General features: G+C 38.6%; 3 protein-coding genes across 12 annotated transcripts; 1 reads left to right on the forward strand and 2 right to left on the reverse strand.

Annotated features, from left to right (window-relative positions):
• Positions 1–30,892: 30,892 nt before the first annotated feature.
• Positions 30,893–178,209, reverse strand: INSC (INSC spindle orientation adaptor protein). Of its 4 annotated transcripts, XM_082057441.1 has the most exons (15): positions 178,016–178,209; positions 171,763–171,858; positions 136,830–136,923; positions 102,942–103,287; positions 102,429–102,481; positions 100,665–100,788; positions 98,107–98,220; positions 91,158–91,283; positions 58,992–59,163; positions 57,454–57,632; positions 44,272–44,338; positions 41,343–41,498; positions 40,605–40,681; positions 38,477–38,645; positions 30,894–34,619 (listed from the first exon to the last, which is right to left on the reverse strand). In XM_082057441.1, the coding sequence occupies exons 3-14, from the start codon at positions 136,880–136,882 to the stop codon at positions 38,517–38,519; spliced, it is 1,596 nt and encodes a 531-aa protein (XP_081913567.1). In that variant the 5' UTR covers positions 136,883–136,923; positions 171,763–171,858; positions 178,016–178,209; the 3' UTR covers positions 30,894–34,619; positions 38,477–38,516. The 4 variants fall into 4 exon arrangements, with proteins under 4 accessions (XP_081913564.1, XP_081913567.1, XP_081913565.1 ...); XM_082057438.1 differs by lacking the exons at positions 171,763–171,858; positions 178,016–178,209 and adding an exon at positions 161,454–161,516 and having other exon boundaries at positions 30,893–34,619; XM_082057439.1 differs by lacking the exon at positions 171,763–171,858.
• Positions 178,210–197,395: 19,186 nt separating this feature from the next.
• CALCB (calcitonin related polypeptide beta) lies at positions 197,396–202,439 on the reverse strand. 5 transcript variants are annotated; one of them, XM_082058068.1, is made up of 5 exons: positions 202,401–202,439; positions 201,143–201,238; positions 200,716–200,847; positions 197,843–198,018; positions 197,396–197,526 (listed from the first exon to the last, which is right to left on the reverse strand). In XM_082058068.1, the coding sequence occupies exons 2-4, from the start codon at positions 201,226–201,228 to the stop codon at positions 197,859–197,861; spliced, it is 378 nt and encodes a 125-aa protein (XP_081914194.1). In that variant the 5' UTR covers positions 201,229–201,238; positions 202,401–202,439; the 3' UTR covers positions 197,396–197,526; positions 197,843–197,858. The 5 variants fall into 5 exon arrangements, with proteins under 5 accessions (XP_081914194.1, XP_081914192.1, XP_081914193.1 ...); XM_082058066.1 differs by having other exon boundaries at positions 197,843–198,021; XM_082058067.1 differs by having other exon boundaries at positions 197,436–197,526; positions 197,834–198,021.
• Positions 202,440–211,629: 9,190 nt separating this feature from the next.
• CYP2R1 (cytochrome P450 family 2 subfamily R member 1) lies at positions 211,630–221,382 on the forward strand. 3 transcript variants are annotated; one of them, XM_082059138.1, is made up of 5 exons: positions 211,630–211,862; positions 215,291–215,432; positions 215,716–216,348; positions 219,065–219,394; positions 220,668–221,382. In XM_082059138.1, exons 1-5 carry the CDS (start codon positions 211,632–211,634, stop codon positions 220,841–220,843), a joined length of 1,512 nt encoding a protein of 503 aa, XP_081915264.1. In that variant the 5' UTR covers positions 211,630–211,631; the 3' UTR covers positions 220,844–221,382. The 3 variants fall into 3 exon arrangements, with proteins under 3 accessions (XP_081915264.1, XP_081915265.1, XP_081915266.1); XM_082059139.1 differs by having other exon boundaries at positions 220,776–221,382; XM_082059140.1 differs by lacking the exon at positions 211,630–211,862 and having other exon boundaries at positions 215,331–215,432; positions 216,152–216,348.
• Positions 221,383–234,622: the final 13,240 nt, after the last annotated feature.

The raw sequence follows: 234,622 nt of genomic DNA on the forward strand, positions 1-234,622 counted from the left end.
CATATAGTGTGTCACATCTATGTGCTCTGCTGCATGATTTGTCACCTAGAATCACTTCAAGTCTCTTGCAGTGTGTCTAAATACACTGCATAGATTTTAGCCATCCCATTCACCCTATTACTTGGAGGTTTTTTAGCACTGTTCCCTTTGTTGGCCTAAGAAACTAATATGTGACAAGAAAGAATAAAAAAAAAAAAAATTAAAGAGGTCAAATTCTAGTTTTACTGTCTACTTCCAAAGCTGCTCATTTTTAATGAAAAACAAGCCATCATTAAAATTCCTTTTGCTGACCACAGTACCTACAACATTCATGGATCTTCATCAGAGATGCTATTTTTCAGCATAGCCAGACTTAGGCCTACCCTGTGTTAACAGCTCTAGGAAAACAAAACAGAAACCACTTAAACAAATCTGAGTTTAAGCTTTCTTCCTGACAAGTTGTGACTGTATAGAAATGTTTTTAGTGCTTTGGTGCTACTGCCATAAATAAACATCACAGATATTCACTCAGAAGTACAGCAACACAAGTGTAATTTTCACCAAGACAAAAATACAATGAATATCATACTTCCTACTCATCTCCTGGCCACAGCATGACCAAAAAAGAAAAAGAAGGAAGAAAAAAAGAAAAGAAAAAAAAAAAAAATTGGGAACTGTCTGCTTGGGAAAAGTCTGGAATTTCAAGTCCTTGCACTATTTATGCACAGTCTCTATAGCATGAAAAATCCTACATCAAATATGACCATCTTCTGAAGATTCTGTGTGGGTTTCAAAAAAATCACTTTGCACATTCCAGTGCTAGTAAGTACCCACACTGAGTTATTAATAACTCCTAACATGTCTCAAAGCCAGCAAGCCTCTGGCACTACTTTAGGATATGCCTGGCAAAAGAGAGTTTTCCAACAACAGCCATATTAGACTCAGGTAGCATTTTGGAAAAGGATATTTACCTACTAAGCAATCTTTTTTATGAAGGGGTCACTCAAAGTTCTCCTATTTATCTATAGATGCACAAATGGTTTTTCAAGTGTGGTTTCCTGAGAAAACAAGGCTGATGCAATCACATTTGTTTATATGTTTTTCCTCAAAGCTTCCCATATAAACCACATTCGCAAGTAGAACTAGTATCAAAGACATTATGTTGAGTGAAAACAGGCCATCAATAGAAGGAAAAGCTGCAAGCTGGGCTGGTGTAGTTAGTGGTCCCCAGAAAAGTTTACACCGGGGAGACCAAATTAATTTTATGTTTTTGAAAAAACAGGATGGTAACCCTAGGGTAAAGATGGGAGATCCTTCCGAGCCACAGGAAAATGACAGATTTCACTATCAAGCTTTATATACAGTTCCATCAAAAGCCAGTTTGCAACAGTTCCTGTGCCCCTGGAATTACTTGCTTTTACCTTTTATTTTGCTGTCAGTATCCATGTAGCTCAGCAACATTAGAACTCAGAGATTAGAAATATTCTGTCCTGGTTGCACTTGTGCATGTCTGTACACTATCACAGTAATGTCAATGCTTTTCTGTTCCCATTTGGAAGGCAAATCGGCTTCAGATTCACCAACAAACAAGCTGGGCAGACAGGTCCCATACATCAATCTCATTCATTATATAGGCCTCTTGGAAAAAGCCTACATCTTCAGTTCCTTTATGTATACACTTTTTCCACAGAAATTTTTATAACACATGATTTTTTTTTATATGACATATTTCAGTGACTCCACAAATATGAACCCTTCTAAGTTTTCTTCCTCAAGGGGGTAAAATCAGTATGATTTGACACACAAAAGCAAGGTCCAACCCCAATTTTTTGAATCACAGAACAGAAAGAATCTGGAGCTTTAGCTCACTCTTAAATCTAGTTTAGAGCTCTGAAAGTACATCTATATTTGCACTGTTTTCTCATTTGGCAGATAAGCGATAAAATCATTCAGTTTTCTTGATGTTTTCAGCTGATGGTAGGCAGATTTTACATTGCTTGCTCGATCTGATTTTTATGTTAAAAAAATATATATCCAGGAATGAACGAAAGCATTAGCCTCCACACATTCTGTGCTTTATGCTATTTACTACTGGATAACCCTGGAATATTTGCAGCTGGCTGTACTGTGTTTAGTACAATGTAGCTCTTCATCATGTTTTTAAATCAAAGAACTGTGGTTTAGCACAGAATGCAGCAGTGTTGTAATGTGGCTCAGGTTACCAGATTGCATTTTTGATGATTTGGTATTAAAGTGCTCAACACAAAATAAAAATCAACATTTAAGAACTGCAAGTGAGAAAATAACTAAATAGAGACTGAATAAACTATAACATTATGGAGTTTTTGCCTTATTTTCTATATTAAAAGGAGTAGCCTTGAATAAATACAAGTGAATCTCCCTATTATTTTCTTTCTGAGCCAAATCTTATACTAAACTTTTGCTAACAGAAAGTCAGGGGTGTGAGGACATGGGATTTGCAACCATCACAGCTGTGCTGGCAGAAGGCCCTAGTATATATGTGGTTTTACCAGCAAAATTGAACTTTTGCCAGCAGAGCTAATTTCTCTCTTGGGAGTTAGTTTTGCCAGTACAGCTGTGTCCAGACTAGGGATCACTAGTGTTACAGACTTTCACATCTCTACCATCACTGACTTTTATATATAGGCACACTCTCGGTCTCGACCTAACAGTCGTTGGCCAACATGAGTGTGTCTGTGGGTCTCTCTGAGACTACAACCATGACCATCTAATAAAAAAAAAAAAAAAAAACAAAACACAACCAACCAACCTACCGAGTTATCTGGCTCCTGTAGTATGGCTTCCAGTGTCCTCCAGTAGTAGGGCTCTTCTCCATATATTCTTTTTCATACTTCACACATTTTTTACTTCCACAGCTAGTAATTGTTCATTGAAGCAGAGGTATGTGAGTGCATTATAGCAAAGCTTCTCACTCTGCTTTGTTCTCTTCTTAGCTGCTTCAAGCTATCTCACTCTTCCATCCTTTTGCCAGAAGGCTACATTCAGTATATTTACTTGTTTTCTTGCCTTTCTTTCTTGCCCTGACTGCTTGTTGTAGGAGTATCACAGGACACTAAGCTAAACTTAGAAAGAAAATCAAATTGTCCCACCACCTCTCTAGAGACTTCAGATATGTCACCTTCTCTCCACTCTCCACAAAGATTTTAATCTTCTGGGCTCAGTTCTCATTCACAGCTGGTGCCTATGCTAATAATTGCAATCAGCTGCAGTTCCATCACCTGGTTATAGGCTTTGCCCAGCTGCTCATTTCTCATCCTAAAGGACTATGTAGCATACCTTCCCTGATATGCTGCTGCAGTTGTGCTTTAAAGTGTTGATATGCTTACATCCCCTTCCCAGTTTTGCTATCTCTTTCAAGTATTATTGCCTCCTGCCTGTAGTTCTCTTTCAAACTGGGATCTCTTTCTGTGGGAAGCAATTTCTGCTTCCACACTAGCTGTCAGACAGGACATTTAAGAACCTATTCTGCTCTGGTCAGACTGCAAATTTTGCAGTTAGACACTAGAGAACACAATTGCCTCCCCTGTGCCTCTCAATCAGTAAGATTCTAAAGATGTTGCTCCACATCAGTGTCTGCAGAGCAGTGTTTTATTTTTTTAATAACTCTTCTGCCTTTAACCTACTATATATATACATATATATAAAAGCACAGTACTATTCCTGCTAATAAGGGAGAAAGACAAATCATAAAGGGATTAATTTACATCAAAATAAGCCAAAAGAGTAGGAGCATTCTATTTTCTAACACCTCTGAGAGCAGACTCCAGTGAAAATGGGAAACTGTCTTAAACAGAATACAGTTCAGCATCTCAAACATTTGGCAGGGCAGAAACAGCAACTCTGTTAAAATATTGAATGTTTTTCCTTTAAAGATTGTTTTTAATGCTCTTTTATATAGCTGATTTAAACAACCACAAAATGCACTACCTTTTAAAAAAGTGTCTTGTTCTTTCTTGGGATTTAAACTGAACCACCTAAATCTGTCATTTAAGTTGAACTTTTAACGACCAGAGTACTGCAAAATTATAATTCCCAGCATACAAATACACAGGTAGTAATTAAATTCCAACAGGCCACTTTGTTCTGTGTCAGCCACCATCAAGAGTGGCAGAGCTGGCACCGCCAAAGAGGCTCCATACTCAGCAGCATCAGAGGTAATCTGCAAATATGCACAAGGGGTTGCTTTGTTAATAGACTTTCAGGACAGAAATCTAATGCCTTGATAACTAATATCTTCAGAAAAAGAAATGATTAAAGTTGCTACCAGTTTTCTCAAAAAAGAGTCAAAGTGTAAAAGTCTTTAGTGAGATTTCTTTGAGAAATACATTATGTATATCAATTAATAAAAGGCAATTAAGAAAAATATTATTTCCTCCTATCCCATATACATCATTGCAGGGAAAAAAAAAAAAAAAAAGCATTCCCTATGAAGTAAAATTAAACCCCAGAAATCTCCCATCACAAGACATAGAATTCAGTTCTGATGCAAAGCATCTTGCATCCTTTTGGCACAGGGACATTCTGATAAAGGGATAGTGCTTGCCCTGACCATGCAATTTTTATCATCATGCCTAGGAAGGAGCAATGTGTGTACACATCAACTGGAAGTGAACTGGTGGGAGTGCAAGCCTTTCAATAAAGCTGAATCTACCCTGAATGGCAGCTGGATGTAACTTCCTGCCACGGGGGTCCCTGATGGATGGAAACCTCTACCTGTCCACTGGGACCTTATACTGGGAGAGCTGCAGGAGGATAGAAAACACCCTTGCTTGATATTTCCTCACTGTCCAGTGTTTAGTAGTTCCCTTCACAGATGACAATTATTTTGAAGATTATCTTGTTGAGGAGAATAAGTTTCATCAGTCTCTACACAGAAAAGACAGAGATGTAATTTAAGGCTATAGATTCTACCTTGAAGAACAGGTTGTTGCAATCTTTAGTAGGTCTTTCCAATGTTTATATTGTCTGTTTGGACTTATTACAATATTAATATATTGTCTCCTATAATACCTGTCTCTCCCAAATTGCTGACACATAATCTTGACCTTAGCTCTGCCCTTCTGTAGCATTTTGTCAGAAAAGATCCAGTTATTTGATATCCAAACAAATGCAGTGAACAAGCACAAAAAACCCCTAGCCTATGATACTTCTAATGATTTGTTACTTAGTATTGGTATTGAACATTTTTTATTAATTTTAGAAGACATTCACTAATTTACCGAACACATCAATAGCTAGTATAAATGAGGCTACAGCAGTTTTGGATTTGGGGGCAAGCACAATCTGGCCTTTAAATTGTAAATCCATTTTGTTCCAATGTTGTTTCTTTTCTGAGAATACACAAAATAGAGTCAGGACAAAGCCAGTGCCCATACTGCTTTTTTTAATCTATTTTTTTAGTTTTTTAAAAATACTAACAGGTAGTGATTATGTAGCCTTGAACACTTTGAAGACCAAAGGAAGCAGTCCAAATAATCTACCCGTGAAAATTCTTGCTGCAACAGTCAAAGGGGTTCAGCTTGGGAATCCTTCACCTGGAGTTCTCCAGGCTGTCAGCCTGGGCTGAGCTGTGAACAGCTTGGCTCTGTTACACTCTCTTTTCTCCAGATTTGATGAAGATGCACAACTGCTCTACTCTGCACTGATGCATCCTCACCTGGAGCACTGTGTGCAGTTCTGGGCGCCACAGGATAAAAAAGATATCAAGCTACTGGTGAGTGTCCAGAAGAGGGCTAGGAAGTTGGTGAAGGGTTTGGAGAGGAAGCCATATGAGGAGTGGCCAAAGTCACTTGGTTTATTCAGCCTGAAGAGGAGACTGAGGGGAGACCTCAGCGTCATCTACAGCTTCCTCACAAGGGGAGGAGGAGGAGCAGGCACTGAACTCTTCTCTTTAGTGACCAACAACAGAACCTGAGGGAATGGCAGGAAGATGTGCCAGGGGAGGTTCAGGTTGGACATTAAGAAAAGATTCTTCACCCAGAGGGTGGTGGAGCCCTGGAACAGGCTCCCCAGAGAGGTGTCACAGCCCCAAGCCTGACAGTGTTCAAGAAGAGTCTGGACGACGCCCTCAGACACACGGTGTGAACTGTGGGGTTGTCTTGTGCAGGGACAGCAGTTGGACTTGATCCTTGCAAGTCCCTTCCAACTCAGGACGTTCTGTGATTCTGTGCTATTAACTGTTACTGCATGTTTAAAATCCTTCCAGTTAGAGATTGTTGAAACAATTCAAGACAGAGGAAATGAAATGCTGCTGGTTTCTTTTTTTTTTTTTTTTTCAAATGGAACTGTTTTTTCATTTCTATTAAATGCAAAGAAATGAAGGGGTTTAACTGTCAATTTTTAGGAAATTATTTCTAACGTAAGGAAAAGATGTGTCCAGAGAGGATATTCTGCATTTTGTGAGGCGAATTTTCATAAGAAATAAAAAGTTGAATTCTTGCCTCAAGTGTAAAATAAAATGCCAGTGTGATCAGTGGGATGCAATAAGCACATAACTGTGCATTTGGTGGCCAGATGAAAATACACACTTGATTATACACAACTTATCATATGGCCCAGGTAATGACAGGGTTATGGTTAAAACTGACAAAATTCCAAGAGATTTTTTGCTAAAGCTAGGACTTTTTAATGTGAATTTGGGAGAGATTCTCACACACACATCCCCCCAATACCAACCATACTTTTCCTAAGTACCCTAACAGTACAGGCTGCAGATTCAACTTATCCTGAGCTTTGCACTTCTCAGCTATTGTCACTTTGCATCACAAGCATGAAGTTATTTAATATACAAAAGCTTTAATGCTCCTTCCACATCATATAACAACACATGTTTATCTGAGTGCTAAATAAAAGCTTTCAGAACTTTAAAGTGACTTTATGAATTGTATGTACCATAAAATAAACATTAGAGTATAATAATATTCTGTAATTTGGAAAACAGCAACAGAAACCAGTAGAAGACAAAAGAACAAATGCTTGAATAATCTGCTGCATGTCAGAAACATTAAATTAATTTATGCAATAATGTAAGCACAGTGATGTTAAGGTAATATGAAGGACATAAATTATACATTATTATTGTCAGTTCTAGCACTTATCTTAGTGGTATGTCAAAATAAATCCTGATATGTTAATATTTATAGAAATGAACAACAAGTGTTATAGCTCAGGGATTCATCTGTGATATTTTTATATATAATTTGCATTTTCACATATGGTTGTCATTGTCTTTTCTGTAATTTGAGAGGTAAGCATCATGCAATTCATTTCTAATGCATTTTACATTACCATGAAAGCACATTATGCTTCTTCCACTAACACTTTTCAAATAGATGGCCTGCGATGATTTAGAGATTGCACAAAACAACTCAGCAAATGGGTGACAATCTACCTGCAAAGTCTGCAGTAACAATAGGTTATTGTTGAGCAAAGTGCATAGTTTGCTAGTGACAGATAGCATCCATGGAGTAAATACATCCCAAAGTCCTTACGGTGACACATTTCTTAAGGATTAATACCTCCAAAGAATACATCTTTTCATTTTTTACATTTTCACAAAAGAAAATCTAAAATCCCTAAAATCTGAGGATCTGTGTTTTACCTCCTCTTATCATCCCCATTTTCATCCAACAGCTCATTTTCTGGCTGAAGGTAGCTGGACACAACTTGACTTAGCATTTGAAGCTGACAGGAGAAGCTTCCAGAAAATAAGAGAATGTCCCTGCCCTGTAAGGACTAAGTACACTCACAGTGCTGCTACCTCAGAAGCAAGCGGCACACATTTTTCCTTCAGCAAGAGACCATAATTCCTCCCCTGAGGAAGGGTGGGTTAGGGATTTTGGCCCTGGGCCATGTCTTCTGGGGTCTGGGAACCATGCTTTGGAAAAAAAGGTAGCTATAGATTTTATATATTGCTGAGTCTACAAGTAAGGCTACTGTTTCTAATTACCCAAGATCGTTTTGCTGTTTTCCAGAAAAGAAGTGTGAAAATACTTATATTCCCTGATTCAGCACTAAAAGGCTTAGCCTGAGCCTTACATTTGTGTTCTGCTTATGAAAGGACTGCCATGTCAAAATGATTTGGCTACATCTTATGTTCCTGTCTTTTCCCAATTGTCTCACACACAGCTGAAGTTTGTTGCCCCAAAGTTCATCTGTCAGGATTTCCAGTGTGGAAGAACCTAAGTTCAGATTTTTGTATCTTTATTAATGCAGATGCCTGCTTTTTAAAAAACTTCACACCTCTCCCCAGTACCAAAATGTATACTCCATCTTATCTTCTGAAATAGCTAATTCGGGAAAATAGTGTGTTTGGGTTTGTGGGGTTTTTTGTTTGTTTTGGTTTTCAGTTTCCCTCCCAAAGTATTTCTGGGTCTAATTACAAATTTATGAAAATCAACTTAAACATCCATTTTGATACTATCATAGGCACTGAATCCAGACAACATATTGTAGAGAAAGTTAGAGGATAAGTCATGAAAACATTGACTATTGTATGTTGTGGCCTAACATACAGCCAAGCTCCACTTGGCAATGCACAAGCATATAAAAAGTTACAAGATAAAACATGGGGAAGCCTCAGAGAGGGGTTGCTGATCAACATACTCTAACATCAGCCTAACACTTGAGAGAAAAGAAGGGGCTGCACAGGTGAAAACTGAGAGTATAAATTGTCCTGTAAGCTCTTTGTCAGATGTGACAATATAGATGAAAAATCTGACTTGATTTCATCTTTCAACAGGAAGGAAAATACAAAACAAAACAAAACCACAAACAAACAAACAAACAAAATCCAAACGCCCACCAAACCGAAACAAAAAACTCAATGACCACATCTTCACGGAATCCATGTACAATTCAGGAGAATGAAAAATGGCACAAGGGAGAACTATGTCTTCAGAGCTGAAAATCACACTTGAAAGAATTCCATACCAGTACAAGCAGCAAACTATATACATTGAAAGTATATAAGTAAAACATAGTATGTGGATCTGATTTATCACTTGCCTTTTGTTTATAGCATTTTATGCTCTGCAGAAGTATAGGGTTCTCTTCCATCATTGAAATAAAACTCCTGTCATCACTGCAGTGAAATGAAATACTATAAAAGGCTGCTTGAAAGTCCTGGGAACAGAGGGGAAATAGACTTGGAGTAAGTGCAGAAACAAGTGTCTGAGCACACAACTTTACAATAGCATTTAGTCCCTATGGATTGGGCCTTCAACTACCGTAAATGTTATCAGTTCACTGAAATCAGCAGAAGAATAGCAATTCATATGAACTGAGGATTTGTCCCACTGACTTCAAAGGAACTACTTATAGTGCACACATTTAAAGCAAATGTATAAACCTTTCTAACATTGGGAACTTTAATGAAAGCACACTAAATCCTAAAGTCCTTACTTAATATTTTACAGCACTCTTATTCAGAAATCTCATACTGGAATCAATCAGGATAAGTAATGAACAGAGTACTGAAAGGTGTTTTCAGATCAAGATATTACATATGAGAGTCTCACACGTCAAAGCTGTTGAGAAATGCTCTTTAGCAAAGTAAAGTGTTCAGTTTCGTGTAAATTTGTATTCTGGAACTGATTTTGTTTTTTTTTTTATTTCTTGGACTTAGGAAATAAGGGACTCCTATTTATTTATTTATTTAGTACTTTCCCAATATAAATAAAGCAGAGAAGAGAGACTGAAAACAGGAGGAAGGGTGGAAGTAAGCAAGTATAGATATGATGGATTTTAACTGATTCAGTACCAAAAGGGAAAAACAAGAGAGGTAAGAAAAAACCCTTGATTTCTAAAATAGTGAGAGTATTTTTCAAACATGACTCATATTTCAACTTTATAAACCAGAAATGATGTCAAATATTTTAAAGTATTCCATAAAATGTTTTTCCATTTTCCAGCCAGTTCTTACACACAAAACCTTTTAGACTTTATATATATTTTAGGTAGAATTTTAGGAAAATATAAGATAATGTTAAAGGTGCTTGTTTAATGTGGGCCCATCCTTCTTGAGCACCCACACATGAGAGGAATGTGAGGTTGAAGTATAAATGTAGAATGTATGTTTTCTCCAATTTCCTCTTCACTTGTTTCATCTAGATTTCTGTTGCATATATTTGTGTGAACTGTGCAAAGTTCCTGGAAAATTCCAATAATGGACATACAGAAAAATAGAGTAACTGGCACTTGCCAGCTAGAAGAGACAGTGCAGCTTTATGGTGTGCTGGTAGGGCTAAAGCTGCCTTTCATCCTAGATTTAAAGGGCCCTTTACAAAATGGTCACTACAGCAAAGGTATCTTTAAGAGAAATTTGATGTTGGTTGCCTTGGGGGTTTAACTGGCAGCCTGGTGCTCACTGTTTGTTTCTTAAGTTTTGTTTGAGCTTGCTATTACTGCTCTGCAATGTATTTTTCAGGTCTCTTCTTCCCTCTGTGACTTCTCTAGTTTTATTTCTCAGTGCTGTTTAGTAACAGCTTCCCTGTTGCCTTCAGCTCTGTCCATCACACTCTTTCCCTACTTTGTCTTCCTGAACCTCCTAACCTCCTTTTTGTCGCTTTCTCATACGTGACCTTTCTTTTTGTCTATCAAACATACCGTGCTTCCTCAGCTAGCCCACAGTTGAACACAGTACCCTTACCCAAAAGTTAACACAACACACATCCTCAGGATTTGGCTGGGAAACCAGGCAATGCTCCTGCACAGAGAAAATCCTTAGCTGGCACTGATCCACTAAATCAGCATATATGGCATGGACTTTTCTTGTCCAAGGAATACAGGATGTGTTTGGAGTATAAGTGGCCTGACTGGACAATCCTGTTGCCATATCAGCCCCTGGAACAACTCTGCAGGCAATCAGCCAACCATGAGCTAGCACAGTCCTGACATTAACCTAAATAATACTGGCCACCAGGAAATGGCTATGGGGTTTGGAATGTATGCATAAACCTGCTGCTGCTGCTGCTTCAGCATTTTCGGTTTCTAAAAGCATTTTCTTCTGCCTCCCTACATGTAGCCATCACCAATGTGTTCTTTGGTTGGATACATTGCTCTATTCCCTAGAAAAATTCTGTTCCTCTTTCTCTCCACAGCACAAATTGCCATGACTTTCTGTCATCAAGCATGATTTCTATTAAGTCACTTCTTAGGTCTCTTCAAGGTCTCCAGACTCTGCTGATCACCAGCTAGCTTGTCTAGACAAAAAAGTTTTACCACTACAATGTCTCTGGCAGAGCTGAGAGTTACATGTGTGGAACAGAAGTTGGAAAGAACCAGAAATGGTCTGATACCAAGCCACAAAACAAGCTCTCCTGTACACAGATAGCTCCTGCTGTATTGCCAGATCTGTATGTAGTGAATCCTAAAGTGACATATCCTTTTGTGAGAAAGAGCAGTGACACGTTTGTAAAACTTCAGGAGCTATTTAGACTTGACTACAACACTCATCACTCTCACCTGGGACTATGTTGAGTCAAATCAGCTATATTGCTATATTGCTTCAGAGTCTTTTCTTGCTTTTTTTGATCTCTCAGGCATAAATATGGAACATCTCTAATGCCATTGGTAAAAATAAATAAATAAATAAATAAATAAATTCTAAAAATAAAACAGAAACACAAGTTCACACTGAGATAATTTTATTCCAGCTAGAGAACCAGCATGCCGAGTAATGTGGTGTGCACCTGTAGCACACTCTCCTTCCTCTTTCACAGGTATTAGGCTTTGGTAGTAAACACACACCTCACACTTTCTCAGAGTGGTACGGGGGTGACACTGCCTGTGGGTACTGAGAGCAGCCAGGCAGGGTTGTGTATGTCAGCACCAGCTGTTCTCTGCAAAGAATGCGTGTTATCGTGTTAAATAGGATGCATCTTTTCTGCATTAGGCTGGTAAAGCTTTGCAACTTTGTCAACCTTTTTAGCATTCAACAAATTCTTTTAAACATATGACTTTTAGCAAGTTAATCCATTCATTGTCTGGAACTGTGCAAAGTGACATAAAAGCACAATGAAGCCTAATTAAACTTGTTCCGTGAAAGCTAATTTGTCAAACCCAGAAGCATAGTTCATAGATAAATGCTAATATTTGAAAGTCAAATTAAAGTTGAAAAGGTTTGTAATAACAGTTAATTAACTCTTGTTTTGTTTTCCTCTCACAAACTTGAACCAGCTGAAATATTGCTCAGTTCATCTTTAACATTTTGGACCACAAAGATAAAATTCAAAGCTTTGAGATAAGGCTTTGATGTTGGTATTCTCTACAGATTATATATTATTTTAAGATCTCTTTGTTTAAAAATTCATTTTTATTATCCCTGCATGAAATGCATGGCAATTCCCCAAATAACTAACCATCAGGGCAATTAACATCTTCGATCGACACCATATTCCTGATAATTAATACAGACTTTGTACCTCCCCTGTGATAGCTGCAAGGGTTTGATTTTTCAGAGCAACTGTTCATTTACAGAACCAGTTTCATCCTAATGAAAATGGATTGTGAAACTTTAATGAACAAGACTTTGCTGTCATAATAATAAAGACTTTGAAACAACACGAAGACCTACATAACAAGCATCTCGCTATACTCATGTTGCTACTCTGTATCAAACCAATTAAGCCATACAATGAATATTAACACCAGGGTTTTTCTAAACTATATGACATCAGATAAACTCACAAAATGAGCTTAATTTTGCTTTGACAACATCTTGCATCGTAGCTTAATAAACGAGCATCTGTGAAGTAAGATGGCTTGATCTGCCCTCATCCCTTTGGTTTAACCAAGGTAAGCAAAAGTGTGGAAATCCAATTTACATACACTGCTAGTGTGTTTGCTATGAAACGCAACAGATTGCCTTTCCTGTGTACTTCCATCACGTCAGAAAGTATATGTAAAAACTAACCAGTACCAAAAAGAGCTGCCTCAGAATGCTGTCTCTGGCATGCACATCAGTGCCTGTACCAGAACCTTGAAGGATAAATAATTCATCTGTCATCAGGCAGGCCATCCTGAGGAAGATCCTGCCATTCCAACTTTAATCTTGAGTGGCCCTGGCAAGAACTCCCTGTCAGTGAGGGGTGGAGGGGTTTTGAACTAGGTAACTAAAACAAAAATAAAAACAGAGACAGGGAGAGAGTGCTAGAGAGGAGCGAGACAGCAACTGCCTGCAACACAGGACTCCGGCACACAGGGGCAGAGGGCCTGGCCCCTCGCCACCCTGCCCCAGGGCTTTGCCCATATCCACACTGCCTCCCCTTCAGCCCTGGCATTGAAGGTCTCCGTCACATAACCTGACATCCCTGTCAGGATGTGGTTCGGCTTAGAAACCAACCCACCAACCAATCAACTACTTGGTGAAAAAATAAAATATTTGGGGGTGTGTTGGGGCGGAAGGGTTAAAATTTGCATCTGTTAAACCAAGATGTCAGTGTTTTTTACACAACCCTCCTCACCCCTGTGCAGGGCTCCCTGGAAAGCTCAGAAAGGAGTTTTCCTCTGTCTCTAATGCCTTGGCAAAAGGTCTTTCAAAGTTGTTACCTAAGCTATAATGTGCTCTTAGTTTTCGTTCAGCTAAATCCCCTCAAACATGGAAATGGCTGATGATTGTTCCCATTTAAAAAAAAGGGTGTACGGGAGGGAAGGGATAGAATCATTAGTAAATAAATGAATGGGATGATTTTAAAAGAGAATAATTTGCTCAATCAAGAATAATTTGAACGGCATCTAAGTAGTCATGGAAAATCATAAACTATTAGCCTATATAGTGCTCTGTTGACTCTTAAATGTCTCCTTTTTCACACCACTGGCCTGAATGAATAACTTGGCAGAACAAAATTAGCCAGGTGGCAAAATGTGCTTGTGTCAGCTATTGGCCAAACAAAACAGCAAATAGCAAAGCTCATTTTGCAATGTCACATTAACTCCTTCGATGCTGGGGGTATGTATTTTTATATCTGCTGTGAAGAAGTACCTGGGAGCAGGCCAAAAGAGAGGCTTTCCCTCTCTGCAGCACAGGTGACCCTGCTCTTGCTCTGCTCTACACAGTTGCAGGTTGAGGTGGTTGTGGTTCTTTCCATAGGTGGCATCCAGGATTATACAGAAGAGACTGCTCTGTAACATCTGTGTCAGTTTAACATCCCAGTTCAGAAAAACTGTATTCTCAGATGCTCTTTACCAGAGAATATTTTATGCACCACTTCCTTTACCTTTATTAGAGCCATTTCTTCACATTGTCATAATACTTACCAATTTTTCTGTTTTCATATAGTCATTATCTTATGTTTATCTTCAGCTTCCAAGAGAATCTCAGGAAATTCATGTAAAGAATGTGAAGCAGTAAGCCAAGTAATAGAGGACTAAACTTCACTGTATTATGTTCCTAGTAGCTTCAATGGAATAACCTTAAGGATTAATTTGGAGTTTTATGTACATAGCACTACTAAAATGTTATACATGACAAAAAGACACTTATTGATGTCAGTGGGATTCTTCTGACAAATTTCACAGAATTTATCAAGAGCAACCAATTACGTTTTTCATTCTAGAGGTGAATATAGGGGAACATAATGTGTTCTTTTATAATTAGCAGCCTTTCCCAGATATAAAAACTTACCTTCCCGTTGCACATCTAACAGTAGATCCCTAAAGTTGAGACTGGGCCTGTTTTTTGTTAACAGAGAATTTATTTAACCTTCATATGTAGTATTTCCCTGAAGTACTACGGAATTTCATTAAGAAAATAAAGGCAGTATTTCATAATTAAGTTGCTGGTTTAATATTTTTTTACGTGAGACACGCTTTATTGATAAAACTGACCATGTCATTCACTGTAAACCCAAAGCAGAAAATAGTAGGATATTAGCAGCTGTATTTTATACAAAGGACATTTATAGGTTTTTTTGGTCCACAACGTATATATATCTCATATTTCAGATTCATTTTACTTCCGAAAATGATAAACACATTGTGCCTAGCCAAGGATGAAGTCCTGTTCTTACCCAAGCAGGCTTTTTTCCACTGAGTTGTTTCACGTGCCCTAGGCAAAAACATGGGTGAATATTTTCCATTAAAAACTGCAGTGGTGGGAGGAGGGAATCACCAGTACTGTAAGTTAATGAGATGGGGGGCTTTAAATACACTTAATAAACAGTCACTTAGGCTGAGCATAATAAGTCATGGAAATTTATAAACTATTACCCACTATAGTACTTCATTGACTATTAAACATCTATTTTTCACACCACAAGCCTGAGTGAATTGCTTGGCAAGAAAAAAAATTGGCCAGGTGGCAAAATGTGCTCAGTACAACCCATGTCAGATATTGGCCAAACAAAATAGTCCAATAGAAGTGGATTTTGAAATGCTTCTTTAACCCTTGATAGCCTATGCTGAAGTTTTCTACGAGCAAGCACACTTATATTCCTGAAAAGAGTAGTAAGCATTAGCACAATAAATGCATGTTTTCCTAAGCACAGTGCTTTTCTCTGTCCTGGATACCTGTCTTTTCTGTCCTGCATGTCAGTGATCTCCCATTCTGCTGATGGTCACAGCCTGGGGACAGAGGCACTGTCTATCACCTGAGGTGTGAGAATACATGTGATGTAAAGTTTTCAGCACAGGCTTTTAAGCCCAAGTTTTGGACTGTGCTCTAATTTGGGAGCCTCTGTCACCCTTATTTAAAAATAACCTCCAAGGAGGAACAGGGAAATTTCCAGTCTAGTCAAATACATGGTGATCCCTAATCACTCTTCCATGAGTGAAAAGACTTTTTCTCGTGCAGAAGTAAGGGTTTACCTGTGGATCTAAAACTGTGGCATGCATGGAGTTACACGGGACAAGGAATGTCTGAAAGGAAATCTCTGAGCTTGGTTGCTTGGCCCCATATTAGCTCTGCTGATGTCTGTGGAGAGACAAAAAAGACAGTTTAGTAGTAGTTCATCAAACCTCAGCCACCTCCAGAACATTTAACAATCCTAGGGTGTCTCATGCCTGGCTGAAGAGCCCATTTATAACATAAGGTAGAAGGACTAAAACTGGTAGCATATACCACATTGGAAACTATTTGAAGTCTAAATGAAAAATGAGAGGTTTGCACTGGATCTGACCTTTCATCATCCTTTGTGACTTCAGTTAGACACAGCAGAAGAAAGACAGCAACCTTATTTTCCATTATATCCTCATATCTGTCAGAGTAAAGGACATATTATTTTGATTCAGTTTCTCACCCTAGCCTCATGTGTTTCTTCCTTTCTCCTATCTAATACTGTGCTTCTGTCTTCAGCATACTCATTTGCTCCCTGACAAATTCAGAAACATTTTACCAGGTTATACAGAAAGACAGAATTATCCTTATCTCTCGCCAATACCATCCATCACTGCAAATCCAACTGCACAGCATGTAGCAGGTTACACCTCCTGCCACAAGCTGACTTGACAGCGTTCCTGTGTGCCACTACAGGGCTAAAAATCATTGTGTTAGAAGAACAACTCAGCCTCCAAAGTCCAGTCTTTCTCTAATAGGCGATTAATTCACTTTTTATGTCCATACAAGATAACTACCATCTAGAAATGACCTGCTACCATCCACTCCTGGAGAGGTGGTACGAACATACCACTGAAGACACATATGGTGAAGGTGTACCAAACATTATATTCTTGGGATGAAGGGCTGTATGGGAGGGAAAGGAGAGATTACAGTTGTCTTAGTGTCTGTTTGCATCAGTCTAGCTGACACGAGGGGGGCCAACGGGGCAATGCTGAATGGAGCCCAACACATATAGTCAAATGAAACTGCTGAAGGAATGTGTGTAGGAAAAAAAAATCCAATTACTGGAGCTGGAATTAGGCCAGAACACCTTCACTAACACCTCTATTCATGAAAAAAAGGAAAAAAAAAGTGATCCTTAATGACCACAAATGATCACAGATTCTTTCTAACCTCTCTTACAAAAGCCAGCGTATTCATCAGCATTACATTCTCCAGAGCTAGACGGATGAAGGGGGAAGTATGTCGTTGATTTCCCTCCTCCCAGGAAATTCATGATAGTGTTTGTACTAATTTCAACAGAACAGAGATTTTCAAAAAGAGAATCAGTCCTGTTTGACCTGGAAGCTGACAGTATTAAAAACCTAAGGTGTCTCACTGCTTTCTTTTGCAGAGGCAATCAGGATCTGCTTCTTTTCAACTAGTACACATAAAACATGTCTTAAACATTAGATGGTAACACAGTTACCTGCAGCAGAATGGAAACCATCAGCCTCTCTAAAGGTACCGTCATTCCAATGTGGCAATCTCTGGTCTGTCCCAAAGCCCACTGAAGTAGATGGATGGGATTCTGTGGGTCTCACTATGTTTTACAGCCAGGTATGGATGCACATAGAAAAGTCTATGTGTTTTGCATTTCCACTAATGAAGAGCTATCAGTTTATATGAATGCTAACTACTCTTGAGGGCCATGCCTTCATGTGTCCTTTCTGACACATACCATTCTGTCTCAAAAATGTCCTGGTTTATATTCAAACCATGTAACCTATTCATCCACTGGTTGTTCTTTACCAAAACTTTGTGCTCTGTTACTGGCTACTATCTCTTAGTATTTTGTCCTGCAGTCAACCTCCTCCTTAGCTGTGCAGGAGAGATACTCACTCAGGCTGAGCTCAGAATAATTGGACTTGAACTGAACAGAAAAGCTCAGTGGTTACAGAATTAGCAATAGCTCATAATGTACAAAGGCACAATGTAGCTGCTGGATACTTATTGCTATACCGTATACATATATTAGCCACCAAAATATTCCAAGTTCTCTTCAGTATCCATGGGTATATTTTGCTTACTGCTTGGTGCCATCCATCATAGTACCTTCTAATCATTTAAGCTACCAAACTGTGTGAACAGAACAGCATGATGAATGGCAGCAGGTGACACAATTGGAGAAGCTCTAAAGAAAATGGATGTTTAGTGGTCTCTGTCCATGAGAGAGGTGGATTTCACCAAAAAATGAGTTTATCAAGCTCTTTATTAAGTTAATAAATATTTTCTGAGAGAGTGAGAAAATTATGTCGTTTTCAAGTGAGGAACAAAATCTACATGGAGTTCTGTAACTAGATGCCTACATAATACTTTAAAAATCAACCTCAAGATATATCTCACTATTTAAATTGACAGGATCATTGAGATCTGTCCCTTGAAGACAGGTTTTCTATTAATAGTTTAGGAAAACAGAAATACTTCCCTTAATTTTTCGTGAGGAAGAAGACAGAACATAAAATTTACTCTTGTTAACAGGTAACATATGCTGTACTCTGATTCATCTAAGCTTTAAGGTTTGTTTATTAAGCAGCATAAAATTGAGATTTAAAATACATACACAGGTACCAAGTGTCAGGCTGTGGCTTGGATTTGATAGCAGTCTGTATCTACCTTCTCCTATTCACATACAAGCACACATATATATCCCCCCCTCCCACTTCTCCATATTTCTATTTATTCATTTCCTTGCTCCCTGAAGTTTAGATACACAGGAGTAAGAAGGACTAACTTGCCTTTACTTACCCATCCTCTCCTCAACTGGCGAAGGAAGAGGAATGAAGATTTAGGAGATCATCTTTTCCCCTCACACACTTGCTGGTCATCAGTTCCCACTGGGATTCAGTGTCTTGCGGGACAATTCTTGGCATGGTGCACTCTTTTCCCCAATAATTTGTTCATGCTATTGCCTACTAAAATCTCACCTTTACTTCACATGAAAATTACTGAAGTAAAACTAAGAGAACAGCTCACATGGATCTACATATATTCCTCAGATTATTTGTTTAAAGAGACTGATATATTTCTGCTGTCAAACTTACAGTTGGCTTAACACAACTTAGAGCCTATAGTGTTGCTCCAACATGTGCTACTGGTAAAGTTTGCTCTTTCTGAAATGTTATTTTTCACTGCCAAAGCACACACCAATCCTGTGCTCAGCTATGGAAACTTAATGAATGAAATGGGGCTGTTTCTGAACTCTGAAGAATTTATTTCATTTCATATTCTTTTTCACATTGGTTACTACTCTGAAACACTTTAATGGGCAATAAAAAACGGCCAAAATCACTGCTGTCCTTAGACCCTGTGGTGGTTAAATAAAACAAAGCAGTATTCCAGCCCGCATGTTGAGAGGGAACACATAGCCTCACTTCACTTTCAAAGCAGGCAAGTGGTTTTTGCTCATGTGCCTGCAAAGGAAGACTGTTGTCATATCATCATCATAAGGTTTAGCATCAGGGTTACTGAACCTGTTCTCCTTTCTAGACTGGCTATTGTTGGGAACAAATGCTACATTTGACACCCTACGCTGACAGGAGAAGTAAGAAGCATGAGGGCTTATTGCTTGATTGCTGGTGAGGTGGCATCTTGCTGATGCTCTACCAAGGTAGTTGTGATGTACCTTAGCAAAATACTGGTGATTTTTTAAACCGAAGCTCCATTTCATATTTATCTACTTCATCTTCATCAAAGGAAATAACTATTAACACTGATCGGATGTTCTTGGCTCTGGTAAGATGATCTCTTCCTTACCCTTTATTTACCGTCATCTTAAAACCCACTGAATTCTGCATTTCATCTAGCAAAAATTCGGAGGATTTCTGGTCCTCTAAGATGCTTCTGGTGTTGTTTTTTTTCCTTATTATGTGCCATTCATGTCATCTAGACAAACTCGCTGTTTCAGCTATGGAACAAATCCATAAGACACCACTGTAGATGCAAACCATGTACCCAAATTAGTTTATTTTGGCACCCAGATTGCTGATGAAATTTATGCTTCATTAACAGACGCCTAATGTATATAATTCACATATTTTAGAATTGACCTCAACCTGGCCAGGGAGGCTGGCCGACCCCACGAAAATACAATTACCTAATGAGATATTAGAGAGTTTTCCTTATTGTGTTTACTATTTCTAGGAAATTACTTTGTGTTTCTGTAGCTGTGTCAGCCTTCTTTCTTAAAGTATGTTTTAATGTTATTAGAGCTTGCAAGCTAAACTAGTGGAAAGACAGGGAAAGGCAGCACAATTTCCTTTTAGATCAGAGCCAATGTTTCTCCAAAACCTTTGCAGGCTGGGTTTGCCACAAGATCAATGCAGCTGAACACTCCACCTGCAGAATGAGCTCACTGTCTGTGCATTACGCTAGCCCTCTACCAGTCCAAGTAGTAAGACTCCTGGGGTTGGTCTTGAACCTGCTGCTCCCCACACTGGAGTGCTAAGCTCTGCTGCCAAGACACCAGGCCAGGTATTAAATGCATTCTTGTTTTTGTTACTTTCCAGCACCCAGAGGACCACATTAGAAAGGCCAGAAAACTTAATTGCAAAGAAAGGAGAATGCAGAATGCTTAAAGACCTTTTACAGACAGGAATGTGTTAAAAAAATATATATTTAAACTTTCATTTCACCTCTTTAAAGAGGCATCAAAATGATCAATCCTACTTGAAACAAACAAGAGAACCAAGACGGAGTAAGCTCATTTTCATCGTTGTATTAGATTTTATGTGGCCTGCTCATTTCAGCATTGCATGGCTTCCATCTTTTGGAGAAGAGGACTTTATGGGCACTGTAGCTCAAATCCCCAGGTGTAGCAGCCCTGGGGTATGAACCCACCAAGGACCTCCAATTCAGTCTCACTCAGGACTTTGGATGGGGCATGTGCCCCTGTGAATACCTTGGAAACCACAGCAAAGGGCAGGAGCATTGCTTTTAATTAACTGGAGTAAAACTAGTGAACAGGATTGTGAGGTTCCCGTAAAAGTGATTTGGCAGCAGGGTTTACCTTCTGTTTTAAAGCACTTGCAAGGGGAAAAATGAAATGTCCATTTGTGGTTTTCTAGTGGCAATTGTTGAAGGTAAAAAACTCAAGTAGCACAGGTTTATCATTGTATAGATTGTATACATGGGAAATAATGCATGGTACAATTCAACCACTATGTTAAATCAAGCTTCTCACTGCTATCTGAATCAGAGCTAAATTTTGGTCTTTCATTGATTAACAAGACTGCTACTTTTAGCTGTTTATTTGTTTCACTACAAGAAGCTTCTCTATTAACTATGCTCTTTACTGGGTACATTTTGCTAGCCAAACTCTGACAAAGAAAAAAAGAGAAGCCTTCCATTTGTAGTTATATGTCTTAAGAGAAATATTTCTATGCTATTTTAAGCTATTCTAAACATGACGCTGCCTTCAAGCTAGTCATGTAAATCCGGGGGAATAAAGATGAAGCAGTCATATAAATTTGTATAGCTCCACTATTTACAATGGAACAGGGGTGTAGGAGTAGTTACATTTATACAGTCCTAAAATTACATTCAGCCATTTGAAGGCAACCACGAGGCTGATGTGGCCCCTGGTGAAAATGAGTTTGATACCCCTGATATAAAGGGATGTAAAAAATATTATTTAGCATGTAAATAATAATTTGAGAAATCCATAAACCCTCATCAAAATACATGTCTGCTTCTATAAACAGCAGTTCCAAGTTTTTTGTGCCTCAATTTGGAAGGGTTCTCCATCTTGAACAAGAAGCTATTAATGAACAATAATTAATCTGATGGTTTTGACAGATCCTATTTGTGTTGAACTTTGATATACAGCCCAGTCATAGCTTTCCTGTTGGTGGCTTCACAGTAAGGTAATTGGTCTGGATTCAGTCTGAAGGCAAACATGGTTCATCACAGTCCTACCATATCAGTCCCCAGTGCAGAGGGGAGCAGTAACTTTAAGAGGCTCTTAATATTTTTAATAACTTACTTGAAAAGAAAATGCATGTTGATGGTTTTGCTATTAACCCTAACATAGCCAATAATTTTCATTTGTCAATAATAATGAAACTGCTTTTGTTCTGATTTGACTAGGAATAACACCAAAGCTAAGAGTGTTTGCACACAAGCGCAAGTAGAGGTTAGAGAGTAGCAGTAGAGCTACTATACACATTTGGAGGAACAATATAATGTAAAGAAATAGCTCTCAATGGGATTGATGCCCCTCACTCCCCGTGTAAGCAGGAAAATATCCAGCAAGAGCACTAAGGTGGTTTTGTCCACATATCTGATATCTGTGAGATATTTAGATCTGGTGGAAAAAAAGCCAAAAGCAAATAAAACAAACCCTACCAATCAAAATAAAACAAACACAAGCAAACAAACAGAACACAAAGTAAAGATATTGAAATGGTCAGAAGGTTACAAAAATGTGAGATCAAAAGCACAGTCATAAAATGAGAAGTCTCAAAAACTTAATCTGTAATTCAAATGTGTTGAGAATTAAAAAAAAAAAAAAATCAGAGTCATTGGTTTTGTGTGCTTGTGAGAAGAGACACTGAAAAATATTCATAGGGCTATATGCTAGGCAAGGGACCTCCCATCCGATTCTGAGTATTATGTTGTTTGGATGCTGACAAATAAATTACATTAATTGCATTCATTCTAGCAACCACTTAAACACCATTAGGGCTTATGCATACAATAACTGTGCCATTAGTCAAATCTAGATATCTCGCTGCTGGTAATTGACATTCTGTCTTCTTCTAGTGTAACTATCTTAATTTCCTTCTTCAAGCTTCCCTCAGCACCATTCAGCTTTTGAACATGAAATTAAGGATATTATAATTTTGCCTAATAAAATTACATGGTATTCTATCGGAGTTATAGTCTACTGGGCTACTCACGGTTACTTGCAGAGAATAACTGAAAAGTTTTGCTCCTATGCTACTATTTTTTGCCATGTTGCAACCACCTGCTGCAATACCATCCTCATATTACTGTTATAATTGCTGCTTTGCTTCTTTCTTACTCTGGGGGGAAGTAAGATTCATTTTCTTTCCTATCAATCTCCCCAGAGACTGACAACCTAGACCAGGACATGAGATACAGAGGACTAAAAAATGTGAAAGCTGCCTGTCCACTTTGAAACAAGAGAAGGTGGAGGGTGGAGTGGGTAGCCTATTGAAATCTGTGTTCTATCCTTTCTGGCTATAGGAACTGACACCAACCCCACAGAGGCCTGGCTTTAGGAAGCTGATTGTTTGTCCAAGCTGCCTGCGCTTACTCTCCCGAGAGCTGATCCAGCTGGAGGGATCTGTGCTCCCAGCAGTCCCTGAGTACCATCTCTAGGAGTCCCCAGCTTTGTCATCACTATAGTGAGGAGCAGGAGACTATGAGCCTTCTTTAAAAAGTAATTTGAAAACACTCTTGCAACTTCACCAGTTCTGTGTAAGCCCTCGATCATAACAGTGGGATGATTTAATTTTTGAATTAACACCCAAAACTCATCTATGCACCAGGGAGAAATTCTTTTATTATTTAAGTTAGAGAACTCCCTTGTATAATTGGGGGGAAAAATTAAAAGGCAGGGTAGGAGGCTTTAAAACTGATTATCCAGGTCACAGAGCTCTCTATTTTTATCATTTCATTAGCAATTTTTTTCTGTTTAATCACAGCAATAAGGAAAGGGATGAGCACCCACCATGGTATTTTGCAACTTTGGAAGTGTGGTTTGTCCACAGCTCTAAGTGAAGCTCAGTTATAAACCAGCAGACCTGGAAAAATGAATCTTAGGAACAGCATCTCACCATTAGTTCAAACTCTTCATTCCACAGACAACACCTGGCCAAGGTTCTTAAATTCAGCATTGATACCGCATTGTCCTAAATGTAACAGTTGTTCATTAAAATCAAGTTCTTTCATTTATGTTCATTCTCCCCCCTCTTGTGGTTCATTATAAAATCACAATTGTTGCTTTCAGAAATGTTCCATAGTTGGGGTTTCAGGCAGAAAGGATAGAAAAGGATCCACAAAATCTAACCAGGCAGTGCTACTAATAAGCTCAACAAAATGCAAATATAGTAAATAATGAGCTTGTTATTCAGGGTAATTCTCATTGCTAATGTAAATGTTCTCTATAATCTCTGATTGAAAGCAAATCTTGCCACAAATTATATGGAATACATTTCAGACAGATTTGCCATAACTATTATTTGGATATCATGTACTATTGTCTGGGGAAGATTTTTAGTACTTGCACTCTCAATCATTTATTGTCTTACTAGCTTAACATAGCATATTGTAGCTGTGTCTCCAGCCAGATCTTCAGCTTCTATAAACTGGTGTAGCACTAAAATACTATTAACTTGTGCCAGATGGTATGGGCAACTTTTTGGATTTCTTACGCACAGGTATGTTTCCCAAACAGACTGAGTACCCTGGCCTGATTCAGCAAAGTGTCATTATGGAAAGTACTAACTGAAAATATACAAAAGCTTTGTGTACAGATCTCTGATATTTAAAAGTCTATAGTAAGAATATGTTTCAGCCATAAAAATGGTTAGAAATGGACGTGGATATAGATACAGACTAAGGGAATCTCTGTTAAATTAAGAATGTGTTATCTGCGTAATGATAAATCTAGAGAAACTTGTGAGCAGCAGGCCAGCTAAATAAGATTGATGGATTCACAGAAACCTGTCAGTCTAGCAAATCAGAGAGACAATGCAGAGAAGTCAACATGAACTAACAAAATTTGTTCAGAGGATTTAAACGTATGAATACAGTCAGAAAACTGTCATGTCAGAGTTTCTCACCATAATGCTAACTGACAGCCAAACAGATCCAGTTTTGTAGTAGGAAAGAGAGACTATCACACTCACAATCTCTTTAGCCATGCAGACCCATAACCAGAGCTCACTGCTAAGTGAAACAACTCCCATTACTAGAAAAGCTCTTGTGACTGGGGATCTGCTTTGATTCAGAGGACTCAACTGAAGGCTGCAGGAATAGGAATTACAACAGGTCATATGCTCACAGGTGCAAAAATCAACATAAAATCTCCACCCATCTGCAGCTTTCAGAATTAGAGGTAAGTCTGGTGGTAGACTTGCATTTTGATGAATGAGAGCAGATGGTTTCCTTTTGTCATACCATAATAATAAATCTCCTTAACAGTAGAAAATCCTCAGGAAAACTTGGTGTAAAGCCTTACAGAAAATTTCTCACAGATCAGACTATTTTTAACATGTAATGGAAAAGCAAACAAATAAACAACCACCCACCAAGACCCACAAATAACCAAACAGGCATAATAATGTGAACCAGCTACATATGTAATACTTGAAACAGTTCTGAGTAAGAATGAAAAATGCTGGTGGGATTTCAAGAAGCATCATTCTCCATTTTTGCCTGGTATTTCTTGTGCTTCTTACTTTAAATATTGCAGAAAAATCATAAAGTGATTAGCTTTCCTACAAGGAAGATGAGTTTGACTCCACTGGATAGTTTTCAATCAGGCGCTGAACAATCATTTGACATTACCCACCCAAAATCTCACAGTTTCTTTAGTCCATTGTATGCAAAGGCTGAAAACACAAAGTGCCAGGTAAAATAGAGTTGCTGAGAGCCTGTTGAACTACTTCAGACCTTGGTAATTTGGCTTTTAGTTTAAGGAGAGTGGGAAAACTCCTACTCCTCACTTTCTCCGATTTTTAATTGTATGACACAATCACATCATACAATCAGGCCGTAAATTTTGTAAAGTCATAAATTCTTTGGATTTTAAGGACCGAATATTAGACATAGACTGAAGAGGGTGGGATAGGTAAATTTCAATAGCATACAGAGAACTTTGGAAAACACACCTCAAGGATACATCTCAAAGACCAATTTATTGCCTGCAACATCCTTGTCCCAGAGGGAGTTATTTACCACTGGTTCATAGCAGTAAAATTTTGGGAAACTCTGACCCCCAGCCAATCCCAGCAAGTCAGTCAGAGTTTTTTGTGTGCAAAGAGAGATCGCTTCATCTTCTGCAATCCCATCCCCCTTTCCCTCCTCACGCTCCCTCATGGGGAGAGAGGAAGCTGATGTATAACCCTGCTGCTCCTGCAGGCCTCATCCCAAGGTCCAAGTAACCTACATCAGGATGCGAGAACAGCCTTCACACTCTTATTGGGCATGCAGTACACATCACAACCTAGCCCCAAGAAATCAAGAGATTGAAGTCAGAACAAGGTTTAAATGGATCTGAGTGAATAATTTTTAATGAATGCATTTAATGATGGATGAGTTTCCTGCTTTCTTTCCATGAAATGTGGGAAGCGGTTTGCAGTTTGCTTCATATATTCCTTTCTCATTGAATTTTTTAAAAATTTCTTTTAAAGTAAGAGGTTGCTACTCCAAGCACAAACTTGCTGTTCAATTGCAGTTGGTCCCATAAATCACTTATTATTGTTTCCATCCTCCAATCTAATGAGCATAACTCATGGCATCAGATTTGTGGTACACAGGCTTACAGAGAGCACATTAGACATTCGCTTTTCATAGTATTCCTGTGTGAGCTTAACATTTATTTTCTGCCAACAGTTATACAATTAAAGTTTAATAACTCTATGAGTGTGTGCAGGAAATGAAACCAAAAGCAACCCCAAGATGGCTGAAGATTTGCTTCCAAATTTGCACAAATATAAGTAGAAATTGTTTCTGCATTATTCATCCAACTTTAGACCTAAATCAAATATGTCTTGCTAGCAGCCTTGGAAACACAGGATGAAGTGTTTTAAAATTCCAGTAGATGTCACCACTTCTCCCCCAGCAAGTCCTTAAGTACAACTAAAAGAAGCTTTTGAAAACTCAGTTTGCAATACATCATGAGTAGAGAAAGCAGAGAGACTCATTTTGCTTTGTTTACATCTACGTGTTTTGACAGAAAAAGAATGTATCCATTTTTCTAATCTCTGTCCATGAATTAATGAGATCATAGAACTGATGCCACCATTGTAAACCAAACCACACACAGATTATGTGTCAATTGCAAAGTAATGTCACTGCTAATACAAAACCGTACCCAGTGTTGTATTAATTCTTCCTATGTCATTTAATACTTCATAAATATCAAAGTTTTCAATGATACTTTGTTTATAACTGTAGCCCTCCTTGTGACCCTGATTGGTTTTCCAGTTATAGTGTTCACATCCAGTCCCTGCAACATTTTTTTTTCCCAAGTTCAAACAAGCCCCAATAGTGTCTCCTTCCCAAACACTTTGGTTCAATTCTTTTCAACTTTCACTTGCTGTTATTCAGTCCTCTCATGAAAAATGAGACCTCATGCTTCAGTTTGCCTGGTTTTCATGGCTATATTTTTCTGCAAACCCACTGGGAACAAGAAGCCCATGAGGCCTAGAGTTCCCACATTATGGGAGGGCTCATACTCCTTCTGGCCAGCTACATCCAGACAGAGATTCCTGGTACTTTCCATTCCCAGTTGCACACTAAGTCTCCATGGGAACATAAATCTTTAAATAAATATCCGATAAAACTCAAGGCCAGGTAAAGTCTGGGTTTTAGATTGAGACACAACATCAATGGATATTCATTTGCTTATACTGACCTTCACTCCTTGCATCTGGCAGCTGTATCACCTTTCATTGTTCTCTATAAAATTAATAACTTTTCATCACTTTATATTTTACTGCATCATGGAATCAAACAAAAAATTACTTGTTCTGCTCTTTAAAAATAAAATCAAATAATATGCAAAACCAAGCTAAGAAAAACTTATTCTGTTACAAAAAAATTCTGTAGTATGAACTTCATCTTCTGAATAATATTGGAAGACAAAATTAATTCTCAACAATTCCCAGTGCAAGAAAAAGTTTTGTGTGACTTTTTTTCATGTGACCAGGTGGCTCCAAGAGAAACCGGCTTCCTGGCTACATTCATCTCTTAAGACTTGGAAGAGAATCTGAATGTATAGCAGTGCATAATGATTATGTATTTCTGATAAATTCAAGAGTGTTTTAAAGACTTCAGAAAAGTTCATTTGCAGGTCTGTAAATGACTTAATCTTATTCAGATTTAAACCAGATCAAAACAGCCAAACTGACTAGAGACATTACACATGTAAGGAAAATTAGCTCTTAAGGATTTTAGGAACTGAGATAAGACTCAAGTGCCTCACTAAGACTTTTAAAATGTCTTTATTCATGTGACTGGGTCACTTGAATGAGTTACAAAACTATCAAGCACTTTTAAAGAATATTTAAAATATTATTGTTTGAATTCCTTTCCCACCCAGCTGTAAAGGGGCCTCTAGGTTACTATATTGTCAATGGGATTTGTAGAATAGCAGCCAGAACTAACATGGAACTGAACAATAGCAACAGTGTACTCCTTCTCAAGAAAAAAAGAAAAATGCAGCCTATGGTAAAACCGTGGGCTGCTACATGAGGATTGACTCTTTTTACAAGATTCTTCTGATTGATTTCTATTTTTCAAAAATCAAACCTTCATGTTAAGCTTTTAATTTTTTTCCTTCTTTAAAAATAAGTTAAAATTGAAAACAATACTTTTAACTTGAACTGTTAAGAGGAATTTATTTACTTTACTGAAAGTACATGACTAGAGGAGAATAATATGAGCAACTGCCCCGACAAAATTCACTAATTATTAAATATTCCAGAAAATGCTTCAGTATTACTAAAGAAATGCTGTCTGTAAACAGAAGAAATACATTAGTTACGTGGTGAATTTGATTGCAGTTTTCTAGATTTCAGAAGAGCCTGTCATGAGCAAATAGTCTTCAGTGGGCAAGAGTTATAGATAAAGTGGAAAAACAGAGTTATGCAGAAAAAATCAGAATTATCCACAGGGCTGCAGCTCTCAGCTGTTCTGATGTGAAAAGAGAGAAGTTACAGCTCAAGAGGTTTGTTTGAAAAAGTAGACAGGTCCACAGGACACTGAATGAAGGCAGCAGACACCTGAACTCATTAGGGGCCATGGAGCATCCAAATGATGACAACTTCATTAAATCTTCAACAGGAGGAAGCACTTTCAGCAAGACCTTTACACTTGCTTATACTTCACACATTTCCTGGCTCTTGGCCTCCCACATGAAACAGACCTTCAGTTTGCAGGGTAGGAGTACAAAACTGCTGCAGGTAAAACCACGTGATGTTTGTGCACTTCTATGTGACTGAAAAAGTAACCCCTGGGGTAAATTAGATTTTCTTTGGTCCTTTGATGCTGGAGTGTCTGGACTCAGGGTAAAAAGGGACATGCAACCTCTGACAAATGTCCTGAAAGAAAACAATATGAAAGCCTGTTTGGCAAAATCTTATGAAAAGGCAAACAGAGGATCTAGAACTGCTGTCACTGAACAGTGAAGAGTTGTTTCAGGACCTTAGCACAGTTTGTAACTGAGAAGTTTATTCCACTAGTGCAGTCACTAGGCCCTAAAAGAACTGCTAAACTGAAATTTATTAAAATAATTACTTCATACTTCTAAACTTTTTGTTTACCTACAGTCATACTTTTATTCCACTGATTACAGCTAAGACTTGGAAATAGTTTTATTTTAGGAAAAGTAGCTTCAGAATCTGAATAAAATGTATAGCTTGTCTATTGACACCCATCAGAATATAACCTGAAGTATTTATTCATATGCAGCAAGACCCTAGAAAACAAAGTAATGGTTAAAGAGTTTTTCACTTATTTGTGTTGCAGTTCTCCTCTATAACTATATAGTTTTCCTTGTTAGCCTTTTAAAATAGCCATGTTCATTTGTGTTTATTTTAATAGAAACATTTGTAATTAAAAATATAACCTATTTAAGAAAGAAAATTTTTACAAAAAAAATATAACCATCCTTCTTTGGTGAAATATGTTCTACCTCGTAAGTATTTGAAAACTAATTCAAAATACTTAGTCCGAGATCCTGATGTCAATAATACCTCTGTACTAAAACCCCATTTTTATTATTTAATTTTCAGCAGCCTTTTCAATTATTGCCCCATCAGCTTACAATCTTTAAATTGGAATTAAAACTTACCCACTCCTCCCCATTTTTCTGGGGGGGGTGAAACTAGCTTGGAGGGAAAGGTTAGTAATAGGTGCCATTCTCCAAACAGAATTAGAAAGTTTATTGATTTAGGCAATTCCACACCCAGTACTTCAGTTATGTAAATTTTCTCTTGTTTCTCCACCTCCCCAAGATCCAAGGAAAGAGCGTTATTCTTCTATCACCAGGAAGATTTTGCCTGCCTGACAAAGTAACTCTCCTTCTCTCCACTATTAATAAATTATGGTGTATGAATATTTTTCTCCTTCTCACCTTTATTCCAATACATGTGTTCTAGTTTCATGGTTAATAGGGTAATGTATAGTTAAGGTATCATTAGTATACAGGCTATTTAATGCTTCACAGATCATTCACAATTAATCATTGACAACCGCAAGAACAAAAACGTGAACTAAAGTTCTAAACTAACAAAGGGGAAAAAAAGGGGGTTCAATGTACATTTGACTCTGTTCGGCTAAAACCAGGTGAATTTATCTACTGTAGACAGCAGTGTGATAAAGTAAAAAAGAACTAATCAGTTTAGAAAGACTTTTGAGGAATAACAAATGCTACAGAGAAAATTAAAAAATTCTACTTTACGAGGCTACAACTGCAGTACTTGAACTTTCCCCTGAAGGCTTTAGTGGGACTTATGTGGAAGCTGGACCTGAAATTGATGGTGGATTTCAGCATACAAAGAAAGATCTCGTACATTATTAGTAACAACTAAATCTTTAAACATATCCTTTACCATGAATAAAACTGTCATCAGAAAAATTTCTCAGATCTGGGACATTTTCTTACTGATACACCTAGTGAGAAAGGTGAACAAATTATGAAGGTGATCAATGGATGAATGAAGAAGGCAGAACTGCAGTTGAGTATGAGAAGCAGCAAATGCATTGCCACATGAAAGGGGAACTCAGATGAGGTTGCAAACAATAGATGTATCAATGGAAAGAAGTCTGAATTCAGCGGTTCTTTTTGAATGAATGCTGCAGCTGAAAATGGGCTTGAACACAAAAGGCCACCATCTCAGTTAAAGCCATGTCAGATTAGTAACTGCAAAACAAGTTACAAAGACATTTCCATACAAGGAATATCATAGGGCTACAAACACAAAGAACATGTTGCTACTGCCACAGGAACTGGACTTTGTATTAATATTTATTTTTAATATATTATCTTTAAGTGGTCTCAAATGAAATGAAGAATCTTAGAGAACTTAGTATCATACAAAAAGATGGAAAGGAACACTACACCCCTGTAGTTTTTAGTCTACATAGGAGAGACAAAGAATGAGAGTAGAAACAATTAATGCACATTCATCTAATCTTTGCAGCAGAATCCAGAAATTCTATCTGATTGCACTGCTCAGCATTTTGGTAACTATTTTAAATAAAATGTTTTCAAAAGGGAAAAATAAATAAGATTTCATTATTTGAGGAGAAATATTTGTCAGATGTATATAACTGTGAAACGTGAAAACAGACAAACTTTTAGCCAAGGCACCAGACCAAGAGGTTGCCTTGATGCAGATGTAACTGAGCAATGAGACGGCACCAGCAGATACACCGTAAAACATGTCGCTGTCTTGGGGTTCACAGATGTTGTGTTTGTGTTCTTTCAGTTGCTTCTTTATATCGGGCCATGCAAATCCTTCAGCTCATATTCACTTTGAAGGCAAGAATTAATCAGTTGACATCAGCTGGAAAGGTACACAGAAAATCAGAAAGTAACATAGTTGTGAACCACCACCCAGATATTGTCATCTGCAACACTGATGGAAAGCATATTCAAGATTCAAGAAAGGGTTGCTAAGGTTTGCTAGCTCAGTGTTTAAGCCACAGTAAGCACAGCAGCAGAGACTTCCGTGGAAGGATTTAGCAATAGTCTTGATAGAAAGCAACTTCCATTTATGCTTATAGCATGCCAGCATGACTTCCAGAAGGATGGCCTGGAAATAATCAAAATTAATCAGGGTGTTGCCCGTGATGCTGCTAGGTCCCAGACTCTGCCTTGCAATTAAGGGGTCTTCCTTTACTGTTATCCTGTGGTCCAAGTCTGGTAGCTGTCTGGCCAAGTGCAAAAATTCAGAATATAAATGTTGACGAAGTCATCTATAGATATGAAAATGCTGTCACCTCTATTCTTTCCCCTATTGTGGGGAAAAAATTAGGTAAAGGAATTCATTGCAGTAGAGCAAAAGTATATCCAAGAGCTTCTGTAACTCTTGCTTACTGTAAAGTGATGTCTGTGAAATGGTACATTAACGGACATTGGTTTTAAGTTGCACCTGTATTTATCTTACGATATTAATTTATAAGAGACTCACCTCATTGTCTCAAACAGCTAAGTGAAAAACTCCAGAAAGACACCAATTCTGAAGTTCTCTTGAGTTTTTAAGAGCTGAAAATATCAAATTTGTGTATAATCATAATATGTTTTTTCACTATGTTGAAAAGGAACATCTTCACACATTTTTTCAGTTATTTACTTCATTAGGAAGCTGTTTAATGGAACACTTGTTTTAATACATTTTTATGCAGGAATGCATTTCTAAAGAGAAATCTCTTCAAATTTTTCAAGTTTCAGGTTGAGATCCGTTCAGCACCCATTTTTCATTTCTTATTTGTCTAATACCGCATTTAGAGCTAAACATTTGAGTTCAAGGAAAGAAAAATTATTAATATAACAGTAATTCTAATGAGAACTTTAATACAAGTAAAGCCAAAGATGACAACTTCACAGGTAAAGACAAGATAATAACCATACAACACCATTCTAAAACAAAGTTAGAAATGTAAGAGGAATTTTTTTCTCCTTATAGCTCAGCTTACTACTTTTGGGGAAAGAAGGGATGCAGGCTTGGAGTCGTGTTTTCTTCTTTTCTGGTGAGCAGTAGCTTTCCTGACACGTGCAATGCTATTTATGAGCTCAATGGTATTCCACATATTGTCCAGGATAGCTCACTTTGGAGACCACTCTGAGTTAGTGTCCTGTGACCTGTTTTCTTTATCCCTCTCTTTAAATACAAGAGATTTTTCTCTAATAACAGTGTATAATCTGCTATAATATTCTGAGTTTGATGAGTTAGTACAGCTATCCCTTGTTTTACAACACTGCCAAACGGGACTCATCATCTAGCGTACACCAAACAAGAAAATAATGTCTCAGTCATTTCAAACAGAGAGTCTGACATTGCAAAAATTTCTGGTTTGGTGGGAATTGTATTTGGTACATGAACAACACATGAAACCGCAGCTGAAAAAGTGCTTTCCTTTTGTCTCCAGACTGAGTCTGGAATTCGTCTCACAAGATCTGAACTAATAGTTAGACATTGAGGTCTTTAGATGGCTCCTCCAAACAAACTATTGGCACCGTTTTCCATGGCCACTGGGGGGGGAAAAAAAAATAGGCAGTTCCATGGTATTATGTATACTATCCTGGGCAGTCATCCTCAAAGAGAAAGAATAGTCCATTTCTTTCTGTGGGCTATAGAAAGTGCCTAAATTCCTGATCTGGATGATATTTGCAGAACTGAACTTCAAAACAGATGAGAATTCTCCTCTAGAGTAAAGCACAGTAGATTACTTCTACTCCAGATGTTCTAAACCAATAATTACTCTATCTCATTCCATAAAGTTTTGTTATTTTAAGGATGAGACACACATGTAGATGATTGGCTTCATGGTATTTAGTCACTTCTGTGTTTATCCATCCCTAAAGACAGGGTAAACTTTTGAAATCACGAATTTGTAATAATTACGGCTCTGAAAAAAATTGTGGCCTTTTTAATACTTAAGCAGTACAAAGTAAAGAGCCATGACAAAAGTCTTTGTATCTTTGGAAGTGGAAGCCAGCATGTATAAACAAGTACTTCACTTAATGTACAAAGTGTACCCCATAAATGTTCATGTTTATAATGAAATTTTATAAGTCACTTATAATCAGCTTCATACTGCGAGATTTTGTTTAATTTTATGTGTTAGACCTCTACAGTTCTAATTCTAGCAAGAATCTTGAAACCTAAGCCTTAGCTCTGGCTTTTCTTTACTGCAGTGCAGGCACATTGACTTACCATGGCTTCAAAGATGGCTCTCCTAGATCATTTGGGCCCATTCCATAATTATTTACCAAAATCAGTAACCTACTTTGAAGATGTGTGCATCGTTAGGTCACATTCTAAAGGTTGTGGAGGACATGGACAAAAGGTCATTAAAAGACAGTGGCAATATGCAGAAAGCTTGAAGAAATGGATACAAACAGTGTACTTTTCAGTTAGACATTTGTGACACAGGTGATCACAACAGTGATGGAAAAGGTACCGGGTTAGACACACCTCCTTCTTCATACCATTTAAGCTTTTTTATCCTTTTTGTTTTCTCTCTAAAGCAAATTAGTAAAATTACCTACTACGTTTTTTGTTTGTTTCCCACTGGTTTCCCATAGGTTCCTTTGAGTTCAAGGCACAGTTGAATTATTAAAACAAAGTCATTGATTGGCTGTTGAAAAGGAAAGAGAAAAATCTCTGATTTCCCCGTGTTTTCTCTGTCGATCTAGTGGTTTTCCTTTATTACTTTGATTCAGTGATTATTTGGCAGTGGACCGATCAATTTGTAAACTCTCAGTTATCAAGTCTGCTTGTAAAAGTACCAATACCTGGAAGTAGACTATTATACCTATGCTTTGTCTGAAGTTTTCTGAAGAACACGCTGATTCTTCCCCCTGTTGTGGGAACAATAAACATTTATTTTTGTTATAGGTCATCTAGAGTACCTCTATTCAACAAGCTATTTATGTTACTTAGTTTCTCTCAGCAAAAACCTTATCAACATAATAATTAACAGGACCAGACTTTGGAATTTAACTTTCTTTAACTAATAGTTACAGAAACAACACTCCAAGAGGTATAAATTCATCACAACTAGAGAAATTCTGACCCAAAAGCAAGCTAGAAAGTAGAGATAAGGATTTCTGCAAAGCATGTAAGTAAAATAGATGGGCACATGTTTTCCTTGTTCCTGGTTCTTTAGCCTCTCAAGGGCTGAAATTTACCCGCCTCCCCACCAGACAAGCAGTTCCAACTCAAATTCACAAGTGAATTTGTGAATTTGAATTCACTGTAGGTGTATCTTTCAATGCTCAATGCCTTTTTCCCTTCCTCCCCTTAAAAATGAGAACACTAATGAATAATTTACAGTGTCTAGAGTGTTAATTTAAATGCATTAAATATAATATTAATTTAAACTGAAAATCAAAGCAGATTTCTCAAAATACAAAGCCAATGTTATTTTGACAGATGATTGTTATTATTAAAAAGAGGATTGTCAACATACATATTTGGAACAAGCCATATGAGACACTACAAAATCAGTCTTGTACTAAGGCAATGTCACACCCTACAGACCAAGTTCCATCTTTTGGATACTAACAGCCAACCCTAAAAAACAGGTAAAATATCCAATTTACCAAGACATTATCTTAGCCCTTGTAGATACAAATATTATTTTAAACAGAACAGGTCAGACAAATAACATTCCACGTAAATGATTCTTGGACCAAACGCACAATAAAATGAGAAAAAAATATTCTATGAATGAAAGATGTGAGCCATGTATATCTGTATATAGTCCAAATTAAAGCTGAAATTTGAACAAATTGTGCAACATCACTGGAATGTAAACAAAGTTACAGAGAGTTCTGCAGTTCACTGAACATTTTTCTATTTCTAATCTCATGCAGTATCTAAAATGTTCAGAAAAAAATAAATGAAACTACAACATCTCTGACAACAATAACATTCGGTTTCCAGAATGATTAAGCTAATATCTAACCTACATGCAAACTCTGTAGGTCAATGAGTACATATATAGGAATTGATACATAAATGTGTTATACATACTCTCTACCTCACTACAGTATATGTATATATACATGAAGTCCAAATATTGATCCATCAAAATACCCATTTAAGTGAAAATAATTTGATATTAAATACTTTGTTTCATTCTAAATTGAAATTAAACATGTTTATTCTGACTTAAAGTGTTTGGAGTTTTGTTTGTTTGTTAAAAAATGAAAAGTCACTTTCAAAGCAAAAATTTTTAATCCAGAATTCATGCAGAAGTAATGAGAAACTAATATTTCACTATTTTTATGACTTTTTATTTCCAAGTTAATTAAGAGGAAAGGAAGAGGTAATTTTATTTTCTCATAAACTTTAGTATATAAAGTGCACAACTTTAGGTGAAAAATTCAGACCTAGCAAAAATGGTTTCAATGACATTTAGGTGATAACAGGCCTGAACTGGATCTTCAATGTATGTTTTTCTAATAAAGTATGAGAACGACCTAAATGTATTTTGTTTCTGTAGTGTAAAGAACCATATTCATAATACGAACACATGTAAATGGACAATATGGGCCTAGAATTATGGCCACATATTTACAGATTGAGCGTATCTGTAGTAAAATCAATAGATGTGGATTCATATCATTGCATCTGAGAGCAAATTAGACTCATTCATTACTACTGGCCTGCTTATTTAATATTTGACCAACCTATTGGAAATGGCTTTAAAACATTATGGGTCATAATGGCATTTTCATAATAGCTACTTCAGATCACTTTACACGTGTGGACTTTTTTTTTAAATGAGATTTTAACCTCACCTATTATGGGATAAGCCCCACCCCATCTAAAAACCAGTATCCGTTAGTTGCAGTTGACAGAACAAGGTTCAGTACAGCACATTCACAATATAATTTTATGGGTTTTATTCTACGAGGGATTGTCACACTATTAATGTGAGAGCAATGGGACCTTTTGAGTTCATTTTTTACGAGATTTATGAGTTCAACCTTTATACCACGAATTTTATTCTTAGCGTTTAAAGTATCCATGGTTCTACATGTATTCCTCCTTAGTAAGGAAAGTGTTAAAGTCTATCACTTGTGTAATATTTTTAAAGCTGTACAGTACCATACATCTTAACAAGCTCAGAAGTTTAAGGAGCTCTCTCAAAGTAAGCAAACAAAGCAGAATTCATCTGTGGTCTTACTAGAAAATTACATCTGTGAAACATCTGATTCAACGCTCGTCTTTGAGTAGTTGCTTAAGACAAAGGACATTGTATGGTTTCTAATGCTTTAAAACTTCAGTCAAGATAGAGCTCACAGTTAAATGATCACAAAGAAGAAATGTTAAGGCAGAGATTTCTTAACCCATATACTCGAGGTGAGAGAAAACTAGCCACCATTTATGATTGCTTGAAGTGAGGCAGATTTCTCAGACATAGAAAATGCAGAAGGCAAACACAGTTTAGCAATTTCCTGGTGCCTTTCATCTAAACACCACATAATGCTAAATAAACATTAATGAATTAAGCTGCTTAACATATCTACAAAGTAAGTACAGTAAAGAAGAAATGTACTTACTTTTTTGGCAGATGTCCTAGTACCCTAAAGCTGCTGATCATAAAATGATCCAAAGCAATAGCTGAAAGCCATCAAGAAAAAAATACATATATTTTCACAATCTACAGAGAGTTTTGTAAAAAGTTGGGGAAAAACACTCTCAGGATGTTGCTGGTTGAGTATTTTTAAATGTATATGGTTTCTTAATGAAAAGAAAAAGGCAAATTTTAAGAGCATTGTTCATTAAAAAAGAAAAAATTAAAACAATCTCTATGCTTTATATTGTTATCCATTAGTAGAATCTCATCTTGTCAACTCCAAGAGCTCCTGAAAGTCCCATTTCACGGTTTTAGAAATATAGGACTAGATAGAAAAACAACAACAACAAAAGTGGAAATTGAAGTTACAATTAATTTATTATTATTATCTGGTTATTTAGTGTATGCAGTGTGTAATGATTTTGAATCTTATGTGGACACCTTCACATTTCTGACATGTTCAATTTCATAAAGATTTTTCTAGAATTCTTGCAGTTTCTTTAGGAAACTTCAGTAAATGTAAATAAGAGTTATCTGCAAGTGACTATCCTCTAATCAAGCACATCTTCATACAAAATAAGAATGACATCTAGCAACATTCCAAGCTGTATTTGAAATTTTCATGAAAAATTTTCTCAGCTAATCTGTTAAAAAAATAACAGCCATTAAGAACTGGACTCAGACTGTAATATCCCTTTTGTTTCAAAGTACTAACTTGCAGCTTTAAGGATTATTTTTCTTCTAATGCAGCAAATGCATGAGACTAAAGCATTTCTTTAAAAAACCCACAAACCTGCAGAATGTTCTAACTGTAGAAAAAATATCAGTGATAAAATATTATTAGAAGCATTTAACATCAGAGCGCCAAATTCTTGGCTTTGTTACCATGATATAACCTTATTAAACAAGACAACAATGTTTTGCTAAGTTGCAGTGATAAAGTCTGTTGACATAACTTAGCAGGAAAACAAAATAAAAAAATAACTTTGCAAACCACTGAAACAAATTTCCTCATTCTGTTTCTTTGCTCCTACAAACCACATGTTCACGGTTTTAAAATAAGTAAGTAATAAATAACAATAGAATTGAAATTAAATAAAAATGTATATGTATTATCTTATTGTATACCTTTCATCTTGATTATTTTTCAAAGGTTTTTGGCTCACATTTATACAAAGCTCTCTTCCATATTTGTGCATAGCAGAAAGGAATCCACAAGTCTGGGCTTTACTAGTTGCTGAAAATCTGAATCTTCAAGTCCATCAGGACTTATAACTGCTAGTCTCCGTAAGGCTGCCTAGAAAAACAAATCAATACAATTGCAATACTCTCAAGGTTTGACAAAGTCTTTATTGCAGTAATCCATTATAACTATCTCTAAATAACAGCCAAGACTCAAAACTGAATTGTGCAGATCTATGGATGCTTCCACCTGGCTAACTTCTTGTTACTGCCTTCGCCTGCCAGATGAATTTCCTCTCAAATGCAGCTATTAAATGACAATTCTTGTTGGGCACATTACTCTAAGACTTGAGGAGCAGGGACAGTGTGATGATAAAGAACCCAGAGGTGAGAGGCAGAGCATGGACTGTCAACCTGATCTCTGATCTGCTGCACATCTCACATTACCTCTTTGTATCTCAACTCTCCTCTCATCTTTTGTCTTATTTATGACAACTATAAGCCATCTGATTCAGAAAAATCTGGTATTGCAGTTTTGTGCAGTGCCCATAACAGAAATATTTAGGTACTAGTGTAGTAGAAAGAAGCTGTACATTTCAAACCATTTAGGAACAAACAAAACTGCCAGTTGTTCCAATTGTGGCAATGCTGCACAAGACAAATTGCATTGATGTTACTGTTATCTTCATAAACTCTTCCATTCTAAGATGTTACTTGTTTTTCTCATGAGAGAAAAATGTACAACAGTTACAAACCTTCTAGCAACCCAACACAACAGATGCAACTGGAAAGCAGGCTGGCTCTCCTGGGGAACAAAAACTGTCTTCCATTAGTAAGGTCTGATAGTTGTGATCAGCTTATCTCTGTGCTGTTTGTCAATGAAGCACTAGCACAAGACTTAATCACTTGCTTCAAAATACACTAAAAGTAAATAAACAAGCTAAAAATACAAAACAGTACAAACTGTCAGACTTTAGTGACAATACTGGTCAGAGCTTATGTTTGAAAGGACAATATTTTTTGCACATGTTTATCAGAGTGTCATCAGGCAGTTACTAAAATATCAGGAGAAGCAGAATTGCTGAGATGGACAGGCAGGCAACATCTCAAGCAACAGGTGTGAATTCAAGGAATGTGCAGCAACAACTTCAGTGAGACGGAAAAATCACGGTCTGGTTTGCTGTCACCACTGTGTGGCCTCTGCTCTAGCCATACAAGATTAACAAGCCTTCTCAGAATGTATGAAGAATAATCACTCCATTTCTTATGCTCACATTATTACTTTTTTTCTCCCAAATGAGTCCTGCTCAAACAAACAAAATTTCTCACATGCTGCTACAAAGCTAGCTGTTAATCAAAGATGCATTAACCAAGTTTTGTTTTGAAAATAACACTAATACTAAAGAGCACTGTCAATATTCTTCAGTCTACACTCATCAAAATCTATCTCCTAACCCCAGATCACCCTCATCCCCAGTGCGCTTTCCTCTCACAGAATGCTGGGTGAAATTACTCAGCTTCAACAGCTGTCTGGGGCTCACGGTCCAGGCAGTGCACGGCCACAACTGGGATCCTTCTCCCGAGCAGAGAAGGTGTTAAACCTTCTGTTGGCCACTCCTTGACTGGACACTATATTCTCTTAGAAACTCAAATAGAAAAAGATGGATCATGGTGAAAGCAAGAAATGTCATTTACTCTCTTCGGCCACTTTACAGAAATATTTCCCTACAAATCCGTGTGTGTAGATAAAGGGCTGCTACCCCTGTGATTCAAGGCTCATTTCAGCAAACATAGCATCAAGAGAGAATGGAATTTAAGAATTACTGAAACCTTGAAGTTTTCCAGTGAAACTTTTTAGTGCTCAATAATGTGAAGATTAAGCCACATTTCCTTATGTGCTTAAATCTTCAATCAGAGGATAAATAATTGTACAGAGTTATGCTTAAGGGAAAAGCACGAGACCCTGGCATGAACTTAAAACATTCCTGCAATATTCATGCATTTTGAAATCTAAAGGACTGTTTTTTCTGCATTTTTCAGGATAATCATGAAAGAAAGATTAAAATATACCTACCAGACATGCCACTAAAACAGAATCACTGTTATTTCTTTCAGTGGGAGATCTGCAAAGTTTGATTAGGCGAGGAATACCTGAGTGCACAAAAGAGTATCAGGAGAAATAATTTAGAAAAACAAATTCCTTATTTTGAGATATCTTTTTTTAGATGTTTCATATTTATTGTCCCTAGCAGATATGAACTCTAATGCAAAGATGATATGAAAACATTAAGGGACTGTCCATAGAGCTATGCAGTTCAGAGCAGTCATAATTAATAGATGTGAACCATAAACAAATAAATGCATAGTTTTTACCCACTATTGCTGTTTCAGTGTGGAAATTGTGACCTCCATTTCTTCTCTATCACTCCTCCCACACACCCTTAAAAAACTCTGTCCAAAATAACAGGTTGCTTCCTTTTAGATTCATCACATCTGCAGGGGTCCAAGTTTTCTGTCCACTGACAGATGCTGCATGAGGGTTTAAATGAAAGGATGGAGGAGGCAGCACTGTCAGTTGACACAGTCTGCCACAGCTATGTGTTGAGTGGATGCTGCACTTCAGGTTCCTCTGGGAAATGAGCCAGAGCTTCATTTAGCACAACCTCCCCAGTCACTTCTGTGGACAGACTGTACAGGGAATCTATTCCATAAAGTGTACCAAGTGAGGCTAAATATTAAAAAGAGCTTCTCCATGACTGGTAGTTCCTCCCCTCTTTTTCAGCCTGCTGATAAGCTAGTGATACATCCTTACAGCTGAGTTTTACGGCTGCATCTGCCACTTCAGGATCTCGGCTGAGCCGGGCCAGCGTAACTGCAGATTTCTGTTGGACTCGCTCACAAGCAGCAACTTCAGCTGAATTTCCTGAAGATGATCTTTCAAAGAGCATTTCCATTAAAAGCTGAACACCTAAGAGGAGGTAAAAGCCATTGTTATCCTCTGAAACTCAGTCCAAAAAAGTAAAGGAAAAAGCAAGCTAGGTAAATACAGACCAATCACTGTCCAAATAGGGCATGAAGAATGCATAAACATGAACTGCAATTTGGCCATCAGCAGTCAGCTACATCTGATCTGTACATAAGTTTGCCTTCACTAGGAAGCTACAGAATGTCTAGAATGAGAAAATGCACTATCTCTTTCCCCTTCCAACTTCTTGACTTCTTTACAAGTTGGTATTTTAGATTTCACAAATTTATTTTGGTCAAACTAAATGCAATTCTTTATTTGCTTCTAAAATAACCTGAAAGTAATCACTAACCAAAAAACCTGTAGTGACATATTGCAGGTCTCTACATGAAGTTTTGCTTTGAATTAAAGGAAAGTAAAATTTTTTTTTTCCAGTTTATATGTTTTTAAGGAAGCCTTTGGAAGTTTCATCTCAAACTGTTTAAGGGTATTTCAGAATGGAGAATCCTTTAATGAAGGAAATGATGAAATTCCGCCTCTTGAAGTTTGCTGTCTGATTAACTCTTCAGAAAATACAATGTCATCTGTGTCAAAATGGTTTCGTTAACTTATTGTTGCCTGCAGGGGTAGAAATTCTTATTGTAGCAGCACGAAAACATGTGAGACTGTACTGATTTCTATTTTCTAGATTATTTTTAATGTAAGGACAATTATCTGCTATTAGACTCCATATGCTATTAGGCATTCAGATTACTTCAGGTAGCATCAGAGGATTTTAACTGTTAGAACATTTGCATAAATAATTAAGAGAATTAGCACCAGAATCATGCAGCTAGATAATAAGCAGTCAACATACAAAATAAGTCAAAGTTGAGAAGAATACTTATCTAAACTCTCCAGGATTCAAAGACCCTTCTCAGTTTGTGAATCTGGCTTCTGGCCAGCATCTGTTTATTACAACATTAGGCAGACACGAAGAGTCTTTATACACAAGATGAGCGTCAACCCTTCTCAAAAGCCTGGGGGCACATGCTTATGTGTGAACTTCCACTATGGAGTGTATACACAAACTTTACTTCATCACATTGTGCTTGACACACAATGTACGTCTCCACCTACTGTAGTATCTAGCATGAGTTAGGCCTTGTTCACGTAGATATTATTATAATTTCATTAATCAAGTTTCTGCTGTAGTAGAAGTCCCAAACAACAAAACAGGTTTTGGTGTCCTTAAGGAAATAGACAGCCAAACTACATAACCAATCTGTTAATCATAAAGGAATGCAAAAGCTTCCAGGGCATATCTGGATTGTGAGTTCTAATAAGAGCAAATCAGAAAACAACAGCACAAGACAAAGAGACAAATCACTGACAAGAGTATTCTCTACCCAGTCCTGTAATTACAGATGTCTAGGGTTCTGGAAAACACCAGGACCTTACCAAGAACTTCCAGAAAAGCCTCTGTGTAGGAAAACCCCATGTGTCTGCACCAACCACCTCTCCAACCTTCAGGAGCACAAGGAGCTTGCACCGGGAGCATGGCAGGAGCACCATGTGTACCTGACCAACCTCTGTTTGGGACTGCCCCATACCTTCCATTCAACACGGAGATTGTATGAGAAACCACCCTGCTAACCTGCTTTGTTCTTCCCCCTCACTGCATTGTCTTCTGCACAGGACAGGGAAGTCAACTAATCTGTAAAATTGCGTGTATCTCTGATTAAATTGCTTCAGTATCCAGATCCATTCAACCTCTGCTTTATCATTTGATCTCAAAGTGCAACACCTATCCACTTTAGCAAGGACATCAAATGCACAATACCTTTGTGCACACATTGATCACAGTCCTAATTGTGTGTACAAGAGCTCAATTTTCCACTGAAATGGAAGGACCATCTAAATAAAATATTACATAGGAAATGGCCAGTTCTATGTGAAGACATGTTTCTATGTAGATGTTTTCCGAAACCCCTTCTCCCACCTACAATCAGCCATGTCTGAAATTCAAATGGATCCAAACTCAAACTATTCCTAATCGAACCTCAATTTAAAAAGTATGGAAGGGATATTCTATTCCTAGGACAGAAAAAGAAATATATGAGAAGCTTCACTGTAATTTAAAAAAAAAAGCAGCTGTCTTACTATATTGCTTGGCCATGAGTTTTCTAGTAGTTATATTAATGAGGCAGTTATGTCTTCCTGTATCCTTATCCACAATTAACCTAACTTCTCAGACTTCTGGTGGGCCTGTAACACCTAGGGCTTTTTCAACACAATGAATTTCTCATCATATGATATTTAAAGAAGTGTAGAAAAAAAAAATGGAAACTGCTGTAGAGTCATAAAAAGATAAAGCTTCAAAATTTATATTACTTCTAAACAGCAGTGGAAAAAGGTGACATAAAATGCAATTTTGCATGGCTCAGTATCATATGATGTCTTCCAAGGTGTAAGCATTGCCACCTTATACAAAGGTTGTTGTAACACTTTGTATGGCCTTGCCTTGTATCTATGAGTAAGTCACACACACAGAACATTGGCAATATGGTCATATGTGTTAAGTTTTCTAAAACAGTGGTAATTTATTTCAGTTACATAGAACCATCCCAAGGACTCATTTTGCACCCTGCAGCAGTGTGCAATATCCAGCAGAGACAGGATGTAAAATGAAATATTATTAGTGAATACTTTCTCCTTGACCTTGTAACCACTACTTTGCCATCTATCCACATTCTTCACAAACAAATACAGAATACAATTCAGCTAAAATACGTACCATTTCCTTGAATGATTTCTGAAGCACACTGGTCCAAGACAGACATGTTTGCCAATATTGTTACCACCTGTTATTAAAAAGAGAAGGAAATGTGAAGTATAGCCCTACAGTTCAGTAATATTAAATAGCACTGAGGCTTTTAAAATTAGTATGGCAGAAATATGGCTAATCCTATAAAATTAAAAAGCATTCTTGTAGTTGAACAGTCAGTTCCCACCTTTGTGATTTCTCAGTGGTCTCTATCTTACATATGGCTGCTAATTGAAATCCAAACAAGGAAAGTAAAACCTCTTTTTCTCACATTCCTATACTCATGCAAATCCTATGCAACAGATTTGTTCAGTGGTTAAATTGATAGAAAGAGGAAGATAAAAATTTATAGAAACCAACCTACCAAAAAAACCCCTGGAGTCCTACAAAGAATTCAGCCAGGAGCTGCCCACCCTCAGGACCCAACCCTGTAGTCACATTCCAGCTCAGGCAGAGCTCACAGTGAAGGTTAAGAATCAGCACATAGCATATGTTCAGCAGCACTAAGTTACTGCTGCGTTTCAGCTTCATGGTTCAGCTGAAACACTGAGAAATCCTGACAACAGATTTTAAGTTTTGAGCCTTGGTTCAAGGTAGTATTTAAGGAATACTTTTCAGTTTTATTGAAGCCATAAGTTATGTACGTGTCAAATGACTGTCCCAAAATTTTCTGGATTTAAAAATCCATTTATACATTCTCTGACCTAAAGCCAATATTAGATTTTTTTTTTCCAAGAGAAGCACATTTTGAGATCATGATTTACAAAATTTCTTGTCCAAAATAACACTAACAGTTTTCAAGATTAGGTATAACTCAGCTTGCTTAAAGTGGTGCTGCAAGATGCTGACAGAAACTGGATCACATGGAGCTGCTGGCTTTGAATCACCTATTCCCTTCACTGCTATCATATACTTTCTCTCATACATCCTGCAATTGGTTTTATTTTATACTTCAAGTAACTGCTTCCTGCATGCAAACACATCTCAATACTAACAGCATATGTAAGAGACCAAATAATAAATGTTACAGATCATTAAAATACAAAATAGAAATAATATTCTTTCTTAAGAGGTTTAAATTTTCTCTATTCTAGTTGAGAAAAAAACAATTAGTCTCAAAAATAATGATCAATTTGAGACCTCTTTATCAGCCTTTTAACAGTACAGAGTCAGTTCACAAACAAGCAAACTTCTTAGATGTAAGTAGGCATGAGATCAAATCACCATTCTGATCTCACTTTGCCATGTTAGTAGCAAGGATGACTCATTTTCAATGCTGTGACATAAAGGTCTTCCACTTTTGAAGGCAGTGTTACAGTGTCATCTCTCTGAATAAATACACTTACTTAGGATGCAAATGAGTTGCTGAAACTCTAAAGAGTGACAGGTAGAAATATGGTAACTCAGTATATGTCTATGTATTTATTCCATAGTAATTATTAACTGTGTTTCAGGCAGAGTGTATATGTTTTCTCATTCTAAATTATATCCTGTTAATGAAAATTGCTTCCTCTATGCAGAATCTGTACCCCATGTGGCTCTCTAAGCCACAGATGAAGAATTCAATTAACCACAATTTGAATACGTGCCAGTTATTCCAGTGCTTCCAGTTATTTTGTCTAATAAGTATTTTCATACATAAAAATATTTTGTGTGTTTCTTTTGACACCAAAAGTTATTTGAGATTGTATCTATACTTCCTATGTGTTAATTATGTGGCCCCCTATATTTTGAAATGTATTTATGAACTAACCTAATGAGCTTATATGGAACCTTCTCCAGAGGTGTTTATAAAAGACCCTTATCATCAATAACCATCAAGTTTTACCTATATCATCTTTAATATCTTAGTAGCACTTGGAAGCTAGGTGAACTATAGCATAGTTCACTCCTCACAGACAAATTTTTCTTTCCCCAAAAAGAATCACATTTTCCTGTGATGTAAACAATGTAACATGAAACAGCATAATATAAATCCATGATAGTCAAGCTGTATAAAGAGTTGACTTTAAATGTTATATTTCTCCAATACTTGCCGATTTTAAAATTCAGTATACATGCAGCTTACACAAAAACTTCCTCTGTAATACAGACCAAAGTTCAAGGAAACTTAAAACTAAAGATGAAACCTCTAGAGGAAAACACAAACTTAAATGTAGGCTCAATTTACTTCCATGAGCACTGGTATAATGAAGTCTCATTTCTTTTGGATTTAGAGATGATCAAAAACCATAAACAGAATTTTTCCAGTGACATTTCTCCCACTGTAGATTTTTTTTTTGTCTAATGATACATAGGCTCATGCTGCAGTCTTTATCTTAGCCTCTTTTTTCCCATTATCTGGATCCAAATTTCATAAAGCCTTAGGGAGTATCTCAAAAATAACTGTGAAGTTCAGATGTAACATGCAGTGCACAAACACGTATACATAAACATGACTGCCTAAGCGCCATTTCCTCCAGGAAAATAGACAAAAATTACTGGAAAAACAATAGGCACCAAAACCTCCTTCAGAATTGAAATAAATTTGAAAGAACTGAAAGACTTGAAAATATTTAACATGGAATCTCTACTCTTCAACTGTAATACTTAGTATCAGTTTTCATTAACAGTTCAAGACATTTCTTGTAAAATGTTACACTCCAAGATTGTAAAGGACTGGTTCCTGAGACAATTTATGATTCTTGCAGTTTTTCTGGATTCCTAAGCCATGCACCAAACTTGTACTCAGTTCGAAGCATAAAAAAGAAGATATCCTAAAGACAGGACTCATGTGCTCTGATCATCTGCCAGTGCTATCATACCATGCAGAAAGTCTGCACTGAAGCCACCCACAAATTCCATACCCTAGGAATATCTTGGTAAGTGGGATTTGCAAATGTGCTACTAAGGAAATACTGACAGAGATTTTTCCAGGGCGGTGGGGGATGGGGGAAGTTGCTTCATCATATGTGGAAGTTTTTATTGAATCATCTGATCTCACACTCTATTGCAAAACCTAATGCAGGATTATATAATAATGCACTGTCTAAGAAACCACATGCTGCAAGAACTGACCCCATCCAGCGTAATTTCCTGCCTCAGCACTTGGATGCCTGCTGGGCAGATCTGCTCTTGAGATGGATCTTGATCTATGCATTTCCCTTGTCTGTATTCTATCAGAGCTCTCCAAGAAACTCACCCAAGCTAGTCCACAATCTGGTCTCTGTTATCCATACCCATCAAAAAGTGTGTGTGCTTCTCTGAAGCAGGACTATGATAAACCTGGTGGCTGCAGCTTTCTCTGTGGGAATGTGCAGCCCTAAAACCACTGCAGTAACGAACGCCACAGAAAAATAGACTTGATCAACAAGTAATGAACTAGTGCATTTGTTTGCCACCAGATGAAAGCAGATCTATTCAGGTCAGTGTCATATTATTTACACTACTAAAAACAACCAGAGGAACAGGCCTCTGGGATTTATCCCTGTGTCCACGACCTACCTGTTAATATGTGCTATGCACTACACACCTAAACCATGTAGTAGTGAGGAACAGTGAAACACAAAATGCCAGGAAGAGAATTCTCAGACCAGCTCAAGTTTTAGCACCTTTTGAAGAGGTACCAACTTATCAAAATATTAACACGCAGGTAGTTCCAGTGGACTAGCAAGACTTTTCACAAGACTAAGAGGCTAAGGAGTTAAACTTCAGAGCTTAAAAAAACATACCCCAAATCAAGAAGCTTTGAAAGTTCACCTTTAAATGATTTGTTGATGAACTAAGTATGCATGAATATTTGGAGAGTAGGGGGCTCTCCTTTAGACCCATGGAAAATTTCCCTATTTAAACGTAAAATAATAGGGATATTTCATACTTTTAGAATGTTAGTACTGCCTCATGTGGCTAGTCTCGCAGTTGTCCTGTAATCTAATCTAAAACGTAACTAAAAATCTCTATAAGCAAGATAACTAAAGAGATATTAAACACAGATACCTCTCTGTAGTGACAATATCATCCTTTATTATAAAATTGACAGTGTTGATCTTGATGGCTACTCTAGTAAACTAAATGTATTTTTATAATTTTTAAAATTGTTTTTAGTTCCACATAGTTTCCTTCCACTCACCCAGCCTTTCACATATATTCAATTTATGAACGATGAACCTAACTTTTCAGTTCTGTGGTCTGCTTTGCACTGAACTATAGGGATTTCAGTTGTCAAGAATGATTAGAATTTGAGAAACAATGGTTAATTAAGCACCTTTAAGACAGTTTTGTTCAAAACCTCTTGAAGAACAACAGTCAGGCTGGAAATTCTCTTGCTAAAATAATTTAGTCACTAAAACTATAATATCACTTTTCCTTCTAAACAACTAATGGTGACTAATGTTCATTAACCAGCTCACAAAGGTACTGAACATTTGTTGCAAAAGTGAAAAGTAGATGAAAATGCTTTGTTATAAACTAAGATACATACACTGAGAGTGGAAATCTCAAATGCTTTAGGTAATGAAGAGATTTAACCCTAAAGAGCACAGAAGAAACAGAAGGCTGCTTTGATAACTTTCCCTTAACAGGACATTTAAGATGATCTAGAAGTGTTTCTCATTATTGTGAAACCAGCTACTCAGGAAGAAAGATGTAATAGGATTTGGAAGATGAAAGCACACGTTTTTGCCTGTTAAAGGAGCAATATCTTCCACATTTGAGGGCCACATACCTCTCTTGGGGGAAGGGGAGGTGTCTACAGAGGTGGACAACGTGATGCTAATATACCTTTATTGATAGTAAATGCACGCTGTTCAGTAAGCTTTTATTGACAGTCCCAACACAAATAGAAAGACACTTGCTCAAATGATAATTAGCAAGTAATCTAATTGAGTGGCAAAGTAGATCAATGTAGAATGCTAATTCTCTTAGTTAATTACTCCTTTAAGGTTGATTAATCACTAAGTAAAATTAATTTTTCTACATGTTATGAGTATTTTGTAATTCATTCAAATAAATGAGATGAGGATAAATCAGAGTGTGCTTGCAAAATTCCAGACACCCATCTTCAGAAACAAAGGGACATCTGACAACTAATCAGAAGCAAGATGGAGTCTTTGTTTCTGAATGTAAATTTAGAAGATCTGAACTTCACAATTCAAGATCAATCCACAGGGAGACGGCAAAAGAATAAACACAGTAGGGGTCACAGAATCACAGAGTCACATCAATTCTAGATAGAAAAACCTTTCAGCGTACTATTTATTGGGAGAAAAAAAAACTTTGCTAAGAAATCTCTAGAAACTTGCTCTGAGACATTATACTGCTTAAAATAGAAAACTTAGTTCCCATTGCTTCTGATAATCATTTTTGTGGTTGGAAATTCAGTTTCCTTCCTGAAAACAGATAAATAAATATACCTAGATAAGTACATCAATAGGGCCTTCTGTCACCTGATTGGAAGAGGCAAATATTGCCATATAATGATACTAGCAGTTAGAAACAGGATCTGCTTGCAAAGTCTAGGTCTGTTCTGAGAATGAGTCAGGGAACTATAATGTCAGTATGCTGAGGCAGAGTAACAGAGACTTACCTTTTGGAATGAAGGATGTGTTTGCTATAGTTTTGTTTACTTCATATTGCAGACTAATCTAGCTAAGGAGTAGGCAGAATAACCAGATTGTCACATTTTTTGTTTTAAAGAAGTACATATGAAATGCATTCTGCATAGGTCACATGGTGAATGGGCACATCCTGTAAACCAGGTTGTATGAGTCTAAAATAGTGATGGAGCTAGAGTGTCTCCTCCTTCACTTCTGCAGCCAGTTTTCTGTCCTGCACTTGAAAATCTGGAGGAAAAAAATGATCATCCCTCAGACATCCTTCCTGATATTAGAAAGCTTCTTAGATTTTGAAACTGACTCAATCAACTGAAGATGCCTAAGACATCTGGTCTCCTAGAGCAGAACACTATTTGACATAAGTTAACGCACTGTTGTAGGAAACAACTTTGTCTAGCTAGTCTAATTGGAATCAAAGTTTGAGTATGTGGAGGGAAACTTAATTACTCCCCTTTTAGGAGAGGCAGAAAGTGCAGAAAACTAGTTTCACTGCCACTAACTCCAGCAGAGTGATCAGGAAGTAATTTCTGGTGCCTATCCTGGGAGTGAATGATTTTCTACTTGAGGAGGAAAAAGAAATAAGAAACTGTAATCTGTAGAAACACTGTTTATGAGCCCACCTGCACAGAATCAAGACTGAAATCACAGCCTTCACCTAGGCAGTGATTCTGGTTCGGAAGAAAAAAAATATATATCAGTGGCAAAATTCACAGGCTGTTCAAAATCTGCCATCTCATTTCCTGAAGGACTGAAGATAAAAAGGTGACAAATGCAGCAAAATGTATACAGAACCATCTCTGACTTACAACTTTATTATTGGTACAGCTTGCAAAGTCTCTTGTTTATAGCTTTTGCAGTAAACAGCCCAGCATCAGCCCGATTGTACTGTTAACCTGGCAGGCAGGGGCAGAGAGCAAAAACTGCAATGAATTGTGCTGACATCGCATGTTTCCTCTAGAGAGACTTTACACTAAGTGTAATGTCTGCCCAACTTTACGGATGATTAAACAAAATGCAGAGAAGTTAAATTGCTTCTTCAAAATCAGAGCAGCAGCAGCAATATTAGGAATTGATCCCAGGAATAAAAAACCTCACCACGCTTAGCTAGCAAAAAATAGCAAAGCTCTTCAACTGAGCTGAGATTTTACATTTCCAACTGAACCTCTTGCTTTGTGAGTTGGAGCACATTGTCTTATCCTGTATCAAATATAAATGTGAACGGCAGAACTATAACTAAGGAGGAATTCTGTCTCAAAAAGATTTAATGTTTAAGAGAGAGAGTCAGTGTTGGACTGCTGAAAAATAGCAATCCATTACATTGACCACATAATGCCAGGCAATACTGTTAGTTATATTTTTATATTGTTCAAATATAAAGACAGAGATAATCAGTTAAAGGAAGAACATCATGGAAGTGATTACAGTCTTATACACCAAACTAATTAAGATACCAATGATATAATGCCATGGTTAAAGTTCAGATACAGTCATGTAACTTTGGCCTAATTTTCATTTTTGCATCTGTTACTGGTAGTCTTGTTTAATTTCTTAAGGTTTTTAAAATAAATTAATTATGTAATTTATCACCTCTCTTTCTAGCTATATTAGATGAAAATGTGTTTTCTCAATGTGATCTAGTCAATGCTGGAAAGGATCACACAATTTTAGCCTATAGTTTACCAACCACAGTTCACAGCCAGAACACTGAGAGGGAAGGCAATTCTGACCACTCATCTGCTCATCATTATATGAATGTCAGAGCTGGATATTGACGGAGACCTGTGCAAGAAAACTGTGCAGATGACCTTTTATGACCTAGCTGTCTTTATGTAAAGACTTTGTTGCATTTTTATCCATACTATGTAAATCTAAAAAAAGTATGTTGAAAGGATGTGTGAGCATGCAGTTGAACCATTTGGGACTGTTAAATACTATTTGCAGCTGATCTTGAAAACAATTTTTGAGAAAGGGACAGGAAGCTTAGGTCCACTAAAGTTAGACCTGGCAGAGGCGGCCCACCAAGCTCTGCTCCTAACACTGTCACTGGTTGCTGGGCATAGGGGATCTAGTCCCAGGGTACCACATGAATTTCTTCTCTGGCAATGGCTCAGCAGTGGAAGGATTATTCCTCTTCTGATCCAACTGGCCAGGGAGTTCCCCCTTCCATCCGTTCTCCAAGAAGAGAACTTTAAAAAGCACAAGTGAGGATTCTTCATCAACTGCCCTTTGCCTAACTAGCAATGATTTTGTTTACTAATTCTTGTCAGATGTAAGGAAGAAAGACACCTAACACAGGCTGTGGTGCTCAAATTCTATTTCAGGCTCTGTGTTCTTTTTAGCCCATACTGGCTTCCATGCAGACAGGAAAATTTGGATGTCAATTTAACAAATGGAGTCAGGAATCCCACAGTCCTCATTACCACAAGCAGAAACAAAAAGCAGTTGGCAAGAAGTAATAAATTCTCCGGTATTCAAGAAACTCAGATTAAGAAGTAGGACTACAAGTTCCTTTCATCCAGGCACGGATTTTCAAAAGTCTAAAAGTCCTGTTAATATTCTTATCATTAAAAACACTGTTCTCAAAGTCTTTCATTGCGTGTTAGGCAAAATCTGATAATAAAAAAATTTATGTTAAAGTAACATCTGTCTCTGCTCTCCTTTTGACCCTACAGTTCCCATGTAAGACAAAAAAGGGGGGGAAGGCCAACAAAATAAGGAAGCAAATGCCCGGGGTGGGTGGGGGGAAGAAAGAGGAAGGGCAGACAAAAGGATCTGTAACCTAGAAGAATAGTATTAAGGGTTTTCAAATATTAAATGAGACACAATGTCTTGTAGCTTCAGAGCCTGCACCATCTCCCAAATACCAAGAAAACAGGAAAGAATTTAGCTGGAAAAAAGCAACAACCATTTCCATTTTGTCCTTCCAACTTAAGACTTTCTTCACCTCAAACTTCTTTTGAAACATATTTCACTGATTTTGGATCTAGATGTAACCACTTTAAAATTGATGTGTTCACTGCACATTAATTCTTTGCCTGAATAACAGAAGATCAGAAGCTGTTAGACTGTACCTCCACAACTTCACAGGTAAGGTGAGAATACTAACAACACTGAAGAGACAAGTGGGAATGCAGAGAGAAAAATTTTATTATACATAAACATACTGTGCACAAACATACATATTTCATATTTTTCTATCTAGAGCCTAAGATGATGGTTAAAGTAAAGAAGGTTCTGAATCATAAGGGCTTTGACTAAACCCTCCTTCTGACAGTGCTTAAACTCCATTAAGACATCTGACTGTACGAATTACATAGCTGAATTCAGGCATGAACCCTTCTGAAAGGATATTTTGAAGCTCCTTGGAGGTAAAAAACTTGCTATCCAAAAAATAAGTATCTGCATCAAGAAAAAGAACATGGCACATTCATAGATATTTTGACCTAAAACTAAAGGCTAAGGTATCTGAAAATTATTTATTTATCTGATGATTTTTATAAAAAGTATTTTGTTATAAGACTAAGCATTCTCAATGTAATACTGCTGCTTGCAGAAACAATACATGCTTCTATCAAACAGACAATTATTATCTTGTTCATCATTACATCCATCACTCAGTTCTAGATTTCTCACCTGACCTAATCGACGACTGCCTGGGAAATGAAAGAGGAAGGAGATTGGTTTTCAGATAGTGAAGGCAGGAAAAAGTTGTTATCATTTGCTCACAAAAGCTTTTCAGAAATTAAAAAAAAATACTTTTAGAGATGTTTGAGCAGAAAAGTACTTTCTGCAGGCAACACATAGTACATCCAACATCCAGCTCCTGGGCAGAATGTTAATCATGGAAGGTGATAATTAATCAGTGCTAGCTGTCCTTAGAAAGGTTGAATAGAAGGACATACTGTGACTTGAAGATAAAATGGCATAAATGAAAACAAATCTCACTGTTCCTTTATTGCATATCAGCCATCTTTCTCTCATTTTTGGCTTACAGTGAGCATGCGTCAGTCTATTTTGATAAATTACAATTTTCTTAAATCAGCAGTCATTCTAAAGTAGTAACGTATTTAGAAATACTGGGTAATTTTCTATAGGATAACTGTGTCACTTAAGTTAAAGCTCTGTATGAAAAACAGGGCATTTAAGTTTGAGGAGCTCTTTTATAACATTTAATGATAATTAGACTGTATTTTGTTGTATTTGTTATGAATCTTATTCTTGCTTTATTTAATTGTATCAACATGTAGTATAGCTTACTTCTAATTCATCTGCTTTACTGGCCATGACAACTTGATCATTCAGAATGGTCATTAGTCCATGGAAATGTCTTCCAAAATAAAACCTTGAATCAAAAAATTTCCACACCTAAAGTTACTTTAACCTACATTTCCTTTGGCAAATGTCTACTGGCTGGGACATAATAATACATATAATGGGAAAAGTTAGTAATGATATCGTGTCCCTAAAAGGAACTAAAGTATGTATTTCAAAAGTCAAAATGGCAATTTAGAATACCATTATAAAATACAGTATTGTATCACTGTTTTTCTCTCTGTGTTTTCCTCATTGCAACAACTAGGCACAGAGCAAACTAAAAAGAAAAATATTCCATAAAATTGTCATAATTGGCAGACATCCTTCCCCTCACCCCAATATAACATTGAAATAACTACCTTTCTGAAAAGCAAGCGATCTACTCAAACACATGTTTGTTCGGGAATTCAAAGAATGAGTTCTCTTAAGGCTGCTGCATTACAAAAACTGCTTGATTAACAACATTGACAGCTCTTAAGCCAAGATGAGCAGCACTCAGATTCCACATGAGCATCAGGTGCTCAGTAACAGAAAAACAAGGCAGGATTTCATAGTCCCCATTGCTGCAGAAATAACAAGGAGTCAGCTCAGAAACTTACTGCAGCATACCACAGAAACACATCACATCTTTCTGATCAAGCTTTTCATTCAAAGAAGGAATGTAAGGGTTTATTTGGTATGAAATATCCTCAGTTGGAAGGAAGCCATTGAGTTCTCTGTTTCTATAGCTAATGAGATGTCCTGCAAGCTGCAAAGCGCCTGGAACTAGTCTGTTACCTGATCAAGTCATACATATTTCTTTAAATGTCTGCCTTCTTCAGACAAAGAAGGGGCTTGCGATGCTACCCACTGAGCAAATGGCAAACTCACAGCTGACAGCAGGATTAAGATGAGGGCATATAGCAGCAATAAAAAAAGAACATGAAGAATTGTACATATGTAACAATAGTACACAGCCACGTCAAACACCACAGCTCACATCCTTGATTTTGCCCAAAGTGAAATATAGTAATTATGGCTTAACTCCATCTTTTCATAAGGACTCCTGACCTGGAAAACTGAGTGCTCTTAATATAAGCAAAAGAAGCCCTAGTAAACCCTCTAGAACACCAATAATCAGTTTCTAAGGTCCCCTGTGCCTTGATTTCCACGGCCTGGCCCCTGCTGAAGGGTACAGAGTTTTCTGTAGAAATGCAGATCCCAAGCCTACCGTAAATCATCTTTCCACAACTTCAGAGGTGGGAAGGGGATTGGCTTGTGAGGCCTGAATTAAGGACTTTTAGTTATATTCACAATGTCTCATAAAGAGAAGTAGGTTAACACAGCAGACTAGCAAGCTCTGTCCCTTAGTAACAGTTAGTAAAACCCTCAAGCCTTATAATAATTACTCTGCTGAGGTGAAACTAATCACTGTGATGCCAAACAAACAGTGCCTCTGCAGCACCCCATTGCATGGAGGTAACTGTGAGGAACTAAAGAATTCCCTCTGACTTCATCTCTGCATTAGCATAGCCCTTTAATTTTCTGTCTCTTTACTTAAAAAAAAAAAAAAAAAAAAAAAAAAAAAAAAAAAAGGTGAAAAAGAAATGGAAATGCAAGAGTACACATAAAACTTGCAAACCATCTACTGTGCAGTTAGGACTCGATCCAAACCCCACCGACGTCAATGGGCTGAGGATCAGATCCTTATTCAGCTTTTAGAGCTAATTCATCTTTGAACTGACAATTGTATATTAGGCTGCAGTTTCCATATATAGCTTATTTGCCTCAAAGCTCTGTCCAGTCAAGTTCTGAATACCTCCAGAAATGGAGGTTTCACAGCCTCTCTGGGCTTCTGTGGCACTGTCTGGCCATTTTCATGATGGAAAGAAGAATTCTGATATCTTGGAAATATGGAACTTTGTGCTTTTTTTAAAAAAAAAAAAAAACAACACACATTAAAAGCTGTCATAAATCATAATTCTCAGAATTATGAACAGAAGCAGATAAAGAAAGAGCCATATATTGAAAAGAACCAAGAACAGAAGATATGAAAGCAACTTAGATTTGACACAGTCTCCCACAGCATCCTCACAGCTAAGTTGAGGAGGTGTGGTCTAGACAACAGAGTAGTGAGGTGGGTTGCAAACTGGCTTAAGGAGAGGAGCCAGGGAGTGGTAGTCAGTGGTGCAGAGTCTAGTTGGAGGCCAGTATCTAGTGGAGTGCCTCAGGGGTCAGTACTGGGGCCAATATTATTCAATATATTCATTAACGATTTGGACGAGGGAATTGAGTGTAGTATCAGCAAGTCTGCTGATGACACTAAGCTGGGAGGAGTGGCTGACACGCCGGAGGGCTGTGCTGCCATCCAGCGGGACCTGGACAGGCTGGAGAGTTGGGTGGGGAATAACCTGATGAAATTTAACAAGGGAAAGTGTAGAGTCCTGCATCTGGGCAGGAACAACCCCAGGTTCCAGTATAGGTTTGGAAATTACATATTAGAGAGCAGTGTAGGGGAAAGGGACCTGGGGGTCCTGGTGGACAACAGGATGACCATGAACCAGCACTGTGCCCTTGTGGCCAGGAAGGCCAATGGCATCCTGGGGTGTATTAGAAGGGGGGTGGTTAATGGATCGAGAGAGGTCCTCCTTACCCTCTACTCCGCCCTGGTGAGACCACATCTAGAATATTGTGTCCAGTTCTGGGCCCCTCAGTTCAAGAAGGACAGGGAACTGCTGGAGAGGGTTCAGCATAGGGCAACAAAGATGATTAAGAGAGTGGAGCACCTCCCTTATGAAGAAAGGCTGAGGGAGCTGGGTCTCTTTAGTTTGGAGAAGAGGAGACTGAGGGGTGACCTTATTAATGCTTACAAATATATAAAGGGTGAGTGTCACGAGGACGGAGCCAGGCTCTTCTCGGTGACAACCAATGATAGGACAAGGGGTAATGGGATCAAACTGGAACACAAGAGGTTCCACTTAAATTTGAGAAAAAACTTCTTCTCAGTGAGAGTGACAGACACTGGAACAGGCTGCCCAGAGGGGTTGTGGAGTCTCCTTCTCTGGAGACATTCAAAACCCGCCTGGACGTGTTCCTGTGCGACCTCACCTGGGCGTTCCTGCTTCAGCAGGGGGATTGGACTAGATGATCCTTTGAGGTCCCTTCCAATCCCAAACTTACTGTGATACTGTAATACAGATGTAGATCTGAAACCTGTTGACTTTTACTCAAATGTGTTCAGACAACATCTTGCTGAGAAACCACTCACCTGATCTCGGGAATATGGTGTATCCACTATATGTTTGTCTGAACATGCGGCTAGAAGAATCTTCATTGCATTTAACTGGAGTAATATTTCGCAAGCCATGGTATCAAAGAAAGTGATGTTGGCAAGAGCTGCTGAAGCCAGCAGGAAAACTTCACCAGATGAGGCTTCTTGGCACAGTTCTAGGAATGCAGAAAATAAGTTGAACAAAAGTAATTCCTTTATTGCAAAAAACATAGTTAGGTGTTTCAAAGCTGAAGAAGTGCTGAAGACACAGCTCCCTTTGCATTTCTTGCATACATGTATTTTAACTAAGATGTGAATGATCTGGCAATTGGATTTCAGCATGGTTTAAAAATTAAATATATTATAGTAATTCAATTACTGAGTTATAAGTATCACAAGGAAATCGGTATGTGATTACTGAAAGGGTGTTTCAAACATTTTACATGTTCTGGTTTTAATGCTCAGATTTCTTGAGTATATACTACTAAAATTCCTGTGGAACAGTGATAATCAGGGAAATGTTACACCTACTAATATCTTCTGGATAGGTTGTTTAGATTGTCCCTTGACTGTGGTACACTGTAATAACCTGGAAAATCATCTTAAGTCAGGTCAGATGCCTCTAGGAGTCCAGCTACAGCAGAACCAAGCTCAGCACAAGTTAATTCCACCCACTGGAATCCAGGGCAGGTTCAGGGCCGAGCCTTCAATGTTTGTTTCTGGCCTGGTCAATTCTTCCCTCGATATCTGCAGCACTATTTCTGTTTGGACACATCAAAGAATGCCTAAATACACCCGAGATAATTCCCAGCCACTGCAGAATCCTCAAGCACTGGCACTACTACGTTGTGAAAATCAAAGTGCTGTAGTTTAAATGTAGCCATTGGGCTCAGGATAGAAATATCCAGATTTATTGATCTATCATACATGAGAAATCAAACTAGGTAACCCAAATTGTGCTTTCTGATATGAAGCTCTGTCAAACTCTGAATTTCCAGATCAGGGAGAGGAAGAGAATGATTCTGGTATTTGAGAGGGTTGGAGCACAGTGGCAGAAATAAGACATACCTCTCTTCAGAAAGTCATGAGAAATATGATCTTATTTTTCTGAAGTGTCCTCACTGGCCCAGATTAAGGAAAATCTTGTTACCTTTGCCTTATATTACCATGGATCAGATGCCTAGACAAGACAGATCTTTTATTTTTTTGTGACAATGCCCACAGATTATATAATACTGTACTTTCCCTCTGAAGTATCATACAAATGTAGATGTAGTAGTGAGCCTGAGTTCTAGCAAGTTTAGAAAATTCAACAGGCATAAAAGTTAGCAACTAATAGAAACTACTCTGGACTGGAACAAAAAATATTATGTAATTGCAGAATGCCCTGACTCTGAATTTAAAATGTCTGAGTTCTTTTACCTGTTAAGGAAAGATTGGCAAACATAGTTTAGGGAATATTTCTAATGAAACAGAGTCCTGTGCCAACCTATTATTTTAAATGGAAAAACTCAGAAATCCCATAAAGAACTTACTGACAAGTGCTGTTACAATTTCTTCCATATTTTCCAGAAAGCTGCTCAGATGCTGAGTGAATGTGAGATGTGGAGATGTGATCTGTGCAATTACTGCCGCTGCTTCTGCATGAGTAGCTTCAGAATGGGTGTTATCAGTAAGAATGTCGGCCAGGCACAGTATCCCATCAACCTATGGAAAAACAATAGGTATAAGTTGAAAATACTCCAGGAAATACTTTTGCAACTGGAAATGGGTTTACAGTTCTCTTTTCTTGGCTGTGGCTAAACTGCTCGGTTTATTTTCAAAAATGAGTTAAGCTTGGTGGCATTTATGACACAAGAAGTTTCAATTTAGCAAATACAAATTAATTCAGTGTAAAAGTTTGTTGACCAGCCCGAAGTCTTGCATTTCTTTCTCCTTTAATGTTTCTGCTCAATTGATTTTGGTCAAACAAACAAGTGTTTTCTGACAGACATCTCAAGTGAAACATCAGTCTAAAAATAAGCTCTGAGAATTAAATGCTAACTGCTACTATGCCACAGCCTCATTTAAGCACTTATCTGAGTGTGTCCCACTGTGAGATCTGAGCCTGGGTGTGCAGTAAGTTCTTCACAGACATTTTTTTTTTTGCCATGTTTTTTCTGAATTTGTCACAAAGCCAATGCAGGATCAAAAGATACTATTAAGGAGCACCTCTGGCCAAACTGTGCCTGATAAGCTTGCACAGCTCTCACATTAAAACTAATCTGTATTTTCCTTGCTTACTTGGAAGAGAAACAGAAAAATGAGTAAAATGTACATAGGTTTATGCTTTAGAGTATCTGAAGTGTTCTAAGCCCATTTCTTACAGTTTAGGTAGATACATCATAGAAGCACACCTTGCTCTGCATTAAAGGAGACCCATTGAAACAAGGCAAGACTGGAAGAGAGCACAGCCAGTGGGATGGCATGAACTGCAGCAACAGAACATCTGTTAATAACCAAACCAGCAAAGGAAGGTTCTCTGTAGACAAGGACATAATCTGTGAACTTTCAAATTAACAGGACTATGTTTCACCCCTGTTTAACAAAACACAGAATTATTCAGGTTCCAGTGTAGGCTGGGAAATTACATATTAGAGAGCAGTGTAGGGGAAAGGGACCTGGGGGTCCTGGTGGACAACAGGATGACCATGAACCAGCACTGTGCCCTTGTGGCCAGGAAGGCCAGTGGCATCCTCGGGTGTATTAGAAAGGGGGTGGTTAGTAGATCAAGAGGTCCTCCTTCCCCTCTACTCTGCCCTGGTGAGACCCTATCTAGAATATTGTGTCCACTTCTGGGCCCCTCAGTTCAAGAAGGACAGGGAACTGCTGGAGAGGGTCCAGCGTAGGGCAACGAAGATGATTAAGAGAGTGGAGCATCTCCCTTATGAAGAAAGGCTGAGGGAGCTGGGTCTCTTTAGTTTGGAGAAGAGGAGACTGAGGGTGATCTTATTAATGCTTATAAATATATAAAGGGTGAGAGCCATGAGGATGGAGCCAGGCTCTTCTCGGTGGCAAACAATGATAGGACAAGGGGTAATGGGATCAAGCTGGAACACAAGAGGTTCCACTTAAATTTGAGAAAAAACTGCTCAGTGAGGGTGACAGACACTGGAACAGGCTGCCCAGAGGGGTTGTGGAGTCTCCTTCTCTGGAGACATTCAAAACCCACCTGGACATGTTCCTGTGCGACCTCACCTAGGTGTTCCTGCTTCAGCAGGGGGATTGGACTAGATGATCTTTTGAGGTCCCTTCCAATCCCAAACATACTGTGATACTGTGATACTGTGATTCATCATGTTGCTAAGCAGGTAGGTAGATGTGTTTAGAGAGCATGAAGATGGATGTAATTAATTATGGATATGTTTGTGTCAGATCCACATAGATCCACTAATTAAAATCTTTGTATAAGTGAAACTACTGAACTATAGGGGTGGTTTACAAATGATGAGAACTTTTATAAATTTCACCAAGTTAACTGTTTTAAAAACTGGCCTTATTTATTTATTTGAAGTTCTGAAAAAGTATGAGGTCAACTGCTTTATATGTTGCTTGGACACTTTATAAACATAAAGAGGATTTTTGAAGGTTTAGCACTGAAATATACTTAACAGTCAAACAAAAACAAACCCTCATTTGTGTTGTACACTTACCAAGACGCTGTCTTAGGTCTGTTGTTCAGACCTTGTTACCTGTCTACTCAAAGCTTCCTCAGAACGTGCACAGTAGGTCCTATCCATTATATTCACGAAGGGTATTTAGCAAATCTAATATTCACATTTTTGTTATTTATTAATACAGATTGTTGAGTTATCTTAATTACCTATCCCACCATAGGCATGAATTAAATTATTTGATAAGCATTGACAGTTACTCTATTTTACAAGAAAAGCTCTCAGATTGATGGGAGCAAAAATTACCCTCTGGAAGATCATTCATTGAGATGCACTTTTTAATAGGCAACAGACTATATCATTGGAATTCTAATAACACAGATAAATACAAAAGAAATTATATCCCTATTTTTCCTCAGATTACAAATGGGATCTAATATAGGAGATCAAGTACTGGCAAGAAGACGAAGAATAAATTTTCAACATTAAACTTTTTCTTGACAAGCTTTCAACATTAATCTACCTACAGCAAAATATTTCCTCCTAGTTATGGCAGAATTCTACAGCTTGAAACAGCAGATTCACATAATTCACTTGGCTTCAAGGTATATTAATAGATCTCAGTGTCAAGAATTAATATATGTCCTCACAAGATGATTTAGTAGCAAAAGTGTGCTAGACAATATCATATGCAAAACCCTCCAACTTCATCACCTTGAAACCTCCCCAGATCACACCTTGTCTTGGACTCAAAGGATGCTAATAGCAACAGTCAGTATAAAAAGTTAAATACATTCCAAGGCATTCAGAAAATACTTAACAAGAAACTTCTTCTAAGATCTCTTAACAGGATACGGTAGTCTTCGGCTCTAAATATGCTGCTTAAAATTCACTTGGTCAACTCTTATTCAAAGACCTCGACAAAATGACTGTAGAGTAGTTTTATCCTATTTCAGACAAGTAATGGCTTATGAAAAACAGGTGCAGGCACATGGTTAGATTTTTCCATCACCACTGATTGTTTATATCCACACGCTAAAATACAAGCCTCTAACAATAAAAGGGCTGTACTCAACTATTAAATTACATATTTGATTTTTTTATTTGCTAAGTAATTGTTTTTGGAGATTGGGAGTTGCTGAAATATAAATAGAAGTGGATCTATGTTTTTATTCAGCATTCAGATAGGATACATATTTTGGGTCCATGAAAGCCAGCACCAGTTGTTTTTTCTCCTTTCTATTCAGAAGCATGGAGAATACTAACGAATTCAGCCTAAAATTTTCTCTATACACTTTTGTCTCCCATCTTAAACATAGAAAATAAAATTATTCTACTCCTGCAAGCAACCCCATTTATAAGTGTCTAGCAATAAATTTTAAAATGACAGGGGAACAATCTAATAAAAGCACTTTAACATCCAAAAAGAAATTGCTGCTCAAAGCATTTTTATAATTAGCTTTCACACTGAAAGGAACTTTGGATGGCTGCCCTGTTTTCTGTTTAATTTTGGTGAAGTAATCAGCTAAATGTCAAATCTGTTCATCACCTTGGCAATACAAAAGAACCAGTTAGCCAGATAATGCAAACAAATGAATTCTATGAATGCAACAAGATGCTGTGGCAACTCTGCATTTGAGGAATGGCGTTCAGTAAATGCTTGATCACTAATATTTCAATATTGATAACTGGAAAAATGCCAAGACCTTACATCCTTGTGAGCATACCCCTGTTACGGAAACTTAATCAAAGTGACAAAATAAATACGTGACCACTTTACTGTACATATTAAGTCTTCTGGAAGAAAATAATTCCTTTTCTCTGCAACAGGAATGAATGAGTTCTGGGGCAGACCTCTTCTTTCTTCAGCATACTGGTTCCTCATAAAAATATTAAATAAAGCTAGGCATCTGTTAAAGATACCAATACAGAACTTGGGATTAATTTCATTAACGACATCATGATTTGAAATATTATACACAACAACAGTCTTAACTCTCTGCTTTCCAGAAGGAAGTTTAAGGCAGGCTTTCCATGTCATTCTGGGAGCCGAAACCAATTGCCTTCTTTTGAATAATGACTGTCTTCATTTGTATAAAATGTTGATGAAGGCCTTTTCTCATGCTGTGACTTTCTCCAACATTCCTGTTTGTCCATTCTTAACAATCTGATGATCTCTACGTATTGGTATACTTTCTTAAAGGTGTGATGGTGGTGGTGTGTTTGTTTTGTTTTTTTATTCTCTAAATTGATCTCCCATCTTGCTGAGACTGGAAAGCCTTACAGGCTATCGGCTAATATCCCATGGATAACACTATCAGCCTACAACTGGGTGCTTCTGGTAGGCAGCACCAGCAGATTCCAAAGCAGTTTTAAAGGAAGAATGGAAAGTAGATGTTGAGATCCAGATATAAGACAGCAAATGCGGAAAGAAAATCACAAACATCTTAAACATTGTTTCAGCCTTCCCAGGAGGGTAGAGGAGCATTTCAAATGCAAAGGCTGCATCAAACAGTCAAGAACTGACAGATCAGAGTTGTGGTTGGTTTATACTTTCACACATGCTGTGTATTAGCACCTCAAACTCAAAGCAGGGACAGGTTAACTATATAGGTGAAGACATGAATGTTAACAGACTAAACAGAAACTGCATAGCTGGATAAAAACCCAAACACATTAAAATTTATGGAGGAAGGAAGGAAGGAGTGAAGGAAGGGAGGGAGGGATTATCCTGTCCAGAAAAATTTTGAATCCTGCTCAGCATTCTTTGACCACAATCTTTTTCACTTGCCAGACCATCACATGAACCATGAAGTGACTTCACTATTCTGCAGCTCCATTGAAAATGTCATCCAGCAGAATCCATATGCTGTTATTTTGATGACTTGTTACTCATGAAATGAATTCCTTATCATTCAAGGCTGAGGTATATCCGATGTCAATTTCTCTAACTTATTCTGCACTTGTAGAAGGTCTACAAGTCTTGTTGAATTTCTATGTTGAAAGACAGGAAGAGAAAAGGACAAAAGTGTTCTACCTCACACAAAATGATCTTTCATATTTGAACAGTTGCTCTGCCAAGTGCTCTGCAGATAAAAACTGCCTTAGCTTCACTAACTGACAACTGTGCTGACTTATACTAGATTAAGATTTGATCAGCTATTTTTGAAGTGAGATGATATATTAATAGAGTGATGCAATTAAAATGTCCACAAATACTATTCCAAGTAATCAAAGCTACTGCAGCAATTCCATGGCAGCAGCAGTGACCAGTGAACAAAACTGCAATGATTTTTGTAACTCCTGCTGTGCAAGTGACCATGGGACCTAATTTATAAGCCATATTGTATACTCTACAGAAAGTGTGGGGCTGAATAAAGCTTGAAAGGTTGCCATCTCAGTAGCTTTAAAAACTGCTGGCAATAACCTTAGCTTTGTATCTAAATTGGCTGTGAGTGCCTGCTTTGGTTCATGGCAACTTCAACTAAAGCTTCCCTTTTAAACTTCCCTCCTTCATAATGTGGTCAACTTAATGAAGAGGTATTAATTCTTCCCATGTTTAGCCATCAAGGGGCAATGTGAAGATGATCTGATCTATATGGGAATACTGTTATATGGTGTGAAACAAAAGTATCTCAATCTCTCTCTCAAAAAAAAAAAAAAAAAAAAAAAAAAGGAGAGAGTTGGCTGCATGAACTTGAAGGATGCATTGTGACAATGCCCAGGTAACCACCCTGCAGCCATGCTGCAGGAAGAAACAAACTGCAGAGCAAGATGAAATAACAACTCCCTTATTCTGGGCTGACTGAGAGTGAAAGGATAAATAGTATGTAAGCCTTTTCTCCCTGCAAAACCTGGAGAAAGCAGCCTAACAGTCACCTCACAGTGCATGTTCTTTGGCACTCAGAGGTGCTCTAAGCTTGTTGCAGATAAAAACTACAACTGTATGCAAAGAGGTAATAGAGAATACATCATTTTACAGAAAGGATGGACAAAATCAATAAGATCAACATCCAGACTTCTTGTCTTCACTTCAAGGATAAGGAATCGCTGGCTTTGAACTCCCTCAATTTTAAGGACTGAAATGAAGGATAAAACAGTCTTTTAAAGTATCATTTCTGTAATTGATATAAGAAACCAGAAACTGTGGTGCTATTAGCCAAGCAACTCGCATGTTCCTACTCCCTAAATCACATCTTACATTGCTTCAAACTACCCTCTACAAACATAGGTAAACCACCCAAGGATACATTCAGCTTTTCTGATCTACTTTTCTCATGCCTCCAATTCTACAGGATAGCAGTGACTACAAAGGATGGGAGAAGAGACTGCAAAGGAATTCACTTGCAGTTATGTAGAAGTCATCTGTAGTACAGATCCTTCTACTCAACCATCGTTGGTGTTTATAGAATTAGGATGTCTTGACAAAACAGGAGAAAAACTACAGAGCACAAATGAGTATGGTGGCTTGAGGAAAAAGAAAATATATATATATATAAAAATAAAGATGTTCGCAATGGCCTTTGAACTCAACATTTGTTACATTCTCTTTTTCCCGCTCTGTCACAGTTAAAAGACAACCAAAATAATGTGTAATCTGTAATCTCAGGAGCATATAAGAATATGGGAGGACTATTTGTGTTCACAGAAGATAGATACAGATTAAATTCTTCAAGTTATGTGACAGAGGAAGAAGTGAAAGGTTTCTCAGATTCATCTGCCCTACATTTTGGAGGGCTGGACATACTGGCTTGTTTTTAAGTTGCAGGAATCTATTCCTATTTGTAGCATTTTCTTGATGTATGTATTACAAATTCCAGAAGGTATATGCTTGTTTCTTTTAAATAATGGATGAGGCTTTATACATTATACTTTGGGATCTGAATTCCATTAAAATGAAGCCACACAGACACAAAAAGGACTTGGCAACAAAATTAGAGGAAGTGTCATGTGTTATATAACAATGCTGAACAAGATACTGGGACCTGAAGTCTGTATTAGGGAAAGACCATACATTAATAGTTTTCACATTAGCAGTTTTCACATAGCCCTCATTTTTATTTACCCTTGAGGATGCTAGTCTGAGAAAACAAACAAGCAAACACCTCAACTATCCCTATAAACAAAAAGGGGCTCCAGGGTTATACATAGCAGGGCACTCCAGAAAATGAGATGTGCTTACTGAAAAGAACATGCTCCGATCATCTAGTTTTAAATAAATAATGTCACAGACACTCAATTGCATGAGGGCATATTCTCAAACACCTGGTGTCTAGCATTTTAAAAGAAGAACACTCTTTCAACATGTTTCATTACTTTGTATCATTTAGGTTTGGGTGTGACACCATGTATTTTATTTTCAAGAAGTGTCTGTTAGTATATCTCTTCATGAGAAAAAAAAAAATCCCATGCATGCCACATTTGTAGAGGACCCTCTTCATCTATTACAATAATGAGAAAGTGTCTCTGACCAAAAAGCGCATGGAGGTCACAGCCAGAGAATCTGTCATATAGCCGCTAATCTAACACCTCGTAGTGTCTTTCTTCTCTCAGGTAAAGTATTACTATAATCTTCCTGCTAGAATTCTGGATGTATTTAAGTCAATACTTTCTAACCTTAACATGATTATGCTAAAGAGTCAATACATGGGCATATTATTATTAATTATTAATGTAATTTCACATACAACTTCTCCTCTCATCAGATTCAAATTCTTGAGCAGGTCATTATACCATGAAGTTAGAAACAAACATAACCCTACCCTGTGTTCAAAGCAGGACAATGAAAACACCACAGCAGAAAGTAGAGAGTTACATTAGAAAGGCAGAGAGTGAATGAGCAATAGAAATAGCACAAGATGTCGCTTTTTTAATTATTACTTTAAATATGAGCTTCTGCAAATGAATTCAGAAACAGAACCTTAGACAAACAATTTTCCTGCAAATATTTCTCATTTCAATGGTGTGAGTCAGTTTAGCCTAAAAAGTATCCAGAGACTCTGAAAGGCAAGACTTCTACTGTATTTGAATCACATGCAAACTAATTAAATGCACCTTAACAGTAGGACATTTATCCAATAGAATATATTAAATATATTCAGCGACTTGTCCAGAAAAATATTTTTATGTCTAAATTCACATAATTGCCAAAAGTGGTGCAGCGTTTGACCCATGTTGTTCTTTCTAAAACTTTTTGTTGCTTATATGAAAAATGCTATGAGGCACCAAGCGTTAAAAGAATTGTTTGCTACATTCATTACTTCACAATGGCTGCTCAATTATTTTAATAAATTAATTTAAATAAATTAGCTCCAGAGCTGACCTTGTATGTGCCAGATTTTTATTGGCAGAGAATTTTTACAAGCAAGTTATACAGCTTTATGATAGCCATTTATAATGAAAACACTCACAGCACTTTAGCTATAAAACTTTTAGTGAGCAACTCAATAAGAGTCCATTCATGTTGTAATAACAACAGAGGAAATTGCTACCCTTATTCAAACAAGAATTTCAAAAAAAGTAGAAATGTAGCACTTTTCATCTGGTGAAAATTGATGTAACTTTACTGGCTGTAGCAGACTCAAGCTATTTGGTCCTAAGATTCCTCTCCTGACAGTTAGGAAAATCTCCTAGTGTCTCCTACAAATATTGATTTATTTCTATGACTGCAGTGGCAATAAAATAATTTCAAAACTGCTTTAAGCATAAGAAATCCAAGTTTAAGATCAGATGTTTTCATGGAATCTTTATGAGCAGTCAGAGGTCTACTATGAGCCATCAGGTAAAGTGATCTCAGAGGTTTTTCTCTCCATTAACACCTCCCAGTAGCACTCTTTGGTCAAATACAGTTGCTATATCGATTCTATATGAGAATAAATAAGGACAATGCTAAAAGGCCGACAAAATGGGGTATATTTACAAGCTGACTTTTTATTTTTCTTCTACTCAATATTGTTTGCTCCATTACCAGGTCTTAACAGAAATAAGCATCCTTATTGAGGATAGCAAACAGATATTTAAAGTTGAGCTAGTGTCTGAACGCTACACTGAAGTAGGAACAAAACCATATATTTGGTTACACTTTCAATAGAGATTTTTTTTCAGCAAGCAAAGATAGCTACAACATAGCACTTTGATACAGAGGCACTCCTAATGTGCATTCAAAATCATAGTTGGCAAGTCAGGCTTGTGATCATAAACTGATCTCACATCAGAAAATCATGTCAGTACTCACTGAAAATGAATTTACCTAGTGAGCAAGTTCCAGCTTCAACAGCCCAAGACCTTTTCTGGCTATTTTAGATCAAGAAATGTGTAAGCATTATGTTATGACAAAGATAAAACCTCAACTTGCCATATTTTAGCAAAGAAGTTGCACAAATCTGGGAAAACAAGCATGTTGTTGAAGAAAGTCCCAAATACTGTTCTGCTTCTGTCACCCACTCACTGCTTGTTTTTCTAATACTGTCCCTAACCTATGAGCCAGTTGGTTCACTCAAAATAATACTCACAAGAGATGTCATGACAGAAGGAACCTAACAACTCCAATAGCAAGTACTAAGTATTAGAATTTGCCAATAACACTCAAGGTTCATTTCACGTAAGCACTAAAAACTCTCATTCCATATTCCAAACCAACCTAATCCTCCAAATATGTAAAGCCCAAGTCTGAGCAAGAAATTCTATGTGGGAGATTGGACTAGTTGATCTGTCAAGGTCCGTTACAACCTCCGACGTTCTGTGATTCTGTGGTTGATTCTGCCACCTGCCAGTCCATAAATAGTACAAGAAGAGCCACTGCAGCTCTCCACAGAACAGTACAGGGCTTCCCCTGGCTCCAGGACAGGCTCCCAGGATTAGGATCTGTTCGCTTTTTTTTTCAGAGGGAAGCACAGATAAGCCATGGGATATCTAAAAGAAGTACTAGAAAAGCATGACAATTAGAAAATGGGTATAAACACATCACTTAGAAATCAGAACTACAGTACCCTTATGAACAAAGAACATAACTTTAGATCAAAGTTTACCAAACTTGTATAAGAGGTTCAAATTCTGTTAAAGATCAAATAATCTGGGGAAAAGAAAATGCTGTTTCAAGGGACAGCGCCTTGACAGATGCTAGAATAAAATAGTGGCTAACTGGATTATCTCCTGAGACCTGTTTGCAGTGCAGTCTCCCTTTCTAACAGCACTAACGAACAGAATAAATGTTATTTGCTTAGGCATCTATTTTAGAGTAATTCAGACTGTAAGTAAAATATTAAAACAGAAATATTTTTGCATTATTTCAGCTCTACAGCTGACAAAGAATGAAAGGAAACAATATCTGTGAACATGTTTCTATCTATATTAGGATAGAAGCTCCTTCAGCCACCTCTCCAGCTCCACTGGGCAGCAGGTAGAGCCCTGGTCATATTCTTCTTGGGAAAGTGTTGCAACACAATTGAGCTGGCGCTGTAACCAATGATAGCGACTGCTGGGGAAAAGCCAGTACAAAGTCTGGGTTATATCACTCCCACGACCTTTTACCAGAGATGAATCCAGTGTATTTCTGAAATTTACTTTGACTAATGTCTGATGAAGAAGCTAAGCCATACAAAACAAAACACAATATAAAGGAAGTATGCCAAATTCAAAGCCAACAAGGATCCTGGAGGAAAAAAAGAACAATCAGTGCAAATTATTTTTTTAAATAACCTGCACATTTTATTCTTGCTTATCACTAGATTAGTAGCCTCCAAGCAAAATGTTCTCTTACACATTTTCTTTTGCTCTCTACATATAATTTGCTTAAAGGAACAGATATTCTACTAAAGATTATTCAAAACTGTGTCTTGGACTGAGTCTCTGATGTGCTAAGAACAACTGTCTCTCTTGCTTTCCATGAACAAAGAGCATGGTACAGGTTTAGTTTCACACAAAACGTGAGAAACGTGCCTTGCGATTCAGGCACATTAATAATTTTACAAACAGAAGTCTTATCATTCCCCTGTGAAGTTAGGAGTCATCAATAGAAAGTCTTTCCACAGGGACTTCATTGAACTAAGAATTGTTCCACACCCCATGTTGTCCCAAATTTCACTAGAAGCCTTTACAGTTATGAATAACCTTGGACTGCCTAGTCTCCTAGATGATCTGTTCACAGTGCCTGCTCTAAAGTTCTGTTTAATAACCTAAACACCAGCTGTTATACTGAACAAGTGGACTTTTGCTTTCAAAATATTTATAGAATTGTCAGTTATTGAAGAGACTCTGTGTGTATATGTCTGCACATACCATAGTTGGCATCATAGAGTTTTGGTCTGTGACTATGATTTTCCTAATACCCAAGTCAAATACCAATAACATTTATTTCATATTGTTCCACATTAAAATAATTTCCATATTGCCAATAGCAAAGACAGCAGCAACACTGTTGGAGTAGTCTAATTAAATTCTTTCACTCAACTTCTAGCAGTTCTTCCTGAAAACCTATCAACAAAAGTTTCTCACAAAAATGTGACATTTTCTTAACCGTGAGATCTATCAGTAAATTTACTAGATGTGTCTCCACAGTCCCAAGGCAGCTAGGTTAGCATTCATATGTACATGATTTTGCCCTTGAATATACACACATCTTAAATTCGTTTCCACTTTGCTTTTCTTCCTGGCACTATTATGTAATTCTTGGAAGTTGCAATGGCTGGTTGACAATTTCAGAGAGTACAATTTTTGCATTTAAGATTCAGCCCCCAAAGACAACATGTATGTTTATAACAGCATGCAGACTTTGGCAGAGCAACATGCAAAGGTTTTTTTCAAGTCTTTTTCTAAAACACTTTTTAAACTGCTTTGTAAAGCACCTTTTATCAGGCATCCAGGAATTTTAGAAACAATACATTTGCTTCTAATTAAGTGTTGATTTCCACTCAGATATTTTCAGGTCCAAAAATCCATTCACCATGGACTCTGGAGATTCATTAGTCACATCACTGAGCAAAGGCACCTATACAGCCAAGTAGATGCAAATGACCTTCTAGATGCTCCTTGCCACAGCAAAAAGCTAAGGCTTCCCACTCCTTATGCACAAAGCCTGCAGGGTGTCTCTTTGTCATCTCCATTGCTACCCATTACAGACTATGGGCCCAGCTGCAACAGAGATATTGGCTGGGCTTTTATTGAGGTTTATGGCCCAGATCCTTGGTTGTCTTAATAAAAAGCACCATTAACCAGAGGTAAAATGTGAAAGTCATTATAAACCAAGATGAATGGCCAAGGCAAAATACAAGACAGTAGGAACTCCAAAGCCTGAAGGATTTTAAGGGAAAGTGCAATCATGTTTCTATTCAGAACAGCTGACCACAAACCATTTGCTCAAAAAAAAAAAAAAGAAAAAGAAAAAAAGTCTAATCAGTCATCTTTTAATGAGCTTGAACAACTGATCTTTCTTAATTCAATTGTAAATCTTTATCCATGTTACTGAGAAGGTCTTTGATTCTTATATCTTCTCCTCTCCTCTTTCTCTCTCTGTGATTTTCTCTCCCCTGTGACTCTGAAATACCATTTATTGGTATAGGCTTACTCCGACTGGCTTCTTTTTAGGATTAGAAGTCAGCACTCATAGCTTTCTTTAAAAACTAAGAGGGAAAAGGAAAGAAAAAAGTAAGTGTCATCTCTAATTAAAATTACTTCCTTTTCCATTACTGCTTTCAGCAATTGCCATATTTTGTGTCTTCTTTTTTTTTTCTGTGAGTGGAATCAATTGTAATTACATGAGTATGTCTCAATCACCCGCCCTTTTTCCAGGATGAAAGTCGTCATCTGACTAATTGGACTTCTTTGTTCTAATGCCTTCTCCAATGCCCCAGGTGCCTTACCTTCTTCACACATTTTGTGGCAAATCCTTCATTTTGTCTAGTTCATAGAAGACAGAAATCCTTCTAGCAGAGTAGTGGTAAAACGGTGCCAAAAATTAGATGCAATTGTGCTATTTCGTGTTGAAATGAGCCTGAAGGGAAGATTAACTGAAGGGGAACAGCACAAAGAATTTTTACTCAGTATAACATCAATATCACTTGCAATACAACTGAGATGGCAACACCAGTACACTAAAGGTGCAGGGTGGCTTCTCAACATAATCTGACACAGCAGCACAGAAGTGCCATGGGCTGGGGAATTCACAAACTGCCAGTTCCCTGGGGCACAATTCATCACAAATCCTCTTCTGAGTAAGGGGAAAAGCAATTTGTTACAGCCTTTAAACCCATACAATAAATTCCTCTAACAGGAGTAGGAAGTCAGGAGACACGTGGCTTTATCCATAAGTATTTGCTAGGTGAAATCCTGTGACTTGAAAACCAGTTCTTCTTCCAGAATACAGGATGAGATAGGAGCATTCTTTAGTGTGTAATGAAAAGTGTCTTACGGCTTTTAATAATTTTGCTCAGAACAAAATAAGTATCGAGAAAAAGATATTTTGCAAACCTATTCCAACAGCTCTGATTTGCTTCCTCTTTCATTATAATTCCTTCCTCAGCCTAGGCAGTAGTACAACATCACGTTTGGATCAGCCATGAAGTTCGCATCACACTTTTGAGGCAAGTTCTTACTTGAGTGATTTAATTTTGCTCTCACACCCTGTGCTATAAAATGAAGATAATCTACTTACCGACTGCCATATAATGTTTGGATAAATGCCATTGTAATGATACTACCTATTATCATTAAAATAAGCAGTCATTTCTCCAGAAATTATGAGAGTATATCTTACACTGAATAGTAACATAATCAACACAGTCCTCATGACTTAATGGAATCACTTGCAAAATATAGTAATGCAACAGTGACAGAGCACATCCTTAATAAGCAGCTTTTTCTGCCTAATGACTTTTGCACCTATGAAAACAATTCCAAAGTGTGTAAATAGACTGGTCCAACTTGTCATTCTCTCTTTCTTAAACTCCTTCTTGACTGCAAAACAGTTACCTGAAAATTAATTCCTGAATTCAGCCTCTCCTTGCAGATCTAAAGTAATTCCGGCTTGGCCAAAATGTTAAAGCATACAGTACTTACAATGAAAAGTTAAAATAAATAATTTAAAAAAACCAAACAACTACAAACAAATAAACAAAAAATGGGAGCAGATGGTGCTAAACCAGTTAAAGAAGAAAATTTTGGAGGAACTCAGATCATCATCCTCATTAATCAAATTTTTCTGATAATATCAGACATTGCGTAGGCATGCAGCCTGGAACTGAAATCTGAGCTCAACAGCATGAGGTACACAGGAACATTGTTCTAATTCTTTCTGTTCTCTTTGGCACTGCAAGTCAGTTACTCCCACTTCCCTACTCACCGCAAGTATTTTCAGTACATTTCTGCTGAGAAAACAATAACCAGAAGATGACACATATAGCCTCATTCCCCCTGGACATTGACCAGCATCATAGTAAATAACGTATACTTTAGGGAAATCCAACATTCCAGACACAATGTAACACATCGAGGGCTCTACATTATGGGGGGGTTGATCTGCTTACAGATTATTATGAATGTCCATTTATTTTTGATGATGCTACTGTTAACATTGCCTGAATTTAAAATGTTAAAATATGCTCCCTACAGACTTCTTTCCCACCTACATGACACACATCTGGCATTCCTCCTGTTCTCACTCCTCTCTCACATACCTTCCAGTCTATTGAGACTATTGCATCTAAGCCCAGACTGAATCAGGAGCCAGGCTTTCCGTCTGTTCCCCCTTGCCCCCATGCACACATACTGCTCTTCGCTTTCTCTCCAAACCTCTGAGGCTGACACTGTCACTATTCAAGCACTACTTTCCAGGCCGTAGGAGCAGAGCGTATATTCCCTCCACTCCCCAGGATGTTCTTACATTAGATGTTGCTTAAGGTTTTAGAACAAATGCAGCTTGTGCAGAAGGTCTATCCTGTAGGAAAAAAGGCACTCACATTATCCAGAAGTTGTTGTGAATAAATAAATCAGATAGCTTGAACTTTTCAAATTAAAAGCCCAGTGGACAGGTAAGAGTTCTTGATTTAGGAGAACACTTAAGTTGTTCACGTAGCTTTGGTCCTCACAGACCTGTCTTCCCAAATCTGTGTCCGCAGTCCTAAACTCATTTGGGCAAGCCCTAGCTAGCAGCAACAGAAACTTCGCTGTAATTCCAGCCTCCACTGGGTGCCACTATTGTATAACGCAATGAGTGGATTATGCTGCATGAGTCAACAAACTTGCAAAACCGACTTTCAACTGGCACTTCACTCTCGTGAAGTATTCCAACTATATTCAGAGACTTAACACTCATTTTTATGTCCTTGAAATGCTAGATCATAATTCTTTTCGAGACAGCAATACAAGGAGGATTTAATTCCTCCTAGATCACTACAGCTAAAAGGCTCAAATGCAGAAGTGCTCTTATTCTTCCCTAATTTTGTTCCTTTTAGCCCCATGAGTGGATTTGTTCCTCAGTGCTGGCTGATAATCAACTTAGCACCCTATTTTGACCTTATTTTTTAACCTCTGAAGGGACAATAACCACATCTCCCTCTAAAGTGCTTTGATGACAGCTTAAATACCACAAGGGTAAAACCTTACCACAAACCTGTAGGTGACCATAACAACATTTAGTGAGTGTTTGTAAACTGTGTGCACATCAGGATGGCAGTAACACTGAAAATACATTATTAGCCTACCTTTGAATGTAATTGCAATTAAGTATTATTTTTATGGAATGGATGTAATTTCCATTTGATGGCCAGTGGATATCCACAACTTGCTAAATATAAAATTTCATTTTGGTGACTTAACCTGGAATCTGAAAATGCTGAACTTTAATGCCATGGATCACTTTTAAAAATTCTGGCTAGACAATGTAGTAACCTTTAGTCTGTCTGTTTCACAGAATCCCTATACTTGGATTTTGTTTTATTTTGTTTTCCTGGGCTTCCATTAAAAAAAATAAATAATAACAAGATTTCATTTCAGTCTTACCTAGTGGAAGATTTTGAGAGCTTACACTAAATGTGAGAAAATCTTCCAGGCAAAAGACTGTTAAAAGGAGATTTCATGCTATCCCTCCATACTAGAATCATTTGTTATACTATTCATTTGGCAGAACTGACATACCCACAATTGTTTCAAGGTGATGAAGACAGGGGAAGCAGTGTCTCACTGTTTATAAAGCTTACCTCAGTGTCTGGTCTTTCACTCTTGTCAACAGTCTTGTCTGGTAGACGGTAGCATTGATAAGTACAGAAATTTCTATAGCCATTGAACTTTGAAAGGATTTTAGCCTTTTTCTAGCAGAAATCCAGAATACTTTCCTGAAGTTCTGCTATATACTGACACAAATTTTCCTGCAAACATAGGCTTACATGATTCTGCTAACATCAGTTGTATTGTCACAGAGACGGGCAAAAAAGAAGAACGTGTAAGCAGTTGTCTGACAGTATAGGCTCCTCTAGGGAAAAGAATATATGGCAGGAAAAGAGAAAGAGACTGCATGACAAAACAGGGAAATGAACAGAAGCAAACAGCAAGTAGACTGAATCTTGATCTGACCCACATTTTTTTCACAGCCAGATAAATCAGTGTCCTGCAGCAAAACAGGTCTGTGGTGCAGGGCTAGAGGCAATAGACAAGCCAAATGCCCTGAAGTCTGACCATTCCTGCACTGCTGAGAAACTCACAGTGGCTGTTTGTAGCTAAAGAGAGTTCGCAATTCATTTGGTAAGATAAAATGCTAAGTTCAAGAAATTCACCCAGGGCAGGAAATAGAAGTACTTGCAAAAGAAAATTGAGACAGAGGCAACATTTTTCACTTTACTACAACAGCCCTGCTAGGGCTCTCAGCACACAGGCTGTTGTTCATCACACATGGCAAACTCTGCAGGAATGACTATCACCCACGTAGTTTCTCCTATTATGCCAACTTATTGAATCATACTAAAAACGGCAACAAGATAAAATAGCTATCTACCTGCTCTTTAAATGGGTATGTGGCTATTAGACATATGTGTGTTGACGTAAAGGAAACGTCATAGGTGGGAAGAAGGTCAGGTTTATAAATCAATTTGTGCTATCACAAAAATGGAAAATCCCTGTCTTTCCATCAACAACTGATCTAAAAATTTCCCAGTAAGAAAAAGGCCCAGTCCTACTTCCAGGAATCTAGAACATGTATATTCCTTCCTACCTCACCAATGGTTAGGGAAACTGGCTGTTCACAGCCACCAGAAATAGTTTCTAAAAGCGTCTTGTTCTGCCTTCAGAGTTCTTCAGAGCAATGGTCAGGCTACCAGAGACTTCAACCTCAGCACACAGCAGACTGCAGCACTACTTAGCATAGATCAAGATTTGCAGACAATAGACTGACCAGGTAATGATTTCATCACACGCACGTGATGATATCATCACGTGCAGATCTTGCATGGCTCTAATTGCACATCTTCATGTGACAACGTCTCCAGTGGTATAGGATGTCAGCTTCAGGCTCATGAGCATCCAGCTCTGCATTGCCTTTAGTCAGATCAAAGCTGTCACCCACTCCTCTCAGAAAGGACTCCTTTGAAAATTCAAGATATACATAGAAGATGTGTATTTCCTCATAAAAAATGGATGCATAAAGTGGCGGGAAGGAAGGGTATAAAGTCCTGAGGGCTAGAGACAGTGCTTTTAGCACTAAATTGTAACTAAGGACAACAGTGTAGGGACTAGTAAAACTAATAAGACAATCTCCTGTCTACAAAGATATCAGTGTTCACAGCCCCTGAAGTTAACAAGTAGGCTACATCAACAGCTCTGCCATTTGGAAGCAGCTACCTAACCTTTGGAGAGCTCAGCTGCTACAGGAAGTTGCTTTCTCCTTCAGCAAGATTACAAAAGAAGTTAGCATCATAGAACCATAGAATGGTTTGCGTAGAAAGGGACCTTTAAAGGTCATCTAGTCCTCCCAACCTGCAGTAAGCAGGGACATCTTCAACTAGAGCCAGTTGTTCAAAGCCCCATCCAACCTTACCTTAAATGTTTCCAGGAGTGGGGCATCTACCACCTCTTCAGGCAACCTGTTACAGCCTAAATCTCCCCTCTTTCAGTTTAAAACCATTACTCCCTGTCCTGTCACTACAGGCCCTACTAGAAAGTCTTCCACCAACTTTCTTAAAGCCCCCTTTAAATACTGAAAGGTGGCAATAAGTGCTCCCCAGAGCCTTCTCTTCTCCAGGCTCACCTCAGTGCTGCATTTTCATTTTCTGACTCCACAGACAGATCCTCTTGGGTAGACTCTTCTGCTTTGCTGCAGCTCAGAATGGAACCCAGCATTCTCTGCTATGACAGCAGGATCAGCATCCTTGTAACAACAGCAGCACCCCTCAGTGCTCTGGCTGTGAGGAAGATCCCTCTCCTTTACACTGATGCCAGTGACCTTATCCTTTTTCTGCATTAAATCATTACCTCTGCTTCCCATGGTGAGATCAGATAGCAGAGTTTCATTACACAGATGCTTCTCATCTTCCATGTCCTCCATTCTCTCTGCCAGCTCTTCTACAGAGGGCTGGCTCAGGTCAGGGTAATTACAAGGTTTGTGTCCTGTTTGCTTTTGAAAGAATCAGAATTGTTATAGACAGGAGGGTTCTCAGGTCTCTCTGATTTATTGACACCTGTATGATGAATTAAAGCTTCCTGACAACAGTGTGTTTTCTTCTTTGGATTTCATGGATGCCAGGGATCTGCTAAAAGCAACTGCTTTACTAGTACGACAAAGGTTGATGCTAGGAACATGGTGTAAATTATGCCAGTATAGCTAGGTTTATTTTTACATTGCCCATCACAGACATTCTTGTTTCTCAGAAAATAATATTACTTTCTCTTTTTCTTCTTCATTTATATCTGCCTGGATCTGGAGGATGAGAGTCCCTCTTAGAACTCATACAAGCAGCCACTATAGAAGAAAAACATACTCAACAGGTTTATTATGGATAGGTTTATCACTAAGCAATGCCACTATTACATGCTTACCATCATCATGCTTGGTATTGTAACAGCACATGTTTTTCCCTGTGTGCTGTTTCCCACCCTGTGTGCTTGTCACCATTCAGAGGATATGGCTGCAAAAATGGGCATGGAAGCTCAGCAAAGAAACTGCAGAACCAAACCCATTAAGATACAGCTCTCCTCACACTGAAGAAAAAAACTGTGACCTGTGGCTCCTTAAGTTATTTGAATGTTTAATGTGTTTGCATTGCATATAAGATAACATTTTTAATTGTACTTGCACTAGAAGGAGTGTAAAGAAAATCAAACAAAAGTGCAAATAACTCCAGCACTCAGACAGGGCAGCAGCATGTGCCGGCGATCGCAGTGGGGTGAGTTCTTGCTGGAGAACCGGCACATTCCTTGCTGTCGCATTGGGCGAGTAATAGATTTCAATATTCATGGACAGATTGTGATGGTCACTGGTTATGTTGCATTATGTTAGTAATAACTCTGCCATTACCACTGGTTTCCCTCATAAACAGCTTGATTTATGTGCAGATTTCTTTATGATGACATTTTCACCCATTTATTTCTATTATGGGTGTAATCCAAAGCCTGCTGGTGCAACTGGAAGTTCTTTTCTAACTTCTGTTGTGTCTCCATAATGCCACACTTACGTGTCTCTGCAAGAGTCCTCATGCCTTCTTGTCTGTGTTTAAAAGTGAGCTTATCGGGATCTCAAAAATCAGACAGTATTGGCATGAATACTTCAGAAAGCAGATTTAGAGGGGAAGCCAAATTTTTCCCTTAAGTACATCCTGTGAAGCCTAGTTCACACCCTTTGGGTGTGAACCCAAGGAGATCTAAAACGTCTGTCAGTGAAATTGACCTTTTCTGTTAAATCTGCTGTCAAATTCTATGATGTCATTACTGCAACTAAATAGAGCATTTTGGAAAACAAAACACTTCTAATAGTTGCCCGTGTTTTAGGGGATAATACTAGATAACTGGCCCTGAACAAGTAGCAAATCAACATGGAGTTTCCCTAAGAAACAACGTCTGTAAGAAACAAACCCCTTACAGGGGCTTACTGTAAAACATGTATGAAAATAAGACAAATATTGGAGCTTTGTTAATTTTGTTAGTCTCTTAGAAGTGTAAAACTTTTTTCTTGTGATTGAAACTAACAGTTTGTATCAAATAAAATGCCTTGTACTCAGTGAAAGGAAAATAAGGTCATCTGTAGGTTATATACAAAGTATAAAGGGGCCATGAGTACATACATACCCAGTACAGCAGGATTTAAAGTATTAGGAGATCATGTCAGAGCTCTTACAGAAGTCCAGACACACGACATCAGTGGCTCTTCCCTTGTCCACTAATCCAGTCACTCCATCATAGAAGGCCACTAGGTTGATCAGGCAAGACTTGCCCTTGGTAAAGCCAAGTTATTGGGGAACCTTTCCTACTTTTTTTTTTTTTTTTTTTTTTGTGAGAACAAACTGACAGAGATGAGCTCTTATAAAAACCAGAAAGACTTCTGCTTTCTTAATTCCACCCGCTGGTCCCATAGGGATTCCTTCTGCAAGACCTCATCTCAGCTTTGTCAGATCAAACTTCTACCTGAGGTCTAAAAGCTAGCAGAGTTAAACAACACCAGCTATGCACAACAAGGTCTAAGAGACAATCTTCAGGACTCCAGATTACTTCCAAAGTAAAGAATAACACAAGTCACCTAGCTCAAGTCTGTAGTTTAGGTTTATGTCAGCCCTGATAAATCTGTGGACTTTACCTTCCTACCAAACTGCAAGCTGGAGGGGGAAGCCTGCCATTCTATGGCATGCAACAAAGTATCTCTTGAAAATTGAGACTGATTTTGCACATCAGTACACCCTGATCCGTACAAAATCTTGCTCATCCATTCCCAGGGATGGCAAATGAGCAAAATGAAAGCCCTCTGCAAAGGAAAAGCTCTAGACAGTACTGGCAAGGGAAGGAACAGTCAGTGAAAGAGCTGTTGTCTGAGAACTTAGAGATGGACAACAGAAGATAGAGCAAATATATAAGCAATGCTGTTACATGTTTAGCTTTTCAAAACCAGGATGATTATCTTAAACAGATGAGATTGTTTTTCTAACAGCTCTTTAAATGTTTTTGGAGATGCTTTATGAAACATGAAAGTTTTAGTGTAAATCGGGCAGAGTGCCAGATCTAAGTGGTTTCCTGCACGCAAACCTAAGTAAAAAAAACTTTATACTGATGCAAACACATGCCTCTACATCACCTGCCATGACTTATTATTTAACCTTCACTTTTTTAAGGAATACAGGGAGACTCATACATATCATGGGTGAGCTTCAGCTAAGCCACATAGCAGCTCTTAGCTAATAACATATATGAGAAAAGAAAAAAACTTATACAATTAACTTCCTTTATTTTTGTTAGGGGCACATGCCTCAAAATGCATTTCATAAGGGAAGGATACCAAGTTTCAGCTAATTAGTCAGTTTACACTGCATTTTATTTCCTCTGTTTCTTTTATGTGACTCTAGCTCTTGCAAAAAAACTCAGCTCCAGCAAGAGTAAGCATTTGGACCATGCAACAGAATCAGAATATACCAATACTGACAGCAAAACCCTGACACAGTTTTGAGTTTATAAGATGCTGTTCAAGTGAGAAAGTTAAACTGATAAGCACTCATTTAAACCAAGCAAATCTACCGGTAAAAAGTTTAAGTCATAATGGCCAGTGCTAGAACTGGTCAAAGGTGTTATCATAAAAATGTTTCCTCTATGTACTTTTCCCCTGTTTTGTAAAGCATTGTCCCAACTTGTTGCAGTGAGTGATACTGTAGAGGAGGAAAGAGAAAAGGGATTTTCAACCATGTGTTCTGAATGTAATTTTGGCAAACAGTGGGTGAAAACAAACAAAAAATACAGGCAACTCTATAAATATAAAATGAGATTTCACAAAACACAAATTTCTGAATTTCCTTCTCAGTAACCATATAGAGAGGTTGCACACTACTGCTGGGACCCAATTTGGAAAAGCTCCTTAGTGTCTGCAGCTAGAAAAGATTCTTGCCTTTCACCTGCTCCAAACCCCATGTCACAGCAGGTCTCTTACAGCCTCACTGCCTAAGCAAGTGTGAACCCTGATGAGTGCTGTGTTGCATGAGGCCTCTTAACCCTGTGTTGAACCCAGGGAAGGGCAGTAACACTTGTGAGAACGAACTACAAAAATTACAAACGTGGTTTTGGAAAAGAGCTAAGGACTAAGGTAGGTGTAAGCTGAGGTTTATGTGTTTTGCTAGTTTGAACTACTACTAAGAAACAAGCCCAAGGAAGTGGTCAAGCTGAGAAGCTAATGCAGAATACAGATGGTTTCATGAAAATAACCAATTTTCTGCAGTGCTTTTAAGTCCTGATTCTCACCCCAATAGGTGACCAATATTCATTACCAGATAAAAGTAAGCCAGCCACTTGTCTAGTAGCCCCCGTCATGTTGTCCTCAGCTATGATTGAGATCAACTAATTTACGGACAAGTTAAACGTCTAACAGATGGAACGTACAGAGCTGTTTCCAACTGGTATACCCCGAAGAAAATAAATACGAAGCACCTCGAACCAGGTAAATGTATTTTTAAACTAGTGAGGAGTTCCATAGCTGGATGAAGAAAGGATTTTCTCCTCTTGCTTTTTAGTAATGTGCATCTGGAAAGTTCAGTCCTTCAAAATTAAATGTGTGTAAAATTTTCAAAGGCAATGTTATGCAAGCAGAAACTTCGAGAGCCATAGTTAATTCTGGTAGGAAAGTAAATGTGACAGAAGCCTTAGAAGAGAAAATAACACTAGTAATGAATTATCAGGCTCTAAAATGTTTAAATCCCTGTTGTGTAACCAAATCTACATAGGTACGTATTTCTTCCTGCAGAGGATTCTGAAGTCAGTGCAGTTTTAGGCAAGGTTAAAGGTCAGCCAGACAAGAAATAGAGTCTGAGCAGCAAACCTTTTGGACTTTTCCAATGAGTCACAAAAATCATCAACAATTCTGAGTCATCTAGTCAGCAGCCGGATGGGTCAGTTAGACTGGCATATCTAATTGCAGTTGAGGTTTTGTGGGGGGGGGAGTTTCTAATGTGTCTGTCTCTTTTAGCAAGTATTTTTACTCCTATCTCTCCTCCCGATGTAGTGCAATACAGCTGAGTTACGTAAGCACGTTCAGTATGTGTGTTTACATATGGATGCAAATGCAGATATGCAATGCAACAGTTTCTTGAGTGAGAAGAATTATGAAAGTAACTCATCTGATAGGTCTTTCTGTAAGGCCATGTGTTTCCAGTTTCTTTTCTGCCTCTATCAGGGACAGGAGGAATATTTGAGGTCCAAAATAGCTCTCTCCCTGCACTCTTTTTAAATGCTTCCATTGATTCTCATTAATCTCTACCTTCAGTATAGGAGCTGAGTAAGCTTCTTCTTTCATCTTAAAATTAAATTTGCTTGATAGATAATTATTATTATTATTAGGCAGGGAAAACCCACCTGTCATTTGATGTGTTGGCTTCTGTTCCTTCAAACGTCATTTGTGGATCATTTTGCTGCCTTGATCACTGTCATCATTTTAAGCAATATTTTAAATCATTACAGAAAAATCATCGTATGGTGATTTCCAAATTATTTTTCATTTATAAAATTCTCTTAACATCCTGACTTTTGAAACATAAATCTAGAGCTATTTGGAGCGCTTTAAATAAAATACTTAGTGAAATATAAAATCAATAGCTAGCATAAAATACCAACATAACTGACTGCAAAAACCATGTGTAAATTATATGGGAGCCAAACAAGTGCAGAGTGGTAAGCTGGCACCAGGTCAAAATTTCAAAATGACGTTGCAGGGAATGGCAATCTACAGGCAATGTTCCAATTTGATCTTGCACATTGAAGTGTACACCTCAGTAACCTGGCATAGTCTGAGGACTTTCCTCTTCCGCTTTCAAAATCTCTTTCAGTGCAATTTATCTTTTTAAAACAAAAAGAAAAATTCTGAAGACACTCTTTTCTGCACCTCAGCTAGAAAAATTAAGATGTATAAAAAGACAAAGCTGAGGGGTAGATGAGAAGCAATGCTGTTCCTCCTGCAGTGGCTGCATCATATAGGGGAACCAATGCCAAAGTCCACCTAAATTTATCAGTTCTCACTCTGCTTGGATGCTGCTCTGGAGCCATGAAAAAAACACAACAGAGCAGTGGCAAGATCTGCTCTCAGCACATCATTGATAATACCTGAATGCCACTGTAATGGCTTCTCCTGATCAAATCTTACAGAAACAAGACAAAACCTGAATAAAAGCAGGCCTGTTTTGACTGTTATGAAATTCTTGCATGCAGACATGTTATCACAGATCCATGCTTAAGCAATATGTCACTTTAAGCACAGGACAAAGGCAAGTAAAGATTAAATCTGTGGGTGGCATGAAAGGACTCTAAAGGCAAATGCCTTAAAAAAAATGTTCATTTTGGGGTTAGAAGACAACTTGCGCTTTTGTTATCAATTTATAGATAGATTTATATATCATTTCATAGACTGCCTGCTTTGCCTCTTATTGAAAAGACAGACAAGGTTTGTCAAAAAAGTCTTGAACCTATTTGATCTGAGTTTGAAGCATTCACTTTGTTCCACAGCACTATGTGTTCAGTGACCATCAAATGATATTTACTGTGTGAAACTTATTGCAGTCTGAAACCTCAATTGTGAGCAAAACAACAGACATGCATGTCTGTTGACATTTTTAACAGGTAGTTGTTCTTTTGTTTTTAAATGCAATTATTCACACACTTAAGGCTAAGCGCATGTGCATATGTTTGCAGAGTCTGGGCCAGGCCTGATATCTAAATGAGGATCTACTGAAAAACAACAGAATCTGTGTCCTCCAAATGCAGCTATTCACCAACTCCTTAGCTAAGTCTCACATTGTCCTACTTTACCAGTATTATAAAAATGTTTATCTTTAGTGCTACACTTGCTGGCTCCATTCTCCCTCTTCTAAAATCTATAATATGATTAAAGTGAAGCAAGGTTTGTAAGGAGAGGTAATATCTTTTATTAGAGCAACTGATACATATCTCCTTAGACCATCAGGCCTACAACAACACAACCACTATAATTTAATTAGTTATTTTAACAGAATTGGAATAATGGTAGTGACCTCAGCCAAAGCATTTTGTGCATACTTTATTCCTACAGAGATCTGGCAATGTCCCATAATCCTGCACTAACATGTCTGTCTTTATTCAGTTCCATGTCTCTTGAATAACAAGTCCATTAAATAAAAAAAAAAAAAAAAACCAAAAACAACCTTGCCTTTTTCTTTGCATGATAAAGGGGGTACTGTGATAAAGCAAACAAATGTTAATCTGCTGTGTAACTGGCAGAAGGCTTTCAACAGTGATACTGCATAGATTAGCCACCAGTTGTTGGTTTGGTTGGTTTGTTGTTGTTGGTTTGGGGGTGGGCACAGGGAGAGGCTGTTTTCACACTGGTTTTCAGTATTCAGAAACAAGTCCCTTCCATGACTTCCAAAGCATTCTACCCTACATCTGGGATTGTGCTGAAAAGCTGCATTTACTAATTACGTATACATGGCTCTATAATCAGGAGGTAAAACTTGAAACACCACCTAACAGATACAAAGCCAGCAGTTGAGGAAGGGCTGTTCCTGCACTCTCAGATATGATTTAATGAATCTCACAGGGGCTTTGACAGAAATGTAATTTGCCAAACCCAGCACATTTTTCACTGCCAATTAATTAAACAGCCTTACTGAGAAGAAGTGTCCAGTAAATTAAAGAGCTGCAAGAGTAGAACTTTACATTATCTAATTGTACCACAAACTCAGCTACTGAAATAGATTTGCCTGGTTATCAAAAAGGCTATGTGAGAAGCAGCTTTTGAACATGCTATTCCCCACACTATTCCTTAAAGCTGACTTATATTTCTGTCTCATTGTAGCTCTTCATTCCCCTGTGAACTATTATACACAATTACCCAGTGACAAGTGAGACAAAGTTCCCAACTCTAGCTATCAATGACATTAAGTTTCAGTGTGTTCTGCACTGCGTGCCAAAGTTGCTTGAATTAGTCTGTAAAAGGTTCTCCTCAAAATTCAGAACAACAGAAATCTCTTTATCCATTCCTGCTCACTGTTTGTAAGTTTACAAGCATGATTTCAAAGCCTGGCTACAAACGCTCACAGAAGATGAGCCAAAACAATGTTCTCAGATGGAGAAAAGTGCATTATGCAAACCAGGAGAGTTGACTCATCAGCCAAAGGGTTGTAAAAGAAATGCATCCTCTTCAGCTCTTTCCATCTAAATCATTTCAGATGCTCTTAGCACACAAGCCACTGTTCTGTGGTTTTAAGCATGCAAAAAGAAAGTTTCCAGTCTCTTCCCATCCATGAAACTGCAGAAGAACTGTTTTGGGGAACTAACAAGAGTGAAATTCCCATTCATAAAAAAGTGTTGAGAATGTTTTCATCAACATGATCCACTCAGAAAGGATTACAGTTTTAAATGTTACCTGTTCTTGTGGGAAAGAGACAAGAGAAGGACTCCTCAACAACGTATCCCTTTCTAATGATTTCTAAAAGTCCTTTATTTTGTTGTTAATGCCTAGCTTTGCCCTGTCTCACTCAGGAGACAGAGTAACATGGAATTTGACTTTCCGTGAACTAAAAGTAAATTTTGAAAACTATGGGGGTTTTTTTTGAAAATATTTTTCTTAAAACAATTAAGCTCTTGAATTCAACTAATTTTAGAATAAAATATCCATGCAATTTTTATCATCTTATAAGCCTATCTAATCCCTTGTTCTAAAACTAAGAAAAGAAATTTTAGCACAAAGCCCTTCTCTGGGGAGTGAGAGAGGCCAGCAGGTTAAGGCAGAGCTCTGCACTTCCTGAGATTTTCTCCTTGCTGGAGATCCTGTGAACAAGCTGCTATTTGCCATAATGAAAATCAACACTTCACTGCTTCTTAGAAAGCTGCACACTACTCCTGCATTTCTTAAAATAAGAAAACAACCTGCAGATATTTTTTTTTAATGTAGCAGCTTCTGGGTCTCTCCTTCCTAATCACTGGCACTCTCACACACCTTTTCTAGGAGACCATTACTAATATTTTGCTTCCCCTGGTATTTTGCATTTGGAATATGTAAATATGAAGACAGCCATACGGTTCATTCAGATCAGGCAAATTTTCTCTCTGTTGTATGGTACGAAGTTATTTCCATCACATACCAGACACTATGAAAAGAAAAAACATTCATGATTGTGGAAGATTTATATGCCGTGACAGTGAAATCCATGGGCCACCAGCTAAATTTTGTGTTCAGATTTTAGAAGTGGTGACTGTACCCTCATACCAGGTCATCCAAGCTCTCATAATCAAAACCCTCTCCATATTTCTCACTTCTGTCTCACCCTTCAGCTACACGAACCTTAGTGGTTTCAGCAGCTGAGATTTAAGGCAACACATATACTTCATCTGAAACAGTTACTCCCTGGCTTTGACTGAGGTTAATGTTGGAAACTGAAAGTTCAAAGCAGTTACAGCGGAATGAATTAATCAGCTCACATTCACCCAAAAGCTATGAATAAATTGTAGTTGCAGGTTCTGTAATAAATATTTTACTTAATTCTCACCAAAAGCTCATTTTTCAAATATATCATTGACATACTACATCCCCGTCATGCAGAAATTATTACTCCATATAAAAGCACAGTTGCTCTTAAAAATCAGACTGGGTTCACAGTGAACAACAGATTTTAGGTTACTTGTGTTTAAGAAGTTTTCACGAAATTCATACAGTTTCCAAAGCACAAAAATGAGACTCTTTGTACTTGCTTTCTCTTTCTTCAGATTATTTTTCTGGAGGGAAGTAATTTGATATGATGTGGTTTAAATGAAGCATGTAAAGTAATTTGTAATCTATACCTTGGCAATTTTGCTTAAAGCACAGTATATAAAAACCATGTCGTTTGTTTAAAAGGAGGGTTTATTAATGAAAGTAACTACAGTTGTCACCAGCCTCTCTGGAATATCTTCTCTTAATGAGTTGATTCCAGGTGTCTTGCTTTCTGGAGTAGTTTAAATAGTGTAAGTAAACATACACCGCACAGTGTTAATATTTAGGCAGCTGCTTGAATGACTACTTGTATAAGTCATTATGGTTTTGTGGCAGATGAGCCTCAATCTAGGTCCCCCCTGAGCTGCAGCTTTTAAAGGTAATAATGTTTCACATGCACATTAGAAATTGCAGTACGCTGCACTACCTGTTTGCTGTTTATTTCTGCACTAATTCTGCAGTTCTTTTATCACATAGGAAGTTTGCCTCAGTGAAAATCACACAACTGAGCTTCAGTGCATAGCAAAAATTGGAAAGCCATGCCTTCTAGCATCAGTCAACAAGTGTTGTATGGACAGACCTGAAGCAGAAAAACTGCCAGAGTCTCTAGACATTAATGAGGCCACATATCAGCATCTGTACAGGAAGGACTTTGCTCTGCAAAACAAGAACCTAATGCAGCCTCAGGAAGGGAAAGGGCTGAAGAGCTCCTTTAGGTAAACAACATGCTGAAGATATATGACTGTATTCAAATACAAATCCTTTTTCCAGGCAAGGTTGCTTCATGTTGAAGACAATAATCTGTTAGATTTTATGTGTGTCTTGACAATAAAAATGGCATTTGAAGTACAGCTATTCCTAATGTAATTTGCAGGATGTACATTATCATAAAATCAAGTCCACCTTTTTTTTCTTTTTTTCTTTTTTTTTTTTTTTTTTACCTTAAGTTTCATGAAATGCATACGTTAACCTTTCTCAGCTCTGCGCCTTCAACAGTCCTTTCTACATGAGAACCCTCGAGGTGAATTAGGTTGTCAAAGCACGCTTGTGAAGATTCAGATATTCTTCCCTCTAGAACCCTCAACAAATGTCTGTGTTGAGAACAAATTTCCTTCTATATCATTGCACTTCTGTCCAGAGCTGGATACACAAAAAGGTCTGCATGTGCAGCACTACTACTGTTCTTCAGTTTTCAGTCATGCTCATCTCCTCCAAAGTGTTTTCCATTCTTCTCATTTTAGAGATTTCAGCTATTTTCTGTATTATCTATTACCTACATTATATATTATCTATATCTGTATTATATATTGTCTCTGCATAAACTCTGGAGTGCCTAGACCAAAAATAACCATCCTCTCTGATGCAGTGAGCTTTCTCCTAAAAACTTAGCATGCTCAAGTTCCACAAGACACAGTTGACAAAACTCTCTTTGGCACAGGGTGAGGCAGCTACACTAGTGATGTAAAGGAGGAAATTTCGGATTGCTCTGCCAGTGTCTCACCACTCCTCTGAAGTGCGACTGGTTGGGCAGCTGAGACCAAAGAATGGTCTCAAACCTGCTGGTGTCACAATGGATTATGAACTTAAAGTGTAACAAACAACCAAACATCCATAAACAGCATGGAGCACCAGAATTGCCACTTGTGGAGCACAAGTTTTCACAGAACAACATTTATTTACACACGATTCTCAATCACAAAATGAGACTACTTCACTATCTTTCTACTTTAATTGCCTAATTGCATAATTCATTACTGAAAATATATTGGTTTAGAATAGGCAATTTCCTACACCTTTAGAAATGAACACTCAACTGTTACTTTTATTTGTTAGTAAATGAGGACAGTATTTCCACATCGCAATCCAAAAATCCACTCAAGACAAATGCTTTAAGACAAGTATAACGTAATTCACATTAAATTTGCACTAATTATAAAGAAAGTCTAATATTCAGGTATCTTAAAATGCAAGAAAAATGTTAAAATATTCTCTGCTTGGATTGCCTTCTGTGAACTACTGAATACCTTGCTTGCTTTCTAAATAACTATTTGCACTAACATAGATGCTCTTGTTACCCTTCTTGTGTTGCTACTGAACTGGAAAGATAAAATAGCTTTGGATAAATATACAATATTCCTAATGTCTTTAGTAATTAAGAACTGCAATTACTGCAGAAAGTATACTGTCTCCTTTTAGTTCACCTCCCAGAGAAATGTTCCATTAGAAATGACAGCTCCTGCTGCTTTCTTTTAAGTGGTCTTTCAAACACTTTAATGGTTGTGAAATCTTATTGAAAAATAGAGGGGGAAGGTGGATTTTTTGGGGGGAGGGAGAGAGATAATATTTTAATATTTTTTAATATTTTAATAATTCTTTTAATCCTGAAATACCTAATCTGAATTGTTTGGAGACCAAGCTTTATTTGTTTGAATGAAGTTTCTGCCATTAAAAATCAAATTCAAATTGCACTGATGTTTTAATGCACTAGGTGGCATAATTATATTTACATTAAAGCAAATTAAATGCTTCCCTACCACCCAGGTACTTAGTTGGGTAATAGAAGCCACCCTTTCTGCCAGGTAAGGAGTCCTCCTTATTTAAAGAAGACAATATGAAAAACTGGAGTGCTGTTCACATCAATATACTGGTCATCTGATCCATGTACTTTCCATAGCCTCCCTAGGGTCAGAATGTCTTGCCACTTCTAAATAGGTATACAAGAACAGTGAAAAGAGAGTACGAAGAGTAGTAAAACTTTCTTGTTTACTATCCTTCTGCAGCTCTATGAACTGGCAAACCTGGGCTGTCACCAGCTGAAAGATTATTTACTGGTGACATAACATTTTACTGGCTTTTATTCTTCAACCTCCACTAGCACTTTCTCCTTGTAGAGAAAATTTGCTTCTGTCTGTTCAGTCAGGTGAGTATAACATCCAGCCCCTCATGTCACAGACTGAGGTTTTGCCAAGATATAATTTAAGAATTGAAGGCCCAGGTAAAAAACGAACTACTGAAAGCAGGGGTAGGGATTTCAGTTAAACATCCCTTAATCCCTACTCTGGTCCTGATTGTGACAAAGTTTACCCTAAGCAGTTTTGCTTGTGATCAACATTAAAGCAGATCAAAGATATATGAGCCTGAGAGTTATCACTTTTTCTGGGACTCCTGTTTTGTCAGCTTTGATATCGGCCACATTAAATGCATGTTGAGACTGCCAGGAATTGGACCAGGTGAGCTGAATCAATCTCTTCCATTTCTAACTCTATTAATTCCACTGCTATAGTGGACATAATGAAAGATCCTTTTAGACTGATTCTGGTGTCAGTCTGAACCAGCATTATGTAAAAAAAGGAAAAAAAAAAAAAGTCATCTTCATTTACTGTAAGCTCAGATACTTGCTTTTTGCTGCAGATGTTCTGTCATGGTTTGGTTGAATTCAGGGCAGTAAATTACAAGATATGTCAATGTAAAGTGGCAGTGAAATCATTTATCATTAACTTGAAGAGGCCATTATTCAGCTGTGGAAGATGACTGTTTTATGAAATACAAAGGATGAGATCATGATTTAGTGACCAGAAGTGTTCATTTTCCAATACACAGCAGTATGTACCAAGAGTGAGAAAGGAATGGAACCTGAGCATTTGATATAATTTTATCTGGATAATGTTTTGATGTTTGCCATCCCAGTTAAAATTGGCCTGTATGAGACTCATTGCTGATTAGCAGACACATTTTTCTGTTGGTCAGTTTCTATATGTGTCCCGGTTCTTTCCGTGCAATTACAACTCTCACAAATGCCCTACCTGAGCATCAGGAAAGGATGGAAAGAGGTATGGAGCTTTCTGTCTTTTAAGGGTCATTTGAAACACTGGAGTTTCTAAACAAACACTTCAGGGAGTCCAGAAATTATGAGTTCTCTGGGTTTTTTGACATCGTCACTAGCATATTTATCTGTCTAATGAAAATTATCCCCACTTAGAAAGCTTATTTGTGCAAGCAACTGAATAGGATAATGTTATTGCTGGGACTAACTTTGTAAAAACTGAAGATGTGTTCAGCACAGAAAAAGTGAAAAGTATGGAGCACGGTACCAAACACCCCCTAGAATTCCTAGAAGAGATTAAAAACAGGACTTGCCTGGTTTATGCCACAGAGTCAGTGCTTACCTTTTCCAGCTGGTGCATCCCTTCCTCTACACAGCAAATAGATGCCAACGTTCTCAGTGTCTGGGGATAAAGGCACCTGAAACAATCCTGGCGACAGATCTTAAAGAGAGTGACGACACCTCCTTCCTGCAGGGGAAAAGCAAAAATCAGAAAAGCAGCACTGAATGTCTCCCCAGTATTTAACTGAGATTGGGATGGGGGGCAGAATCCTTTAGTAATTTATCCAAATTAGCTGTCATCACAACACCAACAAAAAGGATGTTAAGCTCACACAGAGAACTCAAGTTGATTAATGCTTATACACTAAGTGATGAAAAAGTAATATAGCCTCAGTAGGTGGTGTGCTTAAGTGATTGACTTTTATCAATTACAAGTGCAACTTAAATTAAACTTGACATTCATGCAAAAATTACCAAGAATTATCAATAGGCAGCAATTGCAATGACATTTAAGTGACAGTTCAACAATATGCTATTAGTTTAAAATAGATTTTTGTTAGCACATATTTCCCATTGCTCTATATGAGTTCCATACAGTATTTACTTAATGTTAAAATTTGAAAGAGAAGATCAGATGGTTGAAGACCTATCTAAAATAATGTGGAAATAGCTGTCAAGTTCTATACAGGTACAAGTCATAACTTCATCCTCCAATACATGAAAATCTCATTCCTACATTTTTTTTCTTTTAAATATGGCAATAATGACAAATATTTGAGTACATATACATTCTTACAGTAGTTATACTTAATAATTTCCAACACAGATTGTAAACATATAAGTGTTAGCAAAGTTCACATAAAAAATTGAAATATATAAATAAATACAGACAATACGTGCACTTCTTTTAGTATTTTTTTTTATTCTCCTACATTTAAAAATGTTATGCCATCAGGTAGACTACAGATGCCTTATATTATGTAAGAGCAGACATATAATGAGAAGGAAAGCATTCAAAATATTAAAAAGAGATGAAAGGTCTCAGACTGAAGTACTCAGACTACACTACTAAATTAAAATTGTTGGAATCATGGAGCAAGTGTAATATACACTCCTCTTTTTCAGATTCACAGAAAATCTTTTTCTCCTCCACCTTGTCTCTTATTTGAAAGCTCAACAGGTTGTACTGACATAAAACCTCCGGACTACAATTCAGACCACTCATTTTCAGAATTCTGTGTTTTTGTAGTGTAATAGTTCTGCTGGAATAGAGTAGAGAATAATAGGGCAAGCAAAGCTATATGTTCAGTCTAACAAAAATATATATCAATTTATAAGAAAATTAGACTTAGACAAAATTAACACCTCAATATATTTACCAGATAAAATATCTATGTTATGTCTTTGCACATATATATGTAATTTCCATGAGATCAGTGAAAACAGCAGGCTTACTGAGGTTTGCTAAGGGTAAAATGTATTTCTGGAATTGTAAGAAGTGCACAAGTATCTGTAAGAGTTATTTTATATCTCATACTTCTATATATAACCTACTGCAGAAAGATATACCTGAGCCTTTAAAATAAAAATAAGGCAGTACACTAACAAAAAATGTTTCAGTCATATTTTGCATTCCACAAAAGGATATTAATATTTCACCCAAGCGTTAATTGAATTATCTATTAAAAATATAGAAAAAAGCTATTACATTGTTGTCCTGAAACCTAAAGTAACTGGGATTTCTTTATTATTATTTTTTTATCAGTTTGAAAGTCCCCATGGTTCAACAGAGATGACCTGATTCTCTGCTTTATTCATAAGCAGAAGTTTGTGGACAACACTAGTAAAGCTGAAGCGATGGCACATATGCTTCAAGCTTTCTGCATGAGAAATGTGTGCCCTGCTTCTGCCTCTGATGGACAGGAAATGACTTATCATCACGTTTGTCAGAAGGACATCTAAACTGTTTATTTTGTGCCCTGTGTACCATCACCAAGCTGTAAAATATTGATCACAAATAATGAACCTAGAGAGCTGTAAGTGAAATATGGAATGTGTAGGAAATACGGAGCCTGATTCTATGGCTTGTCAACAACACTCCCCTCAATGGGATCACAGCATGCCCCAGAATTTATTCACCTTTTCCAAGATTTGTCTCCTGTATCTTTTGGAATGATGACAAAGCTGTATCTGACAGGAATACATATAAATCATTCAAATGAATAAACAGTACTATTCAGACAAAGAAACATAACAGCACTGAGTTTTGCTTTCTTTTGAAATAAACCTGCACCTTTCCAAAAGTTCCTGATATGTCTAAGCATACTTTTATATATTCTTTGCAGACTTCTGGTCAAAATCTGGAAATGCCAAAATAACACATGAAGAGCTGCTCTTTCTGTAATTCAAGTTTCATTCAGGACAGGCTTCACATACTCTGAGAAGCAGTATCTGAAAAGAGAACTTGCTTTACTGCTTGATGACCTATTTCTCTTCTATATTGGGTTAACAGGAATTCACTTTCCTGGAGACATCCCTGAGATGCTATCCGGAAGGGCCAGCAATAGATAACAAAATCACCCGAAATAAAACCACAGAAAGTATCTGAAGGAAGTAATGAGTACAGAAAACCCCACTGTGCATGGTGAGTTGAATGAATAAAGAGGAGAGAGAAAAGGCATCCAACTCTAAGGTGTAACATTTTCAGTTTCAGCCTGAAATCACTCAAAGTGCAGTGAATTCTCATCAAGTCTTTCCTCATGATAGAGGACAACAATTATAATTAGCTTTAAAGAAGAAGTTTTCATAGTAAATACTTGCTAGAAAAGGAACTGATATACAAAAAGGTAAAGATAAGATGTATGAGAAGCCTTTCAGAGCAAGTGATCTGCTGCACATCCATATGGGATTCAAATAGTCAAGCATTCTCCAAAGAAGAGTGTGATAAGCAGGTATGGCTATCTTCATTATAATTTCTACCTCTTTCTCTCTTTTAGGAGACTATTATTATAGCACCCAGTTCAATACAGTTGGTATTAAACTCTAATCATGATCAGTGAAATGGTTTTATTAACACTTCTTTCCCTGTATCACCGTGTCCCAACATTTATTGTTGTAACTCCAGAACTGATTTTTACTAATTCATCTGGTTGTTATGAAGCCAAATCAATTTAGAACCAGTTTACTTCAAGTGCTCAAGTCCACTTAAAATTTATAATTTCTGGTTTTTAGTGTCTCATTGTGCTCTCAGAACATAAAGTTATAGTTTTAACAACCAGGACTAATTTATAGTTTTTAATATGAAAGATCCCAGGATTGAAATCTAACAGATAGAATCACAGAATAGTTTGGGTTGGAAGGCACCTTTAAAGTTCATCTAGTCCAACCCCCCTGCAATGAGCCGGGACATCTTCAACTAGAGCAGGTTGTCCAGCCTGGCCTTGAAAGTCTGCAGGGATGGCGTATCAACCACATCTTTGGGCAACCTGTTCCAGTGTTTTACCACCTGCAGTGTAAAACATTTCTTCCTCATGTCTAGCCCGAATCTCCCCTCCTTTAATTTAAAATCCAGTAGTCCCTGTCCTGTCACAACAAGCCCTACTAAAAAGTCTGCCCCATCTTTCTTAGAAGACCTCTTTTAAGTATGGAAAGACTTCAATAAGATTTCCCCAGAGCCATCTCTTTTCCAGGCTGAACAGTCCCAACTCTCTCAGCACCTCCTCACAGGGGCATTGTTGCAACCCTCTGATCATTTTCATGTCCCTCCTCTGCCCCCCCCCTCCAGCAGGTCCATGTCTTTCCTGTACTGACAGTGCCAGAGCTGGACACAGGACTCCAGGTGGGGTCTTACCAGAGCAGAGAGGCAGAATCACCTCACTCGACTTGCTGGCCATGCTTCTTTTGGTGCAGCCCAGGATATTGTTGGTACATTGCTAACTCATGTCCAGTTTTTCATCCACCAGTACCCCCAAGTCCTTCTTTGCAGGGCGACTCTCAATCTCTTCATCTCCCAGCCTGTCATGATACTGTGGGATGCCCTGACCCAGGTGCAGGACCTAAACTTGACCTTGTTAAGCCTCACGAGGCTCACATGGGCCCTCTGCTCAAGCTTATCCAGGTCCCTCAGGCATCAAGCGCACCACTCAGCTTGGCGTCACCTGCAAACTTGCTGAGGGTGCACTTGATGCCTCTGTGTCATTGATTAAGATATTAAATAGTACTAGTCTCACTATGGACCTCTGTGAGTCATCACTCATCACTGATCTCCATCTGGACATCAAGCTGTTGACCATTTTGGATACAAACATTCAGTCCATTCCTCATCTACCAAAGAGTCTATCCATCAAATCCATACGTCCATAAAGTAATTTAAAAAAAAAAATCCATACATCTATAATATAATAAAAAATACTTTTGTGAACACATTCCTGCAGTACAACTCCAGACAATGATACAGCAAGTTAGTCAAATTGTTTGATGTTTAACTATGTGTTATAAGACTTGTTAGAGGAATATTTTAGCAACATTTAGTTCCAAAGGTAGGAAACTGATCTGCAGAAAGAAACTTGACTAAAACTTTTACCTGGTAATTCTCTACTTGGCTCTTCTCTTCCTTTCCTCATCTTTTTTTGCTTTTAAAATTATCTAAACCCGTGGACTTTTCATTATGCTGCCACCAGTGAAGTTGCTTGTAGATGAAAACTATGTATTACTATGTATCATAGCTCAACATTGGGTATTCTATTAGCTCAGAATTCAAGGGTGATTAGTAGTAGTAGCAGTAGTAGTATTTAGGCTTTTTCCTTTCGTTTCTTATCTTGCCCTTGCTACTACTCATTTGTGTTAGAGACTTCAGTCTTCGTAATTCTGACAGCTTGTGAGAACAACTAGTGGGCTGCCAGGGTGAGTCAGCAACATGACTCTTTCACAGCACATTACAAAGTTACATGCTAAAAGAAAAAAAAAAATATACCTCCAGGTGGAATAAAATTATAGGTGATGTTTCAGCATGAGGGATTACCATTTCAAAGCTTTTTTTAAATTTTGGTAAAAATACTTCAGCAGCGGGGTGGGGGGAGTAGAGGGATTGAAAGAGAATACTGAAACCCTTACCAAAACGTGAAGTGAGAAACCAGTTCCTGTAATATTATAGCTTTACAATATTATCGAGGTTCTTTGTTTGCATGTCAGACTTTGGTGTGCTTTAGAGCTGTGCTTCATATCTTGGGACAAGAAAAGGCTATCAGCAGTGTTCCACAAAATCAGACATTGTCACGGAGACTAAGTCATCAAGTTTACATCAACACATTTGTTGAGTTTTGCTTTTGCTGTAAACAAATATTCCATTTCTCCAGCTAGTTTTTACAAAGATAATGACAGCTCTTAAGGGAACTTTGTATCTGTGGGAAATTTTGAGATCTTTACAAAAACATTCTTAACCCCTTAATGAGTGGGCACAGTTCCAGCTTTTTTGTTTTAAGTCACCCTGCACTTTCAATGTCATAGCTAACTACTCCAGTGACTGAATTCAAAATTTTGATCTGTTACAACTCCTCCACCACCTTGCTCACTGACGTAGATAACTGAGGCAATACAGAGGGTGAATGATGATAGTGAGTCAGGATGAATGTTGTTCACAGTGCACAAAGAGTCACACAGGACAGGTGATGCAGTAACGACTGTAATTTGGCAGCCGAACACCACTTAGGGTTATTTGCATAAGAGGATGCATTTCCTCACTCATAAACCTGTGACACATCCAGCGTTTAGCAATAAATTCATTTAGTGATTTATGGAAGGTCAGATTTCAGCTAAATTAAACTGGTTTGGAATTCACACAATGATAAAAAGCACAATACCAATTTTCCTCCATATGTTAGTTCTGCACTTCCTCAATACTTAACATTTTAACATTGTTTTTGGATACCACTGAGTGGAGCTCAAATATCAACTTAGAAAAAATCAAGCCTCTCAGGCTGTTGCCAGGATCCACCACGCATTTCTAAGTCTACCTTATTCTCCATCTTCAGAACAGAGCAGTAACTTTCATGGTGCAAAAATCCATCTAAAGGCAGATCAGAAGTAAAATGAATTAAACGCTTCTGTTTAACCTCACTTCTGAGCAGGACAAGGGATTGGCACACCACTCCATAAGCAAAAGCTGGGGAAAGGAGGTTTTCTTCTTCCTGTATACACTGCGGATGGAATTAACCTATTCTCAACCTCACACAATGCCATGCCTTTCTCACTTTTTCAAGATCCAAGCGTCCTCAAAGGTGCCAACACTGCACAGATTGCCAGTATCATTGATCTTGGCAGAATAATTTGTTTATACCAAAAGCTATCATCAAATACTCAGTGAATGAGAACACACACTGCCAGAAGTAACTGTAATGATGTTCCTCCGTAAAAGGAAAATAATCAATTCAAAGTATTTTTAAAATTACATCTTTCATAATATCCCTGATGTTCTCTGTACACACAGCTGAAGAATCTTGCTGTTTCACTGCATACTTGTCAGCCATATGCATGGCCAATTGTAAAGTTTCTTTCCACTTCTGTGTCTGATACTCTCAGGAGAAACACTAGAAAAATGCCTAAGATGTCGAAAGGAGTGATAATGCATCAGGGGGCACAAAGACAACTGTAGCTGGATCAACATTCAGAAGCTTGTTGGAGCTTACCATCCTACTGTAGTTACTTGTACAAGCATTGTGCTTTATTGAATAAAATATTTTGGGGTTGTGGTCTTTCTTTATTTTTTATTATTATTATATATATATTTACTATCTAATAGTATAATTGTAACTAAGGCTTGTAAAAAGCAACAGAAGAAGAAAACAAATAGTTCCTCATAGAAAATTTTGTTGTTCTTTAACCTAGATTTGTCCCCTGAAATACAGGATTTCGTCTTGTTTGTACATTTCAAAACTTGTAATGACTTCTGTGTTAAGTAAAGCAACACACTTGTATTACTAGTTTCCTTTGGATTAATCCATAAATCCCCTTACCTTAGCTATGATACGGCACAGATGAGCACCTTCCTGGGTAAGGCTGAATAAACTACTAATCGCTGACTCAGTGATGTACACGCTATCCGACAATTCTATTTGTCTCAGCAGGTTCTGTGTGACATAAGATAATAAAAATAATTTACTTCTAATGAAAAACATTAGTATTATATTTAAAAACAAAATGGAGTAGAAAGTCTAGTTCGTTGAATCCCTATCGTCTTACTTCTCACCCACAGAAAGAAAAAAAACCACACACATGGGCAGGAGTCAAACTGATAATACTAACATGTTTATGGTTGCATTTGAATAGATATAACCAAGAATAGTGATATTTAAATGTTCTCTTACTCTATTCATATTTATTTTTATGTGTATGAGAACATTCAATAAAGAACTCTTCAGCTATTTAGTAAATTATTATTGGGTTTGGCCTGGGATTGAACTAAAATTTTCAGAAGGCAAGTAATAGTCTTAGTGCTGAAAGTGTATCACAAGGTGATACAGGATTTCCAACTTTTTTATACGGAACATTGCAGTACCCTTTCTAACATTAATTTCTAAGGCTCTAGGCTCATCACTGTTCTTGGTATGCACAAAATATCATTGACCAACGCAGGGTGTTCTCTACAGAAATAGAGTTTATTTCTCCAATGTATGAAATAGGTTAAGTATTTTTGTCTTTGTAAATAGTTATCTAGCTTTTCCTTGTATGTCATTGCAGCTTCATAAAGAAACACAGCTGTCAGAAGAATATGATGTTTAATTCTACTCTTTCTGAAAGTACATTCTATCATTAGAGGTAGAATTAATCATATTTGCTAGAAGGAAGAAGTCAAGCATTTTGATATTTAATCCAACTTAGAAAGAAGTGCAAAGAAATATCCCACATTTTACACTGTCATTGATAGAAATTTCAATTATCTTCCCTTGAGGAGGCTGTGTTCTCCCACCTGTAGCATCTTCTCTTAGAAAAATATTCCATAAAAGACATAACTTATCAGTTCACATTTTGATATGAACCTATCCTGAATAAAATCCTGATACCTTGATTGGAAAAGAAAGCTCCTGAGTATACAATTTAAGCTGAGAATTCTGGCCTCTCACACAGACACTTTGTCTGCTCCAGAGCAGCAAAGTACCCACAGACAATGCACTTGTGTGGCAGACGTGGACACACAGCCTGACTAAATGGCTCAGAAAACTATTCTCAAAAATGCTTTTATTAATGATCTCTAATCTGAGTCCTCAGCCACACAAATACACACTAGATGATGCAGAGTAATTAATTCTGCTCCCTTAAAAAAAAAAAAAAAAGGAATTGGACTTCAGATGACAGTAGGTATCAAAGTGCCCAAAGACAGAACTGTTAGCAATGAGGAACTACTCTTCAGATTAAAAAGAAGCAACCACAAGCAACTCATTGAATTTGCAATATGCAAATTTATTTACACACTTCAGCTCATATGTGGCGTTTCATTTAGCTCTCATAAATCCTAACCACAGCACATTAGCAAGTAGCTTGTTAGTTTGACAGTAACTCTGCAAAGTATTCTGGAGATTCTCACTTCCTAGCAACAATGTTTTAAAACTATAAGGGATGTTTCTGAAAGAGATGTAACTGTATTTTAATCTTAATGCATCAAGGTACATTGAAATGTAACCAATACCATGCATTAATTTTGTTTTAGCACAGTAGTAAATACTATTTAACTATTTCCTCTTCAGTAACTCTCTCATTTCCTCTTTTTCTGTAGGGACAACATAACATTTCATCATAACATCACCTCTAAAATATGGACAAACTAATTGAACGTAATCACATCTGGGGTTTTTTATTTGAGGAAGATTGAAGGGTGCAAAGGCATTACTGAGATCTCAAGAAAAAAAAACAGTGTAAGCCAAGATAGATTGGTTAGACTTACAAGTTGCTATTATTTCAAGAATGGTCTAATGGAAAAAAAAATAATGCATTTGTAGTCTCAGTCTTATTAATCAATGTATTCATCTACATTTAATCACCACTGGAAACTATATGTCATGTCTGCAATGACACAGCATTGTTTCTGGAAGGTTACACACATATAACCTGTACAAAACACTGTAGTGACAAAAGGCAGTTAAAGTGTGTGCTATAATAATATACTTGCTATATGAACGTCTTCTAAAAAGTTTAACTTTCAATAAAAATCACTGAGAGACTTTTTTCAAGGTTTCTAAAGAAAAGCGCTTTCTCCCTGAAGAGAAAATCTGTCCAAAGGTCTTATTAACAAGACATTGTACAGAAATTAGATGCCTTGCAATGAAGACAACCTATCAGGAGAAGTAAGTAACATATTGATCCACAAGACCATTGTGGTAGAGACTTGTGGTTGTTGGAGAATTTGAGAATACAAACACCTACATCTCTTTGCAAGGTATTTGAATTACTGATCATAAGTTTGCTGAAAATTGAGAGCTGTAATTATAATCCTTCTCTTAATGGATGCTTTCCCTCAATATTCAACGATTTGACAGCCTCATTAAAAATAAATAAATAAATAAAACTATAAACTAACCTGTGCCTCATGTGCTAAAACCAGCTCTATTAACTGGCCAAAATACTGAGCAACAGTGGTGAGTGTTTCATTAATACAAGATTTCATGGACTTCAGTGTTTGTTCATCTTCAGTTTGTATGCATCTGAAAAGAATGAGAAAGGAAAGGGATGAAGGAAAAATGATGCAACAGACAACTATTGCTTTATCAAGCTGATTGCAGTGGGTGAGCTCTGTGTGAACAATGGGGATATAATGGGAATTCAGCTGTTCTTATGAAGACACAGCCTTCGTGCCATTAGCATCACACCAGACTTCAATCAAATCTTTCTCTACGCAGGAACTTTGTTTATTCATGAACATTAATGAATCATTTTGGGGTCAAAATTTACTTCACAGACTGCAGGTCAAATTATTCTGTAGATGCAGTATTTGTATCAGTGTAGCTGCTATTTTTCCACTTATGCTTCTAGTTACTACAGGATGTCTGCATTTCAGCTGCAGCTATGTATATCCATCCATCTTTCATTGCCAAAGAAGTGTGTTCAATAATTTTAATTTCTTTACCTTCTTTGCCATAGTTTAATGATAGTAGGGTAAGGACCCAAAATTAATGTGTGCCCAGATGAGTAAAGTTCATTTAAATTTAAACAGCATACTCAAAAGTAAAATTTGGCCTTTTATGCAGGAAGATTACATACAGCAACTTCACAGAATTAGTATAACTATCCTGTAACCAGTGATATTGGGCTGTTACTGAATAAATTAGTTAAAGATGGAAAACTTTATACAATTCAAATGAAATAACTAATACTTCCTCACAGAAATGCATTCAATTGTCAAAACATACTCTACTTAGGCAGGCCACTGTAATGAAAGATATAGTTTGGTTGATCAGTGCCTCCATCTACACATTAGGTCCCCTTTTCACTTCACTTGTCTTTCACTCACCTATGTAAACTTTTTGTCAGACAAGGAGGGAGAGGGCTGATTCGGGGCAGACATTATGAGATCAGAGATCTCGTTAAATCAGTGTGCCTCACAGTAGAATATAAAAGTAAAGTCTGAGCTGTGTGGGTTTGGCAAAAAGCAATAGTGCTCAAGAAATGTTCTTTCCTGGATAATTAGATGGTGTCTTTTTCCCTGATGATCCCCTGAGTAGAATGACTTGCACAGTGTTTAAAATAAATCAAAAAAGACTGATTGAGCTGTGCTGGAGGAAACAGGATAACTTAAGATAGGTGGCGAAATATTATTAGAAGAATTATAAAGAGATTCTTATTTTCCAGTCTCGGCATTCTGGAGTGCATGGAGCTGAGTAAACCTACAATTGCAAATTAAAGGAATGTGTATTTATTTGAGTTTGATTTACTAACACTTTGATATATGCATAGAAGAACATGCAGTACAACAGTCTCACAATGTAAGTTTTCACACCAGCTGAAATCTTGGCTCCACAGAACTTGAAGGGAACTTTGTCACCGATATCATTAGAGCCAGACTTTCTCCCTTGGTGTCTAAAAGCCCTAAAAACTCCACTTGCACACAGCTTTGTGTCTATGCCAGGCTCTTTGTGAAACAGCAGATCCCATCTTTCATTAGGATGCAGTTTAGATAAAAGCAACTCACTTCACCCACCAGAGGCTAACATTTAGAAAACCTTTTAGAGCTGCAGGGGCCTAGTTCAGACATTTGAGGTTGTTGGTTGATTTGTACTCCTCATTAGAAATTTTACAACATAACAAAACAGCAAAATTAATATTTCAACTAGAAAACTTACATTACCTTTCTGTGAATGCTGTAAATTCTGAACACTTGTCTATTAAGAGTTTTTCAAACTGCAGAGAAAGAAAAAGTGGTTTTAAAGCAACATACATATATACAATTGCTTTTTAAAACTAAATATTTTTTCATTATATTTAGGTGAAAACCCTCGAGAAACATAATTTTCATTTGGACACCCTCTTAAAACTGAAGTTAATAAAAAAGTAGTATTTTCTACATTGTAAATGCAAAGGAACTCATGGATGGGACATCTAGTTACTTTAGTTCAGTAGTCCTCAAAAACAAAACCTTGCAATATAATTTTTTAACAGTGTTATAATTCAGAATCAAGCCTATGATAAAACAGGATCCAAAATGAGTCAATAATGTTTCCATAGCTGAAAAGGGATTAGAAGGTCTTAAACAAGGAACCAGTATCAGTATGTAAGGATTTCTTACCCATTATTTAAAGCTTTAACTATTACAATAAAAAAATTAAACAAGACAAGCATGACAATAGGTGAGACAACCTACCTGGTGCATTTCTTCTGAAGAATTCATAGTGAATGTATTGTATTCATTTATCATTGAACGTACATGGCAGTTGACTCTTACTGTCATGCTGTGGACTCTCTGCCATCTATTCTTCTCCAGCTTTTGAGCAATTCTGGTCAATTCTGTGCTTATGATCCAAGCCCTTTTTAATATCAGCTGTAAGTTATCACATGTGCTATATTGTGAGGAAAGGAGAAGTTCATTTTGTTCATCCTTCTCAATGCTGATTGGCTTGGACTGGAGAATACACATACATTCACAGTCTGTCATCAACTTCAAATCCTCCATCCATCGCTGAACAGAGTCCACTTGAATTAAATGCATGCTAGAAGACAGAGAAAGAGAAGGAAGATTGAGGTAATGAAAAACAACCTTAGAATAACCACCAGAAATACAGTGGCATCCATCTGCTAGGTTGCACTTTCTTGACAAAAGGTAACTTAATGAACAGAACAAACAATTTGCTTGTAATAACACAGTGACATGTTTAGCTTTGTATTCCAAACACAGGTTTTGGATTTCTAAACACCTGCACATCACATATTCTGCTATAAAATTATTTGCAAAAAACAAGCAGACATTAGGGATAGGTAAATAAGAGAAATTTAGACTATAGTTCTTGGCAAAAATGTTTCTTGTACATTCAGACCTTAACATGATAAAAGATCAAAACTATGGGCATGTTTGCTTGTTGTTTATGGGACTATACTGTCAGCTTTTTCTGGACACTTTACCTATTAGATACTTAACTGAAATTTTGCTTTGCAGCATCCCTCCAAAGCCCTTCCACCCACACTGACACAGCCAAACCAAGACAGTGAATGATACGGTCTGCAATATCCATTTCTGTCATATCATAATCCCTCAAAACTCAGCTGGATTGTACTTCCTGACCAGTCCTTTACCTTCCCCCTTCTTTCTCACTACTCTCTGTACAATTTGCACATCTGACTTCCAACGCACATTTTCGCACTACAAAAAATGTACTGTGAACCAGTGAGGCTGAAAGAAACTCTTTGGTGAGTATACCCTGACCCAAGGGCAATGGGCCTGCATTTTAAACCCTCCAGCGCTCAAATGTGATACTTGAGACAGCAGCTGTACTGAGCTGTTCCGAATTCATCTATGTGAGGGATCCCACATTCCTCAGAGCCTTGAGGTAGGGTTGCATTGAATTTTTTCCTTACAGTGAGATGCCCAGATCCTAATAAAACAACCTTAATCCTCACCCCAGCCATACACACATATGGAGGCAGGCTTTCTTAAACATGACTAGTGTTACTAACATTGTATCTAACAGTGTATAAAGGTCAGCTATAGGACTCTGGGTCAGACAGAGCGAAGTTTCCATAACCGCATTCATTCTTCCGTACTTTGTCTTTGGAGACAGGCTATGGTTTCTGCTTTTGTTTCATTTAGCTCATGGACTTTTTTAGTGGCAACACCCTGATGTCTTGACTCCCTGGAAATTTGCTCCCTCTCTCTGATGCCTGTCTGGCCCATTGCTGCCTCCCACAGTCTCTCAGACCATCTGCACAGAACAGAGGCTCTGAGCTTCATGGTCTGACTCACCTACCATACCCAAGGCTGGAACTGTTTCCCTTTGCAGGAGGGAGCTCCACAAAGAAGGAGCATCACTGCCAAGGGGTCTGTCTGACCCTCAATTCCAAACCAAGGACAGAACAAACACTGTTCATCTCCAAATATCCTACATACAAATTTTTTTTTTTTTTCAGATTGTTTCAGTTTGAATTTCCCCTCCCCAGTCCTCACAAAAGACCAGTTTCTCTGCATAAACACAGATATATGAAACATAGTTATAGTAGATATATAATACATATTTGTATAAATATATATATAAATCTAATGGGCTAAATCTAATAAACCTAATCATAGCTCTAAGGGAAAAAGATACAAGTTATTTCTAAAAATAAAGCTTTAATGTATTTTCAAATTACTTAAACTTTCTTTATCTTTATGCAAAAGCTTAAAAGATTCTCAATCATAGTTTCTGAAATTAACCACGGTTGCAATGCTAAAGACTGACTTTATCAATATCTGTTCCCTACCAGGCCCAATATATCCCCTCTCAATGCAACATCATTCACTAGTAATAAAGCAAAGCAGGCGGCCAAGAGCTCAAAGAATCACTGCAAGTCTCCATGGCATAGGAGATTTTTATATCTCTAAGCCAGCTTTTCCAGAATTCATAAACACACACATGACCAACAAAAGCAGAATTTACATACACAATACACTTCCAAAAGGGTCACTTTACTCAGCACAAATTTCAGATTTCTGATCTACAATGAATAAAATATTTTTTCTGGCAGTTTTCATCAGTCTGAAATTTTGGAAAGTCTCCTTAACATGAAATAGTTCAAAATTTTAGTATCTCTTCTCCTAGTGAAAGATGGATCAATGCTAAAAAATTCCAAAGAAGTGAAGATGAAATTTGAAGAAATGAAATAAAGTGAAAGCAAGAGACACTGTGCTTAACTGTTTTTTCCAAACTTCTATTGGCATCTTACAACTAGTCTCACAGTGTAGCAGATTGTTGTGAACTTTCTGCATACATGCTGCAGTCTTATAAGATGCTATGCCAGAAAGGACAAAAAGAAAGTTTGTTCTACAGCCCCCATTCTTTTAATTCAGATACTGATTTATTGCAACTCAGCATCACAGCAGTAATGCTCTGTGTTGTGTAAAACCTTAATGTTAGAACAAAATCTGCAATCACATTAGCCAAGCTACAGGTGAGCAGGTGGAAGGCCTTTTTAATTCTTGTGCTTCCATTTATAGACCGAGCACCAGCTGAACTCAAGAAATGTCCTTCCAGACCACTGAAGTAGTATTCCACAAATTACCAACATTTATTAACATATGTATGAAAAGGAGGCTCACCTCAAGTATAGTTTCATATAAATCAACAGCAAACAAGATACAAGAGATCAATTTCATTGATCCAATTCCCCTTTTCACCATAAATGATGAAACTACTTTTAATTTTAAACTTTACGGGCTACTGCTATTTAAGGTCTTTATTTCGTTCAGCTTTGAAGATTGCGTAATTGCATTTCATGATCGATTGTGGGTTGCTTTTTTCTTGCTATGTGTAGTCCCCTTATTGCCTTTTTGGATCTGAAGCAAGGTTTCCTAATAAACAAAAATAACAACTTCAGAAGTTTGAGACCATGATTTATAATGATGTGTGTAGTTTGCATGCAGTACAGGATAAACTAATTTGACACAGACTAATGTATTTTTCATTTCTAAAGTGCACTATGATAATTAATTAAATCTCTGCATAGTAAGTACAAATAAACTCCCACATTATAAATTAACACAGGAAAAAAAAACTCGAATACATTAGTCAGAAAAGAAGAAGAAAAAAAAAATCATATTTCCTTTAATCCTAAAAGTCAATCTTCACTCTGAGGAGAGAAAAGAATGAGAGTTGTACCAAAAAAGTAGAAATGTTGAACTCTTACAGAATGAGGTTGAAAGGGACCTCTGGAGATCACTTAGTCCAACCCACCTGCTAGAGCAGGTTCACCTGGAATAGATCGCATCCAGGCGGATCTTGAATGTCTCCAGAGAAGGAGACTCCACAACCTCTCTGGGCAGCCTGTTCCATTGCTCCGTCACCCTCAAGGTAAAGAAGTTTCTCCTCATATCCAGATGGAATCCCCTGTGCTTCAGTCTGTGCCCGTTGCCCTTCACACCTTACTGTTCCAAGTAAACGTCAGAAGTACAGTGTACAATTTAGGATGTGCTGTCATTGAAACATAGTTTTCCTTAACTCAGAACAATGGCAAAAATAATGCCATTCACCTTCTTCCAGAGAGAAGAACCACAAAAAACTTCCCCTGCTCCCTATGTCACCTTTATTTTAAAATACACATATCATGATTATTGAAGTGAAATACAGAAATTATTTACCTTCGTCCATATCTTCCTGTATTTAGAGAAAATCTTCCTAAGCATTCAGCTGATGAGTTTGTGTGCTAATTGTTTATATATTAAAATAAAGTTTAAAAGTCTGATCATTCCTAACTAGCTATTAAGACTCATATTCCAGACAGAATTTACTGAACTATAAAAACAAGTTGAAAAATTCCATTTTGTCTATTACTGAAAAAAAAAAAAAAAAAAAAAAAAAATCTATGCCTGCAAAATAAAAACAACCATCATAATGGGTCAGACCAAAAAAAACATCTGTCTAGCCCATTATCCTGCTCCCAACATGGCCATTAGGAGATGCATACAGAAAGATTATAAGAGGCATGGCAAGAGCTGAGCAACCCCTCCTTCCCATCTTCTGTCAATTAGTGGTTTAGGAACTTCCTAAAGCCAGAAGTTGTGTCTGAGCAGGATGTTTTTGCAATTCATGAAACAAAAGTAGCCATTAAACCCTTTTTGAACTCAGTTAAACTTTTGGCCCTTACATCGAGCGGCAGTGTCTCACATCGTTTGATTATTTTTGTATTAAAAAGTGTTTCTTATTTTTTGTTTTAAACTTGCTGCCTGGAGATACTAACCCAAGTTCTTTAGTTCTTGCATGTTAAGAGATACTAAAATGATAGTTCTACATTCATGCGCTTCATATAATTATTTTATTTGCTCTACTCTATCTTCTCTTTGTTATCTAATTTCCAAGGTAGAGAAACTCAGTCTATCACCATACAGAAATGATTCCACTCTCCTCTGATCATCCACTTACCTTCCCCATGTTTTCAGAAAACTTTCCCTGGTTTTTGTATGTCCTGAGATGCAATGGCAAGAACAGCAGGCAATAATCCAAGATTCAGGTAAATTATGGATTTCTACAGTTTGATTACATTTTCCGCACTGTCCCTATTTTCCAAGAGTACCCAAAATTAATTTTCTCTTATACTTAAGTGTTTTCCATAGACGTGTTTCATTTTTACCTTGCAGAAAATCTAGTTATTTTGATTTCAGAATCTTTTCCATGAGTGATAATACATAGTTTAGGGTTCACTATCCTATACATATGATGAAAGAGATTTTCTTCTGATCCCTACCCCTCTTCACGTGCACTGCTTTATGTTCATTAACATATAATTTCTTCTGGCATTTTATATTTCTGTGACTCGGTATTGTGAGACTTTTTGTGTTTGCACATTATCTTAAATTAACCTGAACAGTTTTGCATCAGTAGGAAAGTGTTGTCCTGCTGTGATAACTAGTTTTCAGATTGCTAAATACATTAAGCAAGATTGTTTCAAGCATAAGAGACCTTGCTGGTGTGATTTTCCCCAGTTCCATTTAATTAAGAAACAGCAGCTGGGTAACTGGCAGAGATCCTGATGTACATAGATAGTAGTTCCCCACCAGTTAGAATTTCTGAATTTAGTATGTCGTGGCATATTGACAAAAAAACAACTTATCTAGACTCTACACTATAAAATCAACATTTCATGTAAAAATAGCAGTAAAAATAATTCAGTGCAAAGTAAAAATTCAAGAGAAAGTCTCCAGCATTTCTTCAAAGTCATTATATTTTAATTGAGGTTGTAAAATATTTGATGAAGTTTTCAAGAGCACTCAACTGAACTCAAGTAACCAGCAATTTGAATACTCTGAACTCTAGTGTGCTTGCCAAAAACCAGGCTATTTTAAAATTTTTCTTATTTTGAGAAAATCATTTGGTGTCAATGGCTGAGACCACCTTAGAGTAACAGCATGTTAAAAGTATATTTCTTCAAAAAATGTTCAGACCTGGTTTCATACAGGTACCACTGCACTATATAAATACACTGCAGACAAAGTTCATCCTGGAGAAATACTTGTATTAAAAATTCCCATTTGAAATTTCTAAAAAGAGGCCTATCATATTCAGAGTTCTGTTATCAGCATTTTTCTTCTATTTTGCTATTTTCTGTCCTCTAATAAGGAATTTGTTAACTGACACATCACAAGATCTTTAGGATAGACAAGATAGATTGTCATATAAAATATTGCTCTATCTCATGTTGATGCTAGATGAATACAAAAACAAAGAATTAATAACTAGATCATTTGTGTAAAACTTCCAGCTTGGAGCTCTCTACTACAATTTTACTGGCAGCACATAAACTTCTTTTTTAAATTGCAAATGTTATACTGAAAAAGAGTTATACCTCCATTTTAGGACTGAGTTTCACTAAGTGCAAAAGTTTCATGTTTTATAACATTGTGTTCAAGTCTGAGCCGATCAATTCATGCGAATAATTCCAACGGTCACATTTATAAAGTGTAAAGACTTCTGCTGAGTCGAATTATGTTTTCGAGGCTCCTCATCCTTTTTTTTCAATTTTCATTTATTATGACAGACTTATTACAGCTCCCAATGATAGCATTTATTATAGCTTCCAGATAAGCCTACAGTGAAAGTCAATGCCAAGTCTTACAACTGCGCTCAGATTTATTGTTCTAATTAGTGGTAGGTAATTAATTGGCAACAAACAACTTTTTGAATGGATTTAGCCCAATCTTTGAACATAAATCATCTCTAATTTTTTTCTAATTCATCTTTTCAAAATTATTCATACATATCCAATATACCCAGGGCCAGTTTCTACATCAATACAATGGACAGCAGAACTCAGCTCTCAGTGAAAGGTTAAGTGGAAGTGAAGAGCCATAGAGGTGGCTTCCATTTATCCTCAAGTTGTTTTACACGATATTAATTGCATAAGAGTCTTGTAGATCCATGATATTGTATTTGCATTGAATTTAGCAAAATTAAACAGAGCTAGTTAGCTAGCTTAGAAAGTACAGAATAGCTTGAAGGTAGCTGCAAATCAGATTCCTGATTTTCAAGTGAACACACTTGCTCTGTAAATCATTCCTAAGGTAACAGATTTCTATGAATATTTGATATTTGTAATTGATATGGCAATCTAAAAGATTAGTCAAATGATTTGCACTGTGGGTTTTTTCCCCTTGATTTTATGTTGTTCTTTTCCAGTAGAAAATCAGCAATCCAAATCCACTAGGACAAAATATAAGCTTAAGAATCAAGAAAACATTGATAAAAACAAGTTAGTTCCTAGTTGCCAAAAAAAGTTAACAGGCTATATTAAAAAGGTGTTTTAATTCGCCTCAATGAATATTCAATCATTACCGTTTCTGAAGTCTAACAATTTCCCCAAATGAAGTTTGTAACAGATGTGAGCTACAGCCCTGAAACTTTTCTCAAAATGAAACTTAAGTAAAGGTACACTGTAGTCAGCCAGATATCCTGAAATGTGTTGTAGAACACAGAACTCTTGTTAGCCAGCATCAATCACCCTTCTATGCTTCAAAATTTCTGCTTAATTTAGATATAGATTTAAACAACATAGAAATGAAACAGAAGTAATAGAGGAATTACCTCTAGTTTCGGGAATCAGCATGCCAATGGGCAGAATGAAGAAATACTGGTAACAAAACCAGAATTACTCAAAGATCACAAGCAAAATATGGATGTATCACAATAGTGGCATTAAGTTAACTGTTTTGTTGAACAGAGTTACCTCAATATTGCTACTTTTCTGATAATCAATATCTATGAATCTCTTCACCTGACCCAACCCCAAAAATAGTCCCTTCCTTGCCATTTACTGAAACTTCAGTATTACCAAATTCAGTTTGACATCTCCACTCTGGGATGATGGAGTTAATCAAACCACCAGCCCCCTCAAAATCAATGCTACAATTGAGAAAAATGTGTTTAAAACACAAACAGCTTGTGCCTCGTTAAGCATCCATCCAACTTCTGCAGGGAGCTCAGCCTGTGAAACTTAGAACTAAACATTTGTGGGCAGGCTGCTGTATTTTTTAAACCTTATGCATTCAGCAATATAGAAAGGTCTATATGGAAAGTAAAAACACTGCAAACACTTATATGAGGTATGATGTGTAAATTAACTATAGCTTCATCACACCTATTTAAAAAACCATATAAATAATTTAGCATTAAATGCTGCACCAATGCTTTTCTTAGATCTTCATATTTTCTGAGAAGTCTTCACTGTAATTTGTCCCTTTAAAAATGTCTAGAAATATTATACAATCCCAGAATTACTGGCACACTATAGAAGACAAGAAAGACAATATAAAAATCACGGACCAATTCAGCTTGCTGATTAGCTTCCGCAAAGTCTAGGATAAACTTATTATGTATTACTTTTCTTTACATGGTTAGAATTCAAGTAGGACCAGGTTTTTTCCAACTTCTCTCAACTGAAGAGACAGTCAGGAGGGCAAAAGGATTAGTTCAAACTGGTTTTGTGGATTTTTACTTCGTGCCTGGTACATTAAATTGCTAAAACAGTAACTGTTTTGACAAGCACATAAGCCACCAAGTTCACAGAAAGTAAAGACAGCAGTAAAAGAGAATATAATTTCCTGACAGAAGGAAGGAAATGTTAAATAAACCCTGCTATAGACAAATTAATGACAGTATAAGGCTACTAATTGTCCTGCTTACAGGCAGTATGCTAACATTGTCACAAAGATCACCAACTGAAATATGTCTGCTGAATTCGTATTCATATGGTATTATTAATTCATACCAGTAATGATACTATTGCATTTGCAGTGTCATTATAGACTGGTAAACTGAATAAAATGTCCAAAACCAATTAGACTGGTGAACCCCATGATGTTGGCATATTCAGACTTAATAAGCTGTTACAGACTCAGATCAGACCTGATGGATTTTGGTCCAAATTGAGGAATCCACCAGCCTTAGAAAGCAGGCAATTTTAGACATTCTACAATTTGGACAATATGGTAAATTGGGAAAAAAAAAATGCCCTCCCATGATCCCTGCTGCTTGAGAGTCCATTCATGCTAAAGTGGTGGCGGTCGATTGCCAATATAGAGTCATAGAATAGTTTGGGTTGGAAGGGACCTTTAAAGCTCATCTAGTCCAACCCCCCTGCAATAAGGAGGGACATCTTCAACTAGATCAGGTGGCTCAGAGCCCCATCCAACCTGACCTTGAATTTTTCCAGGGATGGGGCATCTATCACCTCCCTGGACATTCAGTGCCAGTGTTTTACAACCCTCATTGTAAAAACTTTCTTCCTCATGTCTAGCCTCAATCTCCTGTCTTTTAGTTTAAAACCATTACCACTTTTTCTGTCATAATGGGCCATGTTAAAAAGTCTGTTCCTATCTTTCTTATAGGCCCTTTTTACGTACTGAAAGACTGCAATAAGATCTCCACAAAGCCTTCTCTTCTCCAGGCTGAATGACCTCAAATCTCTCAGCCTGTCACCATGGCAGAGGTGTTCCAGCCCTCTGACCATATTTGTGGTCCTCCCTCTCCCACAGGTCCCTTCACACAAATGTGTTCATATCAGTTACTGACAGCCTTGTTTTTTTAATCTCAATTTTCCCATTGGTAAAACAATAAATGAAGGTGAATTTATCAAATTAAGTAGAACTCTGAGATGGAGAAATTTTTATTTATTTTTTTTAAATATTAGCCCTTTTTATTCTATGTATAAGAGAGTCTGTTATTCACTGAAGGTCAGATAAAAACTATTTGCAACAGGACACTGATCATCATCTAAACTCTGCTTTCCTCTACAAGTTCATTTCAGTAGTAGTATGCACTTCATCAGCTACATTGCCTGGATGTTCCCTGAGATGAGATTTGTCACTTAGCCAAACCTGCCAAGCAGTATTGCATTTTTGTGCTCTGCACAAAGTACACAGACACACACACACACACACATATATATATATATATATAGGATAGCATCATCCAATGAATTCTCTCTTGGATCAGCTCGTGTTCATTTTAATGATATTTACAGAATGTCAGTGTGAGATAGATAGAAGAGTTATACATGAAGTAAAGAAAGAAAAAAATCCACAGACCATGATTTGTGAAAAATATTGGTTCTTTTGTTACTTGATCATTTATTCTGCAGTGAGTAAGCAGATTCCCTTCATTCCTCAGGCAAATTGTTCTTTGATGAGCTGGATGAAATAGCCATTCCCTTCCTCTGAGTTTAGGTCCTGAAGTTAGAAACTATTCTCCAATGCACAGACGAAAGCAGTGCTGAAGAGGCAAGATCAAACCACTCTTATCCTCTTTGCCAATAACAGCCTGAGTCTGTGAAACAGTTATAGTTTTTCTGTATTTACATAGATATAGAGATAGCAGAACTGAGGGATCTTAGCTTTGTGCACAGTGACAGAATCCATTACTTTGGACTGTATTTAGCCCAGTGTAAGCAGAACAGCATAGCCTGATGGAATATCACAAGGTAGATCTACTCAGAACATTTTTACAGCTTCTTTCAGGACTTTAAGTCTGACTTGGTGACTGAAGTAGGTTGATAATCTTGAAGGGATAGTGTCGCCAGCATGAATTTAAATTGCTAACTACTGAGTATATGCAAAGTTCTCACTCCCATAAACAGCTAGGCATGTTTCCTGGATTGTGTGACAGAAAAGACAAGGTCATCAGCAGGAGAGAATGTGCTCAAGATATTAACCCGAGAGGTGATCCCAGTTCACTGCTTCCTGATGCTCAGGCTACACTTGTAATTTCCGAGGACAATATTCCTCATAGCCTTATATGAACAATATGCTGTAAGAGAGAAGTCCTTGTAAACAACTAGCAGGGAGGCTGAAACAGAAATGAAAGAGAGAAGGAGAAAAACAACACTGGAAATAATTTGAGGCCATAGATCATGGAAATGCTCAGACACAATCACAAGCAAGGACTAATTTGGAAACTAACATGAGAGTCCATGAAAACAGTGCTAGTAGCTCATTGAATGTTTTTTTCCTTCTTTCAAATTTGCCTTATTTTGTAGTTTAATAACAAACAGTACAGCGCTCTGTGCCTTTTTCAAAGCAGTTATGACATGCATTATGAGCAGCACCATTAGCCTTTCACCTTTTACTATTCACTCATTTAAGGTCCTAACCCTACTGATTAAGTAAAGCCTGGATTACTTAATGAAGGAAGCAACAACCATTTTACAGGGAGTTATGAGATCAGTATCACTCAGGAGACTACAGAAATTTGGAGACCCTGTATCATATCTATTGTACAGCAGCTCTGGTTAAAACTGTCAGAAAAAAAGGGGTAAGAAAAAATAAATGGATAAGAAAAGAATCTTGGCTTTTCAAATATTCACAGTAGAACATTAACCCTTCAATAGACAAGTTGAAAATATGGAAACTAGCAACAGTTTCACAAATAATGGAATGAGTTGGAAAAAACACCTTAAGTCATTTCATTCAAATAAGAAAGCCATTTCTAATCAAACAAATGTGATATTTAAGTAAATAAATATATACTTCTATAGAAGGCAAAGGATTGAAAATGAAATTTTATGTTGTCTACTCTTCTGATACCAGAAAGAAAAAGATCAGAATAATTTGTTCATAAATGGCTTAAAAAAACAACTCTAAAGATAATTTTGTGGGCTCAGAAGGGTTCTATTAAGTGGCTATCCCAGAATTGCACTGCTTTGACAGTTTGAAATTCTTTATTTCTGATCTGATTTTCTTCAGATCCAGCTCATTCTCATTTCATCCTTTAAATAAAAATTTATCTTCCAATGCATTTCTAGAAAGCGAACTTGTGCTCTCAGCTTCTGTTTTGGAAGACTGAACAAGCAAAATTCTTTAGACTCCTTTTACAAAACTACATCGCTTTCCACTCCCCCTGTCCTAAGCAGCCTGGCAGATCTGTAGCTGCTGCTAAGCTCGTTTTTTACTGAAAGACTTGACATCATGCTTGATACAAATAAAGTCTCACAGTAACTTGCTCTGTGACACTAGTACACCCCTATCTCCAGCAGAAACATCTCGCTTTGTACAGCCTGGGACTGACCTTGCTGCTTTCATCACCACACCTTACTGGCAAATGCAGTCACAGTCATCTCATTATCAACTAGTATAAATAGGTTCTCCTCCTATTTTTTTTCATTGAATGAGCTACAGATTTTCATACCCTTTCTTGTTCTTAGTCTTTCAATGCATAATCTTGAGACTTCAGTTACTCCTCCTTTTTCTTCAATACTTGAATTCTACTTCTATTTCCCTGCTTTCAAAAATAACCCTTGCCATTACCCTTTGCCATTTTATCCTTTGTCTAATAGTTACTGTTTTCTGAGTTTACTAGTAAATCACCACATGTATCATCTCCCTGAATTTCCTTTGTTAAAAGGGAAAAGGGGGGGATGGGGAGACTTACCTTATCAGAGGACAATAGCAGATTATTTAGTTTAATTTATCTTTGGCAGGTTCATGTTTTGGCATCCCATTTCCCATTTAATCCTAAACCTTCCGCTACATTTTACTAGAAATTTTCTTGAATTTATTGTCTCTTCCTTTCCAGTTATCTGTTATTTCACTCCCTCTCACCACTTATATGTAAACATTATGTTTTCCTACCTTTCACTTGAAGTCACTAAAAAATTTTGCCAACAAGTTCAGCAGCCTGAACAGAGCGATTTTCATGCTTTTTGTAGATTCATTTGTGTATTGATTGTCCCTTAGATATGTTTCTTTCTCTTCCCACGTACTTGACAGGGTCAAAATTAGATGGTTAATGTTCCTGTTTGCACTGCAAATTAAGTCTTTATTTAGTCAGGGTACTATGACTTTTTTAATGTCTTTTATATATATATATATGTGTGTATATATATATATATAGCTTTTAATATCTACCCCTTAGTAATTACATAAAGTAAGCATTTCACAGAATCACAGAATGGTTGAGGTTGGAAGGGGCCTCTGGAGATCATCTAGTCCAACCCACCTGCTAAAACAGGTTAATCAGAGATCACACAGGAACACATTCAGGCGGGTTTTGAATGTCTCCAGAGAAGGAGATTCCACAGCCTCTCTGTGGGCAGCCTGTTCCAGTGCTCTGTCACCCTTAAAGAAGTTTCTCCTCATATTCAGATGGAACCTCCTGTGCTTCAGTCTGTGCCCAATGCCCCTCATCCTCTGACTGGGCACCACCGAAAAGAGTCTGGTCCCATCCTCTTGACACCCGCCCTTGAGATATTTATAAGCATTGATGAGATTCCCTCTCAGCCGAACCTTCTATATTAGTCTGTGCAGTTATTGAATTCAGATTCATACACGGTAAATTGTTTTCCTGAACAAAAATCACATTGGAAAAAGTATAACTGACAGTGTATACTAGACTAGAGCCCTAGACGGTCAAATCACCCCTTAAAAGGCTATTTAGTAAACTCAGACCTCCTGTGTCAGTCTCCTCATCTGGACACTTCCTTACGTTCCAAATTAGTGTACAATAAAACTAATTACTCTGTGTATGTGTGTGTGTACATGCACAGATATATATATGACATTTCTCTTTTCTACATTCTACATCCCTCCCAAACAACACATTATGTCTAAGGTTCTGATCTAATCAGAAAAGACTCTGTTTCATTCCTGCCTTTTTAATGTACTTCAAATTTCTGATTTCTCTTCCTTTTCCCTCCTTCTGCTGGTACTACTGTTTTGCTCTTTCTGCTTACATATCCACTGCTTCCTTACCAGAGAAAGACTCTTGAGCCAAGCAGAAATAAGAGATGTTTGTATTCCATTTGCTGTGCACAGCCAGACTTGTATTTTCTGAAGTAGTTAAAGTTTGTGTGGTCCTCCAGCCACAATAACTTTACTCAGAACATCAGAGTTATCTTGTGGACAGACTCATTGAGTAGAAATTAAAAAAGCTGGGCTCCCCTCTTTGCTTTCCTATCAACATTCTGACAAATTTTATCACCTCCTGCCTTCCTTCTTTCCTATTAAACTTTGTTTCTCCCCTCTGCTTGGCATATGAAGTGACACTTTCTTACTTTTATACTGGGCATTGTGCACAGCATTCTGATCTTGACTGGACCCTCCAGATGCTACAGTAACACATGTAGTGGAGAAAGGCAAAAATCTAAGTTTTTCAAAGCAATCCTGAAAGAAGTTCTGAAGGCTAAATAGCAAAAGGAAAAAGGAAATGAGTGGTTATTTCTACCACCATAAAGCTGCTTTTCAATGAGGGACAACAGCAGAAGTGTGAAAAATGTCTGAGCTAGAACAGTCTCATTAAAATATAAAATCCAAAACAATTGGATTCCAACACCTGAAAAAGACAAGAGTTCAGAAGGGTTCTTCAAAATACTGAGTGAGATGAGGAAGCAACCACAGCCCAGTTTCCTAGTGAAAGTGAAGGTGAGTGGGTTAGGAGCCTCACAGATTGTTCATTCCTTGGAAATAAATCATTAGCGAAGACTTTTCACCTTACTGCTGTCCACAGCAACTCTGGTAATCTCCGATGTAAAAGAGGAGCAAGGGAGAGAGCAAATCTTGCTGCTAAGAGCCCCATTCCACCTGTGTTAATCTCCATCTTCAGAAGGGAGTGGGTGAAAAGAATTACACACATTGGATGATAGAACCAAGTGGTTTTCACGGGGACAGAGAAAGTATTACAAATGATGACAAGAAGAGAAGGTAGAAAAAAGTTCTCTTATTTTCCCTCCTTCTTAGTGAGTAGAATGAAACAGCACATCTATTTATTCCTCTTCATTTAGTGAGAGCAGGGTTTGGGTCACTGTCAGTGAAACTTTGGAACAAATGAGTTATACATGATTAATAAGGGTATGCAGGCTTCACATTCTACAGTGCAATAAAACCCGAACAATTATGTTTTCCAGGAAAAAAAGCATCATTCTTGTATCATTGCACAAAAATAAGTCAATTATCACTCCTTAATTATTTATTTAGCACTAATAAACCCTCATTGGCCATGAAAGGAACCTGGGAAACAGCTAACAGGACCGAAAAACATAGTGAACACCATTGTTTTGCAATAATACAACCCAGGTTCAATGAATTAGCCCCTGGCACCAAATATAAATGAATGGGTATTTTATGTGAGTACAATATTTTGCATTAAAAAACAATTAAAGGATAAGTGGAACTAGGTTTTGTCCTGCTATAATGCTTTATGATGCCTCACAGTAGAGCAAGCAAATTGGATGTGAAAATGTATCAGAAATGGAAGCAAGGAAATATTTCATAATATTAAGTCTGTTATAGTCACCAGCCCTAGCTAAAGAAACTTGTTTCATTTAAACTACTGTGGGATAACAGAACTTCCTCACAAAAGGGAAATACATGTCTGATGCATAAAAAAAAAAAAAAAAAAAGTTGCTTATTCATTGAATATTCTCCTTTACTTTCTCTTTTTCAGTCTTTATTATGAGAGTAAAGTGTTCAGAGGAAGGAAAAAAAGCCCTCTGTGGATTTGTCAAGTGTCTGATTAACAGTTCTTTCCTGCTGCCATCATATAACCAGAAAATAATATAATTGACTTCACCATGTAGAGAAGCAAATGCAAGTAAATCCAGTTTTCTATCTGATTTCTATGTTCTACTGTTTTCCAGAGTGCAAAAATAAGTCAATATAGTTTTATTAAAGGATTGCCATCACTGCCTAAAATTTTCAAGGCACATGTTCAACAGTTTCTCAAATTCTATCAGTTCTCAAGCAGAATGTATTTTTCTATAACAGCGACTGATATATTAAAAAAAAAGGCAGGAAGCTCAGAGATAAATTGGCACACTGACTGCAAGCAAAAGGCTGTGCAATTCAGATTCCATCCCTCACTTGACACCCGTTTCTGGAAGGACTCAAACAATACCCTCAAATCCAGATCCTAAACCTGAAAACATTTGAAACAGGAATGAAACTGTGCATTTTGGGCCATCTCTAACTTGAAGAGAAATGGAGATTCTCTCTCCGGTGTCCCTTTCCCCTAAAAGTTTCACTTAAGTAAATTCATTATTAGACTAGAGATTATCCATGAAAAGCAAAGCAACTGAAGCTTCCTGCTGAAATTAGAAGACAAGAACAAATCTACACAATTCCTGTTTTGGGAAAGATACAGCATTTATCTTCAATATATTCAAGAAATTAATAATTTTAATAGGTGTGCTCTTCAAAAGGCACTAACAGATACTTCTGTTCTCTGTTATCAATAAAACACACGTTAAACACCCCATACACATCAAACTAAACAGGCAAATTCCCCCACTTTCCTGCTTCTCACTACTGCTATACACTAAAGATGAAGACAACCCCTTTCCGGTAGACAGCTAAAAACAAATGCCAATTAACCTATTTAAGGCTGGTCAAAAAACAAGCATTAGAAACAGTGTGATAGAATACACAAGAGTGACAGATGCATTCCCTCACCCCCCCAAACCAGCAGCAGTTTGGTGCAGGCACCAGAGGAGGTAAAAGCCTGAGCTGCAGCTGGGCCAAGAACTCCTTTTAGGAAACTCACAAAGAAGCAGAACAACACAGTCAACACCACTCAGTTGTGGGTGCAAGAAGTCTCATGCATACCTTTCCCACTGTGTGCAATTTGACTACAAGCCAATCACTTTATTCAACAAATACAACAGCCTGGGTGAGCCCACTTGGAGCTCTCTCTGCTAGACAAGCATGGCTTGAGGGCAATGATCTTTTACTAATCACAGATCACTGGATGAGCCCAATTTAAGTTTTATATTAATCATTTAGCATAAGTAAGTGCATTCTGCTTATATTTACCAAATTTGTATCTACTTAATGAAAACAAAGCAGCTACAAACCACTAATGACACCTGAAAGATAAAACCTGTTTTGCACCTTATTGAGCAAAACAGAATTCATTCAGACAGAAAACACTTTCAAGGCCAGTACAAAGTGACTACAGACTGTCACCAATTTCTACAGCTAAAAAAAAAAATAAGGGCCTGTCTGAAGACAGTGAACAAGAACAAGCAAGAAAACCCCAGACTCAAATATTACTATTGGATTGAATCATCACGTGAGGGGCAGGTAAATAGTCTGTCAGGGTATAATTACCCAGGGACTTCTATGCTCAGCTCAGCACCTCTGCACCCAGCTCAAGCTGACGCTGCTGCTCTACTGCTCCATTATATTATTTATTTTTATGAACTTTGATGCCTGAGAGTTTGCTTTGAGAGACCTACAATCCCATCCTCATTGCCAATGAACTTTGATGCCTGAGAGCTTTCTCTGAGAGCTCGAGGATCCATAGTTCAGAGTGACCTTGCACCAGACCCCTAAAGGAGAGGTAAGCAGGGTGAGATGCTGAATAATGACACTTCGAAATCCTAGCCAAGCGATATAAAGAATCGAGTGTGCACATACAATCCTTTGGCCATAAACATGTATAATCCCTTATCCTCTATGTTTCTTAGACATGAACCATTGACCAAGTCTGGGACTAAGTTTGGATCCAGCTTCACCTAGACTCCTCTCTCAGAATGAGTTTAGAAAGCAAGGGAGTCCATTCCAAACCTTGTGACTCAACAGGAGCACGTCTATCTAGCCTTTTGCATCTCCTGTCCAAATATAAGTCACTCTAAAACAACTCTCACCTGATTCTCCTTGGCATATTTCCTCCATACAGTAAGAGTGAACCTTGCCATTGAACTCTGCTGAGTCGTGTTTCTCTTTAAGTGATATAACTACTGCTCTGTGACAAGCAAGACTCTAAACCACTCATCCACAACAACAAGTGAAATAATAATAGCCTGCCATGATTGAAATTCAATTCTCTATGTAGAAGTAGTACTAGAAAATAAAAAAGAAAACAAACAAACAAACCACTACATAATGCACTTCTATAATTGAATCTGTAAAACATTAAATATCTTCTGTCTACATTTCGCCAGATGTGTACTATCCTGTTTCCCCAAAAATAAAACAGTCTTATATTAATTTTTGCTCCAAAACTTATTACTTTTCTACATGTATAGCTGCCTGGACACTAATTAAATTGACTTTTTAAATGAACTGTAACTAGGAGTTATTTTTAGAGTAGGGCTTATATTTCAAACATCCTCAAAAATCCATAAAACTCATGCTAGGTCTTATTTTTGGGGAAATAGGGTAACAACAAGTTGTGTGCTTATGTCTTTGCTTTTCTCTTTCCTCCTCACCTTTTCCCACCACCTCAACCCCCAGACATCTGACCTGAATTCAGAAGCTTTGAAGACTGGAGATGCTCCAGACTGCGCTATTCAAGTCTAAATGTGATAGCAAGGCTTTGAAGAGCAATACTGACAGAAGTGTCATTGGTCCTACTGAGACTGCAAAGGGATGGTGCAGTATCCTCTTCTTGTATTCAGGGAATGCCACCTTTGTCACGCTGCGCCCTTGATCTATTAAACATATAGCTGGATTTTTCAGCTTACCTTACTGGAGCTAGTCATTCCTGTACTTCACAGATACCTGGAAAGATGGCTGGTGGTAATAGGAGTGAAACTATGACATGGCATATGCCAATTAGGTCATTATCTTTCTTTCGTCCACATTGTATGAATATACTTACCTCTAGAAACACACACAGATCTAATCAAATACCATGATACTTCATATGAAAAAAGTAACTGCTAGATCCATGAGACTATAGACCAAATCTCAAAATGCTGTTTGACACATCAGACCTGGTAGTGGCTGGCCATTTTCTGAGTATGCATCTTTCCTTCTTTCTTTCCTTCTCCCCCAACTGCTTTTTTGGGGGGGTGGAGGGGGACGGGGGAAGGATTCAGATCAGTTTTGATGTACCAGACTTCCAGTCACAATGAGGACTCAGGACTCCACATACATGAAAACCCATGCTAGTCAAAGACCCAGCACCTGTGGCTTAATAACAGGCCAAGTATATCCTGACTCAGACCACAGTGTGGTTGCTTTAACACATTATAACGTCATATTCCACTTGCTGACTATTTGCTGTTCTAACGTTAGTCTCATGCAATAGGTTCTGTTGGAACCATTGACCTATCAATACATATATAAAGTTTATCCAGAAAGATATTAGGGCATTTATACTGAGCTTGGACTCAAGTCACCACTTTAAGAGATATTTTTAGGAAACAAGCTATCTGGGAGAAGAGGGATCTTCCTGTGCTGGTTTCCAACACTTGAGTGGAATGGACAAGAAACACAATCTTTATGCAAAGGTAAAACGAATAAATATGAAATATTCAAATAGAGGAACCATTTCTCAGCCAACTGTACTCAGTATTCCTGTCAATTTGGTTTATGTCAGCTTTGAGAAAAAAATATGCAAAGACTTGATAAACAGTCCTACAACACCTATTTTCTTTCATTTTGTTCACAGACCTAACCTGTTCTGAAATAATCATCTTACACCTGCACACAGGATTCTACCTTCATATTTCTTGAGAGAACTACAGAAGAGATGTTCCTAAAACAGTTCTCTAGGTCAGGGATGTCAAACTCATTTTCACTGGTGAAATTTTCATTTCCACATTTGTACATTAATGTAACTACTCCTACATTTATACAGTCCTAAAATTGAATTTGGCCCTTTGAAGGCAACCACAATACTGACATGTCCCCAGTGAAAATGAGTTTGACACCTCTGCTCTAGGCCATGCTAAATAATCTCTGGGTCACACTACTATTAACTAGGATACCCTTTGACCACCTCTTCACCAGTGTGCAGCCCAGTGTACCACTTGCCTGCCCCTTGCACAGGTAACTAATAGTGACAGCATTCCGGGCACGGCAGCTTCACAGGCACACACAGAGACACACACACACCAAATAACAGCACTTTGCTGCCTATTAACAAAAAGTTCAACTATATCTGACATAAAATAATGTGTGAAATCTGAACATGTCTTCTTTTATGTAACTATAATAAATTAGCTAATCTCTCCCACATTTGTCTGCTTGAAGTAGTAAAACTTGTCCTAACAAGCTGCAGGTCTGTATACAGACCTCTGATGATAATGGGCTGTTTTCACTGTTAAAGCTCTTAGAGATATAAAACATAACTAAGCTCACTTCTGCTTACTTCAAGACCTAATTTGGGAAGTGGTACTGCTGTATTCCAACACAAGAATGGTTGGAGGCTATATATATTTTTTCAAATAACGCTAAGGTTAATACACCTGCAGAAAGCATTTATGATTCCTGTATTATGTTTGTGGAATATTACACTTGTTCCACCTTATCAGTTTTACCTTTCCTGATTCATTTAATGCCTAAGTGGTAATTTTTGCCAAAGGTGTTTCTTTGGAGGATGAAACAGGTAGTCAGTGGAGAAGAAAATAAAACGGTTAAGGGTGGCTTCACCTATTCTTCATATGGACCTCCATGTAAGCATACTTGTTAAACAACATGGGAAGAAATACTGGAAAGTTCACAAAGATAATAGGAGAAATGACACTGTTCTCTGCTTATGAACTAAATTTCAGTGTGTGTATGTGTGTGCTTGTGGGAGAAATAGGGGAAAGCCTTTGGGCAGTTCTGTTCTTTTTCAATTAAAATTATTCTCTGAATGGGAGAAATGGCTTAAACGCTTATCTACCATTATAAAGATAATAATAAAGCTTTATTACTCCAGTTTCTCACCTCATGAAGACATGGGGCCTGATTCATCCTGCCTGGCACTAACAAAGGCTGACACTGTGTGCAACTGCAGTACAGGTCTGACCCTAGTGCAGTCGAAGCAGCTGTCAGTCTGCTTTACCTCTCTTACCACAGTCCTCATAGCACACACAGAGCACTGGTGACTGCTCTGTGTCTGCAAACTTCACATGTCATCTTCTGGCACATTTTCTCTTGTTTGCTATGCTGCACTCAACAGTCCTATGAGGCTGGTGTTCTGCTGGCTTAAAGACCCTCGGTGCAGAAGATGTTGAGTGGGCAGGCTGTGAAGGGTTGGTTCATGCAACCCAAAACAAGGAGCTGGGGCAACCAACAAACAAAGTCCTTGCTTCTCATGTCACAGTGGCCACTTAAATTAAAAATCCAAATGTGTTTTTTTTGATTGTGGGATCAGTTGAAGAGGTGTGAAAATTGATATTGAGGTTTCAATTTAAATAGTAAAAAATGCTCAATTTGAGCATTTACTGAAGGTCTTGCATTAGCAGCAACTGGAACCACAGTAGAACAATGCTGAGTCCAACGCACACTCTGAAATATCTCCCTCTTTTACAGCATGGCAGGTCTGTAGCAGTTTGCTCAGTTAGACTGTCTTCACACTTTACCAAGAAAAGGATACTTTTCCAAAATTACTGAGGTCAAATTCTCACCCAGCAGTTGAACCACAGGAAATGTTCAGTGAGATTCCAGTTCTTTTGAGTAGATCAAAATGCTCGGGAGGAAAAAAAAAAGTTTAAAAAAAATCTGATTTCTTTCCAGGTTGTTCCTGGTACTTTAGCCAAGAGCAATATGATGTTAGAATCTCTACTCAGAAAAAACAGGAGTGTTCTGATCTAACTACTTCCTGACTCACTCTCACAACATAAGAACAGCCCTTACTCCTCCGCATCATGAGAAGTTCCAACAGGCTTAAGAAAAGTTTGTTTGCTTTTAAATGATTTGGAAAAAAATACCTTTATGCCTGAAACACTATTGAGAGAAGTTTCTGTCAAAAGAATGTAAAAAAAAAAGTTTATTAAGATATTTCCATATTTCTCCATCCTGATTTCCCATTGGGTGCACTGGACTATAAGAAAACTAGCATCCAAATATTGTTACTTGACATCTGGAAGCCTGAGGACTTCAATGATATTCTCAAGACTGGGAACCCAACTTAAACACCTGTGAATAAAAGACTCATGACTGCTGCAGGCTGGATTCCTGTAATATTCACTAGGTCACTGCCAAGATCTCATCATTTAAGCCTTGAAGACAGACCAGCATTCCAGATTTTATACTGAAAATGTTAGCCTTAGTAATTGGATAGCAGTGAATTAGTTTTGAAGGGGACAATTTTTTAAAAAGTTCACAAAATAAAGGAAAAATGTAACATTTTGCATCAATAGAACAAAACATAGAAAACTCTGATCTTGAATTTTGAAGCCACTGGCACAGAATTCAAGCCTGGTCTATAAGTCAGCCTGTAGACAGCTATGGCTCCCTTCCTTGCAGATTCTAACAAATAAGAGTAACAATCTGAACATGTGTCATTAGCTGATATTACTGCTTCCGAATTCCATTATTTTCCTGCCCTTTGCTTCCCCCATAGAACAAAAATCAATTCGACCAAAGTCTGGAAAGCCAGTCTATAGATATATGTAAGGTATCAATGTAAATAAATATATAAATAACATAAATAATTAACTAAATTGATAGATAAACAAATTTTAAAAAACAAACAAAAAAGCCCCACACAACAACGAGGGGAAGAAACAGAGATAGCTTAGTGCAAGTAGAAGACGGAACTTCATGAGGTTCTTTCCAAACCAAATTATTCCTCGATTCTGTGATTTATTTAAATCTCAGAAATCAAAGGTGAATTAATGAAAAGTCATTGAAACAGTAATTTCACATACTAAAGATCATTCTCTTCACATATAAACTCTTGCTCCTCAATAGAGATGATACAATTCTAACTCAAATCTAATAAAAATCTAAGGATAGTCACATGAGTAAAATAAATAAATAAATAAATAAAATAAAATAAGGTAACATTCTGGCTACTTTTTCAAAGCTTCTCAGCTATGCTACAAGGGGAAAGAAGGTAGAAATCTTCTGTGATTAGGATATCTGAGGCTCTCTGGCCAAAAGCTGGCAGAACTCCCAGAGAAGTGGGTCTTGGGAGACAACAGGGGTGGGTAAAAGTTACTGTCTAGTTCTGCCAGTCAGCAGTAAACTTTGTGCTCTGCACTCCGCAGAATATTTTTCAAAATTTAAAATTTAATGGAATATCACACTCTGAATGTTTGTTTCCTGGTTAGGTAGAAACCATATATCTGTAATAATGTAATGTCCATTAGTTCTCAATTTATTTGTTTTTAAACTACCGAAAGGTGAAATTAGCTTATCCTTCTTGCATAAGTAGTATAAAAAATAAATTTTCATTGCTGTACCAAAGTAACTTACATCCTGCACCATGTGTTTTTAATTGAATCTACAAAGTAGGTAAATTCAAAAATCAAACATTTATGTGTGTACAGTCAATACTGAACAGGACTTTTTGCTCTGTAGCACTTCCCAGAAGGTTGCTTTCAACTATCTTGCCATCTCTTGAATAACCTCAATCTACTTTGATGCCATTTCCTGGTCTTTCCCTTTTCCTTTGATATTTTACTTTCTCAGCTTTCCGCTGTTTTGTTCCTGTCTAATCTTTATTCTGAGCTCAGCCCTGCTGCCCTTTTAGACAGTGAAAAAATACTTCCATTTACTTTAGTAGGACAGAATATTATGTTCTTGATGTGGATGTGTTCTATGTTTCCATTGCACTCCTGGAATAACTTCAACCGTAAAATATCCATGACAGGTAAGATACAAAATTCAAATACCTGAAACGTGGTCTAGGCACAGTCAAAACATGAAACATAGCCTAAACATGCAAGACAAAAAGATTTTTCTTTAAAAATAAGTAAATTGTGGGATATCCCTAGTCCTTTAGGCGCATTGCCCTAAATAAAAAAACATACATACACACACAGTTCATCACATTCTCTAAAATACTGTAGGGAGCAAAAAGCATCAACTAGCACTGCTGATAGTCACATTTCAACTTTAATACTAAACTCCAGTATGTGTTTCAGTCCACCACTCCAAATGCCTCAGGGTTAATACAAGCTCAGAAATCCGATCACTAACAGACACTAGCAAATTTAATGAGACTAGAAATGGGGTCAGACCAGCATATGTCTTAAGATCATTATACTATTTGTCAGAAAGAGAAAAAAGCAAAAAACCATTTACAAAGTCATAGCATTGTTCTGCTAGCTTTCTTAAATTTGCTCATTACTGAACAACTGATTACAAGATCCTCCCACCATCCCCAGGCAGCAGGGAACCATGTTAAGAGACACCAGGCAATTAAGTAAGGAAGAAATTCCCAGGAAGGGTGAACTGAAGTGACAAATATTGTACTTAACACAATATCATACCCCATTTCTAATAAATAGCTGAGAATACAAGTAATAGTAAGTTCATTAAAATATCCTTAATAAGGTGATTTATTTTTAAAAACCAGATTGTGGAAAAAACACCTCAGAAATTAAAAAGAGAAAAAATGTAATTAATCATCATCTGTTATAACCATGGTTGTAAAGAGGGTTTAGTGAACTCACTTGCCAGGTAACACCACTGTGAAATTAATGGCAAAATATAACACACGGAAGGAAGAAGCTGTTTTTTGTGAAAAGAAACATACACTTCACATTGACTGAAAGAAGATCCTAGGAGTATTCAACATTACCAACCTGCAACAGTGCAATGATGTACAGCTATCAGGCATAATAAGGTAGATGAGGTTATAACATACCAAGTGCTATAATAAGTATCGTTAAAATAGCCACTTGTGGAGATGGACCAATCAAGACTTCCATTGTGTTTCCCCAGCTGAGGTGGAGAAAGGAAAGACATAGAAAGATAAAGTGCTTTGCTTAAGGCCAAGAAGATTAATCAGCAGTATAACCTGGAAGAATGATGTATAATGCTCAAATCAAACATAAGGCTTCAACAAACTTCAGTGTTCTTTTGAAGACAGATGGCAACACTGTCTTGTCTCACAATAAGACAATAATTCAGTGAATCTTCTTTATTGACCATTAGGATCCCCTCATTACTTTGATCTCTGCTTTCGAGTTGCATGAAGAGGTATATTTCCATTAAGGAGAACCACTTAGTTCCTTTCCCCCTTGGTTTGCACAGTGAAGGTGAATATCCCTGAAATGCTTCACTGAAGCTTGCATTTTATACAGGAAAAATATTTTTGATATAATGAACTCAACAGACAGGATTTCATCCTTAATTGCCTTCCAGGGCTAACAGGAACAATTCCAGCTACATTACTAACATGATAACAATAAAATTATGGCCTAGCTGTTAAAATGACAGACAACAGATGAATCTTTATTCTTGCCAGCAGAATACTAAATTCAGGTTGCTTGATATGTGTAAAATTGCATAGGAAGTCAAGGTCTCACAATAGTTTTCTAAAACAAATAAATATTAACCCTATATTGTAAATGGAAAAGCAAAGGTACACTCTTTATTGTAATTTATCAAAGTTCAGAAAGACCTGGAAATGAACCAAGTCAAAGATTAGACACTGCAGACTCTCTGTTTTCCTTGTAAGCTGTACTGTTTACAGCTAATACTAGTTAACTTTGCCTTCCTGAAGACTCCTTATAACTTGGAAATTCTTCCATGCACAAACTTGCTAACAAATCTGAAATAAAATTTTCTAAGATGCACACCAAAAACTGCAGCCAGTGAAGCAACTTAGTTCTCTGTACATTTCCCAAGCATGGTTTGAGGGACTTCTGTGCTCTCATGAAGCAGAATAGGAACAAGGACGCAGTTAGTTTCAGGATTCCCTGTCAATGCCAGCTTTACCTTTTGTGGCTTATTGCATCTTACACCCAGGGGACAGCATCTGAGAGCAGTCTCAACCCCTCGAGCACAGCATCACCTCCAGGCACACAGCATTGCTCTATGACCACACAAGACATGATTGCAAGATACAGGCTTGAGTTCCTCGAGGCACAGCCCTCCGAGTTCCTCCACTCTTAAGTGCAAGCTTGACTTATTTTGGGTGCCACAAGACATACCAAATTATTGTGGTGGTCTTATCCTGCCATACTCCCCTCTTTCTTACTCTGTATTCCTTTTTCCTTTTTAGCCATACAGTTGCTAGGAGAGATTCCTTCTGCACATCCCTTCCCCACAGCTCATATACTGGGTTCAGAAAGAGTACACTTACACTTCAGGCTTCATCTTATTTGAAGCCAGGAAGCTCACATCAACAATACAGAAGCCAAAAACTTGGCTCCTACCAGCTACCCATGGCTGAAACATTATTACATAACAGCATAACATCATTGCACAACTCAATCAAAGGAGTTATTTAACCTTTATGGCAGGTTTTAAGAGGTTTTTCCTAAGCCTTTGTGGTAAATAAGCAAGATGTCCTGATATTTTACTTAAGATTGTACCAAAACTAAACAGTTTGAGGGGTTTATTTTTGTCTTTTTTTTTTGTTTGGTTGGGGTTTTTTTGGGGGTGAGGGGAGGGAAGAAAGGTCGGGGGCACATATGGGACACCATCTGTGAACTAGAAGGGAAGACTGTCAATACTGAAACAGCTATAAAGTGTAAATCATTATAATAATATGCAGGAAATGTTGAAATAAAATTTTGAGTTAAAGAACTAAGATGACAATATAAATACCATTTCCTTACAATTTAAAAATTCCATTATATTCACATAGCACAGCTAATATACCCCAAACTTCGAAGAATCCATCTACATTGTTGGAAGACTTCACAAAGCAGACAAGTATCAAACTGCACTAAAAACATTTGGTAGACTAAAAGTAATTAAAGTATTGATGTCAATGTATCATTCACACTGTTAGATTCACAAAGAGGAAAGAATATTCCCATGTGCAAGACAAAAACTTAAACATAGAAATAACTACCAAGAATATCTTTCGAAAACAGAGCAGAGACATCTAACTGGAGTGGTGCAACACATATAAACCTGATCAACATCTCTTCTGAAATGTGCTACAGAAAAACAAGTATGATGAAAATCTGAATGCGAATAAATATAACCGACAACAAAAAACATATGAATTATTTGCAAAGGTCTTGCTACTACCAAGGAAAATTTGCAGAGGAACACAAATCATGGAGTCAAAGCCATAAAACAATGGCTAGAAGAGCTACCTACACGGTGTAAAGTTTACAGGATTGCTAATTTGACATCACAATAAAAATTTCATGCAACAGTTGTGAAGGTACAGTCAGAAAGCATCATCTATGTCTGTCTTAACATTCAGGCAAATTCTGTCACTGTTATTTCAAAGACATTGTATTGAGGGTCCTTTCTGAAAACAAGACCAAGTCCCAAACGCAAGATATTCATCAGGCAGGTGGAGACTGTTATTTCTCTAGCACACAAAAAGAGAAGCGTCTTTTCTATAGAAGACTCCCACATTTCAAAAATACGCATTCTGAAAATAATCAGCTAAATATCTTCTATGATAAAGGCTATACCAGCACAAGCTTGACCACTTCACAGTGCTTGTTTGCCACATACTATGAAACATGCTACCGACCCTGGCAAGTGGGATTCAGGATAAACTCTTAACTGTCTTGATGGATGAAAGATGGTACAGGATAATTTTGAAAAGTTCCCAACTAGCAGCAAGCTACAAATATGAAATACCAACTTTAATAAAAAAGGTCTAGTGAGGCCAACTGAACAGATTGTTTAAATTTGTCAATTTGTTTGCGTTTTAAAGACACTATAACTTTGCAATTATTATAATGGACAAACTCAAATTTCCTTCAGGTTAAAAGCCAAAATTCTTTTGTGATTTCTAAAGTTCAACATAAAATATTTTACAGCATAGCTCTGGGAAGTAATATAATATGTTTCTACAGCATGTTATACAACAGAATATAAAGATATAGTGATAAAACTATCAGAAAGAAAGCGTTAAGAAAAACCTTGCATTCTGGCAGACTTGCACACCCCAAAAATGCATATAGTACAAGTGAAATGCAATTATTTTTACTGCCTGTGAGCTGAACAGTTGACCTATGTTTTAACATCCCGAATATAGGAACAGAGATATTTTACCAGGCATTCAAAGAAAAAAATAAAAATCTGTTGAGTTCATATTCCTCACGAATACCATCAAATGATGGCAAATCAATAGTCACTACTTTACTAACATCATCCTTTGGATCCAGTCAACCAGCGTATCTAAAAACCCTTCCCAGAAGGGCCATACAGATACACAAATCTGTTTTAACTGCCACCATGAAAACTCCTGCAAACAACCTGGCCGTCAGCTTGGTTATAGGTGGAATATTAATCCCTAAAATCAGAAATGCTTCATAGTAAGGCAAGCTCCCTGTTTGCTGAATTGTTATAAGGGTAACTGAATAAAATGAAAAGAATACAAGGTCATCATATGAGGCACCATTAGTGCCTTGAGCTATGCAATAACTGAATTTGTTCCTTATCACCAGAAGGTAACTTTATTGCATTATTGGCAGAGCACCTTCCTTTCTTCTGTAGTACTCTATTCCTACAGCTTACTGCAAGAAGAGGTTTTTCAAAAAACATTTTCAATTGCCCAGCAAACATTCCATTCCTGAATGGCTTTTAAAAAGTCATAGTACAATGATTCAAAGCCACATAAGCACACTGAAAATCTTCAGCTCTAGCACTTGTATTACAGATAACATGCATTTTTTTTTTCAAGAGTTTCTTACAGTCTTTATCTGAATACTTTAAAGAGCCACAACGTGCAAGTTCTTGGCATCATCCAAATAAAACCGATTGTAGGGAAAGTAGGATTTAAATAATCAGGGCAAGATCTATGCACAGTAAGTAGCCTGTAAAATACAAACAGGAAATACAAATGTTGTTTTCTGCTTTGCACAGAGGGCTTGTCAGACAGGAAGTTCAGTTTGCAGATGCAGGTGGGAAAAGCCAGAAATACAGAACAAGCCCTTGATTATCAGCAGCAGACACCATAGGAAACCATGAAATAGGAAGAATTTGGCAGTTGTAGAAGATGTCTAAAAAGTGTAAGGACATACACAATTATTGATTAGACAAAGCATTTAAAGTACTTGTACTTAAATATGATTTTATGGGTAATTATGAACTTGAGCACAGTCTTAGAGTGGTGCATACTTTCAAATGTGTTGCTGATTCTTGAAGTCAAGGTGTTATAAAAAAATTAAAGGCAAGTCTTGTGAGGACAGGCACTAATAACAGAAGTGGTAACAATATGCTGAAGCCATGCAGATATGAACTAGAAAGATAACAAGAACTGAGATGGTTAAAAAAAGAATAAACCATAAAGAGACAAAAGTGAATAACCTTTATTCAGGTTAATTCACAGAAGTCACCTGAGGGATTCATATCTAAAAAAACAGGTAGATAACCAAACAGGAAATGTTTCAATGAACTGACAATCCATCAAACGACTTGCTGCCCAAAACTCAGTCAAAACCAGAGCTTGAACTTAAAACCAGATAAACAGATGACACCAAAACCTACAGATTCCCACCACCTACATAATACAAGGGGAAAGAGATCATTGGCTACCTGAATAAAAAGGAACACACCTGTGCAATTTTGTCCAACTCACTTTTTAATGACTGGACAACATAATTTCCCTGCCTTCAAACCTAACAACAAAATCATTCAGTATTTGTGAAGTTTTAGACACTCTAGGGATAAAAACGCAATAGGTAGGATCCATTATTTTCCTGACAGCCTTATTTGTGGTTCTATTTCTTAAGAACATCTGAACACTATACTATAGCATGTGAAATGTGCATATATTCCTTAGAGGTGTATGTATCTCAACATTGCAGTAGACTTACTTTAGTATAGCTTTTGAAAAATGTTGTTTGTTTTTTTAACTACTTCATTTATTTCATTAAACTTGTGTTTGCGGCAAGATGATTACAATTCTACTTGGACTTAAAAGGCATTTTTTTTTCTTACATTAACCATTTTTTTTGCTTCCATTGTCAAGTCATGCGTATAATAAGACTTTTTCTAAAGTGAGTTTATGAATCTGTTTCCTTCAGTAATTTCCATCATATCTTACAGAGTGTACAGAACAGAAGTAGTCACTATAGCTTGTACAGTTCCTTTCAGGGTGTGCACATGCAGTGAACAGATCTCCAGCTACTACATTAGCTACCATGCAGAAATACAAAATTAGCACTGAAAAACAAACAAACAAACTACTTAAGACAAAAAGTGAGCTGAAATAAATGGAAGAAATTCAGATTTCTTAAGAGCTGAGGTATACTGTAACACTGATATTCTTAATTCCAAAAGGCATGTTAATTTATATAACAGAATCCCTGAGCAGATCCTCTAGAGCAGTTACCAGAACACCTGCAGATATACAGTACATTTTAAGGAGCAATACAAGGCTATAAATATGCAAGGCATGACCTCATTCATATTGTTCCTTCATAGAACTCAGATCTCTAGTTCAACAAAATAAGGAAGAAAATAACAAAAGGAGGAAGGACTGTCTACTGGTTAAGAACTGGGAGACAGGAAACCTGGATTCTATTTTTGGCTCTGCCACAGAAGTCCATTATGGCAAACTTTTCCAGATTTGAGGGGTCAAATGAAGCAAGTGATTCTGAGAGATGAAATGCTACAAAGGACTTAACCACAAGCATGTACATTTGAAATACTTGTCTACTTTCTCTGCCTCATCTCTTTCACCTAAAGCAGTGATCAAAATTCTCATTTATATCCCAATGATGATGTAAATTTGCCACAGAAAACATAATAATATTATTAAAACCAGGAAAAATAAATATGGACACCTATTAGATTCATCTTCCTGGTCCTCATACTCAAAGTGTTCACCTTTTATAAGCAAACCTTTAAATAATCAGCATTACCCTTTGTTTGTATGTGAGCTGAAATTATAACCTCCAGCATCATCTCTCATTTTTGAAGTTATAAGGATATTCAGACAATGTATTAAGCAGTCCAGTAGTATTGCATTCCTAACAATCAGGAAGTCATATTCTCTCTGTTCTCACCCCATTCTTTATTTTCAAGAGTACCTCCAAGATATATAGCCCAAATTCCAACATCTTTCAGCAAGATGAAGGCATTTTTATCTTGTTGAGGTTTTTTTTGTTTTGTTTGATTGAGTTTGGGTTTGTTTGTGCTTTTTTTGATGGTGGTGGTGGTGACAGTTTTTTTTTATCTAATTTCCACAGAAGACCTTCTTTTCTTTCTTTCTTTTTTCTTTCTTTCTTTTTTTTTTTTTTAAAGTATGTCTAATCATACTATATTTCTCACAAATACTGAATAGAACACATAATCCAGGAAGAAAAAACAGCATTCTATTTCACTTTTTGTTATGAGAACCCTTTTTTTAACTGAATGACTTCAGATTCAGCACTCCAAATGTTAAGTTTAGTTTACTATCCAAAGTGGAAAGCACAAGAAACCATGACTACCATGAAAAAACCTGGCTAAGTTACAATTTTCACTTGAAGAAAACAAAAAGGCCAATGAACTTTCATTACACAGGAGGGAGGGGGAGAGACAGAAGAGAAACGCATCTTCTTTTACGTTGGCTTTGCCATTTGGAACAACTCACTAGAAATATGGAAAACCAATACCAATAGAAAGATATGAGGAAAGAGTCACAACATTTTTCAAAAGCTATACTAAAGTAAGTCTACTGCAATGTTGAGATACATGCACCTCTAAGGAATATATGCACATTTCACATGCTATAGTGAACTGGCTGTCACTGATGGTAACTGATTATTTTTTGTGGTCATGTAAAGTGCTGAAAGTATCACTAATTGTTAGTTCCTAACTCACTGAAACAGAAAATAAAGTTTCTGTAACTATAATTTGTTTGTGGGGTTTATTGTATGGGGTTTTGTTTGTTTGTGGTTTGGGTTTTTTGTTTGTGATACAGTATAGTCTTAAATACTGTATCCATAGCAGTCTAGACGTCAATTAGAGAAAGCGGGTCTGACAGTGCGTTAGAAAACCACTAGCACAGTGACTCAATACTCTAGAGACTTCCTGATACAAGCAGCGATTTCCCACAAAATCCAAGGGGAGAGAAGAGTATAAACAACAGTTTGTGTAGTGCAGAGACTTGGTTTAAGGCCCCAATTCTAAATTCCTCATACAGTCAGGATAACTGTTGACTTTAATGTCTGCTGTGGAAACACTTGGAATCAGTTTGTCTGTGTATCATACATTTTTCCTATGGAGACAGATATTCCTGCCTGTGGATGTATCTGTTTTCACTTCTGAAAGATTCTGACCTAAGCATGAAGCAAGGCACGGATGTGGTGTTACACAGGACTAACCTCAATTGGATTTGCATTACATTTCCCCTCTGACATGACACAACAGCACATGCCTTTAAGTTAATTCAAGTCCCTCTCACAAAAAGCAGGAGCATGAACTGGAATCCTGAGGCTTGGTTACAGGAAAAATAAAGAATAAATAATCCTTGAATCTTGTTAGTTATTTTGAAACCTGACTTAATCCTCTTAAATTCCCTATAGGATCTGTGTCTGCCCTTTCTCTAACCCAGAGAAACAACTTAATCTCACATAAATTCCATTTCTTTGGAAAAGCTATTATGTTGAGTGGGTTTATAATAAAAAAATAATCAGTGCTTCTCAGTTCTGTGCTGCCGTTGCCTTTGAGTGCTGCATGCATTATTCCTACTGCACATTGCCAGTTGCTAGCATAGGGAGTCTGCAGCTGATTTCCACCATCAACCTGGACATGTTCCTGTGCGACCTCACCTAGGTGTTCCTGCTCCAGCAGGGGGATTGGACCAGATGATCTTTTGAGGTCCCTTCCAATCCCAAACATACTGTGATACTGTGAACCTGGATCAGTCCTAGCCATCCATAGGACCTACAACCTTTGGTTCTGTTTGCAGCTAGTTTTCTGCGAGAATAAGAGGATTCGGTGACCCATTTTGCAACCTAAGTTCTTGGCAAAGCAGTTAGCTTTAACAACTTCATTGATTTTTGATCCAGAATTCAGCTTCTGGAATATGTTAGTTATCACCAAGCAGTTAAGCTGGATGTCTGGCAGCTTATCTGACCACTGGGTTAGCTTGAGTATTTCCATAGCAAAGTCATTAGTCTGTCTTCACTACTGCGTGCATGTGAAATTATATTCTGTGGCTCCATCCCATGGAAGAAAATTAGATTAATAAGTGAGACAGGACACCTCTTTGCTGTTTATACTAGTTCATTCCATGCTTGGCTATTCAGGGCTTCTAGGACTCACTAATTCCTAAAACTAATTTTGGCTGGAATCTGATGAACAGTACCAGTTACCTTGGCACCTGGGATCCCCAAACCATACTCCTCAACATAGTATTTCTTCCAGAAGACAATATACTCATATGGTCTTACTGTGACAGTGGGCTTAATGGCATTATCAAAGCATCTGCTGGAAGACTTGAGCAGAGAAAGGTAGAAAAATATCAAATTCCCAGTGAAGAAAAGCAGTGCATTTTGAGATTGGGCATCAGCAGCCAGTTAATTATTGTAAAGAATTACAATTGGACCTGAAGAAAAAAGACTAGGAGAAAAACTGAAATTGCAATTGCAATACTTTTTATTTCTGATTTAATTTCTGCATTCAACAGTCCCCGATCTCCCTCACCAAAAAAAACAGTTGTGTCCCATGTCAAGACTGTGATTCAATGAGAACATAGAAGGTTGTTGTATTCACTGTTCATTTTTTCTTTTCGTAGAACCTCTATTATGCTAGAAGTGAAACTATACTACACACATACAGATACTAGAAGCCAGTCAACAGCCAGATTTTAAAGACCTGTTGGTTAGTCAAGTTACCAACATCTCCAGTCCCACCAGAACATCACAGACTGGAGGGACCTTCATATCATTATCATATCATACCTGAAGAAAGTCAAACAGATTTTTTAAAAAAATTATATCTATAGTTTTCAGCAGTCTTCTGAGTGCAGTACGTTCGACTTACTTCCATCATGCCAAAGAACTGATCCAGTAAACACAGTCACGTTTCTACTGCAAATACTTTCACCCATCTAAAATGACTGCATATTCACTGTCATGACTTACCAGACTCTGTGTACATGAATTTGCAAATGCTGTGAGAAATGCATCCCAGATTTCCATATTAATTCTCAACATTATATTTGAACATTACATGAGTTTAAAAATGAGTGTCTGAGCTTCTTTGGATCCTCAAAGAAAAGCGCAGCTGCAGCCTTAGAAGCATTTAGTCACACAAGTCTGGATGAAAGAGTGCACCACTTACCGCTGAACAGGTAACGGAAGGGAATCTAAGTGGTCCTCGCCCTTAAAAGCCATATTTATCCTAGTCTTATGTGCACTTCTCCATAGACTGGAATCTAGAAAGAAAACAAACAGTTGTTTAGTAAACATAGGGAAATTCGGGCCTTTTCAGTCCAGGGTGTCACGGCGTTCTCCTCTGATCTGTGGAGCTCACTCATTAAAAACAATTCAAAGGGCTTTTTTTCCTCACATCACCACAGAACTCCAGCAGTTAACCAAAGCCATTAAGTATATTTCATTCCATAAGCACCACAGGGTTTGCATATTCCTGAACTTCCTGGACTACTGCACAGGTCAGATCCATCTGGGTTGAACAGTTCTGGGTTGATATTGAGGTATTATTTAGCCTCTTTTATTTTGAATTAACTGGAACTCTAGAGGAAATAGATATAGTACAATTGTAATTCTTTAGGTTATTGCAAGAAAGATTGCGAGAGACAGCAAGTGTATGCTCATATGAGTTCAGGATCATTTAGTACTACAACTACAAAAAGGCCCTCAATACCTAAGTTACTGAAGTATTGGATCCTTCCATGATAAACTGTTCCATTTTTCTATCAGTTTGAAATGCTGTGCACATCTTTTTCACCCATGTTTTTCCTTTGTACCTGGTGACCAAGAGACACATACAAACACTATTGTACTAGAAAGAGTCAAGATAGAAGGAGAAAGACCCTCCTCGTTTTCACAAAAAGGAGGGGTGCTGTCTCCCTTCCTCTTCTTTTAATTAGCCCCGTCTTACATCAAGACATTACCTACTATACATCAGTGCATATTCTCAACAAAAGCAAGAGAGGATTGATTCTATCAAAAAAGGTAAAGTCATTCCCACTCATCCCCATGGCTAGAGGAAAACTAATGCAAAATATTTGAAGGAAAATATTGATCTATTACTCATGAAGATCAAAGAGGAGAAGAATTAATTTAGAGGAGGAAACAGGAACAGTGGGGAAATGATGCTTTCTTAGATGCGGGGAAAAATCTTGGATCAATGGATCTCACAACTGAAGAAAAATACCTTACATAGGAAATTAATGCTGTTTGTGTCACCAAGTGAGGAAGAATGTTTTTGATGTAGCCACTTGTGAAATTCTGCCATTTGGTTACTGGCTACATTCTGCAAGCTGAGTCAGCCAGCATTTAAGATATTTGCCACTCCAAATTGCTCTTAATTGAGACAGAGTGGTCCTCAGCATCTTTCCTAGCAAACTGATCTCATTGCTAATGCATGTCCTTGTTTGTTTTTTTTTTTTTTTCAAGATCTCACAAACGTTATCCAGAGTACATAAAAGTATTACAACCAATGTAATGCATTCACATGCTGTCTACTGTTAGCACTAGATTGCTTTGGTAATGGTGTCGTCCTGTGTTCCTCCCTACCCACCAAATTTTCCTGGAAGTAACAAACTTAATCTTCTTAGTCCATGCATCTAATGTAGGAGTACATTGAAAAATGGGAGAATAACCTGTTTAGGGAAAAAAAAAAAAAAAATATATATATATATATATATATGCAGTTTCAGTGTTGCCGAATTCGCTGATTTAAAAAAGATTGCGGATACTTAATAGGCTCTGCCTGAAAATAGGGCTGTGCACAAGTATGAAAATATTGGTACTTTCTGCTCCCATGACACACCACTATTTGAAAAACAAGCTTCCTGTTGTTGTTTTTTAAAGCATTTAGCCTATGATGCACAGATTTCACTAACAACTGTAATAAATTGGTTATCTTCATATCTTTTTACTAGTAGAAATTGTTTGCCTCTTTGTCAAAGATGTTGGTAATACAAATAATCATATAATCAGATTTATTGGAAATAGCCAATTATTAAAATTGTCACTACCTTTGTCTTGAGAAGATACCCTTAATCAAAGATCAACACATCTGCATAAAATCTTAATCTCCAGGAGGAAGTTTCCTCTCCTAGATCCTATCATGTGAAGGACTGAGAAAATAGTCTTTCAGCCTGCAGAAGTACAGACTTCATGAACACTAGCTACATCCTTCTGATCTGTACCAGGCACAGGATTTACCTTTTTATGCTACCAACACAAAATCAACAGCTTCCCTCTGGCAAGCTAAAGCTACTTCACCATTAGCTCACAATTTCTACACATACAAATCAAAGCACCTGCTCGTACTCCATTACTTGTGATCAGTGACATAATGTACACAGACATAAATTAGATTATTGCATGTCATTGTTCCCTATAAATCAGAAACCTGACAAAAATGCAACTTTTTATACACCGTCTTCCCGCAAAACATACATTTATATTATGGCTGAGAGCCTTTAAAAACATGATCAACTCCTACTTAGAGGTCACTTATGCTCCAGGAACAATAACAAAATGTCACACCAATATCTTAACCAAACAGCCTATCTCAAGACCATGATTAGATATTAGCTCAAATCTTTAAGCCCAAGTTTATGTTGACAATATGAGGAAATTCTCTCCCCAAGCACCTGGCAGTCTGCCAGAGGATTAACTGTACCCTCAGGACAGCAAAGTACCACGCTAACCCGCCCAAACCCACGACTACAAGAGAGCTTGAAGAGCCAGTGCCCGATGCGGTACAGGCTTCTGGTTCTGCTCAAAATGGCTCCTCCAGTGCTGGGCAATAATGGTCCTCAAGGGCAGACATTCAGGTTTTGGTGTTCTCATGCACTCTTCTGGGTAAGACCAAGACAATTATACATCCTAGTAAAGATCATGACAAGACTGATGAATCCTTCTGTTTGGTTGATGTCGTTTTTTATTAAAGGCCACAGTGCTGAGCTCCAGTCAGCGTTCCTAAAAAGAAGGTCTCCTACTAGAGTCAACTGTGTGGATGACCACCTAAGCATCACCTTGAATCAAAGCAAGAAACTTTCAGAGTATCAAATGCTTCATCTTCTACAAAAAAAAAAATCATAGATTCAGAATAGTATGGGTTGAAAGGCACTTTCTTCTTCATGTCTAGCCTGAATCTCCCCTCTTTTAGTTTAAAACCATTACCCCTTGTCCTATCGCAACAGGCCCTGCTAAAACGTCTGTCCCCATCCTTCTCCCCATCCTATTATTTTCAGGGTCAAAGGCTTCTTTACTCTGGCAAATACAGGAGAACAGAAATGGAAGAACAGAAATCTACTGTTACTAACAGAAACACATGTGCTCTAAACCTGTCATGAAAACCTCTCCAAGGCTTTTTCTCTGAGGGACAAAACCACGGGTAGGGCAATGTGCACAGCCTCTGCTGCAAATGCTGTCTGAGTCTCTGTGCAGAGGCACCAAGAATTTCAATAGCTTTCACACCATGGCTATACACAACCAACACATGTAGCACGTGAGCACATGCTCCCAAGGATATGCAGACTATAGCATATGCCTACATGCCTCTTAATCCTTCCCACTAGCTGCCTCCTCACAGGTGGTGGGGACATGTGGCAGCAAGCAGAGTTACAGATCTGAAACAGTGCCTGAAGCCAGAGACCTGTCTTCTAGTGACCGTTTAGGAAAATGCACCTCCAACTTAACATCTCAAAAATATATGTATGCGCTGTATATATGTTTATGCATGTATATATATACACACACTCACATTTATTGAGTATATACATACTAACAGGAAAAATGAACAGAACTGTGCAGCAGAGATTATTTTTTTCCCCGGCTTCAGTGGCCTCTGACGAGGCCCACAGCTGGTTGGAGATGCCATCTAGGCAAACCTGTACTAAAAGAATAACACTGCTGGTAGTTCACAATACTGATCATTTTGGTACAAGCCCAAGTGACGCTTCTGCTGAAATAATAAAATTGTCACTCTTGGACTTTTATAAGGCAAATTTTTTTAATACCTTACGTAGCATTTTACGTAAATTAATGCACATAAAGTTGCATTGCAATTATAAATAGGGACTTAAAATCAGTTTAGTTCTCCTGGTAGAGAGCAGTTTGTATGTGTGGAATTAGACATATCCAAGGCAGCAGGCTCTCCTTGTGTCCTTCATCGTTCTCTTTGCCATGTCAACACTGAATTATACTTTAAGATGTTATTTCCCCATGTTCACCAGATAGACATAGATAAGAAGACCACGAAGAACATTTCATTCTCATTGAAGACAGTCAGCCAAGGCTTTTTTCAGAGAACTACCACACAAGAAGAAAACAAATCATCACACCTGAAACAGCACATGAGCATTGCTTGCAGAAAAAGTAGTGTCAACAGAGGATGTGACCTTCATGGCCAAAAAACCACACCAGCAGGAAGAGGTAACTTGCTTATGTACAAGTACCAGACTCTGATGCTGGCAAACGACACAGAACTAAAAAACAGCTTAAAAAAACCTGTCAAGCTAGCCCACCTGCAAGTTGAAGAAGGATGAGTTTCATCCTAATTTATACCAGGCCTGGGGGCAGCCATGAAAGCTGTGCAATGCCTACATAGCACAGAAGTGCAGCCAGGAGCTGTCACACCCCTGGTTCCACAACAGCAAACCCCTCCTGCCTATACAGGAACTCCCTGCTGGGAGCCTCCTCTTGCTCAGGCCTGTTTAGTGTTGGAGAGCAGCTTCTACAGTGCAACACAGCTCTTTAGCATCCTACAAAAGAAGTTATATCTGCTAGGAAAAGAAATACTGTAAAATCTCCCAATTTAAATTTCATCTCCATGATTCAATGTGTTATCTAATATTTGACAAGCCAGAAATTAAGAGGATTTTAGCAGCCAAGTACTTTTTCAGAAATACATCCATGTACAAAAGTATCACAGCAGCAGAACATGTTCAAGGTGAAATAAGCGTGACTCATTTATTCCTACTACTGATGACCATGAAGAAGTTTGCCATCACAAAATGATGTCCTGAACAATTAAGCCTGAAACTCACACAATTAAATTCACATTTTTAGTTCATTCACTGCACACATTCAACCTTATAAAGGTTTAAATCAAAAAGCATATCCATGAACTTTTGCCACGCCATTTCTAACCCTTAACATAATAATTTCAACAGTAAGAACTTTTTAAAATAAGGTCAATCAAGAGCATCATTTCTCATTCTGAAAGACAGAAACACACACATCTAGCCTTTGATGATGAATAATCATCAGAATTAGAAGTGCATGTTACCTATAAGCAATACGGCTAACCTGAGAATAAGAAGTCATTAGCTAAAAGTCATTTCAGACTAGATATCATTTGATTAATATGAACAGTTCCTGTCTGTAGTAAAGTACAATCTCTGTTCTGCCAAACAGGACTTGTCCTCATTTCACAATTCTGGGAGTTTGGGAATCATTCTGCTGGTACACAGAATAACTGTTAATGGAGTGCCACAAATCAAACTAAGAGCAAAATTCTGACAGCACTTATGTGGTAGATCAGAATGTAGATACATACATTCTGTCCTTCAGCAACATGTCTGGTCCATCACAAGTTTTTCCACATTAACCATTTGAGGACTCAAGATCCTGTCCTCATTTTGCATTATAACAGGCTTGTATAGACATGGATTAATTACAACAGTAAAAGCCAACTCGGAATTAAACTGGGTGTCACAACTCTAAGAAGCCATAAAACCAGAGGCAAGAAAAAATGAAAAGTACTTCAAAATGATGTATTAAAATGGGCTGTATTAGCATGAGAGCATGTATGTAGATACATGTACTACACTCCTAGAATGCAAAATTAAAACTGGAAGAGGAAGAGAGAGGTGGGAACAGGCATGATCTGCAGTAATCATTCATAGTAGCTGCTCTTGCAGGACCAACAACTGAAGAGAAAGCACTGCTGAAAAGTTTATGCCTTACAATTCAAGTACAACATGAAGTATAAATCCATTTTCACTCACACAGGCCATTATTTTTAATGCCTATTTCTTCCCATTTTTTATCTGTTTTCTGGAGAGAGAGGATCTAATTTTAAACACCTCCAACTTTGACAATACCACTTTAAATATATAACTGTTCTGTTAATAATATAACTATTAATATTAATATTTTATATAGTAATATATTTTAAAATTGATTTGTATATTATTATTCCAATTACATTGTGTAACTATTTTTCTAAAATATTTTATAAATTATTATTTTATAATTACGTTATGTTATTATATTGAATATTGATAATGTATATGTTGTAATATATGCGTGAATATAAAAATAGACAGGGCTATATCTCTCTCTCTCTAACATAGCCTACTGAAGTCTGTGCTACTTCCATTCTGGATTTTTCTCATCTTAGCCTTACTGTAGGCAGCTATATCAGAAATATAGCCAGAAAAAAAGGCAGATAAAGATCTATTTAATTTCAAATAGATCACCCTGAAAATTACAGACAAGGAACATTATTTGGTAGCTCTTAAAACAGCATAAGAACTGCAACATTGCCAATGAAAAATGTCAAGGGAGGAGGGAAGGGGGAATAGTGGGGAGAAATCTGAAACCGTTCCTTTAAGACATTGTCTCATTCATCTACATACAAAGTCTGACTCCTTCATTCCACTTTCTGATTTTAGAGCCTTTAGGATCTCTATCATTTTTTCTTTCTGATCACAACAATGCAAAAATCTGCTCTTAAAGCAAGGGATACTGACTTGTCCATTCCATTACTTTATTTTAGCAAGTGGATCTTCTGGAAACATACTAAGAATATTTGCAATACAACCAGAACATCTGGATGCACTGAGATGGGAAGTATACACCTGTTACTCCAGCAATTCAGCTTTCCCTATGATGAAGTACACATATAACCACAGAGATTAGGAATGAAAGAGATCTGTCATCACATGCACTACGCTCACTCCTTTTGCCCGGACAAGAGTTTTCTTTCAATGTATCTTCAGCAAATTTTCCCATTGAAATATGAAATCTCCAGAAAGATGGAGTTTACCTCATCATGAACTACATTATGAAAATATTTAAAATAAGGAATTAGAGAAGTGCATAATAGAATTTTAAGATTTCATTACCTCCCTCTCCTTAAAATTATTTTGAGCAAAAAGCTACTGGGTTAATCACTTGGTTGGAATATTTTTTTTTCAATCTTATCAGTGAAAGACTTTAAAATCTCCCCTTCTGGAAGGGTCATAACAATTTATAAAGATGGCAGTATTATGGGAACAAACTGATTAGTCGTCACATTCTAGCAATTAGCATTTTAGAGGCAGTTCTGCTGGAAAAGAATTTGCTTTTGAGGTTCAGAAACCAAATAATAGGTGGCAAGTTGACGCACTCCAGAGCTATATTTTTTTCTTTTATGTCATGCAGAATAATCACCATATAAAAATGTTTATTGGTTCTCAGAGCAATATTAAGGCAACTTGCTACCATAAAATGCTGAGACATACAACTCCCCTGTATTTATGCTTCCCTTGCTTTCTGACAGACTGCATAGTGCCTTCTTCATCCCTTCTTAAAATAAACCAAACAGCCAATTTGACATCACCTGCACCAACACAAGTCTCAATTCAAACACAATGGGTCATCTTATGCCTGACCACGGCCTCTTGGTTCCAAAGGTATTTCTGAAGAGAAGGAGATAAACAGGTTTTAACTGCATAATTTGCAGACCACCTCTCTTCACTGTGGATCACCCTCAGCCATGGTAGTGCCTGTATCAATGGGCCATATGTGGTGTGAGGGCTTTCTCTTCAGAGATGCCTGGCTGCTTTCAGACCAAAGAACAATTCCCCACCATTTTTTTTCCTTTTCTTCTCCCGCCCCCCACCCTCCAACCCCTAAGAGTAGGTATGAGACACTAATGAGGGACATGCCAGCTGTAAATTCAGTACCTCACAGACACAGCTCTGAGGACCCCCACACCATCCCTGAGGGGGCCCCTCAGGTGCCCCCCACTGTTTGGAACTGGTTCCACATGGCCCTGAGGTAAAGCAACAGCCCAGTGGCAGGACGCAGCACCAGCTCAAACTTGGGACTTGGCTGATGAGGGATCTGTGGCCACCATGAGAGGAATTGTGAGGAGCCTCCAGCCACCATGAGAAAACCGTGGATGGCTGCACTTCAACTTCCCAGGTCTCCTTGAAAATAAGGCAGTTGAGGCTCCCCTAAACTTCCCTCGGCATGTATATTAGAGGTCAGAGGTTTGTGTTGATTAGTGCTAAATTAATTCAAGTGAAATTCCCCTTCTTTGGTCTGATTTACCTTGACACTATAGCCACAGGCAAACAACATCCACTCTGAAGGATTTCATTTTGTCTCCTCAACAGGAGGTGGGACCTTGTGTCTTCCCAGTCTCCTTGGGGAGACATCAGAAGTGAAAGGGTTGTTATTCCAACTAGCCATTGTGCAGGGCACAAAGAAAAATAGGAGGAGAATGTTGCACCTTACCTTGCACATACGTGCTTGTACAAGTGTAGATTATGCTGTTCAGAATAAATTGTACAGAGTATCACTGTTTTACCCTTATTTGTTAACTTGAGCCTTCTAGGTGTAATGAAACTACAGCTAAGATTCATTATTCCCCTAAAAACAAAACAAACAAACAAAAAAAAAAAAAAAAAAAAAAAAAAGAGCTTGAAATGAAAACAGAATTTTTTTTCCCTATGCAGGAAATGGAGATTAAGTGACTTAACCAAAGTTAAACAAGAGACGAGTACGAATTGAAACCAAGTATTCCAATGTTTAATATTGCAAATAAGTACAAGGAGAAGACTATAACCTTGTATTTAACTTCAATAAAGGAAAAGGAATAAGGACCTACACAAGTTACTCACTAGCTGCAAGGAAAGACGACAGCAATACCTTGCTCATCTCTGTATACAATCAATTTTCTTTCATGAAAGGATTTCATCTTAATTACCCATTCCAGTTAGTCAGACAGGCAGCCTCAAAGACATCTTCACTTATATTGATATTCCTCTAAAGAACAAAAAAAACCTGACATTTTAACAGAGATGAGTAAAACAATATTATTAATTCAGGCTACAGCCCACACTAGCCTCATCTTTATTGGAAGTATTGCAAGGCATTACATGGTAAACAGTGGTGGTATTTTCACAATATTTGCCAGCAGCAATCAAGTTTTTCATTTTACAGAGTTAATATGCAGTTGCTCTTTTTTGTCCAAACTCAAAAAACCTTAAAACCAGCTTCAGACCAACACAGATGAAAACACATTGACCAAAAAGTTAATACAAAAGGCCAAGAATTGCTCTCTCTAGTCACTGAACAACTTCTCTATTTGAATTACAAACAAACTTGTTACTTCTGTCATTAAAGTTCATGATAATTTTTTTCCTCCTTTCCTCTACATATTGATAAAATAAAGACAAGGAGATCAAAAATGTATAAAAAAGTTAAAATGGAAGAAGATAAATAAGAGATGTTAACGTTTTTGCCTGCTGATAAGGTATCTCATCAGAATACAAGAACAGGACATACAATTTAGTGACAAGCACGTGAGATGAGCCAACACACACCAAGGAACTTGTAAAGCAACTGTGGTTGAGCTATGTGCTTTCAAGAATCCCAGGTCACTGAACAGTGATTCTCCTCCACTAAGCTGTCTTCATGACAATTGCCGTCTCTACCTTTAAGCATGTTGTCTTTAGACAGAGACAACAAACCAGTAGATAGACAAAAACTTCTTCCTACAAGCTGGGGGGAAAAAAAAAGGAAAAAAAGAAAGAAAAAGAGTGTGTTTGTGAAATTACCTATACACAAAAAATATTAACTTCTGAGCTACAGCAACATTTGGTTGTTGCTCATATTTCTTGCTTTTTTCCTTTAATAACTTCAATTGATACCTCCAGACAGCCTGTCAGCAGAACTGTGTTGTCTAGTCATTATGATTTTACATAAAGGTCAACTAATAGAGCAGCAGTGGGCTTTTTCTCTTTTCAAGGAAAAAATACTGCATTTATATTTTTGAACCACTGCCAAAGAGTATCCAATCATCAGACATTTTCTTCTCCCTCTGTCCTTCACACAAAGTAACATGAAGGAGCAAAAAGCTCTAATTATGATGCAGAAAGGGAATCCCCAGCAGGACTGGAGACACAACTGCTCTGTAGGATCATTCCTGTATTCAGTGTCTCAAAGGCAGATGAAACATGTTCAGAGCCATTCAGAAATCCCCACCAAATCTAAACACTCCAGGAGACTTTGCAGCCTGTACACATTAGATTAGATTTACACCAGAGATCAAGCTGTGTCTTGGGAACAGCTTGGAGAGTGAAGTGCAAAGCTTGCTTCAAGTCAACATGCTGTACTCAGTCTTTGTGTCAAGCACTTCCGCAAAGCTCCAGAAGGCCAACTGAAAAAAAGATCAAATGGTATTATGTGATGTTATGGCACACTTTTTGTGGGGTTTGATATTGGTTTTAGGTTTTTGTATGTGTGTGTTTCCACCCTGTTGTGTTGTTGGATGTACATATGCACTGTATCTGAGAGCTTATAATATTACCGATCCTGACAGAACAAAACTGGATGCCCTTTTCCAGAAATGTGTCCATCAACAAAAAGTTTGCACAACTAAGGATTCAATGAAAATGGGAATTGTAGACTAGTATGCATTGGAAGGGACCTTCACAGGTCATCTAGTCTAACTCCCCTGCAATGAGCAGGGACATCTCCAACTAGATCAGGTTGCTCAGAGCACCATCCAGCCTGGCCTCGAATGTCTTCAGGGATGGGGCATCCACCACCATTACGGGCAACCTGTGCCAGTGTTTCATCACCCTCATGGTAAAAAATTTCTTCTTCCTGTCTAGCCCGAATCTCTCCTCTTTTAGTTCAAAACCGTTACCCCTTGTCCTATTGTAACAAGCCCAGGAAGGAGTAAACTTCAGGGTTTGTCACTTACACTCAATACAAGGACAAAAACATTAATGTAGAGCAAAGAGGGCTTTGCACTCGGCCTTTTGGGTTTTGCCTTCTGTTTAAAATCCAGCTATACTGTAGAGTCAACATGGCATCCTCCATCAGCTTATAGCAATTGTGAGTAATATATATTATAATATTACACATTACTATTCCCACAAATACTGTAGCTCAGTAGAGACCTGTGTATTTTGATTTGAAGTGACTATTTACATGTGACACTAATGACCCAAATTTGGAAGGTATACAAGTTATGGCCTGTATCTTCTTTCTCATTGGTAACTCCCAGATACATGGGAAGTCAATGGAGTCCAGCAACTTCACATCTATCAGCTAAACTACAGTAACTGACTGTGCTCCTCAGATGATGTTCAGTAACCTATTATGCAAAGGAACTGGCACACAAGTTTTGAGTACACAATGAACTACTTCACAGTCTGTTCCAGGACTGCTGTATTATTTGTTCTTATGATTTTCTAACAAGCAATATCAAAAGAAGAGAAAAAATATCTTTTAAACAACCCAAGTCTCATTGCCAAAGATAACTAAAGTTTTGATAAATATTTCCCACTATTATAATGAGTTTTTAATAGTCTGTGATGGCACAAGTAGAGACATACACATCAAAACTGGTTGAAAGTAAAGGTCCTAGAGCCAAGTGTTTTCTGCTAGTAGCCAAACTCAATGACTTTCTAATCATTAGGCTTAGGAATGCTCAGATACTGGACTTTATTTTTTCTCCCCATAGAAAAACATAACTTTGACCTTGGCTTTTATCCACAAATTTGGCTGAGCTTTGCAGTTATTTATGACTATGCCACAGAACATGCTCCTTAATACTTCACTGAAAATCAAACAGACAGATACACATTAGGTTTACATTTGGAAAGTATTCTGTTCAGCCCTTTTTAGTGCAAGCCTGTGCACTAGTAACCAAGACCAAGGAAGTATTTAAGTGTGAATGTTCTCCATGAACCTCCATTCCCAGAAATCTGGTGTTGGCCATTTCAGGTGCAAGCAGGCCAAAATTTAGCCCTGAAAACTTCTGTTGTTACCTGTGGTATGTGGGCTGTGGAGCAGACCATCCCCCATTTGCAAGAGAAGTCAAGTAAACTCCAAATCTCTCCAAAGAGGTCATTTCACTATTATAATACCACCATTTTTTCTATCTACCATCTTGAAAGAGAATTTCATGTGTCAGTTTCATACCTCTCAGTTTTTCATGATCAGTTTCAGAAAATTCGGCTCATCTCCAAATACCTATCATCTCCCAATACTACCAATACAATTCAAGCCAGTAATTGACCTAAGCAATAAAACAGATATGTACCTAACCCCTCATGAGGCCAGATTGTATCTTCCACCTGCAAGTGTGGCTTTCATTATTTTTAGGGTGCCTAACCTTAGAGATACTATCAAGAATCCAACATTTGCATCTGCTTGACCCAAAAAACTGTGTCAATTGCACTTATGTTATACCAATAAGTACGCAGTGGTCAGGTATGTCATATAACTTGCTAGGTATTGCCAATACCCATCTACTGATGTGCCAGTGCCTTGGCATCCAAGAGGAGGAAGGATCTTTCATTTGACAGTCTACCCTATCAGCCATAGAGACTGCACATATGAGTTTTTCTTTAGATACACGTTATCTGGACAAGACTAAGCACAGATGTTTCAGGCGAACAGCCCATGACCTCTCTTAGTCAGTGCTCAAGTTAAAGAAAAGGATTCCTGAAGCCACATACCATCTTATTCATTACTATGAGTTGAATGTCACACAGGTAACTTGAAGATTGTGTACATGGGTCGGCTTTTGTAGCTGCTGTCAGTAGAGACCTCAATTAAAAAAAATATCTCCAAAAGTAGAATCAATATTTGTACAGCAATTCCAAAAACTGAGATGTTTTTATTTATTTGAAGGTGGACAGCTATGACCAGCAACATGTACATGCAAGGAAAAAAAGTTGCATCCTTAAATTGGAGGAAAAAATTAAAATTACTGCAGTGGTAAATGTAAATCTGTTCTGAGACCCAGCCACCTAATTGTCCATTAAGATATCAAAAAACAGATTTTTCTTTTAATTTAATAGTCTTCTAAAAGAGAACCCAAGAAAATGCTAAGCATTACTCATGGTGGAACTACAGGACAGAGCTTTCGACTCATGACTCATCCAATAAAAGTGAAAGCAGTTCATAAGCAGATTCTGAAAAGTTTCAAAGCACAAGATGAATTTAACTTAAGAAAAAAAAAAAAATCAGTAAGAAGGATAAAACAAATCAGTTACAGGAAACATAGGGCAGTGGTTACAGCTAGGGAATGAAAATAAGGAAATCATCCTGCTTTCCACAGCAAGGTTTGTCACCAACTTCCAGCTACACAACAAATTATTTAACCTCCCCATATTCTAAAGTAACAGTGTATCAAATTCTTCTGCTCTTTTCAGTGCAGTGACAGATTACTTTTGCAATATTGTTGGGGAAAAGGGGGCTGTTTACTTACAGCCCTTGAACCTCAAGGTGTTTTTAAAATACCTGCCCAAATTTCATCTCAACAGTTGAAGAGTTCATCTACGTGAGACTGGAATGCCTAGTGCATAAAAACAAGGTTTTTGAAAAATTTGAAATGGATGGCCACTGACAGAAGATGACAAAGAGGAGAATTAAGGAGGGAATAAACATGGAAAAAAACCAGTCACAAACATGCTCATCCTAGAACCCCTAAAAGATTAGAAGAATAAAACACAGAAAAATCAAAACTTAGCAGGGATTTTGTTGTTGTTGTTGTTTTTAAACGTGCCACTTTTTCCCACAAAATCACTGTGACTCAGAAGCTGGTATCACATAGTCACAGCATGGTTGAGGTTGAAGGGACCTCAGTAAACTTCAAAAAGGAACACTCTCATGGGTAATACAAACTACCAAAGTTACAGTTAATTAAAATAATTTCAAAATCAAGTCTTGCACCTCAAGACAATTGCTACATGTATTGCAACCTCCTCTTAGGATGTCATTGAAAGTTTGGCTTCTTACTTTAACTGAAGAACAACCTTTTCCAGGGTAACAGGGAACTGAATAGAAGAACTAGATGGGGCCAGATAGAGTCAATGAGAAGGACTGATGAATGAAATTCCCCAGCAGCCCTTCCACTGACTTTTGTGGCGAAATAAGCCCAAAACATCATTGTACATTTAGGAGTTAAGATTGACTGAGACCTTTCTAAAATTACATATACAAAATACCAACTTCTGCAAATAATTATCAGGTCATATACCCATAAAAGTCAAGAAAAGATATTTTATTACCTGCTCATCTTACTTATTTATGGAATAGAGCCAATATTAGTCAGCACAAGTAGCTGCTTACAAGCAAGAAGGCTTCAGTCAGTATGGAAGGGAGGTAATTAAAGTGAGGGAAATCCAAAACACAGTCATACCTACCAATCATGTCATCTAAATTGTACTATTTTATTCATTAAAAATAAGGGTTTGAAACAAAGTTGCCATATTTTAGGCAAGTTTTTGATTACTTTTCTGCCGAGGGAGCATGTAATTTACAAGAAAGAGGACTTAAAGCTTTAAGTGCCTCTGACTTAATTCAGCATGCTGTATTGATGGTCCCATTTAGATGATTCCATTTTAGGCCCCTCTAACGCATTAAAGGCATGACTTACTCACATCCATTTGGCTAATGATCCCCTACTGCTCTAAAGTAAATGACAGCTATTTACAGTAAATTATTCAATTAGATAGAGGGAAGTGCAGTATTCATTTTATATTGTTTGACACGGCAAAACAGAAGTGTGCAAGAAGGCAGGTGGGGCATTTTAATCTTTCAGAATCAATTGTTTAATCCACAGCAAGAGGATAAATATACTCCACAGTACTTGTCAGCATCAGATTTTTATTGTAAACATTCTAAGAGAGACTGAAGCGTTACAACTCCAGCTAATATAATTCTGCCCACTCCTAAAGTAAGTCATCATACAATACAAGGAATGCTAGTAACCAGGATCTCATAGAACTGCTTTATTTTAAGCAAAATTTCAAGTAACACACAAAATTACTTTTTTTTTTTTTTTTAACACATGCTAGCATGTGTTTAATTTCCATTAAAAAAAAAATAAGCATGGGCAATTCTGAATCCCATTTATTTATAATGGGATTTATACTACTAAGTGCCTAACTCACTTTCAGAAAGAGGACTGAATCTACCAAAGGCATTTGGATAGTGGGGTATTTTTAATTCATGAAATCCCAGGAAAGGAGAGCTCAGCTGCCCTCCTGAATTAAGAAGCAGATTCAGAAAAATAATCAAAAAAACACAAGCTTGAAAAGTGTAGATTGGGGCTGAAACATAGCCTAGAAGAAGGGAGAATGATCACAGTCTCATATTTGAAGATTTTTTTCACACATTCTTCTATTCATTCCAGGTGCTGAAGAGTGTGTGCTTTCATACATGAGCACACACACACATTACCATCCCCACTGTACACATGCTAGAGTGGCCACCACACCTAGAAAAAGGCTGAGGCCATGACTTTGAGGTCCCCTGTCAAACCCCTGCCTCATAAAGGAGAAAATAAAGGAAAAGTTCTCCTAATTGTGGGTGCAAACACAAAGTGCAAGGTGCAAGTAAGGCATCCTGAGCCTGCCAGTGACCATCCTTTGCACAGTTCTCAGGCCTCCCAGCATTTAATACAGAGGGGAAGAAGGAAGAGGCAATTTGTCTGAGCCCTCTTGACTAGCCCTGATTCTGTTCTGCAAGCCCAGAGTGCCTCAGAGCAAGTGCTGAGCACCCCAAATAGAAGAACACTTTCCTCTGGCTAACCTGCCAATGCATTTAATTTTCTGCGGGCAGAGGGCCAAATTTAGCAAGCAAGCTCCTGCTAAGTTTAATGGGAGTTGCACTTGCCTATGCCAGCAAGCAGAGTTCGCTTGGGGACTGCAAGCACCACACTACAGAAAATACAATTGTAGTCAGCATCTGTATTCAAGGATACATTTGAATGGATTACTTTTTTTTTTTTTTCTTACTGCTTCAGTTCTTCTAAAGCTGCTGGCACAATGAGACCCTTCTTACATTTAGCATGTATTCACTAACTTCCATGAGCAGGGATTCCAGCCTGGCTGTTTGTAATGATGAATTAAGTCAAAAGACCAACTTACCGTAACTAGACTATTATGCATTTAACAGTCATTTGCTACCCATATACCCAAAAGTGCTGGCCATATTGTTCAAAAGACCTCCTACACACATCTCCTGAATTGCTAAGGAATGTCTGCATTCCAATGGCTCCAGAGCCTATTTTCTGTAGTTCAATACTTATTGCTTATTTTGCTAACTACCTGCCCTCTTTTATGAAAGAGCTATGTTATTTTAATTTCCAGCTATACCAGAACCAAATATATAAAGCAAATTTTAGTTCAGAATATCTGTGGCTCTAAGCTATGTTTGCTATGCAAATTTTTACTAGGCAAATATTACTCCATTATTATTTGCAGAAACTCAAAAATCCTCTCCATTTGAAACACCTATGTGAGACTACAGTAAAACAAGTCAGTAACACAAGTAACAGTAATAACAATTCCAGACCTTAGCAAGCAAAACTGGTCTTTCAGTGTCCAGTGGCTGTCTTTGCTTGACCTACAATGTCTTCCTTGTCCACCCGCCTGCTCTCAGACTACACATACTTATAACTGCTGATGTTCCCCCTAGTGCACAAGGAAGAGGCTAGGACTTACATTCTTTAAACATGTGATGATCCTCTGAAGCATTCCATTTCTGCTGAAAAATTACCTGCCTGAAAGGCACTGAGCTAAACCATATTGCAAGCCAATCCTTTATCTAGAAAGAACTTTAAAATAATGAAAACACTTAGCATGGCGCTTCAAATCACCAGGAAGCCAAAACTGTAAAAAAAAAAAAAAAAAAAAAAAAAAAAATCACATACTAAAAAAAAAAAAAAAACCACAGGGATAATGTTAGTTTGGGTCCACATTTTTAATAACTCAACTCACTAAAATAGACTTCTGTGCACCAAATAACTAACATTTGTATTTTTCTAGTTCTGAAATCCCTCAGACAGCCTGACAGTAAAGTTCAGAGCAACTGAGACATTCAGGGTACGCTGCCAGTAAAGCTGCTACACATCATAGCTACACTAAGCAGTACTGAAAATGAAATATTGAGTGTACAAAATAGTATGCATACTTCTGAACAGTTGTTCAGAATAAGCTGCTTGGAGGGAGAAAAGTTAGAAGACGCTGAAGTGGAGGGGGCAAGAGGAGTCAATGTTGCACTTCAGTTTTTCCCTCAGCTCTTCCCAGAGAAGTCCTGCCTTCCCCAGGACCAGGCTGTGCTGGGTGTGCATTAGCAGCCCACACAGCTGGTGGGACCACAGCTCAGTGGACCACTCACACCAGCAATGACAACATGGCCAAGGTGGCCTAAGAATGTGGCTAATACTGTTGCCAAGAAAATGCAAGAGCAACCATTGGGAGGAATGATATGGCCTAGGATGAGTCACTTAACATCTCCTTTCAGATGGTACAGACAGGAATGCTGACGTCCAGGTATTCACAGCTCCTATGTCCTCATCCCCATTTACTGCCAAGCCCCGAGCAAGAGCCCTGGCTCTGTTGTGCACGAGGTTCTCTAAAACAAGACCAGTACTCCAAATGGACTTGATTTACAATTATTATTTACAAAGCACACAAAAATCTCTCGTTGAGCAGTAGACCATAGTAAAATTATACAAAAACACAGTAATATTTTCCTCTACCTCATGCAGGTACAGTGCATTTTCGTTCATATTACAATTAACAGCTAGAAAATGGCACGATGATTAGGGAGCCCAACCCTGCTGGTATAACATCAAGCTTCGCTTTGTTTTCTTTTGAGATTTTTTCTCCAAACCTTTGACATTGTTTTCTAGCTATGGTAACACTTAGATAAATAAAAGAACAACTAACATTTCCACAAGAGATATTGAGTAGGCCACCCTATAATGGCCTCCTCCATAATTTCAAAGTTAACATAAATTTAGATTTTTAAAAGTATACACAGAGTATTTTTAATAGAAACAAGCACAAGGTAGAATGATTCCCCAAGGTTTTCCAGGGGAGGCTCCCACAATGTCAGCAGCTGTTCAATACATCTTTGTGGAAGTTGAAGTCCAGCAATTTTTTTACATTTTCTTTCTCAGCAGCCAGAGGTCACTTTCTTCTCACAAGTCCTAAGAATGCTCTCCTAAGCCGTGTACTCCAGAGGCAGAAATCAGAGGAGAGGAGTAAGAGCACTCAAACACACAAAGGACGTAAGAAAATAGATATGAAAGAAAAATCTGCTCTAGGGAGGCACCTGCATTGAAAAGGTCCATGACCCAATCTGAAAAATAAGCAAAGAAGATGCACCATGAAAAAGTCTCATTGCATCCTACGCTTCTGGCTTAGCACATCAGTCTGTGTTGGAGACAGTAAGTCCCTGGCATGGGGCGACGCTTCAGCACATTTCAGGCACAGTACTGTGTTATATTTTACTCAGGCATCCTTCAACCAGACAGTCCATGTTGGCTTCATTTTTCTTTTGTAAATCAACCTAATTTGGCTCTTTTTTAAATTCCTCTTACTTTTCCTTCATTTAATGGTTTCTCCAGAAGTGCTTAAAAATCAAGGACATTTTGAGAACTAAAATACAAAATCTAGCATATGAAGACTCAAATTCCTAAAGTTAATGGATGTCCCATTTTCTGGAATTCTAATCAGCTACTGCTTTTTATTTCACCCCTATTAGAAGGCAATCTCCAAAGCATTTTTATGGCTGCTGAATATTCATTTCTTTTTTTTTTTTTTTTTTTGCTTTAAAGGAAAACTATTGATTGACTGATTTTGTAACTCACATCAAAGTGCAGGTCCCAGGAGAAAAAAAATAAAGTCGATATAAAAGTACCAAGGTTTATACCTTATAAGGTAGAAGGATAACAGAATTTCAAGGGCAAATATCTTTCTACTTGAGAGATGAGTGTAAAGCTCTGCACCTCACCAACTATACATTGGTGTCCAACAGTGCTGTGCAGTATGGTCATGTTCTAACAGTTCTAGAGAAATCCAGCTCCAAGTTTTTAATCGACCTCGTTCATGGATGATCTAAATTTTTTCAGGATGAAAACCAACAACGTGTTTATACTGAATTGCTACCGTAACTCAGGGCTAGCAAGAAGGTGTCTTTGCAGGTTAGCGTGGGCACTTTGAGAAAGCAGGGAGGGTGGAGCTCTGTGTGTAACAACACTCTTGGGTCTCCTGGTTTTTGTCTCCCACTCTGCTGCCAGCAATTGCTCCTCTGACTTCTTCTAGCTGCCAAACCCCCTCCCCAGTGCTGCAATGGGATCTGCAAGAGCAGCATTTGGCTTGTGTCTGTCCAGACATCACTGCAACTGTGTCAGGGAGCTGAGCTGTAACAAGCCACAGCTGAAGGCAGCACTGGGAGCCCTGTTCCACACACAATTGTTGAAGTATGCACCCACCTTTTCCATTATGATCTCATGAGAATATGAAATTAAACCAGACTTCTGTTCCTAGCCATGATCCTACAAGCACCTTATATAAAAACTAAGAGAGGAAAAGCTGCCACACAACACACACCTATAGTAATCTTACTTCAGCTGCACTTTGGCAAAAAGCCTAGGCAGCAACAAGATTTTTCCCTTTAGCTAGCAGACAGATCCCATTTTCCTTTATTCCAGGGCCCACATCCATATATTCGACTATAGTCTTGGTATCAGCATTTTTAGCTTTCATATGGTTACCATTTCTAAGAAAACCACTTCCTCAGTATAGAGACAGTTAGTATATTTTCTTATTTTTATGTTATTCTGGATTTGGCAGAATACGTGTAGAGTGTGGGAGAAGAGGAAGGAGAAACCACAAGGGATAGAAATCAGACCTAGAAAAATCAAAGGTAAGAGTGTTTCTTAAGACAATAGTTCAAATATGCAAAAACCACTATGAAATAATGTTTCAAGCTCACTTTCTGCCTTTCTTTCCTCTGTATAGCTATCACAACCATTTGGATCTTTTCTGGTGGGATTTCAGGGAAAGGTGAAAACATCGCATATCAAGAGACTAAAGCCACCAGATCAACATCTTTGCTGCATCTATATGCCTAGGTGCATCTAGCTCTGCTTTCCCATGGAACACAGTGCCCTGGAGATAATGGTGGCTTTGCTCACCTGCACTGTCTTGGATAAGACATAACCATCACAGTGTCAGCAGAAAACTCCAAACATTTATGTATGCAATTTCTAGCACACCCACACCTTGATGTAGTAAATCATGGTGGCTGGCTAATAGAAGCAGCAAAGGAAAACGAAGTCTCCAGAACAGGCTGGGTATTCTTCTATCTTCATTTTCTTTCTGCTTTAAACAGCTTAGAAACAAACACAAACTAAAACCCTTTCCAACACGCAAGGAGTACATTTGTGATTCCAATAATAAGTTTTGAAACAGCAGTTCCAGAATCCAATATACAGAAACTCTTCAGGCTCTGAGGCAAAGACTGGCATTAAATATCATAGCTTTTAAAGAAAATGTAAGCTCAGTCTTCAGCTTGCCCTGGTATTAGCGGCTATAGTCTTCCAGGAGCAGGCTTTTGCCTGCCTTAACAGTTTACAGGTCAATGCATTAAACTAATACTGATAAAGACAAGTCCCAGAAACTCAAGAGCACACGCTTCAGTCTGCCAGTGCTGTGACAGGGACTGACATCAAGCATTGCAGCTGCTCACTCCATCACACGATGTCAGAATTATTTTTTTGACACATAATAAATACTGCCTTCAAAAAAAACAAAACAAAACAAGCCATCCACTCTGAAACATCTCACCTGGCCTCTAACAAACAAGAGTCGGAAAAATTGAAATACCAGAAGGTCAGTCCACTATTGGTACAATCAATGCCTTCCAACTCCCTTGCATTTGGGCTGAAAAGACATGTTTAAAAAATATATGTAGTGTATGCTTGACAGTATAATTCTTCTATACAAAGAAAGATGACGTTTGCAAATTACTCAGATCCTGATCTTTGAGGACAAGTTGACCTAGTTTTAATTCTTCCTATGCTTGACTCTTTGAACAGGTTTGATTTCCCAGCTGCAATGCATGGAAAAGTATATAACCCAGCCAGCCCTCAAAACTTACTCCCTACAATATTTTTTTAGTGGTTTCTTTCTGACAACAGCGAAGTTCTTGCATATATGTTTTCTACCTGTTTAACCTGTTGGTGGTACTCCAGCTGTCTTCTGAAGACAGCTAATGATCAACAGGCCATTTGATTCCAGTGAACAAGTTTACATCTATTTTTTTTTTCCCCCTCCAAATGGAAGTAGATCTCATGGAAGAGATCTTGAAGAAAAAAAATCTCTCAAGGGATCAGATTTTCAAATAAAGATAACATACACACATAAAAGTCAGAAATATTTTCTAAATTTGATGAACATGGATTCCAGAATAACACAAAGCACACATGTGACGTACGAATCGGAAAATTACTTTTCTAAAATAAAATATAATGTTGTAATACAGATTCATTAAGAACATAACCTACAGTGAATCAACAACTCCTCTTTTACTGGAGGACAGCATGAATGCCAACAAGAGATGGCAATCATGGAGCAGTGCCAGGTTACACTACCTGAAAATCAAGCTCACTCCCCTTGCCACAGAGAGCTAGAATCTAAGAATATTGTGCTATGGCCCAGGTTTATTAATGTGAATTTCTAGCTGTTGTATTTTCTCTGAAATTTTTATGCTGTCCTGAAGGAGGCGATGAACTAGAATTCAGTATATACAGTGCAACAAACCATCCCTGGGGAAAAGCAGCATCTCTGGATACCACTTCCCTACACAGAAAACTCAGTTGTATATTATATCATACGTTCCCTTTACCCCTACCCCGATCTTATCTTGCAGCATAGGGCCAGTTTGCAGAAATGAAAAGCTTATTTTTGTGTAGGATAAGAGCACAGGCTGAAACTGTATGGTTCAAAAAGTCCTCTTTGGGTTATATAATTTAAATTTTGTAAATATTAAAAACTTATCAACACTGAGCTATTGAAGAAAATAATTTGTGTTGTTACTATTAACTAGTCTATATGAAGAACATTTTTTAATATCAAAATAGTTTGAAGAGATGTCACATAAAGCAGAAAATTATTTAGCTGTTCTTCCAAAAGGTTTGCAACTTCATCCACGGTTTTTAGGGACTATTTACTATGAGCTGTGTGCTACAGAGAACTTTGATCACACAAAACTTCCAATAAATCAGTTGATGTTTCATTATTAATAAAATACCATTTTAGTTACTACCATAGTTAAAATAGCGCGGCTTAAAGAAGGCAAAAAACAGGTACCCCTATCACTGTGAATGAAGACAACGTCCATTTCTAGTCAAAGACTGAGATTTTGTTTCTGGTGTCCACTTCATCTTGTCACAGTTACAAGCATGTTTAAGCCCATGAAACTTAAAAGTAATTGGATGACCCAAAAAGTGAATAAGAAGAAATCCTTCCCTTTAAAAGCATAAACTGTTTCCTTGGATTATGTGACACAAAAATGCTCACATTAAGGCTTAAAAGTAGTTTTCAAAACTATAAATCAAGAACAGACAAGACAGTATGCTAAGACAATATAGATGTAAAGTTCAATTTGCTTTTCACAGCATGGTAGCACAGCTTAGTACTTAGACATGGCATTTACTTTTCTGTCTTTTAATCCATCCTAATAAACGAGCAGACATTTACCCTACAAGCTATCTGTTGGACTGTTGAGTGTTTCTGCCTGCTTGCAGGCTTGCAGAGTAACAAATACTTCAGCCCTGCATGGGCATGTTGCATCTGTATACTGCACTGAGTGCAGACACTTCTCCTAAGAAAAAAGAGGGAAAAACAAAAAAAAAAAAAAAAAACACACACACACAAAAACAAACAAACAAAAAAACCACCACCACACCACAAAAACAACAACAACAAAAAACAACACAAAAAACCCACAAACACAAAAAACCCTACATATTGCCCAAGAGGCTGCTATGTCTTACACCTCCTCCCTCTTCACTAACCTAAACAAAGATGCACTAGCAGAGCTAAGGTCAAAGAAGTGCTCCAAGAGACATTTACCACGCGTTTAATTAATAGACTTACTAGGAAGGGGATGAACAGCTCATGGCTCTACTTATTTCACAGTTTTTGTGAACATTAGCATACTTACCTGTTTGAATACAACTGGAATATCAGATATTCTTTAAAAAAAGCCTTGGCCAGGAGCTGGTGTAATGCTGAAAGTAGACTTAATTCGTTTTCCTTCTGCTGGAACAAGGAACAAAAGCTAAGATGGTGTTTTGTTACCAAAATGGAATTTTTAGAAGAGAAATGAAGGGGTCAATTCAGTCCTTTTGAAAATCTAAGAAACCTCAAAATAATAGTAAGGTCTGCGATGTGATTAAGGCAACTAGTACCATATTTGGGAGCTGATTTGTTTGGTATGGTTTCAGAATTACAAGTTCACATCCATTTAGCTGGAGGAACAGCAGTAATGGTGGTCATTTCCAAAAGATCAGCACTTATATTGTTAAATATATATTTTATTTCACTAAGTAAAATTCTTCCTGAAATCGTATCATCTTTGGTTTCTTCCTTGACCTAGTTTTCAGTACTGGGAACTGCTGAAGTCCATCTGTCTTGGACAGACTCAATAGCTGGGAAGACAGAGTACCTAAAGCCGGAACAAGACCCCTCTCTGCCTGAATAGTTTCCCTCTGCTCTGAAAAACTGCAGCATTCTCCCTCTGTTCGGGCCAAAGGAGACCCTCAGTCAATGTGTAAAAGTCTGTTTTAGAAGAACAACAGGAAGGCTGCAAAGCTACTACAGCATAAACTGGGCAAGTACAGTCCAGCTCCTGCTGCCTGAACCATGACAGCTCTCCCAGCACTGGTTCAGCTTTCTTCTCATCAGCCAGAAGGAACATATGTTCTATGCTGAAAAGTCATTTGATGGTTATTAGCATTTAATTCAGCTGGTTTATGCTAACAGCTAACACCTTTTGAAAAATTCATTGCATACAGCATTTGCCATCCAGCATCCCAATTCCTTCTTCAATAATAGATAAAAACAGCATGAAGAAACTCTACAAAAGAGAAAGGTATCTTCACCAAAGACACACAGAGAGGTGTGTAATGCAATCATGAAACACAAGCACAATCAGGCTCAACAGCAGTCATTTTCTAGTACAACTAATACATCATTTATGATGGTTTGCCATTAGCTGCAAGTTCTTACCTGAACACATTTTGTTTCAACGGAAAAGCATAAGCTCAGCTGTTGCTAGGTCTGCATTATATTGGGCTTCATGCTAAATAACTTATGTCTTCATTGCAGGCCAGAATACAAATAATTCCACTCTGCAATGACTTATTTGAAAATATTGCAGTTCTCTCTATGAACAGCCTCAAACCTCTGGAAAAAAAAAAAAAGTATTTTCTGTTGGTTTCAGTTTTATTGGGGTCTTCTATTATTTTCAAGATCTTTAAACAGGTTTGCACATCTAATAGCAAGAGAATGTGGAATCTTCAATATTATAAAAACCAGTAAACTCACAAACTCACCAGTAAACTCACAAAAAAAGCAAGAATAACCAAAAGGGAAATAGCATACCTATGTTATATAATTTAAGGAAAAGCTGCAAATCCAAATAAATTCTTGCTTTAACTTACACTGCTTTATGTGCAAAGATATCCAGGGTTTCATTCCTGCCAGGATTCTAATCCAGCAAAGTACTTAAAGATGTCCATAGGAACCAGAATGAAAAATGTCACATGTTTAAAACCTGACACCTGCTTAAGTGCTTTGCTACATTAGGGCCAGCAACCTCAGCACTTCTCAGCTAAGCTGCTTGTGAATCTTCACTGAAATAAGTTGCATTGTCCTTCGGTACTTGCCTCTAGCTTGTCCAAACACCCTGTGGTTTGGAGCATGGGCCACCTGAGGCCTCAGCACAGCTGCTGTTTCTCCACTAAAATGCATAAAGTAAAAGTGGTTTCTAAGCCTTGACATAGCTCCTGAAGAAATTAAAGAAAAACTTGATAGAGAAGCTTTCAGCAAGAACAATACTGAAAGGACTGTAGCCACACGTAATTGCTTAGACTCAAAAAAGTTTTTTAATGCCTTGTAGCAAATGTCTGCACAGCACACTGACCTTAAGGGCTGTTTGGGAGCAGTGGAATGGTTTTCAATACAGGTTTCTCAGTGCTGTTATGTGGTCAACCTTTATGCTGAGTGTATGCATTAAGCTCTTTAGCAGTGCTTCGTTATGAAGTATGTCGTTAAAAATACTAGGGTTTGTTCTTTTGGGTTGCAGGGTTTTCTGTTTGTTTGGTGTTTTGTTTTGGGATTGGCTTATTTTGTTTGGTGTGTATTGTGGGACGTAGGAGGAAGGTTATATAAAGAATTCAAGAACAAAACCACAGCCTTGGAAAGTTTTGGGTTCCCCTCAGGCTCTGAGAAGGAGATAACTGCAGTGTTTTACCTAGAAAGGTGCTGTTGCTGAGCAGATGCAGAATTCTGCTTCCCCCAAGCTGCCTCAGTACAGCTGTGCTTCTGACGTTATGTCACTTGGACACAAGCTGGTCATCCGGCCCTCCAATCATTCTAGATTAGAAATAATCACATTTCTTGCTTTAAACTATTCCCTCATCTTCCAGTAACTACAACAAATCTAACTCCTGGTTGCCAGAGTTTACAGGTATAAGGGACACACTCAGAAACCTGTATTTTCTGGACCGGATGAGAACTCATCAAGTTCAAAAATTTAATAGCTCTGAGAAAAATTTTCAGTCTATTTTATCCTCCATTGTGTGAACATAATTCTCAGTGAAAGACCATTAGGGTAAATTGAATAACTCTAAAATGTGAAAATTTGGCCAGCACATTTTTTTAGACAAATTAAGTATATATAGATTGTAGCTGGCAACCTATTTCAAATGATAAAAATGAGATACAGCAATACACTGCACAGACTTCCACAGCTTTCTTACTAGAAACATAATGTGTAGGAACCAAGACTTTATATGTGTATCACAATGAAGAAATAGTATGAAAAATACATACTTGTAGGCAAATTATGTTTTTGCAAATGACAACAGATTCACACAGAAAAAATAGTACAAGTGGAGAGAATCTTGTGAATAAGAAGTTGAACACAGGACAATGATGTCACAACTCACAAACTCATCTAGAAATTAGTTTATCGTTTAGGAAAAAAGAAAAGCAAGGGACATAAAAATGAAGCTGCTTTTGGTTATGTGCAAGTTTGTCTCATTCCTTCCTAACACCCTGAATTTCTCCATGTACTGTCCTTTTTGGTAACGAGAGATGACACAAGGACTACATGTCTGTTGGGAGGCTGTTTTAACATATGAACAAGGTGTCAGCACACTGTGGGAATAACACAGCATAGTGCCTGAAAAGTGTCTGCCTTTTCATCATTTAGCCTCTGATCCTGTAAAATATTATCCTATACAGAAATTATTTGCACAGACAGGGGTATTTTGAACATCAGAAATGAAAACTCACAGTATCAGTAGAAAGCTGGGTTACTAGGAGGAATAAAAAAAAAAAAAAACACACATAACACAAATATATCGAAGTATATAAGACTGTGACACGAGTTCACAGAGACACCACTAAAAATTCCCAAGTTCAAGCACCAACCCAGCATACCCACTCGTCTTTACCTTGTAACAAAAATCTGAAACCCACACAGGACTAAGTTCTCCATGCATAAAGTCAGAATTCATTGTGCACAGAATTTCTGAGTAGAGCTTCCATTCATCTGGGATCTCCCAACACACAATAAGCCTATTAATACATGAAACATTCCAGTATTGTTGGTCATATGCCATGTATCGGTAATGCTGGAAATCCAAGTGTAGCTCTATCACACATACAGTTCAGGCACTTTTGAAGTGAACCATACTTACTGCAGAGACACAGTCACAGGACTTAGAATGCCATAGTCTGATACTTCCTGGGGGCTTCAAACTTAACTGCAAGTGCACAGAACGGCATGAGCACATGGATTTGGTCATGAAATCCCAAATGGGCATTTGTTAATCTAATTTTTCTACCCAACAAGAAATGTCTTTTTTCATATCGCTAGAAAGCGCAGAGTTACCACTGCAGCAATCAGCACCGCAAAGCTCAAAGAGAACTTCATCCCACACTGACATCCCAAAGGAGTGATAAGGGCTCTCCAGAATAAATACAATGACCCACTATTGTGAACCTTATATATCAAGTGGACCTACTGACTTCTTCTCAGCACAAGCACTTATTTTCCTCACCAAAAGTTTGTCAGACCATAGAATATTATTTTGATACTGCAACATTAAAAAAAGACCATACCTTGCATTTGGTCTAATTATACTATTACCTACTATTTCTAGTGGCACTTCAAAGTCTGGGCTTTACTCTTTGGCAGTAGCACTATAATAAACTACAGCTACATGCAGTGACACCTAACAGATTTTATAGCAGTATCTTAATCTTTCTTTTACCAATATCTTTTTTTTTCATGCCATAAACAAGGACTACAGTGTAATAATATTGATCAGCACTAACTAGAAAAATACACTAAGCCCCTCAAAAAATTATGATAGATTCCTGTCAACAGACCTGACTTGTGTTGAAGTTTGGTCAACTGTTCAGTGTTCAAACTACTTCACCGAATTTCTTTTCTAAGATGAATCACTTTTGTTATTTCAGAACATTTTATTGTAGACAAACCATACACATCTCAAAAGTTTTCTCACTGTTTGCTGGTATTTTAAAGTATTTGTGTAATAGTTTTGATCAATTTGCACCATATTTGAGGGCAATATCACAAAATGGTGCTCACAGTTCAAGGAAGGACTGCACACAGCTACCAACAAATCAGAGCCACAACCAAAGCCATGTATAGCTTCTTTTTGTTTCCAAGAGGTATGAGAACAGACAAAGCTACTTCTTTGGCTAGATAAAGGACCCTCTCATTTCGCAGGCTTCATAGAGAGTAGGAGGCAGAGGGGGCTTTGTTCATTCCATGCACGCTGTGTACTTGAGAGGCAATAACTGATTTTATTAGGAACACCTTGGAAGTGTCTGGCCTCCCTGGTACCACACTCCTCAGACAAGCAAGCTTACTGTAAACTGTAATACCAGACACTTTTGTGCCAAGTTTATAAAGCATAAAACATTTCAGATGACTCTAAGAGAGCTTTTAAGTATCCAAGACATTAAAGAGATGACAGACATTTCTACAGAACTGAATCTTCTTTCACTCAAAGTTAACTACTATATAACCTTTTCAGCATTTTATCAATAATTATCTGTTAACTGCCCATCCACAGAATTTTTATAAACACATGAAGAAATCACTTCAAGTTTAACTGCTTGTCATGTAAGCACATGTATCATTAACGGTACAAATGAATTTGCAGAGCAATTCATTTGGATCTCTCCCATCTTTCAAAGCAACACTAAAGGCATTATAAAATGCAAGTTTTAAATTGTGTTCTGTCTTTCTCTCGTTAATATTAGATAGGCACACAGAGTACTAACACACTGTTAAAACCACCACTGAGACAAAACAAAAAGTCAGCTCTTGAGTCCTACATGGGTGGCTGCCTTATTTGGTTTATTACAGTAGAAGCCACATATAACACCATGTGTGGTCTTTGGGACAGAAGCTCTTTGGTAGTGGTGCTGCTGCAGGTAGGGCTTGCAGCCTCCCCTCCACCAGGCAAGGCACAAGCATGAGCAAATACGCAGAATAAACCAGGGCAAACAAACAGACCACAAAAAAATTATAGACATGGGAAAGCAGATTGAACCCAAGACTGGCATGTCCTGAACTCCAAAGGACTTTGAGGAGGAGACAAGACTTCCCATGCTAGATGGGCTGCCAAACAATGGTCACAGCCAGGTTTCAGGATTTTGTTTCCCTGCTGCTCTTAGTCTCTTCTTCCCCAAATCAACAGTATATTGTTCAACAATAAACACAGCTGATTCTGCCCTTTATGTGGAATGAAGTAAGTGTTTACTAGCTGCCCTGAAGTTATGAAAGCCTCTGTCAAGAACAAACAAAAGCAAGAAGCTGAAGTCTTTGGCCATTCTGGTACATCAAGCTATCAAATTGTTTGTACACTGTTATTGTTACATCTCTGTTAACACTAACAAACAAACCAAACAGTGATCTTCTGTGACATTTGTATAATAAGCTATTAATCAACAACCCTCTGCAAAGTTTGTCTCTTATTAAAAAAAAAAAAAAAAAAAAAAAGAGCTTGACAGATTAGCTCTACAAGAGTAGAAAGTTGTCAGACTTAAAAGGCTGTACCGTAGTTGTCTCCTACAGCTTTTGGCAGAAGAGAGGCGAGATAACTTTTCAACATCTCTAGCTAATTCACTGGCAAAAGGCAGAAGAATTTATATGCGTCTTGCATAAGGTTATGTTAAAATTGCATCTATTTTTGCAGTAGATCTTACACATCCAAATCCATCTGTAAATATCTCTTGGCTTCCACAACACTGAAGCTGTTAGGAACCCAGCATATCAGAGATCAGACAGTGACGAAACCCCTGCCTTCCCACTTGCAGTGTGTCATGTGCAGATTGCGCATTGCCTGAAAAAATAAATAGCAAACCCCTGACAAAAAGGAAAGATATGGATTTATTCTTTCTTTGCTTTTAGGTACCACATATTTAAGTTAGAACTCTATAAATTCCAGGAAGCCAAAGGGCAAATCAGAACAAACAAACACCAAGACAGCACAGTTTTCCCAGGGCTGGCACTGCCAATCTGCTGTTTTAGCAGTTTCTGTAGGAAGTGGTCTCCTTGCACATCTGTTTTAATTTCAGTGTTTGAGACCATTGCCTATTTGGAAAAAAATATTGGTCTTTCTTGACTCCTGGATCCTGTTCTCATGTGTGCCTATGACTAAAAGACACTCGGGTTATTCACTAACTTATGTTTGTTACCTCATATTTACCTTCTACATATGTATATAAGTCACTTAAAAATTAATAGCTGACCTAAAGTCTTCATAGGAAAGGCATTACAGTATTTGCAATGAACCAGATTGTCTCCTCAGACACCCATGAAAATTTGGCTCTGTAAGAACATTTATCACAGAAACCCCCAAAATACATTTCCTTACACTCACCACACCACAGTACCATCTGAAGATGTGTGTAATTGTGATATCTTAGATAATGTAGTGAACATGGAGAAATGGTGACTTTTGAAAAGGAAAAATGATAGCTTGCACAGTAATTGCAAGCCATCGTAAATGCCAGTTACTTAACTGCAAGACAGAAAAAGGCTGGCCCCAGTTTGAGGCAATTAAACTCCACAACAATCAAAATGAAAAGCCTTTGTCACAAACGTACTTTTTTCATTTTTACTGGAAACCATGAAGTGGCTCAGCCTCAGTGAATCAGAGTGTGAGCCAAACTACAGGTCTCCCCTCTACGAAGACTCTAGTCTGTGCCCTTTGTGCTTTCTCTGGACAGCTGACACCTTCTGAGAAGTGGGGGGAAGAAAGGAGAGAGAGAGGAACAGGCATCAACTCAACATTTTCTCTCCAAAAGTAGCAGTCAGCAGCCAGGTCAAGAGGAGGCAGGTATTGCTTTACAGAGACCTGGAGCCGTTACAGAGTTTCTCTGGCATTTAAGATATGATCTCATCTCCACTGATGGGCACTTTGTTTATGGAATCAAATCCATAACAAGTAATGAACAGATTGATTTGGCACATAAAGTTGCACTTCATTATTTCTCCAAAAATCTAGAGTTATAGTTACTTATATTTAGTATATGTGATAACTAAGGAAGCAATTGAGTTAATACAACCTGAAAGCTAAAAGAATACTTCTACAGCACTTTGGTGGGTCAGTTCCCTCCTTCAAGCAGCATTATTCTCTCTTTAGCAATATTATTCCCTCTTTCGCATCCCCATCTCATTTTCGTCAAACCAATTACCCCTGTGCCCATTCTGTCAAGTTCAGTTTGGAGGTGCCTAGGCTGGGGTGGGAGGGAGGAGAGGTAGAGAAAGGCAGAAAGTATTTTAAATTGAAAAAAGCTCTAGACAACTTGAATACATTTTTAACAAAGAAAACTTGAATCAGTGTGAAAAACTCTTTACATATTACCCTTTTATATGACTTTTCTCCCCTGGCTAGTTCAGTTATTATTCAAAGAAATGAGTTCTATCTCCTTATTCTTTTTCCCCCTTCTTCTCTTTTTTTTGGACACACTGTATTTGCTTTTGAAAGAAACTGGGAATTTTGAGCCTTTTCCGTACCCAGTGTGCTGGTTGTTATAGAGGCTTTTCATGAGGAGATTTCATAAATGGTACTTGAAGCAATGGTACAAAACAGTATTCTAAAGGAACAATTTATTCATACGATAAGAATTCCCTCATTTATTTTCCATAGAAATAGACCTGATTAATTTAATGTTTCTATTTTCAAAGCTCATTAAATGGTAGTCTATCTTTGGCAAATGGTACAGAGATTCACAGTGCAGATCAATGTTTTTGTTTTGTTTATAATAAGTTTTATTTACTATTATTTTGTGACATAGCTTCTTGTGCTCAGGTTTTGACAATGGCAAATAAAATTCTGCTGAAAATAGAAACAAATAATAATAATTTCATCTTAGCTGTGACCAAAAAAATGCCAGATTGCAGAGAAAAGCTGAAAATTATCTCATACCATGTATACACAGGTGCAAGAGCTGCCAACCAGTATCATAAAAGCAGAAACCATGAAGGAGAACTCAAGGTACAGGGAACCTGATTAATCCCAAACTGTTATCCTGTGTGTCCTTTATGCAGAATTGCCAGCGTCTCCATGGAAATAGCTCCAAAATCTGCCAGGAGGTGTTTGTGAAATAACTTCACCCCAGGAAATTGCATGTTTTATAAGCATCTCCTTTAGACAGCATGTTCATCCATGGAAACCCCCAAAAACTAAGAGAAGAAAAAGAATATTCTTAAATCAAAAGATATTATCTTGATCACAACCTGTCACAAGTCCTTTCTTCTGTACGTGGGAGTTTTTGATCAGAGATGGAATAACAGAGCACTAATCCATGAGCTTTGATGCTGCTCTTGGACCTACAGAGTGGGTATTTGCCATTCCCACAAAGGTACAATTAAAAAGAGAGAAAAAATAGTGTTTATCTTATGCAGCTTATAAATAGGTTCATTTTTAGAAAGAGATTTATAGGAGTCTCAAGTCCTAGTGTTTTCTTTTACCTCTAAAACAAGGCTTTTGGTTTGCGTTTTTGTTTGCTTTAAAACTATTTCCTAAAGACAACTGAATGAAGCTTCTTTTCAGAAAGAATTGAACTCCTGTTTTACATCTATTAGTACTGCAACAAAGTACACAATCCCAGAGAGCATCATTGAAGTTTTGTCTTTGCTTTGGACAAGGAACTACGCTGTAATGAGAGTCTCCTATGTGACAACCAGCATGTTTCTGTCAGTCTTCACTTAACCTCATCTGGATTATTACCGTGCTCAGATCAGCATCAAAATTAAGATGGTGGTTAGGTCTCCACCCATCATTGTGGAGAGAGCACAGAGGATCCAGAAGCATTAGCAATTTAAATGATCAAATTGAGAGCGAAATGACATCTCTGTCCTCCCTGTTTTGCATATTTGTCTTATTTTTGTTCAAAAATAAAATGTAACAGAAGCATGTTCACAACTACGATGAAACCCTTTTGCCATTTTTGTATTTTATTATGAACAGGGAACACTAACACATTGGCAAAGGGCTTCAGAGTAGTCCCAGCAATTTACTGCATATCTTGTTGCTGCTTTCACATCTGTAGAAAACAATCTCTATGACTCTCAGACCAAAGACTATTTTTGTCACATTGCTGCCCTTCAACACCAACAAGACACTTAATGGCACTACAATTTACTGTTACATCATTTTGGACCTGTTCATAGTACCCAGACCTATTTCACTGCTGACCTTGCTGCAACATGCATTGGGTCCCGCAGGTTATTATGAAAATAATTGTACAAATCCTAACTTGGGCTGGAGCTAAACAGATCCAACGTGAGATAATCTTCACTGTACACAGCTATCCTGAAGACCTCAATGGAAAGTTGTACACTCTTTTGGGTTGTCAAGTAGTGGGGGCTTGAAGGCATTTTAGGGACAGAAAGGGAAAGCAGATTTGGGAGTGCTCTGAGAAAGGAAGTCGGGGAGAGGACAGATTTATATACTCAGGAGAAAAATACTAACTCAATTAGAGCATCTGCTGTTTGACTGAAACAATCTCTCATAGGTATCAGCTGTATTAATCCCAGCACACACTTGGGAACACATTTACCACTCAGGTAGCAATTATCTGTGTCTGCTATTTTTGTGGTGGGGTGAACAGCAAACATGCACAACTATGTCTAGTTGAACAGAACAAAAAGAATCAAAAAGTTATCCCACCTTCCCAAGTGGAGGGTGCAAAATTTTCTCTCCGAATTCTGAATTTCAGAGGAAGTTATTCGCTTCTCCATTTGCAGAGGATAACAAAATAGCAATTCAACCACAGAGAACACTTTACTGGGAAGAATATTTAAGATTTATTCCAGTTTCAGAGACATTATTAATTTCAAAATAATACTTTGGATCAAAAAAACAGTGACTTATGTTTCTGTGCCAAATCACCTGATGTTGACTGTCCAGCCAGTTCAGGTTTCATTTTGTTTGTTTTCTTGTGGTAACTATTCCTCTGCAATCCTACTTCTTTGCGCAGGTGGTACCTCTGCGGCAAGGCATCCAGGACCCTCATATTTGGTGACTGCTATGGGTGCCCACCAACACCGCTTTTCTGAGTGACACAGTGCAGGGGGGAAATGTAGTCTTAAAGTTATTAAACCAGTTAATCATTAACACATGTAACAGAGAAAGCTTCCCTGGCCTGAAAAATGCCTTTCTCACAACTGATTGCAGAAAGCCTAACTTGAATGATGAGAGTAAGGTGATGTTCCAGCCAAGAAAGTTGCAAGCATTTTCAATGAGATTATTTGAGCACATTCACCAATCTATGTGAGTCACCATCTTAGAAACACATCCACCAGCTACATCAAATAAAAACTTTAACACAAAATCTAGAAAACAGAACCAACAAAACCAGAACCACTTATTTGCCATTAGAGCAGAGCCAAGCACAGGGATCTGGGTTTGAAGTTTTCAAGGCTTTTCCTGACACACTGAGAGATACTTGCACAGAAGACAGACATATACCTGTCATACACATGCAGTCTCGAAGCTCAGAGAGATTGATGGACAATATATTGGTGACTTAACTAGTTTTCGGTTACTGCAAGCACTTCATTTAGAGCATAAAATAAGGTGCTAACAAAGAGGGATTTTGGCCCTGAGTTTCTACCCTATGCAGATCATGAGACAAGGACAAAACTAACTATCCAGAGAAACAAAGAGACAAGTTACCCTCCCTGCTTCTGTGGCCAGTGGGGTGAAAGGCTGATCTCCAGGGCAAAGCTTGAGCAGCCTCCTGTAATGTCTACTAAGCAGTTTGCTGTCCATTAGCTTCTGTTGGAAAAGGCTCCCGTGTTACAGCAGCAACTCAGGAGAAGCTTGAAGAGCTCCTGAAGGATTGCCTATGGGATATTACTGCACCACTGCGGAGATACCTCCAAACAATACAGAACAAAAAGGCTCTCAGGTGCCCTGAAAGCTGAGCAGACAGTGCCTGCAAGAGCATCACCAAGGGGCCTTATTTTACATGAGAAGAGGGGTTGGTTTCATATATTTTCACTGCAGAACCAGAGAACGAAGGTGCACAAGTGGCTTACAGCTACTTTTGGCACCTATTTTAACTCTACATCCAGGGTTGGTTTCAGCATTAAAAAAAAAAAAAAAGGCAACACAAAGTTAAATCCACAGAAGCAACCATACTTATACAACCTCCATGTTCACACAAAAAAAGCCATGGCCTTCCTCTTACACAGCAAAGTTGTCACGTTCTTCTTCTCTTTCAAGTTGCTCTCCTCAGAGGCGGTTGGTCAGTGATGTGCACTGATTTCATGTCTGTCAAACACCACTTAAAAAAAGAACACTCCATAAGCTACTGAATTCAAACCTCAAACACCAGCTTCTGCATGAAAGGCACAAAAAAGGTACTCCCCTCAACACTCACTCTCAAATACTTTCCAAACTTATTAGTGTAAAATTAACCCACCTGTGTAGAGAAGCACAGGCTGTGCTTGTCAGCACAAAACAGCAGTGGAATGGGAGCAATAAATAAACACAGCAGAAGATATGACAGAGAAAAGCTGTCCTGCTTGCAGTCAATTCAATACCAAAAATTGCAACAAGAACAGTGTTGTGCCTTACATCAGCAGCTGGAAGCTCTGTGAAATAATCTTACTGTCCTTGTGCCTTCCTGTGCAGCTTCGTAAAGAAAAGACATTCCCAGCGCCTTCCTTACACAGTGTATCTCTTATCTTCTTACTGGAAACACAAGAAAATTAATTGTGACCAGATCCTGTGCTGTAACGTTGATCATATTTCAGCAAAACTGATAAGGAAAAGTGTTACATAACAGTCTTCATTCCAGACACTTAAATCTGCAGCTTCAAATCCACTTTATGCACTTTCAGTCACATAAAACACTTTCCCCTAGAAGAAAACGAGGATGGTAGAAAAAGGCAATGTATTCTAACTGGCCCATTTAACAGATGAAACATTAACTTTCTGCTTGGTGTAAAGTGACAGCTGGCTTATTAGAGCTGACACTGATCCTCCTGAGAGGATTTCAGTGAGCAAGTTGCACAGGTGAAGGTCAAAGTAGCAAAGGATTTAAATGAAGAGAGGAAGGAAGCAGCTTCCTCCTAGGAACAGAAAGTAGCAAACAAAGAAGTTGTTCCTAATGCAGTTCTCCTTGGTTAGAAATACAGCACTTGCAAAATGCTCTGTTCTCAAGAAATGCCTCCAAGACACTTTCTTTTTTAGATCTAGTCACCAGCTCTGTGTGCTGCAGGCATGAGTCCCAGTGCAGGTCTTGCCTACAGGAAAGGCTCCTTGAACACAGTCTGTGCCATGTCACTGCCTGACTTATGCAGTATCAAAGGCAACACACGTAATATTCTTACTTATGAATCATACAGCTCTTTTGACTTGTGTGAGAAGGATAATTAACATGTGATGATCCATGTTTTAAAGTGAATAATAAGATAAACACAGCCGTACTGTCTCAGTGAGGTTTAAGTCCCCCAACAGGCATACGCAGCTGGCTGGAGGGAGCTGGACACATTCTCTGGCTGCCCTCAGCAAACCTTCAACACCCCACAGGAATTAAGAGAATATCCAAAAGATGATCTGTTTTAGCCAAGGTTTGTTTAGCTCTCCTACTTATGCCTCCCTGGGTCCGGCCCAGGCCATGGCCTCCCTGCAGCACCAAGACCTCAGCAGCTAGTGCCCTGCAGAAAAGCTGGAAGAAGTTTGCATGCTCATGAGGAAAGACACAGAGCTGGTGACAGAGGCTGTAGGTCTGGTGCACAGCTCTGGAAAGAGATGGGGATTTGAGCCCTGGCAGCATACGAAGTCCTGCCTCAGGCAAGGTGCACCATTTTGTTTTGGTGAAGCCCTAAAGGGAGACGGACTCCATGCTGCCCCGATGGTCTGATTTTTTCTTCCTTTTCATAAAATAAAGCAACAGATTTTTATTAACCCTGACTCGGTTGCACAGAGAAGAGCAGCATATCTGTGTCCCAGCTAATGCACACAGTCAAATCAAGGACCTGTGTTGCTGGTGCACGTGCACTCAACCTGGGCAGCTGGGCAGCCTGGCGTGGGCAATGCAGGATGGTTCTTGGCCAACCTTGCACTGTGCCTCAACTCCAGGGCAAGCCAGGTGTGACTTCCAAAATTTGTGGATGCTTCAACTGGGCAAATACCAAATGACTTTGGTGTGAGCCATGCCTCATGAACCCCAACGACCAGGCATTTGTTACATGTTTCACACCTTAAGAAAGCAGAAGCACAGCTAAAGGCGCTGAGGCCAGCCTTGGCCAGCACAGCCCCCTCTGGAAATTTCTTACTCCAAGTATCTCGGCTCCCTTCTAGCACTAGTTTTAACTCTTTCCTGGGCAAGAATCCAAAAAGCATCAGAGTGAGCAGTTTCTAGCTATCAGTGACCTATCACCATATGGGAGTTTCAGGTTTCCCTAACAATTTTTGAAGTCAGTGAGGTGGATTTAGGTTTGCAGGGAGAGGTCCCTAAACTAAATCTGATGAGTACCAGTATCTCTAGTTTTAATCTCTGTCTTTCCAAACACACTTGTATGATACAAGATCACAGATTTTATTTTTCCTTCATGTAGATACCACTTATGTAAAACTGTAAGGGACTATCCTGTCCAAAGACAAATTAACATGGCTCCACTGACTATATTAGGGCTCTGCCAGGGTACACAGCCTGGGGACATGAGCCTACAAAACCAGCATCATTTCTCTCAAAGTAGCTTTTCACTGGTGTCTGACCAAGTCTGACCAAACATTTTTCTTGGTAACTCTGATTTATTGCAATTTTGATGAGTTATCATTCTGGTATTGCAAATGGCCATGTGCAGCTCCATGTGAGAGAGCAATCAGGACCACAAAAACCAGATGGTTGTCATTTGATCTAACTGGGGACAAAGGCCCAAAACTGAGCATTTTTGAGAAAAAAAAAAAAAGTCAATATCTGAAGTGCATCAGGCAAGAAACTTGGTCTGTTGAATACTGTGGTCACTTTTCAAAGCTAGACATGGTAAACTGAGCAGTACTTGACCCTTTTCCTCCTAAACACAAAGAGAAGGAAGTGAAATGGATTATTACATAGTTTCTCTGCAATCAGGGGAAGAGACTGAGGGGAGACCTCATCATGGCTACAGCTACCTTACAAGGGGAGGAGGAGGGACAAGTGCTGATCTCTTCTCTCTGGTGACCAACGACAGAACCCAAGGGAATGGCAGGAAGACGTGCCAGGGGAGGTTTAGGTTGGACATTAGGAAAAGGTTCTTCACCCAGAGGGTGCTGGAGCACTGGAACAGGCTCCCCAGGGAGGTGTCACAGCCCCAAGCCTGACAGTGTTCAAGAAGACACTGGACAACACTCTCAGACTCATGGTGTGAACTGCGGGGTTGCCATATGAAGAAACAGGAGTGGGACTCAATGATCCTTGTGGGTCCCTTCCAGCTCAGGACATTCTGTGATTCTATGATGCCCATTTAGGCCACCAGATGTGGCACCGTGGTCCTGCATCTCCACAGAAGCTCGCACAGGCATACTATTTACATTTAATACAGACCATCTACTCAATAAACTTGCTGAGGTAGAAATGAACTAATAACTAGCTCTAATCTCTTTTAAAGGTCACAAGCCTGCTAAAAAGTTTTCAATGCATTTTCAAGCATGAGCCTACCCAAAACCTGTAGAACTCTTTCCTTCTGCTGGGTTCCCAGCACCAGGTGCTTTCCCTCCATGCAGAGCTTCACCTGCTGAAGTTCAGACCTTCCCAGGGCTTTTTCTTTGGACTCTGATGTCTGTAGAGTGAGCACCTTTCACCAGACAGTCTGTTCCATGCTACCTCCCACTCCATCAGTATCTCCAGATAGAGACTTAGAGTCCAGAAAACACAGGCAAGTAACAGAGAAACAGCTGAGCTGCTTGCAACTTAGCACAATCCGTTTAGAAGTCCAATTAGAAAACTTATGGTTAATCGCTACTCAGGAGGGAGGGAGAGAGAGGCAAAGAAGAAATCTCCTTGCTTAAGAGAGGAGGTCAACAGTATCTAATCCCAGCTGAATTTTTTCCCTTTGTGCCTAAGAGAAGTTCACTCCATTGGGTCCTCTGTGCAGCTCTCCCAAACCAATCTAGCTTTCATGTGATGACCTACATTACCCAAAGACAGCCTTCCAGCAATCGGGGAGAGAGCACAGGTGCTCATCCTCTGAATTTCCTTTTAGACAGTGCTGCCACCTCTGAGACTCTCAGGGACCCCTCTGAAGGGTTATGAGACCCCCTGCACCACAAGGCATTTCAATATGGACCAATGCCACCTATTTTATGGCCCATAAAGACCAGAGAGCCACCTGGGGAGATGACTGAAGAATGAAGAATGGAGTTAATTGGGCCAGGTACACAGGAGGTAAAAGAAAGTTGGCACATGGTCATTCATGTTACTCTAGTTGATTACACTGGTAGTAAACCTTGCACTCCAAGACCACATTTGCTTTCCAAGCCCAAGAAAAATATGTGCTTCCTCCTGTATTCATTAAGTCAGCATGAAGACTGGTACTCAACTCCTTAAAAAAAAAGAGCTTCCCATGGCTATGTCATCCCATATGTGCCTTTCCAGCAACTTGCTTCAAGCCCATTTTCTTTTCTCTTTCATCACCCAAGCTTTCTGCCAGAGCTGACACATTAAGAATTTGGCATTCAAAAAACATACGGAAAAAAAAAAGGGGAATGGGGAAAAAAAGCACCTGCACACAGAGTGATGGTTGTAAAGAGAGCAAGAGCAATGTCAGTGCCCTTTGGAAAAGGAATTTACGCAGGCCAAAGGATGACTGCCAATAAATACTAGTACCCTTTATTAGACACTGCATGTCTTAACCCCATTTCCCTTAATGCTTTAGTACACATTTTACATTGTGCAACACTTATGGGGATTCAAAGCCACCTCAAAGAATACAATAGTGTATAAAATAAGAAAATAAAAATTTTTATTTCCTCTTTACAAAAGAGAAGGAAACAAACTAGTGAGGATAATAAAGTGCTAAAAATCTATTTTTCAGTCTTCCAAGTATCCTTCCTACATACAGTCATGTAGACCTAACAAATCCATGAAATATTTCATTTTAGTCTCCTCCTACATGTGTAGCACAATTTCGACTTCCAACACAGTGCACAGGTTTCTTGGTGAGATTTTCAGCAAACAAATTAAAACCAAGCTGCCCAAGGACTGGAGTTCTGCAACATGAAACTGCAGAGATTTTTGAAGTGAATATTATACTCCTATGCCAACCAATTCCAGTGAGACTCATCATACATTCTTATCCAATGTATTTATATTGTGAAAATTAAAGTAGAGCTTATGTTATTCTAGCATCTATCAGCCTTGACTTCATGCTTCATTTATTTAAAGAGAGGAGGGAAAGAAAAAGCAGATAATAAAAAGGTTTTCATGAAAATGGCCCTGTTTTAGGAGAAACCTGGTACAACTGTCTTTATACACTGCTGACATACTTCCACACCACATCTGGAGGTAAATACCTTAAACAAAAACATAGATACACCATTACAGCTTTTTTCAGTCTGTCTGTAGAAACTGCCACATGTGCAACTGAGAAAAAGTATCTAAGCTAATAATAGCTTTCCCTTTCCAAGAGGAAATATTTGTATCAGTGTAAATAAGTTTTAGAAATACAGAAATAAGTGCCTAAAGGTTGAGCTATGCTCACTTCCCACTGACCGGAGATAGTATGGTTCACATAGATGAAGATATCATTCAAAATAATGATACAAAAATATACACTAAGATACAGAAACACAATTCTTGAACTGCAGAAGAAAAGATTCTGAAAAACTGTGTTATCTCATACACATTTACCTCCTTTTTACGTTCAAAGCATGTGAAAGTTCCAGTCCAAAATACATTGACAAAAAAAGTTGCTCAGTCACCTAAACATCCCGTTTAACACACTCACTGTTCTTACAGAGGGTCGGTATGGATTTAATCTCACAGACGGCTCAGAAGACTATGGACAAATATTATCAACCAGTAATGATTATCATTTGTTCTCATTTTCCTTCTGTATATACTGACAAATATGCTCTCTTTTTTTTTTTTTTTTTCCTTCTTTTTCAACTGAAGCAGCCAATTACCTGCTGTGCTTTGTAAGCTCCCATCCACACTCCCCAGGAAACGGATAAGTTGCCATGCAGCACAGTGGGGAGAGCTCGCTCGGATGCAAAATAATTCTGAACTTACTCAAGCGAATTCTCTCCATTGCATTTGCAAGCTGAGCTATGTGTTAACTGTATTTATTCACCACTGAAAGACTACACTTCACAGTTATAACCCTGGCAAATACTGAGCATTTAAATAACTCTACTTTTGCTTAGCCGCACAAAGGGGTTTTATTCTTCTACCACAGCTGTACACAAAGAATAGAGTGCCATTTCAAATCAAAACTCCTGAAGTTACTACTTACCAGCTTGCGATTATATATTCAGTAAGCCCGAGGAGCTGAAAAGATTTTGTTGCGGAAGATAAAAGTTACAAAAAAAACAGGCAAAGTTAACAAAAACGCAGGGAAACTAGCTTAAATCCTCTCTTCATTCATCTACTTAAATGTTCCTGAAGACTAAAAAGGACCTTAAAGAAAGTGCTCTCAGCAAAGACTACATCCTCTTGTCAGTCAAACCCTGCATAGTTTCAGCTAGGCATCCGTCCAAAAAGACATGGAATTATTCTATTTTTGTCTCCCAGCGCAAGTGGAAACATTTTTACAGATTTGTGGTGAGGATTTCAATTTTGTAGTGGTCAGCTAGTAGAGGAATGTAATTAAAGACCACGTTAAACATAAGATCATCCACAAAGGAGGAACTAGATAAATTTGCAGATAAATAAATAACAATTCCATTACAGTAAAGGCTGATATAGAAGCACAAATGAAGTCTGATATAGAAGCACAATAAAAAGTTTCAATGAGGTTAAAAATCCAGATGTGGTTTACTGGAAGAAAGCTGTAAAAAACTTTTGTGTTTTTAAATATCACTGTTGTCAGGACACAAAACACAACATGTTTTCCATAAAGGTAGGCTTAGCCTTTTTAATTAAATAATTTTAGCAAAAAATATGTATGTATTTACATGGAAAACTAAACATTTGTTTTACCACCCATGTTATGTCTGGTATGTTAATGTTTTTATTCAACACAGGTGTTTCCTTAGAAGTACTTCACATCTTTGCCTATTGCTGATTTATAAAATAAACTAAACCTCTGACTTTGTAAAGTAGGAAAATACCTTGGGAATTATATGTTTCACTTCTGTCACATTTAATTTTTATTTTTCTTATATCAGTAAGACAGTATGGTTATTTCCTGTGTTTATTCACTCTGGAAGCTGACACTGAAACGCAGTGTACATCTCTACTGATCCCTTGAGCTCTCCAGATACAAGACTTTCCTCACAAGGGAAGCTTTCAGTTCAATCCCCCAAAACCCTGACATCATTGAGGAGGCTGAACTTTTGTCCCTACTGCCTTCCTTCTCTGGTCCAGCTTCCTCACCCATTGCCCCTTTCAGGCTTGCTTGTCATTCTGCTCCCATCAATCCCCCTTTGATATCCTGCATTGCTGTCCTTTTCCCCTACTCACTAATAGCTCTTTTTTAGTTGTCTTTGTAGCTCTACATCCCTCTCTCCTGGTTCTGCTCACTGAGTGACCACCCTACCCCACTGGTCAGTCTTAGGGCTTCTCCAGCCACCACTGCATGCTCGGCTGCCTTCCAAAATACTACTTCAGTGTAGAAAGCTCTCTCTGACCTAGTCCATGAAGTAAGCTGTTGCTGGCTGTCATCATCCTTCAGGTCAAAGACTTCATCAAGATGCACTAGAAGACACTAGTCAATCATAACAGTAAGTGTTGTGGAGAACAAACAGTGCCTTTTTTAACAGAGAACAAAAGAAGCACTCACTGTCCCCTGTTTCCCGGGTTCTCCATACTTACACGTTGCTTCTTTGCTTTGATGTTTCAAGTTTCGTTACAGTGTGAATGTCCTTGGGATAGGAAATATCTCTTGCTACATTTTGAATCGATCTCTAGTATAACACAATCCAGTCTTTTTTATGCTGCTGGACATTATCGCAAAGCAAGCAAGAAATAAGCTCTTTCTTTAACATCTTGCTACTTATTTCCTTCTTCCTCAAATCACAGCTCTTAAAAGATGTAGCTTCAACTGAATGAAGAGATTCATTTTAATTTCAGGGATGGAAAAGAGAGAGAAAAAACCCTCTCTGCAGATGAGTGCACATTGCAGATGGGTGCACACACATTACCAGACAAGCCAACATGCTACTAGAGCTTCAGCAGGACAAGAAACTTGCTTCCCTTTGAAACATCTCAGGAACATTACTACACAGGTTTCCCTGACCAGGAACATGACATCATCCCATCCTTTAATTCTCAGGTTTGCTGAGAGTGGGCCAAGAAAATGTGAAGGAGAGGAGCATGAGCTGGGACATGGGGGTGGGGGCAGAAGGGCAAAAGGAAGACCTAACTGCTAAGGTACAGATCTGATTAGATTACATTTAGGGAGGCAGGATAAGGATAAGGATAAGGATAAGGATAAGGATAAGGATAAGGATAAGGATAAGGATAAGGATAAGGATAAGGATAAGGATAAGGATAAGGACAAGGCGGGATTATCTTTACCAAACTTGTCAGCCCTTTTCTTGACTACACAGGAGTTTAATTTCTCCATTTAACCCTTAATTACAAAGATCTGACCTAGTGGCCTTCTATGATGGAGTGACTACATCAGTGGAAAAAGAAAGATGTCGCCTACCTGGACTTCTGTAAAGACTTTGACACAGTCCCCCACAACATCCTTCTCTCTAAATTGGAAAGGTATGGATTGATGGGTGGACTGTTTGATGGATGAGGAACTGGCTGGATGGTTGCACCCAGAGAGTAGTCACCAATGGCATGATGTCTGGATGGACACCGGTAACAAGTGGTGTCCCTCAAGGGTCTGTACTGGGACCAGTACTGTTTAGTATCTTCATCAGTGACATAGACAGTGGGATTGGGTGTACCCTGAGCAAGTTTGCAGATTACTCCAAGCTGAATGATGCAGCTGACATGCCTGAGGGATGGGAAGCCATGCAGAACAACCTGGACGAGCTCAAGAAGTGGGCCTGTGTAAACCTCCTGAGGTTCAATAAGGCCAAGTGCAAGGTGCTACACCTGGGCTGGAGCAACTGGTGGATGAAAGACTGGACATGAGCCAGCAATGAGCACTCATAGCCCAGAAAGCTATTCATACCTTGGGCTGCATCAAAAGGAGCATGGCCAGCAGGCTGAGGGGAGTGATTCTGTCCCTCCACTCTGCTCTGGTGAGACCCCACCCAGAGTCCTATGTCCAGCTCTGGAGCCCTCAGTGCAGGAAAGACATGGACCTGTTGGAGAGGGGCCAGTGGAGGGACATGAAAAGGAACAGAGGGCTGGAACAGCTCTGCCATGAGGAAAGTTTGAGAGAGTTGGGGTTGTTCAGCCTGGAAAAGAGAAGGCTCTGGTGAGACTTTATTGTGGCTTCACAGTACTTAAAAGGGGCCTACAAGAAAGACACAGACAGACTTTTTCGCAGGGCCTTGTACGGCAGGACAAGAGGTCACGGTTTCACACTAGAGGGGAGTTTCAGGCTAGACATCGGGAAGAAATTTTTTGCAATGAGGGTGGTGAAATACTGGAACAGGTTGCCCAAAGAGGTGGTAGATTCCACATCCCTGGAAACATTCCAGGCCAGGCTGGACAGGGATATGAGCAACCTGATCTAGTTGATGTCCCTGCTCATTGCAGGGGGGGTGGACTAGATGACGTTTGAAGATCACTTGCAATCCAAACTATTCCATGATTCTATGATTCTATATTCCCTGGTAATCCTTCACCCATTGCCCTTGCCACAGTTAGAGAAGCATTTTACCTCAGGTAGTGCTGCACTGGTACCCAGAAACCGTAATCATTTTTAGCACCATTTTTCACTCAGAGTTTCTGAATAATGACAGCTTCATCCACCCCCAAGCCTGAGTATATCTGCCCTGCCTGCTGCCTCCTGATGGGTTATTCCCATTTCTCTTCTCATGAGGAGGCATTTGAGTGCAACCCTTAGTTCAATAGCCTGGCAGCCCCTCCCACAGTAAAAACATGGCAATTTTTACAGCTTCCCTCTCCTTGGGTGGCCTTTCTTATGGACCCAACCACAACTCCATCTGCACCACTTGAGCCTGGAGTGGCTGGGGAGAGGAATGCACCTTCCAACCTGGGCCAGCAGAGAGGGTTTGGTTTTTGTTATGCCTACCCAAATGCAGTACCAGTTCTAAAAGGATGAACGGTGCCTTTAGGATGAGCAAAATACTATGATTTAGGGAGTTTGTCATTTACTAAAAGATCTGTGCATTTATGTGCTCAGTGCAGCTCCCAAGTAAAATAAGACTCAAGGTGACATAATCCAGAAACGAAGGCTCTCAAACCCTGTCTTTCTCACAACAGGGAGCAGCCTGCCAGCATTTCCATGCCTTCTCTCCACAGGGGACAACTCAAGACAGACCACTGACACTGATACTGATAGTTGTTAAACTCCGCTGCCATGACCTAATATTGAATACAATTCCTAACCTTTCTGATATCCAAAGTTTAGAAAAATAGTTGAGGCTTTGCACATATACCGTTATTAATGTCTAATTAACACCACATTTCTGACTGGCTGGCTGTCAGCCACTGTTACACCAGTATGACGCTGACTTTTAACATGGAGATACTTTATGATACCTATTGCTTAACTGTCTTGTTGTAAAATTGCTTGGTCCCCAAAATCCATCCATTTTCAGGAGTTTCTGAGAGACAAAAAGCTCTGGATTAAGAATACTGTTCCATTATTGGTCAGAGTGTTAATTTCCTTCCTGTGATACCAGGCTGCTTATCATTTTTGACAACGCATTTAATTGCTCTTGCAACCCCCACAGCTTTTTTCATAGATGCTGTCAAGATTATTTTAACTAAAATAATATCTATACAGAGGTTAATGAAAACGGGGAAAAAATTCCAGCAGGAGTTTGTCACCTGCCACTCTTCATTAGTAGGTTCATAAGAAGCCAAATTCCCACAGTCCCCACGACTCGTGGAGACCAAGTGGGACAGGGAAATCATGCATGGATGGCTTCCATGGAGCTACGGCTCCAGCTCACACACTTTGCTATGCAGATCCAGAGCCCTTTCCACAGAGTCTCCCTTAGACAAAGCCTTCAGTATTCAGCCCATTCTCGTCATTCTCCTCAGAAATACCAGTGACCATAGGCACGTAAAATTCCCCTTGTTATGTCAAATGCTACTTTCATAGCACCATAGGCATAACCTGGAATCAGCTTTGCCATATCAAAAACAAGACATTTTAGTATCAAGAAATGTGTGTTTTCTTATATGTTTTAAAAACAATGAAATGATACCACAAGTGGGAACCAAATGCTTCCAAGAGTCAATGCACTCAGACGCATCCACTACAGTTTTTTTTTTAAAGCAGACTAGTTTCTGCTTTAAATAAATCCTGCATATAATTAGACAAATCAAGATCTATTGAACAATATTTTTCTTTTTTTCAGTTAGCAACCCTTACTTAGTACTAAACCATATCTCTGCAAACTGTTAATCTAGGAAATTACAGGCTTTCGGTCAAGCCAGCTCAGTCTGTTTCTATGTGTGGTTACAGTCCTCAAACTTTGCAGGCTGTTTCAGTAAAGCTTCTTGCAGCAATGCTTGGGAGTGTATAGCTCACTTGTTACTAATTCTTCCTCCATTATAAATATAATTTACTCTTTCTGTATCTTTCCTTGTGTGTAGGTGACAATAGGCACATCAGTCACCTTTTGCAATGCAAAGCAACACCTTTGAAGCCAGTTGGCTGCAACTGCAGGCTCCTCTTTTAGCCGAACCACTTGTTTTTTCTGTGCTCTTTCTGTCCCATGATCAGATCACCATTACCAGTTGCTTTTTATTTGAAAAAACGGTCACCTGCCCAGACAACCCACCTCTGTGCTGTGAATGCACACCCATACCCATTGAAGAGAAACTGCAAAGTCCGTATCTCTGTACGAGCAGCAGAACCACCAAGCGTTATTTTCCTATAGATTTCCATGCTGGTTATTATATTAATATTTAATCTCAGTTCCTTACCATATTACACCCATCGTGGCTCCCCAGTGTCCTTCTGCCAGACTCCTCGAGCTCATCTCCAGCTCACAGTGACTGGTAGTTTCTACAAAAGATACCAACTAATTCTTCACCTTTTCCTTCTCAGGAAACCACCTGGATGCTGATTTTGATAACACTTGTGGATCTCAGTATCTATAATGTATCAGGATTTTACAGAATTTCCCAGTTACATGGCTGTCAGACATGTCCTACTCCTACTGTAATGTGACCATCCCGATGTGAGGATACTGAGTCTGACTGACAAAAACTCATTTCCACTCTGGAAAGTAGAGCTCTGAATGTCACGACATAACACAGGACAGCTGGTTGAAACTTCTTAGAGGCTTACTATTGTGTTACGTACTGCTCATGTAAAAAACATGCAGTTGTTAAATAAATTATGTAGTAGTACAAAAAAAAAAAAAACCCTGGGAAACAAACTAGATAAAATCCTTTATGAGGTCAACATTTCTGCTCTTTGTCAAGCAGAGACATAAAACTAAGAGCCTACTGCAAATAAGGAAAAATCAGTATGCACAGCCATTATCAGAGATACTTTCATGGAAAGTTTGCCCAAATGACTGGCTCACATTGCATCTGAAAATGTCGTATTCTCTTCATCCTGTCTGAAAGCATGAGCATTGTTCTGTTACTGGGAACATTTTTTTAATGTAAAGTTGCCAAACATAAATCAGCCTTGAACAGGCATAATTGGAGCAAATTAGAAGATTAAAACCATAGGAACAAACTGAAATGTACAACAACTTTTCTGTAGCTGTTATTTTCTGTGGGGGAAGCAGGGTATTCTTATTCTCTCTCACTCACTCACCATTGGAGTTTTTTCTAGTAAAGGCACAGCATTGTCGCTCACTCTCAGGCTCAGATTTGCTCATGCCTTTTTTGTGACCGTGATGATGCCTCAAAGCCTTTTCTATTACCCTTTCCCATTATAAAGCTTCTTCAGCTCATAACAGTTCAGATGCTTTCTGCTGTAAGGATAAAGGAGCTCTTCACTCCTCACACACTGCAGTGATTCTGATTACTGGGAGGATATTTGAAATGTAATATTGTGAGGAGAGGTGTAATTATGTCTGTATTTGAATGGAACTATTCTAAGAGGCTTTGCAAAGGCAGACTTTCATGGCTGCTATAGGCCCGTGGGGTCAAGCAGTTCATTAGGAAATAATCAGGACCTGAAAATGGTCTGGTTGTTTTTTGGATGCTTGGCAAATTCCACCACCTTCTTGGGAATCTGGTATTAATTGTTTTCATTGTAAGTTCTCAGACTGTTCATATGCTCTGGCATTGACACCAATGCTCCTTAGTCCTCATAATGGTACCAACAGCACACTTCTTGTTTCCTAGCTACTGGATGTGGTTGCAACCTGCAACTGCATTCACACAACAAAAACTATCCTTTCTGCTGAGCCTGGATTTCTTTTCTTCTCTCTTTCTCATTGCATCCAATGCAATTTTAAAAGCATGTCAAATTCTGTTAATATTAGGGCACATTTCTTGCTCTGCACAGCTTATAGCCAGAACTGGCCTCCCAAAAACTTGGAACAGGGAAGAAGCAGAATAATCTTCCCTCTTTGAATTTAAGGTTAGGATTTGAGCTCTTTCCAGTTTATCTCGTTCTATTTTACTTTCAATATAGTCTCATTTATGTGCGTCCTCAATCCCTGGTTAGCCTTGCTCTGTCTTGCTCCCGCAGCAGTGGGACTATTGGCAGTGCCTGCAGTAAGGTACACACCGCAGCCCTTGCACAATTCCTGCTTTAGTTTGCTCCTAATCTTCTGACTGGCAAACATGAGCTTCCTTTCTCCTTTTCTGCCTTCTTCATGTGTTTATTCCAGCAGCTTAATAATGTAAAATGTATTGTACCAGCAATGGAGAAAGCCACTGGTGTTAGGGGAAACCCAGGGGAAACTCAGACCTACCCCAACAGGTAGAGGAGGAGACCAGGTTTCTGCCTGCTCTTCTCACCCATACGAGCACTGTGGCCCAAAACAAGGAGTTTAACAAGTGGTTTGCCAGTATAGGCCAAAGGCAGCTTTTCCGAAAAAAAACACCATTTTGTCTTGTTTATGGCTGCAGCTCTCAGCCTGGATACCTCCTCCTGGTGAGACCTGCTGGGTGCAGAGCTCGTTTGGAAATCTGGTCTGAGGAGTGATCAACCAGTTTTTAACATATTTTTTGGAAATACTACTGGTCAGGCTTAAGGAGAGTATAACCCTCTCAACATATGTCTCAAGGGAGGAAGAGATCTGAATTTGGACTTAAAACATCCAGGCCCCTTGGGAGCACAGGCTGCAGGCAGCATCAGTCAAACACAGGCTGGGAGGAGTGCCAGTAATCTCGGGGGCCATTCGTGAGGGACTTCCATGAGCCTGAGTTACAGTCTCTTGGGAACAAACAACAGTGCACCAAACACAACCTGGAGAAATGCTACAGAAATCACATAACTTCTACCAAGGTCAGTTTTAATGCAGCAGTTGAATGTTGTGAGTCTTGGTAACCACACTCAATCATGCAAGAATGCCACGGCCACTGGAGTCCTTCCACAAAAGATGGGCAGTCTCCATGCTCAAATGTTCTCCATCACAACACAAAATTAAGGCTGTGCCATCCAAAAAAAATAAGCTGAATGGCTAGGCGGTTCATGTGCAGAAACATCTGGACTGGATAGGGAATAACACACAGAAAACAGCAGTGAGTGTCAAAAGTTCAGAGAAGCAGTAACTAAACATCATCCTATTTCAGCCCTATAGTCAAAGTTTTGACAAAAAAAAAAAAAAAAAAAAAAAAAGACAGAAAAAATGGCAAGCCTTTTGAGCAGGAGAACTCATGAGTACATAACATTTTAGAATAAATGGTTTCCCAGTGAAGCTCCCTATAAATCACGATCTCTTAGAAGTAAAGCTCAGAGAATAAAGTGCTAAACCCGCATACCATAGATTGCTCCAGTCATCAGGCAGGAAGGAGGAGGCCTGTGACAGTGGCAAGACATAAATACCTATAATTTCAAGGAGTCAACTCTAGAACTTTTCCATGCCTCTGCCTAGCAACATGGTCTGACCAAATGGAGCCAGCGAAGCTGGTGTGTGCATCAGCTATAGAAAATGCAAAGACGGCAGTCTTCTACTGGATGAAGTGGATAATATTGCTTTAAATCAAAACCTGCAATTTTAGAACTAACTATGTATCAGTTTCCTGCAAATTACTATCAGGAAAAAAAAATGCCCTTAAGCAGAGTCACATACTCCAGTAGCCATATGCTTAGACATCCAGTAGCAAAGCAAATAACTTTTTGGCTTCTTATGACAAAGCATTGGATTATTTTGCTAATTTTTACTCTAGGATTACAAGGCATCCTAATAAGTTTTACTTTCCCCTTAATAAATAAGAAAAACAGAGTAAGTATATTTTTTAAAAACACTGGAGGATTAAAAAATCAAATATTCTGCGACATTTGATGGTGAAGCAATATCTGTACCTTGTTCTTGGGGAATTTCAAGTAGCACAACAGCCCTTAGCAGTAACTACCATCAGAAGGAAGACAGACAGGGGCTATCAGCTGAGTTAAATTATTCTGCATGTTACTGTGTACTTGGATTTTATACTAATACAGTGTTAAAAATACATTATTTAAGATATGAGGTCACATGTGGGGAAACTTGAGTACTCCAGCTTTTCCTTGACTTGTTATTTCACAATTCAAAATGCTGCCCTGACTTATATGCTTATATTGTACTTTGTCTATGAGGTTCTGCCTCACTGAGTACACAGTGCAGATGCCACTCAATGAACAGTATTTTATAACCCTTTAGCCCTCATGGCACCGTGTATTTCTCAAACCCTGTGTTATCACCTGTCATTTTGCTCTTGGATTTTCTTAAAGCACTCATCACTACATTCAAGCCCAGCACAAATCTGAGATGACAGCATGATTCTCCCTATAAGTGCTTCTCTGCCGTGAGTGGAGACCAGCAGTCAGACTATTATGCAGTAATTTTGAATATTTTATTTCTTCCACCAAAGTTTGTAAGGGGGTTTTGAAGAACAAACTTTCTTTGGGGAAGATGGGTTTGATTCCAAATTCATTCTATACGGGGGTTCCTTCCTTCCTCGCCTTCCCAACATAGTTTTTCCTCTGGAGCTGTAGGCTGAAACACTGATTCGCTCAACACCACTATTGGCAGATTTCAGCAGGAACTCCCTCCCAGCACCCTCCAAAAGTGAACCATTGTAATTTTCTCCACCCCAGCTTCTGTGCCTGTGCTGGAACACCCTCCTTTAGCCTCCCCACTCTGTACATTAACACAACACTGATCGTCATTAAACCCTGACCACACCTCGAGATACCTACCTTTTCGATGAGGCTGCACAGTTCCTCAGCTTCCAAAGGCCAGCTGTGAAAATACTTCATGGGCTGAAAGTGCGTTATTGGTATGCGCTGGTTTATGGAACCAGTTCTGTGTTGATGCACTCTCTGTTCCTGTATTTGTCTGTGACATTTATTAGGAAGTAACATTGCATTTGAGCCAGCAAGCCTGAAGATGTGCTTCTCTTTAAAGGTGTGTAGAAGTCCATTACTTTCCAGCAAAGCACTCGAATGTGCTTTTAATTTTATGTCCAGGGCACTGGAGTATATACTCAACTGCTTTGTTGGAATTAGATCGATTATTTCTAGAGGAGTAATGGACAGCTACCAAACATGATTGTTCTAGTTCTTTTACATAAGGTATTCATTTTTGCAGAGGCCTACTGGGAAAATAGGTGAGGTGCATGGCACAGGCAGGGCTGCACCTTGTACTGCTCCCGCCTTCAGAGCTGTTCACCATAGTAACTCTTACTGCATCATTAGGACCCAATTAATAATTCAGTGGAGTTTCGTTACTCCACCAGTCCTGCTTTGTTTACTGGAATATCATCCCATGCTTCAGCACCCATCTGACTTCAGGTATAAAACCTGTGGAAAAATGTAGCAGTTCACAAAGGCTGGAGGGAATTTTTTCTTCAATGCTGAAGTCCTACAAACTCACGGTACCTTTGATTTTCTGTTTGAGAAAGTCAGCTGACCTGAGAAACTCAGCATAAACTAATCAATATCTACATCAAGGCTCCTCTACAGACTGTGGCAAAGTTCAGTTCTTGCATAGGATTACTTTGAATTTGAAACAAAACACACTGGAATTTGGGGAGGTCTTCCAAGGAGCAGCTCAGGATGTTCTGTTGCTCTTACACAATCAGGGTAAGCTCTGTTAAACTTATTCTCAAAATGGAAACACAATAAGGCTTGGTCAATACTGCAAAAAGTCTGCCAGTATCCCTCTCATGCAGGTATTATGCTAGCGTACACATGGACTGGAACACAAAACACAGCAGGATTTACTATCACAGAAATAGTGTGTAGGGGTGAAGAAAAGTTACGAAATATTTTGACTGGGTCAGCTAGACAAGTCTATGGTTATTCCATTCAATAGCAATGCTTCTTTTCCTCACGAACTTACCTTTCAGCTTTTCCATTAAAACAATTTTTAGTAGTTCTCTATTTAACAGTTAATGGTAGGAGCTTCTGCAGAACATAGACTTATTACTACACTATTCTGAAATAAAAATGGGAAGAATATATTAACATCTTCATTGAGATCAATAACTTTACAAATAATTGATGTTCCTTTAGACCATCTGCAAAACTGATAAAGATCCAGAAAGATATTTCTGCTTTTGAGTTACTTCTCTTCAGAATGAGAACAAAATCAGTTTCACCTTAACTATCAAGTGCTGTTTTATTTGCAAACAACAAAAAGTTACTCTAAATGACTCGTACCTCTTGATGACTGAGTTACATCGGAGACTTTCTGTGTCTCCTATGCCCTCTAGCTTCTAGAAGACGTATTTACCAATCACTCTCTTAACTTGAGTGCATTTGTATAGTTTTAATTTCCATGAAGTCACTAAAAACTTACTAAAATAGATAGCAAAATGCCTTCTCCTCTCTTCTTCCGAGATGTAATTTTTACCTGAGACTGAAATAAATACATGAAAATGTTAGCCTAGAATCTCATTTACCTTAAAGGCACTTAATACTTCTGTGACAATATAAATGGGCTTTATGGGTACACATTGTATTTTTATCAATTTAATGTCCTTCATGAATGTTGTAAAGGATCTTCAGCTCACCCAAGAAATGCCACCTGAATTCCAGGAACTGGATATGCCAGGCTTGAGGGGGAAAAAAAGTAAGTTGTGAGACTTATGTGATATAATTTCTTAGTCCGACTTAATTATAAAGTTAAGTAAGGTCATAGAATGCTACACAGCAGAAAGTACCCAATGTACAAATCACGGCATTTTTTAATCAGTATGCTGGAGGCTGTGCTTTGTGAAGCCCCATCAGGCTGAATTTCTGATTAGAAAACAAAGTCTGCGGAGGGAGAAGGGAGGAGGGAGTGTGCCCATTAAAAAAAAAAGACAAGCCTGGTGTCCATAACTAGAGACCCTGAAGGAGAAAGGGGGCTTCTTGCACAGTTTAAGAGAGTAAATGCTGGCAGGCTGCGAGAGACAACCCAGGTTAACTTTTGTCTTGATTTATCATGAAATGCTCCTGAACTAGAAGTACATTTTACCTGCCAAATTGATAACATCTGTAAGAGTAGGAGCTTTACCTAAATCCCACCTGCTGTACCATCAGAGTGGCAGCAGTGGCATCCTGTAAAGCATCACTTCTCCAGATGTTGCAAGGAATATTCAAATAAGCAATAAAACTTTTGGTGTGGAGAAATACTGGTGTTTACAGTGAGAGACAAGTCTCGGGGACCCTAAAGCTACCTGGGCTGTTCTTTTCTGCGAGTGGGACACTTTGTTGACCTGTGCTACCTAGAGACAGGACACAGTGCTGAGACTTCTAGTTAGTAGCACTGCAGCTGTAGGTGCTCTTGTTGTGTATCCCATCATCTTTCAGAAAGTCACTGGAATAACTGAATAGGGAAACTAACCCTATCAAGAACTTCAGTCATAAAGACATTTCAGTTACTTAAGTACTAAATGCATGGGGGTTTAAAATGCACAATTATAAAACCAGTGCTTCAGCACCTGAGGAGCAACACATACCCTGTTTCCCCAGAAATAAGACCTACCCTGAAAATAAGCCCTAGCATGATTTTTCAGGATTTTTGAGGAAGCTTGAAATACAAGCCTTACTCCAAAAATAAACTCTAGTTACCGTTCATAAAAAAAGTCAATTTAAATAGTGTCCAGGCAGATATATGTGTAAAAAAGTAAGCATCTTTTGGAGCAAAAATTATATAAGACGCTGTCCTATTTTTGGGAAAACAGGGTAGCTCTGCTACTGTCTAGTGGGAAAAAGGTACAATATAGACATTTTGCCTTTTCTGAGAATCTTAGGAAAAAAGAACCAAAAGGCAGCTTCACATAATGCAGCAAAACTTTTGCACATTGAGGTGTATAACCTTACCAGGAATAAACTTGAACTAGAAGCAGGAAATGCATTAAGTTTATGAAAAATTCTTTGACTTCACTGTCAATATACGTAAAGTGATTCAAATGGCTTGGTCTCTGATCTGCTTATATGTAAGTCTTTTAAATGAAAATTAAGGCAGTTTTCATTTAAACTCTGCAATTCCAGCATTTGAAGGTCAGATCTATTTCCTTTTTCCATTTAATACTCTGCTTCTGTTACATTAAAGACACAAATCAATATTAATTTTCATAACTAATTTAACACTTGAATAGTACCTTTAGCTATAAAATGATAAACAAGAATTTTTCAGTCTATGGGGAAAGGCCTGCATTAAATAGGACTAAAAACCGTGTTTGGAAAGTATACACACACTCAAAAAATGTCACCGGCATCATTGTCGTCAGCCTCAGTAGGAGGACTGACATGCTAAAAAGCACCTCTAAGCTGCTGAGTCTCTTCCATAGACAAAATCTGCCTGTCCCCATGAAAGTCACTGCACTGCTGCTGTCATCCTTCCTCCAATGCACTTGTTTGGGATTCATTTGCAGTAACAGGCCATTCCTGCCCACTAGTAATAATAACTATGATGTTGTTCAATATAAAAACACGGTTATATCATGAGCTAAAAATGGAAATATAAACTATCTATGTAACTATTTTAGGAACATATGCTAATTAGAATTATTGGCTCCTTCCACTACAGGAGACAGTGAAGACCTATAGCAGCCTTTCGAGCTTGTCAGCAGAATAATGGGCAAATTAATGTCATTGATATAATTGATTTGGACTTTCAAAGTGTTTGCAAAGCTACAAAAAGGCTGTAAAGACTCCACAGAGCCATAGGATGAAGTTCTTTCATGGAGCAGAAATGGCCTGAGAGGAAGCAAACCAAAAGTAGGCAAAATATCCGGTTTTCTAAACAGCAAAAGAAAAGTCTTATGATGATGATTTATGACTTGTAGCAAAGCTCTGCAGGAAGGCAGCTGACTGTGCAACAAACACAGGTCAGTGGGACCTACCAAGATGGGGACAACTGAGGTCCCTGGCTGTCTCCATTGGCTGTGGGAGAGGAGGAGGAGGCACCATCCAGCATGCCCAGAGCCACAGCTGCTCCCGTGCGGGGAAACAGGAGCTGATGAGAGGCAGCTCAGCAGTGGGTTGATGCTCCCCCTCCTGCCATGGCAGCGCTGGCATCCCAGGAGACATGGTAGGCCAGGCAGTGGGGAAACATCTCAGCCAGAGGCCAAGGCTGGAGCTCCAGCCTGGAGGAGCAGAAGTTGTCAATCCCACTTTCTTTTGCTTGGAGGGGCTGGGCACAATCTGCTCCCACAGCACCTCCAGCCCTGGAGCAACTTGCCCTAAAAAAGCCTGCCAGCCCCCAGCACCGAGGACATCTGACCCTCCCCACCTGACTGAGGGGAGACTCGAAGACAGGAGGGGATGGCCAGCAGCACTTAACTAGAGCTAAAGGAGACAAAACACTGTGTTATGAAAAAACCTGATCTGCCTGTCCTCTCCACCTGCCTGTGCTCTGATGTGAATGAACTGCAGCCTCTCAGGGAAATGCCTGTGGTGTCTGGCAGGCAGCTCACAAACACTTGAGCATCCACACTTGGTAATTACACAAGTTCTCTCCTTTGCTTCATTCTGATACAATTTCCTTTCTATAGTATAGCTGCCAGCGCCTAGAGAGCTTATGTTTGCTGGCAGCCTTGGGAGCGGTTACTCAAGACAACCTTGGTAGGGGTTACTCAAGACTGTTGTACCTATGTCTACCATGCATGACTGTCACCTGCAGATGACTGTACTCCTTGCCATGTAGTCTCCACAGAAATGACTGGCTTGTAGATTTGCAAAGAGCTCCTGGAAGATTAAATGGATTTCTTGCATATATGATATATGCTGTAGTTCATGGACACTGAATAGATTAATGCAATTTCAAATTGCCTTATGTGCTAATGTGACAAGATGCTATTAGGAAAAGCCATTGAAAAGAAGAAGAAATGCAACACAACACCAGGAGAAAATAGAAAAGCCAAACAAGCAAGTGTCTAATCATCTTTTGAGGACAGCCAATATGAATGTAATGAAGTACCAAGTGGGATCTATGAGTATTTTCTCACACATTAGGGGGGAAAAAAGCCTGCCCAGAGGTACACATTCAGACTTTTAAAGGCAGCATTTGCTTTTGTATAGGTGACACTAATAAGTTAGCTGGGATCACATCTCAGCCGGAGCCAAAAGAGTGATTGGTGCAAACAGGAACTGTGATAAAGCCAAGATTAGAAAGAAAAGAGAAATGTTGCAATGATTCTTATTACTCCAAGGATGGATTGGAATTCTCCTAGAGAAAGCATTGCGGTGTTTGGCATAATTTATAAATGGGAATTATTTACTTTCTGAAAGAAAAATGGTACTATATGACTTGGACATTTTCTGCAGAAGAGAACAATGTTAAAAGGCATAAGGAGCGTCCAAAGTAGAGGGCAATTCTGTGCAGAACAGAGGAAGGATGTGGTGCCTTTTAGAACAATAAAGAGGCAGCAGATATGTGCCATGTGGACCCCTTCCAGCAGGGTTCACCTGATTGTCGGAAGCAGCGAGCACGACCAGCTTGGAAAGAAGTTGCAGCACTCAACAGGGGTGAAATCAGGCTTGAAATGCCCACTTCATCTCTGACAGGTATTCTCCCCTTCTGAAATACTTCAGTCTAGAAAAATACACAAACTCAAATTCTTCAGCATGTTTTAAACTATTCCCCTTGTAGAGATGTTCAATCTGCTAATTAGACATGACAATGCTGGATTAAATAACCAATCCCAAAATTTACTACTGCCTGCTATAAGTTGTTTTTGGCAGTGTTCATTGTCAGAAGCAATAGCATTAGCTCTGCTCCTTTCTCACACTGCAGATGATGGAAGCTTTCAGGAAGATGAATTAAATTCCACTAACAGAAGAAGAAAAAAGGGATCTAAATATCTGGAGAGAGCCACAGTGAAAGGCCACTTGGGTTATTTCAAAAAGATGCTCTATCGATACATGCAGCCATCTCCTGGTGTGTGATCCTGAACCAAAACCTCAGTCAGATCTATGAGCAGGAGACCACCTACCCCTTGGCAAAAAGCACACAGCAGAAAAGCTCCTGCAGCCCTGTGTTGGCAGCTGCAAAGGTCCATGAGGATAAGTGCTGGTATTAGCTCCTCTGTTATCCATCACCTGGGCCCTGCAGCAGCTGGTTATCACCTGCCTGATACCCCATAGGGTGCTACAGGCCTGCACGGTTGCCCTGGGGGCCTGTGACACCCCAAGGAGTCCACACCACCCTCCTGCATGTCCCCATGCCCACAGCCCGCTCCAGGAGGCGAGCAGGTGAGTTTTCCTCACGGCACCAGCCACAGTGGCTGCTCCTGCTCACCCACGTGTGTCCAACTGGAAGCTGCACCCACCAGTCAGACAAAAGCAAAAGCAGGTGAGTAAATACCTCACCTGAGAGGCATCCCTGTGCCCGCACTGTGCTTATCCACTGGCCACAAGATGGTGCTTTTTTACTTCCCATCAGTTCAGAGCAGAGGACGGGGCAAAATTCATCACCTTTCCTGCCCCTGCATGGTGCTTGTGGCTATATTTGCACTTAAAAAACAAACCACTAGAAAATAATCTGCAAAATTAATGCATAATGACATGAATAATTCCATAATGACATGAAAGAGTTCTGCAATAAATTACCCTCAGATATTTCTTTCTCAGAAATTTCTTCCCCAGAAATTTCTTCCCCCTTTGTCTTTACTTGCAAAGTGTACTCCCAAAGTCTTCATTTGGACACAGCTTTAAAAAAAAAACCCACCTATTTGTTAAAGAAAACATATACTATCAAGCATGTAAAAACATCAGAATCAAACTAGAGGTGTGGTGATACTGCCTTGTAAACAAGAATACACGCACTTGTGCATGACTATCTGTATTGTCTTGGCTGACTGAACACGAAGTAACTGGGGTTTGATGCCACTCGCACATACTGCACCAACAGGATGTTTTCTGCCAGCATTCAGCATGCTTAAAATGGCAATGCAGTTAAAATGGAAAAGGAAGTACATTAAAAACCATACTTTCTCTCACTAAATGCTAATTTCTAAAGAGATTTTCTCCTGGGTTAGACTTGTGGGGTTTATTTAAGAGCTGACAAGTTTGGCTCATATTATCAAGAACAACACTTTTTTAAAAATAGAAGCAACTGTTTCACTTATTCACAGTCAGTCAAAGCAATTGACAAGCCTCCAGTGGCTCTGCAATTCTTTCTACTGCCTTACAATTTAAAACATTTAAATATTAGTGTTCATACCTCAAAGTATCAAAAGTTTAATCCAACCTTATCCAATCAGGACAATATAAAAACAGGCAGCAAGGTTACTAGAATCTCTTTTACATGTTACATTTGTGATTTGGCATAGAATATCAGTCTGAGGAAATCCCTTTAGCTGACAGAAAAAAATGTGTAACTTTGTTTAACTGAAAAGAAGGATTAGCAGTTTTTAGATTAGATGAACACAACTGTCATACATTTACATGAAGCAGCCTCAGGTGTCTCAACAGAAAAGGGCTGTAAATGGATAAAATAAACTGCCTGAGCCTTTAGACTTTGAAGCAAGAAGGGTACTGTGAACATTGTCTCACTTCTTGTTGAATAGGAATCATTAAATTACAGGTATTCATCCCAATGCTTAGGCATTTTATCTTGGAGAAGATTAAGCTGTCGGGTGCTGCAGTAGGGAACAACTTTCCTTCAGAGAAAAATGGAAAAAAGCACTAGACTATCTGTGGGCAACAGATCTGCAAGCCAAGCTTGAACATTCCTCCATTGCCCATTCAGGCACTGGAACTTCTCCTTCTAAACTGGTTTATATCTTCTACAAGGTCTACTTTTTACACTGACTTACCAGGGCTGAAATATTCCCCGAGGAGTAAAACCATAGCCATGTATGAGCATGGTATAGAGGTGTCGTCACTGAGTGGCCTGACTGGCTATGTCTACATCTGGGTGACCACGCTTCTCTTTTTGCTATCGCACCTGCAGCAGACACAGACAGAGATATCATGAGAGCCTTCACCTTTGCTTTGCGCAGTGGGGTGATCTTCATCTGAACTGAGGAAGCAGATTTTAGAGTCTGGCTGTGGAGCACAAAACACATCTAAACAAATATCTGACTCAGCTACTAAACTGAAACAGCAGCAGCTTTGAGAAGGAAGTTGGCAGCAGCACTTAGAAGTCCATGGATTGCTTCCAGCTACTCTCTTCTCCACTCACTCTAATTATTTATCCCTGAGCCCTAAATAGATTCTGCTTCGGGATTGCTTAAAAGAAATGTACATTTCCATAGCTCCTTTTTCTCTCCCTTTTTGATTCACTTTTTCAAATTTAGACAAAAATCAAATCTACAAAGCATGTTAGGCCATTTCATCTGAACTACATCCTGTATAAAAACATTTAGTCTTAACACACACATGATGAAGTTTGTCTGGATGCTTCATTAAATGTAACCGTGGCTTCTTTTTGTTTGCTTGTTTTCTAGCAGAAGTCTCACTAAGTGGTGTATTTCTGAGCTACCACTCTATGAATACATATAAAAGGCAGCTATTCTTTCTGTTCTGAACTTTCAACTCAAACCCTAGTATTTATAGTTAACAAGGCTGCAACAGAGCAATGGGCCATCTGATCTGCAACCATGTTGGGTTAGTGCCAGATATTTCCAGAAGTGTGTTTAAATGAAAAATCAGTTTCTCAATCCAAGTGTATCTAAAATACTTTTTTTTAATTTTGCATAAATTCACAAATGATACAATACTGAACTGGGTTTTGGGCTTTTTTTTTTTTTAAACATACTGTACAATCAGGTTAGTTGTTTTACATCAAGGCACAGCACACCATATCATACACATATGCCCTGCCAGGCAGCAGTTTAGTATAATCCCCGAGTATTGGCAGTAGTGCCAGGATAAGTAGCATAGATCACATATAAGCTGGAAGATAAATAAATAATAGATGCTGTCACATTTTATTTGAAATAGAGCTGCATATAAAAAGAATATACAATAATTTAACTTTAATAACTAGATTCTCTTGTACTATACATAACAGAAGTGTTTTCATTTATATTAAATAAAACATTTTCAATATTAGGATGCAAAATTAATCTTCTTTTTGGCTGTCTTGATTTATGGAGGAGAGTTGCTTTTGTTAGAAATTAAAGTTGAATTTTCAGTTTCATGGCAATCTGAAAGAAACAAACCCAGAGTTACTGATATGTTAATAACAGAACGTTACTAGTAAAATAGACAAATCATTCCAACTAAACTGTTGCATTTAGCTAATGCACTGCGAAGCTAGTTGTCTAGGCAGGACATCTACAAAAGCTCTTCTTCGCAGGCTAAACATGTTACTGTTGTATTTGTTACACGTTTTTTTAATACTATTACTTGCCCTGCTTTCTCAGAGATCTGTTACTCATCCAGCAACACTAAGATTCTGACAATGCCACAGGTTGCCTGCATTGCAGATTCTGTTTATTGCAATGTATTTACCATATTTACATTATCATTCAGCTTTTCATATTTGAATGCTTCTTCTTCGCCTGCCGAAGGCCTTGGATCCCACGTTGGTTGGTACGAAGTTATTCTTGCCCACTCCTCCTGACCTGCTCAGAAAGTCCGCCAGACGATGGGTCACGCAGGTTGCTGTGTTGCACGCCCTCTTCTGTGCTGTTACACTGCTTTTCACAAGGAAAACAGGGAGTTAGTTCCTGAAGTATCTACTCAACAACAAAATGTCAGTAAGGGATACTATGCCTAGCAAAGATTTCTCTATAGCAGAAGGAGTAGGCTGACTGTGCAGCCAAGCATTTGCAACTTCTATGTTGACAGCTTACAAACTCTAAAAGATGTGCATGATTCCCAAGTGTCAGGCTCAATTTACAAAAGGTAGGGAGCTCTTCCTTTCTTGGGCAACTGGACTGAAGACTAAGCCAAGCCAGATTTTCAGCAGCACCTCGGCCATTGCTTGCCTCTAGCAAGTCATCACAACCAACAGAGAGGTGCTGAGGAGGTCCAGGTCTGGAGCACTGAACCAATCCCCACTTCCTCCAAAAGCTTCCATCTGTGTTTTGTTTGTAACGCTGCTGAAAGACAGAAGCAGATGCTTGTCTTCTCGCTTCAACACCTATTCTCTGCAATACCCAAAATCCTAGCATCACTGACAACTACAGGGGCTTTGCCAGTGGCTCTAGCACAGCAGCTGACCAGTTGCTTTCAGAGCTGAACCACACACAAACATGCTGCTTCCACGTATTTAATGAGAACCTTTCTTACCTGGAGTTACAGCCCTGTCTACCACAGCACTTCACCATGGGAGTGGTTCACAGACTTCAACAGAATTAGTTCTGTGCTCAGAGTCCAGCCTACAGCTAATAACCTTGCCAGACAGGGAACTTCCAGGCATATGCATTCACACAGTCCTCACCTGAAGCAATTTTCTACTTTGCTTTAGCAATGACTTTCTTGCAGCATTACAAGACAGTTCATTAATGTTAACAACAAATACTGCTCCTAACATCAATGTCAACTTTTTGGAACAAGCCTCTGATTAAAAGAGAGATGCAGTACTGCAAGAGGAGAGCTGTAAAGAAATCTGGGATTTTGTCTCTTAATTTACTTACATTATATTGTCTTGCATTAATGCAAATATTTTAAAGAGAGTTTTGAATATACTAGTGTAAAGGCCTGTTATAAAGTAAGAAGGAAGAAGGAAAAGAACATTAAATTCTTACCTGGAAGTGTTCAGTACCCAGTTTTAAACAGGATTACATTTCTAGTTTGTTTGAGCAAGTCTGTACAAGGCTTTTCTGATTCCTTTGCTTCTCAGGATCCTTACTAACAAGATTGCATGCATGCCTCATCACATTAGTACATATCAATGAATGCCTATGATTTCAATTTCTAAGTTCTCTTTAATTACTGAGATTGAACATTAAGACAACATATAATTTTTTTCTGGGCTTATCTAGAGATCTCAGATTTTAAGACAAGTCATTAAGCCAAGCAGATCTAATCCTTATAGAAAAATAGGTTTATTGAACAAGTGCATGAGCAGGCACAAAAGAACAGTCTACTTCTATATTTAGCAGCCAGAAATGAAGAGTATTCTTTAGATTCATTTTTAATCAGGGTCTAAGAAAATAATTTGAAATCTCAAGGTAGTGCTGTTCATTTTTATTTATTTATTTTTCCCCTAGCTTGGTATGCGTGTTATGTTCTCTGCCTTCCTAACATTAGGTCCATCTCAAACATTCTCTGTCAAAAACAGAATCAAATGAACATAGCAAAATTAGCAATCAAAATTAGATTCACATGCATCAGGTTAAAAAAAGGGAGAAGGGGAGAAATAAGCATGTTTAGTTGTTTCCTAGGGGTTCCCCATAGTTTGCATAGCGTTCGTGTTCCACGTCACTCAGCACATTTCGTTTCTTGCCAGGAGTTCCAGCCCCGACGTCAGTGCGAGGGTAAGTTTGCAGTTTGTGCAATTCTTGAGACAGTTTGCCCAGCACACAAGTACTCAGACTGGCACAGCGCTTGGAAATGGGTCTATCCAGGCTGCAGGGGGGGGAAAAGAAAAACAAACCACAAACACAACATGCCCAAAGGAAGAGTAATCTCAAACATGCACTTTCATGCGTTTCTTCCCTAGATAGACACTTACTGTTAGGAAACTTAAATAAATAAATAAAACACCTCCACATGACACTCCATGCAAGGAAGGCTCATACAAATGCAGTCAGAAGGAAAACACTCCTTTTCAATGAATTCAACTTTGTTGAAAAGCAAGATCGTTAGCCTTTTGGATGCTCATAGTCAGGGGCCAGGGAGTTTTATTTCCCATGTACTCAGCATGCTGTTCAGTTTCTCATACATCACCACCATGCTTTGCAATACAAATCCTATTAGGATAATGCAAATGCTCTTGCATGCCTTTGGTCTGGGGGGAAGAGTGGCGCTGCGTGCATTAGGAGGAACACGTCCCCTGCCAGGGACTCTCCATGCCTCACAATCACATGCACTTTCACGACAGAGAATCCAAGAGTGACTGAATGGCCTCTAGCAATCCCACTAGGAAGACGTACCTTTTGCTGCTATATTTTAACACAACCCCCTCATTCAAGCTCAAATCGCCCTCCACTTCCAGTTGCAGAAGACAGATAGAAGCAGGTTAACTGGGTGGAAGCTATTCCACAATACCACCAGCAGGATGTCTCTGCAGTATCATCCTTTACCAGTTAGGTGACCATAGTCAGCCATAACCCCAAGAAAACAAATCTTCACCTGCAGAGGGTCTGCTCAGATGGCTTTTGCTAAATATCAAACACTTAACATTCCCCCCCTGTCCCTTCCTGCCCCAGGACTGCAGTCCTTACCTGTTCCCTTCAGAGGCTTGCTCCAGCTCTTCTGCTGTCATCTGTATGAACTCTTTCACCAGCGCATTTAATAACCTCCGAGCTTCGTAATCACTGAGCGTCACTCGATCTGTTATGGACTCCAAGCCAGGTCTAAGCAGAGGCAAACAGAACAGAATGAATAAAACCCAGACTGCTGCAGAGATCCACGCAGAAGAGAGGGGTTTGTCATTGACAACGTCTTTCACTGGTGTGAATACATAAACCAGACTCATACGCAGCATTAAGCATTTTAGATATGTAATTAATAGCCACAGTGTCAAAAATAGCATCAAAAGAAGCCAGCTTTCTCAGTCACTTAGTCTATTTCCCTCCTGGATCTCTAAAAAACATTAAGTCTTTTGACACCATTCAGATGCAGCACTCAGCAACAGGACCAGCTTCTTACCTGACTGGGGCTGCCTGGAAGCTCTCCATCTGGCACACAACCAAGGCATAAACAGCAAGGAAAGATGAAATCTTCAGCGTAACCATGATTTCCTCTCTACAACAAAGAGGTACATCAAGCAATGGCTGTTTTCCAACCCTTTCAATCCTATAAGATCTACTGAAGAGGTCATCCTTTCCTAGCCACAAGTAGCACAAATACTAACTCCCCCCCTCCCTTTTCTTTTTTAAGTATTATTAGCTTGCAATTTATTTTGATTATCGCCTTTTTGGTTTAGTTTTGTCAAAACTTTAAAATAATTTAGCACTATTACAGGGGATAAAAATGCAGCTTTTCAGAGTGCAGTTCTATACAGCTATCTGCATTCAACTTAATGCAGACTTTGCTTTAAACCGGTGGAAAACATGTTCCTCTAGCTACTGCATACAACATCATGGTTAGTGTATCCAGCACGAACAGGCAGTGTTATAAGGTAAAAGTCACACCAAAAAAAAAAATGTTTAGTGTTTAACATTTTTAAGAATGAAGTGCCACTGTTGGCACTTTACCTGAAGCTGCTGCTTCTTGACAGTTGGCATGCTAATATCCCAGTTAGGATTATACTATAAGGACTAAGTACTTTAATTTCAACAAATACATACACTCTGAAACCAGAAAAAATGATCAGTTAACAACAAAAAAAAATCAGTCATTAGAACAAAATCTATAAAAAAATACATAATTGAAGACCTCCGAGATCCACCTCTTCTCTCATATCATCGGCATCTTCCACTCAAGAAAGCGCACCATTAACTCCCGCACCAGCTCCAGTTTCACTAGCTCCCAGCTCTCGCTGCGGCTCACCGGAACGACGGGGCACCTTGCAGAGGACGCGCCGCTTCCCCGCGGGTCCCCGGGGCGCCCCGGACGGCGCCCAGCACCGGCAGATCCCCCGCCGGGCACCGGCAGCGCTGTGCACGGAGAGCCGCCCGGCGGGACACCCCACGTCGTGTCGGCGGGGGAACGGAAGAGAGACCGAGCACTAACTTTCTCCCACCTTCCTTGACTCGCTTCCGTGCCCACACGCGTACACAAGCGAAGGCGCCACGGCCCCGTGCAAAGCTCCGCACCCCGGGGGAAAACGGGGGCTCCCGCGGCGAGACCCGCCCCACGCCGGGAGCGGCGGGCAGAGCCGGCGCGGTGCTCTAGGCGCGGCGCGGTGCTCTAGGCGCGGCGCGGTGCTCTAGGCGCGGCGCGGTGCTCTAGGCGCGGCGCTTACCGGCGGGCGGTGCTGCGCGGGTGAGGCTCCGCTGCCGCTGGCGCCGCCGAACCGCGGTACCGCGCGCTGTCCGCCGGCTCCGCTTTATACCTGCCGCCGCGGCAGCCTGCGTGGGCGCCCGCGCGGACCCGCCAGCCAATCGCCATCTCGGCCTCCCGACGGGGCCCGGTTTGCTATTGGGCTCCAGAGCCCGGCTCGGCGGTGACGTCATGCCCCACTCCGTGAGCGTCCCATTCACAAAAAAATTCGGCGAGGGGCGAGGTGCCGCCGGGGGCGTTGCGGGATGTGCGGGAAAACCATTGACGCCGCGCGGCCGGGGCTCGCCCCCGTTTCCCCGCGGGATCGCTCACGCGTGGCGACCTCTGCAGCAGAGGAACCGCATTGCAGAGCGGGGCCGCTCCCTCCCCGGGATTTCTCCCTCTGGAGCCGCCCTCCCCACCCGCCCGGCAGCCGCCGCGACTTCAACGCAGAGCCCGGTTGTACCCAGCCGCTCTCCCGGCGTTCCGACAGCAGCGGCGGTTGGGCGGGCGGGGTTCCCGCACGGGCGGGGACTGGGGAGGAAGGATATGTGCAGAGGGGCAGGGGCACCATGTACGGAGGTGCCCGCGGCCGCCGTCTCCCCGGGCGCCGCGATTCCTGCCGGGGCGGGCGGGGCAGCGCCGACCCCTGCCTGAAGTGTGCACCCCAGGACCTCCTCGTTTCCCCGGCAGGGGAGGGGACGCTTGCGGCCGGCACCTCGCCGCTCCTTCCTGGAGCCCGGGGCCATTGGTACCTGGCGCAGCCCCGCGGCGGCAGCGGCCGCACCGCTCCCCCCGACCCGGGGCTGGTCGGCGGCGTGACCTCGTGGTCCTCGAGGAAAGCCATCAGCATCATCGTAATAACACCTCTGTCCCCGGACAGGTGCAGCGTCTTTCGGCGCACAGAAGAGGCACCGGGGAAGGGGAGGGGGTCGCCTCCTCAGTGTAACGCTGAGACCCACTGGCAGGGATTACCGGGCAGCTGCTCGCCGCCCCATACATCACCCGCGGAGGGCCCTTTGTCACGGCGAGGCGGCGCTGCACCTGCCCGCGCAGGATGTTTGTCCAGGCGCAGCAAGTACCGGGCCGGCGGGGGCGGCCGCACCACCCGCGCCCCGGGGGGGGGCACGGGGAGACAAGACACCACACGTGGGTGGAAGGACACTGCGGTCCGCCAGAGCGGCCGTGGGGCAGGGGGAGCAGCGGGTCGGACGGGCTACTGTTCAGCGCCTGGATACGGAAAGCCTCTCCACCGCTCCTCGAGCGCCGGGGTTAGCGAGCGCCTTTCCTGCCCACCACAAGTCTCAGGGCATTTGCCGAGGTTGGCGGCACCAGCAGGCACCGCCGGTGCGTGCCCCCGCAGCAGCGGGAGTGCCCAGGCGCTATCCGAGCATCGGCAGCCGCCGGCAGCGGGCGCTGGGCCGGGCGGGGGGCGCGCAGGGACCGCGGCCGGAGGAGGGGGAAGTGCTGCCGGTCCCGGGGACCCCCGGGCCGGAGTCACCCGCTCCCGCCCCTGCCCTCGCTTCCCTGCATCGCTGTGGCTCTTCATCGTTCCCAGTAGCTGCGGGCAGGGCCCGCGGTGCGTTACCGCCTGTGCAGCGCTGCTGGGCCGCCACCGCGGCGGTGAGAACGCAGCGAGCGGAGCACCGCGCAGGTTGCGCGGCCGCACCGCGAGGCAGGTGACGAACGCATCTTGATCGCTCGTTTCTCTACTTAAAACGGATGGGGGAGCTTTCCTGGGGACCTCCTGGCGGCTATTCGTTTATGTTTCTGCAGAAGCCGATGAGACTGGTCACTCCCGATGACACGGGAATCGCGTGTTTCACCGGGAGGGGAACGAAGTTGGGGAGAAGCGCGGGCCGGGTGCTGTTTTGTTGCATTTATCTTTGAAGTTCGAAGAGGAACAGGGACATACTGAAAACCACACGCGAGTCGCTGATCATCCGATGGGAGTTTCTCCTTGCCGTGCTGCCAGCCTTTCGGGGTGCCAGCACCCGCCCAGCCACCCCTTTCCCCTTCCCCCCGGCACGGGGCCGGCCCGCCGGCCCGGCCGCGCAACTTCTCCGTGTGCGTTTTGCAGAACGACGGTTGCAAAATCAGTTGCGGGGGTTGAGGTTGGTTTTTTTTAGATGACTACCAGTAATTTGTTTGTTTGTTTGTTTTTCTCTAACACGTCTTCGTAGTTTCTCATGAGTTACAGCCTCCGGGGGTGGGGGAGGTCGTGCGCCCCGACCTGCCGAGCTCACCTGCTGCCCGCAGTGACTGGAGGGAAACGAGCGCGGGGCCGGGGGGGAGAGGGGGCGTTTAACGCACAGTGTGTGGGCTACGGCGGGTCCGAACTTGCTCCGTACCCACAAGCAGGATTTGGAGGCTCTGATGGAGCAGACAAGGGGTGCCCGCACCGGCGCCGCCCCCCCCCGGCCCTCCAGTTCCCCCCTACCCACCCCATAGCCCGCTCTACGGGCACCGCTCTCCTCGCTGGCCGGCTTCCTCCTCATCCCCGCACACACAAATTCAAATTTTCGTTTTAAATAGCAGCTCTATCGCACATATACTCATTACGGGAATCCTCTCGGGAGAAGCAGTTTAAGTATTTTATTTCAATTCCACAATTCCTACCGTGATTTTTAAGCTAGTTTTCTGAGGCTGCGTTCACAAACATTAGGTAGCACCGAAGGAAACAGCTCAGCACCACTTTTGCTGCTTTAACGTGACCTGTATAGCTACAGCAACAGACATAAAGTGTAGGAACTTAATGACTGGGCTCCCAATCAGACATTTTTCTCCCTCTCTCTCCCCAGCTCCACTTTTCCTTTACTCTTCCTATGTTAACAGTTAGTTGTTCACATTCACTTTGGGGATTTATTTACTTCGTATCCATATAGAATATTCCTGGTTTAACCTTAAAAAATCCAGATGACTCTGTTGGAATAGCATATTTCAGTTCTTCAGAGAGGAAAAAAAAAATAAAAGAAGAAAAAGAAAGTTACATTTCATCTTGTGGTTGATTCCGGTCAGTTGAAGCCCTTCTCTTGCCAGTGCGACTCAGCCTCGGGCTGCAGCCTGTAGGGTGCACTGATGACAGCATTTCAGATGCCAACGTTGCTACTTTAAGCTTTCACAGGAAGAAACGTAAATTTAAAGCAACAGGTATGAGTGCCAATAGATCTACTTTTGTGCACGTATAGATGAAATAGTACTTGGATGTTGGCAAGAGCTTTGGCTGCTCCTTGCCAGAGCTAATGGAGGGACTCCCAGCTGGAACGCTGGTCCTGTTTTTTCCCCTCAGCTGTACGTCATCTGGTCTCGCCAGATATATTTTCTTTTTACAAACCTCTCTTCTCTTATACATAAGGTGGAGAAGAAAGACAGTTTAGCCAGTACAAAGAACTCCAAAGACCAGTTTGCCTGTTTTTGAAGCTGTAAAAACATGCGTGGTTTTCATGGGATGATGGTCTCCTGTTCCTAGATAAATCCAAAATTAGATGTTAAGTATTCGTGGAAAAACTAGCACAGAGGGGTACTTATGAGCACTGCACTAGTATAGCAAGACATTTACTGAAACAATCTGTTCCAAGGAACTTGTTCTGTTTTTTTCAGTGCCTGATAATATATCAGGTAAAATAATCAATGGGTATAGGTTCAAAGCAGATGAAATGAAGAGCTATAGAATGACTGAATTTTTAAGAAATCAGACTATCTCATGGAATTTGCAGCTCCAAGCAAAAGGAATTTCTTTATCAAATAAATGTATTTGAATTTGTAAGTTGTAAGAAAAATCTGTCATTCCTTCAGATGATTTTCTCTACAGTAGATACTTCTTCTGTTTTATATTATTTTGTTTACATTTTAAAGTGCAACCATTTCTCTAACTCTAAATATTGCCATTCCGTCAACAAGCCATAGACACTGCAGTGAGGTTCTTACATGTTACCAGCTGACATGCTATTAAACAAAAATATCACATTTATATATTGTTGAGATTTCTGTCCAATAATAAAATGTAATTCTTTAAGACAGACAAGACTGTGAGCTGCAGACAAAATTTCCTATCTGACAGGAGAGGACCCTACAAAACAAAGGGGTAAGCAGGGATGACCCACAGACATGGAAAGTTCTTCCCAAAGCAGGTGAGCATGATCCAGGTCTCTGCTCTCACTAAGCTTGTTCTTCACAGCATCTCATTAAGTCTTTTTCAAGTAAGGACATTTCATGATAAAAACAGCTGTAAAAAATCACACAGTCTTTCTGTATGAAGAGAAGCTGGGGGGCTACTTACTTGTGTTTCTGGTGGCCGTCTAGTCTCCAATTTGGGATCCTGTCTCCACGAACGGCCAGAAAATGCTGCCACCTAAGAAGACTCTGAAAGCCATGTGGGAGAAACTGAGCACTACTGAGCTCCCACAAAAGCATCTTGCTAACATTTCATTGCAGTCCATTCTGCAGAAAATTATCTTAGCTGAGCCAGAGTTAACAACATCGTGTTGATATAAAAGAAATCTGTTTGTGAGCAGGAGTGCTGTGTTTAAGACCAGAATCCTTACACTCTACCTATTGCTGGTAAGTTCTACATCTGCTAGTGTACTCTGTTCAGGAGAGCATGCTGATATTTTACACGTCCATCTTGCAGTTTGGTTTGAATATGCCCCAAAACCAAGAGCCTGTTTTTATAAAAAATATGTATTGCTGGAGAACCAAAACATTGATACAGATCTCAGGACTAAAGTGTCTCCTTTTCAATGGGCATTGAATATGGATTTCAGCTGCTTCAGTGACTACTTTTCAGAAAGTGGAACTGTTGTTGAATTACTGGGAACTCTGTGAATCAATCTGGAAGCAAATTCTGTTCTTCTGAAACACCTTAGACAAGCTTCCAGAATGAAGTATGGAAGACACTTCAAATGGAAGACCAGCATTGCACTGATTTAATCTCATTGAAACATTCCTACTGAGCCTTTCACTCGTTAGGTTTTGCAGCAATTTCCCTGTATATATTCCAAATCCAGCGCAGAATAATCTTTTAAATCAAACTGGGTCACGCTGTCCTGCACTGAGGTTCGCTTGGCAAGGGCACAGGGGCAGACCGCAGGGCGGATGGCTGTGGCTCTGGCACCCTCTGCCCTGTGTGAACAGCAGCTCACACTGAGCAGGCTCACGGAGGCTCCAGCCCCGTCTCATGCTACCTGGCAGCACCTCTGACAACCCTCTGACAACTGGCAGAACTCCCCGGAGCTGCAGCCAGACCCAGTTCTGTCCAGGCTGCACCTCCAATAGGCCGACAAGGGGAATCCCTCCAGAGGGACTCACAGCTCACCCAATACAGCCAGGGTCAGATGTGCAGTGTGACAAGGGTGGCACAGACGGGATGAGCTACAGAGGAAAATCTCACTCTGAAAATATTTCAAAATTGACGCCTATTTCTACTTCAGTTTTATGCAGTCTGCAGGTAAGGTAAGAGTTGAACAAATTTCTTTTCTGGTAAACAACCTCAGAACAGAAAACTAACCTTGTTAAGCAACAGGGTGGTTATAAAACTTTGATTGCTTGTGTAAGTGTTATGCTACTATCTTATATGTCATCAGAGCACGTCAGCAAAAATATGGCGAGAAACTATATCCTAAATCCTCAAGTTAATCCCATGCTTGTTCTTTACAGGTTATAAGAAAGGTGGAAGATCTCACATCATGGTTTCCTTCTTTATCTTGATAGCACTGAGGTCTGATTAAGCCGCAGTGTAACTTACTATTTCCATCAGTCCCTCCCAGGACCATTGAGTTGCCCCGATGTTGTAAGATACTGTGGCTACACATCCCTGCCCTTCCCAGCACCGCCCGCTGCTTGAGGAGGACGGGGTGCAATTGTTTCTTAGCTGGGCAAAAAGCACTTGTGCAAAGGCAATGATTTAACCTCTACCTTCTGCTAAATTTGGGACTAAAAAAGATCTCTCTCCTTTCAGTGCTGGTAAATAGTACATGAAGGCAAAGGCTATTACAACATAATATGTGTTAATCTACTTACAGCAGAGTTTCTGGGAACCAATATTCATATGAGACTATCAATTAAAAATATACATTTGTAAATTTATGCATAAAATTGATCTAAGTATACTATGAAAGAGCCAGCAAATAAAATATGCCAAAAATATTTTTGAAGTTACAGTCTTTAAACCAGTGCCATAGTTTTCTGAGATATGTTTTTCTGTTTTAACGAATCTATAAAGCACCAACATCATTATAGGCTTAGCGAAGGAGAGAACTGTAACTTAGAAACTGATCTGATGACACAGGTGTGTTGAAAAGAGCTATGTGAGTGTAATTGATAACATCTGCACGTGACTCTAAACTTGTCAGTGGGCTTATAAAATTAATTCTTCAATGAGAAGCATGCCTGTTTTGCACACATCTATACAGAACTCTTTCTTTTCCTTGTCCCACCCTAAGAATAAAATAAAATAAAATAAATAAAATAGCAGATTTTTTACATTTCTTCCTATAAAGAAGTTGTTTTCCTGTATGACATTTTATCAGTAATGGCATGACTTCACTGGACAAGAGACAGTATTAGAGGAAGGGAAAGCACTTTAGCTTGATCAAGGTTTACCTTGTTTTCTAGAAGTACAGCAACGATGTCAATGCTAAAGAGTAAGAAAGCCCAAGCCTGTTTCAAACTGTTGCTAAATACAAGTTGGTGAGATATTTAGTGCAACTTGCAAACTACTTACTGTTTCTCTCAAGAGTGTAACAGTAACAGTTATCATCAGAATCTTAATATTGTTACCAAAAGAACAGCCACATCAGTCAGTATATTTCTTCAGAAGTCAAAGCTTATATATGTGTAGTCACTCCTTGTCAAAGAATTACTTTCTGCTTTTCTTGAGAAGACAGGAACACAACCATTTCCTGTTACTTTGTCTCCAACTTCTCCTTACAGAATTTACAATGCAAAGTAATTGTAAATCTTGATGACTAGAATGTTTTAGAATTTAATAAAGATACGTTCTTTAATGGGGTTCATTACTCAGCCATCTTTTTTATAATTGAAATAAAAAAACCTTTACTCATCCTATGAGTTTGTTCATTTGACCATTTGTGATTAAGATGAGTAAAACCTTCCCAAAGAAGCAATTTAGCACAAGCTGCCCCCACACTTGATCAGTCAGAAACTGGCAAGGAATCCTGCCCTTGGATAGCCATTGGAGCCCTAAACCTGCTTTCTTAAGTAATTTCATCTGTCCTCAAGGCTTTATTGATCACCTACTTTTGATAACTTTCAGTTCATATTTATCCATGCTGGTACTTTTTCCTCCATTTAATCATGCACCCATTAGAGCTTCTCAGATCTTTAACCTTGGCTGATCACCACCTTTTTGCATTTGCCTTGACCAAAACTGATTTTACTGTTCTGCAGTCACCATCTTCAGTCTCTCTTCCTCTGTTATAGTGGATAACGATCTCTTCTCCATCACCAAGGCTCAAACACTACGGTAAGGTCAGTTTTGACTGTTCTCAGACCCTGCTTGAAGATTTGTCAAATATAATCTGTGTTTGTCTAATTCTTCCTTTTTAGCCAAACATTTGGACTTTTCTTCTGATATTTTCCATGCTATTTCCCCCCCCAAAAAAAATGTTTGCTGATAAAATTGTTGATCACTTTTTTCTTTCTTTTCCTACACAGATGCAGTGGAAATCATGATCATCTAAAACAGTGGGTGCATGTGAAGTATTACACACTTAAATAACAGAATGTTGAAGATTAGCAGTAAAAATCAATCAATCAGTCAATCAAAGCAGTAGTACCTCTTCTTGTGTTTCCTCATACACTTTGAGAACTATTCAAGTATCATACTTGGGTATGGGTATGAGGAGGGAAAAGTACCGACATCTTCTTTCCAAAGATGCTATGTACATAAATGGGTTACATTCTCCTAACTGAGACTGCAATATTAACCATATACATATACACCATACCATGCACCATATAATTGCATGGTGTATCTGGCAAATTAATGTTTCTACTCCCACTATAATCAACAGCAATTTCATCTTCCAAGATAATTCTGTACAATTACAGTCTGTAGGCTGTCAATTAGTCCTTCTCACACTGTTCTGAAGTGTTTTCTGACCAGCCAGTCTGTGTACCTCTGTTCACCTGAATATGCTGCCCTAAAGTGTTTGGAGACGTCCTCTTTGTCTAAATGTGTGTAAGTAATTAGGTTTAAATCTGTTTGAGTTTGCATGATTCAGCACAACCGCTTAAGCACATTGCACATCTTATTTTAATCCTTGGCTATTTCTTCTCATTCTGCCTCTGGCTGGGGCCAAGTTGGGGTCCAGAATCTCTTGCCCTCTGGCGATAAATCGTAAGGCACTGACACGAAAATACTGACTTTTTTTTTGCAGGTATGTCCCAAGTAATTCAGTCAAGACACCAGGCACTATCATAGTGGAAGAAAGGATGAATAAATAACTTGGAAGAAGAATGAAAGAAATAATTTTCTAGCAGTGCACAAGCCACTTTTTATTCTGACACACTGGGAAGATTTTTATATAGGAGCTGGCACTGACACATGCTTCATAGGCATTTTGCAGCTAGGACAAAGGAAAGATCCTGAGACCAGTACAACTGACTACTCATTGCATGAAGATTCACCTGAAAATCAGAGTGTCTCACTGCATGGACCCATGGAAACCAGCACAGACCCTGGTTCAACCAGCCAGCCTAACCAGCCTTCAGTCCATGACAACACACTGACATCAACAACTCTGAGAAAACTGGGTCAGCATCATTACACTTGCCTTCATTAAAAGTTATGGGTGTATTGTTCTGTGATGTACACGTGACATTTATCTTTCCTCTCAATCTGCCATCCTGGGCAAACATAAGCAAGTACACTGTTTGAATCCTGTGTGTATGTGTGTGCAGTCACTCCCCGACACCCGTTTTCTGCAGTCCCGCGGGCCACCGGAGGACAGCCCGTCCCCAGCTCATCCCAGCAATCACAGAATCATATTGGTTGGGACAGACCTCCAGGATCACCGAGTCCAACCATAACTAACTCCCGCACCGATGTGTCCGCCCCGCGGCGGCTTCGCGCCGTCCCGTCCCCGCCCTGACGCGAGGGGGCGGAGCCGCCGCGGGCCAATGAGCACGGGGCGATGCTGCCACCGCCCAATAAGGGCGGCGGGGCGGGCCGGCAGCAGGAGGAAGCGGCGCGATGTGGCCGGCGGGGGACCCGGGCACGGCGGCGGGCAGCAGCGCCTTCTTTCTGCTGCTGGCGCTGGCGGCCGCGGTGCTGGCGCTGGTGGTGCGGCAGCTGCTGAAGCAGCGGCGGCCGCCCGGCTTCCCGCCCGGCCCCGCGGGGCTGCCCCTCATCGGCAACATCCACGCCCTGGGCGCGGAGCAGCCGCACGTCTACATGAGGCGGCAGAGCCAGATCCACGGGCAGGTACCGCCGCTCCGGCAGCGTCTGCCGCCTTCTCGGGGTCCCCCGGGGCGGGAGCGGCTCGGGCTGGGTCGGGGCGAGCAGCGCTGTCGGCGGCAGAGCCCGGGGAGGAGGCAGCCAGGCGGGCGGTCCCGGGGCTGCCGCGGAGCCCGGAGCCGCACCGGCAGCACGGCGCGTCCGGCCGGAGTAGCCGTTCCACCGCCCGGCCCGGAGCGGCTGTCAGTGCCCGCGCCCCGCCGGAGAACGAGCAGCACCGCGGAGGCGGCCGCTCCAGGTCCCACCGCCCCGGGACGGAGGCAGCGGCATCGTGGGCGGAGCAGTCCCGCCGGTTAACGGGAGGAGGGGAAAGGGCCCGGTACCCGGTCGGTAGCGGGGCCTCCGCAGCACAAGGCTCTGGCAAAACCGGTCAGCGGTTCCCGTGAGCGCAGGGCCGGAGCAGGGGCAGAGGGGAAGCGGTTCCGCTCTTAGGCCGGAGCTCCCTCTGGGGTCAGAGCGGCGGAGCAGAGCTCTCTGCCCGCCCGGCCCCTGCTCCTGCTTTATTATGATACGATGCTCGGACTGGTGTCCTGCTGCACATGGAAGTAACTCGCTTGTTTCATATCCGCAGGTCTTGGACACGCCCAAAGCGCTCAAAACTAACAATATTAGAAGTCACATTCTCACTGAAAACACGTTGCTTCCAAGTACCTTCAGTGAGATACTTGGAATACTTGCAGTCAATTAGTATAAATACATGATTATTTTTTTCATACTTTCCTATATATCAGGTATTTCTTTTCATCGTCCAGTTTCAAGCAGCCAGTCTATTCTAGCAGTGCTCAAGCCACTTTTTATTCTGACACACGCAGAAGATTTTTATATAGGATGCTGGCATTGACACATGCTTCACAGGCATTTTGCAGCTAGGACAAAGGAAAGATCCTGAGGCTAGTACAACTGACTACTTATTGCATGAAGATTCACAAAGGTTCATAAATATTAAACCCAAATGACATGTAGCAGGGAAAGGCAGGCAGGTGTTAGCATTTGTCAGTGTGTACACGTAACATGCATGTACACATGTGTGTTCTGATAGCTGCTGCCCAGACAGTGCCCACGCGCAGCCAGCAATTCCTCATCTGCAGACTAGAACATCTCTGGTGTTTTACTTAGCAGGAATTCTGGAGGTCTCTGAAGGACTGAGTTTTGTGTCCAACAAACAGTGGTTTGTCTAGATAATCATGTCCTTCAAACTACTAGAATTGTTTAAGTATAATACCCCTAACAAGCAAATAAAACTGTTGCTAGAACTTAAGTCTGTCAAAAGCTTTTGACCAGGTCACTGAAGAAACCTACAGCAGAAACAGAATAAGTCACAGTCTTGTCATGAATGAGAAGTGAAGCAAAGTTCACAAACTAGAAGGATGCTAAATGGCAGAAACAAAAGGATATTATTAGTTTTTGTTTCCTCTGTTTTGGCAACAGAAAAATAAAGAAGTGTGTTTCAAGCAAAATATTAGGACAAATAGAATGTAAATAGGAAGGAAAATGTGTCATCAAATAAACTAAGCTTTCTACTTGCCTGGAATACTGTATGTAGTTCTAGTCACCTGCTCCCAGAAAGGATCCTGCAGAATTTGAGGGAAATTGAAAACAGTGTATGATTATTTGGGGGGCTCTGGAAAAATACAATGAAAGGTTTTTTAATTATTGTTATGGATAACATAAGAAGAAAGATATAAGCTATAATCAAAGTGTACAAAACACAAATGGCTTGCAGAAACATATCAGTGTCTTTTTGTCACATAAAAAAGAAGAGCCGTCATAACAGTGAAAATATCAAGTTTGCTAAAGCAAAATAGGTACAGAATCATAGAATCACTTAGCTTGTAAAAGACACTTAAGATCATCAAATCCAACCATTAACCTAACACTGCAAAGTCCACCACTAAACCATGTCCCTAAGTGCCATGTCTATACATCTTAAATACCTGCCAGGATGGTGACGCCACCACTTCCCTGAGCAGCCTGTTCCAGTGCCTGACAACCCTTTTGGTGACAACCCAGTTGTCACAGAACATGTAATTAGGCTAACACTATTTCATATTGTGGAGGTCAATAGCTCTGAGATGAAAGAAGAACTCAAGATTTGTATAGGTAAAAATACATATTTATGATGCTAAGAAAAATACGGAAAGTGATAAATTATTTCAATCTTGATTTAGCCTCAGTTTTCATTTTTAAAACTTAGGTTAGGATTTTCATTTGGTTTATCCTGTACGTGCCTTCTGCAGGATGTATTTTGTCTTCCTCCAAAGCGTCTAATGTTAACTCCTTCTGGAAACAGGAGGTGGGACTAGCTGAGCTGTGCTGTCATTTGGTGGCTGTTGTCATGGCTCTCCCTTCTATCATAGAATCACAGAATGTCCTGATTTGGAAGGGACTCACAAGGATCATCGAGTCCAACTCCTGTCCCTGCACAGGACAACCCCACAGTTCACACCATGTGTCTGAGGGCGTTGTCCAGTCTCTTCTTGAACACTGTCAGGCTTGGGGCTGTGACACCTCCCTGGGGAGCCTGTTCCAGGGCTCCACCACCCTCTGGGTGAAGAACCTTTTCCTAATGTCCAACCTAAACCTGCCCTGGCACATCTTCCTGCCATTCCCTCGGGTTCTGTCATCGGTCCCTAAATGTGAGAGTTCTTTGGGAGCCTGCGCAGGGTAAGTTGGTGTCCACTTCCAGAGGTGGAAAGGACTGGGTGCAGCTTGGTTGTTTTCACACCTGACACCACTTGTGTGTCTGCCATTACTAAGTCACGTGTTGGATGTCTTAGTGATGTGAACTTGTAGCTTCATAGCGCCCTTAACTGGGTGAAGCTGTTGGCACTGACCTTTCCTCGGGCAGGAGGGAGGAGCAGATACAGCAGCAAAGTTTACACCCTCCTGGGGCAGGAGTCTGAGCAAACTGGGAAAGCAGACAATACTTTAGTTCTAGTTCTTATATAAAAGCTACACCTTATATCTAATAAGGTTATGTTATATACTTATAAGTATATACTTACACTAATATCTACTTATGTGTACTAATGCTAGAGGACAGTACATTTTTTTAATGAGAAATACGCATTGTCATACCAAATTCATATTTTTTAAATGACTATATGAAAGTGTCCCAGTCCTTACTTTGGAGAGCTGGCCAGTTTAGGTGCACAGCAAAGCACAGAAAGAGTGCGGGCTAATTTACTGTATCATTTGACAGAGTAAATTAGCTCACAACAGACTCTATTGTGTAACGCCACAGTTGTATCATCTCTGGTTACCTGTCTGCCCCACTGAATTTGATTCAAGTCTGTATTTTGCATGGATGTTTAGTGTTGTTTCACTTTTTCATTACTCGTTTTTACTTGTTTTCATTGTTTCTTCTTGAAATTTTTATTATCTTTTTCCCACAGATCTTCAGTCTTGATTTGGGAGGTATATCTGCTATTGTACTGAATGGCTATGATGCAGTAAAAGAATGCCTTGTTCATCAAAGCGAAATTTTTGCAGATAGACCATCTCTTCCTCTGTTTAAGAAGCTGACAAACATGGGAGGTAAGTGCTAATGTCTTTTAAATAAAAATGTAATTTTTATCCAATAGATGGGTTGGTGATCACATGAAACATTTGCTTTAGCCATTTTTTTTCTACTTCTTTATCTCCTTTCTTAAAGTCCTTGGTGCTTCTTTAAATATATTATTTGGAAAGGATTGTCACTCATGTTCCATAGCAAGATGTGTGTAATTTTTTTGTCTCATTTTTTTGTCTTGTTAAATAATTTTATTTATGGGGAAAAACAAAGCGTTGCATAAAATACTGTGTCAAAATATTTTTTCAGGCTTACTGAACAGTAAATATGGCAGAGGATGGACAGAACATCGCAAATTAGCTGTAAATACCTTTCGAACTTTCGGATATGGTCAAAGGTCCTTTGAACACAAAATTTCAGAAGAATCTCTGTATTTTCTTGATGCCATTGACACATACAAAGGCAGACCATTTGATCTTAAGCACTTGATAACAAATGCCGTTTCAAACATTACTAATTGGATTATTTTTGGAGAACGTTTCACATATGAAGATACTGAATTTCAGCACATGATTGAGATTTTTAGTGAAAATATTGAATTAGCTGCTAGTGCTTCTGTATTTTTATATAATGCTTTTCCTTGGATTGGTATTTTGCCATTTGGGAAACACCAGCAGCTGTTTAAAAATGCAGCTGAAGTCTATGACTTTCTTCATGAGCTTATTGAACGTGTCTCTGAAAATAGGAAGCCTCAGGCACCTCGACATTTTGTAGATGCCTATTTGGATGAGATGGATTCCAATGAAAATGATCCAGAATCTACATTTTCAAGAGAAAACTTAATTTTCTCTGTTGGAGAGCTCATCATAGCTGGGACAGAAACCACAACAAATGTTTTAAGATGGGCAGTGTTGTTTATGGCTCTTTATCCAAACATTCAAGGTAAGAACTTTGACATTTTAAGGAACCAATACACTTTCTTAATGCAAATTTAAACTGTTTTCTCAGAGTGGTGCAGTGATCCATAGTCATAACTAAAAAGGAAGGTTTGTATATATTATTCTATTATACTATTTATCCAATATACTATGGACAGATGTGATAAACTTATATGCAGATGAAGATATCAAAAGCCCAACATCATGATAAAATTTTAGCATATTATTTTTGTGCATGCATTTTTATGAAGCTTTAATATTTTTAATAAAGTATTCCTAATATATTTAAGTGTAGTGTTGTGATGCATAATATTGGTTGGTGGATGTACTAATCTATGTATTTAATAAATAATAAGCAGATGCAATTAAATGTGACATTAATAAACCAAATTAAAAATGTAAAAACATCAGCAAAAATGTAAATCAGGTTGTAGTTAACAGTTTAGGTACAATTTATTTTTATCCTTAGGTGCCTTAATTCATAGTAGATTTCCATATTATAGACATGAATATTTATACTTTCAGAAGAACAAAAATAGCATTTAAAAATAAAAATTAAAATAATGTAGATAACAACGCTACTTGGAGCTTTAAGGCTCTTGAGATCTGAAGTTCTGCATAGGCACCAGGTATCTTTATGTATGAAAGATTATATTTTCTTCCCATGGTAGTAGGTGCATGACTCTATACCTTCTGATTTTCTCAGCTAGAATAATTGTTAATTTAAATTGAGTGGACAAAAAGCAATTATTATTTTAAAATTAGAGGCCAAATTCCTTAATTATGTTTAAGGTAAATACAGTGTTACTTGAAAAAAAAAAAAAGAAAATCAAAATATGGTGATAATGTATGTCAAGGTCTGACATGTTATAAACAGTGAAAATCTTTCAGATTAAAGGAAGAAGATTATGCCAAAGCTCTTTTTTTCCCTGCTATTATTGTCATTATTTTAAGTCCCACGTTCACTGAGTTAGTTAAAATATCTGGCTAAGCAAGTAGAACCAAAGTTCTTACATATTTTCTTATTTTCATTTACTCAACTATTCTAGTTAGTCAATTAACTAACGGAACATGAGGAAATTGATTAAAGATTAAAATGTAGAAAAGCTTTCTTCTCGCCTAGGATTAAAAGCAAGATCAAACAGGATTTGAGTTGTTAATTTTAAAAACTTTTAGAGACATACTTAAGAGAAACATGTAGCTTCGGCTCACTAAATACAGCTAATAATATTTTTGGTGGAAGCTTAAAACTCTGCCTGCAATTTTTACCCAGTCAACACATTTCAGACAATTTAAAATAAATGGGTTTAAAAAAATGAAGTGTTGCTTTTATGCTTTTGAGTTCCACTGATCCATCTATATGCTTTACACAGTATACTAAGAAAATCTACCAAAAAAGTAGAACATTTAATAAAATGAAAAAAACCACCTGATTTTATAGATACTTATGTTTTAGGATGCATATACACTTTGTCCGTATTTTAGTTAAAAATATATTAAGTTCCATAATTAGTCAATAGATATATCGATGCTTTACATTATATAAAAAGCCAAAATGCAAAAAGGTCCACCTAAAGTTTCTCGTCAGTCTGTCATGGCTCACAAACAATATTCATACCTTAAAACAAGAACATACTTATTCCTTCTCTATTAAGATGTGACCAATATGCTGTTTTTCAATAAAGATCAAGAAAACTTTTTAGTTTAGTGTCTCCTATGCATTGGCTGTTTTTGTAGAGATCCACTCACCTGAAATAATCTTCTGATCTTGGCTATTGTGATATAACGAGTTTCTGAATTTGGATTCAAAATCAGTTCATCTGGATAAAAATAAAAATTACCGTTACTTTTAATTTATTTAGACTTTCTCTGTCTGAGTATTACAATATAGACGGATACACTACTACATCACAGAATATACTTTCACTAAGCTGCTTTCACCTCTTCATTTTGATGTGAAACATCGACAATTCAGGTTGAAAAACCTGGTGATTCTGGTAGAGGGTTTTTGCCATCACATAGATTTTCATTATTGGTTCCACATTAATTGTGGAAGTCCAACTTTGTTTTAGTCAGGAGCTGTTTGGCAGTTTCAACAAAGAAAGTGGATCTGGAAAAAGTGGAGGCAGTTTGAATGCCTTTGAAACTACACAAATAACCTGTGAACTTAATTTCTGAAAATGGGTTAAAAAACAGTGACTGAATTTGTTCCTTTTGAGTTAAATTCAGACCCCTGTCCCTCTTAACTCTCACTGTGTTGTAACAAATATTTTCAGTTTAAGAGTGAATGAGATTACACTGTGGCAGTTCTAAAGAATCATTAGAATTAGACAAGGGAAAGTTCAGGTGGCTAATTTCAGTATTAACTGCATTCATTCAAGTATTTAATGTACTTTATCTTTGCAGTCTTTTGCTTGCTGCTTCAGTTTTGAAGAGCTCCAGAAATAAAAATACACACAAGCAAAGAAAAATATGTTTAAACACTATTTTACTGAGAATATTTACTTTAGGAAAAGAAGATTACTGGTATACATGCTAGTAATAATTCCTACTAGCAGGATAAAGAATATAGAGTCTAAATTTAAAAGCTTATAAGCTACTATATTTTATAAGATATTTCACGTTTTGGTATCCTTTAAGAAGTATATATTTTATAAATTAAATTTAAAAATAAAGGATATTACCCAATAAACATCAGCTTTTATTCCTGTTCCTGACAGGGCAAGTTCAAAAAGAAATCGATTTAGTCACTGGCCCAAACAAAATGCCTGTGTTAGAGGAGAAATGCAAAATGCCGTACACTGAGGCTGTCCTACATGAAGTTCTAAGGTTCTGTAACATCGCTCCACTCGGTATTTTTCATGCAACTTCCAAAGATACCGTTGTGCGTGGTTACTCCATTCCTGAAGGCACTACAGTCATTACAAACCTCTACTCCGTTCATTTTGATGAAAAATACTGGAGCAATCCAGAAGTGTTTTTTCCTGAGAGGTTTTTGGACAGCAACGGGCAGTTTGTCAAGAAAGAAGCATTTATTCCTTTTTCACTAGGTAAGAGTGATTCCTTCCACTGTTCCTTTTCATAAATCTAGAGATGTATAACGTATAAGTGATGGCAATAAATCAGGAATGGACAGAATGATATAAATTATCCACCATTCTGATGAAACAGCTATTTTAAAGATATTAAATATAAAGCACCCTGGACATAAGGCATTTTAACATAATATCTTTTATATAGATGAACTCATTATTATATATAAAGTAACAAAAGCCTTCTATGAGGACTCTCTGCATTTTATATAATTACAGTACAGAAGCATTATTTGTTTCACAATTAATAGTTATTTGTTGCTGAAGTAATTACATACAGGTGATTTACACAACCATCTTTCAAATTTCAGCACTTTGATCAGCACCAGAAATTGCGTATTTTGCTCAGAACTGGCTTGGGGGGCAGCACGTAGCACTGCATTCTGACCTGAGGAAGTATTCTGGCAGTTCTAGATCATTACAGATTTGTCTTTTGATGCCTGTAAGAGTGGATAATTTACCTTATGTATGATTATCAATCTAAAAAAATCAGATGTTCTGTATAAGCTGACTGCCAGGGCTACCTCTTCAATCCACAGAAAGACACAGCCTTGTGTAGGGGTGACTTAGTTTACTTATCTGGGGTACTCTTTCTCCAAAAAATAGGAGACAGGACAAGACAATTCCCTTGGAATAGATGCACAACATCTAAATTGCTGAAGTTAGATTTGGCAAAGTCCACCTTTGTTGTGTATTCTATTATGCCTCTTTGCCTGTTTGACATTACCAGTTCCAGATGTTGTTACCCATTCATCTGTGTCTTCCACAACCACGTTTACTCCCTGTAACTAGTCGTACACAGAATGGGAACTAATATTTAAAGACATTATCCAGACCTGTTTCATATCTTTCTACCTAGCAAGGTATGGTAATTGGCAGGTAATTATGACTAGCAGTAGATGTGATTAAGAAAATAGTAGGTGACAAAGGCTGATATTCGTAGTATCATTTTTTAAAAACATCTCCTTTCTAGACTGGCACTTCAAGATAAAGCAGCTAAAGCTTATTTAAATAAATTTGACAGAATCAGTTACAATGGCATTTGTGTAGCGAGAGGAACAAATTATCTAAAATCTGCTTCTTGCTGTAAAATATCACCTATCCTCTCTTACAGAATACTACCACCGAGTTCATACAGTTCCTCTTAGAACACAGAAATGACCATTATAATCTGAGTATAAATGTAACTGAACACATTTTAAGTCTTTACAAAACCTTATTTTCAATCCAGGAAGAAGACATTGTCTTGGAGAACAACTAGCTCGAATGGAAATGTTTTTGTTTTTCACTTCATTACTACAACGCTTTCACCTGTGTTTTCCTCATGGTGTGATTCCAGATCTCAAACCAAGATTAGGCATGACCTTGCAACCACAGCCATACCTCATCTGTGCAGAGAGACGGTGAACAGAAGGGTCTCAATTGTCTGGTGGAGCACAATGCTCCAAGTCACAGCCAAGGATCCACTTTGTCTTCTAAATGTGTTCATGTCAGAAGAACAAAAATTTAAAGGACTTGCAGATATATTCTGACTACTTGTGCACGAGTTAATGGTTTCTGTTTACTTGGTTTACACAAAAAAAACCCTCAACCGAAAACGTGAAACGCATCCTGTGTTTAAAGTTGATGTTTTCACTCCAGAAGCCTGTTTTGAATCTAACTTCTGATTCAGCTTTTAAATATCTAATTACTCAGCAAGTCATTTTACTTTGTGAGGATATTTTTATAAGCATGGAGAATATGGCTCAGAATGTTTATACTCCTATTCAGACATAAAAATCTAATTTACACTATTCCAGCTAAGCTGTTCTTTATAATTCTCCATTAAATTTACATAGCTAAAAAGGTTTTAAAGGTATCTATTTAAATTTCTGTAACTCAGAATAAACTCTTTTCCAGCCTTGACAAACAAATTGTCTATTAAAATATTTTAATCCTTCTCCTTGCCCTGTCTTTCCAGTTGGTCGTCCTTTTCTAGTGGACCAGATAACTGTGTGAATTCACTTTTAAGATATTTTATGGCTTGCTTCTCATTTAGTAACATAGACAAAGTGTTCCGTTCTTGTCATACTCCTGACAATTACTGCAATCTTTTTTGCCAGTTTGTTGCATTTGCAGACCCATGTCCTCCATTGCCTTTCAACACAAAGCATTGTGTAATGATTAATCTCTGCCTAAATAGTCTAGAAAAAACAGTGTTTGTGCTACCAGAGTCACATGCAACTATACCACGAGTCAAGAAGCTGCTCATGAGTCTGCCTAGAGAAGAGACATTTTTGGGAGGGGGAGTGGAATAGGGTGGGGAAAAACATCTTAAATTTATTTTAAGCACAAGTTTTAGGCATAACAGCTACTCTTGACTTCTGCCAGCTTCATTTTTTTATTCTTGACAGCTATTTCTTTGTGGTTATTGGTAGATAAAGATTTATGTATGCAGGCCCTACAGGAGACCCTGGCACTCTCAGTATGGTATGTTCAGTCCCCACCATGCAGGGAGAAGGGGGCCTCAGAGTAGGGTTCAGACCAAAACATGCACCGAGCCAAGTGGCCATCTAAGGACAGGGCTGAATGTTAGACCTTGCTCTTTATACAGCTTATGCTTCAACTTGGAGCTGCAGGAAAGTTCAGAGGCAGAAGTTGGTGTTTTTCTGCTGAACTGGTGTTTTCAGCTTAAACTGAGCAGAAATACTTCATTTCTTTTGAAACAGCAAAAGAGGAGGATCAAACAGCTAATACCAGTCCACTTAATAGCCTACTGACTTAAGATGGAGCAGGCCCAGCTTAAATTACTTAATGTGTTTGAGGGCAGTCAGACCCACCTATCCCACAAAGAGCATCTCAAACACGTGTCCCTGGTGCTCTGAAAAGGGTGGGCAGGCTACTCCCCTTGCTGAGGAACTGCCTTTCTGTAGGGATGATTCAAGATTCAAAAAAGAGAGGAAGGAGGTAAGTCTGATTGCTGTGCACTGAGCACGCCGTGAAAGCTGTGAATAAACCATTCCTAAGATACTGGCAAACAGTGGGGCTTAGGAATCAAGACTGAGGCTTTTGTGGATACCTACACAAGCAGGAATTGGGTGTTTTTCACAAATGCTTAAGGAAAATTTGTGGAATCTACCAAATTTAGGTGCCTTCAATATGAAGCAATACTGAATGGAAGAGTTCAGCCCCGCAGTTCTGGACTCACGGTAATTCTTCCTGTATCCCAGCCTATGCTCTTAGGTCAGACAGCCAAAGTTTTGTTGGTATCTGGGCTTGCCTTCTGGCTTGCAAGAACCCTGGGACATCCATAGTTGAAACATGATTCAAATAATCCTGATTGAAGTGGGGGGAGGATTAAAAAAAATCTAGAACCAGTTCTTGCAGAGGCTACTCTCAAAATGCAGCTGGCCAGTGATAATTCCCTTTTGCTGAGGTATTTTCAGATCTAACTCCTGGCTACTCTTTAATCCATTTAATGTGAACTATATTGATTATATGTCATTCTGGTTCCCAAATCAAAATGCCTTATAAAAGCCTCCTAATATCAATCCAAAATTTTACCTTTATCTGCCAACTTATAGTCTTGTTTAAGCAGTCAAATACATTTGACAAACTGTCTTTTCTATAGATCTGTATCAGTATTAGTTATATTTATGTTTCATTCTGTATCAAGTTCTTCATTATGTCCCCTCTTAGAATTATCCTAGTGATCTGATTTAATGATTTGAAATACTGACATAACAATAGTTTTTTCAGTCCTCTGGAATTTCTCCATTGTATCAAGATGGATTAGTAATGAACATCAGTAGCCAGCCAGATGTTCAGAATTTCCTGGCGAGAGTTTTCTACAGCTGAAATATCTAGCATAGCTGGCTACACTTTAACATTGTTTTGGGATTAAAGGTTGATATATTAACCAGTCTATATTTTTCCGATTGTAGAATTTAAAGATGAAAAAAGATACTAAATAACATGTGAATTTCTTCTTACCTGGCTTTAAATGTCCTGACATTTTGGATAAAAACAATGTTTCCAGATACTGACAGAAAGATTTCTTGAAACTAAAGTCGTAACCTCTCGATTTCTGTATATTAATGCCATTTATTGTGCTCTTGGTTTTATAATTTTCCTAAGTTTTATTCCCTCCAGTATTTATGGTCTTCTCATTTTTTTCTTTTGCAGAGTTAGCTCTTTGAATTCATGGGGATACTTTAGAACTGGCAGCACTGTTTCCACATACAGGTACATCACAACCACAAGAAGAAACTTCCATGGGCCTTCCCCATAACTCCTCTGCTGTTCCCAAAGGCAGGGAAGGAATCTTTGCTGTAAATGTAGCTAAAAATGCATATTCGGCTTGTCTTTGCTGCTCTCAATCCCTGTACAGTTTTGAATCATTCTTTTTTTCTAGTTTGTCCAGGAAAACAAAACAAAACAACACAACACACTTTAGCTTTTTTCCCTTCTCGTGAGATTATTGCAATGTTCTTTGTGCTATTTTTTGATCTTGTTCAGTATTTGTAAATGCAGACTGAATTCAGCAGTCTTTCCTAAGACTTGATTTTATATTCTTTACTTGATTATTTTAATTTCTCCTTGAGCAATAACTGGTTGTCTTTTCTAATTATAATCACAGAAATTCTGCTAACTGGAGGAGAATATAGTCAACTCACCATTGTATTAGGTTACTATATCCCATTCAAAGGTCTCCACAGCCAACTACAACGTTATTACCAGTAGGAAGATTGAGCTGTTTTATGTTTCTGCTACATCTATTTTCTCCAGCTTGGCTCTGGTTTTGTTCACTTGCCTTAATCTAGAAACTCTAGAAGTGGTTCTGTGCCTTTGCTCTTTTGTGCCATTTCTGTACCACAAAACTGGATGCTTTATGCCCTATTTCTCAGACAGTTTATTGTTATATCTACTTCTAGACTAAGTCCCAGCCCAGGGTAATGCATCTTGCTCTCCAGCAGGAGATTCCCTTCTTAACACTGATCCAAAACCTGCAAATCAGTACCACCATAATATCTTAAATCCTCCTTTATAAAACCCTATCCTTAAACTTAAGTTATTTGGCCATGCCAGCATCTCCAGAAACTGAAAAGGTAACACAACAAGCATATTATGTATGACACTGAAAGAATGCTGAAGAAAATCTCACTCTTTAGCACTTAATTTCCTGAACGTCCACCAGTTTCTGTGACACTGGTGAACACAAGCTTAGTGTGAACCTAATAAATGTAGGAAGGTTCACTAATTTATGCCCTCAGAAATTAACTATGCAAAGTGAAATTTCATTAAATTTCCAGAAACATTAAAACTATTTACTTTCAGAGATGCAGTAATTTATTGTGATACATTCTTCATATGTATGGAGAATATGTTGTGAGAAAAAGACCTAGAGGATCCTAATAATGGGGTTTTCTGTTAGTTTGCCAGTACGTACTAGAAATAGCTAACTTGGACTACATGCCAGGATGTAGCTACTTCTTTTTTCATTGAAAAAACATGTCTTAGATCTCAATTTCTCTTAATAAGGAAATGATAAAATAGAAAGAGGAAAAGGAGAACATAATAACATGAATTTAATGTTATGTACACGCTGTCAAGCGTGTAATGTTTTAACTGGGAACTAAAAACTGCTCTGAGAATTGGTCATATCTGGAAAATGAGAGAAAGTTAAATAAAGAGAAAAATTATAAATAGGGAAGAAAAGAGTAGATTGAAAGCAAAAAGACAATATATTGTAATTTTTATAATTATTTACAAATCATTACAAAGCATGAGTGGTTTTTCTGGAAAACTAATTAAACTCCTTTTGACGACATTTCTGGATTGAATTGGCAGATTTTTTCAGACTTAGTACCAGAAATCACTGTATCTGTAGCAGCCCAAGTGATACTTCAGACTGGAGTTTCCAAAGACCTGCTTATCTCATCCTTAAACCAAGTTTATCATAGAACAGTGGTAATTTTTAATTCTGTACAGAATCAGGGTTGGAAAGGAGCAAAACTTGCTCATGTTTAAGATCTGTAGTGACTTAAGAGCTAAAATATGCCTGGAAGACATGAACTCCCTTGTCCATGGTTTGAGTATCACTGCAGAAAACATGAACTGAACCTGCAAGGAAAATTGCCTCTTCAAGGAAAATTGCCTCTTCATTGGGCAGAACCAGTAGTTCCTTCTGCTGTGGGGATATGCCACTGTATTACAGGTAAAAGGAAAAGCAGTGCTGTGGAGCCCTAGACACCTTTAAAGAGGGTGAAGTGAACATGCTCTCTGTAGACCCAGAATAATGTAGCTTATGTGACACCATGATCTGGCATTCTCTGAGGGACCTTGCTCAAATAGCCCTGCAGTTCCATGGCAATGCCATCTTTAGCCTGTGGGTGTCTGGACAATAGCTGGTAAATTTGCAAGTATTTTGTTGAAGATAGGTGTCACCACAGGGACAGAAATATCTGCCTGTGGAGATTATGTGTACGTTAAGAGAACAGACATGTCATTCAAAATAATGTCTTATTGGCTGGTCCAAACCTTCAAAATTACTCAGTGTGCCAAGGACAGACTAGGTGACTTTGCATGAAGATGCTTTAGGAGAGCTCATTTCTTTGCAGATCATATTCAAAAAAGATTGTTGAAGCAAATGGTCTAGGTAGGATATCAGATCAGCTCCTTGTAGTGTCCAAGGCAAGATATTTTGGTTTGCTTTAGAGGTGTACAGGCTCTTGCAGAACTGCACAGGGAAACCTAATTGCTACCTGCTGTATAATGGCCACCACACTGATGCAGTTTTTCCACTTATTAACCAAACCTACCCTTAACAACCTTTCTGTGTGCTCGTGGATTCATTCCCGTTTCTTCTTCCTACTGATGGAAATATTTGCTGAATCTAAACCTGCTGAACAGATGTGCATACCTCTCTTTGCCCTACACCTTTTATTTTTTTCAAAGGAAACTTCAATGTGTTCCAAGTGGGAGAATAATTCTGCATGCACAATGTAGGCAGTGTTGAGAACTAGTATTACAGTACTGCACAGGATGATCTGACATGCACTGAATTTATGCTGCAGTAATTTAGCACAGTCTCTACTTAGTGGCATTCAGCATCTCTCTCCAAATGTTCCATGCCCGTAACTAGACCAGAGCTTGAGATGAAGTCATTAATCTTTCTGCAGTTGTTCTGGTGATCCCTCCTTAAGCATCATCATCATGCAGGTAATACAAGACCACTCTATTTTCTAGTAACATTGCAGAAGTTATAAAATTGTAATCCTGAAAAGAACTCAGTTGATTTACGTTCATTTCATACGCTCACACTACAATCTATTCATTTCAGAGTATTTTTTTTGACCTCCTGTGGGCCAGATCTAATATCAGTTGAAAGAAGGTCTTCCCTCTGGACTCTGGCCTTTTTGGACATGTCCAAATATAAATTCAGATGCCTATGAGCCAGTGACAGAAAACAGGCATAGGATGAGGGAAATCTATATTGAAAAGCTGTAAATCTAAAAGAACTTGAGATTCATAGCGTGTTGTTAGTTAAACACGAACTTTAACTGTGCAGCCAAAAGATCTTGCATTGATAGAATATTGAGTGAGGATACAGAAGCTATAGATGTATTTGGTGCTGGCACAAGCACTGTGTCCTGTTCCGTTGTCTAGAACTGAAGGAGCATTTAAAAAATTGGTGGTGTTTGTATAAAGCTGTAAAAATGACCAGGTTTATGCTATATATTCTGCATTGCTGCAAGATACATCTAGTGATATATGAGCTGACCAAATAGTATGTTATCATATCACAGCAGCTCTGTGTCCAAGTGAATATGATTCAATTTCAGAATTATTTATAATTTCAGACTTTGTGACACACTGATACTGTTAGAAATTTTTGGATAAGCTGGAGGCTCATGCATGTCTCCAGAATACACACCGCAGAAAAGTACCGTAAAACACACTGGCTAGTGACAGCTTCAAGACAATTCATTTGCTTGGTTTACCACACACGATTGACTCAATTACAGTCCACAGCTATCTAAACAGAGAAAAAAAGTTGATAGAAGATCTCTTCAGTAACTAGACAAGAATACAAATAGAAGCCAAGGTGAAATATCTTTAAACTAGGAACGAGGTGAATACTTCAAAAAGCTTTAGATGATGAATCAGGTATATACCTAGTAGTTATTCCTGGATTGTTAGAGAAATATTAAAATCAGTTATCAGACCTTTTTCCTGTGCTCTTGTTCTAATTTGCACTGTCTTCAGCATGAGAAGTAAACCACATAGGGTTACAGTAGTCCCTCCTGTCTCTATGATCAGCTTATAAAAATCCACTGAACTCCAGACCTTTGCTGGCTATTCAATTGTTAAAGCAGCCTGAGGTCACACAGCAAGTGGGTCTTTTCTTGATCTAGTATGTTGTTCTGCTACACAAATAAATTCTGAATCCAATTCTGATTCAAGCTGTCCAAGTAGTGAAAAGAAATTATTACTCTGCAGGTTTTTTTAGCTTAAATGGAGCCTAATGGTTTATACAAGTGCTACTGAGTAGATGAGGAAGATTGTAGTGGTGTTAAGATAGCACATTCACCTGAAATCAGCAAGTTCAGAGGGAACAGTCAAACCATAAAAGACAGTCAAACCATTTTGAAAAATGGGGTGAAAATAAGATTATGTAAATTTTGCAACAATGCATTGAATGGGAATATATAAGGATAGAGTATAAACAGAGAAAAAATCATCATGGTGAAGATGCCAGATCAGAATTTATCATTGAGTGAGATGGATGGAATGATGAAAACACAATATAACATGGCCGCGTACAGTGGACTATTCAATAAGAGTTTGAAAGGTAAACTCTCAGCATAAATTGGTCTGTGAAGGTACACACGTGCGTTTTCATAGCAGCTAGATGGCTGAGGTGGTTTTTTTGGCACTGGGCCTCATAATTCAAAACTTTTTTCTAATCAAGATCAAATTAAACTTCTGTCCTGGAGATATTATGTCTTATTCTGTCCTTTCATACAATACAATTTGAGGATCAGCAGATTTTTCCATTTCTAGGTTATCCCTTTAGATATTTTTGAAGGCTGTCAACTATCTTCATGTCGATGTGATTAGAATTAGGCAGAACTCATACTCAGAGTGGTCATTTCTTAGGAAGACTGCCAGACTTCAGGAGACATTACGTTTGTTACATTCTTCTCAATAAGTAACATTCCAAATAGATTAAATCCATTAAAATAATGGAGCATATCAGGAATGTGCAATCTAATCCAATAGCTTACTATTACTGCAGCAGATGGCCACTTGCCTAAAATTTTACATGTGATATATAGCAGCCTATAGTAATATACTAGAAAACAGAATAAACTTACTATTTATTCCCTTGCTGTTTTCAAGTGCTGACTTTTCTATACTTGTACTAAAAACCTGAAAAGAAATATTTTTAGTTTGTATAAACTATGACTTTTCAGAAGCATGGAAAAAATATTACATTAAAAAATATAAGCTTTTTACATTACCGTTAATTAGGATGCTTAACCACATCACTCCCACCATTAGCACCTGTATGCCCCATGGACACTCTTACACCATCACTAAAATGAGGGAATAAAGGATGGCTTGACTGTTGTTCAGCTCATTCTCTAACATAGGTAATCCAGGTAGGGATTCATACCAATAAGGAATGAAAGTTAGGTAACAGAATCTCTGGTTATTCTCAGATAATTGAGTTTTCTTTCTCAACATGCATTCCTGTTTAAGCAGTCCAAATGCCCTTTTGTTTCTCTTCATCTTGCACAATAATTTAAAATAATAATGCTGGTGAACTTGCACCACAATAGAATTTTACAAGCCTACTTTTTCCAGGAAAAACATAGGTACTTATGACCCTTCTCATGCCTGTGTAAGTTAGAAAGTTAATTTAATTGCTCTTTTTTGGAAGCATAAAAGTTGCCTTTTATAGCCCCTTCTAAGCATCTTCAGATCTTGTTCCATTGTATTTTAAATTGTGTAAATTGTTTCTCTCTCAGAGCATATACAGTCTAAACTGTCACAGTATAGAGGGAAATGCAACATTCCTTAAATCCCATTTACTGCGCCACAAATTGTAGGTACAGTCTATAGAATACTCAAGTTCTTTGTGTCATAATGAATGTCATGATTATATATTTGAGAAGAGACTGTAAGAACAATTTGTTGTTGATTGCAATAAAACTCAGTACTAAGGGTTAAAATTTATCTAAAAATTCCCACTTGCTTAAACCATTCCTCTATGTAAGTATATGAACTACACCATCTTCAAAAGCATCCAACACCTGCAACGTCTGAAGTATGCACTTTCTTAAGATCTAGAGAGGACCATAGAGCTTGACAAATATTTACAATATAGTAAGTTTTAGCTATCTAACTTTAAACAATCATGTATTTTTTTAAACATTTTTGGCTATGGCACTTCCATTTATTCATAAGCTGACAACAGGCAGAATCTTAACTCTGGCTGAACTTCAAACCTTGTCTATTTTTTCAAAAGGATTCTAGATCTCTCCCTCAACAAATAAAAAGGCGGGAGATGCATTACTAGTTAAATACTCAATAAATGAAAAGCTTTTAATATTCACTAAAATAGAGGTTCAGTTGATTCATCCAGTTCCTGTTGTTTGAATATTGTTTGGCTATTTTCTATCACTGTGCACATTTTCTTATTGGTATTGAAAGTGATCCGTATCAGATCTCTAGTCCCAATAGTTAAAAATAGATCCAGAAAGGATCTCAGTAAGTTACACAGCTCACTCATCTGACCCGGTAATATGTTTTTCTGAAAGCTCCTTTTTTAGACAATTTAAAAAAAAAAATTAAATACTTCCTTAATACTCCAAGGCAATCTATTTCAGTGAGTCACAGACCTCTCCGTCCTTAGACAACTACCCATGTTGAGCCTGAATCTTCCTTTTTGCAATCTAAAGCTGTTACTTCCTGTCCTAAACACTATGAAGACTGAAAACATTATTCTGATTACTTTAAAACATTAGAATATTTCACTTCAGTCTCATTTTCTCTAGACTCAGAAAAAAACTCTTCAATTAATTTAATCTTTCTCCTTTAGGAAAGAAACTTAGGCCACGTCTTCTATATTTCTGGTCAGCCTCACTGGTGTGTAATGGAATTCTGCAATCTGTCTAATGGACAGATATTTTTCCTGGGGTGTGACATCTGAAATTAGAAACAGTATTTTGGTAATGCCTTATTTATGATGAATAGAACAAAATGATTACAAACCCATTCTCAAAGATAAATAGGAGGGCCGCTCCATTCACTTCTCTGACTGAGAGAATGCTTAGTTAATATATGAGTCAGATAAATTGGCAATACCACTGACATGAATAAATTCTAGTAGGATGAATGTAATGATATAAGAGGGGTCTACTAAGTTCATCTGAATGACCACATATGGGAGCAAGTTTTCCCATCTAACTGGCACAAGTGACAAAGTCTGCAGCTTACTACCCACGTACCATAAGAAATGTGAAGCTTACCCTTTGGATTTTTGGTGTAAGACTTACAGTTCAAGCTAAGTATTAGTCTTTGTTTTATATGCAAATAAGATGAAAAGACTTTGATCTCATTCAAGGTGCAAAGAGTTCTGCTGATCTGGAGAGATGAGTCAGAAGTGACTCATCACCTGTTTTTTGGCAAGATATTTAGAACATGGACAAACTACAAGGTGAATGGTAGGAATAATTTGAAACACTATGCTCTCTCACCATTATTTAAGGTCTCTATTGGTTTAATGTTACACATTTCTATATTTCTGAAAATTCACAGATAAACCAAAAGGCAGAAGGTTTTGCCTCTGTAAAAGATTTTTACCCTCTTTACTTCTGATATCACAGACTGTAACATTCTGCCAGGCAATACAGCCTGTGTAGTAGAACCTGTCACAGACACCAGTTGTTATCACCTGTGATCTCCTGAAGTACAGAAATCAAAAGATGACTCATGCTGTACAGATTCCAAAATAAATCTTCCGGTCAAACATTTCTGATTGTATTGTGCCCTTTTTAAAGGGTGTCTGTAGTGTCACACAGAACCAAGTAAGTGTCAATCACTTAAGTACATTAAGCATCCATTACTCAGTAACTGGACACAACAACAGCATTTAAAGTCAGCCAATTTCTGGACAGATGTTTCAATCTCAGTACCAAAGGAAAACAGTTCCTTCTTTACCAGAACCACTTTCCATAGCTTAATGCTATTACTAACAAAAGAAGCTATTGCTAGTTACTCTGTTTTCTGAGAATATTGCAGATAACAGAAATGAGACTAATCAGAACTATTATTTCACAGCTAAGCCAGAAATGTTTTAGACAAAATGAAAGTAACAAATGGACAACAAAAACATCGAGATGGATTGCTCAGTTGAGTTATATATCTATTAGATGGATTCATAAGGATGTGAGGGATGTACATTATGCCAGGAGAGTCACTGCCAACTAGAAACTCAAGTGCTCTGGAATGCTTATCCTAAAACAGCTTATTCCATAAGCTCTCTTCACTGTTTCCTCTGAAATGTAAGACATCATTCTTTCTTATTTAGCAGAGGACAAAAGTACTATATGCTTATGGCCTTATTAAATTGAGATCAGATAGGCACCAGCTAACAGTAGTGTTCTTTTGTCAGCTTCATCTGTGAGTATGATTCTTGCTATAGAAAGTTAAAGGCTTACTTCAGAAGATATCAAAAGGAAAATTCTTCATTTCAAAAATGAAAGCAATTCATTACCTTATTTGCCCTAACACAGACATGAAGACGCAAGTTGTCCAGAAACACAATTCTATAACAAGCTGGAGGAAAAACAGCAAAATAAAAATCTGTCTTGATCACTATTTAATCAACTATTGTATATTTGTTTTCTCTCATATAATCTCCACTGGCCACAGAAAAATCAACATACTTAAACTTGCATCACAACTTAAGTTATGATAATTGTATTGTTATTAGTAGTACTATTTAATTTTCATTTCCATTTTAATTTCATTTCTAGCAATCCAAATATTCTGACTTACAAAACATCCTGTTTCTCTATTCTTTTGAAGACAACAAACTGGCTTGAAACAATAAACAGCATCTCTCTTCTGAATAAGAATGTATCTTTCATCTGTGTGTGCATCCCATTCCTCTTACTTCTTTCCAATTCCCATTGCCTATGTTAGCTCCATCCTTTTACTCTAAAACATGTCTCACAGACTGGGATACCTGATCTCACACTCACCAGTGTATGAGACGCTTCCAATTCCACACCTCTCACACTTTCTCAAATGTTTCTTGGACAAAAGGGAAAATATTGCCCTGTGAATGTTGGTGCCACACACTGGATTACTTCAAATTTGGTGTATACTTTTAGAGGAACCAGAACTCCAGCCTCAACGATGCCTGTCCAGGAGGAAGCACCAGTGATACAAGTGAGCTCTTGCATTCTGCTAACTCCTTTTGTTGATTCACCTACCATTGCTTGTGGTTGAAATGGAATGCAAGAAGTACGGAGAGTAAATGGTTCTATGCACAAAGCAAATCAGGTCTTGTGCAAACTTAGTTAATTTGGTCTTACCTGAAGTAATGTTACACCAGTCCTTTTGTTATGAATCTTAGACACCATCTCACTTTGCCATGGAGTAAGAACTCAGGGGAGGAGCATCCAAGTAGTTTCTTTTGACTAGTTTACCATCACTGTAACATCCAGAGGTCTCCAGAGGCATGGAGGGAACTGGCTCCTTACAGGAAGCTTTGTAGTCCAATTCTGTATGTACTGTATGCACGAAAGCAAGTAAACCAACACACATGGTAACAGAAGTAATGAGGAGATGGGAGACTCAATAGGAAAGGAGCTGGAGACTTTACTTGTACCTGAGAATATTATCCATAAGAGGTATATCTAGTCTAGCAGCATAAACTTCAGTGTCACCTAATTTGGCCTAACTCTTGGGAAAAAAGTGGTGAGTGTTGCTTTAGAAAGTATTTTAAGTGTGTTCTTTTGTGTGCTTTTCTGTGCTCCTTAGCATCCTTTGGTAGCTGTGAATTGGAAGTGTGACCACAGATGTAAATTGGTTGTAATTTCTCAGTGGCTGGTTCCCAGAATAAGAGTGATATGCCTCATGTGGAGATACATTATTGTTGACAACAGCTCAACCAACATTCAAATGATCCTACGTCACCATTTTTGAAAGATTAAGACACCTCTAATTAAAGTTACATTTACTTCTGCAAACATGCCCTGAACCAACCTTTGGAGACATCTGTACATACTTTTATCCTTGCTCTCGGAGTAATGATGTCACATTTTATGTACACATAAATAACAGAAATTTAAGGTGGATTTTGAATACATTCACAATTAAATATATTCTTGAAGCCAGCTATTGTAACTCAAAAATTTCTAATTGGAAATGCATATTAGCATTACAGTTCATTAAACACTGAGGTTTGTTACTTGTTTCTGAACTTAAAAATTGCTTCATTATTTCTAAAGAGTTTAAGGGAAACTTGAGATAAGAAAGTTGCTGGCAATGTTGTCACCAGATGCAAGTGCTGACTATGCTTTAGTAAAATATAAAATGTTATTTTTACCTTCTTATTCTTTCTTTATATTAGTTTTTAATATCTTTTTAAAAGGAAATGGTAAACTGTCACGTAAAAGAGCAGTAACTTCAGACATGGTAATTTGCATATTTTTTCAAGTCAAAGCAAAAATGATACTAAACAGCATTAAAGTGATTTTTTTATGTACAAACACATAGGCTAAACACAAAATGCTGAGAATACAGCATACCAAAAAAAGCATAGTTTCTGTAGTCTTCAAATTACGTGTTAGGAAAATATACATACAAGAAATGTAAAATACAAGTGAATGATCAATAACTGCCAGCTTCAATAGTGCTACATTTTATTAATGACAGAAATATCTGGTTTTAACACTGCTCGTGTTACAAAAAATGCAGTGAGAGAAATAATGGCAGCAAATGGGGGTTTGGCACTGAATATATAAAATAGCAAAAGCTCTTCTCAGTGGTCTTCTAAATGGATCAACGAAAAGCTTATCAGTGGAAAACCAGAATTCCTTTCAGTTATTTAAACTGGCCAATCAACGAGCAAAATAAAATTTTGTTTGTGTAAAATAGTGCAATGCAGTTTACAAAAGGTTATCT

The sequence above is a fragment of the Streptopelia decaocto genome (genome assembly GCF_964273445.1).
Source record: "Streptopelia decaocto genome assembly, chromosome: 7".
NCBI classification, from domain to species: domain Eukaryota; kingdom Metazoa; phylum Chordata; class Aves; order Columbiformes; family Columbidae; genus Streptopelia; species Streptopelia decaocto.

Bases quoted from the DNA above. Each gene is read 5' to 3' on its own strand.
- CYP2R1 (XM_082059138.1), top strand. From the start codon at position 211,632: ATGTGGCCGGCGGGGGACCCGGGCACGGCGGCGGGCAGCAGCGCCTTC. The intron at 211,863-215,290 runs GTACCGCCGCTC...TTTTTCCCACAG, and splicing joins AGAGCCAGATCCACGGGCAG to ATCTTCAGTCTTGATTTGGG. The intron at 216,349-219,064 runs GTAAGAACTTTG...TGTTCCTGACAG, and splicing joins TCTTTATCCAAACATTCAAG to GGCAAGTTCAAAAAGAAATC.
- CALCB (XM_082058064.1), bottom strand. From the start codon at position 201,228: ATGGTTACGCTGAAGATTTCATCTTTCCTTGCTGTTTATGCCTTGGTT. The intron at 200,848-201,142 runs GTAAGAAGCTGG...GCCTCTGCTTAG, and splicing joins TTCCAGGCAGCCCCAGTCAG to ACCTGGCTTGGAGTCCATAA. The intron at 199,898-200,715 runs GTAAGGACTGCA...CCCCCCCTGCAG, and splicing joins CAAGCCTCTGAAGGGAACAG to CCTGGATAGACCCATTTCCA.
- INSC (XM_082057438.1), bottom strand. From the start codon at position 161,487: ATGAAACCCTGGATATCTTTGCACATAAAGCAGT. The intron at 59,164-91,157 runs GTAAGCACTGAC...GTTTTTCCATAG, and splicing joins GGATGCACCAGCTGGAAAAG to GTTGATGGGATACTGTGCCT. The intron at 40,682-41,342 runs GTAAGGATGTAT...TTGTGCACTCAG, and splicing joins TGCAGCCGTAAAACTCAGCT to GTATTCCTCGCCTAATCAAA.